General features: G+C 44.7%; 4 protein-coding genes and 1 long non-coding RNA gene across 5 annotated transcripts in view; 4 read left to right on the top strand and 1 right to left on the bottom strand.

Moving 5' to 3' along the window:
* pdlim3b (PDZ and LIM domain 3b) overlaps window positions 1-21,771 on the top strand; it is a 92,067-nt gene extending 70,296 nt beyond the window's left edge. The window contains exons 4-7 of the mRNA XM_068028788.1: window positions 3,766-3,953; window positions 18,525-18,658; window positions 19,069-19,180; window positions 21,223-21,771. Of these exons, the coding sequence (XP_067884889.1) occupies window positions 3,766-3,953; window positions 18,525-18,658; window positions 19,069-19,180; window positions 21,223-21,418 (630 nt within the window). The 3' untranslated portion in view covers window positions 21,419-21,771. The remainder of the gene's footprint in view (window positions 1-3,765; window positions 3,954-18,524; window positions 18,659-19,068; window positions 19,181-21,222) is intronic.
* Window positions 21,772-37,441: 15,670 nt separating this feature from the next.
* Window positions 37,442-84,899, top strand: LOC137368790 (coiled-coil domain-containing protein 110-like). The gene is made up of 5 exons (XM_068028994.1): window positions 37,442-37,529; window positions 37,640-37,692; window positions 56,426-56,542; window positions 64,557-66,756; window positions 84,772-84,899. The coding sequence occupies exons 1-5, from the start codon at window positions 37,442-37,444 to the stop codon at window positions 84,897-84,899; spliced, it is 2,586 nt and encodes an 861-aa protein (XP_067885095.1).
* Window positions 84,900-98,397: 13,498 nt separating this feature from the next.
* cfap96 (cilia and flagella associated protein 96) lies at window positions 98,398-125,312 on the bottom strand. Its single transcript, XM_068028787.1, has 7 exons — window positions 124,980-125,312; window positions 119,812-120,031; window positions 115,359-115,496; window positions 114,019-114,088; window positions 107,579-107,740; window positions 103,480-103,646; window positions 98,398-98,603 (listed from the first exon to the last, which is right to left on the bottom strand). The coding sequence occupies exons 1-7, from the start codon at window positions 125,077-125,079 to the stop codon at window positions 98,552-98,554; spliced, it is 909 nt and encodes a 302-aa protein (XP_067884888.1). The 5' UTR covers window positions 125,080-125,312; the 3' UTR covers window positions 98,398-98,551.
* A 14,707-nt stretch (window positions 125,313-140,019) lies between these two features.
* LOC137368789 (ufm1-specific protease 2-like) lies at window positions 140,020-233,516 on the top strand. The gene is made up of 15 exons (XM_068028993.1): window positions 140,020-140,069; window positions 144,110-144,215; window positions 144,533-144,611; window positions 147,651-147,834; window positions 156,290-156,353; window positions 174,740-174,894; window positions 182,602-182,794; window positions 210,539-210,682; window positions 210,870-211,034; window positions 212,770-212,891; window positions 213,346-213,379; window positions 228,224-228,331; window positions 229,059-229,071; window positions 232,455-232,777; window positions 233,427-233,516. The coding sequence occupies exons 1-15, from the start codon at window positions 140,020-140,022 to the stop codon at window positions 233,514-233,516; spliced, it is 1,830 nt and encodes a 609-aa protein (XP_067885094.1).
* A 31,046-nt stretch (window positions 233,517-264,562) lies between these two features.
* LOC137368651 (uncharacterized) lies at window positions 264,563-278,685 on the top strand. Its single transcript, XR_010974800.1, has 3 exons — window positions 264,563-264,751; window positions 265,193-265,317; window positions 278,434-278,685. It is a non-coding gene; the product is annotated as an uncharacterized lncRNA (long non-coding RNA).
* Window positions 278,686-288,358: the final 9,673 nt, after the last annotated feature.

Genomic DNA, 288,358 nt, shown 5'->3' with positions numbered 1-288,358 from the left:
TCTGGATTAGTCTCAGACTGTTGCCAGGGAGAGGGATGGTGACGGTAGCTCGGGAACGGAGTTTGGAGCGGGGACCGAAAACTATGATTTTGATTTTTCCAATATTTAATTGGAGGAAATTTCTGCTCATCTGGAGATGGATGTGGGATAAACTGTCTGCTAATTCAGCAGAAGTGGATGAGTTGAGCGAGGTGGTAGTGCAATAGAGCTGGGTGTCATTAGCATACATGTGAGAGCTAACACTGTGCTTTCGAATGATGTCGCCAAGGGGCACATGTAGATCAGAAATAGGAAGGGGCCACGGATTGATCCTTGAGGGGCAGAGGTAATTGCGTGGGTATCTCCCACTGCTATTCCCCCTTGTACAATCCCCATGCTCAATTCCTTAAGTCCAAAGGCCGTAAACTGCAATATCCTGCAGCCTTATATCCGATCACATACCCTGTGGTCCTCCAACTCTGGTTTTGGTAAACACCCACTCCACTCTTCCCCCCCCCCCGCAATTCTTTTCTACACTACTGTTGGAAGAGCCTTGAGCCTCCTCAGACTCACATTCTAGAATTCCCTCCCTAAATCCTTTCTCATCCCTTCTCTCTCTGCTCTTTAAAAACCTACTCAAAGCCCATCTTTTCGATTAGGATTTCATCCAGTTCTCCCCATTATCCATCTCATTTCCTTGATTCCTTTTTTCCTCCTTCCCTAGAATGGCATTGTGGGCCATTTGTTATGACAAAGACACTAAATACAAATACATTCTTGTTGATTGTGTATAGGGTTACAGTTTCTAAGCATTGTAGCTGCACAGAGATTTATACAACAAGTTAAACTTAAATACACAAGCAGCAGGCAAATTTCAGATGGTAGATTTAGACAGAATTGACCAGTGGGGATAACTTGAAAAAGTAGTGTCTAAGATGTTGGCCATGGTATTCTGTACTATTTGAAGGGTTGCAACTTTGAATCAATCATTCAGCTCCTTGTCTTGGTAATCACACAATCTAACTTGAACTAACAAGTTGGAAAATGTGGCTGAGTGGGAACCCTCAATGAAAGCTGGTCCCATTTGGCCCTGATAGCAACATCTACAAATCTTTCTTTTCCCTCTCTTTATTTTCCTTTCTGTATCTAATTTGACTTTGATTCACTCTCTCAACCTCTCTTGCATTCTTCTGTATCTTCCTCGATCCATAAACCTCATTGGTTAAGTAGATAGACTGTTAGTCCCTGTCATTCACCCAGATCCCAGATACCCTGTTGTCCTCGCCTTATCAGTTCACACTTCCAGCAATTTGCAGCACAAAAATTTCTTGGGTGGCGCAGTGGTTAGCACTGCAGCCTCACAACTCCAGCGACCTGGGTTTGATTCTGGGTACTGCCTGCGCGGAGTTTGCAAGTTCTCCCTGTAACCATGTGGGTTTCCGCTGGGTGCTCTGGTTTCCTCCCACAGCCAAAGACTTGCAGGTTGATTGTAAATTGCCCCTAGTGTAGGTAGGTGGTAGGAGAATGGTGGGGATGTGGTAGGGAATATGGGATTAATGTAGAATTAGTATAAATAGGTGGTTGTTGGTCGGCACAGACTTGGTGGGCCGAAGGGCCTGTTTCAGTGCTGTATGACTCTATGAAGGCTGAGGAATAATGTCAAACAAACAGGGCACGTTTCAGCAAAATCTATGATTCCAAAAATCATTCTTCTCCGTGGTGTATTTTTTAGTAACACACTGGAGTAGAATTTCTGTACATTGGCCCAAAATAACACAATTTTGTTTCGTTTGTGAACTTATATCATGTTTTTGTTAAGGAAGCCCAACAGGGCTAGTTGTGAGAATCTTAAACCATTCTACTGGAGCTCTGATTAGTTGTGGAAAACTTAAAGGATAATTCTGACCCAGCCAGGATTATTTATCAGACAATATTGTCGTGTCAGAGACCTAAAGCATCAGATTGGAACAGTTTGCAGCACCAATTGATAAAATCCTGGAAAGCTGATCCTCAGACATTGACACAAAGGCAAAGTACTGTGGATACTGGAAATCCAAAACAAAAACAGAAAACGCTGGAATACGCAGCAGGTCAGGCAGCATCTGTGGATCTGTGACCTTTCATCAGAACTGTCAAAAGTTAGAAATGTAATAGATTTTGAGCAAGTGAAAGGGGGGAGGGGGGGAAGAAGAACAAAAGGGAAGATCTGTGATAGGTGGAGGACAGGACAAGTTAAACGGCAAAAGGTTTCATGGTACAAAGCCAAAGGGAGTGGTAATGGGGCAGGTAAAATAACAAAAGATGTGTCTGGATGAGGTGTGAATGATAGGATAGCAGCTGTCCAAACACAAAATAAAGGGATAAAGAAAGAAACAAGAGAACAAAAAAAAAACCAGCAAAAAAAAATGAGAAAAGAGAACGGCACAGTGGTACAGTGACAGGTGGCACAGTGGCGTAGTGGTTAGCACCGCAGCCTCACAACTCCAGGAACCCGGGTTCGATTCTGGGTACTGCCTGTGTGGAGCAGTAGGGATTGACTCTTTTGAACCTATAGTTAAACTGCATAGGTGGAACAGAGTAGAGGTGGTGTACATTGCAACAGGCCTGACCTTTTCTAGTTTTGACCTGTATCTCCTAGTTCACCTCTCACAGCTTCCACACTGGACCTGGGAGCACTTAATGCTCATATTAGGCAACAAAAGTCAAGAAAAATGTTCCATTCTACAATAACGGCATAATTCAACTTGTTGAGTGCAAAAAGAAAAATCACCAAAAATGACAGCAATGCCATCAATCAGCTGCAACTGATTGCTTTCATGTCCCTTTGATTTTAATGGGAAACCAGTACTTTTATTAGCTAATTCACTTGGACTTTACATTGTAGACTTCCTGACAATGTCTGTTAACCTTCAAATGCCCCAATGTATAATTTTAAGGAGGTTCTCTTTCTCATAACATTCATTGTGAAAGGAGCTGCAATGGGATAGTGTCTTGAAATCAAATGCTGAACTATGTAGCTAAAACAGTAAAAGTACAATTGGTGGGAAATCACATTCAAATTGTACAGTGCCCTGGGTCAGACCACACCTTGAATACTGTATCTAGTTCTGGTCACCAAGGCATTCAAGCACTGGAGCTAGTTCAGAGGAGACCCACAAGACTGGTCCCCAATGACAGAGAAACTTTGGGCTTTTCAACTTTAATAGGAGGACATTGACATATGGCAGTAGAGACACATGATGTGAAGGGCAGACTGGCAACTCTTTGTAAATGAAAAGATAACTTGAATGGTCTTCCTCATCTGTACCTATCCACTAATCTGCTGAAATAACGAAAATAATCCAAGCACATACAGACAGTGAACATTGCTCAGTTGGGACATAGAATCAATTGTTAATGAGTAAGTTTCCTTCGTAGTGATTTCTTTACCTCAATACCTTCCTTCTATCTAATCCTACCCCGATCCCTTATACAAACCATATTATTGGCAGGATTTATCCTGTGTTGAAATTTTTTTAGCTTTCCCATAACAATGAATGACCAGATTTAGCATATGCAAGTTACTCTTAACATAAGCTAATTGTCTTTGTATCTTTAGTTAGCTAATAATATTTTGGATACAGAGAGCATCATTTGAAAGCAAAGCAATGTTGAGGGTGATAGAAGGACAGTTATTTGCAATAATGAAGCGACCTTTGGCAACCAGATGCATGGTGTGGCTCCTGGTGCTTATTAGCTTCAGCATGAATTGTAGCCTTGTGTATTTTTGTGCCCTTTTATATGCAGGAATTCAAATCTATTGGAGATTCCCATAACAGAAAGGCCCAGCCATTTCTTGCTGCAGGAAACATTGACGACAACAGACAGGTAGTGAGCTCCAGCTATAACTCTCCAATTGGCCTATACTCTGCTGACAACATACAAGATGCCCTCCAGGGACAGCTGCGTGGCCTGGCCATTGATCCAGAGGAGCAGTAAGTATAGGGTTTGGATTCTGCTGAGTCTCTCTGTCTTAGACTGGTCTTTGTTCTGTCCAGCTCTTGCTACTTGTACCCACTATATAAAACAAATTATACTCTCCAATGAGCATGTGTTTCGTGGAAGAAATTATTTTGGAAAAATGAAGCATTTTGGAAAAATGAAGCAGAGGTGAAACAAATTAAAGGATTAAATGTTACTACCTTCAATTTTATGGTTGATAAAATCAAGAAACCAGTTCTGCTTTAGAAGGTTTTTGCAGTTGGGGCTCAAGTACCATCTCACTGACATCCACATTTTGACTTGGGAACCCTTTACATTATTGTAGATAGAGGTAGGTTTGAGTTTGAAATGAATTAATTGAGTAAAGGTCCTAGTGTTGTGGTGATAACATTTATCTAATAACATGATCACAGAACAATATGGAAACCCCACAATAATCTCTTTTATTGAGATGCTTAGAGGCTAAACACGATTTTTTCCACTCACTACTAAGCAAGGTTTTATTTCAGGTATCTGTATTATTTTTAACCATTTTTCCTTACAGGAACTAGGCTACTTTGAACACAAGTTCAATACCAGGCCAAAACCCTTCTCAGTAGTTTCCACCTTGAGCAGGTTTTATGCTTTATCTTTGATAGACTGCATGCGTTTATGTCTTGATTTTTGTTTCTGACAAAAGAGGACCAAGGGAATCGCACATGATACAAATATAACATCATCCCTTTCAAAATAGACCTGTTTAATTAATATAGTTCAGCAACCTTGCACAAAAATTGAGTTTCAAATTCTGAAACTTACTATACTGAGCTAACATCTATACCAAAATGCTTTTTGCAATTAAACACAGGTAGTTTTAGTGTAATTTTAGTAGTATTTATTTATTTGTCCATTACTTTTGGGTGCTGCATGTTTCTATAAAGTTTGATAGCAAAGTTCAAATATTGATTTTTGATTTTCAAAGGAGAAAGTGCTTTAATCCCTTGATCCTCTCACATTAAAAATAAAGCGTGGGTTTGATTTGTCTATTATGTATTCCCATGTTTGATTAGATTGTGTTGATTTACTGTTGTTTATAAGCTCCATGACAGCATGTTGTACCAAAGCTTCGCTAATGCGTGATCCCTCGATATCGCATGTCAAGCAGTTTGCATTTTTATCCAAAATCCCGCCTAAAGATGAAGAAACTAAAAGCAAGACCCAGAGCTTTGGAAATCTGAACTATAAAAAGAAAATGCAGGAAATGCACAGTGGGTTGATTGACATCTAAAACAAAAAGATGGGTTAACGTTTAGTGCTGAATTTCATCCAAACTATTAAACTGCCTTGTTCTTTCTGATGCTGATCTATCTGCTACCCATTTACAGCCGGTTCTGTTATGCAATGCAAATAATACTTGACGTTAATGCAATGTGACAACAGCCCATTTGTGGTCTATTTGTGTGTAAACATCCTTGCACAGGAAATAAACCCTTATTCTCGGGACAAATCCACAAAGAAACACTGCTAGATCCAGTTAGGTTTCCTCAAGACCTTTATTTACCAGAAAAATTTGCGGCCCGCACGCAAGGGGCCTACGTCACGGAGCCGCCGCGATTCCAAAAGCAGCGGCTCATTAGCATGTCTGGGGTGGCTGCCCCCCACAGTGACATGGAGGGGGCGGGCGAGCCATCCCCGGCAATAATGTTCAGCACTAATGCATAGGTGCCGGCGCCATTTTTGAAGGGCTTACAGCCCTCAATGAAAATTTAAATTTTAACGGTACAGTGACTTTTAAGTTTTAAAAATGAATAAAATAAGCTTTCCATGCCCTCTCCCACCTCCCCAATGGCATTAGACATCATTCCTGCCCTCCCCGCCACCACCCCCCCGAATATTCACTGTGAAAAATTGACCTTCGCCCCCTAATGTTCAGAACGTTTGTCCTTTACCCCTTCCCATCAGCCCCCTCCGCCGCTGCCACCAAGATCGGTACAGGGCCTGCCAGCGTTGGGGTCAGTGACGGGCCTTCTCCATTGCTATCTTCATTCCACCACCGTTCTCGGTGTCGGAGAGCCTTTAAAATCTAGCCAATAGTCACCAGTGGTGGAGTGAATTATACACAAGCCTGACAATTTTATATTAGAGGTGCTGGGAAACCAGGAGCCAATGTAGGTCAGCAAGGATGCGCTGGTGGGTGAGCAAGAAAGTACTTATTATACATCAATTACCAAAAACCGCTACTGTATTATTACAGGAAAATTCTAAATATACTAAATATACCGAGAGTATTGTAGCCACGTTTTCTGACAATACAAAGATAGGAGGGAAAGCAAGTTTTGAGAAGGACATAAAGGGCTGGATCGTGGCGGGTGGGCCCGGAAAATTCTCCAGGAGAGACCTGCCGTGACCCCTGACACCAGGAAGGCCCCGCAATGTTTTACCCAGTGGCGGCGAGGCCTCGATGCAGCCCCCGTCACCAATTTTCATATGCAAATTATATTAAAATTTAATAATAATTACTTACCTGTAGCGACGGCCGTTCGGAGTTCCGAGGCATGAAACTGGAGGGGAGCGGGGAGGAGTGAAATTTTCAGGGTGAGGCAGGAGGATGGACAGAGGTTGGAGTATAAAAGTAGCGATGTCTTGCTACAGCTGTACAGGGCATTGGTGAGACCTCACCTAGAGTACTGTGTACGGTTTTGGTCCCCTTATTTAAGGAGGGATACACTTACATTGGAGGCAGCTCAGAGAAGTTTCACTACGTTGATTCCTGGGATGAAGGGAACCTTATGAGGAAAGGTTGAGCAGGTTGGGTCCATACTCATTGGCATTTGGAAGAATGAGAGGTGATCTTATTGAAACGTATCAGATTCTGAAGGGGCCTGACAGAGTAGATGCTGAGAGGATGTTTCCCCTCATGGGAGAATCTAGAAAAAGGTGGCGCAGTTTCAGAATTAGAGGTCTCCCATTTGAGATGGAGATGAGGAGGAAATTCTTCTCTCATAGGGTCATTAATCTTTGGAATTCCACACCCCAGAGAGCATTGGAGGCTGGGTCATTGAATATATTCAAGGCTGAGCTGGACAGATTTTTGATCTACAAGGGATAAAGGGTTCTGAGGGACAGGCAGGAAAGTGGAGTTAAGGCCACAATCAGATCAGCAATGATTTTATTGAATGGTGGAGCAGGCTCGAGAGGCCAAATGGCCTACTCTTGCTCCTATTTCTTATGTTATTTTCTTATTAATTATGCAGGACATTCAAAAACATGTTATTACATTAATACTATATTCAAATGTGGCAGTCCTCTCAAAGGCAGAGCACCCAAATGTGTTGCCAGTAATCAAACAGAGGTAGCTTTGGTGAATCTGACAAGTCCGCAAGAATGGAAGACAGTTGCATAACCAAGGATCTTCTGTATGGTGAGGTAGCCGGGGCCAGGTGACCAGTGGGGCACCAAAGCTCCGCTTTAAGGATGCTTGCAAGCATGACATGAAGGCCCTAAATGCCGACTGTCGCACCTGGGAGTCACTAGCTTGTGAAAGAGGGAAATGGCGACACATCCTGTGTATTGGTGTGCACTACCATGACGACCAGCGGCAACAGACGACAATGTCAAAAACAACAATTCACAGTGTCACTTGGCAGCTTCACATGCAGCACTTGTGGCAGAGCCTGCCTCGCAAGGATTGACCTTCACAGCCATCAGCAAAGAGCAGACACCCCCAAAAAATGGATTATTTGCTATGTGTCCATCATTTTTCATAGATGGAAGGATGCCAACCACATTCATAAACCTACTGTACAAATTAAACAGTGCATGCATAAGCCTACTATTGTAGCAACACATTAAGAAATCTATTTCAATAATATAGCACATAAACCTTATGGACCAATTATATAGTACATTTAAAAACCTACCTACATTCAGAAACTTGCTACAGAATATTCATTAACCTTTTACTGTATTATACAATACATTCATTAACCTGCTATTGCACTAATTACAAAATACACTCATTAATTTGCTACTGAATTAATCGTACAGTTCATTCATTAACGTACTAGTACAGTATATTCAGAAAACTTATTGTACAAATGCTAGTTAAAAATTGACTTCAAATGGCTTAGCAACAAACACTTTGAAAGCATTTCTCTTTGCAAACTAGCAAAAATGTATAGTGATTCAACAAAACTGTAAACTGTCATATAAATTGAATCAATATATTTTACCCACTAATAGGATAAATAGTGATTTCCTAATCCATTACAACAGAAACCCTGGAAATAAATGTACATTTTCATATAACATGGCTATCTTATGAAATTAGGAAGTAAAACCCCTGCATGTAGGGCTGCAATAAGCTTCGCACTGAATCCTTATGCTATTGCGCTGTAATGCAGTTGGTAAGAAAATGGAGAATTACATTGCGTATAACCCCGTCTTAAGAAATATGACTCTAACAATATTTGAACATTTTATAATACTGTTTGGGACATTTTAACTATTCTAAAATGTAACAGTTTTTGTTATAAAGAACGACAACAACACAATCTAACAAAAGCCTGAACTTTAAAGCTGCAGAATCTCATTTCCACTATCCAAATTTATCGACTTCATAAACTAAAAGTCTTCATCTACCAGGACAAGTTTAGAACTGACCATGCTGGCTGGGATATTATTGCCTTTACCGGGTGAATGTTTTTTTGTTAGAGGTTTTCGTACAAGTCTATCAATTATTAAAGACAAGGAATACACAAACATAAGGTTTCTGTGATATTACAAAATGCAACTTTACCAGATCAATATAATTCTGCAGTTTAATATTGCACATGGAAAGAATTCATACAGACTTTTAGGGGGAATTGTAACCCCCAAAAAAGGGCAGGTTTGGGTCACGTGGGGAGTTAAAGGGTTAAAAATCTGAATCCTGACCCCATCCTGGCTCCAACCCACCCACTTCCGATTTTAATAGAGGAGGGCAGTACTGGGCAGGAAACCGATCAGTTCCCAGAAGATGAGAAGGCATTTTAAATATTAGAAAGAGGCTGTGTGCCTTATTTTTATTCACCATCCACCGAATCAGTCCTTTTTTTTTTGTCTATTCTGTGTCTCACCCCGTTTTTTTCATTATTTTTGCATCGATCTCTTTTTTTTCATATAAGGTGGCCTTTATACCCCAGGCCCCTTTTATTTTGCTTCAGGGGGCCTTTATTCCCCAGGCCCCCTTTATATACATTTTAAAGAAATAACTTTATTAAAACAGATAAATAAAACAAAACTCAAATTAAAATGCCATTCTTGGCATCGATGATGTACTCCAGCCCCTGCGGTGCCCACCGGTCACGGAAAGCCTCAAGCGAACCGGCCGACACGGCATGCTCCTTCTCCAGGGACACCCGGGTGTGAACGTAACCTCGGAAGAGGGGCAGACAATCAGGGCGGATGGACCCCCCGATGGCCCGCAGCCTGAACCTGTGAATTGCCACCTTGGCCAGGCCCAGGAGCTGACCGACGAGGAGATCCTCCTCCCAGCCCAGCCCCCTCTGCACCGGGTGCCCAAAGATCAGGAGTGTGGGACTGAAGTGCAGCCAAAACTTGAGGAGCAGCCCCTTTAAATACTCAAAGAGGGGCTGCAACCTCACACACTCCATATAAACATGGACTCGACCAGGCTGCGGAAATTACAGGCGGCCTGGGAGTTCGTGAACCTACTTAAAAATCGATTGCAAGGAACTGCCCTGTGCAGTAGCCTCCACCCAGGTCCCCGATATAAAGGGAGAGGACTCCTGCATAGAGAGTCCTCCACCGGGGATTCCTCTCACTGCCAGATGGCAACACGGACCGCCACGGCGTGTCTGGGCGGCAGACGAGGGCGAGGAAGTGGAGAGTGTGCAGGAGCAGCCCATACAGGAAATCCCTCCGTGCCTTGTGGAATGGCACGGAGGGCACTTCCAAGAGGCGGCTCAGGTTGTGTGGGACCGGCTCCCGAGGAGGGTTCGGGGCCTGGGTCCGATGAGCAGTTCCGGTCGAGCAGGGATCAGCTCGGCTAGGAGCGCTCCGTACTCCTGAGCCCCCTCGTCACCTGCAGTGAGGGACATCCCGGGAGTTTTGGCTACTCCTCCGCCTGTCAGTCTGTCCCCTGAGCCAGTCGCCCGGACAGCCGGGGTGCTCTCCTCTGCTGGTGTGAGAGCGCCCTAACTGGAAGCGATCATGTTCCAGACTCTGAATAGATCCCGGTAAAAGACAGGCAACTCCCTCAGAGAGGCACAGCTAATGTTCTCTGCCGGGAGCTACGTGATGTCTTGAATGCAGTGCCCTGGTGGAAAATATATATCGCCAGCTCACACCATCTAGTTGGGCACTTGACGTATAGGTATCTCTGCATGGTCTGAAGGCGGAGAGTCACAGCCTGGGTGCAGACACACACCAGTGACTGGCCACAGACACACACCAGTGACTGGCCACCTTCCTCAATTGGGAGACTCAGGACCGCGGCAGAGACCCACGATGAGCTTCTTGATCTTGGTGACAAATGCAGGGGTTGGGGCCAAAGTGACCAACCAGTACCACAGCACTGAAGCCACCAGTTGGTTCATGAGCAGCGCTTGGCTCCTGTAGGAAGTCACGGAGCAGTCCTGCCCAGCGCCCCAGCTGAGTGGTGACTTTCACCTCCAACTCCTGCCAGTTTGCTGGCCAGGCTTCCTCCAGAGGTGGACTCTCAGATAGAGGAGGTGTGTGGTGCTCCACGCAAAAGGTGTCAACTCCTCCGTCAGGGAGTTTACCTGCCACTGACCCACCAGGAGTCCGGAACATTTCTCCCAACTGATCCTCGCGGAGGACGCGGCAGAAAAGGTCTGCTGGCACTCGTGCATCCTCCGCAAGTCAACGGGATCTGTGACCGTGAGGAGCACGTCATCGGTGTAAGCCAAGAAGACGACCCGCATGCCCGACCCGCACAGAGCCAAACCCATCAACCTCCTGCGAAGCAGGCACAGGAATGGCTCCGTGCAGATGGTATATAATTGGCCGGATATGGGGCATCCCTGACGCACTTCTCTCCAAAAGCGAAGGGGCACCATCAAGGATCTGTTAACTTTAACCAGACACTCTGCAGCGGCATATAAAAATCGGACCCGGGCCACAAAATGCGGCTCGAGTCCGAACGCACGCATAGTCCCAAAAAGATATTCGTGATCCACCTTGTCGAACGCCTTCTCCTGATCGAGGGAGAGAAAGGCGACCGACAGACCAGTCCTCTGGGAAAGATGGATCTGGTCCCGGACCAGGTGGATGTTGTCCTGGATGGACCGTCCCCGGACCATGTAGGACTGGTTGGGATGGATCTATGTGGGCCAGCACAGAGCCCAGGCAGATAGACATAGCCCGGGCAAAGATCTTATAATCCGTGTTGAGGAGGGAGACTGGACACCAGATCTTAAGCAGGTGGAGATTGTCCCTCTTTGGCAATAGGACGATGACTACCCTGCTTCACAAGAGGGCATCTGCCCGGTTGCCAGGCTTTCCCCCAGGACCCACGCATAATCGCCCTCCCGGAAGTACCAGAACACCCTGAGGAACTCCATGGTCAGCCCGCCTAGCCCCAGGGATTTGCCCCTTGAGAGTTGGTGGAGGGCGCCGGTCAGCTCCGCCAATGTCAGCGGAGCTTCTAATCCTTCGGCACCCCTGAATCAGTCCTTGGACATCCCCTCCGCAGATCGCCTCCCTTGCCCCTGGGATTGGACCAGCACACCAGCCCCGGCTGAGGCACAGACCTAAGTAATCTTGCAGCCTCTGCTAGAGAGCCCCCTACTCAACTGGAAGCCAGGCCTGTCAATCAGGTTGGCTTCCAGGCAAGGAACCGGTCAGTGAAGTCACACACATGCTGTGAACATAGAACTGTGGAATTAAAGTGTGTAAGGGAATCTCAGATTTCCTGCACTCTACAGGCACCTCCCTCTCCCCACCCTGCCCACTCATGGCAGATTCAGAAAGTTAAAATCCTCCCCCCACCCCGACTTAGTCTCAGCTGTACAAAGCAATCACACATGTATGTGTGTATGTTAAAGCAGGAACTGTGTAACAGGTATCTTTGGCATCCTTTTAGCCCCTTGTTTCAAGGTCGAGGTGCAGTTTTGAATTTACATCTAGGGATAGCGGTTTTGGACAATTCTGGTATGCAAATATTCAAAGCAGCATTGCTGTAAAACAATTTTATTTCCTCCTCCTTTCTACTACAACCCAAATGGTGAGACAGACCTTTGGAGTTTGACTTCTGTGGAAGGAAGAAAATTTCATATTTATGCAGTAACAAAGAGATTTGTTCTCATGACTGTAGCAGCACAAAGTTGAGGCACATATAATCAGAGATGGTTGAGTAGAGAAGGCACTCATCACACCATAAACTATACTCTAGGGAAGTATCATTTCCCATGACGGGACTGTTATTCTAGTAGTCCTGAATCTTATCAGGGATTGCTTTTCTAAATAAAATATTTGCAATTGGAGAAATAGCAAGAAGGACTGATTTTTTGTTCAGTGATATCCTTGCCTAACAAAATGGAATTTCAGTTGCCATGTGAAAGTGTAACGAAAATATCTAAATTTTTCTTTATTATAGTCATCTAATGCTACATGCCAACAAATAATGGCCTGGATCTTAGGGTGGCAATATCAGTGTTTGCCGTCATTACTTCACTGAAACTGACAGTGACTTTGGGAAACCGGACATGTGCAGAATAACATGGAAATCGAGAAGTTGCTGTCAGTTATTCTACACTCCTCCACAGAATGCACTGTTGAGATCTCCCAGAGTGCAATCTTTAAGCAATAAGTGAATTGACAAAAACTTCCACTTTTACTCTGTTAAGTCTCACTATAAAACTCTTGAAAAGTTACACCTTGTTGAATGAGATGTAACTGGGTTGTTAACAGCATTCAGCTTCATAATTACTGCTAAACACCCTCTCTGGCCCTGAAAAACTAAATTTATATTTGTGGAATGTCAAATCTTTCCATTATGATAAAGAAAATTCACATTTTTAAAATAATTTTTAAGGTCTGTTTATAATATTCTAACTTCTATTTTAATCCAATCATTATAAATTATTTTGTTATCTGAAAATTGAAATTAAAAGTGAAGGATAAAGTGCTTGTAACTTCCTGGCTTGCTGTCTGTGAGAATACTTCAATGCGATTGGCTGTTTACCCTGCTTGCTGACATCAGTGCTGCTGGATCCTTGGAGATCACCTTGGCTTGACATCAGATTTAAACTGTCATCGGGAAAGGGGAAATCCATGCCATAGAGATTGCTAGATCTTTGTGGGCAGCTTTCTTCAAGGCCAGTGGTTAGTGTTGTTATTTTGCTGCTGACTACAAAATGCAGCCCAATCACTAACGGCATCCCGGATTGTGATGAGCGATAATGTCGAAAGTGATGGAATTCCTCCCCTATAAATTTTCATTGATCTGTTAAGGTTTGCAGCTTGCTGAAGTTCACAAGTTTGATGAGAAATCTTATTATATCTGTTCTGGAGGGTTGGAGTTTCACTGAAGAGAATTGCAGTGTTACCTAATACAGGGAAATGCAAGGTGCCATGGCACAGATTATTGTTCTGAGGTTGGGAATTGGGTTGTGTCATTAGAACATCATAGGTAGAGGAAACTCAACTTTAGTATTAACCTGTTTCACATCTGGTTTAAGAGCATTTAGTGATATGCATGGATTTCTCGAACTTAAATCAGTCTCACCTGAAGGATTTGTTAATCTCAAAGCATTGTCACAGAAGATGAATTTCAGAAATAACTACACAGCATTTCTGATACATCACCTGATGAAGAAAAAGTTTTCACTTTGTATTTTTTGTTGTCTTTAGTTTACAAATTATAATATATGATAGTAATTTGGTTCATATGTATGGTCATAAGTAGATAGTTCACCTTCCATTACAGCTGGGAGGAGCAAGTGCAGCAGTCCTTCTGCAGCTGGTACCACTGACTCATGTGAATTGACAACCTCAACAAAATTTTGCCCTGAATAGAACTGTCAAGGTGAAGCTTCCAAGCCAAGATTAGGCATGCTCAGTTTAACTCCCCCATGCAGTTGTATTCTGAAGGCAACACTGCCGAAATATTGGTGTGCCAGGTTACTGCGCTATTTGGTATGCCAGGTTACTTCACCCTTCTATTTAAGGCAATTGAAGTTAAAGCATGAAATGTGTAATTTGGAAGTTCCCTTTCTCTTCCATAACTGCCCTTGAAAGACATGGGCTGAATATTTAGCCCCCACCGGCGGGGAAGGGGGCGGGAGTCGGCAAGCGAAGAATTTCATGCCACCAGCTGGCATGCAGGTTCCCCAGCTCCATCCCGCCCTGTGCCATTTTCCCAGAGATGAGATTGGGGGTCAATGACGGGTAGCCAAGTGAGTTGCTTATGGGCCTATTAAGGCCAGTTGTCAGAGGCCGACTGGTATATTCCAGTCGCCGCCAGGTCCCAGTAGCTGGTGGGGGAAGAGTGCAGTTGCCTGGAGGCAGCCTCCTGGCAGAAGACTGGGAGTTCAGTGCTCCAGGCAGGCTTAGAGACCCTCCCTGCCTGCCTGGGTTCAGCAATAGCCGCAGGTTGCCCTGTGGTGGCTCAGCTGCTAAAGCCATTTTTATTTTAAATTTGAAAAGGTTGGAGAGAAAGGGTGCCTCTATTTTTTTGTATCCTCTCACTCACTTACCTGCCATGGCATCCTGTTGCTGCTTTCAAGCAGGAGGCCGTCCTATTGGATCCTTAATTGGACGGCGAGCCCACCCTCTGGCTATTAATTAACCAATTTGGGGAAAATCACAGGTAAGTGACTATTTCCCATACAATGCAGGCTCTGACCCCCATTTGAGCTTGATGGCAGGGTCCTGAAGCCCAGAAGAAAATCCTGTCCATGCTCTCAGCTACTCTATGTCAAAGGTATATTGCCTACAATGTCAGATCTTTTCTGGTTAAGTGTAAAATCACAGGTAACAACCATTTAGCAACATTTAGCTGGAGGTCCCAGTGCAAGAAATCTCCCAGAACTGGAAAACAAGATGGTTGATTCAAGTTGTTAGTATACCCGGCACTAAAATATCTTGCAAGCAATCTATTTGGTTAGTGTTACGACCTCAGTGAGGTCATTAACATGAAAAATACGAGCTATGAACCCCCAGACCAACTTCAAATATTACACAATAGAGTTCATGTTTTAAGACTTTTATTATAATAACTAAACGAAAATAAATCCCCAATTAACTGAATTGCACTTTGTAAGTAGTTGATACCCCAAGTTACAAAGAAAGGTATTTTCTTTACTTATTTAAATACTTGAAATATTTCGTTTGTGTAAATGATTTTGCCAGAGAGGGGAAAAGTGCATTCTGCTCTGACTGTGCAGTATTGCAGTTTACAGCGTGACTGCCATTACAGTCATTTTACAGCAACCTATTAGGGTCTCATAGCTCATACATTGAAATACATTGAAGCTACACAATTAAGCTACACAGTCCTTTTTGACAGTGAAATCCTTTGTGGTTAAAAGTCCAAACTCCTCCCAGTTGCAAAGGGTTGTATCGCCCAGACTATTTCAACAATCAATGTTCTCTTCGCTCTCTTCTCTGAACACTTCCAACCTGGAGGTGCATGAATAAGGCATTTCCTGGTGATTCTGCTGGTCTTCTACTTCTCTGCAAGCTTAGGCTTTCAAAACAAGTCTTCGCAATCTTTTACTGTAACAAGCTTCCAAGAGCAGGTGTCTCCTCTCTCTCTGTCTTGAAGCAGCACTGCTGGTTTCTTCTCTTACAGCCTGCTGTGAGGCTAGAACTGCTGAGTTCCCTTCTTCCAGCCTGCTTTGAGGCCACAACCGTTGGTGTCTTCTCTTACAGCCTGTTTGCCCTCAGAAGGTCTATGAAATTTATCTGGACTCCGAAGTCAATAGCTTATTTTTCTGCTCCAAAGTGCAGAATCCAGAAGTCTGATTTCACAAAGCCACTTGGGCCATTCCATTGTTTCCAGGCCCTAACAACTGCCTGATACATTTACATCTTCCAAATTACTGACTCCTTGTTTTACGACCCACAAATCTGGGAGGGTGAAGCCCATTGTTCCTCAGGTGTTAGCCCTGCAGTCTCTGTTTTTCAGAAGGCAGTCTTTGAACTGTGTTCTTTGTTGTCCTAGTAACCTTTCACAGAGCGAAGGTGAGGTCACCTGACCTTCTGGACTCCATCTTGAACTTTTAAAAATCACAGTTTTTAAACCATAATCATGTTACAAGATTCATAACAGCATATAAAAGCCACACACTTCACACAATTCTTTTGCATACTAGTCCTTTGAATATCCTTGCTACCATACAGATCACTCATCCAGGCTCTGCTTCCTGGTCATTTGCACAAGTAAATTCTCAAGATTAAGATCCTTTTTCCCCTGCAGTGCTTTACACTTCCACATCTCCAGTTCTATATTTCCATCTTGGTCTTACATGCTGCTAGCAACGGCTTCTTTTTATTCCATGGCAAATTCCAAAATTGGACTGAAATCCAAACACTTGAGTCAAGCACTAGATACATAAAATTTTAAACTTAAAATGCTAAGCATTATTGTTAAATGTTCGCACTCTTGTGCTGCTTAGCAATTAGGTAATGATCACCCTACGTAAACCTAAATAAGAGCTCAGTTGGAGCACTGTGACCTGTATTGGGCTGCACACTATTGGAAGGGCATTGAGGCTGTACTGCAGGTTTACTAGGTTGCTGTCTGGCATGAAGAAATACAAATACAAATAGAACAATGCATATTACAGGCAATATAATAAAAGTATTTAAAATTATGAAATGGTGGCACAGCATAGATAGAAGCAAACTGTCTCAATAGTTGAGGGATCAAGAACAGGGGAAATGGATGCAAGATTAAACATAAGAGATTTACAAACGAGGGCAGGAGAAACTTCTTCAGGGAGATGTGAGAATGTGGAATTCACTTCCAGACTTGGTGGTTGAGGCAGAAATTATGTCAACATACAAGATTAGTTTGGATAGCTGGATGAAGGTATAGGTATTGAAGGGATAAGGGAGTAGGGGGAATATTTGGGATTAGAACTACTTATTCGTGTGGAGGTTAAACAATGACATGGACTGGTTGACCTAAATAATGCATTTCCCTCTTGTAGCTTCAATATATTTCAATGCATGAGCTGAGACCCTTATAGGTTGCTGTAAAATGACTGTAACGACAGACACGCTGTAAACTGCAATACTGCACAGTCAGAGCAGAATGCACTTTTCCATCCGAAAGTAAAGGAAATAAGAGAGAAACAAGAGAGAGAGAAAAAACAAACCAGCAAAGAAAAACAAAACAAAACGGGGGCAGAGATTACAATCTAAAATTGTTGAACTCAATGTTCAGTCCAGACAGCTATAAAGTGCCCAGGTGACAGATGAGGTTCTGTTCCTTGAAAGAAAGAAAGAATGCAGTGCTAGATCTGGTTCTGAATAATTAAACATGACGAGTAAGTGAGCTGAAGTTAAAAAAAAATCTGTAAAACAGTTATCATAACCTAATAAGGTCACATTAAAAATACATGAACAAAAGGTGGAGTCAAAGATGACGTTTTTGGACTGCAAACTAGCATGATTCAGAGTGATGAAGAAGACCTAGCCCAGATTAACTGACTGGACAAAAATTGCCAATCAAGCAATGGGTAATCATTGGGAGATTTTTAAATCTGAGATGGATAAAGTAAAGATTAAACACAGATTAAGTAGAGGAGAAAAGGGGAAATGTTAAATACTGGAATCGCATGGATAGAGAGGCTGGAACAAAAAGTATTTAATTAACAAGTTATGCGATAAATATAGGGAAGATAATACAGAATAAAACTATGAGAAATAAGTAAAAGTGTAGAATATGAAGATTCAAAGAATAGAAGTATGAAAGGGAAGCAAAAAGATTAGGAATGCTGAGGGAGGATGATGTTCAGTACTTGACATTTTTTCCATTAACTTTCATCTGCTCTTGCTCTGCTCACTTAAATACTCCACCTTGTTCATTCTGTAATTTCTGCACTGCCTCTGGGGATTCCTTTGCGCCTTCTAGGAGATAGAATTGATCTTGGGTATTAGCACAAGATGGGTGATAGCCCATCAGCAGCCTGTTTAACACATTGCTTGATTTGCTTTTCCAACTGACTTTAATGGAAATGATTTTAATGGTGAGGTGCGAAACAGACTGCAATTCACCATCACCTGTTTAGTAGTATTGTGGAAGGCCAATTTCACCTCCCCTAGTTTGATAACATCTATACATGTTACCAATTTGCATTGACTTTCTAAAAACAACTCTTCATTCAACTAACAAAATTCATACAGTGTAAAATGTCCTTTCATCTACTGGTTTACTGTAGTCATGTAAAGTAAAAATTATGTATAAAATGAGCTGTAAGAAAGTGGAACCATCTAGAAAATAGAGATTAAGAAACTGCCAAATATTATTAGAGTCTATAAATATTATCTCTAACGCTGAATGCAGCTTAAAAAAATTATTTCTGCTTACTGCAACTTACATGTTCGTACAGACCTGAACCAGCACCAGGAGTTCAAAACTCAGAGGTCTACAAGATGCTACACAACAACCAAGATGAAAGAAGTGAACCAAGGCAATCTGGGTCCTTCCGAGCAATCCAGGATTATCTGGAGACAGACGAAAGTGGTGAGCATCATTGAATCATATCGTACGTGTTTGATCATAAGGCCTGGGCATCTGTCCCATTGTTGGTATTCATGTGTTTGTAACATCAGTGGGTGAAGGGATACTTGGGCTCAAGCGGTAAGTCACTGTGCAATGCATATAGAGTGGAAAGATGTCAGTTCTAATTGGGAGTGGTGACACGAAGAAGGGATTGTGGAAATAACTCATTGTCTCAGTCACAAATATATTTCCACCTGTCACTTTGTTTATATACCAAGCAAAGCCTCCACATAATGGCTGATCGGACTGTGATATTAGCTCGATTTACAGCAGTTATATTTGTGGAGCTGGCCCGCAGATTGTTCAACAGTGATTATTACAAATTCAGAATCATTTTTAATCATCATTTAATTTCCTGTTAAATGACAAAGGTAATCGTCCAATGGTTACTAGAAGTGTGAGGGCTCCAGTGACAAAAGTCGGTGCTTCAACAGGAAGTGTTCAAAAGCTGCCACTGTGTGACAAGTGTGGAAATGGAATAGTGTAAGTATGTTTACAAAGGAAGAAGATTTACTGTAATAGCAGCAAGATGAATCCTGCTTGAAAGCAGGCTTTAAGCTTTCCTACCTTTTTGTTATTATTTCTGACTGACACGAAAATCAGCTGCATTGCTTTGAGCCGTGACCTAGAAATTGTGGCACAGGAGGCAGGGGTGAGGGGGGCTGGGAGTGAGGGGGGGCGGTGCAGGAATCCATCTTGCCTCTTCTTAATTTAAGCCCCTCCTGAGTAATAATTTTATGAAGTTCCTTTTTCTAACTAATTCCATTTTCCTGCTTTTCAAACAAAACCGCAATAGGAAGCTGGGTTGTGCTGTGGATTAGCCCACTGCCCTTTCCACTCTGAGGCCCGCAGGTTAAACCAGCCCAAATTGATGGGACAACTGCAAGAGTTCTACATGAACTGAGTTTGCCAGCCTCATGATTCAGATGTTGGTTTACATTTCTGGACAGATGCTCAATTAGCGGTCAACAGGTGCCAGTCATGTCACAATTGTGTTACCCATGGGTGTCATACAGCCTACAGGCAGACAAATCTTTCAGTTCCCCGAATTGGATTATTATAAAGTAGCCATGTGATAGAGTAGGCTTTTATGTTATAAAATGTTGTGCATTGAATAAAACATTTAATTGTAATACAACTGCTCTATGGAGACTAACTCTCACCGAACAAGTAAAGCTTGACTTCTCATTGTTTGGCACACAGTCGTGGGGGGATGTCTTCCTCCGCACGCTGTGTGTAACAAGATCATAAATCTACTTATAAAAGGTTTACAATGTTGCTACACATTGTAAAAAGACAAAATCCTCGCCTGAGATTAAAGCTTATAAAAGAGACTGTGGTTCTTGGATGTTGTTCCAAGAAAGTCGATCACTCAGTAATTCAGCAATGTCCCTTCTTTTTAAAAGGGACAGCAGTCATCACCAAAAGTTGTTTAGTCAACTAATTTTGGGGGCAAAAATGAAACTTGGATGGTCTGGTTCCTCCTCCTCTTCCCCAGCAAAGGCAGTAGCCTGGAAATTCTATTCCCCGGTTGGGGGTGAAAGGTGATATTATGGCATGACAGTGTCGGGGGGGGGGTTGGGGGGGATGGTGGGAGTGAGGGGTTGGTGAGGCAGCAGCTGTTACTTAAACTTTTATGTCCTGGACTGATTTCAGGAGTGTATTTTGGGCATTTCTCAGCTATTCCTGAAATTCTGCCTATCTTTGCTCCTGATAGCAAGCAAAGGATTCAGTGGGCCTACGATCAGACATGAGTTTCATTTTAACACCTGAAGGCCCCAAAGGTAATCAATCCTACGGACTACTGTAAGAATTCCCCTGTGGACAATGAAGATATCCTTCCTTCTATTAAGCCTCAGCCTTTTAAGGCTTCAGCTGCCCACTATTGGAATGGCCCCAAGTCCTCATCAGGACAAGTGTCTCTGTTGCAGTGATACAGGTGCTGATCAGCAGCTCCAAACATTTAAATGCCCCTCTCCTTGGGAACTAGGACAAGGTCAGCAGCTGGACAAAGAAGCACTTCCACCCACATCAAACGCTCCTCCAAAAGAGGGTCCACAAAAGATCTAGCCTCATACCTCTTTAAAGGTAGAAATGTTAGATTTCAAAGAAAATTTGAATTTCTATTTGAATGTGCCTGGTGCTCAAAATCCTGCCCTGCCTTTTACATGTTGTAATATTCATTAAGTAAAAGGATAACAGGCTACTGTATGACTGCTCATGTTCAGCTTTAATGATTGACTATTTTGTGTAGTCAAATTCGTAGGCTGCCTGTTTCAGGCACGCGTCCTGGGTGACTAAAGGTCGCCTGATTCAATTTCACGTACTGCTTCCCGGGTCAATTGGGGCATGATCAGATTTTAGACTCCGATTTATTTACTTCCCACACAAAAATTGGCTGCATCAATGCCCAATTTCTCCCCTCTCCCCAAACCAGTGTTACTTTCAGTTCCTAAATCGTAAAATTATGTCTATGCTGGATACTTGCACTCTAACACAATTATCGTAAAATAATTCTTACACAGCGGCACAGTGGTCAAGGCCCGTGACAAGTATCGACACCCAGAATGTTTTGTCTGCTCCGACTGTGGTGTGAACCTCAAGCAGAAGGGTTACTTTTTCATAGAAGGACAACTGTACTGTGACGTCCACGCAAGAGCACGAACAAAACCACCAGAGGGATATGATGCTGTACCTGTTTATTCGAAAATGAAGGCTTAATTTTCCTGCAGAGGTGTAAAAGGAAACTACAGATCAGATCCATTAATTTGAGAAGCCTACCTTGTCGCTGTTTTGCTGAACCCCACAATATGTGGTTAATCTTTAAATGCAAATGGTCTTCCAATGCAAGATATATTTAGAAAATGCAACTTGATTCAATTATCCATGTTAGCAGATTGCTACCTTGTAGACCATGCAGAAAGAAACACTGCTGTATGCATTGGCACAGTGATATAACTCATTATAGTATTAACTACTTAGTTTGTATAATCACATCTGTCAAAGCAATAAAATTGATACATTGTTAAAACACATTGTACAATGAGTGCAAATAAAAGATACTGAGCACCAGGCTAATAGGCTTCTAAAATGTACATTAAACAAATGTTCTGGCAGACATGCATCATACTTTAATGGTGTGTAGGGTGGGGGTTTACAAAATGCAAACATTATTGAATCATTGGGCAGAATTTTTACTGACTTGGCCCACAGGGAGTGGGTCAGTCAGAAAGCTGTGGTGTACCCACAGTTCAGGATTTCCCCCACAAGCTGTGAGCTCGGGGCCGGGGAAATCGACCCCGGGGAAGGTGGGGTCAATCAGGGATCATCATTGGGTGGTGGGGGTTGACTGGAGGAGGGTCAGTGAATGGTGGGGGCGATTGGCGAGGATTCAAATCAGCTGGGCTGGATTTCGGATGCTGACGCTCAGAGGGCTGTTCTTGCAATTAGATACCACCTGAATAGTAATTGAGTGAAGCGCATCGAGTTCATATGAAGAGCCCTGAAGTCTAGATGGCACCATGTGTTGCTTTCCATTCGAGGGAAGCCAGCCGCCCATTGAAAATCCTTTGTTCTGTCCAGCCTGTGCATCCTTTCCACAGGGAAAATCTCTATAAAGATGCTGTCCATTACAAACGCAGCATTTGTTATTTACCTCATGCACATACACACTGCAGACTGCCTAATTTGTCAGATGTCACCTGGTGTTTTTAAAGGGATCCAGTAGTGTGGAAGCCTCAGGCTGTGGTAACCTTCACTTGCACTGGAGGCGCCACCCTGACATAGATGTTAACTACATATCTGCCGGAGATGGCACATTTCTGTACCCAGCCTGTCTTTAGAAGTGGAGGCAGTGAAGACAGGACCCCTTCTGACATCCCCACATACATGTGAAAGGGTCTATTATCACTGGCTCCATGGCTGTGCAAAAGACACCTCAGGGGTTAGACATTGCAGCTGCATTTCTTCGGCCCTCACAGACTCTTCTTCCTCAACTCAATTTTGCAGTTCATTTAAACTCCATACAGGAATAATCAAGCTCACTTTTTTGTATGGTGCGATTTGAATGCAAGAGAGGAAATGAGAAGAATTTCTTTTACACAGCGAGTTGTTATGATTTGGAATGCACTGCCTGAAAGGGTGGTGGAAGCAGATTCAGCAGTAACTTTCAAAAGGGAATTGGATATATACATGAAAAGGAAAGAATTTGTAGGAATATAAGGAAAGAACAGAGGAGTGGAATTAATTGGATAGCTCTTTCAAAAAGCCAACATTGGTGCGATGGGCCAAATAGACTACTTTTGTGCTGTAAGATTCAATATGAAGGAAAGCTTTGGCAGAGAGAAAAAAAAATTTTTAAATGAGTATTATCCAGCAGAACCAGTCATAGGACAAAGTGCAGCAAGGATGAAATAAAAATGCAAGGAAAATTACCTGGTTCAAAAGCTTAACATCCAATGTATTTGATACAAAAAGATATAGCACCTTATCATTTTTCTCCAGGACATCCCAAAGCATTTCACATGCAATGAGCTACTTTGTCCAGTACAATTAGTGTTAGATGGATGAACAAACAGCAAAAGAGATGAGGAACTAATTACTCAATTTTTGGGCTAATATTACTTGACAGAATGATCTTAGCCAGACAGCTAGGAGAATTCCTCACTCTTCTCTTGAATAGAGGCATGAAATCCACATGAACTGGCCAATGGGACCAAAGTTTAATGTCTCATCTGGAAGACATTACCTTCAACAATGCAGCACTCCTGCAGTACTGCACTCACAACCCGCAGGCTCAGTGCTCAGTGCTAACAGCTGAGCCAAGCTAATATTGTGCGACACACTTCTTTAAAACTGTGGATTGTTCGACTCCACTTTACCCCTCAGTAATTCTGGTAATTAATGAAGTTATTATCGTGTTATATTCCCTGTTGACATCATTGAGTTTGGTCCATGTAATCTCCTGGAGGAATTTTCCAGAGTATTTTTCCCTTTATTGGCTCCAGGTTTTCTTGCTGTTTTTTTTTCTCTTTACCTCGCCCAGGAGCTAACATGACTGCAGGGCTGGGTGAGAAAGCAGTGTTTAGCCATGATAGTCCAGTCACCATGGTGCAGAACAGGCTTGAAGGACCAGCTGGTTTTATCTTGCCCTTCAATTTTGTAAATTCATATGTAATCTGCTGAAGTTAAACCTCCACCTCAAGAATATTAATCACACAATATTTAAATGTCTTACTTAATTTTCAGGGTATAGATAAATCAACACCTTTAATATATTTATTGCAAGAGTTACATTTGTCATCCATCTATCCATCAGTTTCTCATTTCTAATGTGATTTTCTGAAACTGTTGCTGAAACTTGCACTGAAGGCCATCCTACCAACAGGGAGAACTGCGGAGTTTTCCACACTCCATTTACCACTCAGTGTTCCAAGCAGGGAGTTAAAGACTTATTGAGATAGCTTTAACCCCCATGTCTTATTTGATTGGCTCCCAATTATCTCACTCAGAGAAGCCCCTCCTCCACCTTCCTCAAAATTCTAGTTGGCTTTCCCCATAATTCGTGTTTTCTAACTGGCTCTGCTTGAGTTGCAGAATCTTATTTAAAAATGCATTCTAAACTGGCATAGAATGCGATGTTCAGCTTGAGAGCAATGGGTAGGTTTTCAGCTAATTTCTTCTAAGAAAACTTACTGTCGGTATTCTAAATGACTTCTGAACTAGATATCAAAAGAAGCCAAGAAAGTGTAACATGACCCACTATACTTATGGTATTACATGTGGAACATTATGTCCAAGTGTGATCACCATACTTAAGAAATGTCGGCAGTCAGGATAGAGAGGAGGGCAACAAAATTATTACTAACTTATAAAGATGGATGAGTGAAAATAAACTGATTCTTAGTAGAAATCGGGAGCTATAATATGGGAAAGGATACGATTCAAGTCTTTTTTGTGCCTTGGATCAGCATGCACAGACAAAACAAGCACGGATTAACAATTGGGTGTTATGGTCAAAAGCCAATCATCGTATCCCTGGGGTATTGCTGCAGGAGTTATTCAGGGAAGTGTTCTCAGTTCAAGCATCTTCAGCTTCTTCATCACTGACCTTTCCTCCAACAGTCAGAGGAGCAGGGCTGCTTTCTGACAATTCAGCTCCATTCACAACTCCTCCAATAATGCAGCAGCCCATGCAGTCCACACCAGTAAGTGCCAGATAATGACTATCTGCAACAAGAGAAAGTCTTGCCATCTCTCTTTGACCTTACATGGCAACAACATTGCAGAGTTCCCCACCTCCAACATCTTGAGTCTTGAGGGGGGACACCACTAACTAGAAGCTTACTGTGTCAAAACGTTGAGTGATGATCACTCCAAAGTTTTGCACAGAGTCTTGGAGACTTGGGGTACATAGTAAGAGTCAGTTACAATTACAAGTTTTCTAGAGTTTTCTGCTACCTCTGGGGCCATCGTTAGGGCCATCGCTTCTGCCTTTAGGACAGTCTGGCTTTTTAGAGAGTGATTCATGGAGGCTGCTTCTTGGTAAGTTCCCCACTGGTCAGCTATGCAGTACCTGATCCTCATCAGTATCTGTCTGCACTCCATCAGTGGTGTAGTAGTCTGTTTTCTCATTATATTTTTAATCCTAACTACATCTAAAATCATTAAATCATAGAATGGCTGCAGCACAGAAGGCATAAAAAAGTTTTTCCTCATGTCACCATTGGTTCTTTTGTCAACCATCTTAACTCGGTGTCCTCTGGTTCTCAACCCCTCCACCAATGGGAAAGGTTTCTCTCTACTCTTTCCAGACCCCTCATGATTTTGAACACCTCTATCAAATCGCCTCTCAGTCTTTTCTAAGGAGAACAGCCCCAGCTTCGCCAATTTATCCTTGTAACTGAAGTCTCTCATCCCTGGAACCCTTCTTGTAAATCTTTTCTGCACCCTGTCCAAAGCCTTTACATCCTTCCTAAAGTGTGGTGCCCAGAATAGGACACAATACTCAAATTGAGACCAAACCAATATTTTATAAAGGTTCATCATAACTTGGACTCTCTTGGTAGACTTTTTAACTCCCAACACTTTATCCAACTGTTATTCTTAATTTACTTTTACCTTTTCTAGGAGCTTTTTTCTCTATGAAGAGCTACATCATCCATCTTTCTTCAGTTACCTTCTTAATAAGGTCAATTTTGACGCCTTTCATCTCTTTTAGCTGTTTTCATAGGAGTACCTATATTTATTATTTCAGCTGATAATACTTCCTGTGCTATTTCCTCAACTACTGTTGGGAGATAGTTCTATTGAACTATTAGTGGTCAGATAGAGCTATGTCATTTTCAGTCACCTCAAGCCCCATGTTGAGCACAAAATGTCACAGTACACAAGAGGTCTCTGTCTCAAAGGCGTTTTCTAGGTCCTCCCATCATGGGCCTTTTGCTCAGGTGCAATGTTCTGATTGCTAAACAAACATGAGACCCAGAAGATAATCATGTTTGAGAAATTTATTTGAGTTTTTTGAGGATGTATCTAGCATGGTAGATAAAGGGGAACCAGTAGATGCAATATACTTGGATTTCCAAAGGGCATTCGATAAGGTGCCACACAAGAGGTTAATACACAAGATAAGGGCTCATGGAGTCAGGGGTAATATATTAGCATGAACAGATGATTGGTTAATGGACAGAAAGCAGAGAGTAGGGATAAATGGGGCATTTTCAAATTGGCAGACTGTGACTAGTGGAGTGTCGAAAGGATCAGTGCTGGGGCCTCAGATACTAACATTCTATACTAATGACATAGATGAAGAGGTAGAGAGTAATGTATCTAAGTTTCCTGATGATACAAAGCTGGGGGGGAATGTAAGCTGCGAGGAGGACACAGAGACAGAAAAGAGATAGAGGCAGGTTAAGTGGGTGGGCAACAAGGTGGCAGATGGAGTATAATGTGGGAAGTGGGAAGTTATTCACTTTGGTAGTAAGAATAGAAAAGCAGAATATTTTTTAAAAGGTGTGAAACTTTGAGACAGGGTAGACACTGAGAGATTGTTTCGGTTGGAGAATCTAGAACACAGGGGCACAGTCTCAGGATAAGGGGTCAATCATTTAGGACTGAGATGAGGAAAAATGTCTTCACTCAAGGGGTTGTGAATCTTTGGAATTCTCTACCTTTAGAGTTGTGGGTGCTCCATCGTTGAGTATATTGAAGGCTGAGTTAAACAGATTTTTGGTCTCTCAAGAAATCAAGGGATATGGAGAGTAGGTGGGAAAATGGAGTTGAGGCTGAGGGTCAACCACGATCATATTAATGGTGGAGCAGGCTCGAGGGGCCATATGGTCTACTCCTGCTCCTATTTCTTATGTTCTTATTACAGGTTTAATGCTAAAGGTTTATTAAGGTCTATCTTCTCCTTCTTCTTTTTCTTCTTTGGCCTCCTTGTCTCGAGAGACAATGGGTATATCACAAGCCAGTAATTGGACTGTGTCACTGTGAGTGGGGCAACATATCACAAGACCAACTGTCGTCCCTTAGTTATGAAATATTGCACCAGGGACCATGTGGAATGCCCACTCTATTCTCCTATATACTCCAAAAGGCAGTAAAAAAGCACATTTGTCCAGGCTAAAATTAATAGATAATTGCACAGAAACACTTACACATTATCAGGTTCACATAAGTGAAAAGACTGGAAAGAAGATGGTATTAGCAACTGAAGTCTCTGACAGGAGCTGAATAGAATGGCCTTCAGTCTTGCCAATGTTGAGCCGAAGAAAAGTCTGCCACATCTGTGGCTGGGTTGATCTCCAATTATGGAGCAGGCTGTCGCCTAGTGGATTAAATGCTGTGGAGCAAAGCATGCGAAAGGGGATTGCTTGCATTTTTGTAAAGAACACAAGGAAAATGGGTTTGGATGTAAAAAAAAGTTTGTCAGTTCAGGTCCTGAAAAAGGAGCTTGATAACTGAGCAACACGAATGCATTGGTTGGCCATTTTTTGCTCCTATATTACTATATCCTCTGTCTTGCTTTGTTTTTGTGAATTTGAGCGAGGGTTAAATGGCCAGCTTGAAAGAAAAGGGCAGGGAGATGATTGGGCATGGAGTGATGGTGGGTGGTCTAAGATTAAGGGTGAGTCAGGTAAAAAAAAAGGCAGACCAGGAAATAGAAAATATGTTAAATAGATTCTCCATTTCAGTCTTCACAAATAAAAACTGGACAAATACTGAATCCAATGATTTTAGCACAGCAACGTACAGCATGAACAAACATTACTAAAGCCTGTGTATGAAGAAATTAAAGCCTGGATATTACACTCTATGATATTACTGCATAAATATTTAATGGGGTCATAGCAAATTATTCTGTCCATCATTTAAATGGAGGCATGAACGCAATTATATTCAAAAAAATCATTCAATGCTTTAAAATAGTGGCCAGATGAATTTGCTATAAACATACAAAGAAACACGTATTAATTTATGTAAAATAGTTGTCAGAATTATTGACAAAGAATCCAGCCCGTAATTGCTATACCCTAGATCTGTTGAGGGAGTACAAGGGAACATGTAAGGGGCTCAAGTTTATGGCCCCAAAATTCCAATGGGATTACTCCACTGGCAGAAAAGCAGCAGGGTGATCTGAAAGTGTGCTGATATCTGTGGCCCCGCTACACATTCCAAATTATGGGAACGGGGTGCTTTGCATGGTCAGGATGAGTTGCCCTATGCCTATAAGAGCCCATCAGTAGCGTGACCCAAAGCCACTCCACAAGGGGGATACTGAGATGGCAAGAGTTTCAGTTTGTTCTTATCAGACTGCATTGATGTCCCTTGACATACAGGAGGGAGAAGAAGACTTATTCAATACACTGCTGTTACTTATCCCACTCAATTTTCCTTTATATTGACTTCAATTAAAGGGAACCAAGGCTAGTTGTATAACCGACAGATAATCTATGGCTGCAGTTTTATTGCCCTAACAAAAGTGAACATTATAAATCAATGTATGTACCATAATATGAATTGCACGTCAGTGGTCTTATTTAAAGTGCCATTCCCTGTGAATGAGTTTGGAACTTCAGACAGGACAAGGGCATGGAAATGGAGGAGGAGTAGCAATATTGACACAGACACAATCATAGCAGTGGGAACGAAGGACATCAGTGTTGTATGTTGCTGTCAGCATGTTGGACACTGGGTTGGTCTGACTTGCATAGGTTTCTGAGGCTTTGGTTAGATTAAACCAGGGTTGTCCAACAATTTAATGTGGGGAAGGGGGGCACATCACAATTTTTGTCTTACATCGGGGGCTGGTGAGAAAATTTCAGAAAGATAAAGGCATTTAAAGTTTATTTTACTTATTAATCAAAACAACAACTAATGTGCATTTTTGTGAAGAAGGTTTAAATGAGAAGATTCATTTATTGACTTACTTTCTCATCACTATGTTGAACACTGATTTAGTGAGATACCTGGCATTTTTCTGCTTGCACAAGTAGTCAATGTTTGCCCGCATACTTGTAGCAATGCAGAGTATTCTTGATAGCTGTCCATTTGTCAGAAGTGATCTTGATCATTTTCTTTCCTTTGCTTTCTCTCTCTCTCTGTCTCTCTCTCTCCCTGTCTCCCCCTCTCTGTGTTCCTCCTTTTCTGTGTGCCCCCCTCTGTGCCTCTGTGTTTTTCGCCCCCTCTCTGTGTTGTTCCCGCAAAACCTCCTCCCCCCCAACCCCGTGTCATCCTTTGGGGAATGTATTTATACGAAAATCACGGAAGCGTGCAACAAAGACCATGCGGTTATAAGCAGAACTGCTCAAGTAGTAAAGGTAATGAATTTCTGGAATGTATTTGGAACGGTTTTATGGAAAATGTTTTAGAACTGAGGAGTTATAAGACCAGAGTAGACTTAGAGATGAGTAATGAATCAGAATTGGTTAACAAAATCACTGTAAGGGAACATTTTGCAAATAATGACCATAATATGATTGAATTTGAGGGAGAAGCAAGTATCATAAACCAAGATTTTAATTTTACATAAAGCAAACTTTGAAGTGATGAGAAATAAATTGACTACAGTAAGCTGACCAGACCTATTAATGAGATAACCTACAAATAAGCAGTGGAAAGTTTTCAAGGAAGTTTTTGCGACTGTACTTAACCATGCAGACCCCTAGCTGGCTGCAAGACAGAAAGCAGCATGTCGGGGTAAAGGTCAGCTATTCATAGTGGCAGAAGGTGGGAAGTGGAGTCCCACATGGATCAGTGCTGGGACTCGACTGTTTTCACAATTTATATGAGCAATTTAGATGTTGAAAGAAAAAAAGTTCTGAATTTCCAGATGACACCCAACTGACGATGGGTGGAAGTGGGGGTGGGGAGGTGGGGTAGTCAAAACTGAGGAGGATTGCAAAAGGTTATAAGAAGATATTAATAAACTTATAGAATGGGCATAAAATTGGTAAATGAGTTTCAACACAGTTATGTGTGAGATAGCGGGCTGAATTTTATGAGCTCTCCGGTGCAGGGGTCGTGGTGGGGGTGCCTGGAAAATTCTTCCGGGAGAGGCCTGCCACAACCTCCGTGCCGAGAAGGCCCCACCGCATTTTACCGGCGGTGGTGAGGCCTTGGTGCGGCTCCCCCGCCGCCAAGCAGCGTGGCCTTCATTTAAATATTAAAATGAAGTAAAATAAATGCACATCAACCTAACTTGTCCTGGCGGCCGTCCCACGCCAATATTCCAGCTGCCGGCCGGAACTCACGCACCTTCGGAACTCTGTTCGGAGTTCTGAGGCGTGACACTGGTTGGGAGGGGTGAGAAGCAAAATTATCAGGGTGGTGGTGGGGGCGGGGGGGCACGGGAAAACACTTTGTATTGGCTGAGGGGATGTTGGGAAGGGGTTGAAGGGCAAAGGTAGCAAAGTTCGGGGTGCTAAGTTGGTGATGGGAAGAAAAGTTTTTTCTGAGTCTTAAATAAATTTGATGGTCATGGTGGGTAGGGAGAGGGGCTTCAATTGGTCAATAAAGTTAAAAATTTTAATTTGCCCTCCATGTCCCTTTAAAAATTAAAATTGACGGTAAGGGCCTGCAGCCCTTTAAAAATGGTGCAGCGCCTGCACAGTGGTGCCGGATGCCATGGCCAGAACGGCCGCTCCCTCTGCATCATCGTGGGTGGCTGCTCTGCCGTCTCTATTGAAATGAGCCCCCGCCCGAAATATCGTGGGAGCACAGCGACGGTGCATCCGCACGAGTGGACCACCAAGATGAGAGCATGCCACCGCAATTTGCGGCGCGCTCCTAAAATTCAGCCCACTACATTTGGCAAGGAAAGTAAGCAGGAAAATAAAAATTTATACAGAGTAGAGGAGCAAAGTGAATTTTTTTATTCGTTCGGGGGATGTGGGCATTGCTGGATGTGCCAGCATTTATTGCCCATCCCTTGAGATGGTGAGCTGCCTTCTTGAACCGCTGCAGTCCATGTGGGGTAGGTACACCAACAGTGCTGTTAGGAAGGGAGTTCCAGGATTTTGAGCCAGTGAAGGAACGGCGATATAGTTGCAAGTCAGGATGGTGTGTGGCTTGGAGGGGAACTTACAGGCGGTGGTGTTCCCATGCATCTGCTACCCTCGTCCTTCGAGGTGGTGGAGGTCACGGGTTTGGAAGGTGCTGTCGAAAGAGCCTTGGTGAGTTGCTGCAGTGCATCTTGTATATGGTACACACTGCTGCCACTGTGCATCGGTGGTGGAGGGAGTGAATGTCGAAGGTGGTGGATGGGATGCCAATCAAGCGGGCTGTTTTATCCAGGATGGTGTCGAGCTTCTGGAGTGTCGTTGGACTTGCACCCATCCAGGCAAGTGGCGAGTATTCTATTACACTCCTAACTTGTGCCTTGTAGATGGTGAGCAGGCATTGGAGAGTCAGGAGGTGAGTTACCTGCCACAGGATTCCCAGCCTCTGACCTGTTCTTGTAGCCACAGTATTTATGTGGCTGGTCCAGTTCAGTTTCTGGTCATTGGTGACCCCCAGGATGTTGATAGTGGGGGATTCAGTGATGGTAATGCCATTGAACATCAAGGGGAGATGGTTAGATTCCCTCTTGTTTGAGATGATGGTCATTGCCTGGCACTTGTGTGGCACAAATGTCACTTGCCACTTAGCAGCCCAAGCCTGGATATTGTCCAGGTCTTGCTGCTTATAGACAAGGGCTGCTTCAATATCTGAGGAGTCGCGAAAGGTGCTGAACATTGTGCAATCATCAGCAAACATCCCCACTTCTGACCTTATGATGGAGAGAAGGTCATTAATGAAGCAACTGAAGATGGTTGGGCCTAGGACACTATCCTGAGGAACTCCTGCGATAATGAGCTGGGACTGAGACGATTAACCTCCAACAACCACAACCATCTTCCTTTGTGTTAGGTACGACTCCAAACAGTGGAGAGTTTTTCCCCTGATTCCCATTGATTCCAGTTTTGCTCGGGCTTCTTGATGCCATACTCGGTCAAATGCTGCCTTGATGTCAGGGGCAGTCACTCTCACCTCACCTCTGGAGTTTAGCTGTTTTGTCCCATCTTTGAACCAAGGCTGTAATGAAGTCAGGAGCTGAGTGGACCTGGCAAAACCCAAACTGAGCGTCACTGAGCAGGTTATTGTTGAGCAGGTGCCACTTGATAGCACTGTTGATGACACCTTCCATCACTTTACTGATGATCGGGAGTAGACCGACTGGGCGGTAATTGGCCGGGTCGGGTTTGTCCTGCTTTTTGTGGACAGGACATACCTGGACAATTTTCCACATTGCTGGGTAGATGCCAGTGTTGTAGCTGTACTAGGACAGCTTAGCTAGGGGCACGGCTAGATCTTGAGCACAAGTCTTCAGTACTATTGCCGGAATGTTGTCAGGGCCCATAGCCGTTGCAGTATCCAGTGCCTTCAGTCATTTCTTGATATCACGTGGAGTGAATCGGATTGGCTGAAGATTGCTATCTGTGATGCTGTGGACCTCAGGAGGAGGCCGAGATGGATCATCAATTCGGCACTTCTGGTTGAAGAGGGATACAAATGCTTCAGCCTTTCTTTCACACTGATGTGCTGGGCACCCCCGTCATTGAGGATGGGGATGTTTGTGGGGCCTCCTTCTTCTGTCAGTTGTTTAATTGTCCACCACCATTCATGACTGGATGTGGCGGGACTGCAGAGCTTAGACCTGATCCGATGGTTGTGGGATCACTCAGCCCTGTCCGCTCTTTGGCATGCACGTAGTCCTGTGTTGTAGCTTCATTTCTAAGTATGCCTGGTGCTGCTCCGGGCATGCCCTCCTGCACTCGTCATTGAACCATTGGTCCCCTGGCTTGATGGTAATGGTAGAGTGGGGGATATGTCGGGCCATGAGGTTACAGATTGTGGTTGAATACAATTCTGCTGCTGCTGATGGCCCACAGTGCCTCATGGATGCCCAGTTTTGATTTGCTCAATCTATTCGAAATCTATCCCATTGAGCACAGTGGTAATGTCACGCAACATGATGATGGGTACCCTCTGTGTGATGACGGGACTTCGTCTCCACAAGGACTGTGCGGTGGTCACTCCTACTAATACTGTCATGGACAGTTGCATCGTCAAAAGGTTAATTGGTGAGGACGAGGTCAAGTCGGTTTTTCCCTCTTGTTGGTTCCCTCACCATCTGCCACTCACCCAGTCTAGAAGCTATGTCCTTTAGGACTCGGCCAGCTCGGTCAGTAGAGGTGCTACCGAGCCACTCTTGGTGATGGACATTATAGTCCCCCACCCAGAGTACATTTTGTGCCCTTGCTATCCTCAGTGCTTCTTAAAATTGGTGTTCAACATGGAGAAGCACTGATTCATCAGCTGCGGAGTGAGGGGGTGTGGCGGTAGATGATAATCAGCAGGAGGTTTCCTTGCCCATGTTTGACCTGATGCCATGAAACTTCATGGGGTCCAGAGTGAGTTGAGGACTCCCAGGGCAACTCCCTCCTGACTGTATACCACTGTGCTGCTACTTCTGGTGGGTCTGGTGGGTCTGTCCTGCCGGCAGGGGAAGGCATACCCATGGATGGTGATGGTGGTGTCTGGGACATTGTCTGCAAGGTATGATTTCGTAAGTATGACTATGTCGGGCTGTTGCTTGACAGGTCTGTGTGACAGCTCTCCCAATTTTGGCACAGATGTTAGTTCGGAGGACTTTGCAGGGTCGGCAGGGATACACAAGAATACAAGTAATAGGAGCAGGAGTCGACTATATGGCTCACTGAGCCCATTGACTCCATTCAATACGATCATGGCTGATCTTCTGCCTCGATTCTACCTTCCCGCCTGCTCCCCATTTCCCTTGATTCCCTGCAAGCAGAAAAATCTGTCTATCTCGGCCTGAAAAATACTCAACGATTGAGTATCCACAACCCTCTGAGAATTCCAAAGATTCACAGCCCTTTGAGTGAAGTAATTTCTCCTCATCTTAGTCCTAATTGATTGACTCCTTAGCCTGAGACTATGCCCCCGTGTTTAGATTCCCCAATGGAAACCATCTCTCAGTGCCTACCCTATCCAGCCCCTTCAGAATTGTATATGTTTCAATGAGATCACCTTTCATTCTTCTAAATTTCAGAGAAGATAGGCCCAATTTACTCAGCCTCTCATCATAGGACAATCTCCTCATCCCAGGAACCAGTCTAGTGAACCTCCACTGTATTGCCTCCAATGGAAGGATATCCTTCCTTAATTATGGAGCCCAAAACTGCACACGGTATTCCAGATGTGGTCTCACAAAAACTCTGTACAATTGTAGCAATACTTCTTTATTCCTGTACTCCAATCCCCTTGCAATAAAGGCCAACATCCCATTTACCTGCCGAATTGCTTGTTGTACCTGTATGCTAACTTCCTACGTTTGTTGTACAAGTACACTCTAGCCTCTCTGAAGATCAGCATTTAAACGTTGCACACCTTTTTTAAAAATGCTGCTTTTCTACTCTTACGACCAAAGTGAATGACTTCATACTTCCCCACATTATACTTCATCATGAATGTTGCCCACTCATTTAATATATTACTATCTCTTATCTGGGAGTATGACTAAATAAATCATTAAAAGTAGTGATACAGGCTAATACGCCCATAAAAAAGCAAACCAAGCACTAGGTTTATTTCAAGAGGGATGGAATTGAAAAGTAGGGAAATTATGCTAAACCAGTATAGAACCTGGTTAGACTGCACTTGGAGTAATGTGTATGGTTCTGGTCGCCATATAAAAAGGATATAGAGGCACTGTAGAGGGTGCAAAATAGATTTACAAAGATGATACCAGAACTGTGAGGTTATATTTAATAGCCAAGCATGAACAGGTGGACTTCTTTTCTCTTGAAAAGAGAAAGTTGTGGGGCGACTTAATCGAGGTCTTGCCAGCATGACTGGTTGGGCCCTTTGGCCTGTTTCAGTGCAGTATATTCTATGTAATTCTATGCAAATGACAAAGGCTCCACTTGTACATTTAAGCAACTATGGTCAACAAACAAGGTAAGGGACAGTATTAAGCTAAAAAATAAAGGCTTACAGAAATGCTAGGAAAAGTAAAAAGCCAGCAGACCAGGAGAGCTATAAAAAGGTACAAAGAATGTCATAAATATATTGAAAAAGAATAGTTGGGGGAATGTGATCCCATTAGAGAAATGTGAAGGTGTTACTATAATGGTTAAATGGTAGTAGACTTGTTAAATTAATACTTTTGTATCCATCTCCACATTAGAGGAAGAAGACAGCGATACAAGGAAGTCAAGGAGGAACTTATTGGATTTAATTTAAGTATTTTAATGGTAATGGCGGAAATAATGGGACTTAAGATAGCCAAATCGCCAGGACCAAATGATTTCCATTCTAAAAGAAAAGGTGTGAAAATTTCAGATGCATTAGTAATAATTTTCCAAAGCTCTCCAGACTTGTGCCTTTGGATTATAAAATTACAAATGTCACTCCATTGTTTAAGTAAGGAGGAATGGAGAAACCAGGTAACTACACAGTTTAATGTCAGTTGTGGAGAAGTTGCTGAAATCTACCATCAAGGAGAGAGTGGCTGAGTATATTTGAACAAGAATGACTGATAAAAAAGCATCAGCATGGATTTGTGAAGGGTAGATCTTGTCTGATTAATTTAGTTGAATTTTTCAGGAGGTCACCAACATGGGGGATAGGGAAGTGTTATTATCTATATGAACTTCCAGAAGGCTCTTGATAAGATTCTACATAAGAGGTTAAAGCAAAAATGAGAAAGTACAAAATTGGAGGTAATGTTGTGATATGGGTTAGTAATTTATTGGGAGATAGGAGACAGGTTAAAGGGAATGTACTCCGATTGGGGGGATGTGATAAATGGTATCCCCCAAGGTTCTGAACTAGGGGTTCATCTTTTCACCAAATATGTAAATGACTTGGGTGAAATAATAGACTTGTATATCCAAGTTTTCAGATGACATTAAGTCAGGAGGCACAGTAAGTGGCGTAGATGGAAGCAGGAAATTGCAAAGGGACATAGACAGATTAAGTGAGTGGACAGCAAGTAGTGTTCACCACCTGGAATTGATGTCTGACAGGCAACAGCCACAGGAATCAATACACCAGTTCGTAAGCAGATGCCATAGTAAGGACAACAAATGCAACTTCTCAGAAGCTGAGCTGTCAGACCGAATAATTAAGTTGGTGATTATATCAACACCCATTGAAGCATTTCAGAAGGACCTGTTGGGGATAAAGAAAGGTCACAGCATTGATGCACTTCTGGAAGATGGCAGGAAATATGAAGCCATTGTAGCTGGACAACAGCACCTGCAAGCACTAGATGCAGCCAACAGTATCCGCACCATAACCAGGTCAAAAAGAGCAAGCAAGCTGTGTGCTAAGTGTGGTCTGTCCCACTCACAGCTAAATTGCCCTGCATTTCGAGACCTGTGCAGTGTAAAAGGACACTGGACCCGCCTATGCAGGAATTCTGTTCCAAAGACATGGCCAAAAGTAACGATTGGACACAGGCAAACAGATTACAGGTGCAGCAACAGGGCAACAGCAGCAAGGAAAGCGCCAGAGACCTATATAAACGCAAGCTGATACATGAGGTCCACAGCAAAACAGACCTGAGACAAGACTCAGAGAGAAGTAAGTCTCAGTTAGAAGATGAACAAGCATTCTACATTGTGAACCTGACACACCATGTTGATGATATCCAACAACAGGAAGCTTTCACCACCATCAACATCATGTACCCAAAGAAAGCTAGTAAGCATACACTCAAGATCAAGATTGACACCGGCGCTAGTTCAAATATCCTACCAGTCCGAATCCTCAAAGATATGTATTGGAATCATTGGCGATCGATGATACAACTGACAACTGCCAAACTATCTGCATACAACAGGTCATCCATTCCTTGCAATGGCACATTAACAATGCAATGCAGATATGGCAAGTTGGCTTTGAAACCACAAGTAGACATGAGCAGATCAGCAGTGGCAGGTCTACCAGCGTGTAAGGATCTCAGCATTATACCTATCCACGAGAGCATTGCCAAGGGGACATCTCCATGAACCTGAGCCCGCTCGCAGACTCCGACCAGCATCAAATGGTGCAGTCTGGAAACCCAGCAACAGCACAATTATGCTCCGCCTTCACTTCTGCTCTCTAGAGCACCACAATGAGCCAGAATGGCCAGGTGTCTCCATGAGACCAACTTCTCTTCTCCCAACAATGGGATCTGCCTATGCTGTACCATGTAACAGAGGACACCAGACAAATTGGTTTGGTCTGACTGATCTGTTTGTCACCATTTTCTCTGGTACAGTACAGTTGTTCAGTAGTAATCTGGCAGATTGTTTTCTGACAATGTTAGAATTTAAGCGTATTGTGCTTACTGGTGATTTATTTCCGACATCTTTATATTTACAGAAAACTTATCTGAAATAAGAGGAATGCAATTTAATCCAGAGAACGCTTTAAAAGTAAGTCACAAGTCACATAAACCACTTTCTCCCTTCAGGTTAAGTTCATAGTCACTGTGTTTTACCTGCTTGATGCAAATAAGAAAAAGATTGTTTTCCATAGAGAAGAACTATTTGAATATACCATACATCAGAAGAACTTTATTCCCCCCACCCACCCCTGCCCTTATTCTCATCCATTTTTTGTTGCTAAAAACAGAATCTGGAAAACAGCTAAAGAAACTAAGCCTTTTAAAGAAGCAATCAAACTGACTGTAATCATCCCTACACGTAGGAAAACAATAGGTACTTTCCATCATGGAATTAAAGTTCCTCCAGGTATCAATAAACAGAAGGACAGAAATGAGGCTGGGACTTGTCAGAAGAAATATCAATCAAGCCAGGCGAAGAAGGACCTGGAAAAAAGAGAGTAACTAGCCAGGATAAAAGTAACTGCACATGAGCCAACAGAATTCATTGGAACATAGACAGGATTGAGATAGAGTTCCAACACTGTCATAGAAACATCGAAAATAGGAGCAGGAATAGGCCATTCGGTCCTTCGAGGCTGCTCCGCCATTCATTATGATCATGGCTGATCATCCAACTCAGTAGCCTGTTCCCGCTTTCTCCCCCATATCCTTTGATCTCTTTCGCCCCAAGAGCTATATCTAACTCCTTCTTGAAAACATACAATGTTTTGGCCTCAACTGCTTTCTGTGGTAGCGAATTCCACAGGCTCACCACTCTCTGGGTGAAGTAATTTCTCCTCATCTCAGTCCTGAAAGGTTTGCTCCCGTATCCTTTGACTACGACCCCTGGTTCTGGACTCCCCCACCATTGGGAATATCCTTCCTGCATCTACCCTGTCAAGTCCTATTAGTATCTTATAGGTTTCTATGAGATCCCCCCTCACTCTTCTGAATTCCAGCGAATATATTCGTAACCGACTCAATCTCTCCTCATACGTCAGTCCCGCCATTCCAGGAATCAGTCTGGTAAACCTTTGGTGCCCTCCCTCTATGGCAAGAACATCCTTCCTCAGATAAGGAGACCAAAACTGCACACAATATTCAGGTGTGGCCTCACCAAGGCCCTGTATAATTGCAGCAAGACATCCCTGCTCCTGTACTCGAATCCTCTCGCTATGAAGGCTAACATACCACTTGTCTTTTTTACCGCCTGTTGCACCTGCATGCTTACCTTCAGCAACTGGTGTACGAGAACACCCAGGTCTTGTGGCCTATTCCCCTCTCTCAGTTTATAGCCGTTCAGATAATAATCTGCCTTCCTGTTCTTGCTACCAAAGTGGATAACCTCACATTTATCCACATTATACTGCATCTGCCATGCATTTGCCCACTCACTTAACTTGTCCAAATCACCCTGAAGTCTCTCTGCATCCTCCTCATAACTCACCTTCCCACCCAGTTTTGTGTCATCTGCAAATTTGGAGATATTACATTTAGTTCCCTCATCTAAATTATTTATATATATTGTGAATAGCTGGGGTCCGAACACCGATCCCTACAGTACCCCACTGGGCACTGCCTGCCATTCGGAAAAAGACCCGTTTATTCCTACTCTTTGTTTCTTGTCTGCCAACCAATTTTCTATCCATCGCAATACACTACCCCCAATCCCATGCGCTTTAATTTTACACGTTAATCTCTTATGTGGGACTTTGTCGAAAGCCTTCTGAAAGTCCAAATAAACCACATCCACTAGCTCCCCCTCATCAACTCTACTTGTTACATCCTTGAAGAATTCTAGTAGATTTGTCAAGCATGATTTCACTTTCGTAAATTCATACTGACTCTGTCCGATTCTACCACTGTTCTCTAAGCGCTCTGCTATAAAATCTTTGATAATGGACTCTAGAATTTTCCTCACTACCGACGTCAGGCTGACTGGTCTATAATTCCCTGTTTTCTCTCTACCTCCCTTTTTAAATAGTGGCTTACATTAGCTACCCTAAAATTTGTAGGAACTGTTCCAGAGTCTACAGAATCTTGAAAGATGACCACCAATGCATCCATTATTTCTAGGGCCACTTCCTTAAGTACTCTGGGATGCATACCATCAGGTCCTGGGGATTTATCGGCCTTCAATCCCATCAATTTCCCAACACCATTTCTCTACTAATGCTGATTTCCTTCAGTTCCTCCCTCTCACTAAGCCCTGTGTTCCCCAACATTTCTGGTATATTTGTGTCCTCCTTTGTGAAGACAGAACCAAAGTATGCATTTAGTTGGTCAGCCATTTCTTTAGTCCCCATAATAAATAAATTCCCCTGTTTCTGACTGTAAGGGACCCACATTTGTTTTCACCAATCTTTTTCTCTTCATATACCTATAGAAACTTTTACAGTCAGTTTTTATGTTCCCTGCAAGCTTGCTCTCATACTCGATTTTCCCCTTCTTAATCAATCCCTTGGTCCTCCTTTGCTGAATTCTAAACTGCTCCCAATCCTCAGGTCTGTTGATTTTTCTGGTGAATTTGTTGCCTCTTCCTTGGATCTAAAGCTGTCTCTAAATTCCCTTGTAAGCCATGGTTTGGCTACCTTTCCAGTTTTACTTTTCCGCCAGACAGAAATAAACAATTGTTGCAGTTCATCCATGCGCTCTTTGATTGTTTGCCATTGCCTATCCACCATCATCCCTTTAAGTAGCATTTCACAATCCATCATAGCCAACTCGCACCTCATACCTTCGTAGTTTCCTTTATTAAGATTCAGGACCCTAGTCTCAGAATCAACTACGTCACTCTCCATCTTGATGAAGAATTCTATCATATTATGGTCGCTCATCCCCAAGGGGTCTTGCACCACTAGATTCTCAATTATTCCTCTCTCATTACCCAATACCCAGTCTAGGATGGCCTGTTCTCTAGTTGGTTCCTCAACGTATTAGTCCAGAAAACCATCCCGTATACACTCCATGAATTCCTCCTCTACTGTATCGTGACTAATTTGATTTGCCCAATCTATATGCAGATGAAAATCACCCATAATTACAGATGTTCCTTTATCGCATGTGCTTCTTCTTCTTCTTCTTCTTTGGCCTCCTTGTCTCGAGAGACAATAGGTAAGCACCTGGAGGTGGTCAGTGGTTTGTGGAGCAGCGCCTGGAGTGGCTATAAAGGCCAATATTAGAGTGACAGACTCTTCCACAGGTGCTGCAGAAGAAATTGTTTCTCGGGGCTGTTACACAGTTGGCTGTCCCCTTGCGCTTCTGTCTTTTTTCCTGCCAACTGCTAAGTCTCTTCGACTCGTCACACTTCAGCCCCGCTTTTATGGCTGACCGCCAGCTCTGGCGCTCGCTGGCAACTGACTCCCACAACTTGTGATCAATGTCACAGGACTTCATGTCGCATTTGCAGACGTCTTTAAAGCGGAGACATGGATGGCCGGTGGGTCTGATACCAGTGGCGAGCTCGCTGTCTTTGGGGATCCTGCCATCTTCCATGCGGCTCACATGGCCCAGCCACCTCAAGCGCTGCTAACTCAGTAGTGTGTATAAGCTGGAGATGTTTGCCGCCTCGAGGACTTCTGTGTTGGAGATACGGTCCTGCCACCTGATGCCAAGTATTCTCCGGAGGCAGCGAAGATGGAATGAATTGAGATGTCGCTCTTGGCTGACATACGTTGTCCAGGCCTCGCTGCCATAGAGCAAGGTATTGAGGACATACGCCTGATACACTCGGACTTTTGTGTTCCATGTCAGTGCGCCATTTTCCCACACTCTCTTGGCCAATCTGGACATAGCAATGGAAGCCTTTCCCATGCGCTTGTTGATTTCTGCATCGAGAGACAGGTTACTGGTGATAGTTGAGCCGAGGTACATGAACTCTTGAACCACTTCCAGCGCGTGGTCGCCGATATTGATGGATGGAGCATTTCTGACGTCCTGTCCCATGATGTTCGTTTTCTTGAGGCCAAATTCATTGCAGGCAGCCGCAAACCTGTCGATGAGACTCTGCAGACACTCTTCAGTGTGAGATGCTGAAGCAGCATTGTCAGCAAAGAGGAGTTCCCTGATGAGGACTTTCCATACTTTGGTCTTCGCTCTTAGATGGGCAAGGTTGAACAACCTGCCCCCTGATCTTGTGCGGAGGAAAATTCCTTCTTCTGAAGACTTAAACGCATGTGAAAGCAGCAGGGAGAAGAAAATCCCAAACAGTGTGAGTGCGAGAACACAGCCCTGTTTCACGCCACTCAGGATAGGAAAGGGGTCTGATGATGCTTCTAATTTCCTGTTTAATGCGATTCCCAACATCACCACTACAGTTTGGGGTCTATATACAACCCCCACTAACGTTTTTTGCCCCTTAGTGTTTCTCAGCTCTACCCATACAGAATCCACATCGTCAGAGATAATATCTTTCCTCACTATTGCATTAATTTCCTCTTTAACAAGCAATGCAACTCCACCGTCTTTTGCTTTTTGTCTGTCCTCCCTAAATACTGAATATCCCTGGATGTTCGTTTCCCATCCCTGGTCACCCTGGAGCCATGTCTCCGTAATCCCGACTATATCATACCCGTTTACATCTATTTGAGCGATTAATTCATCCACTTTATTGCAAATGCTCCGTGCATTAAGGCACAAAGCCTAAAAGCTTGTCTTTTTAACATTACTTGTCCCCTTCCCACTATCTTTCACGGTGGCCCTGTTTGATTCTGACCCTTGATTTCTCTGCCCATCACTTTTCTTATTCCCCCTTACTGTCTTTTGTTCCTGTTTTTGATCCCCCCTCATCTGACTCCTTGCAAAGGTCCCCATCCCCCTGCCAATTACTCTCCGCCTCGCGGACGCTCCACAGTGTCCCCAGCCGCCACTCTCTTACAGCTGTCTGTTGTAAACCACTGCCAACACTCTCTAGTATTTCACAAAATTACATAGAATTTACAGCACAGAAAAAGGCCATTGGGTCGAACTAGTCTATGCTGGCATTTATGCTCCACATGAGCCTCCTCCCACCCCTTTTCATCTCACCCTATTCTAAAATATAATCAGCTTGTAAATAGTCTGGACAAAAGCATCATTGATGGTCTGTGTGTGTCTGTGGTCTAATATAATTCTATGTGGTTCCAGTATGACTCTATGAATATTACGAACATGCTGTTTTATTAAAATTGTGGAATATTCCTTTAAAAAAAACTTTAGGCATTGCAGCAGCAGCTTGAATCATTTGAAGCCCTCCGCCAGCAGACCTTGCAGCATGCCAGCTCGGTAAGCAATTCCCATTCCTAAAACTCCTTAAGAAAGCAGTCAGCTTCATTTTCATAAGATTGCTAGAATCTATTATTTAGGAAGTAGTAGTAGGATATTTAGAATATTATAATGCAATCAGGCAGAATCAACATGGCTTTATGGAAGGGAAATCATGTTTGACAAATTTATTAGAGTTCTTTAAGGATTTAACAAGCAGGGTGGATACAGGGGAACCAGTAGATGTAGTGAATTTGGATTTCCAAAAAGCATTTGATAAGGTGACACATAAATGGTTACTACACAAGATAAGATTTCATGGTGGTGGGGTTAATATGATGGAAGGAATCATCGACAATGCAATCAAGCGGCACCTGCTCAGCAATAACCTGCTCACTGACGCTCAGTTTGGGTTCCGCCAGGGCCGCTCAGCTCCTGACCTCATTACAGCCTTTGTACATCATGGACAAAAGAGATGAACTCAAGAGGTGAGGTGAATGTGACTGTCCTTGACATCAAGGCAGCATTTGACCGAGTAGGGCATCAAGGAGCCCTAGCAAAACTCAAGTCAATGGGAATCGGGGGAAAACTCTCTGCAGGTTGGAGTCATACCGAGCACAAAGGAAGATGGCTGTGATTGTTGGAGGTCAATCATCTCAGAAGTGGGAACTTCGCTTATGATTGCACAATGTTCAGCACCATTTGCGACTCCTCAGATACTGAAGCAGCCCATGTCCAGATGCAGCAAGACCTGGACAACATCCAGGCTTGCACTGATAAGTGGCAAGTAACATTAGCACCACACAAGTGCCAGGCAATGACCATCTCAAGCAAGACAGAATCTAACTATCTCCCCTTGACTTTCAATGGCATTACCATCGCTGAATCCCCTGCTATCAACATCCTGGGGGTTACCATTGACCAGAAAGTAAACTGGACCAACCACATAAATGCTGTGGCTACAAGAGCAGGTCAGAGAATTCTGCAGTGAGTAACTCACTTTCTGACTCCCCAATGCCTGTCCATCATCTACAAGACACAAGTCAGGAGTGTGATGGAATACTCTCCACTTGCCTGGATGAATGCAGCTCCAACAACACTCCAGAAGCTCGACACCATCCAGGACAAATCAGCCCACTTGACGGGCATCCCATTCACCATCTTCAACATTCTTCCGCGGTTACGTTCGCGCCCGGGTGTCCCTGGATAGGTAGCATGCGGTGTCTGCCGGTACACTTGAGGCCTTCCATGACCAGTGGGCACCACAGGGACTGGAGTGCATTGTCGACGCCGAGAATGGCATTTTAATTTGGGTTTTTGGTTTATTTATCTGTTTTTAATAAAGTTATTTTAAAAATGTAAATATGTACATAAAGGGAGCTTGAGGAATAAAGGCCCCCTCGACATGAAAAATATAAAAGGGGCCTGGGGTATAAAGGCTCCCTCTAAAAAAACAAGAAAAAAAAAACACCTTCAACATTCACTCCCGCCACCACTGACGCACAGTGGCAGCAGTGTGTACCATATACAAGATACACTTCAGCATCTCACCAAGGCTCCTTAGATAGCACCTTTCAAACCCACGACTGCTACCACCTAGAAAGACAAGGGTAGCAAATGCATGGGAACTCCACCACCTGCAAGTTCCCCTCCAAGTCACACACCATCCTAGCTTGGAACTATATCACCGTTCCTTCATTGTCACTGGGTCAAAATCCTGGAACTCCTTTCTGAACAGCACTGTTGGTGTACCTATCTCACATGGACTGCAGTGGTTCAAGAAGGCAGCTCACCACCACCTTCTCAAGGGTAATTAGGGATGGGCAATAAATGCTGTTCCCGAACGAATAAAAAAAAATTATCATGGATAGAGGATTGGCTAACTATTCGGAAATAGAGAGTTGGAATAAATGGGGCATTTTCAGGTCGGCAAATTGTAACAGGTGGTGTGCCACCGGAATCAGTGCTGGGGCCTCAACTATTTATGATCAATATTAATGACTTAGATGAAAGGACTGAGGGTATTGTAGCCAAATTTGTGGACAATACAAAGATAGGTAGGAAAGCAAGTTGTGAGGAGGACACAAAGGGGGAGGTTTTATGCTGGCATTGGTGTTCTTGAGGTCAGGGGAAACCAAAGCTGAGTTCCTCGTGTCCCCTCTTCTATGGAAGGCCCACCAAATTTAGTGCCAATCAGGCACATAACTGGACAGTGATGGGCCTCCCATAGGATTTTAGGACCCCATCACCGGAGGTCCTGGCCTTGCAGAGCTGCGGCCAATCAGATGCTGGCAGCAGCAGCGCCACCACAGAGGCAGTGGCTGCTGCTGTAGCTGCAGTGACCAGACACAGAGGAGCAGTGCTGGAACCAAGCTTCAGGTTGGTCAGGGCGGGAGGGGTTTCGCGAGGTGAGGGTCCCGGAGGAGGGGAGCAGGGCAGTCGGAAGTAAGGGCAGGAAGATGGCTCTCAGCGGGCCCTTCCCTTCATTATACTGTCCCTCATTCAGGCACCCCATGCCACCCCCCACCTCCGCCAGAGCCGGGAAGCAGCCTGCAAGGTTTTTCGAGCCAGGCTTCGTGTGCGGCGACAAGGTGGGAAGAGGCCCTTAATTTGGGGTTAATTACTCAGTTAAGGGCCCCAATTGGCGGTGCGGCAGAATGGCCATTCACAGGCCTCCCTGCCCCAGAATAAATTTTGGCGGAGGCAGGATAGTGGCGGGGACGCCCCCCCACCACCACCCCTGGGGTTCCCCCCCGCCACCAACCCATCTGATTTTATGCTCTCCCCGCCTCCTAAACCACTGCAAGGAGGAGCATAAAATTCCACCCAAAGTGTCTGCAAAGACAAATAGATAGGTTAAGTGAGTGGGCAAAAATTTGGCAGATGGAGTATAATGTTGGAAAATGTGAGATTGTCCACTTTGGGAGGAAAAATAGAAAAGCAGAATATTATTTAAATGAGGAAAGACTGCAGAATGCTGCAGTACAGAGAGATCTGGGTGTCCTCATACATGAATCACAAAAAGTTAGCATGCAGGTACAGCAGGTAATTAGGAAGGCAAATGGAATGTTGGCACTTATTGCAAGGGGGTCGAAGAATAAATGTAGGGACTCCTGCTACAACTGTACTGGGAATTGGTGAGACCACACCTAGAGTACTTTGTACAGTTTTGGTCCCCTTACTTGAGAAGCATGCATTGGAAGCAGTTCAGAGAAGGTTCCCCAGGCTGATTCTTGGGATGAAGAGGTTGTCTTATGAGGAAAGGTTGAGCAGGTTGGGCCTATACTCATTGGAGTTTAGAAGAATGAGAGGTGATCTTATGGGAGCATAGGAGCAGGAGTAGGGTCTTCAGCCCATCAAGTCTGCCCCGCCATTCAATATGATCATGGTTGATCATCCACTTCAATGCTTTTTTCCCACACGATCCTTATATCCCCTTATGTCATTTGTATTTAGAAATCTGTCAATCTCTGCTTTAAACATACCCAATGACTGAGCTTCCACAGCCCTCTGGTGTAGAGAATTCCAAAGATTCACAACCCTCTGAGTAAAGAAATTTCTCCTCATCTCTGTCCTAAGTGGCTTCCCCCTTATTTTGAAATTGTGTCCCTGGTTCTAGACTCCCCATCCAGGAGAAACATCTTAGCTGCATCTACCCTGCCTATCCCTTTAAGTATTTTGTAGGTTTCAATGAGATCACCTCTCATTCTTCGAAATGCTAGAGAATAGAGGCCCAGTTTCCCCAATCTCTCTTCACAGGACAGTCCCACCATCCCGGGAACAAGTCTGGTGAACCTTTGTTGCACTCCCTCTGTGTCAATAATATCCTTCCTAAGGTAAGGGGACCAAAACTGCACACAGTACTTCAGGTGCGGACAAACCAAGGATTTATAGAATTGAAGCAAGACTTCACTACTCCTGTACTCAAATCCTCTTGCGATAAAGGCAAACATACTATTAGCCTTCTTAATTGCTTGCTGCATCTGCATGTTAGCTTTTAGTGACTTATTGACAAGTACACCCAGGCCCCTTTGTACATCTACATTTTCTAATCTCTTAGCATTTAAGAAATACTCTGCACATCTATTCCTCCTACCAAAGTGGATAACCTCACATTTTTCCACATTATATTCCATCTGCCAAGCTCTTGCCCACTCACTAAGTCCGTCCAAATCCCCATGAAGTGACTTTGCATCTTCCTCACAACATACATTCCCACCTAGTTTTGTATCATCCGCGAACTTGGAAATCTTACATTTGATGCCCACATCCAAATCATTGATATATATTGTGAACAGCTGGGGCCCAAGCACTGATCCCTGCAGTACCCCACTAGTCACAGCCTGCCATGCGAGAATCACTCATCTATCCCTAGTCTCTGCTTTCTGCCTGTTAACCAATCCTTAATCCGTTATCCTCCTATCCAATGTGCTTTAATTTTGCTAAGAAACCTCCTGTGGGGGGATTTATCAAAAGCCTTCTGAAAATCTAAGTGTACCACATCCATGGACTCCCCTTTATCAATTCTGTTAGTAACACCCTCAAAAAACTCCAACAGTTTCGTCCAGCATGATTTCCCATTCATAAATCCATGTTGACTATGCCCAATCAGATCATTATTATCCAAGTGTCCATTTGTCACATCCTTTAGAATAGATTCCCAATGACTGATGTAAGGCTAACAGGTCTGTAATTCCCTGTTTTCTTTCTCCCTCCCTCTTAAATAATGAGGTGATATTTGCGATCTTCCACTCCAGAATCTATAGAATTTAGGAAGATGATCACCAATGCATCCACTATCTCCATAGTTACCTCTTTCAGCACTCTGGAATGTAGAATATCAGGTCCTGGAGAATTATCAACCTTCAGCCCCATTAATTTCTCCAATGCAAACGTCTTACTAATACTAATTTCTTTTAATTCCTTAATATGACAACATTAATATGCCTCATTCTTGGCAGGTAGGGGTCTGCATGACACCTTCTCTTTCAGCCCTGAAAAATGCCCAGTCTACCTCAAATTACCCTGGAAGGGTAATGTATCCCAAAAATTTGAGCAACAGGTAAAGCTAGCTGTTTCACACTGCTACCATGCAGTAGCAACACATGTGGTATTTGCCACCAACAGGATGCTGCAGTCAAGCTAAAAAGATGTCCTGCCTATCACACAAATGAGTAATGTGATGTATGAATTTCAATGCCAGTGTGATGCTCAGTATATAGGCCATACGTCCCAAAGTCTGGCAGATCGTATCAAACAACATGTCCCTTCTGCTGTTCTCAACGGGTAACGTACAGGCCTTACCCAACCAGCCCGTGCTTGCAGAACTCAAAACGCAGTGTCCAACATTAGATGTGATTCCGCGATTGGACAACATTTGCTAAATAATTGACAGTGTGCTAAGAATTACGCTCACAACCAATTTAAGATTGTCAGCAGGGCTCGCAGTGTGGCGCATTTGCGTATACTGGAAACTACATATATTAATACACAGGGCCCTGTTCTTTGCAGACGGAAAGAATATGTACAAACATTGCGCCTGTTCCTGTTCCAGCTGAACAAAATAAGTGACAGCCATTCATTGGTTATTCCTCAGGGCAATGCCTCGACCAATCAGAGTCAAGCTGATTTAAATTTCAAACAAAGCTTGGCAGTTAACTGTCTTTCATCATAAACAGGTGCATTCTCCATGGCAATGCCTCTACCAATCAGAGTTCATTTGCCAACCAGTCAGTCCTCTCTTCTCATGCAGTATAAGTTGTTTTCCCTTACATTGTTTATTCTTGCGGATTGTCCTGATGAGTGCAAGACGAAAAGCTTCGACAACATGTCTCTATTTTTAGCAATTCCTAAGCCTAGCTGATGCTCGCCTTTGCTTTGCCTGCCTTCTAATGTCACTAGCTATTTTTCTATCTCCTGTTACCAACTTTATTTCCTTCCAATTTGAGCTACCCCTCAGGTTCTCATCCCCCTGACAAGCTAGTTTAAACCCTCCCCAAGAGCACTAGCAGATCTCCCTGCGAGGATATTAGTTCCAGTCCTGTTAAGGTGTAGCCTGTCCATCTTGTACAGATTCCACGTGCCCCAGAACTGGTCTCAATGCCTCAGAAATCTGATGCCCTCCCTCCTGCACCAATTCTCCAGCCATGCATTCAATCGATCAATCCTCTTATTCCTATGCTCACTAGCATGTGGCACTGGGAGTAATATTAAGATTACTGCTTTGGAGGTCCTGCTTTGTAATTTCCTTCCTAACTCCCTAAAATCTACTGTCAGGACCTCATCCCTCTTCCTGGTACCAATGTGGACCACGACCTCTGGCTGTTCTCCCTTCCCCAGAAGGATGTCCTGCAGCCGCTCCGTGTCAAGCTTGACCCTGGCACCATCCTGGAGTCACGTTTACTGCTGCGGAAACACCTGTCTGATCCCCTGACTATCGAATCTCCTATCACTATTACTCTTCCACTCTTCTTCCTCCCCTCCTGTGCAGCTGAGCCACCCGTGGTGTCCCGGACTTTGCTCTGGCCGCACTCCCCCGAGGAACCATTCTTCTCACCAGTATCCAAAATGGTAAACCAATTAGCAAGCAAGATAGACTCAGGGGACTCCTGCACTGTCTGCCTGGTTCTCTTAGACTGCCTGGCAGTCACCCATTCCCTCTCTGCCTGCATGCTTCTAACCTGCAGTGTGAGCACCTCCCTAAACATGCCATCCACGTAGTCCTCTGCCTTGCAGATGCACAACAGTAACTCCAGCTGCTGCTCGAGTTCTGAAACCCAGAACTCAAGCTTCTGCAGCCGGTGACACTTCCTGAAGATGTGTTCGTCTAGGACACGTGGTGCGTCCATGACTTCCCACATACCGCAAGACGTACATTCCACTTGGCTGAGCTGACCTGCCTTACCTTAACTTTACAAACTTTTTATTACAATGAGCAGTAAAATAACTTACCAGTTACTCACCAATCAACTTATGGGCGGCACAGTGGCGCAGTGGTTAGCACCGCAGCCTCACAGCTCCAGTGACCCGGGTTCAATTCTGGGTACTGCCTGTGTGGAGTTTGCAAGTTCTCCCTGTGTTTGCGTGGGTTTCCTCCGGGTGCTCCAGTTTCTTCCCACATGCCAAAGACTTGCAGGTTGATAGGTAAATTGGCCATTAGCAAATGCCCCTAGTGTAGGTACATGGTAGGGAAATATAGGGACAGGTGGGGATGTGGTAGGAATATGGGATTAGTGTAGCATTAGTATAAATGGGTGGTTGATGGTCGGCACAGACTCGGTGGGCCGAAGGGCCTGTTTCAGTGCTGTATCTCTAAAACTAAAACTAAAAACTAAAACTAAAACTAAAACTTCCCCTGTACCGAAGGGAGAGGCAGCTACTGGAGGCTGAAAAACGTAGAAGAAAGAAAGGAGCCCCACCCTCATGCACCTAATTCCCACTTTACACTCTGTGCACTCAAATTTATTTTCTTCTTAATTGATAGTTCTCTCCTTACCGAACTCCCTCAATTACCAGACTCCCTTCTTAACACTCTGTGCCATCCAGCTTTTGCCTGCCTTCTGATGTCACTTGCTATTTTCTATCTCCTGTTACCCGCTTTATTTCCTTCCAATTTGAGCTACCCCTCAGGTTCTCATCCCCCTGACAAGCTAGTTTAAATCCTCTCCAAGAGCACTCAATGCAGACCAGGCATATAAAGCATATAAGCAAAGATTCTGAGGGGTCTTGATAGGGTAAATGCTGGGAGGATTTTTTTTTAATCGTTCGTGGGATGTGGGCATCACTGGCTAGGCCAGCATTTCTTGCCCTTGAACTGAGCAGCTTGCTAGACCATTTCAGAGGGCATTTTAAGAGTCAACCACATTGCTGTGAGTCTGGAGTCACATGTAGGCCAGACCAGGTAAGGACAGCAGATTTCCTCCTCTAAAGGACATTTCAGATTTATTAATTGAATTCAAATATCACCATCTGACATGGTGGGCTTCAAACGCATGTCCCCAGAGCATTAGCCTGGACTCTGGATTATTAGTCTAGTGACATTACCACTACACCACCACCTCCCTTCGAGAGGGAATCTAGAACTAGGAGGCACTGTTTCAAAATAAGGGGTCTCCCTTTTAAGACAGAGTTGAGGAGGAATTTCTTCTCTCAGAGGGTCGTTAGTCTGTGGAATTCTCTTCCCTAGAGAGCAGTGGAGGCTGGGTCATTGAATATATTCAAGGCTGAGTTAGACAGATTTTTGATCTACAAGGGAGTCAAGGGTTATGTGGGGCAGGAGTTAAGTCCACAATCAGATCGGCCATGATCTTATTGAATGACAGAGCAGGCTCGAGGGGTCGAGTGGCCTAATCCTACTCCTGCTCCTATTTCTTGTGTTCTTATGATCTTATGAAAGTTTTTAAAAACTTAATGCAGATTGCTCTGGATCTGACAAACGATGATGCTGCATATCCTACAGCAGCATGGTTCAAAGCAATAAGGATTTAACCATTCAAAGATGTCTAAACTTCACTGATACTATATCTGTAATGGATTTCCAACTGGACTTTCAAACATATTTAACTAATTTCTCTTTTCCTCTGTCTCTGTCTTTTTAGGTCTGTTAGCCCACACAAATTTAACACCCCCCCAAACTTTCCAACCAAAAAAACCCTTAAAAATCTACATATAAAATATCCCAACAGTCACCACAGCTCTCCCGACCACAGGGTAATTCAAGTTAATACACTTTGACTGTTCCATTGCTGCACATACGCAGGAAACAGATTACTGGAAGGCTGAGAGAAAGAGAGATAATCATGAGTCAGAGAGATGACAGTGGGATACTGGAAGCCTGAGAGCAAGTGGTCGGGAGCCAGGGAGAGGGGAGCTGGAGGCTGGAAGTTGAAGAGGCATTAACGGAAGATTGGGAGCCAGTGAATCAAGGATAGACAGGGGAGCAGGACTAGGACAGAAGCAAGTGAGTGTGATTCTGAGAGTGAGCTATAGTACCATCCACCACAATGACTTGTGTATTAGACAACCCTCCCCTTTCAACTCCAAAGCAGTAGCATAAACGTCTATTCTTATATGAAAGTATGCACAGCAATACCTATGGAAGCAATCCAGAGTTGATTCTGGAATAAATTTGAGTTTGGACTATATATATGTGTGAATGGTAATGCAATTTTTATATATTACTGATGATTATCTAAACATCTCATCTGAGGCCTGAAAATGAAAGATATTTTTCATTCCTTTGTATATTGGTAGTTCAATGTGATAAATGTCTGTGCTCATTAAGCTGTCCATAAATCAGTGTTATCTGGCCCACCTGTCTAGAATCTTTGCTTCAAAATGCTTGCTGGCATTGCATTACTCACACTGGCAAATTCATAGAGGATAGATGACTACAGGATACACGTAATGCAAGGAAGAATTCCTAAATAACTAGCAATTATCTGAATGTTCACTATTAGTTACTGTGCTTGGAGATCATTATCAAATTATTTTATTTTCCTTTATTTTTCCTGTACTACTTTGTTATTTTGTGTACATGCACTAGGCAGATCATGATGTGGAAAGCATCATGAAGTGTATAAAAACAATTGCTGTGCATAGAAATCACAAGGGAAGTACAAGAATTTTTTTTGTTTTACTTTCAGGGTGGTACACTAGACAGCAATAATGTTCCTCAGGTTATCGAAAGCAAGTCAGAATTTTGATTCCTTATCGCTCTCCTGCGACCATTATTTGAAAGGAAGTGTGAGTTCACAATGGTTAAGGGCAAGATTAAGTTTGGCTGTGACATCCCCCTGCTGCCCCCACCTCAAAACACCCAAAACCTCCAGTCCAACAGTCTCAATCATCTCAGTTGCACAATTTGGTCATGAACAGGTCAGAAGGGATGCTATGAATGAAGATGCATTTTCATCAGCAATGAATTTTGAGAGTAAATATTTAACAGTGAGTGCACAAGTAGAATGGCCTTACTCACTTAGCCTGTTACATATGGATTTCTATAATATTAAAAAGGAATTAGTAATCAGTGTAAATGTACATGAAACTTGCTACAGGATCGGACACTCCAGAATATAATAAAGGTACTGAGGCAATACATTCCTGTGATTTAGCCTCAATCAAAAATGTTAACCTAGAGGGACAGAAGGTGGGACTTCTGGGACCAGAGGTCAACATCCCAGGATCCTACAAAATTTGGTTTTGAAGAAATGGTTCATGCCCGGGAGCCCATTTCCAGACTGTCTGAGGAACAAAAGTTGTTGAGCAGAAGTCAATGGAGAAGTTAACGCTGTAGAACGAAAGCAGAGTAATAGAAGCTACAGATGAATAGAGGGACGACAGAAGAGAGGAGCTAAACTTTAGAACTTCAAACCTTCTTTGCATCTATCTGTAATTTAATAGGAATAATCTGGGACGCTTTAGCCTCAAATGGAGGTGGCTGAGTAGTGATTATAATGGAAATATACAAAATATTAAATTATATTGACACAGTTAATCTAGAACACAACTTCAAAGGCATTAGACCAAGGTGAAAATGAGTGAAAGGGAAATTTAGGATAGGTGTCAGGAAGAACATGTTTTGGTGAAGTTGCCACCATTTGGAGTGGTCTTCCAGGTAGGGTAGAGGAGATGAAAGCCTTTTGCTCATTCAAGAGTCAGTTGTGACATGATGGGGTCAAATTAAATTTTTTCTGGCCGTATAAACTAAAATGGTCTCCTCATAGAATGGTTACAGCACACAAGGAGGCCATTCGGCCCATCGTGTCTGTGCTGGCTCTCCGCAAGAGCAACTCACCTAGTCCCACTCCCCTGCTTTTCCTTTAGCCCTGAAAATTTTTCTCTTCAGATAATTATCCAATTCTCTTTTGAAAGCTATGATTGAATCTGCCTCTACCATACTTGCAGGCAGTGCATTACAGATCCTAACCACTCGCTGCATAAAAAAGTTTTTCCTCATGTTGCCTTTAGTTCTTTTGCCATTCATCTTACATCGGTGTCCTCTGGTCCTCAACCCTTCTGCCAATGGGAACTGTTTCTCCCTATTTATTCTGTCCAGACCTCCCATGATTTTGAACACCTCTATCAAATCTCCTCTCAGCTTTCTCTTCCCAATGGAGAACAGACCCAGCTTCATCGATCTATCCATGTAACTCAAATCCCTCATCCCTGCAACCATTCTCGCAAATCTTTTCTGCACCCTCTCTAATGCCTTCACATCCTTCCTAAAGTGTGGTGCCCAAAATAGAACACAATACTCCAGTTGACAAAAAAAGTGTTTTATAAAGATTTACCATAACTTCCTTGCTTTTGTACTCTTTGCCTCAATTTATAAAGCCCAGCATCCTGATTGCCTTATTAACAGCTTTCTCAACCTGCCCTGCCACCTTCAATGATTTGTGCACATGTACCCCCAGGTCCCTCTGCTTCTGCACCCCCTTCAGAATTGCACCATTTGTTTTATATTGCCTCTCCTTGTTCTTCCTACCAAAATGAATCATATCACACTTCTTTGCATTAAATTTCATCTACCACATGTTTGCCCATTCCACCAGCCAATCTATGTCCTCTTGAAGTGTGTCTCTATCCTCCTATACGAAATAAAGGCTCAGCCTCCACAAGAAGCCAAGTTGCAGTTTGAAACACTTCCAAGTTGTCATCTGCAAATTTTGAAATTGTGCCCTGCGCACCCAAGTCTAGATATTTACTATAGATCAAGAAAAGCAGTGGTCCTAATATCGACCCAGGGGAACCCCACTATATCCCGTCCTCCAGTCCAAAAAGCAACCGTTCACTACTGCCCTCTGTTTCCTGTCACTCAGCCAACTTTGTATCCCTGCCTCCACTGTCCCATTTATTCCATGTGCTTCATATTTGCTGACAAGCCTGTTATGTGTCACTTTATCAAACGCCTTTTGGAAGTCCAAGTACACCATATCAACTGCATTATCCTCACCAGCACTCTCTATTACATAATCAAAAAACTCAACCAAGTTAGTTAAATATGATTTTCCCTCAACAAACCCTTTCTGTCTTTCCATAATGAATCCATACTTGTCTAAGTAACTTTTAATTTTGTCCCGAATTGTTGGGCTGGATTTTAAGAGCCCACCGCCGATTTCAGCAGCGAGCTCAAAAGGGCTGCATGCCAAAGAGCCACCACAATCTCCCACGGGTTGGCTCATTTAAATAGCCGGGGTGACCTGCCCCACCTCTTCACAATCACGTGGAGGGGGCAGGCTGTCTGTCCCCGACAATGGCGTCAGCTGCCTGTGCGCAGGCACTGGTGCCATTCTTAAAGGGCAGCCAGCCCTGCCGGCCAATTTGAATTTTTAAAGCAGTATCCCCCCAAAATTTATCCAATAAACATCTAACACCCATTTCTCAACCCCTAACAACAATTACATTAACTATTTTCCTGTCCCCCACAAGACACTTAGCTTTTAAATCTGACCTTCCCCCGCAAAATTGCACAAAGTTTAAAGTTTACATCTTCCCACCATCCCCGACACCCACTACGTTTATCTGACTCCATCAACCTCGCACACTGAAAATCTTAATTCCTCCCCCCTCCACACCACTGTCACGCAGGCTTTCCCCAGACAGGGAATTGAAGGCACAGGAGTGCCGGCCGCGCGCCGATGATTGCGGCGGGCCCGGAAGATTTCAGGCAAGTTTATTTAAATTTATTTATGTTATTCATTTAAATATTGAAAAGCTGTTCCTGTCGCCCAGCGGCAGGGGGGCTGCCTCGGAGCCTCGCTGCCACCGAGAGGATCGGACTGGACCCTTCCGGCGTCGGCCCCCATGGCAGGGTGCTACCGGATCCATATTCCGGTCTCCCTCCCCCCGCCACGCAGCCCGACGTCGTGGGCTTGGTAAAATCTAGCCAATTGTTTCTAAAAGCTTTCCCGCCACCGAGGTTAAACTGACTGGCCTGTAGTTGCTGGGCTTAACCTTATACCCTATTTTGAACAAAGGTGTAACATTTGCAATTCTCCAGTGCTCTGGCACCACTCCTGTAGGGAGATTGAAAAACTGTGGCTAGTACCACCACAATTTCCACCCTACTTCCCTCAGTATCCTCAGGTGCCATCTGATAGACTCCTGGTGACTTATCAATTTTAAGTGCAGCCAGCCTTTCTAATACATCCTCTTTATACAGTTTCTCAACTACCTCTTCTTTCACTATGACTTTGGTAGCATCTTCTTCCTTGGTAAAGATGAATACAAAGTACTTATTTAGTACCACAGCTATGCCATCTGCCTCCAAGCGTAAATCTCCTTTTTGCTCCCTAATGCCCCACTCCTCCTTTTTCCACACTTTTACTATTTATATGCCTATAGAAGACTTTTGGATTCCCTTTTATGTTAGCTATCAGTCTCTTCTCATACTCTCTCTTTACTTTTCTCATTTCCCCTCTAGATTTTCTATATTCAGCCTGGTTTTCACTTGTATTAACGACATGACATCTGTATTATTTCAATAATAATGTTATTATGGTGTGTTGAAAAATCCTGACATTAAATGTTCTGTGCTTCAGGTTCAATCTGAAATTAATGAGATATTCAACAGGAGTAAATTAGATGCAAGCAGACATCAGTTCATGCCATTGCAGCAGTCTCTCACCAGTAATCATGAAAATCCTCAGCTGTTAAAGGTATGGTATTTAGAAAAAAAGCCTTTCACTATCTCATTGTTAATTGGGCAGAGTTCTATTAAATTTGTATTCCTTCATAACTGTGTTCTGTAAATGTTACCCACTTCAACCTGAGGACCAGTCCTATTCTTTTCCATAACTATCTTGAAGCTAATAGAGTTATGGTCACTGGTCCCAAAGTGCTCCCCCACTGACACATCAACCACCTGCCCAGCCTCATTTCCTAAGAGGAGGTCGAGTGTAGCCCTTTTTCTAATAAGGCCATCCACATACTGCTTCAGAAAACTATCCTGGATACACTTAACAAATTCTTCCCCATCTGATCCCTTAGCACTAAGGCAGTCCCAGTCAATATTAGGGAAGTTAAAATCACCTACAATTACAACCCTATAATTCCTACACCTATCTGTGATTTCCCTACATATATGCTCCTCCAATTCCCTCTGACTATTGGGGGGGCCTATAGTATAATCCCATCAAAGTGATCACCCCTTTCTTATTTCTAGATTCTACCCATATGGCCTTGCTGGACATTCCCCCCGGGATATCCTCTCTAAGTACTGCCGTGATGTCCTCCCTAATCAATAGTGCAACTCCCCCTCCTCTTTTACTTCCACCTCTGTCATGCCGGAAGGATCGGTACCCCGGAACATTGAGCTGCCAGTCCTGCCCATCCCTCAGCCACGTTTCCGTAATAACTATAATATCACAATCCCATGTGCCGATCCATGCTCTGAGTTCATCTGCCTTACCTGTAAGGCTTCTTGCATTAAAGTAAATGCAGTTTAGCCAACCAGGCCTTCCACGCTCCCTGTCCGGCCCCTTCCTGGCCTGCCTACTGGACTTGCTTGCTTTCACCTCCACATTTGCCTCAATTATCTCATCGGAGAGACTACTACTTTGGGTCCCACCCCCCTGCAAGACTAGCTTAAACTCTCCCGAGTAGTGCTAGCAAACCTCCCCACAAGGATATTGGTGCCCCTCCAGTTTAGATGCAACCCGTCCCTCTTGTACAGGTCACCACTGCACCAGAAGAGATCCCAATGATCCAGGTAGCTGAAGCCCTCCCGCCTACACCAGCTCTTCAGCCATGCATTCATTTGCCTTATCCTCCTATTCCTACCCTCACTAGCACGTGGCACAAGGAGTAATCCTGAGATTACAACCCTAGAGGTCCTGCTTTTTAACCTTCAGCCTAACTCCCTATATTCAGTTTACAGGACCTCATCTCTCTTCCTGCCGATGTTGTTAGTACCAATATGGACCACGACCTCTGGCTGCTCACCCTTCCTTTTCAGAATGTCCTGCAGCCGTTCCGAGACGTCCTTGACCCTAGCACCAGGGAGGCAACATACCATCCGGAGTCTCGTTTGCGGCCACAGAAATGCCTATCTGCACCCCTTATGATAGAATCCCCTATCACTACAGCTCTTCCACCCCCTTTCCTCCCCTGCTGTGCAGCAGATCCCTCCGTGGTTCCATGAACTTGGCTGTTGCTGCTTTCCCCTGCAAGGTCATCCCCCCCAACAGTATCCAAAGTGGTATATCTGTTTGAGAGGGGGATGGCCATAGGGGACTCCTGCACTACCTGCCTACACCGCCTGGTGGTCACCCATCCCTTTTCTGCCTGTGCAGCCATTACCTGTGGTGTGACCACCTCACTAAACGTGCTATCCACAACATCCTCAGCATCGCAGATGCTCCACAGTGAGTTCACCCGCCGCTCCAGCTCCATAATGCGGGTAGCCAGTAGCTGCAGATGGATACACTTCCTGCATTTTTTTTTATTTCCAAAATATACTTTATTCATAAAAATCTGTAAAAAATACATTGCCAAACAGTACCAAAAAATGCAAACATTGCAAGGGAGATCAGTTTCCTTCAATACAATCATGAGTTGCTTCACAACCCTTCCCTTTCACATTTGTCATGCCAATTACATTTTTACATTTAGATTACATTAGAGATACAGCACTGAAACAGGCCCTTCGGCCCACCGAGTCTGTGCCGACCATCAACCACCCATGTATACTAATCCTACACTAATCCCATATTCCTACCAAACATCCCCATCTGTCCCTATATTTCCCTACCACCTAGCTATACTAGTGACAATTTATAATGGCCAATTTACCTACCAACCTGCAAGTCTTTTGGCTTGTGGGAGGAAACCAGAGCACCCGGAGAAAACCCACGCAGACACAGGGAGAACTTGCAAACTCCACACAGGCAGTGCCCAGAATCGAACCCGGGTCCCTGGAGCTGTGAGGCTGCGGTGCTAACCACTGCGCCACTGTGCCGCCCTTTACAGCAAATGAAAATTTTCCTGATACAGTTCGAGGGGGTTCCCATGGATCTAGCCCCTCAGTTCAGCTTGGTGGGGGGACCTTACACTGTGGTCTTTCCCCATTGAGCCTTTGCTGTGGCTTTAGTGCGTCCCTCAGCACGTAGTCCTGGACCTTGGAATGTGCCAGTCTGCAACATTCGGTCGTGGGCAACTCTTTACACTGGAAGACCAGCAAGTTTCGGGCAGACCAAAGGGCGTCTTTTACCGAATTGATAGTCCTCCAGCAGCAGTTGATGTTTGTCTCGGTGTGTGTCCCTGGGAACAGCCCGTAGAGCACAGACTCCTGGGTTACAGAGCTGCTTGGGATGAACCTCGACAAAAACCACTGCATCTCTTTCCACGCCTGCTGCATGGATACACTGGAAGCAACCCTGATTTCCCACATAGCGCAGGAGGAGCATGTCACAGGGCTGAGCTCTCCTGTCATGACTTACCTTTAGATTAATTAGTTACTCCCTTAATTAAAAAATACTAATTACACTAGGGGCCTTGTTCTACCCACTCCAATCTAAAGTCCTTAAAAAAAAACACTTTAGTAGTACTCACCTTATCACCAGAGGTTTTCTTTCAACAAAAAAAACCTTTCCCTTTATTTTTTTAAAGATATTTAAATGCACTAACAGCTGCTACTCAACCAACCTTGCAACTCTCCTCTGACGTCATTTTTGGCTTTTTTTTTCAAAACTCCGGCATACTAGAAGAGCTCCCCTCCGCCCCGCTCCAGAAGGTAAGAGCTTTTGTTTGCCCCCTTGCCTCCATTCCCGTCATAAAGCGCAGGATAAAATCTTGCCTAACATTTCAAGTTGATGAAAAAAAAAGAAAAAAAAAAGCCAACAGTGACGTCACAGGAAAGCTAGAAGGTGTTTGGTTAGTGAGTCACTGCTGTTAGGGAATAGCTCTAAATAGCTGGGTAAGTATCTAAGGTGAGAAAGGTTTACAGTTTTTTTTCATATATATTAAGTAGTTTTTTTTAGGGAGTTCTGTCGTAACGAGGACCAGGGAAGAAGGGCCCTAGAGTAACTGATATTATTTGACGTTAAGATCTTCCAAAAGGTTAACTTAAATGGTTAAGTCATGGCAGGAGAGCTCAAAGCCGTGGTGTGCTCCTCGTGCTCCATGTTGGAAACTGGGAACATTTCCATGCCCGGGACCGGCATGTGTGCAGGAAGTGTCTCCAGCTGCAGTTCCTGGAAGACCAGGTTTCGGAGCTGGAGCGGCAGCTGGGGACACTGTGGAGCATCCACGAGGCGTAGAGTATCATGGATAGCACGTATAGAGAGGTGATCACACCGCAAGCTCAGACTCCACAGGCAGTGGGGGAATGGGTGACCACCAGGCAGAGCAAGAGGACTAGGCAGGCAGTTCAGGAATGGCTATTCCCCTGCAAAACAGATATACTGCTTTGGATACTGTTGGGGGGAATGGCCTCTCAGGGGAAAGCATCAACAGCCCAATTCATTGCACCACAGTTGGCTCTGCTGCACAGGGGAGGAGTAAAACGTGTGGGAATGCAATAGTTATAGGGGATTCAATTATAAGGGGAATAGATAGGCGTTTCTGTGGCCACAAAAGAGACTCCAGGATGGTATGTTGCCTCCCTGGTACTAGGGTCAAGGATGTCTCAGAGCAGTCACCGGACATTCTGAATGGGGAGGGTGAACAGCCAATGGTGGTGGTACACATTGGTACAAACGACATACGTGGAAAAAAGGATGAGGTTCTAAAAGCAGAATATAGGGAGCTAGGAAGTAAGTTGATAAGTAGGACCTCAAAGGTAGCGGTCTCAGGATTACTACCAGTGCCATATGCTAGTCAGAGTAGAAATAACAGGATATATTGGATGAATATGTGGCTGAAGAGGTGGTGCAAGGGGGAGGGTTTTAGATTCCTGAGACATTGGGACCGGTTCTGGGGGAAGTGGGACCAGTACAAACAGGACGGGTTACACCTGGGCAGGACCGGGACTGCTGTCCTAGGGGGAGTATTTGCTAGCGTGGTTGGGGAGGGTTTAAACTAAAATGGCAGGGGGATGGGAACCTTTGCAAGGAGTCAGAGGAAGGGGGAATCAAAGACAAAAACAAAAGACAGTAAGGGGAATAAGAAAAGATGATAGGCAGAGAAATCAAGGGTCAGAATCAAACAGGGCCACAGTAAAAAATAGTGGGAAGGGGACAAGTAATGTTAAAAAGACAAGCCATAAGTCTTTGTGCCTTAACGCGCGGAGCATTCGCAATAAAGTGGATGAATTAATTGCGAAATAGATGTAAACGGGTATGATATAGTTGGGATTACAGAGACATGGCTGCAAGGTGACCAGGGATGGGAAATGAACATCCAGGGGTATTCAGTATTTAGGAAGGACAGACAAAAAGCAAAAGGCGGAGGAGTTGCATTGCTGGTTAAACAGGAAATTAACGCAAAAGTGAGGAAAGATATTAGCTCTGACGATGTGGAATCTGTATGGGTAGAGCTGAAAAACACTAAGGGGCAAAAAATGTTAGTGGGGGTTGTATATAGACCCCCAAACTGTAGTGGTGATGTTGGGAATGGCATTAAGTAGGAAATTAGAGACGCATGTGATAAAGGAACATCTGTAATTATGGGTGATTTTCATCTGCATATAGATTAGGCAAATCAAATTAGTCACAATACCGTAGAGGAGGAATTCTTGGAGTGTATATGGGATGGTTTTCTGGACAAATACGTTGAGGAACCAACTAGAGAATAGGCCATCTTAGACTGGGTATTGTGTAATGAGAGAGGAATAATTGACAATCTAGTGGTGCGAGATGCCTTGGAGATGAGCAACCATAATATGATAGAATTCTTCATCAAGATGGAGAGTGATGTAGCTGATTCTCAGACTAGGGTCCTGAATCTTGGTAGGGGAAACTACGAAGGTATGAGGCGCGAGTTGGCTATGATGGATTGGGGAACGTTACTTAAAGGGATGATTTTGGATAGGCAATGGCAAACATTTAAAGAGCGCATGGATGAAATGCAACAATTGTTTATCCCTGTCTGGTGCAAAAGTAAAACGGGGAAGATAGCCAAACCATGGCTTAAAAGGGAAATTAGAGGTAGCATTAGATCCAAGGAAGAGGCAAATAAATCTGCCAGAAAAAACAACAGACCTGCGGATTGGGAGCAGTTTAGAATTCGGCAAAGGAGGACCAAGGGATTGATTAAGAAGGGGAAAATAGAGTATGAGAGCAAGCTTGTGGGGAACATAAAAACTGACTGTAAAAGTTTCTGTAGGTATGTGAAGAGAAAAAGATTGGTGAAGACAAATGTGGGTCTCTTACAGTCAGAAACAGGGGAATTTATTATGGGGAACAAAGAAATGGCTCACCAACTAAATGCATACTTTGGTTCTGTCTTCACAAAGGAGGGCACAAATATCATATCAGAAATGTTGGGGAACACAGGGTTTAGTGAGAGGGAGGAACTGAAGGAAATCAGTATTAGTAGAGAAATGGTGTTGGGGAAATTGATGGGATTGAAGGCTGATAAATCCCCAAGGCCTGATGGTATGCATCCCAGAGTACTTAAGGAAGTGGCCCTAGAAATAGTGGATGCATTGCTGGTCATCTTCCAAGAATCTATAGACTCTGGAACAGTTCCTGCAAATTAGAGGGTAGCTAATGTAACCCCACTAGTTAAAAAGCGAGGGGGAGAGAAAACAGGGAATTATAGACCAGTCAGCCTGGCATCAGTAGTGGGGAAAATTCTAGAGTCCATTATCAAAGATTTTATAGCAGAGCACTTTGAGCACAGTGGTAGATTCGGACAGAGTCAGCATGGATTTACGAAATGGAAATCATGCTTGACAAATCTACTAGAATTCTTCGAGAATGTAATTAGTAGAGTTGATGAGGGGGACCAGTGGATGTGGTTTATTTGGACTTTCAGAAGGCTTTTGACAAAGTCCCATATAAAAGATTAGCGTGTAAAATTAAAGCGCATGGAATTGGGGGTAGTGTATTGCGATGGATAGATAATTGGTTGGCAGACAAGAAACAAAGAGTCGGGATAAATGGGTCTTTTTCCGAATGGCAGGCTGTGACTAGTGGGATACTGCAGGGATCGGTGTTCGGACCCCAGCTATTCACAATATATATTAATGATTTAGATGAGGGAACTAAATGTAATATCTCCAAATTTGCACATGACACAAAACTGGGTGGGAGGGTGAGTTGTGAGGAGGATGCAGAGAGGCTTCAAGGTGATTTGGACAAGTTGAGTGAGTGGACAAATGCATGGCAGATGCAGTATAATGTGGATAAATGTGAGGTTATCCACTTTGGTAGCAAGAACAGGAAGGCAGATTATTATCTGAACGGCTATAAACTGAGAGAGGGGTATATGCAGCGAAACCTGGGTGTTCTCATACACCAGTTGCTGAAGGTAGGTATGCAGGCCCAACAGGTGGTAAAAAAGGCAAATGGTATGTTGGCCTTCATAGCGAGAGGATTTGAGTACAGTAGCAGGGATGTCTTGCCGCAATTATACAGGACCTTGGTGAGGCCACACCTGGAATATTATGTGCAGTTTTGGTCTCCTTATCTGAGGAAGGATGTTCTTGCCATAGAGGGAGTGCAGCGAAGGTTTACCAGACTGATTCCTGGGATGGCAGGACTGACATATGAGGAGAGATTGAGTCGGTTAGGATTATATTCGCTGGAGTTCAGAAGAGTGAGGGGGGATCTCATAGAAACCGATAAAATTCTAACAGGACTTGACAGGGTAGATGCAGGAAGGTTGTTCCCGATGGTGGGGGAGTCCAGAACCAGGGGTCATAGTCTAAGGAAACGGAGTTTGCCATTTAGAACCAAGATGAGCAGAAATTTCTTCACTCAGAGGGTGGTGAACCTGTGGAATTCTCTACCACAGAAAGCAGTTGAGGCCAAAACATTGTATGTTTTCAAGAAGGAGTCAGATATAGCTCTTGGGTCTAAAGGGATCAAAGGGTATAGGGCGAAAGTGGGAACAGGTTACTGAATTGGATGATCAGCCATGATCATAATGAATGGCGGAGCAGGCCCGAAGAAAATGTGTCCAATATTATTCTTCCCAATTGGGATCCTCTTTTGCTTGGCACTGCGATAGCGGAGATGCCCAAATTGTGGAGCCAGCTTTGGCTAACTGGATCATTTTCTATGTTTCTAACCAAAAAAGAACATTGTATTGGATTTTTTTTCTTTATAGTAGAATTTTGATGAATTTATTAGCATCTATTGTCTGTCTTTGCTTCCTGTGAAAAAATCTTTTGAGATACTGTACTAACTCACATATTGGTCAAATTTTATGTTGGGGGTTTGACCCATATATGAGTTGTTTAACTTTCCATGGGGGAAAGGCTCAATTTTGGGTTGCAATGTATATTCAGGGGTCACCTAAATGGAGGTAATTACCATAATACAAGAGGTTTAACTGGGATGATTATAGACAGATAAATATGGTTAGAATAATCAAAGCAATCAAAACATGATTGGCCCTTTGCAGCAGCTATGTTTCACCAAATCATATTTTCTAGAACAAGCATTGCAATCCAACTTTTGAAAGGTTATTTATCCATAATCTTCTGAATTTAGTTAAAAATAACTTCTACCAAGGATTGCATGTTTGGAAGGGAATGTACATCAAGTGAATTTTGTTATATTTTAGGCCAGAAACATACTAGATGGAATTTCTTCCCAAGGTCCCCATACAGAGCATCAGACATCCACTGAGAAGTCTAGTCCCTTGCATGAAGTTCATGCCATTGTCGATGAGATGAATGAAGGTTTAATTCAAAACAACAATTCACTTCTACAATCTTCAGAGGATATTTGGGCAACTCTGTTGCCAGTAAGCTTACTTGAAGAACTCCCAATAGGAAACACATCTCTTCAGCACACAGGCAATCAAACTGATCACAAAACATTGTTTCAAGTTTGTGATTCAAGTTCCGCATACCATTCTGCAGCATTGTCATCCATCTCAAATTTAAACTCCTCTCCTACTAAACAAGCTGCAGTTGGTCATGCTAGAAGTGATGTGCTTTTGCTACAATATAATGATGAAAGTTGGGCAATATTAGAGAAAATTTGCATTGCCAGTGAGCGGATGCGGCTGCAGCCAGAGAGGTCACAGAAGTGGGAATTGATCCTTGGTTGTGAACTTCAGCGCCTCCGAAATGTTGCTAAGATTACAAGGGAAGCAACTGGGACAACACCTACACGAACCCCTCAAAAATTATCTCTTTTCATTGAAAGTTTAAATTTGGAAATTGAAGTAGATAATAAATCAGATAAGATTTTAGAACTGGAAACTATGGTGATTAGGTTGCAGAATGCTATGGTTTCATTGGAGGAACGCAACTTAGATCTTCACAGGGAACTGAAAGAAGGAAGTGGTTCCAATAGCCCATATCATATGAACCACTGGTCCAAAACACACAATAAAACTGTGATTCAGAACAACTTTAAGAACCAGAAGGAAGAGAAAATAAATGATTTCACTTATCTTCAGGAAAAACCTGTGAGCAGTTCAAATAATGAATTAGCGTTACTGTCCAAGACTTCAGAAAGACCCAGCCTTGTTTGCCACATGGAGAAACAAAAGGAATACAGCGATAAGTTGCAGAAGACAATGCAATTGGTCGAGGAGAAAAAGGATGAGGTTAATGCTTTTGCAGATGAATGTACCTCATGGTTTCCTTTATCAGAATATAGCAATAATATGTTAAATGGACTGAGGTATAAGGATGAGAAATTGAATGTTCAATCAGCAGCTGAAGAACTCACAACAAATTTTGATTCTGTTCTGCAGGAAAACGCTGAATATAAAAGCATAGTTTCTCAGTTAGAAGAAGAAAGAAGAACACTTCAGGTTCAGTTCATTGAAATGGAGGAGGAAAGGAAGTCATGCATTGAAGAGATCAAAGCATTACTTAGCAGGCACGAGGATCTCCAGAATCAAAACCAAGCACTTGAGGCAGATAAACAGCAGCTAATCAATGAAAATGAAAGCATCAAGAGATTAGCAGATAAGATGATGGAGGAAAAAGAAGATCTACTTGCTGTCATTGGTGCAAAAGAAACAGTTCTGCAGTTAGAGAAGACAAAGGAAGCAGTAGAGGCCATTAATGCAAATGTATTGCAGTTTGAGAATCAGAAAATGAATCAAAGTTTAAATGAATTAAAGAAAGAGATAACATTTTTGAAAAATGAGCTAGAAAAAGCTAGTTGTGAAATTCAATGTACAAAAGCAAAGTATGCTGTCATGAGGACAAAGAATTTGATGCTCTTTCAGCTTGTTCAGGAAGTCCAAGACAAAAACTACAAACTGGAAAAGTCCCTTCAAAATTCTGTCACTAATAGCAAATCTCTGCAGAAAGAGGTTGATGATTTTTCCACTTTAACTTCAACTATGAAGAAAAAATTCCTGAATGAGACTGAACAAGCGAAACAGGGGAAGAGTTCGCCTGGAAACTGCCCGAGTGATCTGGTCAGGAAATGTGAAATGTTTTCAAAGATTGTGGCGATTCTCACTGAGGAAAATAAGATTCTCAACAAGGATCTTGAGAAATATATAAAAGCAAACTTACAGCTGGAGTGCACCATTAGAAAGCTGGATGAAGAATGGCTCCTATTGGGAAAGCACACAGGAAGCATAGAGCAAGAAATAAATATTTTAGATCCAGAAAGAGGGAAAGTGCCTGCATCTTATTTAACTGATGGTAACAATGCTGTTCAGCTTTCTCGCCAAGGAAGGGAAGATGAGATGTCAGATAATCAGCTCAATCTTTCAAAGAAATCTTTTAATAGCACAGGCCTTTCCTTTGGTGATGATTCCAGGATGGCATTATGCAGCAGTCCGAAAGGTACAGCATATATGCACAAAATTTAGATTTTATCAAACCATTGAGTTATTTTCTTAATTTTATCTCTATACAATAAAAAGAAATTGCAAGCAGATTAATAAACTGATTTTATAATGGGTGCACAGTGTGTTAAAAAGCCTACAGTGCAGACTAGTAAGTCATAGGTTTATATTTGTAATTCCTGAGTTATTGGGGTGGCATTTATCAGAGGGTATACTAGACAATTGGTGATTAACTACAGTCAGCTGCTGCACATCTCTGAGTGGTTTGCGTTCAGTGTATGTCTGCTTGGAATTGGGTTTCAATCAAATTGAAGGAAATCACTTTATTCCAGCAGCCGTGTTCTTGCTTGTTGATCTTGAACCACTCCTAAAAGAATGAGGAGGTTCCCTCTGCTGGATTGCTATGGTGGTGTAGTGGCAATGTCACTGAGACAGTAATTCAGAGGCCCAGGCTAATACCCTGGAGAAATAAAAGCAAAATACTGCAGGTGCTGCAAATCTGAAATAAAAACAGGAAGTGCAGGAAATACTCAGCAGCTCAGGCAGCATCTGTGGCGAAAAGAAGAGCAGAGTTAATGTTTCAAGTCTATAACCTTTCATCAGAACTCCGTTTCTATTACACTGGAGACCTGGGTTCTTATCCCACCATTGCAGCTGGTGGAATATAAGTTCAAGCATTTAATTTTTAAAAAATCTGGAATTGAAAGCTAGTCTCAAGTTATTTTTGATTGTTGTAAAAACCCATTTGGTTCACTAGTGTCCTTCAGGGAAGGAAATCTGTTGCCCTACATGTGACTCTAGACTCTTAACTGCTCTCTGAAGTGGCCTAGCAAGGCACTCAGTTCAAGGCCAGTTAGGGCTGGGCAACAAATGCAGGCCTGCCAGTGATGCCCACATCCCATAAAATAATTTTTAAAATGACATTTTATTAAACACTGCAGGGGTGATTCCACTATCACGCTATTCCAGCTGGAAAGCCACCCTCACTCACAGGGGGAGTGTGGATCAGAGATAGGGCAATAGCTTGAAAATCCTGATTCCCTAACTTGTGATACTCACTGGCAGTACGGGATTGTGAAATCACTCCTTATGTTCTCCATTCCTTCCAAAAGTTCAGGAATCAGTTGAGGCCAAAACATTGTATGTTTTCAAGAAGGAGTTAGATATAGCTATTGGGTCTAAAGGGATCAAAGGGTATGGGGCGAAAGCCGGAACAGGTTACTGAGTTGGATGATCAGCCATGATCACAATGAATGGCGGAACAGGCTCGAAGGGCCGAATGGCCTACTCCTGCTCCTATTTTCTATGTTTCTATGTTTCTATATTAACCTTATGAACATTGAGGGAGTGGAAGCCCTCAGTGGATGAATCTCACTGGGTGCCTTGATGGCCACATGTGTGCAATTGATGGTGCCGTGCACCTGGGGGAATCCAGCATTGTCGGTGAAACCCGATACCCTCTGTGCATTCGAGGCTGCATCTGCCTGAAATTGAATGTACCATCCAGCTCTGGCAAATAGAGCATCAATGACCTACGCGATACAGTGATAAAGCAGCCGTTTGCAAGATGCCTCCAAGGTCCGCAGCTGATTCTTAGAAGCAGCCAGAAGTAAAGAAGTTCAAGGCCACAGTGACTTTGACCGGCAGGACATGATGAACAGTGCTGTGAGGTGTGGGATTTTCTGCAACAATCTCTGTGACCATCTGCCTGGAGAGTCAGAGTCTTCTACGACATTGGTTCTTGGTCATCTCAAGGTAGCTCCGTCTTTGTCGGTACATCCTATGCTGAGGGTGTGGCCTCCATGTTCTTCCAGCCCTCATCCCTCTCTTCTGCCCTCCTGATGCCCAGGGCCCTGAACTTCCTATGGAAGGTGTCGCTCCTCATCGCCACTCGGTCCAATTGCCATCTGCTGCCTTCCTTGTGCTCAGATGGTTCCCCCCATTGTGTTTGGCAGCCTTGCGCCCTCCTCTTATGCCCCTGCGATGTCAGGAGGGTGATGACCTCCACACTGCCTGAGTGCTTGCTGCCCGCTTTCCCCACCACCTGTACTGAGCCGATGGCACCTGTTTCCCAATGGCCGGGTCCTCCTCTCTGCTGTTCACCTTTTCAAGGGGCCCAGCTAATTCCTGGGTGGCCATGATTGGCTCCCCACTGTATGTCTGCCTCCATTCAGCTGGTCTGACCCAGACACCGCGTGCATCCCATGCTCCCCTGTGAAAATCACAACATGTCTCTTAATGAGCTTTAATAATGTTAATTGGCTTTCTTAATACATTGGGCCTCCCTGCCCCCGTCCTGGTGAAACTTGACGGTGCCTGGCGGGAAACCAGCATGGTGGTCAGCGCCTTTATTTTCATCCCCCACCCACCTCCCTTCCCGCAGCCGATGGGTCCAGAAAATTCAGCATTCAATTCCCCATGCAATAAATGATAACATTCTATTAGCTTTCCGAATTATGTGCTGTACCTGCATACTAACCTTCTGCGATTCATGCACTAGGACATCCAGATCCCTCTGCATCTCAAAGCTCTGCAAATCTCTCACCATTTAGATAATATGCTGTTTTATTCTTCTTGCCAAAATGGACAATTTCACATTTTCCCACATTATATTCCATTTGCCAGATCTTTGCCCACTCACTTAATCTATCTGTATCCCTTTGTAGCCTCCTTATGTCCTCTTTACAACCTACTTTCCTACCTATCTTTGTGTAATCAGTTAATTTAGCAACCATACCTTCAGTCCCTTCATCCAAGTAATTTATATAAATTGTAAAAAGATAGATTTTAAGCTAACTAGCCTGTAGTTTCCTGCTTATTGTCTCCCTACTTTTTTGAATAAAGGAATTGCATTTGCTATTTTCCAATCTAATGCAAACTTCCCCGAATCTAGGGAATTTTGGAAAATTAAAACCAACGCATTAACTATCTCACTAGCCATTTCTTTTGGGACCCTAAAATGAAGTCCATCAGGACCTGGGGAATTGTCAGCCCACCGCTCCAACAATTTGCTCTGTACCACTTCCCTGGTGATTGTTATTTTCTTGAGTTCCTCCCTCCCTTCCATTTCCTGAATTACAGCTATTTCTGGGATGTTACTTGTATCCTCTATAGTGAAGACTGATGCAAAATACCTGTTCAATTCATCTGCCATCTCCTTATTAATTCCACAGACTCACTTTCTATAGTACTAACGTTCACTTTGTTAACTCTTTTCTTTTTTAACTATAGAAACTTACTATCCGTTATGATATTTCAACAGGGGAGGTGGACTAGTAATCCAGAGACCCAGGGTATTTCTCTGGGGACATGGGTTCGAATCCCACCACACCAGAAGGTGGAATTTGAATTTAATTAATAAAAATCTGGAATTAAAAGCTAGTCTAATGATGGCCATGAAACCATTGTCGATTGTTGTAAAAACCCATCTGGTTCACTAATGTCCTTTAGGGAAGGAAACCTGGTCTGGCCTACATGTGACACCAGACCCACAGCAATGTGGTTAACTCTTACATGCCCTCTGAAATGGCCTAGCAAGCCACTCAGTTGTACCTAACCGCTACGAAGTCAATAAAAAGGAATTAAACTGGATGGACCACCCGGCATCGACCTAGGCACCAGAAACGACAACGGCAAACCCAGCCCTGTCGACCCTGCAAAGTCCTCCTTACTAACAACTGGGGGCTTGTGCCAAAGTTGAGAGAGCTGTCCCACAGACTAGTCATACTGACGGAATCATACCTTACAGACAATGTCCCAGACACTGCTATCACTCTCCCTGGGTATGTCCTGTCCCACCAGCAGGACAGACCCAGCAGAGGTGGCGGCACAGTGGTCTACAGTAGGGAGGGAGTTGCCCTGGGAGTCCTCAACATCGACTCCGGACCCCAGGAAGTCTCATGGCATCAGGTCAAACATGGGCAAGGTAGCCTCCTATTGATGACCACCTACCACCCTCCCTCAGCTGATGAGTCAGTACTCCTCCATGTTGAACACAACTTGGAGGAAGCACTGAGGGTAGCAAGGGCACAAAATGTACTCTGGGTGGGGGACTTCATCACCAAGAGTGGCTTGGTAGCACCACTACTGACCGAGCTGGCCGAGTACTAAAGGACATAGCTGCTAGACTGGGTCTGCGGCAGGTGGTGGGGGCACCAACACGAGGGAAAAACATACTTGACCTTGTCCTCACCAATCTGCCTGCCGCCGATGCTTCTGTCCATGATAGTATTGGTAGAAGTGACCACCATACAGTCCTTGTGGAGACGAAGTCCCGCCTTCACATTGAGGATACCGTCCATCGTGTTGTGTGGCACTATCACTGTGCTAAATGGGATAGATTTCGAACAGATCTAGTGATGCAAAACTGGGCATCCATGAGGCACTGTGGGCCATCAGCAGCAGCAGACTTGAACTCAACCACAATCTGTAACCTCATGGCCCGGCATATCCCCCACTCTACCATTACCATCAAGCCAGGAGACCAACCCTGGTTCAATGAAGAATGCAGGAGGGCATGCCAGGAGCAGCACCAGGCGTACCTCAAAAATGAGGTGTCAACCTGATGAAACTACAACACAGGACTACTTGCATGCCAAACTGCATAAGCAGCATGCAATAGACAGAGATAAGCGATCCCATAACCAACGGATCAGATCTAAGCTCTGCAGTCCTGCCACATCCAGTCGTGAATGGTAGAGGACAATTAAACAACTAACTGGAGGAGGTGGCTCCACAAATATCCCCATCCTCGATGATGGGGGAGCCCAGCACATCAATGCGAAAGATAAGGCAGAAGTATTTGCAACAATCTTCAGGCAGAAGTGCCGAGTTGATGAATCATCACGGCCCCCTCCTGAAGTCCCCAGCATTACAGATGCCAGACTTCAGCCAATTCGATTCACTCCACGTGATATCAAGAAACGACTGAAGGCACTGGATACTGCAAAGGCTATGGGCCCTGACAATATTCTGGCAATAGTACTGAGAACCTGTGCTCCAGAACTTGCCAAAATAGTCTTCTCAATTTACATTCCAAATTGTCTTCCTTATAACAGACTGGTTGCTCATCCATTATTCAAGGACAGGAACTATCCTTACCACAGAGAATTTGATCATCTATATCTATCTGTAAAGAGGCATTTATCGAGTTCCTTTAAAGTGGTTAGTTGATAGGCAATTAACAGCTTCACATGCATATCACTAGGGGTCTACCACAACAAGGGTCTCTGTGTAGCTGTCTGAGGGAATTGACAATTTAATGCCAAATTATGGGCAGGTTAATTCTGTGGACCTGCAGTCACTGGAGATTGGGGTATGGTGGCTCAAACCCATTATAGGTGGGGCAAACACAGCTGGCAAGGAAGGAGGGTATTGAATTCCATCAAATTGGGCTGAATTAGAATCCAGGGTTGGATTTTCAATTTCTGGCGGGGTTGGGAAGGGGTGCAGGCGTGATTTGGAAATTTTGTTCCCGGAGGATGGCATTGGATCCTGCCGCCTCTGGAAAATGAGGCAATTTTCAAAGGGAGGGTGGGGGAGGGGAACGATGAACCTGCTCACCTCTATTTAACAGCCCATTTTTAAGCTCCATGAGGAAGGGCAAGAAGGCAATTTTCAAAGCTGAGATTGCCGAACCCAAATAATCTGACACACATTAGTGCATAGCTGTCAGGTTCAAAGCGGGCAGAGGTTCAAGTTTTTTTATTGATGATGAAATTTTTCCATTAGCTGGGGCATCTTGTGCCGGTTCATGCACTTTACTTTTTTTTATTCATTCATGTGATGTTGGCGTCGCTGGCCAGGCCAGCATTTATTGCCCATCCCTAATTGCCCTTGAGAAGGTGGTGATGAGCTGCCGTCTTGAACCGCTGCAGTCCATGTTGGGTAGGTAGACCCACAGTGCTGTTAGGAAGGGAGTTCCAGGATTTTGACCCAGCAACAGTGAAGGAACGGCGATATAGTTCCAAGTCAGGATGGTGTGTGACTTGGAGGTGAACCTGCAGGTGGTGGTGTTCCCATGTATTTGCTGCCGTTGTCCTTCTAGTTGGTAGAGCTCGCAAGTTTGGAAGGTGCCGTCTAAGGAGCCTTTTTGCGTTGCTGCAGTGCATCTTGTAGATAGTACACACTGCTGCCAGTGTGCGTCAGTGGTGGAGGGAGTGAATGTTAGTGGATGGTGTGCCAATCAAGCGGGCTGCTTTGTCCTGGATGGTGTCGAGCTTCTTGAGTGTCTTTGGAGCTGCACCCATCCAGGCAAGTGGAGAGTATTCTATCACACTCCTGACTTGTGACTTATAGATGGTGGACAGGCTTTGGGGAGTCATGAGGTGAGTTACTCGCCTCAGGATTCCTAGCCTCTGACCTGCACTTATAGCCACGGTATTTATATGCCTACTCCAGTTCAGTTTCTGGTCAATGGTAGCCCCTAGGATGTTGATAGTGGGGGATTCAGCGATGGTAATGCCATTGAATGTCAAGGGGAGATGATTAGATTCTCTCTTGTTGGAGATGGTCATTGCCTGGCACTTGTGTGGCGCGAATGTTACTTGCCACTTATCAGCCCAAGCCTGGATATTGTCCAGGTCTTGCTGCATTTCTACACGGACTGCTTCAGTATCTGAAGAGTCACGAATGGTGCTGAACATTGTGCAATCATCAGCGAACATCCCCACTTCTGAACTTATGATTGAAGGAAGGTCATTGATGAAGCAGCTGAAGATGGTTGGGCCTAGGACACTACCCTGAGGAACTCCTGCAGTGATGTCCCGGAGCTCAGATGATTGACCTCCAACAACCACAACCATCTTCCTTTGCGGTAGGTATGACTCCAACCAGCGGAGGGTTTTCCCCCTGATTCCCATTGACCTCAGATTTGCTAGGTCTCCTTGATGCCATACTTGGTCAAATGCTGCATTGATGTCAAGGGCAGTCACTCTCATCTCACCTCTTGAGTTCAGCTCCTTTGTCCATGTTTAAACCAAGGCTGTAATGAGGTCAGGAGCTGAGTGGCCCTGGCAGAACCCAAACTGAGCATCACTGAGCAGGTTTGTTTTGTTTTGTTTTTGTTTTGTTTTAGAGATACAGCACTGAAACAGGCCCTTCGGCCCACCGAGTCTGTGCCGACCATCAACCACCCATTTATACTAATCCTACACTAATTCCATATTCCTACCACATCCCCACCTGTCCCTATATTTCTCTACCACCTACCTATACTAGGGGCAATTTATAATGGCCAATTTACCTATCAACCTGCAAGTCTTTTGGCATGTGGGAGGAAACCGGAGCACCCGGAGGAAACCCACGCAGACACAGGGAGAACTTGCAAACTCCACACAGGCAGGTTATTGCTAAGCAAGTGCTGCTTGATGGCACTGTTGATGACACCTTCCATCACTTTACTGATGATTGAGAGTAGGCTGATGGGGCAATAATTGGCCGGGTTGGACTTGTCCTGCTTTTTGTGTACAGGACATACCTGGGCAATTTTCCAGCTTGCAGGGTAGATGCCAATGCAGCTTGACCAGGGGCGCAGCAAGTTCTGGAGCACAGGTCTTCAGTACTATTGCTGGAATATTGTAAAAGCCCATAGCCTTTGCAGTATCCAGTGCCTTCAGTCATTTCTTGCTATCACGCGGAGTGAATCGAATTGGCTGACGTCTGTCATCTGTGATGCTGGCCACTTTTGTGCTCGATTGGGCTGCTGGCTCTCCGAGGTGCTGCCTCCTCTGTTCTGCGAAGTAGCAGCAGGCCCCATCATGGCTGCTGTCTTCCTTTGCCGCCTGCGCTATGTAGGCAGCTCCCGCCTCCTGGTGACACTCGGCTCCACTGAATGGGCACCGAGCTCACCTCCAACCCAATTAGGGCATTTACATTTAAAGATAGGGTTGCGTGAGTGATGCAGTTGCAGCGCGGGATCAGGTCCTGGAAATTATCCGGGCTTCAGATTCCTGATCCCGATTTGGAATCTAGCTACAGGTTTTAAAGGTGAAAGGACAGAGTACCATTAAACTCTCAGGGAATCCTTAATTTGAATCTCTTCCTATCTAACATTCAAACCCTCATTAGCCAGATTTCTCCATTCGTGAACTTTTTCACATCCAACCTGTCTCTTAATCATAGAGCAATGTGATGGTAATTCTATAAAAATTTGACCTCCTAATGGAAAGACAATAGCTCTGTGGTGGGAGACAACAAACTGGGGAACAACAGGGAGAAAGGTTGTAAAAAAAAAAATGCTTGTTGGTTGCTAATCTTGTGCTAGATGTCATCTGGAATTTTGATAATTATGTGATCAGAATCTCTAAAATAAATTACAGTCTATTGATCACTCCCAATTTGTATCATATTGAATGGATCTGGATATTTAGGGGGCTTTTCAAAACTAAATCTAAATATTTTTTCCTGCCTATTATTCTGCAGATCAAAGCAATATTAATGAGATTAGAAGAAATTTTGAGGAACTGCATGGGGAGCAAAGATATAAAGATACAATCCAGCATTTTGGGGCAGTCTCACTACACAGTGCGGCAATTACAGACAAGTGAGTAGACAGAGTTTCAAAACAGTTAGCTTATACATTACAGCTGATGTCTGAGTGACTCAAGACCTCTGAAGATGCAGGAAGACTGATAAAAACTAACAGCAGGGTGAGAGACATAGTCACAAAAAGTATATATAACACAGAAATTGATTAGGCTTTGCACATGGCTGAGAGCTGTATGTCAGCAAGAACTAGGTTGCTATGTTGCCTCAGGTGTTAGTGGAAATCTTGACGGAAATGAACTGCCAGAAAGGATTAAGTCTGAATTGGCTGGAAGCTGTTTCCAGCCTCGACTGCATTTACGCTTGAAACATATTGATATCAGGTTAGAAATTACTGTTGCTGATATTAGCTGGCAAACACATTTGGCCTGATTTTAACCTGGCTAAATGAGGCATTAACAAGGCACTAATGGCCTGAAAATGGGGTCAGTAGGAGGAGCATTAACACCGCTGTCCTGGCAGTAACCAATTTTAAAGGGGCTAACTACTGGGTGGCCGAATCACCCGCCTGTTTCAGGCAGTGGTCCCTTTAATATGCAGCAGATGTCCCACAAAATACATAGGAGCCGGATTGATGCTTTAGGACAGAGCTGAACAGAATGTGCCCCATCCCCACTCTAACCAGTTATACTGTTAGTAGAGCAGAAGAGGCCCGAAAAAGGTATATTTTTAGTTATTTCTGTGGGGCCAGGGGCAGCAGGGGTGCTTCCCTGGGCCCATAAAAATCATTAGGGCCACTGTCGCTCCGAGCTAACCCCGCTGCAATTGCAAAGCTGCAAACCTTGCCCCTGGCTGGGCAGTCTTTGGGATTATTGCTGTTGCGTTGGCCCAAATTTGGAGAACTGTATCGGGCCACCCGTTTGTTGCCTGCAGCTCGCTGGCTCTATTTAGGTAGGCTCTAGCCTCATTGCTCCCACCAATTGGCCACCCAAAATTTAAAATCTACCTCCACCATGCTTTCTAATGTTCCTCTATCCAATATCTTAACAGAGGTACAGATCTATTTAAATAAGCGAATTGATGCCCCTTTTACAACAGTGATTAGAAGAATGTCACACGAATGCATTAAACACCTCATAATAACAACAACAGTATTTAAGAACATTACATGTAAAAATAAATTAAATATCAATTTTCTAAGTGGCAACAATGGTTGAAAGTTTAGTGACAATTCATCAGATAATTTTCCTGTTACAATCTTTAACATTAGGAAAATACAGAGTAATGCTGGTGGATCAGGGGATGCATCACAAATACTGAATGAACAGAACTTAGCGTTAACTCAATGTCAAGGAACATTCTCATGGAGCGGATGTGAAAAGTGCTTCACCTCTTTTAGAAAAGGTGATCAACTGGAAGATCCAGGATTTCGATAGTTGTATTGATGAGACCTTGAAGGTAATTTGTTAACTTTCCAGCAGTGGTGCAGTAAACTATGTAATTTTCCCCTATTGATTCCACTGGATTTAATCACGATATAGAAATGATTAGCTATGTTTCAGGTAAATTGCCTAAATCCTGGAGCAGGCATTAAGTTGAGTGACACTATCACTGTTACAATACACGCTGTGATGCCCTCTATAGTTAAGTAGCATGTCGCTACTCGTTATGTAGACTTATATATGGGTGAGGTGCTTGACGGCTACCAAAGCCAGGGGTATTGTAACCCCCTGAGGACACCTTCAAGAAAAGGAAGGAGTGGAGAAAATTGGCCAGAATTTTACGGTGGCCGGAGGGAAGCCGTCCACTGACTGAAAAGTCCGTGGTGATCCCGCCTCCGCCAGACCTTGGGATCCAGGATTTCAGCATTTTACAGTCCCCAGGCCCTTAATTGGTCTTAGGCGGGACTTCTATCTCATTGAGGCAGGAAGTCCCACCCTGCATAAAATGGCGGCGGAGGCAGGAGCAGGTCGGGAAGGGCCCCCTGAGCCTCCCATTCCATTTTACGCCTCCCCCCCCACCTCCCCCAATCACCAGCCCACTCTTTGCGGGGGTGTAAAAGTCCGGTCATTGGATGGGTGGTGAGTTGAGCTAATGTACCAGGACCTAAGTTTATATTGTACAGAAATATTCAACTTGATATCTATCGGGTATGGATTACCTTAGTATTATAAAATGAACAAGTAATTTGCTCATGATTTTTGTTCAATAAGTATAATTTATTCATAAAATTTGTAAATGTTCAAACTAAACATTACATAAAGTGCAATACAGTTCAATTTATTTCAGTACAGTAAATGGCACACTGTGGTGCCTCACTGCACTTACAATTATGGGTCATATTTACAATTTAGCTTTACATTTCATTTCAATCATTCTCTAGCGCAGACAGGGTTTTACACGAGTTCCAGCCCCGCGGTGTACTATGGCAGGAGGGCCTTCGCCTGTGGCTTTTCCCCATTGAGCCTTTGGAGCAGTTTCCCCAAGCTTTAATGCATCCCTCAGCAAGCAGTCCTGGATCTTGGAATGTGCCAGTTTGGCACACCCGGTCTTGGACAACTCCTTGCTCTGGAAAGTCAACAAGTTTCGGGAAAACCAAAGAGCGTTTTTCACTGAGTTGATGGTCCTCCAGCAGCAGTTGATGTTTGTCTCGGTGTGCGTCCCTGGGAACAGCTCATAGAGCACAGACTCCTGTGTTATGGTGCTGCTTGGGATGAACTGCAACAAAAGTCACTGCATCTCTTCCCTTTCTTTGTAAAGGCACATTCCAGGAAGAGGTGGGCGATGGTCTCTTCCACACCGCAGCCACGTCGAGGGCAGTGTATGGTGGCGCTGTGATTCTGAATGTCCATGAAGGATCTGCCAGGGAAGGCCCTTCTCATTACCAGCCAAGCTAGTCTCGTTGCTTGTTTGAAAGTTCTGGCAATGAGGCATTCTGCCAAATGACTTTGACAGTCTGCTCAGGGACCTTCTGACAGGATCCACCATCTCCTTGCCCTGCAGGGCCTCAAGAATGTTACGTGTAGACCACTGCCTGATGGACTTGTGGTCAAAGGTGTTTTTCTGCACAAATCTTTCTACAAGGGATTCAGCCATTTAGCTTCCTTTTGTGCTGTGACTCTGTAAATCTATATCAGCATCTATGTGGAATTGCAAAGAACTTGTGAACAATCTCTTGTTACAGATTTGGCTGGCAGCTCCAAGAGGCAGGCCACTGTCCTAATGGAATGGCGGTCTAGGCAGCAACCTCATTATTGGCTGCCGCTAGTAAAATCCCCTCTGTGGTCCCGCCGTTCGCCCGCTTGCTGGCGTTCTTGCCTATTTGTCTGTTTCGATTTCCAAAATCATTTCTAAAAGTTTTGGACTATTTGAGTTCCCTTGTTTAAATTTTAGTTTTATGTTAACACTGTTCACAAAAATGCAGTAATTTTAGTTGGCAACTATTCTTCTCCTGTGAGAGTGACTAAAACAACACTGCTAAAGAACCTAATTTCCGGTTTGATTCTCTCTCCATCATTGCTTTTCAGCATCGTTTCCTAAATAGCACTGGCTTCTAGCGAGGATAGGATTCCAGCTATATTTTGTATCTAGAGTTGTATACATTGCCTCATTAAAGCATTAGATGTGATGCAGAGATATTTAAATAAACACCCAGCACAGGGTTCCATTCTTCATGCCTTTCACTATGACCTGTTAGGTTAAATGCCAAGTTATTATAATGCTACAGTCCAAAAGAGCTGTCAGCAATTTCACAGAATGGTTACAGCGCAGAAGGAGGCCATTCGGCCCATCATGTCTGCAACAGCTCTCTGAAAGAGCAACTCCCTCAGTTCCACTCCCCTGCCTTCTCCCCATAACCCTGCACATTCTTCCTTTTCATATAACTCTCTAATTCCCTTCTGAATGCTTCAATTGAACCTGCCTCCACCACGTTCTCAGGCAGCACATTCTAGACCTTAATCACTCACTGCGTGAAAAAGATTTTCCTCATGTCACAACACTTTTGCTTCTCTAACCAAATACTTTAAATCTGTGCCCTCTCATTCTCGATCCTTTCACGAATGGGAACAGTTTCTCTCTATCTACTCTATCCAGACCCCTCATGATTTTGAATACCTCTATCAAATCACCTCTCAGCTTTCTCTTCTCCAAGGAAAACAGTCCTAACTTCTCCAATCTATCTTCATAACTGAAATTCCTCATCCCTGGAACCATTCTCGTGAATCTTTTCTGTACTCTCTCCAATGCCCTCACGTGTTTCCTAAAGTGCGGCACCCAGAATTGGACGAAATACTCCAGCTGAGTAGAGCTTCCTTGCTCTTGTACTCTATGCCACTATGAATAAAACTCAGGATACTGTATGCTTTATTAACTGCTCTCTCAACCTGTCCTGCCACCTTCAATGACGATGCACAGATACACCCAGCTCCCTCTGCTCCTGCACCTCCTTTAGAATTGCACCCTTTATTTTATATTGTCTCCCCATGTTCTTCCTACCAAAATGAATCACTTCACATTTCTCTGCATTGAACTTCATCTGTCACCTGTCTGCCCATTCCATTAACTTGTGGATGTCCTTTTGAAGTACTACATTATCCTCCTCACAGTTCACAGTGGTTCCAAGTTTCATATCATCTGCAAACTTTGAAATTGTGCTCTGTACACCAAGATCTAGGTCATTAATATATATCAGGAAAAGCAAGGGTCCCAACACTGATCCCTGGGGAACATAGAAACATAGAAAATAGGAGCAGGAGTAGGTCATTTGGCCCTTTAGGCTTGCTCCGCCATTCAAACAAGATCATGGCTGATCATCTCATTCAGTACCCTGTTCCCACTTTCTCCCCATATCCCTTGATCCCTTTGGCATTAAGAAATATATCTATCTCCTTCTTGAATATATTTAATGATCTGGCCACCACTGCCTTCTGCAGTAGAGAATTCCACAGATTCACCACCCTCTGAGTGAAGAAATTTCTCCTCATTTCGGTTCTAAATGGCATACCCCGTATCCTGAGACTGTGACCCCTGGTCCTGGACTCCCCAGCCATCAGGAACATCCTCCCTGCATCTAGCCTGTCTGATCCAGTTAGAATTTTATAGGTTTATATGAGATCCCCTCTCATTCTTCTAAACTCTAGTGAATATAGGCCTAGTCAACCCAATCTTTCCTCATATGTCAATCCTGCCATCCCAGGAATCAACCTAGTAAATCTTCTTTGCACTCTCTCCATGGCAAGAACATCCTTCCTCAGGTAAGGAGACCAAAACTGCGCACAATACTCCAGATGTGGTCTCACCAAGGCCCTGTTTAACTGTAGTAAGACAACATGCTTGCTCCAGTACTAAATCCTCTTGCAATGAAGGCCAACATACCATTCGCCTTCCTAAATGCTTGCTGCACCTGAATGCTTGCTTCCAGCGACTGGTGTACAAGGACACCCAAGTCTCATTGCACCTCCCCCTTTCCCAATCTATCACCATTCAGATAATAATCTGCCTTTCTGTTTTTACAACCAAAGTGGATAACCTCACATTTATCCACATTATCATGCATCTGCCATTTATTTGCCCACTCACCCAACTTGTCCAAATCACATTGGAGCCTCTTTTCATCCTCCTCACAGCTCACATTTCACATTCCCCCCCAGCTTTGTGTCGTCTGCAAACTTGGAAATGTTACATTTAGTTCCCTCACCCAAGTCATTAATATATATTGTGAATAGCTGGGGCCCAGGCACTGATCCCTCCGGTACCCCACTAGTCACTGCCTGCCACCCGGAAAAAGACCCGTTTATTCCTACTCTCTGTTTCCTGTCAATTCTCAATCCATGCCAGTATATTACCCCCAATTCCATGTGCTTTAATTTTGCACACTAACCTCTTATGTGGGACTTTATCAAAAGCCTTCTGAAAATCCAAATACACCACATCCACTGGTTCTCCCTTATCTATTCTACTAGTTACATCCTCAAAAACTCCAGTAGATTTGTTAAGCATGACTTGCCTTTCGTAAACTCATGCTGACTTTGTCCAATCCCGTTTATGCTTTCCAGGTGTTCTGCTATCACATCCTTTATAATAGACTCTAGTATTTTCCCCACTACTGATGTAAGACTAACTGGCCTGCAGTTCACTGTTTTTTCTCTCCGTCCACTACAAACCTTCCTCCAGCCCGAAAAACATCCATTAACGACTACTCTTTGTTTCCTGTCACTCAGCCAATTTTGTATCCATGTTGCTACCGTCCCTTTTATTCCATGAGCTACAAGTTTGCTCACAAGTCTGTTGTGTGGCACTGTATCAAATGCCTTTTGAAAGTCCATGTACACCACATCAACAGCATTGCCCTCAGCAACCCTGTTACCCCTTTAAAAAAGTCCAGCAAGTTAGTTAAACATGATTTTCCCTTAAGAAATCCATGCTGGCTTTCCTTAATTGACTCGCGTTTGACCATGTGCCTATTGATTTTGTCCCGAATTATTTTTTCTGGAAGTTTTCCCACTACCAGTGTTAAACTGATTGGCCTGTAGTTGCTGGGCTTATCTTTTCGCAACTGTTACTATCTTTATTGTGGAGCCCTGCATCTGTTTTTTTTTATTCATTCATGGGATGTGGGCGTCGCTGGCTGGGCCAGCATTTATTGCCCATCCCTAATTGCCCTTGAGAAGGTGGCGGTGAGCTATCTTCTTGAACCGCTGCACTCCATGTCAGGTAGGGACACCAACTGTGCTGTTAGGAAGGGAGTTCCAGGATCTTGACCCAGCCACCATGAAGGAACGGCAATATAGTTCCAAGTCAGGATGATGTGTGACTTGGACGGGAACCTGCAGGTGGTGGTATTCCCATGCACTTGCTGCCCTTGTCCTTCTAGTTGGTAGAGGTCGCGGGTTTGGAAGGTGTTGTCTAAGGAGCCTTGGTGCGTTGCTGCAGTGTTATCTTGTAGATGGTACACACTGCTGCCAGTGTGCGTCAGTGGTGGAGGGAATGAATGTTTGTAAATGGGGTGTCAATCAAGCAGGCTGCTTTGTCCTGGATAGTGTCGAGCTTCTTGAGTGTTGTTGGAGCTGCACCCATCCAGGCAAGTGGAGAGTATTCCATCACACCTCTTGACTTATGCCTTGTTGATGGTGGACAGGCTGTGGTGGACAGGGAGTCAGGAGGTGAGTTACTCGCTGCAGCATTCCTAGCCTCTTACCTGCTCTTGTAGCCACGGTATTTATATGGCTACTCCAGTTCAGTTTCTGGTCAATGGTAACCCCCAGCATGTTGATAGTGGGGGATTCAGCGATCATAATGCCATTGAATGTCAAGGGGAGATCGTTATATTCTCTCTTGTTGGAGATGGTCTTTGCCTGGCACTTGTGTGGTGCAAATGTTACTTGCCACTTATCAGCCCAAGCCTGGATATTGTCCAGGTCTTGCTGCATTTCTACACGGTCTGCTTCAGTATCTGAGGAGTCGCGAATGGTGCTGAACATTGTGCAATCATCAGTGAACATACCCATTTTGACTTATGATTGAAGGAAGGTCATTGATGAAGCAGCTGAAAATGGTTGGGCCTAGGACACTACCCTGAGGAACTCCTGCAGTGATGTCCTGGAGCTTAGATGACTGACCTGCAACAACCACAATCATCTTCCTTTGTGCTAGGTATGACTCCTACCAGCGGAGAGTTTTCTCCCTTGATTCCCATTGACTTCAGTTTTGCTAGGGCTCCTTGATGCCATACCTGGTCAAATGCTGCCTTGACATCAAGGGCAGTCACTCTCATCTCACCTCTTTTGTCCATGTTTGAACCAAGGCTGTATTGAGGTCAGGAGCTGAGAAGCCCTGGCGGAACCCAAAATGAGCGTCACTGAGCAGGTTATTTTTTATTTATTTAGAGATACAGCACTGAAACAGGCCCTTCAGCCCACCGAGTCTGTGCCAACCAACAACCACCCATTTATACTAATCCTACATTAATCCCATACCACATCCCCACCATTCTCCTACCACCTACCCGAGGGGCAATTTACCTATCAACGTGCAAGTCTTTGGCTCTGGGAGGAAACGAGAGCACCCAGCGAAAACCCACATGGTCACAGGGAGAACTTGCAAACTCCGCACAGGCAGTACCCAGAACTGAACCCGGGTCCCTGGAGCTGTGAGGCTGCGGTGCTAACCACTGTGCCGCTTAATAGCACTGCCAATGACACCTTCCATCACTTTACTGATGATTGAGAGTAGACTGATGGGGTGGTAATTCACCGGGTTGGACTTTTTGAGGACAGGGCATAACTGGGCAATTTTCCACATTGCTGGGTAGATGCCAATGTTGTAGCTGTACTGGAACAGCTTGGCTAGGGGCGCAGCAAGTTCTGGAGCGCAGGTCTTCAGTACTATTGCCAGAATATTGTCAGGGCCCATAGCTTTTGCAGTATCCAGTGCCTTCAGTCGTTTCTTGATATCACGCGGAGTGAATTGAATTGGCTGAAGTCTGGCATCTGTGATGCTGGGGACTACAGGAGGAGGCCAAGATGGATAATCAACGGCACTTCTGCCTGAAGATTGTTGCAAATGCTTCAGCCTGATCTTTCGCACTGATGTGCTGGGCTCCCCCATCATTGAGGATGGGGATATTTGTGGAGCCACCTCCTCCGGTTAGTTGTTTAATTATCCACCACCATTCATGGTTGGATGTGGCAGGACTGCAGAGCTTAGATCTGATCCATTGGTTATGGGATCGCTTATCTCTGTCTATCACCTGCTGCTTACACAGTTTGGCATGCAAGTAGTCCTGGGTTGTAGCTTCACCAGGTTGTCACCTCATTTTGAGGTATGCCTGGTGCTGTTCCTGGCATGCCCTCCTGCACTCTTCATTGAACCAGTGTTGGTCCCCCGGCTTGATGGTAATGGTAGAGGGTATATGCCGGGCTATGAGGTTACAGGTTGTGATTGAGTGCAATTCTGCTGCTGCTGATGGCCCACAGCGCCTCATGGATGCCCAGTTTTGCATTGCTAGACCTGTTCGAAATCTATCCCATTTAGCACAGTGGTAGTGCCACACAACACGATATAGGGTATCCTCAATGTGAAGGCAGGACTTCGTCTCCACAAGGACTGTATGGTGGTCACTCCTACCAATACTGGCATTTGCCAGTCATTAGCACTAGTCCAGAGGAATCCAAAGTTTTCAGATCATTTATTTTGGAAATACACAGCTTTTGTGGACGAATGAAACCCACAGATTCCATTTCATCTCCCCAGTGATCCTCCTGGCCTTGCCTCACTATTTACCACTGCAGCAGCTCTGATTTGTTTCAAGGTACATGCTTATTTGTATAATTATTTTAAATGCACAACAATGTATTAAGTTACATTAGAAATCCCACAGAGTTTCCACTGTTACTTCAAGGCAGTTATCAATAAAGGAAGGGCAGAAGAATTTGCCAAAGTTGTTTTTATAATGATCCCATTAAATGAACTTTAAATAATCCTGGAAACAAATGAATTACTTTGTAATTGTTGTTCTATTGTGTTACAGGGAGCAGGTCCTCAAAGCTAAAGCAAGATGAAACTGAATATTCTGATCAGTCTGTGCATAGATATCTGAAGAACAGAAGAATGCAACAGCTCTGTGGGCCACAGAACTCGAATATGAAAGTGACATAATGTGCAATATGTCCTTTGTATTTGAATATATACGTTTAACTGTACACCGTATTAGTTGCAGAAATAAGTGTTAAATCCCAGAGGTCTTATTGTATATGAATGCTGAGGGTGCAAGCAGAAGCAAGATGTACTTGTTGCAAAATGTACTTCCAAAATTTAACATACAGCTCTATTACAATAAACACTTATCTTTCAAACATGAGCAAATAAAAACCATTGCAGCAACTATGCTAAACTTTAGAAAGTGGGCGCTTGCCAGTTTTTTTTCCGGTACTTTTTTAAAAACCAAAGGGAATCTTCAACACACCAAAGGAGTGGGATAATTTAGAGTTACTCAGAGTGAATTCCAAGTATAATGGTGTAATTAAGTATTTTATAGTCATGTGCAATAGTGCACATGGAGAAAAATGGTCAATGTGTGCAGCAAAATTGTAATTTTTTTTAACTGGATTAACCATGTCACTAAACTTACTGCCAAGAGTAATTCTTCCTCCCATTGTAAAATTTGTTTGCAATCTTGTTTTTGAGCTTGTACTTGCACTGAGACAAATGGTTTTGGTTGTTTTTAACTTTTCACAATGATACACACAGCAATCATTGATTGATATTCCAGCCAGGTTCTGAATAATTGCTGTAACTCAAAAATTCATCTCATTCTCCCATTGGGACCTCAGTAGAACTGCTGATCCAAACTCAAAATTATGACAAGACCAGGATTTTATCTTAGTGTATTGTAAATATTGTGAATTTTCTACGTTCCCCCGTTTTCCAATTAAGAAAATAAAACTAGAATTAATTTTCAACTTGCCACCGGAGTATAACACTGGTATTGTGGATCAGACACCCTCAATCAATGGAAAGTAAAATTGGACAGTCTCAATAACAGGTACCTAACCCACAATGCAAGTTTTATGCCCAAACTGTAAGTTGAAAATGACAACCAACTCCCACCCCCACCATTTCAATGGATTGTCTGCATATATATTATGGGCCAGTACACTGAAAAAAGTATTGTGTAAACTCCCAACCTTCCATTATCAATTCTTCCTCCTGCCCACAGATTATCCTCTCACCTTCTACTGCTATCTCCTTTGAATAAAATAACACCAGCATACAAATATATTTTTCTTATTTTAATATGATGATACAATAATGGCATTAATAAGCACTTAGCTAATTACCCTTAGCATAACCCTGGTCTTTCATTTTTTTTTAGAGATACAGCACTGAAACAGGCCCTTCGGCCCACCGAGTCTGTGCCGACCAACAACCACCCATTTATACTAACCCTACAGTAATCCCATATTCCCTATCACCTCCCTACACTAGGGGCAATTTACAACGGCCAATTTACCTATCAGCTGCAAGTCTTTGGATGTGGGAGGAAACCGGAGCACCCGGCGAAAACCCACGCAGACACAGGGAGAACTTGCAAACTCCGCACAGGCAGTACCCAGAATCGAACCTGAGTCCCTGGAGCTGTGAGGCTGCGGTGCTAACCACTGCGCCACTGTGCCGCCCTGTGTCTTGTTTGGTCAGCTGACAAAAATCAGTCTGTGTGCTCCTGCAAATTTCAGTGTGTAACTATTTATTTTCACATGTCGGCCTATATTCGGGATTGTTGTACAAGGGTCAGATTTTCTGGGAGTCTCCCACAATCAGCTATTCATCCTCTAGGCAGTGCTGCTGGCAGCCTGGGAGGAGAGCTGGTTTTATGGGCAGTTTGCCAATCAGTTGTTTGCCCCCTGCTGCACTTCCAGTTACAAATGCTAAGTTCAGTTTCTCCTGAGTGAGTTTAGTCTACACTGTATGATTTCTTCAGCCTTACCAGTAGAAATCTGGCCAGTCAGGACTCACTTTGCACTTTGAATGGTTTGATGGTGGCTTCACTTTTAAGCACATCATTGAAATTGCACACCCTGTTTAACTGACAACACTGCCAAATTTTGAAAGACAATTTTATTACAGCTGCTAGACCCAAAGTATTTACTCTCCTGTGCAATTATCATCTGAGTTTTGAAATCAGAAACAAGGATGAAATTTAAAAACTGTCTGCATCATTTACTTGTCAAAGTTGTATAAAAAGCTGGGGCAATAATATAATGATATCTGCAGACTGTGGGCACATGTGATCAGATGTCATGTGACTGAATATCATATGATCAGACCTCCAGGAGTACATCAAAGCTGAGTTGGCAACTCTAGCTGGGACTGTTCAAAGAAGTTGTTGGCAAGCTTTTGCTGGATTTCGACAAGTCACAGACTGTTCAGTGGGAAAGGGATTGCTTACACAAGGAAGGGAGCAGCCAGGATTCAGTTGGAGAATCAAACGCTTATATCAACCGACGTCTGTGGTTTATGGGAGCATTGTTGAGCCTGGTCTCAGGTCAGATTTAAAATGACACAAAAGCGAATGTTGGAAATCGGAAATAAAAACAGAAAATGCTGGAAATACTCAGGTCAGGCAATATGTGATTAACCCTGATGAAAGGTCTTAAAATAGTAACTCTTTCTCTCTGCCTAGCCTACCGAGTATTTCCAGCATTTTCTGTTTTTATTTCCGATTTGAAGTGAGTTTGGATTTCAGCCTGAATCTGCATTACTCTGCGTAATATGGGTTCTACAGGTGAGATGTACTGCATTATAGCTCCCTGACTTTCCATCGAGTTCTGATAGATCAGATTATGAACCAAATACAATGAGCATTACATGCACATTACAAGACAACCATTAGCCTTTCAGCCACTGCCACTTTAAATTCTTTGGACAAAACTTATTGCACAACAGTATCCAAATACAGCTTGTATTAATGCTAATATTTTTATTCCCAAACTGCAAATTTTTCCAACGCAAGACAAGACAGTATGTGGGCATCCTTGTCAGGTGCAAATGCAAGTCAGTTAACATTGGTACCATTCACAGTTTAAGCTACAGCAATTTAAAATTGACCAGCTGTTTTATAAATAGTTGAGAGCAAAATAATATCCACAAATATATTTGTGGATGAAGTGCTGCACACGTACTTCAGCAGTTCAACATTTTAATTTTTAATAAAGACCACTGTTTTAAGTGCTCAACATCTATCCTTCACTTGAATAATACTTTCCACAAATATTGGCTCACATAGGGCTGTCGAACAAGAACAGAATCTGGGAGCTCCACCCCACTAGCGAAACAGCAGCAGAGCAAGACACCTTCCACCTGTAACTTGAGCCATAGACCCTCCCAAATCTCAGGGATGGGTTAATTTTCGCAATTAGGGCAGAGAAGTACGAACATACGAATTAGGAGCAGCAGTAGGCCACTCGGCCCCTCAAGCCTACTCTGCCATTCCATAAGTTCATGGCTGAACGGATTACTCCACATTACCACCTACCCCCGATAACCTTTCACCCCCTTGTTTATCAAGAATCTGTCTACCTCAGCCTTAAACATATTCGAAGACTCTGCATCCACCGCCTTTCGAGGGAGTTCCAAAGACTCACGACCCTCTGACAGAAAAAATTCTCCTCATCTCTGAATTAAATAGGTGACCCCTTATTTTTAAACAGTGACCCCTGGTTCTAGATTCTTCCACAAGGGGAAACATCCTTTCCATAGCCACCCTGTCAAGACCCCTCAGGATCTTATATGTTTCAATCAAGTCGCCTCTTACTCTTCTAAATTCCAGTGGATATAAGCCTAGCCTGTCCAATCTTTCCTCATAAGATAACCTGCCCATTCCAGGTATCAGTCTAGTAAACCTTCTCTGAACTGCTTCCAACACATTTACATCCTTCCGTAAATAAGGAAACCAATACTGTACATGGTACTCCAGATGTGGTCTCACCAATGCCCTGTATAGCTGAAGCATAACCTCCCTACTTTTGTATTCAATTCCCCTTGTGATAAATGATAGCATTCTATTAGCTTTCCTAATTATATGCTGTACCTGCATACTAAGCTTTTGCGATTCATGCAGCAGGACACCCAGATCCCTCTGCATCTCAGAGGTATGCAATCTCTCATCATTTAGATAATATCCTACTTTGTTATTCTTCCTGCCAAAATGGGCAACTTCGCATTTTCCCACATTATACTCCATCTGCCAGATTTTTGCTGACTCACTTAACCTATCTATATCGCTTTGTAGCCTCCTTATGTCCTCTTCACAACCTATCTTTGTGTCCTCTGCAAAATTAGCAAACATACCTTCGATCACTTCATCTAAGTCATTTATATAAATTGTAAAAAGTTGAGGCCCCAGCACAGATCCCTGTCGCACACCACTCATTTCATCTTGCCAACCAGAAAATGACCCTTTTATGCTTACTCTGTTTCCTGTTAGCTGGCCAATCTTCTATCCATGCCAATATGTTACCCCCTACACCATGAGCTTTTACTTTTTGCAATAACCTTTGATGTGGCACCATATCAAATGCCTTCAGTAAATCTAAATACAATACATCCACCGGTTTCCCTTCATGCACAGCACATGTAACTCCCTCAAAGAACTCCAATAAATTGGTTAAACATTTTTTTTTATTCATTCATGGGATGTGGGCGACGCAGGCCAGGCCAGCATTTATTGCCCATCCCTAATTGCCCTTGAGAAGGTGGTGGTGAGCTGCCTTCTTGAACCGCTGCAGTCCATTTGGGGTAGGTATACCCACAGTGCTGTTAGGAAGGGAGTTCCAGGATTTTGACCCAGCGACAGTGAAGGAACGGCGATATAGTTCCAAGTCAGGATGGTGTGTGACTTGGAGGGAAACATGCAGGCAGTGGTGTTCCCATGTATTTGCTGCCTTTGTCCTCTAGTTGGTAGAGGTCGCGGGTTTGGAAGGTGCTGTCTAAGGAGCCTCGGTGCATTGTTGCAGTGCATCTTGTAGATGGTACACATTGCTGCGACTGTGCGTCGGTGGTGGAGGGAGTGAATGTTTGTAGATGGGGTGCCAATCAAGCGGGCTGCTTTGTCCTGGATGGTGTCGAGCTTCTTGAGTGTTGTTGGAGCTGCACCCATCCAGGCAAGTGGAGAGTATTCCATCACACTCCTGACTTGTGCCTTGTTGATGGTGGACAGGCTTTGGGGAGTCAGGAGGTGAGTTACCCGCCACTAGGATTCCTAGCCTCTGACCTGCTTTTGTAGCCAAGGTATTTATATGGCTACTCCTGTTCAGTTTCTGGTCAATGGTAGCCCCTTGGATGTTGATAGCGGGGGAATGCTGTTGAATGTCAAGGGGAGATGGTTAGATTCTCTCTTGTTGGAGATGGTCATTGCCTGGAACTTGTGTGGCGCAAATTTTAAATGCCACTTATCAGCCCAAGCCTGGATATTGTCCAGGTCTTGCTGCATTTCTACACGGACTGCTTCAGTTCCCTTTCACAAAACCATGTTGTCTCTGCCTGATTACCTTCAATTTTTCTAAGTGCCCTGCTGTAACATCTTTAATAGCTTCTAACATTTTCCCTAAGACAGATGTTAAGCTAAGTGGCCTGTAGTTTCCTGCTTTCTGTCTCCCTCCCTTTTAGAATAAAGGAGTCACATTCGCTTTTTTCCAGTCTAGATTCCCCGAATCTAGGGAATTTTGGAAAATTAAAACTAACTCATCAACTATCTCACTCGCCACTTCTTTTACGATCCTAGGATGAAGTCCATCAGGACCCGGGGACTTGTCAGCCCGCAGCTCCAACAATTTGGTCAGCACCACTTCCCTGGTGATTGTAATTTTCTTGAGTTCCTCCCTCCCTTCCATTTTCTGACTTACAGCTAATTCTGGGATGTTACTTGTACCCTCTATATTGAAGACCGATGCAAAATACCTGTTCAGTTCATCTGCCATCTCCTTATTAATCATTATTAATTCCCCAGGCTCACTTTCTATAGTACCAACGTTCCACTTTGTTAACTCTTCCTCTTTAAATATTTATAGAAACTCTTACTATCTGTCTTTATATTTCTATCTAGCTTTCTCTTATACTCTAATTTTACCTTCCTTATCAATCTTTTACTCAATCTTTGCTGTTTTTTATATTCTGTCCAATCTTCTGACCTGCCACCCACCTTTTCACAATTATATGCTTTTTCTTTAAGTTTGATCCTATCTTTAACTGTTTTAGTTAAGCACGGATGGCAAGTTGTCCCCTTGGAATTTTTCATTCTCGTTGAAATATATCTATTCTGTGCATTCTGAAATATCCCCTTAAATGTCTGCCACTGCATCTCTATTAACCAATCCCTTAACCTAATTTGCCAGTTTACTTTAGCTAGCTCTGCTTTCATGCCCTCATAACTGCCCTTATTTAAGTTTAAAATACTGGTCTTGGACCCACTCTTCTCTCCCTCAAACTGAATGTAAAATTTAATCAAATTATGATCGCTGATACCTAGGGGTGCCTTAACTATGAGGTCATTAATTAATCCTCTCTTGTTGCACAATACCAGGTCTAGTATAGCCTGCTCTCTGGTTGGCTCCAGAACGTACTGTTTCAAGAAATTTTCCTGAAAACATTCTGTGTACTCCTCATCTAGGCTACCTCTGCCAATCTGATTTTTCCAGTCTATGTGTAGGTTAAAATCCCCCATGATTATTGTCATACCTTTCTGACAAGCTGCCATTACTTCTTCCTTTTCAACCCGTCCTACAGTGTGGTTAACGTTAGTACTCCACTCCCACAAGTGACTTCTTGCCTTTATGATTTCTCATCTCTACCCAAACTGCTTCTACATCCTGGTTTCCTGAACTTAGGTCATCCCTCTCTATTGCGCTAATACCATGATTAATTAACAGAGCCACCCCTCCACCTTTTCCTAGCTTCCTGTCCTTCCTAAATGCCATGTACCCATCAATATTCAGGTCCCAATCCATGTCATCCTGCAGCCATGTCTCTGTAATGGCTATCAGATTCTACTTATTTATTTCTATTTGCGTTCTCAGTTCATCTGTTTTGTTTCAAATGCTACGTGCATTCAAATGCAGAGGCTTTAGTTTTGTTCTTAGGGAAATTATTAGAGAGGATTCTTCGGAACAGGATTTACTCCCATTTGGAAACAAATGGACTTATTAGTGAGAGGCAGCATGGTTTTGTGAAGGGGAGGTCATGTCTCACTAATTTGATTGAGTTTTTTGAGGAAGTGACAAAGATGATTGATGAAGGAAGGGCAGTGGATGTTATCTATATGGACTTCAGTAAAGCCTTTGACAAGGTCCCTCATGGCAGACTGATACAAAAGGTGAAGTCACATGGGATCAGAGGGGAACTGGCAAGATGGATACAGAACTGGCTCGGTCATAGAAGACAGAGGGTAGAAGTGGAAGGGTGCTTTTCTGAATGGAGGGATGTGACTAGTGGTGTTCCGCAGGGATCAGTGCCGGGACCTTTGCCCTTTGTAGTATATATAAATGATTTGGAGGAAAATGTAGCTGGTCTGATTAGTCAGTTTGCGGACGACACAAAGGTTGGTGGAGTTGCGGACAGTGATGAGGATTGTCAGAGGATACAGCAGGATATAGATCGGTTGGAGACTTGGGCGGAGAAATGGCAGATGGAGTTTAATTCGGACAAATGTGAGGTGATGCATTTTGGAAGGTCTCATGCAGGTGGGAAGTATACAGTAAACATAGAACATAGAACATAGAAAAATACAGCACAGAACAGGCCCTTCGGCCCACGATGTTGTGCCGATCCTTTGTCCTCTGTCAAGGACAATTTAATCTATACCCCATCATTCTCCTTTATCCATATACCTATCTAAAAGTAAATGGCAGAACCCTTAGGAGTATTGACAGGCAGAGAGATCTGGGCGTACAGGTCCACAGATCACTGAAAGTGGCAACGCAGGTGGATAAGGTAGTCAAGAAGGCATACGGCATGCTTGCCTTCATCGGTCGGGTCATAGAGTATAAAAATTGGCAAGTCATGCTGCAGCTGTACAGAACTTTAGTCAGGCCACACTTAGAATATTGCGTGCAATTCTGGTTGCCACACTACCAGAAGGACGTGGAGGCTTTGGAGAGAGTACAGAAGAGGTTTACCAGGATGTAGCCTGGTCTGGAGGGCATTAGCTATGAGGAGAGTTTGGATAAACTCAGATTGTTTTCACTGGAACGACAGAGGTGGAGGGGCGACATGATAGAGGTTTACAAAGTTATAAGCGGCATGGACAGAGTGGACAGTCAGAAGCTTTTTCCCAGGGTGGAAGAGTCAGTTACTAGGGGACATAGGTTTAAGGTGAGGGGGGCAAAGTTTAGAGGGGATGTGCGAGGCAAGTTCTTTACACAGAGGGTGGTGAGTGCCTCGAACTTGTTGCCGGGGGAGGTGGTGGAAGCAGATACCATGGAGACGTTTAAGAGTCATCTTAACAAATACATGAATAGGATGGGAATAGAGGGATACGGACCCCGTAAGTGCAGAAGGTTTTAGTTTAGGCAGGCATCAAGATCAGCGCAGGCTTGGAGGGCCGAATGGCCTGGTCCTGTGCTGTACTGTTCTTTGTTCTTTGTTCTCTGCTGATTTACTCTTAGATTTGTACATTCTGTCCCTCTCACCGTCTGTTTATCATTTCCCATATTAATACTTTCGTCTTTTGCCTTGTCTCTACTCCTTGATTTTACCATATCTTCCCAAATTTGATCCCTTGCCCCCACTATTCAGTTTAAAACCCTCTCTACTTCCCTAGTTATGTGGCTCACTGGAACACCGGCCCCAGCATGGTTCAGGTGTCGACTGTCCCAACGGTCAGCCACCATTTTCCCTAGTACTGGTGCCAGTGCCCCACGAACCGGAACCCACTTCTACCACACCAGTCTTTGAGCCACGCATTCATTTCTCTAATCTTATTTGCCCTATGCCAATTTGCACGTAACTCAGGTAATAATCCAGCGATTATTATCTTTGAGATTCTGCTTTTTAATTTAGTGCCTAATTTCCCATATTGACCGTGCAGAACCTCTTTCCTGGTCCTGCCTATGTCGTTGGTACCTACATGGACCACGACGACTGGATCCTCCCCATCCCACTGTAAGTTCCTCTCCAGCCCTGAGCAGATGTGCCGAACCCTGGCACCGGTCAGGCAACACAGCCTTCTGGACTCTTGCTCTTTGCTGCAGTGTCAATCCCCCAAACTACACTGTCCCCTACAACCACATTCCTTTTTTCTCCTCCACTTGAATGGCTTCCTGCACCATGATGCCATGGTCAGGTTGCTCATCCACCCTGCAGCCCCCGCTCTCATCCAAACAAGCTGAAAGAACATCAAACCTGTTGGACAATCGCAAAGGCTGAGGCTGCTGCACTCCTGCCCTCTGGGTCCCCTTACCTGCCTCAGCTGCAGCCACACTCTCCCGTCCCTGACCACTGACCAAATCAGAAGACCCTATCCTAAGGGGTGTGACCGCCTCCTGGTATAAAGTGTCCAGGTAACTTTCCCCCTCCATGATGTGTCGCAGTGTCTGCGGCTTGGCCTCCAGTTCAATGACTCTGAGTCGAAGCTTTTCGAGCTGCAAACACTTACTGCAGATGTGTTTGCCCTGGATCACACTGGCATCCAGGAGCTCCCATATGCTGCAACCATGACATATCACCTGTCCTGCCATTCTTAATGTGTTTCAATTAACTACTTAATTATTTTATTCAATTATTTATTTTATTTTCCTTTTTTATATATTTTATTAAGCTTATTACTAGTTTCTTTACTATTTTAAACGTTAGGATTAATATAAACCTTAACCACTTACCAGATACTCTTTTTGAAGTGAAGCCTCTCCCCCTCTCTTTTTGAAATGAAGCCTCTCCCCCTCTCTTTTTGAAGTGAAGCCTCTCCCCCTCTCTTTTTGAAGTGAAGCCTCTCCCCCTCTCTTTTTGAAGTGAAGCCTCTCCCTGCTCTCTGCACTCTTTTTGAAGTGAAGCCTCTCCCCCTCTCTTTTTGAAGTGAAGCCTCTCCCCCTCTCTTTTTGAAGTGAAGCCTCTCCCCCTCTCTTTTTGAAGTGTAGCCTCTCCCACTCTCTTTTTGAAATGAAGCCTCTCCCCCTCTCTTTTTGAAGTAAAGCCTCTCCCCCTCTCTTTTTGAAATGAAGCCTCTCCCCCTCTCTTTTTGAAGTGAAGCCTCTCCCCCTCTCTTTTTGAAGTGAAGCCTCTCCCCCTCTCTTTTTGAAGTGAAGCCTCTCCCCCTCTCTTTTTCAAATGAAGCCTCTCCCCCTCTCTTTTTGAAGTGAAGCCTCTCCCCCTCTCTTTTTGAAGTGTAGCCTCTCCCCCTCTCTTTTTGAAATGAAGCCTCTCCCCCTCTCTTTTTGAAGTGAAGCCTCTCCCCCTCTCTTTTTGAAGTGAAGCCTCTCCCTGCTCTCTGCACTCTTTTTGAAGTGAAGCCTCTCCCCCTCTCTTTTTGAAGTGAAGCCTCTCCCCCTCTCTTTTTGAAGTGAAGCCTCTCCCCCTCTCTTTTTGAAGTGTAGCCTCTCCCACTCTCTTTTTGAAATGAAGCCTCTCCCCCTCTCTTTTTGAAGTAAAGCCTCTCCCCCTCTCTTTTTGAAATGAAGCCTCTCCCCCTCTCTTTTTGAAATGAAGCCTCTCCCCCTCTCTTTTTGAAGTGAAGCCTCTCCCCCTCTCTTTTTGAAGTGAAGCCTCTCCCCCTCTCTTTTTCAAATGAAGCCTCTCCCCCTCTCTTTTTGAAGTGAAGCCTCTCCCCCTCTCTTTTTGAAGTGTAGCCTCTCCCCCTCTCTTTTTGAAATGAAGCCTCTCCCCCTCTCTTTTTGAAGTGAAGCCTCTCCCCCTCTCTTTTTGAAGTGTAGCCTCTCCCCCTCTCTTTTTGAAATGAAGCCTCTCCCCCTCTCTTTTTGGTGAAGCCTCTCCCCCTCTCTTTTTGAAGTGTAGCCTCTCCCCCTCTCTTTTTGAAGTGAAGCCTCTCCCCCTCTCTTTTTGAAGTGAAGCCTCTCCCCCTCTCTTTTTGAAGTGTAGCCTCTCCCCCTCTCTTTTTGAAGTGAAGCCTCTCCCCCTCTCTTTTTGAAGTGAAGCCTCTCCCCCTCTCTTTTTGAAGTGTAGCCTCTCCCCTTCTCTTTTTGAAGTGAAGCCTCTCCCCCTCTCTTTTTGAAGTGTAGCCTCTCCCCTTCTCTTTTTTAAGTGTAGCCTCTCCCCTTCTCTTTTTGAAGTGAAGCCTCTCCCCCTCTCTTTTTGAAGTGTAGCCTCTCCCCTTCTCTTTTTGAAGTGAAGTCTCTCCCCTCTCTTTTTGAAGTGAAGTCTCTCCCCTCTCTTTTTGAAGTGAAGTCTCTCCCCTCTCTTTTTGAAGTGAAGCCTCTCCCCCTCTCTTTTTGAAGTGAAGTCTCTCCCCTCTCTTTTTGAAATGAAGTCTCTCCCACTCTCTTTTTGAAATGAAGTCTCTCCCACTCTCTTTTTGAAATGAAGTCTCTCCCCTCTCTTTTTGAAGTGAAGCCTCTCCCCTCTCTTTTTGACGTGAAGTCTCTCCCCCTCTCTTTTTGAAATGAAGTCTCTCCCCTCTCTTTTTGAAGTGAAGTCTCTCCCCTCTCTTTTTGAAGTGAAGCCTCTCCCCTCTCTTTTTGAAGTGAAGTCTTTCCCCCTCTCTTTTTGAAATGAAGTCTCTCCCCTCTCTTTTTGAAATGAAGTCTCTCCCCCTCTCTTTTTGAAATGAAGTCTCTCCCCCTCTCTTTTTGAAATGAAGTCTCTCCCCTCTCTTTTTGAAATGAAGTCTCTCCCCTCTCTTTTTGAAATGAAGTCTCTCCCCTCTCTTTTTGAAGTGAAGTCTCTCCACGCTCTTTTTGAAGTGAAGCCTCTCCCTGCTCTTTTGAAATGAAGTCTTTCCTGCTCTCCGTGCTCTTTTTGAAGTGAAGCCTCTCCCCCTCTCTTTTTGAAGTGAAGCCTCTCCCCCTCTCTTTTTGAAGTGAAGCCTCTCCCCCTCTCTTTTTGAAGTGAAGCCTCTCCCCCTCTCTTTTTGAAGTGTAGCCTCTCCCCTTCTCTTTTTGAAGTGAAGTCTCTCCCCTCTCTTTTTGAAGTGAAGCCTCTCCCCTCTCTTTTTGAAGTGAAGCCTCTCCCCCTCTCTTTTTGAAGTGAAGCCTCTCCCCCTCTCTTTTTGAAGTGAAGTCTCTCCCCTCTCTTTTTGAAATGAAGTCTCTCCCACTCTCTTTTTGAAATGAAGTCTCTCCCACTCTCTTTTTGAAATGAAGTCTCTCCCCTCTCTTTTTGAAATGAAGTCTCTCCCCCTCTCTTTTTGAAATGAAGTCTCTCCCCTCTCTTTTTGAAGTGAAGTCTCTCCACGCTCTTTTTGAAGTGAAGCCTCTCCCTGCTCTTTTGAAATGAAGTCTCTCCCCTCTCTTTTTGAAGTGAAGTCTCTCCACGCTCTTTTTGAAGTGAAGCCTCTCCCTGCTCTTTTGAAATGAAGTCTTTCCTGCTCTCCGTGCTCTTTTTGAAGTGAAGCCTCTCCCCTCTCTTTTTGAAGTGAAGTCTCTCCCCTCTCTTTTTGAAGTGAAGTCTCTCCACGCTCTTTTTGAAGTGAAGCATCTCCCTGCTCTTTTGAAATGAAGTTTTTCCTGCTCTCCGTGCTCTTTTTGAAGTGAAGCCTCTCCCCGCTCTCTGCACTCTTTTTGAAATAGGCACTTAACTGAGTGCCTTGATAGATCATTTCAGAGGACAGGTAAGAGTCAATTGCAACAAAGGTCCATCCACGCTGACCGACCTAAGCAAAATCAGTGCGGCGACCTGCCACTCGGATAGTGAAGCCAGATGTCCTGAAGTGGTCAAAGAAAAATTGGCAAATTATTTCCTGAACTTCCCTGGGGGAGAAAAGGGTAACTATTTAAGTTAACTGATCTCTTGTAGGATAATTTACTTCTGTTGGTGGTCATTTGTTGGCCTTTGTAAGGCCCAGTATTAATTTTTTATTTATTCGTTCATGGAATGTGGGTGTCACTGGCTAGGCCAGCATTTATTGCCCATCCATAATTGCCCTTGAACTGAGTGGCTTGCTAGGCTGTGGATCTGGATTCACATGTAGGCCAGACCAGATAAGAATGGCAGCTTTCCTTCCCTAAAGGACATGAGTGAACCAGATGGGTTTTTACTACAATCCGGTAGTTACTTGGTCACCATTACTGATATTAGCTTTTTACTCCAGATTTATTTAATTAACTGAATTTAAATTCTCTATCTACTGTGATAAGAGTGAACTCATAACTCTGGATCATTAGTCTAGACATCTGGATTTCTAGTCCTATTACACAATCACGCTTCTGTTCCCGCTGGAGTTCTTTGGCTAGATCTTGCCTGGGGCAGAAACTGCTGCTTTCACTCCAAATTCCTGCTCCCTCATGAGTGATCTATCTGTTCTTTGCTCTTCCACGCCATTAGAAATTCGGCTTCTATGTGAACTACAGAGAGGGTACCATTGATTTAAGTTGTTCTTATTTCATGGAACAGAGGAAGTACAAAGATGATCAAAAACACTTGAGTAATTCTACAAGTTTAGTTATGGAAACAAAATATTTACAAAAAACATAATTTCACCAGTCTGGCTCAGAACGAGAGATTTTCAGACTCCATGAGTTGCATTTGTTTTAAATAGTATGATTGAGATAGGATGGGACATTTTGGAGAGTGCATTCAGTATGTGGCTGACTTGCAAGAGGTTTTATTGTAGGCGAAGCTTTTTACTCTGCAAGCCATTTATCCTGTCATTAGTATGCCATTATATGATTGATACTCTTGTAGTTCAAATTGTTTACCACCCTGCAAAGAAATGAATTAGAAATCTCAGTAAAGGCTTCAAACAAAGCATACAAATAATGAATAATATTTCAAGGCATTATTTCTTAACCCTGGGGTTTCTGAGAAGTTAACCATCCTGTTTTGATGAAACTACCCTGATTAAATTCCCCCTTACGTTTGTTGATCACCAGTTTAAACTAACCCCCAAACACAATGCATTATCCTGCAAACTGCTCCCCAAGCCACTGTTAAGAGATGTGAAAGAATAGCACCTCCCTCCTCCACATTTTCTGTCTGGGCTGAATTTAATGGAGTCGGCAGGGGTCCCGACTTAGGGCCGGAAAGACAAGGGCACCCCAACTCAGCCCTTCGGAGTCCCCCACCCCGGTGCAATACAACAGTGCTTAGGCAATTAACTGCCTGCTGCTGCGGTGCCTGTCCCTTTAAGGATGGGGATCCCGCCTCCAAGTCTGCCAGTCGATAAGAGGGCCAGCATGTCAGTAGTATCGGCAGCGCTACTGAGAGTGGTGGCCACTGCGAATACTACACCAGGCCTGGGACCAGGACCAGTGCTGGAGCCCAGACCCAAGGTAAGTGAGGCGGGGTCACCAGGGCGAGTCCGGCAGATTGTGGCGAGGGGTGTGGTCTTTGAGAATAGAGCGGTGGTTAGTGGAGGGAGGGCCTTTGCCACCAGGGGCCCACCATGTGCCACAGATTGCCCACAGAGGAGGCGCTCGCCACCAATCCCGCCAGGAGGCCACCTTGTTTAACTGGGCAACCTCCCCGCATGACGGAGGCCACCCAACCTCTACTGGTGTAATTCCAGCGGCGGCATGAGGAGGTCCTTAAGTGGCTATTGACTGGCCACTTAAGGGCCTCAGTTGGGCCACTGGGCAGGAAGGCCATCGCGGCCGTTCCCGCCCCTGACTTAATTGCAGTGCGATGGGTACTCTGCACCCCCTCCTGCCTTCCATTACAATTCTATGGGCCCTCCCCCCACTCCTAGCCCATCTCCAGGCGGCCCATTTAATTACACCCTATATGTGAGCTTCTCTGTCTGTAGTTCATTATTTTGCACAGAAATATAAAACATTTTTAAGGAGGATGAGAAGATTGTGGTCAGTACCTCTGCAATTTCCACCTTTACTTCCTTCAGCATACTCAGATGTATCCCATCCGGCTTTAGTGACTTATCAACTTTAAGTAATGCCAGCCTTCCCAGTACCTCCATTTATCAATTTTTAGCCAATCCAGTATCTCAACTACCTCCTCTTTCACTATGACTTTGGTAGCATCCTTTTCCTTGGTAAAGACAGGTGCAAAGTACTCATTTAGTACCTCAGCCATGCCCTCTGCCTCCATGCATAGATCCCCTTTTTGGTCCCTAATTGGCTCCAACCCTCTTCTTAACTACCCTTTTACTATTTATATGCTTATAGAAGACTTTTGTATTTCCTTTTGTTAGCTGCCAGTCTTTTCTCATACTCTCTCTTTGCTGCTCTTATTTATTTTTTCATTTCCTTTCTGACCTTTCCATATTCAGCCTGGTTTTCATTTGTATTTACAACCTGACATCTGACATACGCCTTTTTCTGCTTGATCATAGTCTCCCTCTCCTTTGTCATCCAGGGAGCTCTGGCTTTGGTTGTCTTATCTTTCCACCTCGTGGGCATGTACCGTGACTGTACCCAAATAATCTCCTCCTTAAGCTTGTTATGGAGAAAGAAATAGACAAGTTGCAAAAAAAGGTTTTGGATTGGGGGAGAGCGAATTTTAGTAAAATAAGGCAGGATCTGGCTAAGGTAGACTGGAAAGAGTTACTTGTCGGGAAATCTACAGAAGAGCAGTGGGGAGCATTCAAAAAGGAAATGGGGAGGGTACAGGCCCAACATGTTCCCTCTAGGGTAATAGGTAGGAGCAACAAGTCCAGAGAACCATGGATGACCAGAAACATTCAGGGTACAATGAGAAGGAAAAGAGAGGCTTTTAGCAAATACAAGGAGAGCAAATCAATGGAAGCATTAGTGGAGTACAGAAAGTGTAGGATGGAGCTTAAGAAAGCAATTAGGAGAGCAAAGAGGGGATATGAGAAAGCTCTGGCTGGTAAAAGTAGGGAAAATCCCAAGATATTCTATAAGTATATCAATGGGAAGAGGATAACCAGGGAAAGAGTAGGACCCAATAGGGACCAAGGGGGAAATTTGTGGGTGGAGCCAGAGGACATTGGTAGGGTGTTGAACGAATACTTCACATCTGGCTTCACCCAAGAGATTGAGGATGTAGATATGGAACTTAGAGAGAGAGACTGTGAGGTTCTTGAGCAAATTGTCATAGGGAGTGACAAGGTATTGGAGGTTTTGGAAGGCTTAAAAGTGGACAAATCTCCAGGTCCGGACGATTTGTGTCACAGGATGCTGTGGGAGGCGACGGTGGAGATTGCAGGGGCTCTGACCCTAATTTTTAATTCCTCTCTGGACACGGGGGAGGTGCCAGAGGACTGGAGAACAGCTAATGTGGTCCCACTATTTAAGAAAGGTTGTAGAGATAAGCCAGGGAACTACAGACCAGTGAGTCTCACGTCAGTGGTAGGGAAACTATTGGAGAAAATTCTGAAGGAGAGAATCTATCTCCACTTGGAGAGGCAAAATTTGATTAGGAATAGTCAGCACGGCTTTGTCAGAGGGAGGTCATGCCGAACAAATTTGATTGAATTTTTTGAGCATGTGACCAGGTGTGTAGATGAGGGTAGTGCAGTTTGATGTAGTTTACATGGATTTCAGCAAAGCCTTTGACAAGGTACAACATGGGAGACTTATCAAGAAAGCAAATGCACATGGGATACAGGTAACTTGATAAGGTGGATTCAAAATTGGCTTAGCTGTAGGAGACAGAGAGTGATGACAGACAGCTGTTTTAGTGACTGAAAGCCAGTGTCCAGTGGCGTACCACAGGAATCTGTGCTGGGTCCCCTATTGTTTGTCATTTATATAAACGACATAGATGACTAGGTGGGGGGTAGGATCAGTAAGTTCGTGGATGACACAAAGATTGGCCGAGTGGTGAACAGTGAGGTGGAGTGTCATAGGTTACAGGAAGATAAAGACGGGATGGTCAAATGGGCAGAAGAGTGGCAGATGGTATTTAACGCTGAAAAGTGTGAGGTGATACACTTTGGAAGGAGTAATGTGACACGGAAGTATTCAATGAATGGCCTGACACTGGGAAGTTCCGAGGAACAAAGGGACCTTGGCGTGTTTGTCCATAGATCTCTGAAGGCAGAAGGGCAGGTTAATAGGGTGGTGAAAAAGGCATATGGGACACTTGCCTTTATCAATCGAGGCATAGATTACAAAAGCAGGGAGGTCATGTTGGAGTTGTACAGAAATTTGGTAAGGCCACAGCTGGAGTACTATGTGCAATTCTGGTCGCCACATTATAGGAAGGATGTGATTGCATTGGAGGGGGTGCAGAGACGATTTACCAGGATGTTGCCTGGGATGGAACATTTAAGCTATGAAGAGAGGCTGGATAGGCTTGGGTTGTTTTCACTGGAGCAGAGAAGACTGAGGGGTGACCTGATCAAGGTGTACAAGATTATGAGGGGCATGGTGGATAGGGTGGATAGGGAGCAGCTGTTCCCCTTAGTTGAAGGGTCAGTTACGAGGGGTCACAAGTTTAAGGTGAGGAGCGGGAGGTTTGAGGGGGATTTGAGGAAGAACTTTTTTTACCCAGAGGGTGGTGACAGTCTGGAATGCCCTGCCTGGGAGGGTGGTAGAGGCGGGTTGCCTCACATCCTTTAAAAAGTACCTGGATGAGCACTTGGCACGTCATAACATTCAAGGCTATGGGCCAAGTGCTGGCAAATGGGATTAGGTAGACAGGTCAGGTGTCTTTAATGCATCAGTGCAGACTCGATGGGCCGAAGGGCCTCTTCTGCACTGTATTATTCTGTGATTCTGTGATTCTGTAAAGGCAGCCAATTGTTCGATTATACTTTTGCCTACCAAGCTTAGATTCCAATTTATTCGGGACAGACCTGTTCTCACACCACTCTCTTTGCTTCTTATTTGCTTTTCCACTTCCCCTCTGGACTTTCTATTATTCAACCCCGTTCTCATCCTGTTCTCATCGTACATCTACTTTTAGGGGAGAAGGTGGTGTCGTGGTAATGTCACTAGACTAGTAATCTAGATGCCCAGAATAATGCCCTCGGGATACAGGTTCAAATCCCACCTTGGCAGCTGTGAAATGTAAAAATTTATGGGCGGCATAGCGGCGCAGTGGTTAGCACCGCAGCCTCACAGCTCCAGGGACCCGGGTTCGATTCCGGGTACTGCCTGTGTGGAGTTTGCAAGTTCTCCCTGTGTCTGCATGGGTTTTCTCCGGGTGCTCCGGTTTCCTCCCACAAGCCAAAAGACTTGCAGGTTGATAGGTAAATTGGCCATTATATAAATTGTCACTAGTATAGGTAGGTGGTAGGGAAATGTAGGGACAGGTGGGGATGTTTGGTAGGAATATGGGATTAGTGTAGGATTAGTATAAATGGGTGGTTGATGTTTGGCACAGACTCGGTGGGCCGAAGGGCCTGTTTCAGTGCTGTATCTCTAATCTAATCTAATCTAATCACTGAATTTGGCCCTCCTCCAATTAAATATTTTTGCTCTAGATTGCTTATTGCCTTTTTCCATAGCTAATCTAAACCTTATGGTACAATGATCACTGTTCCCTAAATGTTCCCCTTCTGACACTTAATCCAATTGACCCACCTCATTCCCCAGAACCAGGTCCAGCAATGAGAATGCTCAAAAGGGAGATCGCAAATTTGTTTATGTCTCATTATTTATCTGGCATACACAAAATTGACTGACAATATAGTTAATTAGACGCCATTGTTTACCTGCTGACATTTGCTGCAAGGACACTTCTAACTGGCCTGCTCTTAATTCCGGGATTGGGTCGGAAAACTAAACGATCACCAGTTGTTGGGACTTCTTTCATAGCTTTGGTTAAGGTACTGAAATGGGCTGGATAAACGTCAAATGCACCTGCCTTCATCCCACCAGGCTGAAACAAAAGGGAAAAGAACATAAAGTGAAACTCGATATGAACTTTATTGAGACAGGAAAAGAAAGTGAAGACATTATTAAAGGCGAACTGTAAATTGAAGCTGTAAATATGCTTCTGAAATTGTCTTCAACAGAGATTCAACATTGCATAAAAAACATAAAACAGCCATAAATAATTGGGCATTAAAATAGTAATCATGGTATCGCTCTGAGCCCCACAGCAAGGAAATATAACAGATGGATGAAACCATCTGCTTAAATTAGTCATAGAGTCATACAGAGATACAGCACTGAAACAGGCCCTTCGGCCCACCGAGTCTGTGCCGACCATCAACCACCCATTTATACTAATCCTACATTAATCCCATATTCCCTACCACATCCCCACAATTCTCCTACCTACACAATTTACAATGGCCAATTTACCTATCAATTGTTTCTTTTGGATTAACTCTTGGGAAATTTGAATCAATCCATTTTTGTGTGATGGGTACTTGGTATGTATGACAGACACACATTAAACACAAGAACTTTATATGGAGTTACCAGTTCACACATTAAATGTAAATTAAATTTGAACTGATAAATAATATTTTTTGCATCCACAAGTACATAGATCTACAATATTAAATATTTGTTTAGGGCATGTGTTTCCTGTCATAATTTTTGGTTACTGTTTTGTATCAATTTTTGTAATTGTGTTAATTGGAGGGAAGTTTCAACTTTGACCTGGCGTAACACAGCGCCTGCCTGTGTTACGCCTGCAAGATTGAAACCCTTTCACTGGACAACCAGCAACTGCAGCTGTGACCCAACAGCTATGGCGGGAGTGGGCGAGGGGAGGGGCCTCCCTAGTGGGATGCAGCACTGGCCACCCCCCACCCACCCGGTCTGCCACCGGGAGGCCGCCTCCAGCACCGTTGTGTTTCAGCCTCAGCAGCGGTCCCATATGCTGAAAAAGTCGGCTTCTGCTGGGTGGCATTAATAGGCTATTTAATTGGCCTAATAGACTACATGCCCACTGTAGGTTGGTAGCTGCCACCCCCACCCCGTTCCTCCCGTAGAGAAAATGATCCAGAGGCAGGAACATGCCGGCAACCAGGCATGCTGCCCCCAAATGTCAAGTTTCCGGCATCGAAAATTCCACTTTTTATTTCCAACTGGTCTTACCAGTCCTGTATGTTCTCAGGTAAATTTAGATTATATTTACGTTTTTATTTCAACACTCTTGTATAACCACCAAAGATATTTCCTGTTGCTTTACTGATTTTATGTTAGAGCCACTTTGAATACTGGAAACCTACTGCTTTAATAGGTGAACTTTGCATTTTTCTAAGGCCAGTTTGAATTCTTAAAATCATTCGTCTATTTAATTTTGGCAATAAATGGCCACTTAACCATTTATTTTATTAACATGTAAGGTCTCTTTTAATTTAACAGTTATTAATTTCAACAATTTCCTCAATTTATTTTTCCCTGCTACTGGCAAATTTATTTGTTTGGTGACATTTCTCCTGATTCTGTGTAGGCCACTTTAAATTCATCAATCCTGAATCTTTAATCATTTTTCGCTGAGTTCCATCATTATTCAATGAATTCTTTAACTGTGTCTCACTTTACTTAATTCATTTCTCCCTGATCCCAGTTATGGATGCTTTTCCTGTTATATTTCCAGTTTTCTTTAATTATTTATTGGCGTTTTTGCCAATTTTCTGCAAGTCTGATTTAATTCTGCAAGCTCACATGTTTAATTAATTTATTCATTGTTGAGTTGCAGGCCCCACTTTATTCATTTCACCTGTTCTTTGGTCAGGCCACTTACAGTTTCTCTGGCCCATCTATTTATTTAATGAAGACGTTAGTTTTCAACTTATGCGCTTTTTTTTTTACTTCATGTCACTGATTCTCTGGTAAAGCATTTCAACTTGTCAATCCAAACTATTTATTTAATTCAAAAGCAAAATACTGTGCATGATTGATGTCTGAAATAAAAACAGAAAATGCTGGAAACACTTAGCAGGTCAGGGAGCATCTGCGGAGAGAGAAACAGGGTTATTGGGTTGGATTTTGTCACGGGCTTTGGGATCCTGACGTCAGGAGCAAATGGGGGCAACCCCGTTAATGGGGCATAGAGCCTTTGGCTTCAATGGTCTCTGGCTCCAATGGCTACTGGTCTGCCGCAGGGAGGTTGCCTCCATTGAGCTGGTGGCCTCCACATGCGGTGGGGGAGCTGCTCCGCCGGAGGCAAAATGTCAGCAAGGCCACAAAAATGCACACAATTGGGGCCTTAACAGGTGTAACTAGCTGCATGGCTCCATGGGGGCAGCTAATACCATCCCCAGCCTGCCCCGGGAAAGTTCCCTGGCGGTGGGTATACGACAGCGAGCCATCCTGACGTAGCTGTCCCTATTTACCCAGCTTCCCCACCTCCAAGCCCGCCATCATGGGGCCAGGAAAATTCAGCCCAGTGTTTCAGGTCGATGACCTTTCATCAGAACTGATGAGTTTAGTTGTAATCAGTTGATCAACTGATCAGTTCTGATGGAAAGTCATTGACTTGAAACATTATTTAATTAATTGATTAATACCTGACTTAGTTCAGTTTATTTATTGATTTTCTGATGAAGCCACTTTTCATTTGCGATTCTTTTTATTTTATTAATTTATTAATACTTGAGGGCTGTTCGCATTTCAATTTTTTTCACATGATTCTCTAAGACCAGTTCCAATTCAAAAAGCTTGATTATTTTAATTACTTTTTCACATGTATAATAAGGATTTACTGTTTTTGCCGTTTCGAAGAAGGGTCACTGACCCGAAACGTTAACTCTGCTTCTCTCTCCACAGATGCTGCCAGACCTGCTGAGTATTTCCAGCATTTCATGTTTTTATTTCAAGCACTATGGGGCCTTGCTCTCCTCGATCAAAATTGTTAACTACTCAAGGATCATCCTGGAATACAAAGATAACCCCTGGCTTCTTTTCTCCACTAACCCCGAGCTTTTTTTCCGCACTACTGTCTCCTTTACCTCCTCTCCTCTGCCCCTTTGGAGCCTCATCTCCAACAACAAACATGAAGAACTCATGGACGTTTTGTCATTAAGACTGAGACCTGCCGTTCAGCTGTCTCTGCTGCATTTCCCCCTTCCCCTTGCCCACCCAGCCAAACTTGCCCCACAATTTCCTCAGCCCTCAACCTGAACCCATGTCTTTCTCTAATTTCCCTCCTATCTCCACTCATGCCCTCTCCAAGATTATCTTATCCATGACACCCACCTCATGCCCTCTCAACCCCATTCACACTAAACTACTAACCACCCAAATTCCCTTCCTGGTCCCCATGCTGGCTGATTTTGTGTACGGTTCCTTCTTTTCAGATTCTGATCACCTCCCTTTCAAAACTGCTGTCATTACCTCTTCACAAAACCCAGCTTCGACCCTCTGTTCCTCCAAACTACCCAACATCTCCAATCTCCAACCTCCCATTCCTCTCCAAAGATCTTGAACATCTTGACACCTCTCAAATCTGTACCTATTTTTCCCACAACTCCCTGCTTGAATCTTTCCAGGCAGGTTTCCGTCCCTGTCATAGTAACAAAATGAGCCTAAGCGGCGCAATGGTTAGCACCGCAGCCTCACAGCTCCAGCTCCACTGCCTGTGTGGAGTTTGCAAGTTCTCCCTGTGTCTGCGTGGGTTTCCACTGGGTGCTCCGGTTTCCTCCTACAGCCAAAGACTTGCAGGTTGATAGGTAAATTGGCCATTGTAAATTGCCCCTAGTGTAGGTAGGTGGTAGGAGAATGGTGGGGATGGAGTTAACGTAGGATTAGTATAAATGGGTGGTTGTTGGTTGGCACAGTCTCAGTGGGCTGAAGGCCCTGTTTCAGTGCTGTATCACTAAATAAATAAAAGTAGTGAAATCACATACATACCATTTTTCCAGGAGAGGGAGGTTTAAAAGGTGTTTCTATTTTTTTTACTGGTGCAACCTGCTTTATTGGAGGTAAAACCTTTTCACTCCTGTAGGGGTTACTATCAAAGTAATCCCGAGGGTAAAGGTTCAATCGAAATGGTCCTCCAAGAAGTTGGTCTTTCTGCAAAAGTATCACATTGTAGTTAGTTTATAAAAATGGAACTAAAGAGTTAACGTTCAAATAGTCATTTGGTCGTACAGAATTTCAGCATTGCTGAAAACAGACACATTTTGTCGAAGCTTTCCATGTTGCACTCATCAGGCCAATTCACAAGAATACCAATGTAAGGGAAGCAACAAATTTATACTGTATGAGAAGAGAGTGCTGATTGGTTGGCAAGTGGACTCTGATTGTTAGCGGTATTGCCATGGAGAATGCACCAATTTCTGGTGACTGACAGTTAACTGCCAAGCTTTGTTTGAAATTTAAATCAGGCAGCTTGACTCTGATTGGTCAAGGCATTGTCCTGAAGAATGAACCAGCGAATGGCTGTCACTTATTTTGTTTTGCCAGAACAGGCGCAATGTGTGTACATGTTCTTTCTGTCTACAAAGAACAGGGCCCTGTGTATGAATATATGTAACTTCCAGTACTCGCAAATGCGCCCCACTGCGAGCCCAACTGACAATCTTAAATTGGTTGTCAGCATAATTATTAGCACACTGAGGATTATTTAGCAAATGTGTCTAATCACGGAATCACATCTCACATTGGACACTGTTTTGAGTCTTGCAAGCACGGGTTGGTTGTGTATGGTCTGTACCTTGCCCATTGCAACTAGAGGAAGGGACATGTTTGATACGATCCGCCAGTCTTTGGGACGTACAGCCTATATACTAAGAATCACACTGGCATTTAAATTCATATATCACATATTTGTGTGATGGCAGAACGTCTTTTTGGCTGGATGGCAGCATCCTGTTAGTGGCGAACACACACATGTTGCTACTGCATAGTAGCTGCGTGAAACAGCTAGCTTCACTTGTTGCTCAAATTTTTGGGATGCATTACCCTTCCAGGGTAATTTGAGGTAGACTGACTCCAGTTTTGCTAGGGCTCATTGTTGCCATACACGGTCAAATGCTGCCTTGATGTCAAGGGCAGTCACTCTCACCTCATCTCTGGAGTTCAGCTCTTTTGTCCATGTTTGAACCAAGGCTGTAATGAGGTCAGGAGCTGAGTGGCCCTGGCAGAACCCAAACTGAGCGTCACTGAGCAGATTATTGCTAAGCCAGTGCCACTTGATAACATTGTTAATGACATCTTCCATCACTTTACTGATGATCGCGAGTAGACTGATGGGGTGGTAATTGGCTGGGTCAGATTTGTCCTGCATTTTGTGTAAAGGACATAGCTGGGCAATTTTCCACTTTGCCGGATAGATGCCAGCTGCAATCAAAAAAAAGTGTGAGGATATTACTCCAAGTCAGACCTGCCAATAATTCAAAGTCACCACGATAGTCAATGTCAAAAATGAAAAGAGTCAATTTACCTTGTGTCAGCTGCCCGAAATCTTTGCAACTTTACGACTCTGGCTTTGGGATACCCCTAATGACAGGGAGATTTGGACAAACCATAGATGTGACAATCATATTTGCCAGCCTGCATTGACAGGTTGAGAGCTCAATAAAAACCTGCAAATAAAGCAGCTCCTACAGCAAATATCCCTGGTAAAGGCTATTTCTGCTCATTGCAAGCACACTGCTACTTGAGGCTGGAAATAAAACCACAATGTGGAGGTCCCTGGAACCATGTTTATGTCATAGTACAGCCTCTGAAGGGAAAGCTGTCCCCAAAGGCATTACTCTAGATATCACATATTACATCTGCAGTGGGTGCTAGCATTCAGCCTGATTTGCCTGAACTACAGCCCAATAATGTACTCGCACTGCAACATTAATCAAAGATAGGGAAGGCAGGCAACCAGCTCTGGAAATAATTAAATATCAACATTGAAGGGCATACTAATGCTTTACAATGCACTAGTTGGAATATACCTGGAGTGTTGTGTTCCACTCTGGTCATCACACCACAAAAAGAACCAAAATGTGTTGGGGAAGTGTGAGGGGGGTGGATATAAATGTTTGTGGTGTTACCACCCATTCCAGGCACAGCTGCATTGTATTGCCTCCTTTTCAGATATTGGCACTAAAGATGGCACTGGATTTCTTTGTGATCCCACCACCTGTCTCAAGCCTGCTGAAATGTTCCTCAGTGCTTCTATGGTGACTGTGATGCTTATCTAGTATTCTTGTTCCTATTGCAGGGTCAATACCACAATCTACAGGTCAGTAGAAGCCCAAGACTGCCTCAGTCTTGATGGAAAAATGGCACTGTCAGAATTTCAGTACCAAAGACTTGGCAGTTGGGTGCCTGGGTGGGAAAGCTAGGGTATTAAAGTGATGAGCTTTAATAGACTGAATGGCTTTCTATCGTCCTTGCTTGTTTGAATTTTAAGCCAGTTAGGTGAAGTAGATTTGATGGTGGAAGCATCATACCATCGTGAGTCTTTGGAACTCTCTTCCTCTAAAGCAGAGTCTTTAAGGCAGAGGTAGATAGATTCTTGATAAGCAAGGAGTCAAAGGTTACTGTGTTTTTTTTAATCAATCATGGGATGTGGGCGTTGCTGGCCAGGCCAGAATTTATTGTCCATCCCTAATTGCCCTTGAGAAGGTGGTGGTGAGCTGCCTTCTTGAACCGCCATAGACCATGTGGGGTAGGTACACCCACAGTGCTGTTAGGAAGGGAGTTCCAGGATTTTGACCAGGGACAGTGAAGGAACAGCGATATAGTTCCAAGTCAGGATGGTGTGTGACTTGGAGGGGAACTTGCAGGTGGTGGTGTTCCCATGCACTTGCTGCCCTTGTCCTTCTAGTTGGTAGAGGGCGTGGGTTTGGAAGGTGCTGTCTAAGCAGCCTTGGTGCGTTGCTGCAGTGCATCTTGCAGATGGTACACACTGCTGCCACTGTGTGTCGGTGGTGGAGGGAGTGAATAGGTGTAGATGGGGTGCCAGTCAAGCGGGCTGCTTTGTACTGGATGGTGTCGAGCTTCTTCAGTGTTGTTGGAGCTGCACCCATCCAGGCAAGTAGACAGTATTCCATCACACTCCTGACTTGTGCCTTGTTGATGGTGGACAGGCTTTGGGGAGTCAGGAGGCGAGTTATTTACTGCAGGATTCCTAGCCTCTGACCTGCTCTTGTAGCCATGGTATTTATATGGCTACTCCAGTTCTGTTTCTGGTCAATGGTAGCCCCTAAGATGTTGATAGTGGGGGATTCAGCGATGGTAATGCCATTGAATGTCAAGGGGAGATGGTTAGATTCTCTCTTGTTGGAGATGGTCATTGCCAGGCACTTGTGTGACATGAATGTTACTTGCCACTAATCAGCCCAAGCCTGGATGTTGTTCAAGTCTTGCTGCATTTCTGCACGGTCTGCTTCAGTATCTGAGGAGTTGCGAATGGTGCTGAACATAGTGCAATCATCAGTGAACATCCCCACTTCTGACCTTATGATTGAAGGAAGGTCAATAATGAAGCAGCTGAAGATGGTAGGGCTTAGGACATTACCCTGAGGAACTCCTGCAGTGATGTCCTGGAGCTGAGATGATTGACCTCCGACAACCACAACCATCTTCCTTTGCACTAGGTATGACTACAACTAGCGGAGAGTTTTCCCCTGATTCCCATTGACTTCAGTTTTGCTAGGGCTCCTTGATACCATACTTGGTCAAATGCTGCCTTGATGTCAAGGGCAGTCACTCTCATCTCACCTCTAGAGTTCAGCTCTTTTGTCCATGTTTGAACCAAGGCTGTAATGAGGTCAGGAGCTGAGCAGCCCTGGCAAAACCCAAACTGAGCGTCACTGAGCAGGTTATTGCTAAGCAAGTGCCGCCTGATGGTGCTGTTGATGACATCTTCCATCACGTCATTGATGATTGAGAGTAGGCTGATGGGGTGGTAATTGGCCAGCTTGGACTTGTCCTGCTTTTTGTGTACAGGACATACCTGGGCAATGTTCCACATTGCAGGGTAGATGCCAATGTTGTAGCTGTACTGGAACAGCTTGACTAGGGGCACGTCAGGTTCTGGAGCACAGGTCTTCAGTACTATTGCCAGAATATTGCCAGGGCCCAGAACCTTTGCAGTATCCAGTGCCTTCAGTCGTTTCTTGATATCACACGGAGTGACTTGAACTGGCTGAAGTCTGGCATCTGGGATACTGGGGATTTCAGGAGTAGGCCAAGATGGATCAAGAACTCGGCACTTCTGGCTGAAGATTGTTGCAAATGCTTCAGCTTTATCTTTTGCATTGATGTGCTGGGCTCCCCCATCATTGACGATGGGGATATTTGTGGAGCCACCTCCTCCAGTTAGTTGTTTAATTGTCCACCACCATTCACGGCTGGATGTGGCAGGATTGCAGAGCTTAGATCTGATCCGTTGGTTATGGGATTGCTTAGCTCTGTCTATCGCATGCTGCTTACGCAGTTTGGCACACAGATCGTCCTGTGTTGTAGCTTCACCAGGTTGACACCTCATTTTGAGGTATGGCTGGTGCTGCTCCTGGCATGCCCTCCTGCACTCTTCTTTGAACCAGGGTTGGTCTCCTGGCTTGATGGTAATGGTAGAGTGGGGGATATGCTGGGCCATGAGGTCACAGATTGTGGTTGAGTACAATTCTGCTGCTGATGGCCCACAGCGCCGCATGGATGCCAAGTTTTGCATTGCTAGATCTGTTCGACATCTATCCCATTTAGCACGGTGATCGTGCCACACAACAAGATGGAGGGTATCCTCAATGTGAAGGCAGGACGTCGTCTCCACAAGGACTGTGCGGTGGTCACTCCTACCAATAGTGTCATGGATAGATGCATCTGTGGCAGGCAGATTGGTGAGGACGAGGTCAAGTATGTTTTTCCCTCTTGTTGGTCCCTTCACCACCTGCCGCATACCCAGTCTAGCAGCTATGTCCTTTCGGACTTGGCCAGCTCGGTCAGTAATGGTGCTACCGAGCCACTCTTGGTTATGGACATTGAAGTCCCCCACCCAGAGTACATTCTGTGCCCTTGCCACCCTCAGTGCTTCCTCTAAGTGCTGTTCTACTTGGAGGTGCACTGACTCATCAGCTGAGGGAGGGCGGTTAGTGGTAATCAGCAGGAGGTTTCCTTGTCCGTGTTTGACCTGATGCCATGAGACTTCATGGGGTCCGGAGTCGATGTTGAGGCTTCCCAGGGCAACTCCCTCCCGACTATATACCACTGTGCCGCCACCTCTGCTGGGTCTGTCCTGCCGATGGGACAGGACATACCCGGGGATGGTGATGGCACTGTCTGGGACATTGTCTGTCAGGTATGATTCCATGAGTATGACTATGTCAGGCTGTTGCTTGGCTAGTCTGTGGGACAGCTATCCCAACTTTGGCACCAGCCCCCAGTCATTAGTAAGGTGGACTTTGCAGGGTTGACAGGGCTGGGTTTGCCGTAGTCGTTTCCGGTGCCTAGGTCGATGCCAGGTGGTCCGTCCAGTTTCATTCTTTTTTATTGACTTCGTAGCGGCTAGATCCAACTGAGTGGCTTGCTAGGCCTTTTCAGAGGGCATATAAGAGTCAACCACATTGCTGTGGGTCTGGAGTCACATGTAGGCCAGACCAGGTAAGGACGGACAGCAGATTTCCTTCCCTAAAGGACATTAGTGAACCAGATGGGTTTTTACAACAATCGACAATGGTTTCATGGCCATCATTGCAGCAGGTGGTACAGTGGCACAGTGGTTAGCACCGCAGCCTCACAGCTCCAGCGACCCGGGTTCAATTTTGGGTATTGCCTGTGTGGAGTTTGCAAGTTCTCCCTGTGACCGCATGGGTTTTCGCCGGGTGCTCTGGTTTCCTCCCACAGCCAAAGACTTGTAGGTTGATAGGTAAATTGGCCATTGTAAGTTGCTCCTAGTGGTGGTGGGGATGTGGTAGGAATGTAGGATTAGTATAAATGGGTGGTTGATGGTCAGCACAGACTTGGTGAGCCAAAGGGCCTGTTTCAGTGCTGTATCTCTAAATAAAAAAATTAGGCTAGCTTTTTAATTCCAAATTTATTAATTGAATTCAGTTCGCAGGAATGTGAAATTGAGGTTACAATCAGATCAGCCATGATCTTATTGAATGGCAGAGTAGACTTGAGGGGCCAATTAGCCTACTCCTGCTCCTAATTCGTGTGTTTGTATGTATGTATGTAAGCCACTAGAGAAATTATATAGTTTAGTGAGTACATTCTGGTAACACAGGCAAGTTTTAACCTAGTTCCCTTTGCTTCATTGTGAAAGTACAAACCACAGATACTTTTCTGAAGGTTTTATCAATAGCTCTATGAAAAAATACTTCAGTTACTGTTGCACTCGGCCATACCTTTGTAACTTTTATTGTATAAGCATCTGGAGAGTGACTATATGGTGCACCTATGGTAAGGTTAGTGTACCTGCAAAAATATTTCAAAACATTACAGCCTGCTCCAGTTAATCATACCTTAAGTTCTGTATCTAAAGACTGACTCTAGAAGCTGAACCTTTAGGCCCTGATGGGGATGGGCACGAAGGCGGTGGGTGCGGAATTTCACAGAATCAGGCAGTGTGCTGATTCTTCAGCTCCATCCAGACTCCAGGCCATTTTCCTGGAGGCGTGATGGAGGACAGCAGCACTACCCACCCCTAAGAGGCAGGTATCTGATTCAACTAACTAAAGGTCTACTAAGGCCTACTTTTGGAGGCCGACTGGGATTTTCCAATCAGCCTCCAGGTCTCAGGAGGCAGCGGGAAACAAGGCAGCTGCTCAAGGGGGTCTCCCAGTGGCAGACTGGGGTGGGGGGTGGGCCAGTGATCCAGGCAGGCTTAGAGGCCTTTCCTGCCTGCCTGCCTGGCTTCAGCTGCAGCTGCAGGCTGCCAGCTGCCCTGTGGAGGGGTCCTCCCACACCATTTCACAATGGCAGCCAGGCTGCTGATCCTATTTTTTATTTTAAATTTTAAGAAGTTGCAGAGAGGGTGCCTCCATCTTAGGGCACCCTCTCTCACTTACCTGCAAAGGCATCCTGCTGCTGCTTCTGAGCTAGAGGGCCTCCTATTGGCCCACCAACTTCAAAAGCCCACCCACCATCTTTAATTGGATGGCAAGCCCGCCCTCTGACTATTAAAATTGGCCAATTCGGGGAAAATTACAGATAATTGACTGCTCCCCACACGGTGCGGACTTCTGACCCCCATTTGACACTGATGGAGGGGTTCTGAAGCCGACGGTGAAAATCCTGCCCTATGGTTTTCCTATGGTAAGATGCGCATTCCTAAGTGCATATCGATATATTTCTCAAAATTATAGTGGCAATAAGAGTGCTACACTTAGCTTTCGCCTCCTTGAGAAAGTGAAGGAAAAAATGGTTACCATAAGGGTTACCATTTCTCATTACCATTTAATAATGTCTGCTGAACAGTGCAGGCAGGTGGACATCACAAAGGCAAGGTACAACTTGGCTGCTCCCCTTCACCCTCCACAGCCAAATAGCTTCCTTGTGGAACTATATCACAGCACAAGTCACTGCTGGTGGAGAGAAGGCAAGCACGATGGGAAAGGAGGAAGACAGCTCTGTAAATTAAGAAATTTCTAAGTGCTTTTGATCAGTTGGCATAATAATTGGCATTGGAATTTTTAAATAGGGATATGATGTGTCATGTCTCAATCACCATGAGATATTATCTTACCCATAGCCAGTTCCTCGTTTTCCAGGGTTGGTATAAAAGTTTCTATTTTCTGGAACAAATGGGGGCTTTGGCTTCATCAACCGGCTGAAGGCTTTGACTGAACCACCAATTGTTCCATAGTAACTGCCCAATCCAGACCTAAAGAACCACAAGACAGTATGTAAAACATTTTATTAGATTAAAAGAAGTTTATAATGTTGCAAAGAATATTAGTAAGCCTGAGGATTTGGAGAGCCTTAGAAACCAGCAAAGGGCAACCAAAACATTGATAAGAGAAAAAATAGAATGAGAGTAAACTAGCCAGGAAAATAAAAAACAGATTGTAAGAGCTTTTACAAGTATATAAAAAGGAGGCGAGTAGCTAAATGTTGGCCCCTTACATGCAGAGACAGGAGAAATCATCATGGGGAATGAGAGAGTGGCAGGATTTTGGCACCTCAGTAGGGGCAAGCATGAAGGCGGGATGGTGCTAAAATTCGCTCTGCCTGCCGGTGTGCCTGTCTGCCAGCACCATCTTACCCTGGACCATTTTCCCAGAAGTAGGATGGGGTAGATTTAGATTTTAGATTTAGATTTAGATATACAGCACTGAAACAGGCCCTTCGGCCCACCGAGTCTGTGCCGACCATTAACCACCCATTTATACTAAGCCTACACTAATCCCATATTCCTACCACATCCTCACCTGTCCCTATATTCCCCTACCACCTACCTATACTAGGGGAAATTTATAATGGCCAATTTACCTATCAACCTGCAAGTCTTTTTGGCTGTGGGAGGAAACTGGAGCACCCGGAGGACACCCACGCAGACACAGGGAGAACTTGCAAACTCCACACAGGCAGTACCCAGAATTGAACCTGGGTCGCTGGAGCTGTGAGGCTGCGGTGCTAACCACTGCGCCACTGTGCCGCCCATAGGTAGGGATACTCACTCGCAAGCGGCGGGTAGCCAATTAAGGGGGTTAATTGGCCACTTAATGGACATTTCAGGCATCAGGGACGAGGTCAGCTGCTTGAAGGCAGCCTGCCGGCAGCGGACAAGAGAACCAGCAATCCAGGCAGGCTTTGAGGCCCACCCATCTGTCTAGCCACAGCTTCAGCTGCAGGCTGCCCTGTGGAGGGATTGTCTCTCCACAACAGTGGCCCGGATGTTGAGGGAATTTTTTAATTTTAAGGTTTAAAAAGTTGGGGATTGGGTGCCTCAGATTGGGGGTGCCTTCTCTCTCCCTTACCTGAACTGCAGGTTTCATTTGCTTCCAAGCTGGAGGGCCTCCTGTTGGCCCTCCAGCTTCGAGAGCTCGCCCACTGTTCTTAACTGGACGGCAAGCCTGCCTTCTGGCCACAAATTGGCCAATTCAGGGAAAATCACTGCCGGGTGACTGCACCCCAACCAGTGCGGAGTTGTGATCCCCATTAGACCCCAACTTCAGAGTCCTGACCCAAAATCCTGCACTTTGTATCTGTCTTCACAGCAAAAGATACAAATTATGTACCAGGAATAGAGGGTAACCAAGGGGCTAATAAGAGTGCAGAACTTAAGGTAATTAATATTAGCAGAGAAAACATATTGGAGAAACTTAATGGACTAAAAGCTATAAATTCCCCTGGTGGCCTACATACTAGGGATCTAAAAGAGGGAGCTGCAGAAATAGTGGATGCACTAGTTTATGATTTTCCAAAATTCCCCAGATTCTAAAATGGTCCCAGCAGCTTGGAAGTTAGCATATATAAGGCATACGGCATGCTTGCCTTCATCGGTCGGGGCATAGAGTATAAAAATTGGCAAGTCATGTTGCAGCTGTACAGAACCTTAGTTAGGCCACACTTAGAATATTGCGTGCAATTCTGGTCGCCACACTACCAGAAGGACGTGGAGGCTTTGGAGAGGTTACAGTGGAGGTTTACCAGGATGTTGCCTGGTCTGGAGGGCATTAGCTATGAGGAGAGGTTGGAAAAACTTGGATTGTTTTCACTGGAATGACGGAGGTGGAGGGGCGACATGATGGAGGTTTACAAAGTTATGAGCAGCATGGACAGAGTGGATAGTCAGAAGCTTTTTCCCAGGGTGGAAGAGTCAGTTACTAGGGGACATAGGTTTAAGGTGCGAGGGGCAAAGTTTAAAGGGGATGTGCGAGGCAAGTTTTTTACACAGAGGGTGGTGAGTGCCTGGAACATGCTGCCAGGGGAGGTGGTGGAAGCAGATACGATAGCGACGTTTAAGAGACATCTTGACAAATATATGAATAGGAAGGGAATAGAGGGAAATGGGCCCCGGAAGTGCAGAAGGTGTTAGTTTAGGCAGGCATCCAGATCGGTGCAGGCTTGGAAGGCCGAATGGCCTGTTCCTGTGCTGTACTGTTCTTTGTTCTATAAACCGGAATTCAAGAAAGGAGGGAGAGAGGAACAGGGATCTACAGGCCAGTTAGCCTGACATCAGTCATCAAGAAAATGCTGCAAAATATTATTAAGGAAGTCTTAATAATGCACTTAGAATATCATGGTATGATAAGACATAGTCAACATGGTTTTACAAAAGGTTAATTGTGTTTGAGAAATTCATTAGAGTTTTTTGAGGATATGCTAGTCAGGTAGATACAGGTGAACCAATAGATACAGTATACTTGGATTTCCAAAATCATTCGATAAGGTGCCTCAAAAATACTTAATGATGAAAGTACAAATCCCGAGATTAGTTTTAAAAAAAGCACATTTAACTTAAAAATTAAGTACTCCCTACACAGCTTTTGCAATCCCATACTATATTTCTGGACCGTTAAAAAAAACATAGAAATACACTTGTTAACATTTGCTATTGACTCTCCAATGACACTACTCACTACAAATTAATGTATCTTCTGTTTTATGGACAAGAGGCGTCTCAGCTCTGACAGCTATCATCTCTCCCACTCAAAACTGAGCCAGAAATGTCCCTATTGCACTGCTTATTTTAAAGTCATTCCAATCACCAAACAACGTTTTGGCTTAACTGGTTTCTAAACAAAGCCATTTAGGACAAACATTTTTCATTGAGTCTAATGATTACATGCAGCATCTTAAGTTTAGCAGTCACCACTGACACAGAGCAATTGAGATCCTCCTAGGGACCCAACTGGTTAGAGCCATTTGTAAATCAAATATACCCTACATCACATAATATAAAGAAATCACCCTTTTCGTCGTAGCTTACACCAAATATTTCACAATCCTACCAGCAGTTATCAATCCATCCCATTCATCAGGAAATTACTACATGCGTTACCTCTTTCTCTATGGTGACCTGTGTGCAGCACCTGGCGATGATGGACAAGCACATCAGTACGACTGGTGTGGGTTATTGACTACCCAAGGACATCAAAGTGATTGATGCTATTTTACCTGCTGGTAATAGTCTTTTTCTATGCTGCCAGATGAGTAGCTCTCTTCTTCAGCTGCCATGTGTTCATGCAAGGGAAGTTGAGTGTAGCAAACAGTAATTTCCCTCTAAATATCTTTTTTCACATCAAAGCTGACATTAGTGTATAAACAAGTAATCCAATAGAAGGTAAAATAAACTGGTTGAAAATGGTGCAGTGAAGATCAATCTGTTTCAACAGTTACATGGATACGAACATACAAATTAGGAGCAGAAGTAGGCCACTCGGCCCCTCAAGCCTGCTCTGCCATTCAATAAGTTCATGGATGAACTGATTACGCCACATTTTCACCTACTCCCAATAAACTTTCACTCCTTGCTTATCAAGAATCTAGATGGATTGGAGAAGCTAGTACTGTTCTCATTAGAGAAGGTTGAAAGGAAATTTGATAGAGGTGTTCAAAATTATGAATGATGTGGACAAAGTAGATAGGGCGAAACTATTCCCATTGGTGGAAATGTCGAGAACAACAGGATGCTGATTTAAGGTGATTAGCAAAAGAGTCAGAGGTGACATGAGGAAAAACGTTTTACACAGCTAGTGTCTAGCTTCTAGAATGTACCTGAACCTGATGAAAGGTCACTCTGCTCTCTCTCCACTGATGCTACCTTACATGCTGAGTATTTTCAGCATTTTCTAGTTTTATTTCTGGTGAACCTTCATTGCACTCCCTCTAGGCAGGAGATTTTGTTTAAACAAAAAAGCTTTTCACCTGATAACTGCCCAGACTTTCAGCATGAATGGTAGGTTGAGAGATGAAAATTGTCCCCACCGGTGTCAGCAGCATACACTCCCAGCTCACGCATTGTATAGTTATATAAGGACAAAAGGTCCCTCATATGCCCAACAAGAAGTTAGGCCAAATGTCAGACACCATTCCAACCTCAGAAGACTGAAAATAAATGAACTTTTCCATTGGCCACACCAGTGTACAGCCTTTCTGAGTGAGGGAGACAACAACTTAGAACAAGTTTCCAAAAACAGTAGCAGGCAATTCAATGATACAACAAAGTAACCTTTTGATACTTGGAAACTTACGGCTTTTTGTCACCCTGACTGGGAAGGAAAACACCATCTAGGTTCTTTTCAGCCGCTTTCAATTTCCCTTGTCTTCTTAATTTAATCCGATCAGAATAGGCTTCCTTTTCAAAGATCCTCATAAACTCATGGTCAAAGTATCCTGCCTGAGTACCTGACTTCAGTTTGGTGCCATCCAATAACATTTGCTTGCCTTTATAAGCCTCCGCATTGAAAGGTTCTTAAAGTAGGAAAAAAACCCAGAAATTTCATTCTATTAATCGTCGATGCATGAAAGAAAACACTGATAGACAGTAACCACAAAACAGCACAAAATGTCAAACTAAATAAGAATTTTCATTGAAAACCTCAAAGCACTTGACACAACAAATTACTTTGAGAGGGTAAAAGGTGTTATACAGGCAACTAGAACAGCATCCAATAAACGGTAATGAGCATTGTGGATGAAGAGAAACAAACTGGTGCCGATTTCCGACAACTGGTGTAAACAGTTCTAATTTGGTTTGCAAGGACGCCTGAATCACAAGTGCCAAGAGCCTAGTTTTCATGATTATTCACAACTCCAGCTACAAACACCGGTGGGCCTATGGATGACACCACTAATAGGAGAGGCGAATTGTGTGTAAGCTAAATTTAAAGCAGTGTTACAAAGTGAGGGACTAAAATTTAGAAAGCTTCTGGAGAGCATTGAAAGGTATCTCAACCCAACAGCAACCTTTGCCAAGGCTAAAGAACACTGAAGCTAAGAAGTGGCAGGCTAGGAGGAAGGAAATGGAGCCAGGGGTGCAAGCATGAATCTACCTGTGGTATGTGGGAAGTTGCGGATGCACCATGTGTCCTTGACAAACACATCTGCAGGAATTGTCACCAGTTGTAGAATCTTAAGCTTCGGGTTCTGGAACTCGAGCGGTGACTGGAGTCACTGTGGTACATCCGTGAGGTGGAGAACTATGTACACATCATGTTTAGGGAGGTGGTCACACCACAGGTTAAGAATGTGCAGGCAGAGAGGGAATGGGTGACCACCAGGCAGTCTATGAGAACTAGGCAGGTAGTGCAGGAGTCCTCTGAGTCGATCTCGCTTGCTAACCGGTTTTCCATTTTGGATACGGGTGAGGGTTCCTCAGAGGAGTGCAGCAAGATCCAAGTCTGTGGCACCACAAGTGGCTCAGCTACACAGGAGGGGAGGAAGAAGAGTGGAAGGGCAATAGTGATAGGGGATTCGTTAGTTAGAGGAACAGACAGGTGTTTCTGCGGCCGCAGACGTGACACCAGGATGGTACGTTGCCTCCCTGGTGTCAAGGTCAAGGATGTCACAGAGCAACTGCAGGACATTCTTCTGGGGGAGGTTGAACAGCCAGAGGTCGTGGTCCACATTGGTACCAATGACATAGGTAAGAAGAGGGATGAGGTCCTGAAAGTGGAGTTTTAAAAAATTAAAACGCAGGTCCTCAAAAGCAGTAATCTCAGGATACTGCCAGTGGCACGTGCCAGTGAGCAGAGGAATAGGAGTATCAAGTGATTTAACACATGGCTGAAGAATTGGTGCAGGAAGGAGGTCATCATATTTCTGAGGCATTGGAATCTGTTATAGGGTAGGTGGGACCTAAGTTGCATCTTAGCAGGACCGAAACTAACATCCTCGCAGGCAGATTTGCTAATGCTGTTGGGGAGGGTTTAAACTAAATTGGCAGGGAGTTGGAAACCTAAGAGGGAGCTCAGATTGAAAGGAAGCAAAACTGGTACCAGGAAGTAGAAAAGTAGTAAGCAAAATTGGAAGGTAGAAGAGACGAATGCAAACATCAAATAGGATCGGAATGAGAAATAATGTTAAGACAAAGTTAAGGGCACTCTATCTGAATGCATGCAACATTCGCTACAAGGTAGATGATTTGAAGGCACAAATAGAGGTAAATGGGTGTGACTTAATTGCCATTACGGAAACGTGGTTACAAGGTGAACCAGGACTGGGAACTGAATATTCAGGGACATTCATCATTTAAAGGAGAAAAGGAGGTGGGGTAGCGCTGTTAATAAGGGACGAGATCAGTACATTAGTGAGACAGGATCTTAGATCGAAGGAGCAAGATGTAGAATCAGTTTGGGTGGAGCTGAGGAACAGCAAGGGGCAGCAAACATTGGTGGGAGTTGTTTATAAGCCACCAAACTGTAGTGGTAATGTTGGGCATGGTATAAATTAGGAGAGTAGAGTTGCATGTAGCATGGGCAATACAGTAGTAATGGGAGAATGCAATTTACATATAGATTGGGCAAACCTAATTAGCACTAATGCTGTGGACGATGAATTCCTGGAGGGTTCCTGTAGCAGTATGTTGAAGAACCAACTAGCCATCAGGCTATTTTAGATTTAGTATTATGCAATGAGAAAGGGCTAATTAACAAAATTGCTGTAAAGGAGCCATTAGGAAATAGTGACCACTATATGATAGAATTCTACATTAAGTTTGAAAGAGATATAGTTTATTCTGAAACTAGGGTCTTAAATCTGAACAAAGGAAACTATGAGGGTATGAGGGGCAAGTTGGCTATGGTGGATTGGGAAAATACATAGAAAGATTTGACAGTAGGCAGGAAGTTGCTAGTAATTATAGAAGTATTACACGGTTTACAGCAAATATACATTCCTCTAAGACACAAAAACCCAACAGGAAAGGTGAATCAATTGCAGCTAACAAAAGAAGTTAAGGATTGCATTAAGTCAAAGGAAGTGGCTTATAAGGTCCCCAGAAAAAGGGATAAGCCCGAGGATTGGGAGCAATTAAGAGTCCAACAAAGGAGGACCGAGAAACTGATAAAGAAAAGTAAAAGAGATTATGAATCTAAGATAGCTAGAAACATAAAGGCAGACTGAAAAGCTTCTTTAGGTATGTGAAAAGGAAACAATTAGCAAGGTATGACTCTAAGGACGAATGTGGATCCATTGCAGGCGGAGACAGGAGAGTTTGTGGTGGAGAATGAGGAAATGTCAGAGAGATTAAACAATTATTTTGTGTCTGTCTTCATGGAGGAAGACACAGAAAATCTCCCAGAAATACTCAGGAACCAAGGGACTTGTAAAAATGAGGAACTGAAAGTAATTCGTATCAATAAAGAGGTAGTACTCGGAAAATTAATTGGATTGAAAGTTGATAAATTCCCTGGACCAGATGAGCTACATCCCAGAGTATTGAAAGAGGTGGCTATAGAGAGAGTAGATGCATTGGTGGTTATCTTTCAAAATTCTATAGATTCTGGAAGGGTTCCTGCAGACTGGAATGTAGCAAATGTAACCCCACTAATTAAGAAGGGAGCAAGAGAGAAAACAGAGAACTACAGACCTATTAGTTTGACATCAGTAGCAGGGAAAATGTTAGAATCTATTATAAAGGATGAGACAACTGCTCACTTGGAAAATAATGATATGATTGGACATGAATTTGTGAAAGGAAAATCACGTTTGACAAAACTGTTTTTTGAGGATGTTACTTGTAGCATAAATAAAGGAAAACCAGTGGATGTGGCGTATTTGGATTTTCAGAAGGCTTTTGATAAGGTCCCACACAGGAGGTTAGTAAACAAAATTAGAGCAAATGGGATTGGGGGTAATATTACTGTAATGAATTGAGAAATGGTTAACAGACAGAAAGCAGAGAATAAGGATAAATGGGTCATTCTCAGGATGGCAAGCTGTTTCTAGTGCGGTATCGTAAAGATCAGTGCTTGGGCCACAGCTGCTTAGAATCTATAAAAATTACTTGGATATGGGGACCAATTGTAATATTTCCAAATTTGCGGATGACACAAAACTAGGAGGGAGTGTAAGTTGTGAGGAAGATGCAAGGAGGCTTCAAGGAGCTTTGGACAGGCTAAGTGAATGGGCAAGAACATGGCAGATGGAATATAATGTGAATAAGTGTGAAGTGATCCACTTTGGTAGAAAAAACAGAAAGGCAGAGTATTTCTTAAATGGTAAGAGGTTGGGAAGTGTTTATGTCCAAAGAGACCTGGGTGTCCTTGTTCATGAGTCACTAAAAGCTAGCATGCAGGTGCAGCAAGCAACTAGGAAGGCAAATGGTATGTTAGCCTTCATCACAAGGGGTTTTGAGTACAGGAGTAAAGATGGCTTGCTGCAATTGTATTGAGCCTTGGTGAGACCACACCTGGAGTATTATGTACAGTTTTGGTCTCCTCAACTGAGGTAGGATATACTTGCCATAAAGGGAGTGCAACCAGACTAATCCCTAGGATGACAGGATTGTCTTATGAGGAGAGATTGAGGGAACTGAGCCTGTATTCTCTAGAGTTTCGAAGAATGAAAGGTGATCTCATCAAAACTTACAAAATTCTTTCAGGGCGTGATAGGGTGGATGTGGATAGGATGTTTCCCCTGGCTGGTGAGTCCAGAACTAGGGGACATCGTCTCATAATAAGGGGTAAGGATTTAAGACTGAGATGAGGAGGAATTTCCTCACTCAGAGGATGGTGAATCTTTGGAATTCTCTACCCCAGAGAGCTGTGGAAGCTCATTTGTGAAGCATGTTCAGGACAGAAATCAATAGATATTTTGATACGAATGACGTTAAGGGATGCAGGGATCGCATGGGAAAGTGGCATTGAGGTAGACGATCAGCCATGATCTAACTGCAGGGCGGAGCAGCCTCGATGGGCTGAATGGCCTTCTCCTGCTCCTCCGTTCCTATGCCGGGCTGCAGCACATTCCTGAAAACCTGGATAGGAACATAGGAGGCTGATTACTCCAAGGGGCCTTTGGACAGTTGTTATGCCCCTCATTAAAATATTAACAAACATCCAAGTCAACTGTATAATGGGCCCCATGAATTTAGCAATGGCACCAACGCCCGTGCCAACTGGGCGCAGTGCGTCTCACTGCTCATTTGGTTTGCGCCCGTTTTTTGCCTACCAAACAACGAGCGGAACGCAGGCAAAGTTCTACCTCCTTATGTGAAAAGTTGCTGTGATAAATTATCACAACTGTGCCAGATTCATCCAATGTAAAAGTTCATCTGGGAACAATATGCATGTTATTAAAACTGTTTTCCGATTGTTGCATAAAAAACGCAAATTCGTCATAAAAAGTGACTTCTCAGCGCCGAGCCGTTCAACCATTAGTTATAAATAGGTATTGTTAGACAGAAATGCAAACTTACTTGGCATCGCATCAACATACGGATCATTAACACTGACATAGCTCATCTCCTGGAAGAGGCCGATCCTTTCCATATCTGTTTTTCCCGAGTCCCCAGGCATGGTTCCGCTTGGGTAAAAATCAGTCGCGAATTACTGCAGTTGGCTGAGAGAAGGTTTGGGAGTTGCACAGGCTGCAAATCCTAAGGGAGGAAAAATAAAGGACTGATTAGGATGCACAGCAAGTGTTCATTGTCTGTAACAATGTGTGTGTTACATGTTTCAAATGCACTGATTATATTTTTTGTCCCTTCAAAATTTTTATAACTTTCTATATGCCTGGACAGCTGATAGCCAATTTCACACCGCGCACCTCCGCTACACTTCACCACTGTTTATGGAATCTCATCACCTTGGAGATGTGTAACCAACTTTAGAATAGGCGCAGTTACAGGGGGGTTTCTATCAAGACTAGACACGATATTCTCCCGTGATGTTACTGTCGTTACTTAAAATGAACAATAAAATTCCCCTATTTATGGATTCATCTTAATATTGTCATTAATACAAATGTATCTATCCCAGATTAAAAGATGGAAAAAAATACATTTTCGTTCTCCCCCTTTGCTGTTTTGGTTGCACCCAAAGGGCTCCCGTTACAATGATAACACTATATGAGGAAATGTGGCATCGCCTTGGTCTTGTTTGTGTTGTGTCGACATCTTTGCCAAGATCATTGAGAAGGAGACCGTCATAAGAGAAGTGTCGATACCAGGCAACAGAGGGGTATGGCCATGTTGGACAGGAAAAGACCAGCTAATCCACCTAGCTGGCCACATAGAGCTGTGATGCTATACGGTCAGGAGACTCCCTACCCTCTGGGTGCTATGTAGTCTCCTGGGTGAAGAAAACAAAAATCAAAAACCCCAGGCCAATTAGGGAAAATAGGGTTGTCGATCCTGCTGAATGGCACGAGAGTCTCCCAGAATGGGGAATGGATTTCCTGTGCTCACAGCCCAGGAGATATTAGCATTTTAAACTACCTAGCGCAGCAGCACCACCCCTCCCTGCTCTATGCCATCACTGGCCACCAGCATAGTCTCCAGCTCGATGGCATCACCACCCGGTATTGCACAGAGCCAATCTCAAGTGACCGGAAACAGGACTTGCTGCTGGGGGAAGAGAGATGGGAGTTGGCTTGAGATAGTCATAGAGCTTTACAGCACAGAAACAGGCCCTTCGGCCCAATGCACCTGCGCTGACATTCAAGCACCCATCCAATCTAATCCCATTTTCCCGCAATTGGCCCATAGCCTTGTATGCTATGGCGTTTCAAGTGCTCATCTAAATACTTCTTAAATGTTGTGAGGGTTCCTGCCTCTACCACCCCTTCAGCCAGTGTGTTCCAGATTCCAACCACCCTCTGGGTGAAAAAAAATGTCCTCACCTCCCCTCTAAACCTCCTGCCCCTTACCTTAAATTTATGCCCCCAGTTATTGACCCCCCTGCTAAGGGAAAAAAATTCTTCCTATCTATCCTATCAATGCCCCTCATAATTTTGTATATCTCAATCAGGTCCCCCCTCAGTCTTCACCACTCCAAGGAAAACAACCCCAGCCTATCTAGTCCCTCTTCATAGCTGAAATGCTCCAGCCCAGGCAACCATCCTGGTGAATCTCCTCTGCACCCTCTCCAGTGCAATCACATCCTTCCTATAATGTGGTGACCAGAACTGTACAGTGTACTCCAGCTGTGGCCTAACTAGCGTTTTATACAGCTCTAACATAACCTCCCTGCTCTTGTATTCTATGCCTCGGCTAATAAAGGCAAATATCCCGTATGCCTTCCTAACCACCTTATCTACCTGTGCTGCTGTCTTCAGTGATCTATGGAGAAGCACCCCAAGGTCCCTCTGACCCTCTGTACTCCCTAGCGTCCTACCATCCATTGTATATTCCCTTGCCTTGTTAGTCCTCCCAAAGTGCATCATCTCACACTTCTCAGGATTAAATTCCATTTGCCACTGCACTGGCCATCTTACCAGCCCATCTATATTTCCCTATAATCTAAGGATTTCGTCCTCACTATTTACAACACCACCAATTTTTATGTCATCTGCGAAGTTACTGATCATACCTCCTATATTCACGTCTAAATCATTAATGTACACTACAAACAATAAGGGTCCCAGCACCGATCCCTGCGGTACCCTGCTGGCCACAGGCCTTCATTCGCAAAAACAACCCTCGACCATCACCCTCTGCCTCCTTCCACGCAGCCAATTTTGGATCCAATTTGCCAAATTACCCTGGATCCCATGGGCTCTTACCTTCTTAACAAATCTCCCATGCGGAAGCTTATCAAAAGCTTTATTGAAGTCTATGTAGACCACATCAATTGCTTTACCCTCATCTACACATGTAGTCACCTCCTCGAAAAATTCAATCAAATTTGTTAGACACTATCTCCCCGGGACAAATCCATGCTGACTATTGCTGATTAACCCCTGCCTCTCCAGAATTTTTTCCAATTATTTCCCTACCATTGATGTTAGACTTAGACTTACAGGCCTATAATTACCTGGTTTATCCCTGCTACCCTTCTTGAATAATGGTACCACATTCACTGTCCTCCAGTCCTCTGGCACCTCTGCTGTGGCCAGAGAGGACTTGAAATTTTGTGTCAGAGCCGCTGCTATCTCCTCCTTTGCCTCACGTATCATACATCTCATCTGGGTCTGGGGATTTATCCACCTTTGAGCCTGCTAATACAGCTAATACTTCCTCCTTTTCATAGCTAATTTGTTCAGATATATCACAATCCCCTTCCCTGATCTCTACACCTACATCGTCCTTCTCCATAGTGAACACAGATGAAAAGTAATCATTCAAAACCTCAGCTGTGTCCTCCGGCTCCACACACAGATTGCCTCTTTGATCCCTAATGGGCCCTACTCTTTCCCTGGTTATCCTCTTGCTCTTAATGTACTTATACAACGCCTTGGGATTTTCCTTTATCTTGTCTGCCAGTGTTTTTTCATGCCCCCTCTTCCCTCTCCTAATTATCTTTTTAAGCATCCCCCTACACTTTCTATACTCCTCTAGTGCCTCCGCTGTTTTCAGCACTCTGAATCTGCCATAAGCCTCCTTTTTTTCCTTATCCAATCCTCTATATCCCATGACATCCAGGGTTCCCTTGACTTGTTGGTCCTATTCCCTGATGAATAAGGGAGGAGGGGGGATGGATGTGAGAGAGAGAGAGAGATGGAGTGGGGGAGAAGTATGGAGATTAGATGAACATGAATAGGAGGTAGGGGATTGAGGGTTGCTGCAGGCAAAAGAGTGACGTAAGAACGAGGAGCAGGAGCAGGCAATTCAGCCCCTCGATCCTGCTCCACCATTCAATACGATCATGGCTGATCGCATCTTGGCCTCAACTCCACTTTCCTGCCCGTTCTCCATAACCCTTCAACCCATTACTAATCAAAAATCTATCTCCTCCTTAAATTTACTCAATGTCCCGGCATCCGCCGCACTCTGGGGTAGTGAATTCCACAGACTCATGACCCTTTGAGAGAAGTAGGTTTTCCTCATTTCTGTTTTAAATCTGCTACCCCTTATCCTAAAACTATGACCTCTCATTCTAGATTGTCCCACCAGAGGAAACATCCTCTCTCCATCTACTTTGTCAATCCCCTTAATCATCTTATATACCTCAATTAGATCTCCTCTCATTCTTCTAAACTCTAGAGAGTAAATGCCTAAACTGCTCAATCTCTCTTCATAAAATAAACCCCTCACCTCTGGAATCAATCTAGTGAACCTCCTCTGAACTGCCTCCAATGCAACTACATCCCTCCTCAAGTAAGGAGTCCAAAACTGTAGGCAATACTCCAGGTGCAGTCTCACTAATGCCTTGTACTGTTGCAGCAACACTTCCCTACTTTTATACTCTATTCCTTTGGCAATAAATGCCAAAATTCCATTTGCCTTCCTTATTACTTGCTGAACCTGCATACTAGTTTTCTGCGATTCATGCATGAGGACACCCAAATCCCTCTGCACCAAAGCACTCTGAAGTTTCTCTCCATTTAGATAATAATTTGCCTTTCTATTCTTCCGACCAAAATGTATAACCTCACACTTATCCACGTTAAACTCCATCTGCCAAATTTTGGCCATTTCACCTAACTTATCCATATCCATTTGTAAATTTCTTATTTATTCATTGCAACCTACTATCCCACCTATTTTAGTGTCATCTGCAAATTTGGCTGGACTACCTTCTATCCCTGCATCCAAGTCATTAATATAGATTGTAAATAGTTGGGGCCCGAGGACCAAACCCTCTGGCACCCCACTAGTTACTTCTTGCCAACCTGAAAAGGGCCTATTTATCCCGAATCACTGTTTTCTGTTGGTTAGCCAATCCTCTATCCAAGCTAATAAATTGCCCCTAGCCCCATGTGTATTAACCTTTTGTGCGGCACCTTATCTAATGCCTTCTGGAAGTCCAGCTATACTACATCTACAGGATCCCCATTATTCACTTTACTAGTTACATCTTTGAAGAAGTCTAGCAAATTAGTCAAACACGATTTACCCTTCATAAAACAATGCTGACTCTGATGGATTGTGTTTTGACTTTTAAATGTTCTGTTATTACTTCCTTAATAATGGATTCTAACAATTTCCCAACGACAGATGTTAAACTAACTGGTCTATAGTTTCCTACTTTCTGCCTGCCTACTTTCTGCCTGTGACAGTGGGCTGGGGCTCTTAGAAGAGTGAGTCAAGGAGTTGGGAAGCAGGAGGTTAGGGAATGGAGAGAGAGGGAGACTGGGTAATGGGGATCAGGTGGATGATAGCTCAGGGCGAGACAGTGACTGGCGAATGGAGGTTGTGGATGGGTGCACATTGGGGAGACAGGGAGAGTTGGGAATGGGGATGGGAGCTTGGTGAATCAGGCAGAAGGAAAGATGGAGATTATTACTGGGGATGAGGAGATTGGTGCTCAGGCAGGTGTAGAGGGAGAGTGTAACAGCACCGGTGGTGGGGAGTGGGGGTGGAGGGACTTGGACACAGACAGGGTTGGGAAGAGGGAGACTGGGGGTCAGGGGATTGATCCGGGTTGTGCGGTTGAGAGGGAGACCGGGGAATGCAGGACCGAGTATTTCCTGGAGAGCCAGGAGCAGCAGCAGCACAACATGATGAGTGGGAGTGATGTTGAGAGAGGAGCAGCCAGTAAAGGTGTGTGTGAAACATGGGACGAATTGTGTGTAAACAGTGAAAGATTTTTCCACTGGTGAGCAAGTACGGAACAAGGGATGTGGACCGGGGATTGTCACTGGAAGATCCTTGGGTGAAGGAAAAGGAGAAGTTATTATCAAATACAATATAGCAGGACATTTAGAAAAAATCAAGGTAATCAGGCAGAATCAACATGGTTTGTGAAAGAGAAATGTTTAACCAATGTATTGGAGTTCTTTGAGGGAGTTACATGTGCTGTGGATAAAAGGGAACCAGTGTATTGTACTTAGATTTCCAGAAGGCATTTGATAAGGTGCCACATCAAAGGTTATTGCAGCAAATAAAAGCTCATGGTGTAGGGGATAACATATTGGCAAGCAAACAGGAAACAGAGAGTAGGCGTAAATGGGTCATTTTCTGGTTGGCAAGTTGTAACGAGTGGTGTGCCACAGGGATCTGTGCTGGGCCCTCAACATTTTATCATTTATACAAATGACTTAGATGAAGGGATGGAAGGTATGGTTGCTAAATTTGCTGAGGACACAAAGATAGGTAGGTAGGAAAGAAGACAGAAAGGGGCTACAAAGGGATATAGATAGGTTAAGTGAGTGGGCAAAGACCTGGCAAATGGAGTATAATGTTGGAAAGTGTGAAATTGTCCACTTTGGCAGGAAGAATAAAAAAGAAGCATATTATCTAAATGGTAAGAGATTGCAGAGCTCTAAGATGCAGAGGGATCTGGGTGTCCTACTGCATGAATCACAAAAGATTAGTAGGCAGGTAGAGCACGTAATTAGGAAATCTACTAGAATGTTATTGTTTATCACAATGGGAATTGAATACAAAAGTAGGGAGGTTATGCTTCAGCTATACAAGGCATTGGTGAGACCACTTCTGGAGTACTGTGTACAATATTGGTCTCCTTATTTAAGGAAGGATGTAAATGCATTAGAGGCAGTACAGAGAAGGTTTACTAGACTAATACCTGGAATGGGTGGGCTAGGTTTGTATCCGCTGGAATTTAGAAGAGTAAGAGGCAACTAGATTGAAAAATATAAGATCCTGAGGGGTCTTGACAGGGTGGCTATGGAAAGGATGTTTCCCCTTGTGGGAGAATCTAGAACTAGGGGTCACTGTTTAAAAATAAGGGGTTGCCCATTTAAGACAGAGATGAGGAGAAATGTTTTCTCTCAGAGGGTCGTGAGTCTTTGAAATTCACTTCCTCAAAATGCGGTGGAAGCAGAGTCTTTGAATATTTTTAAGGCAGAGGTAAATAGATTCTTGATAAGCAAGGGGCTGGAAGGTTATCAGGGGTAGGTGGAAATGTGGAGTAATCAGTTCAGCCATGAACTTATTGAATGGCGGAGCAGGCTTGAAGGGCCAAGTGGCCTACTCCTGCTCCTAATTCGTACGTTCATATGTAAAAGAAAGAATTTGGATTTCTATAGCATCTTTTACAACTGAAGGATGTCGCAAAGCATTTTACAGCCAGTTAAGTACTTTTGAAGTATAGTCACTGTTGCAATATAGGAAATGCAGCAGCCAATTGATCACACAAACAGCAATGGGATAAGGACCAGATAATCTGTTAATATTGATTTTGGTTGAGTGATAAATATTGGCCAAGACACTGGGAAGAACTCTGTGCCATGGAATCATTCACCTTCTTTAGTTTCACCCACAGTACTTACACTTGCACAAATCTTCAATCATCCCCAAACTTGCAGATTGATCCCCAACACCTTCAATCTAGGTCATTAAAATAGATAGTAAGCATCAAAGCTCAAAAACTGATCCCTGCGGGATACCACTGATGTCCGCAGCATCGATAATAACTTTCTACCTACGGGAATGCAGTCAATTCTTAATCCGCTTTAGATTTAGATTTATATTTAGATTTAGAGATACAGCACTGAAACAGGCCCTTTGGCCCACCGAGTCTGTGCCGATCAACAACCACCCATTTATACTAATCCTACATTAATCCTATATTCCCTACCACATCCCCGCCATTCTCCTAACACCTACCTACACTAGGGGCAATTTACAATGGCCAATTTACCTATCAACCTGCAAGTCTTTGGCTGTGGGAGGAAACCGGAGCACCCGGTGGAAACCCACGCGGTCGCAGGGAGAACTTGCAAACTCCGCACAGGCAGTACCCAGAACTGAACCCGGGTCGCTGGAAGATGGAACTGTTGGGTTGAAGGAGCAGCACTCGCTGTTTGTCACAGGCATGAATCTGGTGATGTGATGTAAAGTGCTCCTTGTGTTGCTGGGCATGGTGCCAGACCTTGCACTGGCCCAATGGCATCTTCCCTTTTATCTGGTGATTAAAAATGAACCTAGTATACAAGGGCACATAAAATCTCCAGATGGGGGAGCAAAACATTATCTAAGATCGCCCTTCATCCTGATGGTGGCCTTTCTGTTGAGCTGCATCAAGCTGTGCATGACCCAGAAATATGTAAACCAAGTTTCACCATGTGCTGATGTTCTCTGCTCCTGATGTTATGAAGGATGGGTCTGGCCACAGGGCTGTGGAATCTTCAGATGGAGTTTAAATTCAGTCATCCAGAGATTTGACTGTTTCCCACTTGCTGCATCTTGTTTCTTGAATGATTCTAGTTCACCAGGGTTTTTTGCTTCCAACTATATAGAGTCATACAACATAGAAACAGGCCCTTCGGCCCACCGCGTCCATGCCGACCATAATGCCTATCTATACTAATCCCACCTGCCTGCATTAATTCCATATCCCTCTATGTCTTGCTCATTCAAGTACCTGTCCAAATGCCTCTTAAATGTTGCTACTGTTCCTGCCTCCACCACCTCCTCAGGTAGCTCATTCCAGATACCCACTATTCTTTGTGTGAAAAATTTACCCCTTTGATCCCCTTTAAAACTCCTCCCTCTCACCTTAAATCTATGCCCTCTAGTTTTAGTCACCCCTATCATGGGAAACAGACTCTGGCTATCTACCCTATCTATGCCTCTCATAATTTTATATACCTCCAACATTGCCCCTCTCAGCCTCCTTCGCTCCAGGGAAAACAGACCGAGCCTATCCAATCTCTCTTTATAACTCAAGCCCTCCAAACCAGGCAACATCCTTGTGAATCTTTTCTGCACCCTCTCTAGCTTAAGCACATCTTTCCTGTAGTGCGGCGACCAGAACAGTACACAGTACTCCAAATGCAGTCTAACCAACGTTATATACAACTGTAACATGACGTCACAACTCTTGTACTAAATGCTTCGGTCGATGAAGGCAAGCATGCCATACGCCTTCTTCACCACCCTGTCTACCTGTGTTGCCACTTTCAGGGAACTATGTACTTGCACCCCAAGGTCTCTCTGCTCAACAGTATTCCCCAGGGTCCTGCCATTCACTGTATATGTCCTGCCCTGGTTTAACTTCCCAAAATGCATCACTTCACACTTATCTGCATTAAATTCCATTTGCCAATCCCTTGCCCACTTTCCCAGTTGATCTATATCCTTTTGTAACCTTAGACAACCTTCTTCACTGTCCACTATACCACCAATTTTGGTGTCATCTGCAAACTATCTGAAAGTCCATTCCAAGTGTTAACTGATCCTATTATCAGTCCTAAATTAACCTTTTACCAGCTTGAACCTATGTTTCCTTGAGTTACTCCCACTGTTTAATTTATAGAATTCCAGATGTGTATTCCCCTCCACACAGTAGCAGAGTATTTCCAATGAGTCCTGTGGTTGTTATTCTTTCAATTGAACACAAAGAGCAATCAATCTGTCTTTCTCTTAAATGCAGAAAGAAAATGAACAAAGCATAAGAATCTGCAAACGACAAATATGGGTGTTGGAGAAAACGTTAAGTACAAAGTGGGGGGAAATAAGCTTTAAAATTACGATAAAATCTTTTAACATTAATATTTCTTGCTACCCAGCATGTAATTTATTTACAATGTTAAACAAAATGATTTATTACATTATTTTTGTTCAACTCTCTCTTGGATCTCCACGGCCCATATTACACTCCCAAAGCCTTCACTGACTCAATTATTGCTCATCTTTATTTACACCACGAGCGGATTGGGCCAGATTTCTGATTGGTCAGAACTGTCCCCATTATTGTCGCCCCTCACAAAGATGGCCGCCTTGGTAACCGTGAATGGTTGCCGTGGTAACCAGGGAGCATCTTGCCCCTCCTGTACCTGGTGAGTTGGAGCAGCAAGAATCGAAAGGATTTTTGTGCAGACGGCGGCCTGTGGATCGTGAACGCTGAAAAATGGTGAGTCTCAGCAGTCATCAAACCATCCTAGCTGGGCTAATGTGAACGTCCTAATGTGAACGTCCGAAGAAGGTGTTGATTAGGGAATTGGCTATATTTCGCTAACATGTCAAAACTGGAGTCACATTTTGATGTTTAGAAGTGTTAAATAATGTCTGTCAATTTGCCTTGGAGTGGGAAAGTTACAAGCACCCCAAAGAGCAATTACGTTTTTATTGCCCTCTGGAATTATTTAAGATCATCATCACTAGGGAAAAAGTACTGAGCAAACTATTGGGATTGAAGGCAGACAAGTCCCGAGGGACTGATGGCCTACATCCTAGGGTCTTAAAGAATGTGGCAGCAGAGATAGTGGATCCATTGGTTATAATATTCCAAAATTCCCTGGATGCAGGAAAGGTTCCAGTGGATTGGAAAAAAGCTAATATTCAAAAAGGGAGGGAGGCAGTAAGTAGGAAACTATAGACCAGTTAGTTTAACATCTGACATTTGGAAATTGTTAGAATCCATTATTAAGGAAGTAATAACAGGACATTTAGAAAGTCAAAATGCAATCCATCAGAGTCAGCATGGTTTTTTGAAGGGTAAATTGTGTTTGACTAATTTGCTAAAGTTGTTTGAAGCTGTAACAAGCAAAGTGGATAATGGGGATCCTGTAGATGTAGTATATCTGGACTTCCAGAAGGCATTTGATAAGGTGGCGCACAAAATGTTAATACACAAGGTAAGTTCACATGGGGTTAGGGGCAATTTATTAGCTTGGATAGAAGATTGGCTAACCAACAGAAAGCAGAGATAAATGGGTCTTTTTCTGGTTGGGAAGATGTAAATAGTGGGGTGCCAGAGGGTTCGGTCCTCGGGCCCCAACTATTTACAATCTATGTTAATGACTTGGATGCAGGGATAGAAGGTACCATAGCCAAATTTGCAGATGACACTAAAATAGGTGGGATAGTAAGTTGCAATAAAGAAAGAATAAATTTACAAATGGATATGGATAGGTTAGGTGAATGGGCCAAAATTTGGTAGATAGAGTTTTAACATGGATAAGTGTGACATTATCCATTTTGGTCGGAAGAATAGAAAGGCAAATTATTATCTAAATGGAGAGAAACTTCAGAGAGCTTTGGTGCAGAGGGATCTGGGTGTCCTCATGCATGAATCGCAGAAAACTAGTATGCAGGTACAGCAGGTAATAAGGAAGGCAAATGGAATTTCAGAATAAATACAAGAAATGCTGGAAATACTCAGCAGGTCTGGCAGCATCTGTGGAAAGAGAAGCAGGGTTAAAGTTTCGGGTCAGTGACCCTTCTTTGGAATTTTGGCATTTATTGCTAAAGGAATAGAGTATAAAAGTAGGGAAGTGTTGCTGCAAACGTACAATGCATTAGTGAGACCGCACCTTGAGAATTGCATACAGTTTTGGTCTCCTTACTTGAGGAGGGATGTAATTGCATTGGAGGAGGTTCACTAGATTCCAGAGATGAGGGGTTTTCTTATGAAGAGAGATTGAGCAGTTTAGGCCTTTACTCTCTAGAGTTTAGAAGAATGAGAGAAGATCTATTTGAGGTATATAGTATCAACAGCACAGAAACAGGCCATTCGGCCCAACTGGTCTGCATCAGCATTTACACAAGCCTCCTCCCACCCTAATTCCCTCTTCCCAGCCTGTCCCCCTTGTGCCCCTCTTGTCCTTTCTCCCTCATGTATGCATCCAGCCTCCCTGTGAATACATCAGTGCTCTCTACCTCAATCCATGTGCCAGCGAGTTCCACATTCTCACCACTCTCTGTGTAAGGTAATTCTTTATTTGATCTGTTAGTGACTATCTTATAGAGACATTGCCTTGATCTGGACTGACTTATAAGTGGAAACCGTTTCTGCACATTCCCCCTATCAAACCCTTTCCTGACATTTGATAGGCTGGATGTGGAGAGATTGTGGGTGACTGGAATCTCAATGTCCCTTTTTCATCCCGGATCATGTTTTCATTTTGAGGGTCAAAGCTCTCCAGGAGGGTCATGTGATCCTAAAAGAGGTTATCAGAGTGGGCAATTCCTGGGCCTAATGGTACCTCTGTGATTCACAGGAACAGGAGAAGGCCATTCAGCCCCCCGAGCCTGTTACTCTCTGTTCAGTTAGATCATGGTTAGTCTGTATCTTAACTCCTTCACTCACTTTGATTCCGTATCCCTCAATACGTGTACCGAAGAAAAACGTCCATCAATCTCAGTTTTGAAATTTTCAATTGACCTCCAGTCTTGACAGCTTTTTGGGAGGAGAGAGTTCCAATTCCCGTGACCCTCTGTGTGATGACCTGCTTCTGACGGCACCCCTGAATGGTCTGGCTCATATTTTAAGGTTGTGCCCCCTTGTTCTGGACTCCCCCACCAGAGGAAATAGTCTCTCTCTGTATCTACTCTATCAAATCCTTTAAAAACCTCAATCAGATCACCCCTTAGTCTCCGCTAATGCAGAGGAATACAAGCCGGCCCATCCTCATAATTTAACCCTTTTAGCCCCTTTGACTCGGTTCTACAACATGTGGGACCGATAGTGCTAATCTGGGCTCAGTCCAAGTTTGCTGTCTGGTGTTGCTGGAACTCTCTGCTGAAACTGAAAACCAGTAACATCTGGGCTGCATCTGCTAGACTGAGCAGCCCAGTGGCCAAGCTCGGGTTGTGCCTTAATGAAAGAGCTTGGTCCAGTTTGTGTGAGCAACTGTCTCAGGCCTCACGTTCAGTTAATGTGGGAATTGTCCTCCCACCCACGCTATCACAGGAATTGAATCGATTTAAATTGTGTCACTCCCGTCGCTCACTCTATTGCTTCCCGGTGTTGCTCAGCTTTGAAAACGCCTTTTCCTTCGCTTTTGCCTGAGACTGTCACACATTCGCCTCACTTTGGCAAACCGCAGCCACTTCCTGCCCCTCCCCCCACCCACCCACCAACTTTCATCATCAACTTTTAAGAAGTTGGGGAAAAAAGTCAATCTTTTTCTTTCTCCATTAGACTGTTCGTCTTGTTCAGGGGCCTCCCTCTGTCCTTGAAGCAGCCTTTAGGGGCTACTGGAAGCTGAGTTCCAGGTGTTGCTGCTTCACACAAATTGTTGCTGTCCTGCTCCTTGCAATGTCTAAACCCTGTCCCCCCTCCCCCACCACTGTTAGACCACCTGAGCTGGCTATGGCTGGACACACAACCTTTCTGCACGGGCGCCCACTTTCAATATGGAGATCACTGTATCTCACTCATTGTGTACATCAGCTGTGTTTGTGTAGCAGGAATCCTATTGTGAGCTTTGAATGATTTCTGGGGATTGTTTTGAGCATTTTGCATGGATAGGCTGAGTTATTGACTCTCGCTGAGTTAAACCAGAGGCTGTGTCGCTGTGTCGCTGTCTCTCAATCTGTCTCGATTGTGTATGCCGTATGTACACAGCTGAGATATAAATATCTGTCTCCTTTACAGCACAGTTACTATCACTGTACATCTCTCTGAGATGATGCACATTGATCTGTTCAGTGCTCTGATGTGGAAAGGGTGTGGAGGGGGAAGGGTTAATGAGTTATTGTGGCCCAGTCACTTTTATGATAATGATAGTCCTGAGTTACTGTTTTATTTCAGTCACCGCCGACAATATATCACTTCCTTCATACCATATAATGGCACCTTCCGCCTATGGAGCAACATTACAGGCAAGTAGGTCACCGGGTTCCTGGAGTTCACAGCTCATTCTACCCAGTCAGTTCCTCTCTACAATTCAGCTTCTATTTGTTTCTTCATTCTCCCTCCTTCTTTCCCCAGCCCTACACTAGGTCCTTGCTGATCTGTCAATTCCCAGTTCCGATACAGGATTTAGACTCGGAATGTTAACCTGTCTTCTCTCTCGGCAGGTGAGATGACCTTGTCCACTCTCTATTCTATACACTGGAATGTTCTGTTCATTTCCATCCCCTGGGATTGTTCCATGTTTCTGATACGCTCACCTGTTCCATTCCGATTTCACTTCTATCTGGTTCCCCTTTTACTTTTCACTTCCCTCGGGTATTATTTAATTTACCAGGTCTCGGATGGTTTCCTTTGTCATGTCCTTCCCACTGGTGTTCTCTCTCACTCTAGTTCCTCTCCCCTGCCCCTCTTTACCTTTAACTTCCCAGCTGGAGTCTGTGTTTCTCTTGCTGTATTTCTGCCCGGGTTTTAATTCTCCTCTGTCTCTGCACCCCGATGACTCTCGATGTTCTTGAGGTTTTTATTTCATTTTACAGGAGTCTCTGGAACAGTTGCCGCGAGTTTGTTCACTGCACCGATTAAACAAACCCCCAAATATCATCAACGAGACATTGTCACTCGGTTGGAGCAGCCCTGACCTCCGGTGACATTTGCACCATCCGCAGCACCTTTGACTGAGACCGAAGTCCTTCAGTCCAATATCCGCTCTCTGGTTTCGGGTCGATTCCAGGGTGTCAGCAAGCGGCTGCCGTTTGTCTCCGAGTCTCACACTGGTCCGGTCCTCAGACAGGATGATTAAGGGGAGTGACAAAGTAGACATAGAGAGGATTTTTCTTCTGGTGGGGCAATCTAGAACGAGAGGTCATAGTTTTAGGATAAGGTATAGCAGATTTAAAACAGAGATAAGGAGAACTTACTTCTCTCAAAGGGTCGTGAGTCTGTGGAATTCACTACCCCAGAATGCAGTGGATGCCGGGACATTGAGTAAATTTAAGGAGGAGATAGACAGATTTTTAATTAGTAATGGGTTGAAGGGTTATGGAGAATGGGTAGGAAAGTGGAGTTGAGGCCGAGATGAGATCAGCCAATATCGTATTGAATGGCGGAGCAGGCTCGAGGGGCTGAATTGCCTGCTCCTGCTCCTAGTTCTTATATCTTTTCGTACAGGGATGACTCAATTGTGACTTTAAAAGGACAGTTTGTTACCAAAATCACACATGTGATGTAGCTCAGACTATCTGTGAGCAATGCCACAGTAGATGAGATAGTCAGTGTTAGGTTGAGGGAGAGACCATAAAGGCATTGTTTAGTGCTGTCTGATGTACTGTGTGCAGTTCTAGTCATGTCATCATAGGAAGCATATTAGGAACATAGGGACAGCAGTAAGTTATTCAGCCCCTCAAGCCTGCTGTACTACTTATAAAATCATGGACGATTTGTGTGTTAACTCCATCTACCCGCCTTGTGTCGTTAATCCTTAATACTTAATACAAAAACAAATCAATCTCAGTTTTGACATTTCCAATTGACTCCAGCCTCAACAGCTTTTTGGGGGAGTGGGAACCAGATTTCCACTATCTGTTGTGTATCCTTGAATTAACTAACCTAATTTTAAGGTTATGCCCCCTTGTTGTGGACTTTCTCACCAGAGGACATAGTTTCTCACTATATACCCTATTAAATATTTTAATCATCTTAAACACCTCAATTAGATCACTCATTAATCTTCTATACTTAAGGGGATATAAGCCGAGTCTATGCAGTGCGTCCTTATAATGTAACTGTTTTAGCCCCGGAGATGATATGAAGATGGACAATCAGGACTATGATAAATATAAACAAGGAAGGCCGGCACAGTGGTTAGCACTGCAGCCTCACAGCTCCAGGGACCCGGGTTTGATTCTGGGTACTGCCTGTGCGGAGTTTGCAAGTTCTCCCTGTGACCGCGTGGGTTTTCGCTGGGTGCTCCGGTTTCCTCCCACAGCCAAAGACTTACATGTTGGTAGGTAAATTGGCCATTGTAAATTGCCCTAGTGTAGGTAGGTGATAGGGAATATGGGATTACTGCAGGGTTAGTATAAATGGGTGGTTGTTGGTCGGCACAGACTCGGTGGGCCGAAGGGCCTGTTTCAGTGCTGTATCTCTGAATAAATAAACTAATCTCTTATTTATTTAGGAAAAATTATATTCCACCCATCACAACATCTTGAAGGGAAATCCTCCTGAATATCAAGCTTTTTGTCTCTCATACCCCACCTGATGGGTGATGTGGAACAGCAGAGTTTTTTTGGCATGGGAGGGGGTGGGGTGGTCAAGGTTTACAAGCCTCAAGCCCATTCCAAATTCTAATCACTCTTTGTAGGCAGAAATTCTGACACCAATCCTAAATTTGATTTCATATTTTTGGGTTTTTAGACTATATATAGTCTAAAAACTTTCTTATCCACAGCTGTCACAAAAGTTTCTCAATTCGCTTGAAAAAGCTCTTCAAAACACTCCAGGGGATACAGAGACCAAGTGGGCTCATATCAGAGATGCCATCTATGACTCAGCAATGACCACCTTTGGCAAACTTGAGAAGCAGAATGCAGACTGGTTTCAATCTCACTTTGAAGAGCTGGAACCTGTCATAGCCACTAAGTGCACTGCACTTCTGAACTACAAGAAAGCTCCCAGCGAGTTAACATCCTTAGCACATCATGCCAGAAGCACCACGCAAAGAACAGCCAGGCGCTGTGCAAACGACTACTGGCAACACCTATGCAGTCGTATTCAGCTGGCCTCTGACACCAGAAAGATCAGAGGAATGTATGACGGCATTGAGAAAGCTTTTGGGCCAACCATCAAGAAGATCGCCCCCTCAAGTCTAAATCAGGAGAAACGATCACTGACCAATGCAAGCAAATGGACTGCTGGGTGGAGCACTACCTAGAACTGTACTCCAGGGAAATGTTGTCACTGATACTGCCCTCAATGCAGCCCAATCTCCTGCCAGTCATGGATGAGATGGACGAACAGCCAACAAAATCGGAGCTCAGTAATGCCATCGATTCTCTAGGCAGCGGAAAAGCACCTGGAAAGGACGGTATTACCCCTGAAATAATCAAGTGTGCCAAGCCTGCTATACTCTCAGCACTCCATGAACTGCTTTGCCTGTGCTGGGATGAGGGAGCAGTACCACAGGACACCACCCTCTATAAGAACAAGAGTGACCGCGGTGACTGCAACAACTACCGTGGAATTTTCCAGCTCAGCACAGTGGGGAAAGTCTTCGCTCGAGTCATTTTAAACAGACTCCAGAAGCTGGCTGAGCGTATCTACCCTGAGGCACAGTGCGGCTTCCAAGCAGAGAGATCCACCATTGACATGTTGTTCTCCCTTCGCCAACTACAGGAGAAATGCCACGAGCAAGGACGCCCCTCTACGTTGCCTTCATAGATCTCATCAAAGCCTTTGACCTCGTCAGCAGAGGTGGTCTCTTCAGACTACTAGCAAAGATCGGATGTCCACCAAAGCTATTAAGTATCATCACCTCGTTCCATGACAATATGAAAGGCACAATTCAGCATAATGGTGCATCATCAGACCCCTTTCCTATCCTGAGTGGTGTGAAACATGGCTGTGTTCTGGCACCTACACTGTTTGGGATCTTCTTCTCACTGCTGCTCTCTCACGCGTTTAAGCCTTCAGAAGAAGGAATTTTCCTCCACATAAGATCAAATGGCAGATTGTTCAACCTTGCCTGTCTTAGAGCGAAGACCAAAGTACGGAAAGTCCTCATCAGGGAACTCCTTTTTGCTGACGATGCTGCATTAGCATCCCACACGGAAGTGTGTCTACAGAGACTCATCGAAAGGCTTGCGGCTGCCTGCAACGAATTTGACCTAACCATCAGTTTCATGAAAACGAACATCATGGGACAGGGCGTCAGAAATGCTCCATCCATCAATATCAGCGACCACGCTCTGGAAGTGGTTCAAGAGTTCACCTATCTAGGCTCAACCATCACCAGTAACCTGTCTCTCAATGCAGAAATCAACAAGCGCATGGGAAAGGCGTCCGCTGCTATGTCCAGACTGGCCAAGAGGCTGTGGGAAAATGGCGCACTGACACGGAACACAAAAGTCCGAGTGTTTCAAGCCTGTGTCCTCAGTACCTTGCCGTACAGCAGCGAGGCCTGGACAACGTATGTCAGCCAAGAGCGACGTCTCAACGCATTCCATCTTCGCTGTCTCCAGAGAATCCTTGGCATCAGGTGGCAGGACCGTATCTCCAACGCAGAAGTCCTCGAGGCAGCCAACATCCCCAGCATGTACACCTTACTGAACTGGTTGAGATGGCTTGGCCATATGAGCCGCATGGAAGATTACAGGATCCCCGAGGACTTATTGTACAGTGAGCCCATCACTGGTATCAGACCCCCTGATTGTCCATGTCTCCGCTTTAAAGATGTTTGTAAACGCGACATGAAGTCCTGCGACATTGACCACAAGTTGTGGGAGCCAGTTGCCAGCGATCACTGGAGCTGGCAGACAGCTATCAAGGCGGGGCTGAAGAGAGGCGAGTCAAAGAGACTTAGCAGTTGGCAGGAAAAGAGACAGAAGTGTAGGAGAGAGCCAACTGTGTAACAGCCCCGACAACCAACTTCACCTGCAGCGCCTGTGGAAGAGTCTGTCACTCTAGAATTGGCTTTTATAGCCACTCCAGGCACTGCTGCACAAACCACTGACCACCTCTAGGTGCTTACCCATTGTCTCTCGAGACAAGGAGGCCAAAAAGGGAAAAAAATGAAAGGAAAGACTATATATGTTCTCAGGCTCAATGTTGCAGGTCACTCCCATACTGAATCTCACACTCCCTACAGGCCAGGGTGCATTTTTTTTTGTCCAATAAATGGTACTGTGCAGGAATCATAACAGAGAACATTTACTGTGGCCACTGGAGTGTATCCTGTGCCACCATGTGAATTTTCTCTTTTCTCTCTTGCCAAATCAAGACACAGGTTTTGAAAAAATGGTCTTATTTACATAAAATTCTATGACAGGAAGTCTCTGACCACCATCAGTCATACTGCACTTGAACCAATCAAGGGCCTTGTCGCAGCATAAAACTTTGGGATTGCAATAACAGTCCCCGGGTTCATTAACATTTCAAACCAACATTGTGTGCGCCAAAACAAATTCCACCTGGTGGAATCCTTGCCCAGACAACGCGACTAAACTGAGCTCATTGTTTCTGTTTGGCATTGCATTATAATCCCCTAGGTGCTTAATATACATAGAATTTACAGTATAAAAACAGACCAATCAACCCAACTGGTTAATGCCAGTGTTTAAGCTCCAAGAGAGCCTCCTTCCACTCCTCTTCATTTAATTCTATCAGCATAGAATAGCAGGGCGGCGCAGTGGTTAGCACCGCAGCCTCACAGCTCCAGCGACCCGGGTTCAATTCTGGGTACTGCCTGTGTGGAGTTTGCAAGTTCTCCCTGTGTCTGCGTGGGTTTCCTCCGGGTGCTCCGGTTTCCTCCCACATGCCAAAGACTTGCTGGTTGATAGGTAAATTGGCCATTATAAATTGCCCCTAGTATAGGTAGGTGGTAGGGAAATATAGGGACAGGTAGGGATATGGGATTAGTGTAGGATTAGTATAAATGGGTGGTTGATGGTCGGCACAGACTCGGTGGGCCGAAGGGCCTGTTTCAGTGCTGTATCTCTAAAAAAAAATAACCTTTTCTCTGATATATGTTTATCTAGCTTCCCTTCAAATGCATCTGTGCCATTCACGCCAACTATTACTTGTGGTAGCAAATTCCACATTCTAACTACTCTCTGAATAAGGAAGTTGCTCCTGAATTCCCTAATGGATTTATTGGTGACTATCTTATATTTCTGGCCCCTAGTTTTGGATTCCCCACAAGTGGAAACATTTTCTCTATGTCAGCTATACCCTTTGACAGTACCTTCCAATCCCGCAGCCTCTACTCCTCAGAAGAACAAGGGCAGCAGGTGCCTGGGAACACCACCACTTGCAAGTTCTCTTTCAAGTCATACACCATTCTGAATTATAAATATATTAGCATTCCTTCATCATCACTGAATCAAAATCCTGGAACCCCCCATCTAACAGCACTATGGGTGTATCTACACCACACAGACTGCAGCAGTTCATGAAGACAGCTTACCATTACCTCCTCAATTAGGAATGGGCAATAGACAATCACATCCCATGAACGAGTAAAAAAAATTCAGCAACGCGGACAGCAGATTTAATACATTAATTATGTAGAGAGATGAATTACTTAGTTTCAATAAATTTATTTCAGCTGCCACTCGATTCCGAAGATTTGTTGTTTCGAATAAAGGGAGGAATTCAGTTGGAAGGAGTCCTCAACGAATCAGATGGTGAGTAAATTGCATATTAGATCTAGCTTTAATTTTTGAAGTGATCAGTTTACTTTTTCAAAAAGGGTCTTTCTATCATTGAATGATTACAATTTTTAACACCTCTTAAGCAATAAGATTTTGTGTGCTAAAATTCTGTAGGAGAAGTTTGTTATCTTTAATTCGGACTACAAGATGTTCTAGGGAATTCCATTCTCTTCGGGCTAGCTATTTTTCAACGTTGCCCTTTGTGAAATGTCATCTGCCAACACATGTTCTTTCTGATTGAGTGACATTTCAGCAATCTCATTGCCCAATAGTAATCGTGTGAAGATTCTATTCCTGTCACTTCCAAAGTTTTCTACGTTACACCTAATTGTGTTATTGTCTTAATTGTTTGATTGAAAAGGCTCTCGATCAATGCTAGTATAGGCAAGTCAGGTGAGGTTGGGAACTCGGCAGGCACCTAGTTCATAAGAACATAACAAAAAGTCGAGGAGAAGAAATATTCATTTGATCCACTAAGCACGTCTCTTTAGTATTTCATCTCACCCAGACTTGCCATCAACAGAATCTTAAACTGCTTTAACAGTAAATGTTGGAAACACACAACACATCAATCATCATCTCTGGCGAGAGCAGCCATGTTCACAGTGCAGTTGAGGACCCTTATTCAGAACTCTTAACACCTTTGAGCTTGACAATGGACAATGCTACTGAAAATGGACCAATAATGGAAAATCTGTAAGATATCATCTTGACATCTGAAATAATTATCAGATCCGGACTCTGGTATCAATGGTTGACTCTCTTTATTTCAGATATTAATTACAATTAGCAGGCAGACAATATATATACGTTTCTACCAAGCAAACAGCTCATTGGGGTTACTAAGCCCCCCAGTTCTTAGCTCCAGTCCAGGTACTTCAAGCTGCTCCGCTTCTCTACCAAACCTTATCCTTATATATCTTCACATAAACTAGTTGCTTCTCATTTCATCATTCTTGCCTAATTTAGGCAAAAGTGCAGGTCAGTGCATTATTCTAAAGATCCCTCAGCACTCGAGACTTACTTAGCAAAGCCAACAGATCAGGAAAACACTTCTAGCAAAACCAGACAGTTTAGAGGCAGAACAGAAGCAAAGATCATCAAGACAATTTACAAAGTAAGATAATGTTAGAAACAGATGATCTAGTTAGTTGGTAATTGCATCACAAGCTGATAGCAAACAAAGACAATGGCCCTGATATTTATGGGGAGGATGCAGAGGAGCATGATAGCACCGGTGAAACCCGGCAAGGCTGGGGATACAGAGGTGCTGCCAAATTTAAAATCGATGATCCTGGCAGAAGCTGAAGAGAGGCTGCAATCGTCAGGGGAGGCTGAGCGTTTCCTTGAGTGGCTGGCGGAGTATGCCTGTTCCTCCTAATCCATAAGGAGTGCAATAAAAAACACTTACAGCTCCTGCCTCCATTTCACTGCTGGGTTTCCTGAGCCCTGGGAAACTCAGCCGGTAGCAGTTAGGAGCTTAATTTAAATGTGATATTGAGGTGTCCTGCCCCTCCAAGACAGGACACTCGCAGGAACCTGCTGCAGTAAAAATGGGAATGGTTGTGCGTCTGTTGGTCTGAGAACATGTTCCCAAATACTTTTTTATATATATAGTATATAGATTGTGTCAAAAACACTTTGTCCAATTATTTGTTTTAAATGACAAGTTATATTCAGGTGAGGAAGGCCCCGTAACATTTGCTGGCTTTTTCCAAATACTTTTGCCTCCACCCGCTACCATCTCGAACGTAAAGGCAGCAGGTGCAGGCCACCTGCCAGTTCCCCTCCAAGTCATAAGCCATCCTTCACTGGGTCAAAAACCTGGAACTCCCTTCCTCACAGCTGTGAGTGTACCTACACCACATGGACTACAGTGGTTCAAGAAGGCAGCTCACCATCTCTCAAAAGTAATTAGGAATGGGCAACAAATGCCTTGCCAGTGACACTCACTTTGCATGAATGTAAAAAAAAGAGTGTGGGTGGTCTTCAGCTCCCTGACCCCACATGGTGGTGGTGGTGGTGGCGGTGAATCTCAAGGTAACAAAGGTATGAATGAGGGTTTTAGCAGCAGATGGGCTGAGACAGGGGCAAAGTCGGGCGATGTTATGGAGGTGGAAATAGGCGGTCCTAGTGATGGTGCGATAATGAGGTTTGAAGCTCATCTCTGGGTTAAATATGACACCAAGATTGTAAACAGACTAGTTTAATCTCAGACTGTTACCAGGGAGAGGAATGGAGTCAGTAACTAGGGAACTGAGTTTGGAGCGGAGAGCAAAAAAAATGGCTTCAGTCTTCCCCGTATTTAATTGGAGGAAATTGCTGCTCATCCTCAAATGTTGGATAAGCAGTCTGATAAGTTAGCAACGGTGGAAGAGTCGAGGAGGTGCTGGTGAGGTAGAGCTGAGTGTCATCAACATTCATGTGAAAACTAATGCTGTGCTTTTGGATGATATTGCCGAGGTGCAGCATGTAGATGAGAAATAGGAGTGGGGTCAAGGATACATCCTGGGGGACACCAGAGGTGATGGTGCGGGAGAAGGAAGAGGAGCTATTGCAAGTGATGCTTTGGCTACAATTAGATATATAAGAATGGAACCTAGTGAGAACAGTCCCACCCAGCTGGATGACATGGGAGAGGCGTTGATGTGGACAACCTTGTCAAAGACTACAGACAGGTCAAGAAGGATGAGGAGGGAAAGTTTACCTTTGTCACAATCACTGCCTTTCAACTCTGCAAACTTCTAAATCAGGTTGATAACTACAGAATAAGAATTTGAATGTAATTAGAGAACTTTTAAGTGATGCTTGCTTGTTAAATTCTGCTGCTGCAGTACAGCATTTAGTTTGAAGCACATGTAATTTTTCAAAGGAATTGAATTTGCCACTTACGTAGCTATGTAAGGATGATTTATTACTTACAGAAGTATAATGAAAGACTTATGCTGTAAGCACTAATATTGGGGGCTGCAGCATTTAAAACATATTTTTCTTTTTTCTTCATGAAATCAGGAGAAGGAATTAAACAAGGCTTTAGGGGAGCCATTAACGAACTGATTGCTAAGGTAAATTCACAGGCTTTCATCCTAAGTGGTCTCGGTGGCTCACTATATATGTGGCCTAAAACCCATTCCAGCACACATGCTTCAGAACTGCAAGAGGAGACTCAATGCAAAGCCATCTTAAAATTTGTTACGTAAGTAGCTGAATGGAATCTATTAAGTACCTCAGTACTGCATTGGTACATGTTTTTGGTGCCTGAACAGTTGGCACGAGGATTTCAATAAAGTTTATGATGTGCGTGCTAAATTTTCATATGTGCACTTCATTGAATATTTAGTTTCTCATGTATTGATTTTGTCCTTCCAAATTTGTGTTGTGTCTGGGGAGACTTTGAGCCAGATAATATTCTAAGCTATATAATAGTAAACGAAGTATGGATGGATACAGATATGTTACACTTGGTCCTAGACATATGAGTAATTTGAGGTGATGAATTGCAATATCACACAAGAAGGGTATTGTACAACATCACCTTTATTGGCTTATTATTTTTCTTTTGTAATATTGGTGCCGATGAACTAAATAAGCTTTGTGACTTGCTAAATCTCCAGCTAAAGAAGAAAGCAAAGCAGTTTACTGGACAATTTTGTTTTGCTGTTTCTTCAAATTGTCCTTTAAGGTCCTTTTGTAAAAAAAATATTCATTTAGGCATTAACTTGTTCGTCAGCAGTCAAAATAATCTGTGCCTTGTGGGTATAGTTTCATGACATTTCTTTCCCCCCCCAAGATGAAAATAAATGATAATTAGAAATCTGTTTGTATTGACATTCTTCTGAAAAGCGCTCCTTTTACAAAATTCAGGCCAGTTGTTTTTTCCATGCTTGTTTGAGGACACCTTTTTGTTAATCTTCTGTTCATTCATTTCAAACATTGGGCCACTATGAAGCAAGGATAGAAACGAAAGACAGGAAACAAAAAGACAAAAGTGGAAGGCATAGAAACCAAGGGCAAGAAACAAATAGGACCATACTGTGAAATAATGCTAAGATGACTAAGAATGTTAAAAAGACAAGCCTAAAGGCATTGTGTCTCAATGCGCGAAGTATTCGCAATAAGGTAGGCGAATTAACCGCGCAAATAGATGTAAATGGATATGATATAGTTGCGATTATGGAGACATGGCTGCAGGGTAACTAAGGATGGAAACTGAACATCCAAGGGTATTCGATCTTTAGGAAGGACAGACAAAAAGGGAATAGACATGTAGTAGCGTTGTTGGTAAAAGAGGAAATCAATACAATAGTGAGGAAGGATATTAGCTCAGAAAATCCTGATGTGGAATCTGTATGGGTGGAGCTAAGAAACACCAAGGGGCAGAAAACATTGGTGGGGATTGTAGATAGACCCCCAAACAGCAGTGGTGATGTAGAGGATGGCATTAAACAGGAAATTAGAGACTCGTGCAATAAGGCTGCAACTGTAATTAAGGGTGAATTTAATCTACATATAGATTGGGCAAATCAATTTAGCAATAATACTGTAGAGGAGGAATTCCTGGGGTGCGTACGTGATGGTTTTTTTGGACCAATACATTGAGGAACCAACTAGAGAACAGGCCATCCTAGACTGGGTATTGTGTAATGAGATAGGATTAGTTAACAATCTTGTTGTGCGGGATCCCTCGGGGAAGAGCGACCATAACATGATGGAATTCTTCATTAAGATGGAGAGTGAGAGAGTTGATTCCAAGACTAGGGTCCTGAATCTAAATAAAGGAAACTATGAAGGTATGAGGTGTGAGTTGGCTATGATAGATTGGGGAAGGTTACATAAAGGGTTGACAATGGATAGGCAATGGCTAGCATTTAAAGAGCGCGTGGATGAATTACAACAATTGTTCATTCCTGTCTGGCGCAAAAATAAAAAAGAAAGGGTGGCTCAACCGTGGCTTATAAAATAAATTAGGGATAGTATTAAATCCAAGGAGGAGAAATATAAAATGGCCAGAACAACCAGCAAACCTGAGGATTGGGAGCAGTTTAGAATTCAGCAAAGGAAGACAAAGGGATTGATTAAGAAGGGGAAAATAGAGTATGAGAGTAAGCTTACAGAGAACATAAAAACTGACTGTAAAAGCTTCTATAGATATGTGAGGAGAAAAAGATTAGTGAAGACAAATGTAGGTTGCTTACAGTCAGAAACGGGGGAATTTATAATGGGGAACAAAGAAATGGCAGACCAATTAAATACATACTTTGGTTCTGTCTTCACAAAGGAGGACACAAATTACCTCCCAGAAATGTTGGGGAACATAGGGACTAGTGAGAAGGAGGAACCGGATGAAATCAGTATTAGTAGGGAAATTTTTAATTTTTTTTTTAAGAGATACAGCACTGAAACAGGCCCTTCGGCCCACCGAGTCTGTGCCGACCATCAACCACCCATTCCATATTCCTACCACATCCCCACCAGTCCCTATATTTCCCTACCACCTACCTACCCTAGGGGTAATTTATAATGGCCAATTTACCTATCAACCTGCAAGTCTTTGGCATGTGGGAGGAAATGGTGTTAGGGAAATTGTTGGAATTGAAGGCCGATAAATCCCCAGGGACTCTGGAACAATTCCAACGGATTGGAGGGTAGCTAATATAACCCCACTATTTAAAAAAGGAGGTACAGAGAAAACAGGGAATTATAGACCAGTTAGCCTGACATCAGTAGTGGGGAAAATGCTGGAGTCCATTATGAAAGATGTAATAGCGGAGCACTTGGAAAGCAATGACAGGATCGGACAAAGTCAACATGGATTTATGAAAGGGAAATCATACTTGACTAATCTATTGGAATTCTTTGAGGTTGTAATTAGTAGAACAGGTAAGGGAGAAGCAGTGGACTTTCAGAAGGCTTTCGATAAGGTCCCACATAAGAGATTAGCGTGCAAAATTAAAGCACATGGGATTGGGGGTAATTTACTGACATGGATAGAGATCTGGTTGGCAGACAGGAAACAAGGAGTAGGAATAAACGGGTCTTTTTTGGAGTGGTAGGCAGTGACTAGTGGGGTACTGCAGGGATCAGTGCTAGGACCCCAGCTGTTCACAATATATATAAAAGATGTAGAGGGAATTAAATGTAATATAACCAAGTTTGCATACGACACAAAGCAGGGTGGGAGTATGAGCTGTGAGGAGGATGCAGAGATGCTCCAGTGTGATTTGGACAGGTTGAGTGAGTGGGCAAATACATGGCAGATGCAGTATAATGTGGATAAATGTGAGGTTATCCACTTTGGTGGCAAAAACAGAAAGGCAGATTATTATCTGAACGGCAATAGATTGGAAAAGGGGGAGGTGCAGTGAGACCTGGGTGTTCTTGTGCACCAGTTGCTGAAAGTAAGCATGCAGGTGCAGCAGGCAGTTAAGAAGGTAAATGGTATTTTAGCCTTCATAGCGAGAGGATTCGAGTAGAGGAGCAAGGATGTCTTGCTGCAATTATACAAGGCCTTGGTGAGACCACATCTGGAGTATTGTGTGCAGTTTTGGTCTCCTTATCTGAGGAAGGATGTTATTGCTATGGAGGGAGTGCAGCAAAGGTTCACCAGACTGAATCCTGGGATGGCAGAACTGACGTATGAAGAGAGGTTGGCTCGATTAGCCTTGCATTCGCTAGAGTTTAGAAGAATGAGAGGGAATCTCATAGAAACCTACAAAATTCTAACAGGACTGGACAGACTAGATGCAGGAAGGATGTTCCCGATGGCGAGGGAGTCCAGGACCAGGGGTCACAATCTAAGGATAAGGGGTAAGCCATTTAGGACTGTGATGAGGATGGATTTCTTCACCCAGAGAGTTCTGGGTTTCTCTACCAGAGAATTCTCTACCACAGAGAGCAGTTGAGGCCAAATCATTAAATATATTCAAGAAAGAGTTAGATATAGTTCTTAGGGCTAATGGGACCAAGGGATACGGGGAGAAAACGGGAACAGGTTACTGAGTTTGGATGATCAGCCATGATCGTATTGAATAGCGGAGCAGGCTCGAAGGGTCGTATGGCCTACTTCTGCTTCTATTTTTCTATGTTTCTATGTTTCTTTAACTAAGGTGGCTGTCTCCGCACACTGGTGTCACCAAGCTTCAACGACTAGTTAACATGATGTAATTAAATCTGACTGATGGTAACATAAAAAGTCCCCAGCATTACAGATGCCAGACTTCAGCCAATTCGATTCACTCCGCGTGAATTCAAGAAACGACTGAAGGCACTGGTTACTACAAAGGCTATGGGTCCTGACAATATTCCGGCAATAGTACTGAAGACCTGTGCTCCAGAACCTGCCGCACCCCTAGCCAAGCTGTTGCAGTATAGCTACAACACTGGCATCTACCCGGCAATGTGGAAAATTGCCCAGGTATGTCCTGTACACAAAACGCAGGACAAGTCCAACCCGGCCAATTACCGCCCCATCAGTCTACTCTCAATCATCAGCAAAGTGATGGAAGGTGTCATCAACAGTGCCATCAAGCAGCACTTGCTTAGCAATAACCTGCTCAGTGATACCCAGTTTGGATTCCGACAGGGCCACTCAGCACCTGACCTCATTAAAGCCTTAGTTCAAACATGGACAAAAGAGCTAAACTCAAGAGCTGAGGTGAGAGTGACTGCCCTTGACATCAAGGCAGCATTTGACTGAGTATGGCATCAAGGAGCCCTAACAATATTGAAATCAATAGGAATCAGGGAGAAAACGCTCTGCTGGTTAGAGTCATACCTACTGCAAAGGAAGATGGCTGTGGTTGTTGGAGGTCAATCATCTGAGCTCCAGGACATCACTGCAGGAGTTCCTCAGGGTAGTGTCCGAGGCCCAACCATCTTCAGCTGCTTCATCAATGACCTTCCTTCAATCATAAGGTCAGAAGTGGGGATGTTCGCTGATGATTGCACAATGTTCAGCACCATTCACGACTCCTCAAATACTGAAGCAGTCCATGTAGAAATGCAGCAAGACTTGGACAATATCCAGGCTTGGGCTGATAAGTGGCAAGTAACATTCGTGCCACACAAGTGCCAGGCAATGACCATCTCAAACAAGAGAGAATCTAACCATCTACCCTTGACATTCAATGGCATAAAACAAGTCTTAACTAGTAATGAAGTAAACCATAAACATACAGATAGAAATATTGAAGTACAAGGCACAAGTCAGGAGTGTGATGGAATACTCTCCATTTGCCTGGATGGGTGCAGCTCCAACAACACTCAAGAAGCTCAACACCATCCAAGATAAAGCAGCCTGCTTGATTGGTGCCCCATCCACAAACAGTCACTCCTTTCACCACCGCGCACGGTGGCAGCATTGTGAGAATCTAACCATCTCCCCATGACATTCAATGGCATTACCATCGCTGAATCCCCCACTATCAACATCCTAGGGGCTATATTGACCAGAAACTGAACTGGAGTAGCCATATAAATACCGTGTCTACAAAAGCAGGTCAGAGGCTAGGAATCCTGCAACGAGTAACTCACCTCCTGACTCCCCAAAGCCTGCCCACCATCTACAAGGCACAAGTCAGGAGTGTGATGGAATACTCTCCACTTGCCTGGATTAGTGCTTCTCCAACAACACTCAAGAAGCTCGACACCATCCAGGATAAAGCAGACTGCTTGATTGGCACACCATCCACAAACATTCACTCCCTCCACCACTGACGCACAGCTGCAGCAGTGTGTACCATCTACAAGTTGCACTGCAGCAATGCACCAAGTCTCCTTAGACAGCACCTTCCAAACCTGTGACCTCTACCACCTCGAAGGATAAGAGCAGCAGATGCATGGGAACATCACCACCTGCAAGTTCCCGCCCAAGTCACACACCATCCTGACTTGGAACTATATTGCCGTTCCTTCACTGTCACTGGGTCAAAATCCTGGAACTCCCTTTCTAACAGCACTGTGGGTGTACCTACCTCGCATGGACTGTAGCAGTTCAAGAAGGCAGCTCACCACCACCTTCTCAGGGGCAATTAGGGATAGGCAATAAATGCTGTCCTAGCCAGTGACGCCCACTTTCCATGAATGAATAAAAAAAAATAGAATTGCCATGTGGCTGTTTTCTTTTGTTTTCATAAGTCAAAGCGGGATTTGAAAATTGTTGTCCATGGGTTGTAATATGCAATAGAGAGAGCTGGTATGTAATATTGAAGAAAACAGTTCACAGCAATTTCAAAAATTTCTCTGGACTGATTAATAACTGGCCAGGTAGATATGGCTGATCTGACTAAACAACAACAACTTAAGTTTATAGAATGCCTTTATGTAGTAAAACAGCTCAAGTCACTTCATAGGAACATTGACAAACAAAATTTGATAACAATCCACATAAGGAGATATAAGAACAAAAGCTTGGTCAAAGAAGTAAGTTTTAAGGAGTGTCTTAAAGGAGAAGAGAAAGGTAGACAGGAGTCGGCAACATGTCTGTCCTGGTAAAAATTTTGAGGTCTGTGGTAATTTACATGTCTTGCTCCGAGCCTTTATACTTGTACTTTAAAATAACCTAATGGCCAGAATCTGGCCTGCCAAACACTTTCATCCGGTCTTCCAATGCTTTATGACTGACAGTGGGCTGCCTGCAGCTCGACTTTGATTGATGGCTTTCCCATTAAAGTGTACGTCGGGCAGAGCGGCTAGGCAGGACCTGTGTCTGATGGATGGCAGCCCCTTGTCTGTGATTGCTCAGTGTCTGTGACTGACAGTGGGTTGCCCGAGTGGGGTGAGGGCAGATTGGCGGTTTGCTGCGCAGGCTGTTTTGCATGGTTCAGTGAGTGAGTGGGAATGGCTGCAGTGGAGGAGAGCGAGAGAGAGGCTGAGGGGAGAGCAGGAAGTGGGCCAGCACACAGCTGGAGGTACAGTGCTGAGGCAGCCTGCTGAGTGTCAAGCAGCTCTTTAAACAAGCACCAGCCCAGGGTGCAGTTGTGGGGTGGCGGGGATGGTGGCGGGTGGCTGGCAGAGGGGAAGAGAGCGAGAGAGACACACAGAGTGGGACATGGGGGAAGAGAGTGGGAGAGAGAGAGAGAGAGAGAGGAGAGAGAGGGACACAGAGGGAGGAAGAGAGACAGAAGGGAGAGGGATGGACACAGAGAGGGAGAGAGAGAGAGGTGAAAGAAAGAGATCAAGATCATTCCTGACAGATGGACATCTATCCAAATTTTCTGCATCACTACATTACTAAATAGGGAGAATGTGTTTTAAATCGGACTGTGTTTTGATGGCATTAGATTGGCTATAGACTTTATACGCAGGTTAATTGTCCCCATGTCCATGGCTGAATCAGTAATTTTGTCAGATCTCCATGGGGTAACATGTTAGTGCCTATCCCTGGAAGTAGAGAGGTGGAGATCTTTAGGGAGGAAAATTTTAAATATTTTTTCAATCTGTTCATGACCATTGTCCGCTGAATGAAGAAATGCCATGTTGCTCCATGTCTTCTATGATTGTCTCTTCTTTGTGAAGGGGATCTGACTTGCTTTGTCAGCAATTTTTTATACAGCTAATATAGATAGGTAAAATATTCAATACGAAACATGTAAATTACAGGCAAACTAATTCAAATCATTTTCCAGAAGCGAAGAAACTGCATTATAGCAACCTCTGTGCTACCTAAATTTTTTCGGAATTATTTGGTTGGCATCATCATTTTACTCCCCTCCCTATCCCCACCTAGCATTAGATGTTAGATGAAAGACTGTTAGATGAGTAAGATTCCTAGCAAAGAGTAAAATTAAACTGGAGCTAGTTTTTTTTATTTGGTTGGTGGAGTGGGAAGGGGGTAGGGTGCAGCAGAGCATAGCAGAATTTGAATCCTTCCTTCCCCTGCTCGACTGCTATCCAGGGCGTACATATATATTGTTTTAAAGTCCCCATTTGTCACTGTAGCTCAAGGCATAGATTGTAGCCATGAGCCTTGCAGAATTTTGAAAACAATTTGCTGCTATTAACTTCATTTCCTTTCTCTTCAATGTTGTTAGCATATTTCATTTAATCTGTTTGAAAGACTTCCATTTATATTAGCACCTTTCACAACCTCAGGACGTCCCAAAGTATTATACAGCCAATGAAGTACTTTTGAAGCACTGTTGTAGTGTAAGAACAGAGACAAATTCAAACCCGATTTCAACTTATCCTTGTTTTGTTCAATGCTATGCCTAAGCATTTGAATTCTGGTAAAGCGTCCCACTTGCTTTGAACTTGTCTAATTATGTGCCAAGCATTCTGAAGAGCTTGCCATATTTCTTGCAAATTCATTCTCTTCACAGAGTGTTACACTATAAAGACAACTCAGTGATGTAGATAAAATTGAATATGTGCCCTTGTAAGCCTCCACTCCATCCTGCTGCTGTGGTAGGGTGTGTTGCTCTAGTTCACTGTGCACAATATGTTTGTTCTGAAGGAGCAAAAGAGAAGGAAAGAAATTTGGATCTTAGTTTTTTTTTGCTCGGCTCTTTTACACTAATAGAAATGAAGATGTTCCATTTCTGTCTTGATTTTCTTTAATTTATCCGTGCCAATACTGGTATCAGGTACCAGGACATGAACAGTCAAGTTCTATTTGTGTGCTGTCTTATCACAGTGTACAATTTTTATTTCAGGGTTGAGGTCAATGACCATCTTAAAAAGATTCCCAAAAAGAAATCGGTAAAGATCGTACCTCTGGTAGGCATGTATATTTTATAATTTTTGATCTTGAGGATTGCTTGCTTTTACAAGTATTTCTGATGAGGCAACATAATGATTTTAAGGTAGCCAGCTAAACTATTCTAGTAGTAATATACAGTAGGGGCAGTTTGCCATGGCTTCACTGGCATTATGGAACCTTCAAAACTGAGAGAATGGGTTGCAAAATCAGCTCCATAGATTGGTGCACCCAATTCATTGTCACTTTCATTTTGTGAAGAGAAAGTAGGCCGATTGGAGGCTTCACAAGCTTTGTTACTGGTTTAAAACTAGTCCCACACTGAATCTCTGAATCTCACAGCTTTCTCGTGAATGGACTAGGTAGTGACTCGGTACCCTGGCTTGTAGAAGTGGGTTTCTTAAAGGTGATCAAGAACATTTTACTTTTAGGTTGGTTGATCGTCTTTTTTTTGCTAACTATGTTGCTTTTTATAAGTTTTACTTGTTTCATTAATTGTTGTGTGTTTAGGTTTTGTTCTTTGCACTGCAAGGCTTGTTTCCAAATACAATGCCAACCACCTTGTTTGCAGTAATCAAAATGGTCAGGGTGAGAATTTGTGGGTTCAAGTGGCACTCCTAGGGATGAATTTTATGTGCCCTTGGGAAACAGGCTGGAAGGCAGGGGGGGCCATAAAAAAAGCAAAGGAGGGGAGGAGGGTGGAGTGCCCATTGCCTTCCTGACGCCATGTGATTTTGTCAGGGGCAGGGAAGGCCAAAGACAGGCTTCCCATCATTTCCACAGCCACATCTCCTTTCTCAGAGACTGTCTCCAGCTCTGACTTATTCCAAGTGGATTCCAACTGAAGTTCCATCCTTCATGTTTTGAATCCACCCAGGATTACAGATATCTCCAAGAAATACAATGTTCCTCGGACTGCTGTTCTCACCTCATCCTGCCTTCCGCACTCAGTGCCATGCGCCACTGCATGTACACACTTGACCTCTCTCTCCAGAAGCACCTTGTCTCAAAGCTGTTCTGCTCTGCAGTTTCATTTCATCCTTCATCTTATTTGACACGTTAACAAAAAACTTTTTTCTGTTCCTTTCAGGTGTTAAGGAATGCAAGCTCCAGCAGCACATGGGCACCAACACCCCTCCAGATCCTTCTTTCCTTTCATCTCCCTCTGACCCCATCCCTTCTCCTAATCTGACCCCTTGCCATGTATTCACAATACCCTCCGACCTTCCCATCTCTGACGCTGAACGATCTGTACCTAACAAAGCACTCAGTTTCATCCTCTTACGCCCCCACCTCAATGAATTTTGCGCTTGGCATGACGTTGAGCTCTTCTTCCGTCGTCTTCGTCTCTGGCCTCACTTATTTGACCAGGAGTCCTCCCCCTGACCAGCGGACCCTTCCACCCACCTCCAGTATTTTCCCTCCACCTGGGCCCCTCCTCTCTGGCCTGTTACCCACTCTTGATGTTTTCATTGAGAACTGTCGGCGTGACATCTACCTTCTCAATTTCTCCAATCCCTCGCTCACGCTAACCTGTCTCCCTCTGAACTCTATTCTCTCAGGTCTATCCCCAATATTGTGATTAAACCTGCCGACAAGGGTGGTGCTGTTGTTGTCTGCTGTACTGACCTCTACCTTGCAGAGGCTGAGTGCCTAATCTCAGACACTTCTTCCTACCTCTGCCTAGACCATGACCTCACCACCGAACATCAAGCCACTGTCCACAGGACTGTAACTGACCTCATCTCCTCCAGAGATCTTCCATCTACAGCTTGCATCCTCATAGTCCCAGAAACCCATACAGCCCGCTTCTACCTCCTTTCCAAACTCCACAAACAGGACTGTCCTGTTTCAGCCTGTAGCTGCCCCACTGAACTTATTTCTTCCTATCTTAACTCTATCTTTTCTCCCCTGGTCCAGTCTCTGCCCACCTACATCCGTGACTCTTCGGATGCCCTACGTCAATTTGACAATTTCCAATTTCCTGACCCTAACAGCCTCCTCTTCACTATGGACATCAAACCTCTCTACACCTCCATGCCCCATCAGGACAGTTGAGGGTTCTCCACTTCTTCCTTGAACCAGTCCCCAACAACCACTACCCTCCTCCGCCTGGCTGAACTTATTCATACATTGAACAACGTCTCCTTCAACTCCACTCACTTCCTTCAAATAAAAGATGTTGCTATGGGTACCCGCATGGGTCCTAGTTATGCCTGTCTTTTAGTGGGATATCGAACATTTCTTATGCCAGTTCTACTCAGGCCCCCTCCCTCACCTCTTTTTCCGGTACATTGATGACTGTATCGGTGGCGCTTCCTGCTCTCGCCCCGAACTGGCAAACTTTATCAACTTTTCTTCTAATTTCCACCCTTCTCTCACATTTACATGGTCTATTTCCGACACTTCCCTTCCTAGACTACTCTGTCTCCATCTCTAAGCCCACTGACTCCCACCGCTACCTTGACTACACTTCCTCACATCCTGTTTCCTGTGAGGACTCCATCCCATTCTCCCAGTTTCTCTGGCTCCGACGCATCTGTTCTGATGATGAATCTTCCACAACAGCGCTTCTGACATATCTTCCTTTTTTCTCAAAGAACAAAGAAAATTACAGCACAGGAACAGGCCCTTCGGCCCTCCAAGCCTGCGCCGATCCAGATCCTCTATCTAAACATGTTGCCTATTTTCTAAGGGTCTGTATCTCTTTGCTTCTTGCCCATTCATGTATCTGTCTAGATACATCTTAAAAGACGCTATCGTGCCCGCGTCTACCACCTCCGCTGGCAACGCATTCCAGGCACCCACCACCCTCTGTGTAAAGAACTTTCCACGCATATCCCCCCTAAACTTTTCCCCTCTCACTTTGAACTTATGACCCCTAGTAATTGAATCCCCCACTCTGGGAAAAAGCTTCTTGCTATCCACCCTGTCTATACCTCTCATGATTTTGTACACCTCAATCAGGTCCCCTCTCAACCTCCGTCTTTCTAATGAAAATAATCCTAATCTACTCAACCTCTCTTCATAGCTAGCGCCCTCCATACCAGGCAACATCCTGGTGAACCTCCTCTGCACCTTCTCCAAAGCATCTACATCCTTTTGGTAATATGGCGACCAGAACTGCACGCAGTATTCCAAATGTGGCCGAACCAAAGTCTTATACAACTGTAACATGACCTGCCAACTCTTGTACTCAATACCCCGTCCGATGAAGGAAAGCATGCCGTATGCCTTCTTGACCACTCTATTGACCTGCGTTGCCACCTTCAGGGAACAATGGACCTGAACACCCAAATCTCTCTGTACATCAATTTTCCCCAGGACTTTTCCATTTTACTGTATAGTTCACTCTTGAATTGGATCTTCCAAAATGCATCACCTCGCATTTGCCCTGATTGAACTCCATCTGCCATTTCTCTGCCCAACTCTCCAATCTATCTATATTCTGCTGTATTCTCTGACAGTCCCCTTCACTATCTGCTACTCCACCAATCTTAGTGTCGTCTGCAAACTTGCTAATCAGACCACCTATACTTTCCTCCAAATCATTTATGTTCTCAACCGAGGAGTCCCCCGCACTGTGGTTGACAGGGCCCTCAGCCATGTCCGACTCATTTCCCGCGCTTCTGCCCTCACCCTTTCCCCTCCCTCCCAGAACCACAACAGGGTTCTGCTTGTCCTCACTTACCACTCCACTACCCTCCACATCCAAAAGATCATCCTCTGCCATTTCCGCCACTTCCCGTGGGATGCCACCACCAAACACATCTTCCCTTCCCCTCCCTGTCAGCATTCCAAAGGATCATTCCCGGTGTCGCAGAGGGTCCATTTCTCCATCACCCCCAACACCGCGTCCCCTTCCCACGGCACCTTTCCATGCAATCGCATGAGGTGTAATAGCTGCCCTTTTACCTCCTCTCTCCTCACTATCCAAGGTCCCAAACACTCTTTCCAGGTGAAGCAGCAATTTACTTGTACTTCCTTCAGTTTAGTATACTGTATTCGCTGCTCTAAAGCTGTAATCGCTCCAGAACTGAGCAACTAACTTGTCTTCAAATGCAACTCCAAGGATTCCCCACGCATAAAATTTAGACATTTCTCAGTTCTGGAGCGATTACAGCTTTAGACAGGAGAAAACTGCTATTTAGATATAATAATGGGTCTGAACAATAGATACTTGAAACAAGACTTGGAATAAGATGTAGATTAGAATATAAAATTTTCAATTTTCCTACACCTGTGTAGGGGCCCTAACAACCCCACTGCCTTGTGGGCGTCTCGGGAGAGACCAAGGCTAAGGGAGTAAACCCTAACAGAAAATCCGGAGCGGAACCCCGTAGGCGATCATGTGACACCTTTGGCATGTTTCCGGCAGTTCCTGCAGCCATACCGGTGCCAAACGTCGTGCTCTGCACTCCTTTGGACCCCACCAGAAAGGCCGAGAGGGGGGTTTTGACACTTGGGCAACTCTCAACCTCCATACATTCGCCCAGGCATGCGCCATGGAGAGGTCACTCCATAGTCACCTCACAGCGACTGAAACAACACGGAAGGCAGCAGTTACGGGTTATAAGTCCAGCTAAATTGGCGTAGAGATTGGGCGCCACGGGTTGCCTTTGTCGGTGGGAGAGGTCATTGCACCTCACTGGACAGCTACTGCCTGCCTCAAACCAGGCAGCCCCGGTCAATAAGGTTCTGTCCCGCCACAGTCCACCTGCTTCAATGGGTGCTTGGAGCTCAGGGTCACTGCCCAAAAAGTGGACTGCAACACCGCACCAAACAACATGAAAAAAGGAAAAAAGGTACCAGCCCTCCGCTTTGCAAGCTGGAACGTCAGAACTGTGTGTCCTGGCCTGTCAAAAGACCTTATACAAATCAACGATTCTCGGAAGACCGCCATCATTAACAACGAGCTCAGCAGACTCAATGTAGACATTGCAGCACTTCAGGAGACACACCTCCCCGCGAGTGGATCTCTAGCAGAGCAAGACTACACCTTCTTCTGGCAGGGCAGGGATCCTGAAGAACCAAAACAGCATGGAGTGGGCTTCGCCATCAGAAACTCCTTGCTCAGCATGATAGAGCCTCCCTCAAATGGCTTGGAACGCATACTGTCGATCCGACTGCTCACCATCTCTGGTCCAGTACACCTACTCAGCATCTATGCTCCAACACTCTGCTCCTCACATGAAGCTAAAGACCAGTTCTACGAGGAACTCCATAATATCATTAGTAGCATCCCCAACACCGAACACCTGTTCCTGCTCGGGGACTTTAATGCCAGGGTTGGGGCCGACCATGACTCATGGCCCTCCTGCCTTGGGCGCTATGGCGTTGGAAGGATGAATGAGAATGGGCAGAGACTGCTTGAGTTGTGTACCTATCATAACCTCTGCATCACCAACTCGTTCTTTCACACTAAACCCTGTCACCAGGTTTCATGGAGGCACCCAAGATCGCGTCATTGGCACCAGCTAGACCTCATTGTCACAAGGCGAGCCTCCTTAAACAGTGTTCAAATCACACGCAGCTTCCACAGTGCGGACTGCAACACCGACCACTCCCTGGTGTGCAGCAAGGTTAGACTCAGACCAAAGAAGTTGCATCATTCCAAGCAGAAGGGCCACCCGCGCATCAACATGAGCAGAATTTCTCATCCACAGCTGTTACAAAAATTTCTAAATTCACTTGTAACAGCCCTTCAAAAGACTCCCACAGGGGATGCTGAGACCAAGTGGGCCCACAGCAGAGACGCCATCTATGAGTCGGCTTTGACCACCAACGGCAAACGTGCGAAGAGGAATGCAGACTGGTTTCAATCTCATACTGAAGAGCTGGAACCTGTCATAGCCGCTAAGCGCATTGCACTGTTGAACTACAAGAAAGCCCCCAGCGAGTTAACATCCGTAGCACTTAAAGCAGCCAGAAGCACTGCACAAAGAACAGCCAGGCACTGCGCAAATGACTACTGGCAACACCTATGCAGTCATATTCAGCTGGCCTCAGACACCGGAAACATCAGAGGAATGAATGATGGCATTAAGAGAGCTTTTGGGCCAACCATCAAGAGGATCACCCCCCTCAAATCTAAATCAGGGGACATAATCACTGACCAACGCAAGCAAATGGACCGCTGAGTGGAGAACTACCTAGAACTGTACTCCAGGGAGAATGTTGTCACTGAGACTGCCCTCAATGCAGCCCAGCCTCTACCAGTCATGGATGAGCTGGACATTAGCCAACAAAATCGGAACTCAGTGATGCCATTGATTCTCTAGCCAGCGGAAAAGCCCCTGGGAAGGACAGCATTACCCCTGAAATAATCAAGAGTGCCAAGCCTGCTGTACTCTCAGCACTACATGAACTGCTTTGCCTGTGCTAGGACGAGGGAGCAGTACCTCAGGACATGCGCGATGCCAATATCATCACCCTCTATAAAAACAAAGGTGACCGCAGTGACTGCAACAACTACCGTGGTATCTCCCTACTCAGCATAGTGGGGAAAGTCTTTGCTCGAGTCGCTTTAAACAGGCTCCAGAAGCTGGCCGAGCGCGTCTACCCTGAGGTACAGTGTGGCTTTCGAGCAGAGAGATCGACCATTGACATGCTGTTCTCCCTTTGTCAGATACAGGAGAAATGCCGGGAACAACAGATGCCCCTCTACATTGCTTTCATTGATCTCACCAAAGCCTTTGACCTCGTCAGCAGACGTGGTCTCTTCAGACTACTAGAAAAGATTGGATGTCCACCAAAGCTACTAAGTATCATCACCTCGTTCCATGACAATATGAAAGGCACAATTCAACATAGCGGCACCTCATCAGACCCCTTTCCTATCAGCCTCAAGAAAACGAACTTCATGGGACAGGACGTCAGAAATGCTCCATCCATCAATATTGGTGACCACGCTCTGGAAGTGGTTCAAGAGTTCACCTACCTAGGCTCAACTATCACCAGTAACCTGTCCCTAAATGCAGAAATCAACAAGCGCATGGGAAAGGCTTCCACTGCTATGTCCAGACTGGCCAAGAGAGTGTGGGAAAATGGCGCACTGACACGGAACACAAAAGTCCGAGTGTATCAAGCCTGTGTCCTCAGTACCTTGCTCTATGGCAGCGAGGCCTGGACAACGTATGTCAGCCAAGAGCGACGTCTCAATTCATTCCATCTTCGCTGCCTCCGGAGAATACTTGGCATCAGGTGGCAGGACCGTATCTCCAACACAGAAGTCCTCCTGACGGCCAACATCCCCAGCTTATACACACTACTGAGTCAGCAGCGCTTAAGATGGCTTGGCCATGTGAGCCGCATGGAAGATGGCAGGATCCCCAAAGACACATTGTACAGCGAGCTCGCCACTGGTATCAGACCCACCGGCTGTCCATATCTCCGCTTTAAAGACGTCTGCAAACGCGACATGAAGTCCTGTGACATTGATCACAAGTCGTGGGATTCAGTTGCCAGCGTTCGCCAGAGCTGGCGGGCAGCCATAAAGACGGGGCTAAAGTGTGGCGAGTCGAAGAGATTTAGCAGTTGGCAGGAAAAAAGACAGAAGCGCAAGGGGAGAGCCGACTGTGTAACAGCCCCGACAAACACATTTTTCTGCAGCACCTGTGGAAGAGCCTGTCACTCTGGAATTGGCCTTTATAGCCACTCCAGGCGCTGCTCCACACACCACTGACCACCTCCAGGCACTTACCCATTGTCTCTCAAGATAAGGAGGCCAAAGAAGATTCACTGCTCACAATGCTCTCTATATTGGAGAGACCAAACGCAGATTGAGTAACCGCTTTGCGGAACACCTCCACTCAGTCTGAAAGCATGACCCCGAGCTTCCAGTTGCTTGCCATTTCAACACTCTGCCCCCCTTCACCCCCGCTGGCATGCCCACATTTCTGACTTTGGCCTGCTCCAGTGTTCGAGTGAACATCAACGCAAGCTCGAGGAGCAGCACCTGATCTATCGATTAGGCCTTGCGGACTGAACATTGAGTTCAATAACTTCAGAGCATGACTGGCCTTTTAAAGATATTTTTACATTTTTTAATTTAATTTAATTTTTTAACCAGGTGCCTGTTTTTCATGTAGACAGAACTGCTCATTATTCTGCTATGATCACTCTGTCTGTACTAATGCTTTGTCTTTCATCACAAGCATTAACACACTCTTTGGCTTTGTACCAGGATAGCTTTGTTATTTAATCACTCCTGCCCTCTGCCCTTTCACATACCTTCCCTTTTGTTCTCTTCCCCACCAACCACCACCCCCCACTCGCCCGCCGCCCTTTCACTTGCTTAAAACCTAATTCTTTTCTAACCGTTGCCAGTTCCGATGAAAGGTCATAGACCTGAAACGTTAACGCTGCTTCTCTCTCCATAGATGCTGCCTGGCCTGCTGAGTATTTCCAGCACTTTTTGTTTTTACTTCCCATCCAGAGGACAATTGAGGCCCTCTTACCACTGCCACTGTAAAACAAGGCAACCTCCCTGTGGCTTGGTCTGTGGCGGGGGGGGCCTCGTCCTTGGGAAATCTGTGGCGCACGAAGGGCCCCCTGCAGCAAAGGCCGTGCCTCCGCAAACAACTGCCCCCTGCTCTCAATGACCACCCTCCCCTACCCCTCTTGCTGGTGCCTGCTGCACTGGCCCCAGCAAGCCTGCCACAGTTACCTGAGGTCTGGATCTCCAGCGCTGGTCTTGGTCCTGGGCCTTCAGCAGTGGCCACCACTCCCAGCGCTGCCGGTACTGCGGAGCTGCCAGCCGTCTGATTGGCTGGCATCTCTTGGGGGCAGAATCCCCGATCTTAAAGGGAAAGCAAACCCGACAGTGGTCAGGTAAGTGGCAGCCTGCTGGGCGGGGATCCAAAATAGGGTCTGGGTGGGGTTGCCCCCTGCCATCTAGCCCATCGCCAGGACCGCCACTGTCAAGATAAAATTCAGCCCCTAGAAGAAGAGCAGTTATTGAGGGGACAAAAAGCAGTTGGGACTGTTTCTGATATGTTATGCACAGAGCTAAGCTTATGCCGGTAAAGGCCTGTTCAGTGTGAAATTGAAGCCCGACCCGACCACATCCAACCCGAACCCGATCCGGGCCCGAGTCCTTTGATGTTTTCCCGGGCCCCACCCGACCCCACTTGACCCCCACCCGACCCGACTACCGTAATAAAGTTAATTATATCAAACAGGTTATTGTGCTGTACCTTGTCCAGAAGTTGTGATCCTCCGTTCCGGCAGCTTGTTTCCCGCCTAGATGTCCCACCTGAATGTTCAAATTTTGAAGATTACATCCCTCCCTGAGCAAGGCACTGTGTCCACCTCCAGCCCGACCCAACCCGAGCCCGAATGCCGACCCAGAAGAGATACTCGACCTGACCCAAACCCGACACATGTCATCGGGTCTGGTTGGGTTCAGCTCGGGTAGCTATGCTTTATATCCCGGGACCCATACTTACTGACCCAAACAATCTTTTGTAACCTGGTTTACTGCATTGACTCAGTGATTGCCCTCCATGCAGCTGGCATTGTGTGTTTTCGTTTGCTTGTGACTTTCAATTCAAATAGAGCCACCATTTTTGATGCAAAAACCGAGACAGATAAACCAGGTAACTATAGACTAGATATGCTAACATCAGTTGTGGGCAAACACTTCAGAATCCACAATTTGAGATGAAATTTGTGCACATTTAGGAACATGTGAGATGATCATGAACAGCCAGCAGCGACTTATTAAAGACAAGTTGTATTTGACAAATCTTGAGTTTGTTCAAGAAATTAATGATTTGAATTCCCTTTGTGTATAATTAGTAAATTGGTATATCTGGATTTTCGATGGTGCTAGATAAGTTATCTCACAGGATACTTTGTGACAAGAGTCTAGCCGCTGGTATAAGAGAAAATGTAGCCACTTGAATAGAAAATTGTTTTTTGGATAATAACAAATGATTAGGGTAATTGAATGTTGCACTGATTACAGAAATCAGTCCAATTCCACTTTTGTTCTTGAAGTATATAGATGCTTTGGACTAGATGAAGCGTACAATGTCAAAATTAGGAAATGTGATAAAACATCAAGGAACACCATAAAAGTATATAGGACGACAAGAATAGGCGCTCGGGTGACAGATACAATTTAATGTGGAGAAGTGCGAGGATCAGACAAAGTCAACATGGATTTATGAAAAGGAACTCATGCTTGACAAATCTACTGGAATTTTTTGAGGATGTAACTAGAAGAATAGATAAGGGAGAACCAGTGGATGTGCTGTATTTGGACTTCCAGAAAGCTTTCGATAAGGTCCCACATAAGAGATTAACGTGCAAAATTAAAGCACATGTGATTGGGGGTAAGGTACTGACATGGATAGAGAACTGGCTGGCAGACAGGAAACAAGGAGTAGGAATAAACGGATCTTTTTCCAAGTGGCAGGCAGCGACTAGTGGGGTACCGCAGGGATCAGTGCTAGGACCCTAGCTATTCACAATATATATTCATGATATAGATGAGGGAATTAAATGTAATATATCCAAGTTTGCAGACGACACAAAGCTGGGCGGGAGTGTGAGCTGTGAGGAGGATGCAGAGAAGCTCCAGTGTGATTTGGACAGGTTGAGTGAGTGGGCAAATACATGGCAGATGCAGTATAATATGGATAAATATGAGGTTATCCACTTTGGTGGCAAAAATAGAAAGGCAGATTATCTGAACGGCGATAGATTGGGAAAGGGGGAGGTGCAATGAGACCTGGGTGTCATTGTGCACCAGTTGCTTAAACTAAGCATGCAGGTGCAGCAGGCAGTTAAGAAGGCAAATGGTATGTTGGCCTTCATAGCGAGAGGATTCGAATACAGGAGCAAGGATGTCTTGCTGCAATTATACAAGGCCTTGGTGAGACCACATCTGGAGTATTGTGTGCAGTTTTGGTTTCTTTATCTGAGAAAGGATGTTCTTGCTATGGAGGGAGTGCAGTGAAGGTTCACCAGACTGAATCCTGGGATGGTAGAACTGACGTACGAAGAGAGGTTGGGTCGATTAGCCTTGCATTCGCTAGAGTTCAGAAGAATGAGAGGGGATCTCATAGAAACCTACAAAATCCTAACAGGACTGGACAGACTATATGTAGGAAGGATGTTCCCGATGGCAGGGGAGTCCAGGACCAGGGGTCACAGTCTAAGGATAAGGGGTAAGCCATTTAGGACTGTGATGAGGAGGGATTTCTTCACCCAGAGAGTTTAGTTTAGTTTAGCTTAGAGATACAGCACTGAAACAAGCCCTTCGGCCCACCGAGTCTGTGCCGACCATCAACCACCCATTTATACTAATCCTACACTAATTCCATATTCGTACCACATCCCCACCTGTCCCTATATTTCCCTACCACCTACCTACACTACGGGCAATTTATAATGGCCAATTAACCTATCAACCAGCAAGTCTTTGGGCATGTGGGAGGAAACCAGAGCACCCGGAGGAAACCCACACAGACACAGGGAGAACTTGCAAACTCCACACAGACAGTACCCAGACCTGAACCCGGCTCGCTGGAGCTGTGTGGCTGCGGTGCTAACCACTGCACCACAGAGAGCAGTTGAGGTCAAATCATTAAATATATTCAAGAAAGAGTTAGATATAGTTCTTAAGGCTAAAGGGATCAAGGGATACAGGGAGACAGCAGGAACAGGGTACTGAGTTTGGATGATCAGCCATGATTGTATTGAATGGCAGTGCAGGCTCGAAGGGCTGAATGGCCTAGGCCTGCTCCTTTTTTTCTATGTTTCGATGATGTGGAGAAGTGTGAGGTAATGCAATTTGGAAGAAAATCTTGGAATGAGTTTGTGCATTTGGTGGAAAGACACTGAAGTTTTTGGAGGAGCAGTGACATCTAGGGGTGCAAGTTTTTTTATTAGAACAAAAACAAAATACTACAGATGCCAGAAATCTGAAATAAAAACAGAAAGTGTCATAGAGTCATAGAGTCGTACAGCATAGAAACACGCCCTTCGGCCCACCGCGTCCATGTCGACCATAATGCCTATCTATACTAATCCCACCTGCCTGCATTAATTCCATATCCCTCTATGCCCTGCTCATTCAAGTACCTGTCCAGCTGCCTCTTAAATGTTGCTACTTTTCCTGCCTCCACCACCTCCTCTGGCAGCACATTCCAGATACCCACTATTCTTTGCGGGAAAAATTTACCCCTCTGATCCCCTTTAAACCTCCTCCCTCTCACCTTAAATCTATGCCCTCTAGTTTTAGTCATCCCTACCATGGGAAACAGACTCTGGCTATCTACCCTTTCTATGCCTCTCAATTTTATATACCTCCATCATGTCCCTTTCTCAGCCTCCTTCACTCCAGAGAAAACAGACCCAGCCTATCCAATCTCTCTTTATAACCCAAGCCCTCCAAACCAGGCAACATCCTTGTGAATCTTTTCTGCACCCTCTCTAGCTTAATCACATCTTTCCTGTAGTGCGGTGACCAGAACTGCATACAGTACTCCAAATGCGGCCTAACCAACGTTATGTACAACTGTAACATGAGGTCCCAACTCTTGTACTCATTGCCTCGGCTGATGAAGGCAAGCATGCCATACGCCTTCTTCACCACCCTGTCTACCTGTGTTGCTACTTTCAGGGAACTATGTACTTGCACCCCAAGGTCTCTCTGCTCAACAACACTCCCCAGAGCCCTGTATATGCCCTGGTTTAACTTCCCAAAATGCATCACTTCACACTTGTCTGTGTTAAATTCCATTTGCCAATCCCTTGCCCACTTTCCCAGTTGATCTATATCCTGTTGTAACCTTAGACAACCTTCTTCACTGTCCACTATACCACCAATTTTGGTGTCATCTGCAAACTTATTAATCATGCCCCCTACATTCACATCCAAGTCATTAATATATATGACCAATAACAGAGGGCCCAGCACCAATCCCTGCGGCACACCACTGGTCACCGGCCTCCAATCTGAAAAACAACCCTCCACTACCGCCTCCTATCACCAAGCCAATTTTGTATACAATTTGCTAGCTCACCCTGGATCCCATGTGTTCGAACCTTCCGGACCAGCCTACCATGCTGGACCTTGTCAAAGGCCTTGCTAAAGTCCATGTAGACAACGTCCATCGCCCTGCCTTCCTCAATCCTCTAGGTCACCTCCTCAAAAAATCAATCAAATTCATGAGACATGATTTCCCACGCACAAAACCATGCTGACTATCCCTAATCAGATCTTGCCTTTCCAAATGCATATAAATCCTATCTGTCAGAATCCCTTCCAATAACTTTCCCACCACTGGTGTAAGGCTCACCGGCCTGTAGTTCCCTGGCTTATCCCTGCTGCCCTTCTTAAATAAAGGCACAACATTAGCAATCCTCCAGTCTTCCGGTACCTCACCTGTGGCTAACGATGATACAAAAATCTCTACCAGGGCCCCAACAATCTCCTTCCTTGCTTCCCATAGCATCCTAGGATACACCTGGTCAGGCCCTGGGGATTTATCCACCTTAATGCGCTTCAAAACCTCAAACACCTCCTCCTTTGTAATGTTGATATGCTCCAGGATATTGCTGTACCCTCCCTTGAACTCACTAGCTTCCATGACCTTCTCCACGGTAAATACAGACGAGGCCTCGCCCATTTCCCGTGGCTCCACCCATATATTACCACATTGATCCTTAAGGGACCTACTCTCTCCCTAGCTACCCTTTTACTCTTAATATAGAATCTTTTAGGATTCTCCTTTATCTTATCTGCCAGGGAAATCTCGGCTCCTTTTCGCCCTCCTAATTTCCTTCTTAAGTGAACTCCTACATCCCCTATACTCCTCGAGGGATTCGCTTGATCCCAGCTGCCTATACCTGACATATGCCTCCTTCTTTGTCCTGTCCAGACCCTCAATATCCCTTGTCAACCAAGGTTTCCTAAACTTGCCAGCCTTGCCCTTCAATCTAACAGGAACATGCCGGCCCTGAACTCTTCCTATCTCACTTTTAGACGCCTCCCACTTGCCAGACGTCCCTTTACCTGTAAACAGCCTTTCCCATTCAACTTTTGAGAGTTCCTGTCTGATGAAAGGTCACAGACTTGAAACGTTAACTCTGCTTCTCTCTCCATAGATGCTGCCTGACCTACTGAGTATTTCCAGCACTTTCTGTTTTTATTTCAAGTTTTTTTTATTATTCGTTCATGGGATGTGGGCAAGGCTTTATTGTCCATCCCTAATTGCCCTTTAAGATGGTGAATCGCCTTCTTAAACTGCTGCAGTCCATGTGATATAGGTACACCTAAAGTGCTTTTTTAAAAATTCATTCATGGGATGTGGGCGTCGCTGGCTGGGCCAGCATTTATTGCCCATTCCTAATTGCCCTTGAAAAGGTGGTGGTGAGCTGCCTTCTTGAATCGCTGCAGTCCATGTGAGGTACGTACACCCACTGTGCTGTTAGGAAGGGAGTTCCAGGATTTTGACCCAGCGACAGTGAAGGAACGGCGATATAGTTCCAAGTCAGGATGGTGTGTGACTTGGATGGGAACTTGCAGCTGGTGGTATTCTCATGCATTTGCTGTCCTTGTCCTTCTAGTTGGCAGAGATCGCAGGTTTGGAAGGAGCCTTGGTGCTAAGGAGCCTTGGTGCGTTGCTGCAGTGTATCTTGTAGATGGTACACACTGCTACCACTGTGCGTCGGTGGTGGAGGGAGTGAATGTTTGTGGATGGGGTACCATTCAAACGGTCTGCTTTGTGCTGGATGGTTTCGAGCTTATTGAGTGTTGTTGGAGCAGCACCCATCCAGGCAAGTGGAAAGTATTCCATCACACTCCTGACTTGTGCCTTGTAGATGGTGGACAGGCTTTGGGGAGTCAGGAGATGAGTTACTCGCCACAGGATTCCTAGCTTCTGACCTGCTCTTGTAGCCACGATATTTATATGGCTACTCCAGTTCAGTTTCTGGTGAATGGTAGCCCCTAGGATGTTGATAGTGGGGGATTCGATAGCAATGGTAATGCCATTGAATGTCAAGGAGAGATGGTTAGATTCTCTCTTGTTGGAGATGGTCATTGCCTGGCACTTGTGTGGCGCAAATATTACTTGCCACCTATCAGCCCAAGCCTGGATATTGTCCAGGTCTTTCTGCATTTCTACACAGACTGCTTCAGTATCTGAGGTGTCGCGAATGAAGATTGTGCAATCATCAGCGAACATCCCCACTTCTGACCTTATGATTGAAGGAAGGTCATTGATGAAGCAGCTGAAGATGGTTGGACCTAGGACACTACCCCGAGGAACTCATGCAGTGATGTTCCGGAGCTCAGATGATTGACCTCCAACAACCACAACCATCGTCCTTTGCATTAGGTATGACTCCAACCAGCGGAGAGTTTTCGCCCTGATTCCCATTGACTTCAGTTTTGCTAGGGCTCCTTGATGCCATACTTGGTCAAATGCTGCCTTGATGTCAAAGGCAGTCACTCTCACCTCACCTCTTGAGTTCAGCTCTTTTGTCCATGTTTAAACCAAGGCTGTAATGAGGTCAGGAGCTGAGTGGCCCTGGCGGAAGCCAAACTTAGCGTCACTGAGCAGGTTATTGCTAAGCAAGTGCTGCTTGATGGCACTGTTGATGACACCTTCCATCACATTACTGATGATTGAGAGTAGACTGATGGGGCGGTAATTGGCCGGGTTGGACTTGTCCTGCTTTCAGTGTACAGGATTTTCCACATTGCCGGGTAGATGCCATTGTTGTAGTTGTACTGGAACAGTTTGGTTAGGGGTGCAACAAATTCTGGAGCACAGGTCTTCAGTACTATTGCTGGAATATTGTCAGGGCCCATAGCCTTTGCAGTATCTTTTGCACTGATGTACTGTGCTCCCCCATCGTTGAGGATGGGGATATTTGTGAAGCCACCTCCTCCCAGCTGGTTGTTTAATTGTCCACCACCATTCACGGTTGGTTGTGGCAGGACTGCAGAGCTTAGGTCTGATCTGTTGTTATGGGATTGCTTAGCTCTATCTATCGCACACTGCTTACACAGTTTGGCACGCACATAGTCTGGTGTTGTAGCTTCACCAGGTTGACACCTCATTTTGAGATAAGCCTAGTGCTGCTCCTGGCATGCCCTTCTGCACTCTTCATTGAACCAGGGTTGGTCTCCTGGCTCGATGGTAATGGTAGAGTGGGTGACATGCCAGGACATGAGGTCACAGATTGTGGTTGAGTACAATTCTGCCGCTGTTGATGGCCCACAGTGCCTCATGGTTGCTGAGTTTTGCATTGGTAGATCTTATCGAAATCTATCCCATTCAGCATGGTGATAATGCCACACATGATGGACGGTACCCTCAATGTGAAGGCGGGAACTCGTCTCCACAACGACTGTGCGGTGGTCATTCCTACCAATACTGTCATGGACAGATGCATCTGCGGCAGGCAGATTGGTGAGGACGAGGTCAAGTATGTTTTTCCCTCTTGTTGGTTCTCTCACCACCTGCCACAGACCCAGTCTAGCAGCTGTGTCCTTTAGGACTCAGCCAGCTCGGTCAGTAGTGGTGCTACCGAGCCACTCTTGGTAATGGACATTGAAGTCCCCAACCCAGAGTACATTCTGTGCCCTTGCACCCTCAGTGCTTCCTCCAAGTGGTGTTCAACATGGAGGAGTACTGACTCATCAGCTGAGGGAGAGCGATAGTTGGTAGTCAGTTTCCTTGCCCATGTTTGACCTGATGCCATGAGTCTTTATGGGGTCTGGAGTCAATGTTGAGGACTTCCAAGGCAACTCCCTCCCGACCGTATACCACTGTGCAACCACCTCTGCTGGGTCTGTCCTGCTGGTGGGACAGGACATACCCGGGGATAGTGATGGCTGTGTCTAGGACATTGTAAGGTATGATTCCGTGATTATGACTATGTCAGGCTGTTGCTTGACTAGTCTGTGGGACAGCTCTCCCAACTTTGGCACAAGCCCCCAGATGTTAGTAAGGAGGAATTTGCAGGGTCAACAGAGCTGGGCTTGCCGTTGTCGTTTCCAGTGCCTAGGTTGATGCCGGGTAGTCCGTCCGGTTTCATTCCTTTTTATTGACTTCGTAGCGGTTAGATGCAACTGAGTGGCTTGCTAGGCCATTTCAGAGGGCATGTAAGAGTTAACCACATTTCTGGTTCTGGAGTCATATGTAGGCCAGACCAGGTAAGGACAGCAGATTTCCTTCTCTAAAGGATATGAGTGAACCAGATGGGTTTTTACAACAATCGACAATGGTTTCGTGGCCATTAGACTCGCTCTTAATTCCAGATTTATTAATTGAATTCAAATTCCATCTTCTGCTGTGGGATTCAAACCCATGTCCCCAGAGCAATACCCTGGGTCTCTAGGTTACTGGTCCAGTGACAATCCCATTACGCCACTGCCTATCCTGTTAGGTACAGAGTTCCAGGATTTTGACCAACAATGAAGGTATGGTAATATATTTCCAAGTCAGGATAGCGTGTGACTTTTTTTGTTCTTTCATGGCATGTAGGTGCCGCTGGTAATAGCAGCGTTTGCTGCCCATTCCTAATTGCCCTTGACAACTGAGTGCCTTGCTAGGCCATTTCATAGGTCAATTGAGAGTCAACCACATTGGTGTAGGTCTGGAGTCACATGTAGGTAAGACCTAGTAAGGATGGCAGATTTCCTTACCTAAAAGGTATTAGTGAATCAGATGACAATCTGGTGGTTTCATGATCACATGGCTGAGACTAGCTGGGTTTAATAATTCCAAATCTATTCATGAATTGTATTGAAATTCCACAACTGCTGTGGTTGGATTTTAACACATGTCTCCAGATCATTAGTATAGGCTTCTGGATTACTAGTCCAGTAACATAATCATTAATGTTCCCACTTTTTTGTTTCAATCCATGAAAGTGTGAGTGCAGTGAGATACTAGAGATAGAATGGGCAATTAGTGACGTTGTAGAGCGTCATTAGCAACGAGAGGGGCTGACCTTGTGTGACTTCTAGTGGATAGAATAATTCAGGTTTGGAAGAAAGGAACAGGTTTCAGTAAATATACCTTTTTTCAGTATCTACTCAGATTAACATGAATAGTGCTTTCTCACGACTCAGTGGTGGAACTTTAATAGTATATTTTCTCTTGCCTAATGTGAAAAGCTAGTGGCCTTGAATTCTGGCTAGAAGTGCACTGCCTACCATATTGATAGGAAATCATTCTGGTGGCGGGCACGCACATCGGTAACATTCTAAGCTCCAATTAATCAAGTAAATTAAGGTCCTGGACTTCCATTTTTGATCACCCCAGAGTTTCACTCACAACGTGCTGACATTGTGATCTTCTACTTTGTAATATGTGCCAACCTTCCAACCATTAACAATTTTAATAATTCCAGCATAACTGTTTTTAACTTTCAGAAAGTAATAAACCTGCAGATTATGTTTGAAGTGACAAGGCCTGATTTAGCTGAAGAAGTAATTATCCAGCACAATAACAGGTCACGTAGCCATTTCAAGCTGACTCTTCCTGTCGATGTGGTAGTACTTGCTCATCCAGAGGACCCATGGGGAAAGTATGTATTGTGCTAAATATTAAATGATTTTTGAATTTATTTAGTATGTTAGCAATGCAATAATGTGGTCCATGGTCAATAATATTTTGTTGTAAAACAATTCTTAACAGGTTGCCTCCATATCTTTAGCTAAATGTTTTCATCAAACATTCAAGTCTGCAGTCCACATTTGTTTGGTTTTATTCTGCTGGATACTTTGTCAATTGACTGTATTCTCTGGAGGCACAAGATCTGCATTTATGTAAACTCTTTGGCATTGATCTATGTACTTGTTATGACCAGGTGAGTAATGTGTCTAGGGGTCTCTCGCAGTCTTCACCTGGTCTTATTGGAACAGGGTTTAATTTTAAACACACTGTTTTGAGCTCCCCCTTTGTGAATCTTGTTCAGTTTCCAATTATCAGGCAAATAACTGAGCACAAACAGACTTTCTTTGGTTTAAAGCAGAAAGAGGAAATTAAAACCTTAAAAACTTATATTCTAATATGGTTCATGCCTATGGATATACAACACGCTCACACTGGCATGCACACATGATATAAATATGCAGATAGGAATAGAAAAGAGCAGAAGAAAAGATAAGTAGAACAGTTTGAGGCAGTATCTGGTTACTGTTTCTTGAGCTTGCTGTCGTCCTTGATTGAAGCTATGGTCTTATGATTCGTTGGGGCCCAGTAATCTTAAAACTTTATTCACATGGCAAACCCTTCTCTGTTTGAGTTTCACGTGTTTTCATGAGATTCAGTTCTGTGGGAAGAGATGAAGGCAGGCAGAAGAGGAGATGTTCAGTCCCAGGAGAAGTTCATTACTCCATGAGCACATGGCTTTGTCTCAGTTCAAATCCTTTTGTCTGGAAGTTCAAATTCAAAGAGCTCCCAGGGTGCTCAGCAGGTTAGTCATGTGACTAGCTCCTTATATGGAACAGTCTCTTCAACATCCTGGTTTGGAGGTTCACATTTCTGTGTCACAGCCAGTCATGTCCCAAAACTGTTCCGATCACTTGTGTATTGGAGGAACTGGGATTGGATCACTTTGTTTCCACATTGTCTGGTACGATGCAAATGTCCTTCCAGTCAGTCAGATTGCAATTTTTAAAGTTTTAATGTTCATGTGGCGAAATAATGTGTGCCTCAGTCTTGGCAGGTGGGGTTTTCCTGACAGTACTATTATGGAGAATTTCTCATCTGCTTTTGTTACTGTTGACAAACTCTTTAAAGCAGTGTTTTCCAACTTTTCTATGTTGAGGGCAAGCAGTGAACCCTAGCAAATATTGACATGAGTCTAGGAGACTCCCTCCCTTAACTTTGGAAAGCACAGTCCTTTATCCAAAGAAACAGGGCTGTTATTGCAGAAACTTTAATTTTATGAGTACATGGCATATTATTAGTAATAAAATGCCAATAAGTCAGAAGAACACTGAATACTTATGGCAATTTGGTATACCCAGCCCCAGCTGAACTGAAGCTCAGTGACCATATGGGTCTCCCAGGATTCCCATGCACATTTACCAGGATTTACAGAAATCAGTTTCTCTCTTAAAGAGCAAAAATACAGCGATTTTGTTATATCCCAGTTGTGTATTCAAACTCTTCCACTAAGGCTACATTTTACCAATACCATGAGCATTTGCATTACTGAATATTAAATATGCATGAAGAACAAAGGACAAAGTAGAAATGTCACCTGGTCTGGATGGGATGTATCCTAGATTGCTGAGGGATATAAGTATGGAAATTGTGAAGGTGCTGGGCACAATCTTTCAGTCCTCCTTTTATATATGGGAATGGTACCAGAGGGCTGAAGCATTGCAAATGCTGCAGTTCTGTTCAAAAAGGGAAGAGGGATAGCCACAGGCCACTAATCTTAAAGGCAGTGGTGGGGAACTTAGAGACCATAATCCAGGACAAAATTAACTAGCACTCAGAAAAATATAGGCCAGCATGGATTTGTTAAAGGAAAATTGTGATTTACTAACTTGATTGAATTATTTGATGAGAGGGTTGATCAGCTTAGCTGATGATTGCACACCATGCTTACCACCAGCTTCTCAACAGCAGTTAAGGATGGGCAATAAATGCTGGCATAGCCAGCGACACCCACATCCCATGAATGAATTAAAAAAAGTCAACAAGACCTGGACAATGTTGAAACTTGGGTTTATTCATGGCACAAAAGTACCATGCGATAACCATCTGACAAGAGAATCTAATCACCTCTTGACATTCAATGGCATTGCCATCACTGAATCCCCCACCATCAACATTCTGGGGACCACTGGACCAGAAACTTGACTGGATTAGCCACATAAATACTGTGGCTACAAGAGCAGTCAGAGTTTGGATATTCTGCAGCAACTAACTCAGTTCCTGACTCTCCAAATCCTTTCTACTGTCTACAAGGCACAAGTCAGGAATGTGATGGAATACTCTACTTGCCTGGATGGGTGCCACTCCAACACTCAAGAGGCTTGACACCATCCAGGATAAAGCAGCCTGCTTGATTGGCATCCCATCTACCACCTTCAACATTCACTCCCTCCACCACCTGTGCACTATGGCAGCAGTGTGTACCATCTACAAGATGCACTGCTGCAACTCACCAATGCTCTATTGACAGCACTTTCCAAACCCATGACCTCTACCATCTAGAAGGACAAGGGCAACAGATGCATGAGAGCAGCAGATGCAAGTTCCCCTCCAAGCCACACACCATCATGATTTGGAACCATATTGCTGTTCCTTCACTGTCTGAGTCAAAACCCTAGAATGCCCTTCCTAACAGCACTGTTAGTGTACCTACACCAAGGACTGGGAGGTTCAAGAAGGTAGCTCAGCACCACCTTCTCAAGGGAAATTAGGGATGGGCAATAAATTCTGGCATAGCCAGTGACATCCACATTTCCCGAACGAGTACATTTTTTTTTTTTTAATATTAAGGATGGTGTGTGGACTCTCGAAGCTGGAGGGCCACAGGCCCTCTAGCTTGAAAGCAGCAGCAGATGTCATGGCAGATAAGTGAGGGAGAAGGCACTTCAAAAGAGAGGTGCCCTCTCTCCAACTTTTCAATCTTGGAATTAAAAATGCTCTTTTCAGCCAGTCCACCACTTTGGGGGGTTGTGGGGAGCCTCTCTAAAAAGGTGGCCTTCAGCTACTGCTGCAGCCAGGCAGGGCCTGTAAGTCTGCCTTCTATTTTATTCTTTCACGGGATGTGGGCATCGCTAGCTAGGCCAGCATTTATTGCCCATCCCTAATTGCCCTTCAGAAGGTGATGAGCCTCCTCCTTGAACCGCTGCAGTCCATGTGGTGTAAGTACACCCACACTGCTGTTAGATCTGGAGCACTGGACCCCCAGTCTGCGTTCTGTAGGCCACTCCAGGCAGCTAAACTGGTCCCCACCTTCTATGAGCATCTGTTGGCTGACTGGAAGATCCCACGGCCTCCATATACCTTTAATTGGGACAATTGGCTACCCCCCTTCCCCGCTGGCAGGAGGGTAGCCCTACCACCCTCCCAATCCTGCTTCTGGGAATATGGCCCAGGGACGGTATGGAGCAGGGGAATTGGTATGCAGATCTGTGGCACAAAATTCCCCATCTGTCAATCGCCATTATCGGTCGCAGCAGGGGCTGAAAATCAAGCTAATAGACTCAGAATAGTTACAGCCACAGGAGAAGGCTATTTAGTCCCTCGTGTCCATGCTAACTCTTTGCATGAGCAATTTGGTTAGTCCCACATCCCCACCTTTTCCCTGTAGCCCTACAATTTTTTTCTCTTCAGCTCCTTGTCCAATTTTGTTTTTAAAGTCCAGATTTTACTTGCTTCCACTACACTCAGGCAGTGCTTTTCAGATCCTAACCACTTGCTGCATTTTTCCTCATGTCTCATGGTTCTTTTGTCAATCACCCTATATCGGTATCTTCTGGTTCTCAATCCTTTCACCAATGGGAACAGTTTCTTTCCATCTACTCCGTCTAGATCCCTCATGATTTTGAGCACTTCTATTAAATCTCCTCTCAACTTTCTCCTTTCGAAGGAGAACAGCCCCAGCTTCTCCAATCTATCCACATAACTGAAGTCCCTCATCCCTGGGACCATTTTCGTAAATCTTTTCTGCACCCTCATGTCTTTAATTTTGGGCACCACATAGGAAAGGATGTAGACACTATACTCCAGTTATGGCCAGAGTCTTTTTTTAAATAAAGGTTTTATCATAACTTACTTGCTTTTGTACTCTATGCCTCTATTTATATAGCCCAGAATCCTGTATGTCTTTTTAACCACTTTCTCAATCTGCCCTGACACCTTCAGTGATTTATGCACATAAATCTCAGGTCCCTCTGTTGCTGCACCCCCTTTAGAATTATGCCCTTTGTTTTATATTGTCTCTGCTCCTTCTTTCTACCAAAATGTACGACTCAACACTTCTCTGCATTAAACTTCAGCTGTCCCATGTCTGGCCTTTCCACCAGTCTGTCTATGTCCGCTTGAGATCTATCACTATCCTCCTCACAGTTCACAATAGTTCCAAGCTTTGTCAACTGCAAATTTTGAATCTGTGCCCTACACACCCAAGTCTAGATTATTTATACATATCAAGAAAAGCAGTGGTGCTAGTACTGACCCTTAAGGAGCCCCACTGTGTACCTTCTTAATCTGAAAAACAACCACTCACCATGACTCAGTTTCCTGTCACTTAGCCAATTTCATATCCATGCTGCCACTGTCTTTTATTCCATGGGCTTCAAATTTGCTAGCAAGTTTATTATGTGGCACTTTATCAAACACATTTTGGAAGTTCATATGCACCACATCAACTGCATTCCTCTTATCACCCATCTGTTACCTTATCAAAAAACTCGATCAAGTTAGTTAAACTAAATTTGCATTTACCAGATCTGTGCTGACTTTCCCTAATTAATCTGGACTTGTCCAATTGACTTAATTTTGGCCTGGATTTTTGTCTCAAAGATTTCTTACCACTGAGGTTAAACTGATTGGCCAGTTGTTGCTGAATTTATCCTTACAACCTTTTTGAGCAAAGGTGTAACATTTGTAATTCTCCAGTCCTCTGGCACCACCCCTGTATCTAAAGGAGGCTGGGAAAATTATGGCCAGTGCTTCTGCAATTTGCTCCCTTACTTCCCTCAGCATCCTAGGATGCATCCAATCTGGTCCTGGTGACTTACTAACTTTAAGTACAGCTATCTTTTCTAATACCTGCTCTTTATCAATTTCTAGTACATCCGATGTCTCAACTACTTTCTCTTTCAGTATGACTTTGGTAGCATCTTCCTTGGTAAAGACAGATGCAAAGTACTCATTTAGTACTTCACCCATGTCCTCTGCCTCCATGTGTAGATCTCTTTTGGATCCCTAATGAGTCCAACCCCTCCTTTTACTCTTCATCTTCTTAAAGACTTTTAAATTCCCTTTTATGCCAGCTGCCAGATGCTTCTCATACACCTTCTTTGCCTCCCTGATTTCCTTTTTACTTCCCTTCTGAAGTTTTTATATGCAACCTGGTTGTCACTTGTATTATATTACGAAAATGCTTCTTTAATATTTCTATTTTTGAGGACTTGTGTTAAAACTGAAAAGATTTCATGAATGTGTTTTTTTTTTTTTTACAAAGTTCACTGAAAGGATACTGGAGATGTTTGAAAACCACCTGTGATTTGGGCTCAGTAAACAGAGCCCTGGTGACTTGGGGAAAAACGGTTACAGAGAAACCACATGTTAAGGTTTATGGCGGCCAGGAGGTCGACGCTCTGTTTGGGGTTTGGACATGGTTTTCAGTTTAGTTGGGGTGTGAACTGTTTTAAGACAGTTGGTGTTCTTCCTGCTAAGGAGAAAGAAACCACCCAGCTCACCTTCTCCCTACCTTTGAAGAAATCTTGCAAAAAATCCAGTGTGGGAGAACTAAAATCCCTGGTGCTGCATAGCTCCTGAGGAGCTGACAAAAATCCTACGATTCAAGTGTGTGCTGACAGAAAAACCCTGATGCCACATTTCTTCTGGAAGGCCTACTAGAATAATTCTCGACATCACCAGAACAGACTGCTTCTGAAACAATCCCAGTGACCCATCTCTGTATACCTGGACACCAGACCAAGGGGACAACTGACTTCCTTCCATAACTTCTCTTTTTTTTCGTCAAGAATTAGCAAATATTTGGTTGGAATTGTCTTTGTTTTTTTGTAACAGACCTCTGCAGAGAGAATTTCTGTATTTTTTTTTTTCCCAGAGAGTGTATAATAGGGTAATTTTAAAAAGGGAACATTCATACTTCAATCAGTGTTAATACTTTGCTTTGTTACTGGTTCAGTCTTGTAATAATTTTGTTGTTTATTAAAGAAACCTGGTTGGTGTATTTTGTTCTGGGATAAAGAGTAGAATATATGATTGGCTGTTCTGGTAATTGGGGAAATATTTAAATATATGTTGAGATCTGTGGAGAAGTAGAACTAGAAAAGACAGTACACTCCTCCTGCCTCCTAACAATTATGAACCTGACATTGTCATGCGCACCCTTTTTCTGCATCATCTTACTCTCTTTGTCATTCATTAAGCTCTGGCTTTGCTTGCCCTACCTTTCCGCCTCGTGGGAAAGTACCTTGACTGTACCCAAACCATCTCCTCTTTAACGACAGCCCATTGTTCTTTTGGAATTTTGCCTGCTAACCTACGATTCCAATTTACCTGGGACAGATCCGTTCTCACTTCACTGAAATTGGTCCTCCTCCAATCTATTATTTTTACTTTTTGTCTTTTATTTTGTCTTTTCCATGGCTAACCCAAGCCTTATGATACTATGATCACTGTTCACTAAAAGTTCCCCCACTGCCACTCAATTCCCCAGAACCCAATAAAGCAATGCCTCCTTCTTTATAGGGCTGGAAACAGACAGATCAAGAAAATACTCTTGAATGCACTTCAGAAACTCTCCCTCTTTCTTTTACACTACTATTCCAGTCTATATTAGGATAATCAAAGTTCCCCATCATCACGACTGTAGAGCTTTTGTCCCTCTGATTTTTCTGAAAATTTGTTCCCCTATATCTAATCCACTATTTGGTGGCCGATACAATACACCCAGTGGTGTATTCTTTAACTATAACCAAATAGGTTCTGTCCTTAACCCCTCCAGGACATTCTCACTCCAGTACTGTAATATTCTCCTTAATCATTACAACCACCCCTCCTCCTTTTCTTTCCTTCCCTATCTTTCATGAACACCTTGTATCCAGGAATATTTAGTACCCTGTCCTGCCCTTTTTGAATGTCCATTTTGCAGATGGATTCCAGACCAAGGCTCTTTAAAACAAAAAGAAAACACAAGTGCTGGAAACCCAAAATAAAAACTGGAAATATTATAAATACTAAGTTGCAGCATCAATGTTTTGAATCTTTGATCATAATTCCAGTTCCAATGAAGGTTCTGCACCTGATATTTAGCAGTGGGCCTGAACTGTGAAATTTGAATAGGATAAATTTGATAGATAAATGAGGGAAAACATACCATGACTTCCAAGTTTACTAAGTGTAAAGGTGTTTAACTTAAATTATTCTGCAATTAGAGAAAGAGAGCAGCTGAATTATACCTGTTCACAATTTTGTGTCTGAAAGTAAGTTTCTTGTCCAAATTGTACCATTTATTGTTTAGAATATGCCTTTCATATTAATGAGAAATAAATAATGTTTTTGACAGACTGCAGGATCAGTTTGTGGAAGCAGTTTCTACACAGTTATCCGAGATGGACAAATGCATTCAGAGATATACAGATGGAAAGTCCATTCCAATACCACAGCCATTCCACTTTGAATTGCCAGAGAAAACTACTCTTACTACAGTAATATACCCTGCTGGAATCATTGATGAAAATCTACAACCTCAACGAAAAGTATGGTTGGAGTCCAGGTCACTTTTTCCATTTATACAGTCTGTTCGTGAATTACTAAATGTTTAAATTAGCAATTTATTTTGTCAATTTGGATTGATGCTCAATTTTTTTTTTAAAAAAGCAGCACAATCTGTCTTTTCCCCCTTTCCAATATGTTGGTTATTAACAAATGTGATTTGGCATTATGCAGTCTCCCTGCCGTGGTACCCACACTAAGTGTAATGTGATGTTAGCTGCACGACTGGGTCACAGAATCCTTACAGTGCAGAAGGGGTCTTCGGCCCATTGTTTCTGTGCTGGCTGTCTGAAAGTCATTCACTCAGTTCCATTTCCCCACCTTCTCCCCCCCCCCTAACCCTGCACATTCTTCCTTCTCATAACAGTCCAATTCCCTTTTGAATGCTTCAGTTGAACCTGCCTCCATCACACTCAGTGCATTCCAGACCTTAACCACTCTCCGTGTGAATAGGTTTTTCCTCATGTCACTTTTGCTTCTCTTACTAAATACTTTAAATCTGTGCCCTCTAATTCTCGATTCTTTCATGAGTGGAATCATTCTCATGAATCTTGTCTCCAATGCCCTCACATCTTTCCTAAAGTTTAGTGCCCAGAACTGGACGCAATACTCCAGCTGAGGCCGAACTAATATCTTATACAAGTTTAACATTTAAAAAAAAAAAATCTTACTTGCTCTTGTACTCTATGCCCCTATTAATAAAGCCCAGGATAATGTATGTTTTATTAACTGCTCTCAACCTGTCCTGCCACCTTCAATGACTTATACACATATACACCCAGGTCCCTCTGCTCCTGCACCCCCTTTAGAATTGTACCCTTTATTTTGTATTGTCTCTCCATGTTCTTCCTACCAAAATGAATGACTTCACATTTCTCTGCATTGAACTTCATCTGCCACCTGTCAGCCCATTGCACCAACTTGTCTATTTCCTCTTGGAGTTCTACACTATCCTCCTCTCAGTTCACAATGCTTCAAGTTTCATATCTGCAAACTTTGAAATTGTGCTCTATATACCAAGGTCTAGGTCATAAAGCAAGGATCCCAACACTGACCCCTGGGGAACTCCACTACAAACCTTGATCCAGCCCAAAAAGCATCCATTAACCACTACTCTATTTCCTGTCACTCAACCAGTTTCATATCAATGTTGCTACCATTCCTTTTGTTCCATGAGCTATAACCTTGCTCACAAGTCTATTGTGTGGCACTGTATCAAAAGCCTTTGGAAAGTCCATGTACACCACATCAACAGCATTTCTCTCATCAACCCTCTGTTGCCTCCTCCAAAAACTCCAGCTAGTTAATTAAACATGATTTTCCCTCAAGAAATTCATGCTGGCTTTCCTTAATTAACCCGCATTTGTTCATGTGACTATTAATTTTGTCCCAAATTATTTTCCAGACATTTCCCCACCACTGAAGTTAAACAGAGTGGCCTTTAGTTGCTGGGCTTATTTGTTACACCCTTTTCTGAACAAGGGTGTAACATTTGCAATTCTCCAGTCCTCTGACACCACCCCTGAGTCTAAGGAAGACTGAAAAATTATGGCCAGTGCCTCTGCTTTCCACCCTCATTTCCCTCAGTATCCTTGGATGCATCTCTTCCGGTCCTGATCTTTTATCCACTTTAAGTACAGACAGCCTATCTAATACGTCTTCTTTATCCATTTTAAACCCTTCCAGTGTCTGAATTACCTTCTCTTTCACCATTGCCTAGGTTACATCTTCTTCCTTGGTAAAGACTGATGCAAAGTATTCATTTAATACCTCATCTATGCCCTCTGCCTCCACATGTAAATCCCCTTTATGTTCCCTAATTAGCCCCACTCTTCCTTTTACCATTCATATGTCTACAGAAAACTTTGTGATTCCCTATGTCAGCTGCCAGTCTCTTTTCATGCTCTCTTTGCTTCTCTTATTTGCTTTTTCACTTCCCCTCTGGACTTTCTATTATTCAACCCCATTCTCATCGTACATCTACTTTTAGGGGAGAAGGTGGTGTAGTGGTAATGTCACTAGACTAGTAATCTAGACGCCTAGAATAATGCCCTGGGGATACAGGTTCAAATCCCACCTTGGCAGCTGTGAAATTTAAAAATTTATGGGCGACAGTGGCGCAGTGGTTAGCACCGCAGCCCCTCAGCTCCAGGGACCCGGGTTCAATTCTGGGTACTGCCTGTGCGGAGTTTGCAAGTTCTCCCTGTGAGTGTGGGTTTTCGCCAGGTGCTCTGGTTTCCTCTCAAAGACTTGCAGGCGATAGGTAAATTGGCCATTGTCAATTGCCCCTAGTGTAGATAGGTGGTAGGGAATATGGGATTACTGTTCTTTTGGGCCTCCTTATCTCGAGAGACAATGGATACGCGCCTGGAGGTGGTCAGTGGTTTGTGAAGCAGCGCCTGGAGTGGCTATAAAGGCCAATTCTGGAGTGACAGGCTCTTCCACAGGTGCTGCAGAGAAATTTGTTTGTTGGGGCTGTTGCAGTTGGCTCTCCCCTTGCGCCTCTGTCTTTTTTCCTGCCAACTACTAAGTCTCTTCGACTCGCCACAATTTAGCCCTGTCTTTATGGCTGCCCGCCAGCTCTGGCAAATGCTGGCAACTGACTCCCACGACTTGTGATCAATGTCACACGATTTCATGTCGCGTTTGCAGACGTCTTTATAACGGAGACATGGACGGCCGGTGGGTCTGATACCAGTGGCGAGCTCGCTGTACAATGTGTCTTTGGGGATCCTGCCATCTTCCATGCGGCTCACATGGCCAAGCCATCTCAAGCGCCGCTGACTCAGTAGTGTGTATAAGCTGGGGGTGTTGGCCGCTTCAAGGACTTCTGTGTTGGAGATATAGTCCTGCCACCTGATTACTGATTAGATTACTGTAGGGTTAGTATAAATGGGTGATTCTTGGTCGGCACAGAATCGGTGGGCTGAAGGGCCTGTTTCAGTGCTGTATCTCTAAATAAAATAAAACCTGGTTCTCAATAGTATTTTCTACCTGGCATCTGTCATAAGCACACTTTTTCTATTTTATCTTAATCTCTACCTCTTTAGTCATCTGGGAAGCTCTGGATTTGTTTGCCCCATCTTTCCCCTTCGAGTGAAGGTACCTTGACTGTGCCCAAATTATTTCTTCTTTGAGGGTAGTCCATTGTTCAGCTACTTTTTCCTGACAACCTTTGACTCCAATTTATTCGCCCCAGCTCCATTCAAATTAACTTTCCTCCAGTTAATTATTATTACTACTCGGGATTGTTCTTTGTCCTTTTCCATAGTCAGTCTAAACCTTATGATACAATGATCACTGTCCCCTAAATGCTTTCCTACTGATACTTGATCCACTTGGCCCACCTCATTCCCAAGAACCAGGTCTAGCAGTGCCTCCTTTCTCATTAGACTAGCAACATACTGCTGTAGAAAATTTTCCTGAACACTAGGAACTCTTGCCCCTCACTGCCCTTTACACTATACCAGTCTATAGGAACATAGAAACATAGAAAAATAGGAGCAGGCGTAGGCTATTCAGCCCTTCAAGCCTGCTCTGTCATTCAATACGATCATGGATGATCATCCAAACTCTGTACCCTGTTCCCACTTTCTCCCCATATCCCTTTAGCCCCAAGAACTATACCTAAATCTTTTTTGAATATTTTTAATGATTTGGCCTCAACTGCTTTCTGTGGTAGAGAACTCCACAGGTTCACCATTCTCTGGGTGAAGAAATCCCTCCTCATCTCAGTCCAAAATGGCTTACCCCTTATCCTTAGACTGTGACCCCTAGTTCTGGACTCCCCCGCCATTGGGAACATCCTTCCTGCATCTAGTCTGTCCAGTCCTGAGAATTTTGTAGACTTCTATGAGATCCCCTCTTTCTTCTGAACTCTAGCGAATACACGCCTAATTGACCCAACCTCTCTTCATATGTCAGTCCTGCCATCCCAGGAATCAGTCTGGTGAACCTTCGCTGCACTCCCTCCATCGCAAGAACATCCTTCCTCAGATAAAGGAGACCAAAACTGCACACAATACTCCAGATGTGGTCTCACCAAGGCCTTGTATAATTGCAGCAAGACATCCTTGCTCCTGTACTCTAATCCTTTCGTTATGAAGGCCAGCATACCATTTGCCTTCCTAACTGCCTGCTGCACCTGCATGCTTACTTTCAGCAATTGGTGCACAAGGACACCCAGGTCTCATTGCACCTCCCCCTTTCCCAATCTGTCACGGTTCAGATAATAATCTGCCTTTCTGTTTTTGCCACCAAAGTGGATAACCTGACATTTATTCACATTATACGGCATTTGCCATGTATTTGCCCACTCAACCTGTCCATATCATACTGGAACGACTCTGCATCCTCCTCACAGCTCATACTCATCCAGCTTTGTGTCATCTGCAAACTTGGATACATTACATTTAATTCCCTCATCTATATCATTACCATATATTGTGAATAGTTGGGGTCCTAGCACCGATCCCTGCAGTACCCCACTAGTCATTGCCTGCCACTCAGAAAAAGACCTGTTTATTCCTACTCTTTGTTTCCTGTCTGCCAACCAGTTCTCTATCCATGTCAGTACCATATGCCCAAATCCATGCACTTTAATTTTGCATGCTAATCTCTTATGTGGGACCTTATAATGGACTCTAGCATTTTCCCCACTACTGATGTCAGGCTATAATTCCCTGTTTTCTCTCTACCTCCTTTTTAAATAGTGGGGTTACATTAGTTACCCTCCAATCCAGTGGAACTGTTCGAGTCTATAGGATTTTGAAAAATGACCAGCAATGCATCTACTATTTCTAGGGCAACTTCCTTAAGTACTCTGGGATGTAGCTTATCAGGCCCTGGGGATTTATTGGCCTTCAATCCCAACAATTTCCCCAACACCATTTCCCTATTAATACTGATTTCATCCAGTTCCTCCTTCTCACTAGACCCCATGTTCCCCAACATTTCTGAGAGGTAATTTGTGTCCTCCTTTGTGAAGACAGAACCAAAGAATGCATTTAATTGGTGTGCCATTTCTTTGTTCCCCATTATAAATTCCCCTGTTTCTGTCTGTAAGCAACCTACATTTGTCTTCACTAATCTTTTTCTCTTCACATATCTATAGAAGCTTTTACAGTCAGTCAGTCTAGTTTCCCCTTCTTAATCAATACCTTTGTCCTCCTTTTCTGAATTCTAAACTGCTCCCAATCCTCAAGTTTGCTGCTTGTTCTGGCCATTTTATATTTCTCCTTGGATCGAATACTATCCCCAATTTGTTTTGTAAGCCACCCTTCCTGTTCTATTTTTGAGCCAGACAGGAATGAACAATTGTTGTAATTCATCCATGCGCTCTTTAAATGCTAGCCATTGCCTATCCACTGTCAACCCTTTAAGTAACCTTCCCCAATCTATTATAGCCCACCCGCATCTCATACCTTCATAGTTTCCTTTATTTAGATTCAGGACCCTAATCTCGGAATCAAATCTCTCACTCTCCACCTTAATGAATAATTCTATCATGTTATCATCGCTGTTCCCCAAGGGACCCCACATAACAAGATTGTTAACTAATCCTTTCTAATTACACAATACCCAGTCTAGGATGGCCTGTTCTCTAGTTTGTTCCAACGTTTTGGTCCAAAAAACCATCACATATGTACTCCAAGAATTCCTCCTCTACAGTATTATTGCTAAATTGGTTTGCCCAATCTATATGTAGATTAAATTCACCCATAATTACATAATCACCCAACATTACTATGTTTGGATAATTAAAGTCACCCATTATAACTACCCTATAATTAGTTGTTTGTACAAAAGTTGAGTATTGCTGAAAATAGAGACATTTTGTCGAAGCTTTTCATCTCGCACTCATCAGGAATGTTATGATCCTGTAGTTTTTTTTTCCCCCGGGAAGAATGTGGTGTGCCTTTAAGGCTAGAAAAGGAGCCGCACTGCTTTTAGGCAGCAAACTCTAAAAACTGCATCAAGGAATGCATTCTCGTTGCCCCAGGATCCAGCCATTCAGGACCAGAGATTGAGAGATACATTGTTAGAATTTAATTTTGAATGGCCTTATAGTGGAAACAGGCTGTTCTAATTCAGAGAAACAGTCAGACAGCTGCATGTTAGCACATGATCGGAGCGCTGTCAGACCATTTAAACTGAAGGAAGAGAATTTAGTCTGTTTATTTATTATTCTCAAAATTCTAAAACGTCGAGCCAAAACAGAGATCTGAGAATTTAAACTGAAAGAAGGAAAGTTAGACTGACAATATTTTATCCCTCAGAAATTCCAAAGCCAAATTGATTCATTAAAAAAGTGTTTGCAAGTTGTTAATTGTTGAAATTCATTGCTGGAGAAGGAGCAACTATTTCAACTTCTGAATTAGACTGCGGACCGTTCTACAGTTGAAGAAGCTTTTTTTTTGCCATCGGACGGCTGTGAGAACTTCAAGCAACTTTGGACTGTTCCACATCCAGCAGGAGCATAAATCTGCAAGGACTCTAGTTGTTTCTATTTTTAAATGTTGTTTATATCTTAGTAGTGTCCAGGCTGGCCAAGAGAGTGTGGGAAAATGGCGCACTGACATGGAACACAAAAGTCCGAGTATATCAGGCCTGTGTCCTCAGTACCTTGCTCTATGGCAGCGAGGCCTGGACAATGTATGTCAGCCAAGAGCGACGTCGCAATTCGTTCCATCTTTGCTGCCTCCGGAGAATACTTGGCATCAGGTGGCAGGACCGTATCTCCAACACAGAAGTCCTCGAGGCGGCCAACATCCCCAGCTTATACACACTACTGAGTCAGCAGCGCTTGAGATGGCTTGGCCATGTGAGCCACATGGAAGATGGCAGGATCCCCAAAGACACATTGTACAGCGAACCCGCCACTGGTATCAGACCCACCGGCCGTCCATATCTCCGCTTTAAAGACGTCTGCAAACGCAACATGAAATCCTGTGACATTGATCACAAGTCGTGGGAGTCAGTTGCCAGCGTTCGCCAGAGCTGGCGGGAGCCATAAAGACGGGGCTAAAGTGTGGTGAGTCGAAGAGACTTAGTAGTTGGCAGGAAAAAAAAAAAAAGAGAGGCGCAAGGGGAGAGCCAACTGTGCAACAGCCCCGACAAACAAATTCTCTGCAGCACCTGTGGAAGAGCCTGTCACTCTAGAATTGGCCTTTATAGCCACTCCAGGTGCTGCTTCACAAACCACTGACCACCTCCAGGTGCTTACCCATTGTCTCTCGAGATAAAGGAGGCCAAAGAGAGAGAAGTGTTTAAGAATTTAACTTTCCTAATTAAACAGTTACCTTGTTGATTTAAAGACACCTGGTTTGGTTAGCCTCATTCAGGGGTTAATAGAGGGTACAATTTGGCTGGGTCTTTTAATTTGGAAAGTTTAAAATGATATGTTAGGTGATCTGTGGAGGCATGGGATTGAATTAACAGTGCTTTTCCTCCACCACAATCAGAATCGTACATTTTGATTGGGTGCTTTGACTGGAGCGGTCAGTCGTAACATATTAATTGTGTTTCTTTTCCGGGATTTGAATCATTTCTTAATTGGGGGCTCGCTCAAGATTGAATCATATTTAATTCGGTGGCTCATGTCTGATCAAAATCAGACTAATTTGGAGGGCTCACATTTGGAATCATATTGATTACTCATCTCTGGGATAACATTTAAATTGGGCTCTTGCATTTGGCATCATATTAATTGCTCTTGAGTCTGGGATCATAACAATTGGAAACTAGATTGGCATTAGATTTAGATCTCAACAATGACAAAGAAATAAAGGAACCAGGTCTCTTGTATAATAAAGGTACAGTCTATACCATTGTAATGGCATTAGTGGTTGTAATTGAGCTTTTGGGAAAGCAGAATGTTTCTTTGAGTGACTTGATCACTTGAACGAAGAACAAATTAAAAGAATTGGCAGCGAAATTGGGTTTGGAATTGAAATTAGGTGCCAAAAAAGCAAAGATAATTAACATAATACCCGAACATCTGGAATTGGTAGATGAGGAGGAGGATGAAGCTGAAAGGGAATATGAGGAACAAGAAAAGGGAATGAGAGACAAGAAGGTAGTAGGTCTGAGAGTGATGCCGTGCTGTTGGCTGGGATTCAGTTAGAAATGAAAAAACCTGAATTGGAACAAAGAACAGTACAGCACAGGAACAGGCCATTCAGCCCTCCAAGCCTGCGCCGAACTTGATGCCTGCCTAAACTAAAACCTTCTGCACCTCCGGGGACCATATCCCTCTATTCCCATCCTATTCATGTATTTGTCAAGATGCCTCTTAAACGTCGCTATCATACCTGCTTCCACCACCTCCCCCGCAGCAAGTTCCAGACACTCACCACCCTCGGTGTAAAGAATTTGCCTCACACATCCCCTCTAAACTTTGCCCCTCGCACCTTAAACCTATGTCCCCTAGTAACTGACTCTTCCACCCTGGGAAAAAGCTTCTGACTATCCACTCTGCCCATGCCGCTTATAACTTTGTAAACCTCTATCATGTCACCCCTCCACCTCCATCGTTCCCGTGAAGACAATCCGAGTTTATCCAACCTCTCCTCATAGTTAATGCCCTCCAGACCAGCCAACATCCTGGTAAGCCTCCTCTGTACCCTCTCCAAAGCCTCCACTTCCTTCTGGTAGTGTGGAGACCAGAATTGCACGCAATATTCTAAGTGTGGCCTAACTAAGGTTCTGTACAGCTGCAGCATGACTTGCCAATTTTTATACTCTATGCCCCAACCGATGAAGGCAAGCATGCCGAATGCCTTCTTGACTACCTTATCCACCTGCATTGCCAGTTTCAGTGACCTGTAGACCTGTACGCCCAGATCTCTCTGCATGTCAATACTCCTAAGGGTTCTGCCATTTACTGTATACTTACCACCTGCATTAGACCTTACAAAATGCATTAGCTCACATTTGTCCGGATTAAACTCCATCTGCCATTTCTCCGCCCAAGTCTCCAACCGATCTATATCCAGCTGTATCCTCTGACAATCCTCATCATTATCCGCAACTCCACCAACCTTTGTGTCGTCTGCAAACTTACTAATCAGACCAGCTACATTCTCCTCCAAATCATTTATATATACTACAAAAGTGCAAAGGTCCCAGCACAGATCCCTGTGGAATACCACTAGTCACATCCCTCCATTCAGAAAAGCACCCTTCCACTGCTACCCTCTGTCTTCTGTGACAGAGCCAGTTCTGTATCCATCTTGCCAGCTCACCTCTGATCCCATCTTCTGTACCAGTCTGCCATGAGGGACCTTGTCAAAGGCTTTACTGAAGTCCATATAGATCACATCCACTGCCCTTCCTTCATCAATCATCTTTGTCACTTCCTCATAAAACTCAATAAAATTAGAGAGACACGACCTCCCCTTCACAAAACCATGCTGCCTCTCACTAATAAGTTGGTTTGTTTCCAAATGGGAGTAAATCCTGTCCCGAAGAATCCTCTCTAATAACTTCCCTACCACTGACGCAAGATTCACCAGCCTATAATTTCCTGGATTATCCTTGCTACCCTTCTTAAACAAAGGAACAACATTGGCTATTCTCCGGTCCTCTGGGACCTCACCTGTAGCCAATGAGGATGCAAAGATTTCTGTCAAGGCCCCAGCAATTACTTCCCTTGCCTCCCTCAGTATTCTGGGGTAGATCCCATCAGGCCCTGGGGACTTATCTACCTTAATGCTTTGCAAGACACCCAACACCTCCTCCTTTTTGATAATGAGATGACGGAGACTATCTACACTCCCTTCCCGAGCCTCATCATCCACCAAGTCCTTCTCTTTGGTGCCTGTCAATACTCATCATACTGATGCAAAGTACTCATTTAGTACCTCGCCCATTTCCTCTGGCTCCACACATCGACTCCCTTCTCTGTCCTTGAGTGGGCCAACCCTTTCCCTGGTTACCCTCTTGCTCTTTATATATGTATAAAAAGCCTTGGGATTATCCTTAATCCTGTTTGTCAATGACTTTTCATGACCCCTTTTAGCCCTCCTGACTCCTTGCTCAAGTTCCTTCCTACTGTCTTTCTATTCCTCAAGGGATTCATCTGTTCCTAGCCTTACAGCCCTTACGAATGCTTCCTTTTTCTTTTTGACTAGGCTCACAATATCCCACGTTATCCAAGGTTCCCAAAACTTGCCAAACTTATCCTTCTTCCTCACAGGAACATGCTGGTCCTGGATTCTAATCAGCTGACATTTGAAAGACTCCCACATGTCAAATGTTGATTTACCCTCAAACAGCCACCCCCCAATCTAAATTCTTCAGTTCCTGCCTAATATTGTTATAATTAGCCTTCTCCCAATTTAGCACCTTCACCCGAGGACTACTCTTATCCACAGGTACTTTAAAACTTATGGAATTATGGTCACTGTTCCCGAAATGTTCCCCTACTGAAACTTAGACTACCTGGCAGGGCTCATTTCCCAATACCAGGTCCAGTACGGCCCCATCCCTAGTTGGACTATCTACATATTGTTTCAAGAAGCTCTCCTGGATACTCCTCACAAATTCTGCCCCATCCAAGCCCCTAGCACTAAGTGAGTCCCAGTCAATATAGGGGGAAGTTAAAATCACCCATCACTCCAACCCTGCTACATATCTACTGCTCTACCTCCCACTGGCTGTTGGGAGGCCTGTAGAAAACCCCCAACATCGTGACTGCACCCTTCCTATTCCTGAGCTCCACCCATATTGCCTCGCTGCACAACCCCTCCAAGGTGTCCTCCTGCAGTACAGCTGTGATATTCTCCTTAACCAGTAATGCAACTCCTCCACCCCTTTTACATCCCCCTCTATCCCACCTGAAGCTTCTAAATCCTGGAACATTTATCTGCCAATCCTGTCCTTCCCTCGACCAAGTCTCTGTAATAGCAACAACTTCATAGTTCCAAGTACTAATCCAAGCTCTAAGTTCATCTGCCTTACCTGTTATACTTCACATTGAAACAAATGCACCAGTCCTGCTGTGCTCAGCAACATCTCCCTGTCTGCTCTTCCTCTTAGTCTTACTGGCTTTATTTACGAGTTCCTCCTCATTTATTTCACTTGCTGTCCTACTGCTCTGGTTCCCACCCCCCTGCCACACTAGTTTAAACCCTCCCAAGTGACATAGCAAACCTCGCAGCCAGGATATTTGTGCTCCTCCAGTTTAGATGCAACCCATCCTTCTTGTACAGGTCCCATCTGTCCCTGAAGAGATCCCAATGGTCCAGATATCTGAAACCCTTCCCTCTACACCAGCTGTTCAGCAACATGTTTAGCTGCACTATCTTCCTATTTCTAGCCTCACTGGCACATGGCAGAGGGAGTAATCCCGAGATTACAACCCTCAAGGTCCTGTCTTTTAACTTTCTACCTAACTCCCTAAACTCCCCCTGCAGGACCTCACCACTCTTTCTGCCTATGTCATTGGTACCAATGTGTACCACAACTTCTGGCTGTTCACCCTCCCCCTTTAGAATGTCCCCTGTCCATTCAGAGACATCCTTGACCCTGGCACCTAGGAGGCAACATACCATCCTGGAGTCTCTTTCACATCCACAGAAGCACCTATCTGTGCCCTTGACTATAGAGTCCCCTATAACTATTGCTCTTCTGCACTTTGTCCCTCCCTTCTGAACAGTGGCAGCCGTAGTGCCACTGCTCTGGCTGCTGTTGTTTTTCCCTGATAGGCCATCCCCCTCCCCCCCCCCCCCCCCCAACAGTATATAAAACAGTATACTTGTTAGAGAGGGAGATAGCCACAGGGGATTCCTGCACTGACTGCCTGCCCCTTCTATCAGTCACCCATCTATCTGCCTGCACCTTGGGTGTAACCACTTCTCTAAAACTCCTGTTTATGATGCTTTCTGCCATCTGCATGCTCCTAAGTGCAGCCAGTTGCCACTCCAACCAATCCATGCAGTCTGTGAGGAGCTGCAACTGGGTACACTTCATGCAGATGTAGTTGTTCAGAATGCTGGAAGCATCACAGACCTCCCACATCTCACAGGTGAAGCACTTCACCCCTCTGACATTTCTAGCACTAATTAATAAATTAATTTAAGATAAATACTTATTAAATCCTTACTAAAAATTGTTATAATTAACTTTATGGTCCCTAGTGCTAGATTTCTACAATAAATATTAAATGCTAACTAAATACAATAATCTCCTCCCTCTGGTTTAGTTACTCTACTTATTAATTAGTTAATTAGGGTTTTAATCAATTTTTAATCAACATTTTATTTTCAAATTCAGTAAAAAAAATTCCCTACCAGCCAATCAGGTCACAGCTTTCCTGTGACATCACTCAGTTTTTTTTAACCAGAGGTATGTTTTTTATACTTACCGGTCCAGAATTCCACCCTCCAAGTCTTCTCCCAGTCAGCTGTGCTCTTTGGAAGCTCTCAGCTCCCCTCACTCTAAGGACAGGTAGGAAATGAAAGGCACTCCCTCCTTACCAAACTTCCACTCTAATGCAACCCAAGTCAGCACTGTAAGATGGCTCACTTTTATACTGACTGACTCTAGCCCCCTGAAAACTGGTTTAAGCCAATTCTCTAATTAACAAGGTGCAGCTGCAAGCGGAGCCTGAGTGAACCCTGTTTAAAGCTGGTCTAAAACTCACCTTCTCCAACCCTAACAGCAACTGTTAAGTTAATCTGCTAACTAAAAGACTAATTAGATTTAAGATAAAATTAACCCTTAATTATCCTCAGTTACCAAACTTCCACTGTAGCACTCTAATGCAACCCAAGTCAGCACTCCAGTGGAGGAAAGGGAAAAAGAAAAAGCAATAGAATTAAGAAAACTTGAACTTCAAAGAAAATGTGAAAGAGAACCGGGGGCATAGATTTAAGGTAAGGGGCAGGAGGTTTAGAGGGGATTTGAGGAAAAACATTTTCACCCAGAGGGTTGTTGGAATCTGGAACACACTGTCTGAAGGGGTGGTAGAGGCAGGTACCCTCACAACATTTAAGAAGTATTTAGATGAGCACTTGAAATGCCATAGCATACAAGGCTATGGGCCAAGTGCTGGAAAATGGGATTAGAATAGATAGGTGCTTGATGGCCAGCACGGACATGATGGGCCAAAGTGCCTGTTTCTGTGCTGTAAAACTCTATGACTCTATGAGAAGAAAGGGAATTTAAGTTAAAGCGACGGAACGAAGACAAAAGGATAATCTTGAATCCAGGGAAAATTTGGGTCAGGAAGAATCTGAATTTAGATCAGGACGCAGCGAGAAGTTATTTAAATTTATACAGGCTCTTTCTAAGTTCGAGGAAAGGAACGTGGTGGCATTTTTCATATCTTTTGAAAAAATAGCCAAACAGATGAAATGGCCGGAAGAAAGCTGGACATTGCTCATGCAGGGCAGATTGGTAGGCAGAGGCCATGAAGCTTATGCCATGCTTTCTGAAGAGGCTTCTGCAGCTTCTGATGGCAAAAAAGGCTATTCTCGCTGCATATGAGGTAGTCCCTGAAGCTTACCATCAGAAGTTTAGGAACTTACGGAGATTGGCTGGGCAGACATATTTAGAATTTGAGAGGGTGAAGCAAATGAATTTTGACCATTGGATATGGGCATTAAAGATAGAAACCACATATGAGAACCTTCGAGAATTGATTCTCTTAGAAAAGTTTTAAAACTCCATTCCTTCAGTAGTGAGAATTCATATAGACAACCTGAAAGTTTTGAAAGCTAGGCAAGCAGCAGAGATTGCTGATGATTTTGAGCTTGTGAATAAGCTCACCTATTTTGTCCGTCACCCCCATAAACCCGAGAAGATAGAAAGTGGGAGAGTGAACGGAAGGCAAGTAGCTGGGGACAAAAAGGAACAGCTGGGATCACCTCCTCAGATCAGAAAGGAAAGTACTGAAGGTAGAAGTGAGGTTCGCAAGCCAAAGTGTTATCATTGCAACAAAACAGGTCATCTTCGTTCAGAGTGCTGGAAATTGCAAGGTAAGCCCTTAGGACTTGTTGGGGTATGCAAAGTTAGTGCAGAGGAAAAGACTCTGAGAGTATGGCAGACCAGACTATAGGTAAAACCTATCATCAGGGACACAGGAATGTGAAACCAGATACTAAGACTAAAAGGAGTGTAGAAGTTATAATGAATTTTTGTCAAAGGAGAGAATAACTCCGTATCCTGTAAATGAGGCAGGAAAACCTATCATCAGGGACACAGGAGCAACCCAAACACTCTTGCTGGGGAAAGATATGAGGTTTCCACCAGAGAGCGCCTTGAACGCGAAATTTTTAGTTAATGGAATTGGCGGGGAATGTATACCCGTACCTTTGTATAAAGTACACCTAGAGAGTGACTTAATATCTGGGATAGTTACTGTAGGTGTTGTCCACAGCATACCAGTAAAGGGAAATGATTTGGCAGGATCAAAAGTATCAGTTTTTCCTATAGTTACAGAGGAACCAAGTGAAACTAAGGAAACGGAGCAATTCCAGGAACAAGTTCCAGGAATGTTCCCTGTGTGTGTAGTCACCCGAGCAATGGCTAAACAGGATCCATTGTTGGAGGTAAAAGGGGCACCACAAATGGATAGCCAAGTATCTGAAACCTTATTTGGGGATTTAGGTAATCCAAATGAATTGTTTAACAGATCGTCTATAATTGCAGCACAGCAAGATGATCCAGAGATATACTGGCTAGCACAGATTGCTCCGTCAGAAACGGAGGTGAAAGGGGTTCCGGAAGGCTATTATATGGCAAATGGGGTTTTGAGGAGCAAATGGAGACTGCCTCATAGGCCTGTAGACAAAGACTGGACAGTTGTTGAACAGATAGTGGTGCCACCTAAATATCAACAAGGGTTATTAAGGTTAGCACACGACATTCCTTTTGCATGACATAGGGGAATTTGGAAGACCAAATCACACATAAGCAAACATTATTACTGGCCAGGTCTTAAAAAGGATGTGAGACAATTTTGTAGGACATGCCATATGTGTCAACTGGTGGGAAAACCACAACCTACCATAAAACCAGGGGACGAAGTATTAGTGCTGTTACCATTACAAGGAGAACCATTAAAAGCACAGTTTACTGGCCCATTTAGAGTGATGAAGAGAGTGGGTAAGGTAGATTCCTTGATTGACACCCCTGATCGCTGGAAGAAGAACAGGTTGTGTCACTTTAATATGCTCAAACAATATTGCCGCAGGGAGGAGGATAAGCCAATAAAGTTATGTCAGGTAATTGGGACTGTTGAGAAGGAAAAGGATCGTGAGGATGAGGCAGAGGTAGGCCTAGGAAATTCTCAGATTCAACCTCCAACTTTCCAATTAGCGAATACAGAATGGCTAGGAAAATCAAACAATAGGCTTTTACACTTACAGGCAAAACAGCATGAAGTTCTAACCAGGGTTTTCACAATGTTTCAAAAAGTTTGTAGGGATAAGCCAGGATGTACAACCTTAGCCACACATGATGTGGGTATAGGGGGAACCATTCCTTTAAAATAACATCCTTGTCACTTAGGTCCAGACAGACAGGCCCAAGTGGAAGCAGAGGTACAGTGCATGCTGAAGGGCAGCTTAGTTGAACCTAGTCAGGACAGCTGGAATTCACAGATGGTCTTGGTGTCTAAACCTTGCGGGACAGCTCAAACTGGCATATATAGAAAAGTCAGTACAATAAAGAAGGCAGATTCCTACCTAAATTTTCATTTAAAGAACTATGTGGAGAGAGTGGGCAGCACCATGTGTCCTAATGAGACAAATGTGTTGGAGGAAACCTGCCAAATTCGTTTGACGCCCAGGGTGAGAAAAAAATCTACTTCTGTTACACCGGACAGGGTTTTCCAGTGTTTGGTGATGCCACATAGGTTAAGGGGAACTCGAGAAAATTCTCAGAGAATAGTAAACCCAATAGTGGTCAGTGCTCCTAGCTGTGCAGTTCACCTAGCTGAGGTGATGGACAATAGGGACACGTGGAAGGAAAACAGGAAACAATTGGAAGACTATACTTGGAAATTTGAAATGGGTTAATTGGGACAACCTTTTGAAAATTTAAAGCGAAATGTTCTGGTGGAACTTGTTACTGTCGTCTTAACATTTTAGAAAAGTGTATGCCTGTAAATGAAAAATAAAATGTGTTAGCATTATATAGATTTGTATTTTTTACCCATTGTAATGAAATGCATTTCAGCAATAGTGTTTCATTCCACCAAGGGCAGAGGTGTTATGATCCTGTAGTTTTTTTTCAGGAAGAATGCAATGTGCCTTTAAGGCTGGAAAAGGAGCTGTGCTGCTTTAAGGCAGCAAGCTCTAAAAACTGAGTCAAAGCATGCACTCTCGTTGCCCCAGGATACAGCCATTCGGAGACTGTGATTAAAAGAGTGCATTCTCGTTGCCTGAGATACAGCCATTCAGGACCAGAGATCGAGAGATACGTTGTTACAATTTAATTTTGAACTAGCTTATAGTGGAAACAGACTGTTCTAACTCAGAGAAACAGTCAGACAGCTGTGTGTTAGCACCCGAAAGGAGCGCTCTCAGACCATTTAAACTTAAGGAAGAGCATTTAGTCTGTTTATTTATTATTCTCTCTCAAAATTCTAGAAAGTCAAGCCAAAACAGAGATCTCTGCGAATTTAAACTGAAAGAAGGAAAGTTAGACTGTGACAATATTTTAATCCTCAGAAATTCCAAAGCCAAATTGATTCATTAAAAAGTGTTTGCAAATTGTTAATTGTTGAAATTCATTGCTGGAGAAGGAGCAACTATTTCAACTTCTGAATTAGACTATGTACTATTCTACTGTTGAAGAACGGATGGCTGTGAGGACTTCAAGCAACCTTGGACTGTTCCACATCAAGAAGGAGCATAAATCTGCAAGGACTCTAATTTTTTCTATTTTTAAATGTTGTTTATATTTTAGTAGTGTTTAAGAATTTAGTTTTCCTAATTAAACAGTTAATTTATTGATTTAAAGACACCTGGTTTGGTTAGCTTCATTCGGGGATTAATAGAAGGTACAATTTGGCTGGGTCTTTCTTTAATTTGGAAAGTTTAAACTGATATGTTAGGCGATGTGAGGGATGGGATTGAATTAACTGTGCGTTTCTCCCATCACAATCAAAATCATATATTTTGATTGGGTGGTTTGACTGGAGCGGTCGGTCGTAACAAGGACAAATCGCAAGATTACCAATGTAAGGGAAACAACAAATTTTTGCTGCATCAGAAGAGAGTGCTGATTGGTTGGCAAGAGGACTGTTAGGTAGAAGCGTTGCAAAGGAAAATGCACCAGTTTATAGTGACTGACAGTTAACTGCCAAGCTTTGTTTGAAATTTAAACCAGGCAGCTTGACTCTGATTGGTCAAGGCATTGCCCTGAGCTATGAACCAGTGAATGGCTGTTGCTCATTTTGTTTAGCTGAAACAGGCACAATGTGTGTACTTGTTCTTTCTGTCTGCAAAGAACAGGGCCCTGTGTATTCATATATGTAGCTTCCAGTACATGTAAATGCATCACACTGTGAGCCCGACTGTACACACATGTGCAAACATTGCGCCTGTTTCAGCTAAACAAAATGAGCAACAGCCATTCACTGGTTCATAGCTCAGTGCCATGCCTTGACCAATCAGAGTCAAGCTGCCTGGTTTAAATTTCAAAGAAAGCTTGGCAGTTAAATGTCAGTCACTATAAACTGGTGCATTCTCCTTTGCAAAGCCTCTACCACTTGCCAACCAATCAGCATTCTCTTCTCATACAGTATAAATTTGTTGCTTCGCTTACATTGATATTCTTGCGAATTGTCCTGATGAGTGCAAGACGAAAAGCTTCAACAAAATGTCTCTATTTTCAGCAATACCCTATAATTTTTGCACCTTTCTGTAATTTCCTTGCAAATTTGTTCCTTCATGACCTTCCCACTAGCTGGTGGCCTATAGCTAACACCGAGCAATGTAACTGCACCTTTTATTTAGATGAGCACTTGAAATGCCATAGCATACAAGGCTATGGGCCAAATGCTGGAAAATGGGATTAGAATAGTTAGGTGCTTGATGGCCGACACAGACACGATGGGCAGATAGGCCTGTTTCTGTGCTGTATAACTCTATGTTCCTTAGCTCTAGCCAAATTGATTCTGTCCTCGACCCCTCTGGGACATCCTTTTTCTCCAGCACTGCAATGCTCTCCTTAATCAATACTGCCACCCCTCCCCGTTTTTTCCCCTTTCCCATCTTTCCTGAACAGCTTGTATATGGGAATAGTTAACACCCAGTCCTGCCCTACTTTGAGCCAGGTCTCTGTTATAGCCACAACATCATATTTCCACATGGCAATCTGCGCCTGTACCTCACCAATCTTATTAACCACACTCCATGCATTCACACGCATGCACATTAACCCTCATTAGACTTTATTACTTTATCCATTACTCTGACCCCAACTAATAACTTACTATTCCCCACTCTAGTTCTATCTATATCCCTCAGTATTCTGTGCACCTTGATACTCCTCTCTGATATTTCCTCCTGGATTCCACACTCCTGACAAGTTACCAGTTTTGCTTCCCTCCAATCTGAGCTCCCTTTCAGGTTCCCATCCCCCTGCCAATCTAGTTTAAACCCTCCCCAACAGCAGTAGCAAACCTCCCTGGGAGGATGTTAGTCCCAGTCCTGCTAAGATGCAAACCGTACATTTTGTACAGGTCCCTCCTGCCCCAGAACCTGCTGTTCACCCTCCCCCAGAAGAATGTCCTGTAGCCACTTGGTGTCATCCTTGACCCTGGAACTACCCTGGAGTCACGTACACGGCCGCAAAAATGCTTGTCTGTTCCCCTAACTAATGAATCCCCTATCACTACTGCTCTTCCACTCTTCTTCCTCCCCTCCTGTGCAGCTGAGCCACCTGTGGTACCACAAACTTGGTTCTGACTGCACTCCTCTGAGGAACCAACACCCTCACCAGTATCCAAAAGGGAAAACTGATTAGCGAGCGAGATTGTCTCAGGGCACTCCTGCACTATGAGCGTGGTTCTCTTAGACTGCCCGGCAGTCACCCATTCCCTGCATGCTTCTAACCTATGCTGTGACCACCTCCCCAAACGTGCTATCCACGTAGTTCTGTGCCTCGTGGATGCACCACAGTGACTCGAGCCAACGCTCAAGTTCCGAAACATGGGGGTGCTCAAGCTTGTGCAGCCAATGACACTTCCTGTAGATATGTTTGTCCAGGACATATAGTGCGTCCATGACTTCCCACATGCCACAAGCTGTACATTCCACTCGGCTGAGCTGCCCTGCCATACTTGAATTTTACAGACTATTTATTATAAGTAGAAAAGCTTACCGGTTACTCACCAAACAGCTCCTTCCACTTCACTGAAGTAAGAACCAAATACTGGAGGGTGAAAAAAGTAGAGAAAAGGAGCACCTCCTCCCCCCTTAACCGAACTCCCCACTCACCAAACTCATATCTCCACACTCAGCTTGCAATCTGCACTCTGTTTGCAGGCTGCACCCAGACCTCTGTATTCATACTTTTTGAAGTTGAAACTGTAGCAACCAGATTGGACCAGTTAGCTACTTAACTAGTCAGCTACTCTGCAGTGGAGCTTGTTAATCCCTGCCCAAGGCTGGAAGAAGCTGACTTTACTTTCTTAACTTACTTTACTTAACTTATTACTTTATTTAGAGGGTAAATTCCAGTTAAATGCTAACTGTAGACCAGATTTTTAGCAAGATATTGACACTTAGAAATCTCCAGTCACCAAACTTCTATCTCAACACTCTGCTTGCAATCTGCACTCTGTTTTGTAGCAGGTGGTGAGGGAACCAACAAGAGGAAAAACCTACTTGATCTCGTCCTCACCAATCCACCTGTCACAGATGCACCTGTCCATGACAGTATTGGTAGGAGTGACCACTGCACAATCCTTTTGGAGGCAAAGACCCATCTTCACATTGAGGATACCCACCATCATGTTGTGGTACTACCACTGTGCTAAATGGGATAGATTTCGACCAGATCTAACAACTCAAGACTGGGCATCCATGAGGTTCTGTGGGCCATCAGCAGCAGCTGAATTGTATTCAACCACAATCTGTAACCTCATGGCCCAGCATATCCCCCACTCCATCAAGCCAGGGGACCAACCCAGGTTCCGTGAAGACTGCAGGAGGGCATGCCAGCAGCAGCACCAGGCATACCTAAAAATTACATTTCAGCCTGGTAAAGCTACAAACCAGGACTACTTGCATGCCCAACAGTGAAAGCAGCATGCAGTAGACGGGGCTAAGCGATCCCACAACCAAAGGATCAGATCTAAGCTCTGCAGTCCTGCCACATCCAATCATGAATGGTGGTGTGTCTGGCATCTACCTGGCAATGTGGAAAATTGCCCAGATATGTCCTGTACACAAAAAAGCCTGGCCAATTACCGTCCTATCGGTTTATTCTGGATCATCAGTAAAGTGATGGAAGGGGTCATTGGCAGTACTATCAACTGGCACTTGCTCAGCAATAACCTGCACACTCATGCTTAATTTGGGTTTTGACAGGGCCACTCGGCTCCTGACCTCATTAGAGCCTTTGTCCAAACATGGACAAAAGAGCTGAACTCCAGAGGTGAGGTGAGAGTGACTACCCTTGACATCAAGGCAGCATTTGACTGAACCCTAGCAAAACTGGAGTCAATGGGAATCGGGGAAAACTCTCAGCTGCTTGGAGTCATACCTAGCTCAAAGGAAGATGGTTGTGATTGTTGGAGGTCAATCATCTCAGTTCCAGGACATCACTGCAGGAGTTCCTCAGGGTAGTAACCTGGTTCCAACCATCTTCAGCTGCTTCATCATTTACCTTCCCTCCATCATAAGCTCAGAAGTGGGTATGTTTGTGAATGATTGCACTATGTTCAGCACCATTCGCGACTCCTCAGATACTGAAGCAGCCCGTGTACAGATGCAACAAGACCTGGACAACATCCAGGCTTGGGCTGCTAAGTGGCAAGTAACATTCGCGCCACACAAGTACCAGGTGTCAGGCAAGCGCCCACCTGCCAAGAATGAGGAAAATTAATTTCGCCACATAAACATTGATTTTAAACTGTTGTTGGTGAAGAAAAAACTTGCTTTAAAAAACAGTTGGAGGCTTTGGCTGGAGAGAAACATTAGCATATCAACAGACAGGACTTCCAAAGGACAAAGGGGCTATTCCCTGCTCCAATTTAATCCACAATGGACTTTTGATTACCAGACATTGAAGCATTCCAGGTTAACTGCTAAGATGGCCGAATACACAAACAGACATGGTCAGACCAGTTTAGTCACATGTCTAATTGACTGTTGGAGTTTTTTGAATTTGAACTGGCCACAGGTTTAAAACTCAGAAAGCACTTTGCTTCTGGACTGAGAACATTTCTCTCCTGTCTACTCCCATCTCTTTCTCACGGAACAGAAGACCCATAGAAGACGTGTGAACTCAAAGAGATAAAAGTCTCCTACGTGAACAAGGTTTAAGAAAAATACTGGGCCCCAACATAAACTAAGAACTGTCTACAATCAAAGACTCTATGGCGAGCTGGAAACACAGAAACAGTAACAAGAAACCCCCATCAGAGACTGCCTCAAACCTCTCTACTTTTCTTCCGCTCTTTTCTTTCCCCATTTGCATTTGTGTATCGCGTGTGCATTCTAGCGTGGGTGCGCCGTATATCCGTAGGCATTAACTGAATTAGAGTTTAAGTTTTTAGTTTAAGTTTTAATAAATTTCACTTTTCTTCTTCAAACCTAAGAAAGCCTGCTTGTGCTCATTTCTTTGCCTTATAGTTGGAAAGCAGTGAACAAGGATTCACCAAGGGGAAGCTCAAAACACACTGTGTTTAAAATTAAACCCTGTTACAATAAGACCAGATGAAGGCAGTAAAAAACCCCGAGACACCTTTCTCACCTGGTCGTAACACAGGCAATGACCATCTCCAACAAGAGAGAATCTAACCATCTCCCCTTCAATGGCATTATCGTCACTGAATCCCCAACTATCAACGTCCTGGGGGTTACCATTGACTGGAAACTGACGTGGACCAGCCACATAAATACGGTAGCTACAAGAGCAGGTCAGAGGCTGGGAATTCTGCGGCGAGGACACGAGTTCAAAGTGAAAGGGGAAATGTTTAGGGGGGATATGCGTGGAAAGTTCTTTACGCAGAGGGTGGTGGGCACCTGGAACGCGTTGCCAGCGGAGGTGGTAGACGCGGGCACGATGGAGTCTTTTAAGATGTATCTAGACAGATACATGAATGGGCAGGAAGAAAAGAGATACAGAACCTTAGAAAATAGGCGACATGTGTAGAGAGAGGATCTGGATCGGCGCAGGCTTGGAGGGCCGAAGGGCCTGTTCCTGTGCTGTAATTATCTTTGTTCTTTTGTTCTTTGAGTAACTCACCTCCTGACTCCCCAGTTCCAGTCCACCATCTACAACGTCAGGAGTGTGATGGAATACTCTCCACTTGCCTGAATGGGTGCAACTGCTACAACACTCCAGAAGCTCAACACCATCAAGGACAAAGCAGCCCGCTTGAATGGCACCCCATCCACCACCTTTAACATTCAATCCCTTCATCACTGATGCACAGTGGCAGCAATATGTACCATCTACAAGATGCAGTGCAGCAACTCACCAAGGCTCCTTCAACAGCACCTTCCAAACCCAGGACCTCTACCACCTAGAAGGACAAAAGCAGCAGATGCATGGGAACACCACCACCTGCAAGTTCCCCTGCAAGCTATACACCATCCTGACCTGGAACTATATCGCTGTTCCTTCACTGTCGCTGGGTCAAAATCCTGGAACTTCCTTCCTAACAGCACTGTGGGTTTACCTACACCACAAGGATGCAGCAGTTCAAGCTCACCACCACCTTCTCAAGGGTAATTAGGGATCGGCAGTAAATGCTGGTATACCCAGCGATGTCCATATCCATGAATGAATAAAAAGAATGGTGCCCAATTTTCAGTAAAGTGCCTGGAAGCAGTGAAAATCCTGGTTTCTGAATGGTCGTAAATCACTTCCCAAGTTACTTCCTTGTACTTCCTTAAGAATCACTGCACTTACTGTACTTGGATTAGATTTCAATCCCCCAACAGCCATCTTCAATTTTTTTGCCCTGTCTTCAATTGTGAGTAATTAACCTGCTTGGAGCGAAGAGGAAAGTATGTTGGCTGCAAGGTGATATGCCTGGTGATTGCGGTTTGGATTGGAGCCTACCCTCAGTGGCAGACTTGTACAGTTACGCCAAAGCCATGCAAGTTCACAGTACTGTTGATGATTGACCAATTTTACTTACTGAATCATACCAGGGTTAGATTATAAGGGCAGGTTGCAAAAACTTGGTGTATTTCTTCAAGGGATTTGGAAACCAAATGATGTGTTAGCCTTTATTACAAAGGGATTAGATAATAAATGTGAAGAAGTGTTACTGCAATTGTATAGGATCTATTGAAACCACACCTGGAGAACTCTGTGCACTTATGGTCTCTTTACCTAAGGAAGGATATACTTGCCTTGGAAAGAGTGCAACAAAGGTTCACTAGATTGATTCCTGGGATGAGGCCATTGTCCTATGAAGAGAGATTATATTCCCTTCAATTTAGTAGAATGAAAGGTGATCTCATTGAAACATATCAATTCTTAAAGTACTTGACAATGTAGTTCCTGGAAGGATGTTTGTATGACAAGGTAGATGCTGGAAGGATGTATCCCCTGGCTGAGGAGTTGAGAACTAGGGCTCACAGTCTCAGAATAAGGAGTCGGCCATTTAGGGCTGAAATAAGATGAAATGTCTTCACTCAGAGGGTTGTGGACCATTATAGTTCTCTACCCCAGAGGGCTGTGGATACTGAGTTGTTGACTATATTCACGACAAAGTTTGATATATTTTTGGATGCTAAGGGACTTAGGAGATATGGGGATAGTGTGGGAAGGTGGAATTGAGGTAGAAGGTCAGTATGATTTTACTAAATGGCGGAGCAGGCTCGAAAGGCCAAATGGCCTACTCCAGCTCCTATTTCTGATGTTTTTAGATTCTTGTTTTCGAATATAATCTTAAAATTAGAATTAAGCCATTCAGAAGCAAAATCATACAAAGAGCTGTAGAAATCTGGAACTCTGTCCCCAGTAAGGCAGTGGAAGCTTCCGTGATGGATGGTTAAATTCTTGTTAGGTAAGTATATCAAGGTATATGAGCAAAGGTACGTAAATGGATTTTGGGTACAGATTAGCCATGGTGTAATTGAATGGTAAAGGAAGGCGTGAGGGGCTGAATGGCCTACTCCTGTTCCTAAAAGCCTATCTTGGCTTCAGATAGCCCTAATGTAAGGCAATACCTAATGGACAAAGCCATCTGGCTGAACAGATGGCAGGAAGTCGCCTGTGCTGACAGGCTGCATGAATTAAACTCGAGTAGTAATCATGAAAGTACTTGATAGGCTCCTAAGTATTGGCACTGGCTAGTCTGTCTTTGGACTTTGGTAAATAGGATATTTCCTTTTAAGAGATTGCATTAAGAAAAACTCTACTTTTATGGAAACATCTCGAAAATTTTGTGAACATTTCTTTATTCCAATCCAGAGCAATGCAATATCAAAGCCTTGAAATGTGTGGTCAAACACTACAGTGGAAGTCATCCTCCCCCTCCAAGCTTCAATTTGTAGTAATTTAGACCAAGTTTAGACTTAAGACAATTGCAAATGTTGACCCATTTGAAATGCATCCTGTGCTTTATGTGTTTTCTCATTGCTGTCCAAAGGACATTTTAACCAAGGAACAGGATAGAGTGGAACTGCAGTCTAGATATTTTCTACAGTATCTCATCATGCTGTTCCACTTCTGGAATTGGAAGTTCTTGTGACCTGTAGAGCAGCAGCCCTAGTAGCTGCCAGATATGTGAGGCTGTATTTTGTAGGAGCCTCGACATTGGGATCCATGGCTGCGGGGGGTGGGGCATGAAGATGGCCCCAGATGAGGCCCGCCACAGACCTCGATGCTGGCAGGGCCCATCCTGATCTTGCCGGAGCCAGCGAGTCGTGTGGTGGCCTCCCCGGCCACTCGGCAATGGGACCCAGATTTGAATATTCAAATAAATTAACTCACCTGCATTAATGACATTCCCATCACCTCCATCTTGATAGAGGTGGCCGGCATTGCTGCGCCTTTGAATCCCTGTCCAGGGAAACGAGGCGTAACACCAGTGGGGAAGGGGGAGGAGATAAGTTTCTCAAAGCGGGGGTGGGGGGGGGTGCGGTGGAGAGCTGGGTCAAACTCTTTGGATTGGTGGGAGGGATTGTGGGAAGGGGTTGAAGGTTAATTAGAATTAGAATTAGAATTAGAACATTACAGCGCAGTACAGGCCCTTCGGCCCTCGATGTTGCGCCGACCTGTGAAACCATCTGACCTACACTATTCCATTTTCATCCATATGTCTATCCAATGTCCACTTAAATGCCCTTAAAGTTGGCGAATCTACTACTGCTGCAGGCAGGGCGTTCCACGCCCTTACTACTCTCTGAGTAAAGAAACTACCTCTCACATCTGTCCTATATCTATCACCCCTCAACTTGAAGCTATGTCCCCTCGTGTTTGCCATCACCATCCGAGGAAAAAGACTCTCACTATCCACCCTATCTAACCCTCTGATTATCTTATATGTCTCTATTAAGTCACCTCTCCTCCTCCTTCTCTCCAACGAAAACAACCTCAAGTCCCTCAGCCTTTCCTCGTAAGACCTTCCCTCCATACCAGGCAACATCCTAGTAAATCTCCTCTGCACCCTTTCCATAGCTTCCACATCCTTCCTATAATGCGGTGACCAGAACTGCACGCAATACTCCAGGTGCGGTCTCACCAGAGTTTTGTACAGCTGCAGCATGACCTCGTGGCTCCGAAACTCGACCCCCCTACTAATAAAAGCTAACACACCATATGCCTTCTTAACAGCCCTATTAACCTGGTTAGCAACCTTCAGGGATTTATGCACCTGGACACCAAGATCTCTCTGTTCATCTACACTACCAAGAATCTTCCCATTAGCCCAGTACTCTGCATTCCTGTTACTCCTTCCAAAGTGAATCACCTCACACTTTTCCGCATTAAACTCCATTTGCCATCTCTCAGCCCAGCTCTGCAGCCTATCTATGTCTCTCTGTACCCTACAACATCCTTCGGCACTATCCACAACTCCACCGACCTTAGTGTCATCTGCAAATTTACTAACCCACCCTTCTACACCCTCTTCCAGGTCATTTATAAAAATGACAAACAGCAGTGGCCCCAAAACAGATCCTTGCGGTACACCACTAGTAACTAAACCCCAGGATGAACATTTGCCATCAACCACCACCCTCTGTCTTCTTTCAGCTAGCCAATTTCTGATCCAAAGCTCTAAATCACCTTCAACCCCATACTTCCGTATTTTCTACAATAGCCTACCGTGGGGAACCTTATCAAACGCCTTACTGAAATCCATATACACCACATCCACTGCTTTACCCTCATCCACCTGTTTGGTCACCTTCTCGAAAAACTCAATAAGGTTTGTGAGGCACGACCTACCCGTCACAAAACCGTGCTGACTATCTCTAATGAACTTATTCTTTTCAAGATGATTATAAATCCTGTCTCTTATAACCTTTTCCAACATTTTACCCACAACCGAAGTAAGGCTCACAGGTCTATAATTACCAGGGCTGTCTCTACTCCCCTTCTTGAACAAGGGGACAACATTTGCAATCCTCCAGTCTTCCGGCACTATTCCTGTCGACAATGACGACATAAAGATCAAGGACAAAGGCTCTGCAATCTCCTCCCTAGCTTCCCAGAGAATCCTAGGATAAATCCCATCTGGCCCAGGGGACTTATCTATTTTCACACTTTCCAAAATTGCTAACACCTCCTCCTTGTGAACCTCAATCCCATCTAGCCTCGTAGGCTGAATCTCAGTATTCTCAACAACATTTTCTTTCTCTACTGTAAATACTGACGCAAAATATTCATTTAACACTTCCCCTATCTCCTCTGATTCCACACACAACTTCCCACTACTATCCTTGATTGGCCCTAATCTAACTCTAGTCATTCTTTAAGTTAAGTTATTAAAGGACAGGGGGGATAGGTCGCAATCTGAATCAAAGTTATTCTGGGAGGGGAATGGCCTACTAATGACTCGATTATTCCTTTGGGGTGTGGGTGAGAGGAGTGCAGATGTAATGTAATGTATAAATTAAGCTTTAAGTTTCTTCTTAGGCCTTGAAGCACTTTAAAAATGATGCCGGAGCCTGCGCAGTGGCGCCGGATGCCGTTGCCGGGGATGGCTCACCCGCCCCCTCCACGTCATCGGGTGGGGGGGGGGGTCAGTCCACCCCGGCCCTGTTAATGAGCTGCCATGTATAAGATCGTGGCGGCTCTGCGGAGTAAAACCCGCACGTGCGGGCCGCCATCTTTTACGGCCCCCACCGTACTCGGCGGCAGCAACATAAAATCCAGCCGGTGGTTGTGTTCTGTTATTAGCTGGGGTAGGGTAAGGCCACTAAGACATTGCAGAAATTAGAGCCTTATGGACTTTTCATTGTGTTTTTAGGCTAGAAATATTTGTTTCGGTTGTAAAGTAATATTCTTTAAATGATGACCCAAGGATCTTATGAAGATCTTATCAGATTAAATGTTTTGCATTTTTTTGATATGTACAGGAGTTGCATACTGAACTTGGTCTGGGCGATAAACCCTTATTCCGCCGTCCCATGGCTTTTCGGTTTCCAAGTGATGAGTTAATGGATGAGTACGTGAGAAATGTACACAAGTATCTTCTTCCTCCCAATCCTGATGAGTTCAAGGTATAAACCCATATTTACAATACTGTATACCTTGTAGAGCAAAATCACCATAGTAACAGCATTATTTGTTATTACAAACATTTTTATAATGCATAAATAGGCCAAAGGGTGGGAAGAAAATCATATTTTGACTCAATTATTTGCACTTTTGAGCTTAAAATTTTATGTTTTATTTACTATAAAACAGGTTTTTATAGTGCACGGATTGTATACCTATAATCACCACTTGCAGGATGGTGTAGATGACAGAGGATGGGGTGCTCCATACCGTTGTTTGCAAATCATCATCTCCTGGTTCAACTATCAGGGGTACATTGCCAAACCTATACCTACACTTCCAGAAATCCAGCAGGTATAATAATTCTTTTACATTAATATTAATACTTTTTACACTTGTCTATGCTTACTTATGGGAATACTCAAAAAACACCTTAATTTTAAAAAGTTTGTTTATTGCCGTATAACATAGCACCCTGATAAATCCATTTTGAGAACAATTTTGATTGCTGTTTGATCAGATAATTGAAGCTCTAAAGTATCAGTTGAATTCAATTAAATAGCTTGTTTTTCTGGATATCTTCATAAAATTTGATAAGTTTCAAGTAAAGGGAATTCCTGGTTTAATGCTGGGTAGTGGCAGAGCCAATGAGACTTTGGTGGGGAGGGGTCATCATCCCTCCAGTCACTTTAAGTGTCCCAACACAGCATTAGAGGATATCAAACCATTAGCATCTCTGTCTGCCTCCATTTTGTTATAAATGGAGGCAGAGCTATGTTGAGATGAGGAGACAAACTGGGACCGGGTGGGAACAGGGTTTGAAAACAGATTTGGACTGGATGGGGGAGTTGTTGGTCATGTGTTTTGGAATTTGGGACTGCAAGGGCAGGTGGGAGACTGAGGCTTGGCAGGGAGAGAGAGGGAGAGAGTAACAGAACTGGCAGTCGGGGAAAGGGTCTCAGAGGACTGGGGTTGGAGGTAGGGGATGCAGGAGAGAAACTGAAATTGGCGCATTGGGGTTGGGAGATGACTTAGGGGGTGAAGTGGTTTAGAGTCTGGAAAATAGGGCCCAGCGAAGAGAAAGGGGGAGTCTAGGGAAATGCAGATCAGGTAAGTGGGCTGTTTCATTGGGGGCTGAAAAAGAGTAGGAGATTGTGGCTTGGGCAGTCAGGGAGAGGAATGGTGTTGGGTGGGTTGAATGTGGGGCCCACCATCTCCTGCAGAGCTAGCAGTAACAGCATCAATGTGTTGAGTAGGAGTGGAGTTGAGAGGGTACTGGGCAGCAAAGTGTTGAGCAAAACCTGGGACCACTGTGAAAGATTATTTTTACTCATGGACAAATGAGTAACAAGAGGATGGAGACTGAATTCTCACTGTCAGGACGCATCACACGCTCCAATAGATGGAGGTGATACATGAGGGTTAAGTGGGCTGCTGCTAGCCAAATAGTAGTGCTGGGGAGTTGGGAGGAGCATCTCTCCTCCACTGTCCATAGAAGGGAAAGTAATAGAGAGTTTCCCTATCAATTCTTTAGCGGCCTCCAGGGTTTAGGCCGCTGTAGACCTGGAAAAACTTGCATAGTGCATGCCCCACCTTATTTTCATACATTTTGCAGAAGATTCCTACAACAGTTACATGACCCTTCTTTGCATATTTAAATTGATCCAGTGCTAATTTCAGGTGGCTACCAGGGATGCCTAGAAGCAGTCAAGAGTACTATGGTGGCAGCAATACTGTTGGCACAGATTAGGTGTAAGACCTCACATCCAGAAATTGATAAAAATTGAACCAGTTTTATGCATAAAATACAGGAAAAACCAGCATGTCCACTGTTTTGCTGAACATGGTCCAAGCCAAGTGCCAGGATAAAAGATCAGGCCCACCATGTAAATTAATATTAACACCCTTGATCTACAACTTTAAAAATCAGATCAGTGCTTTGATTTGTATCTTTAACAGCCTAGATTATAAATACTTTCCTAAGGGATGAATAAAAAAAGTTCAAACCCTGAATGTGTGATGTTAATTTTATTATGTATGTTCCATGAATTGCTACTTTTTATAAGCTGTTTTCCTTTTGCATTTTCAGATGTTGACAGAAATTGACGATGATGCTCTCAAAAGTATGGCACCAACAGACTGGATTGGAGTTTTTCAGTTCGCAACATTATTAAATTCTTTGGATATTTCATCGAACACCATGAAGATCCAGTAAGAAAAAAAATAGTAATATGATCATTATAAATTATGTTTTGGTCTGTCTTTCACTGTAAGCCAGAGTGCAAATGACTAGAAGCAGTTGAAGCTTGAGGTGCAGAGTTATATGTTACAAATACATATCTATTGTAAATTACAGAGAAAAGATTTGTGTTCCACTTTAAGTACCCCTTCATTTTGTCTTGATTTTTTATAAAATCATAGGAGTTACAGCACAGAAGACGGCTATTTGGAAATGTGTGCCTGTGCCAGCTGTTTACCTAGAGCTCTCTAATCCCATTTCCATGCCTTTTCCACATCGCTGTTTATATTCTCCCTTTGCAAATACTTGTCTAATTACATTTTAAATTATAGTCTCTGGTTGTAGCACCACTTGCAGTGAAGCATTCCATGTTCTAATAATCCTCTGTATGAAAATTTTCTCTTAACTTCCGATTTGTTCTTACAGATATAATCTTCCATTCCTGCCCCTTTTCCGAACCGTTGGAAACTATCTTTTATTATTTACCCTCTCAAATCCTTTCAGAGTTTTTAAAACCTCTCATTAGATTCCGCCCACCCCTCCCTTTTCTTTGTTATTGGGATGTGGCTGTCATTGGCAAGGCCAGCATTTATTGCCCATCCTTGGTTGCCTTTGCGAAGGTGGTGTTGAGCCTTCTTGAACCACCGCAGTCCATGTGGTGAAGCCTTTCCATAATGCAGTCAGATATTAAGTCTCAGCATTTTGAACCGGTGACAATGAAGGAACATAGGAAATATGAACAGAAGTAGGCCATTCGGCCCCTTGAACCTGCTCCACCATTCAGCTAGATCATGGCTAATCTTCTACCTCAACATCATTTTCCCACACTATCCCCATATCCCTTGATATCTTTAATATCTAGAAATCTATCGATTACTGTCTTGAATATACTCAATGACCTGAGCCTCCACAGCCCTCTGGAGTAGAGAATTCCAAAGATTCAGCACCCTCTGACTGAAGAAATTCCCCCTCATCTCAGTCCTAAATGGCCTACCTCTTATTCTGTGACTGAGTCCTCTGGTTCTAGACTCCACCACCCCCACCCCCCCAGCCAGAGGAAACATTCTTCCTGTACCTACCCTGTCAAGCCCTGAAAGGATTTTGTATGTTTCAATGAGATCACCTCTCATTTTTTTGAACTCTAGAGAATTTAGGCCCTGTCTCCTCAATCTCTCCTCATAGGACAATCCCGCTATACCAGGGATTAGTGTGGTGAACCTCTGTTGCACCCCATCTATGGCAAGTATATCTTTCCTTAGGTAAGGAGACCAAAACTGTACATAATACTCCAGGTGCGGTTACCAAGGCTCCATACAATTGCAGAAAGACTTCTTTACTCCTGTACTCAAATCCTCTTGCAATAAAGGCCAGTATACCATTTGCCTTCCTAATTGCTTGCCACACCTGCATGTTAGCTTTTAGTGACTTATGAACAAGTTCACCCAGGTCCCTTTAGACATCAACACTTATCAATCTCTCACCATTTAAGAAATACTCTGCATTTCTGTTTTTCCTATCAAAGTAGATATCTTCACATTTTTCCACATTATATTCCATCTGCCATGTTCTTGCCCAGTCACGTAGCCTGTCTAAATCCCATTGAAGCCTGTTTGCATCCTCCCCACAACTTACATTCCCACCTAGTTTTGTGTCACCAGCAAACTTACATTTGTTCCCCACATTCAGATCATTGATATAGATTGTGAATAGTTGGGGCCCAAGCACGGATCTTTGCAGTACCCCACTAGTCACATCCTGCCAACCTGAGAATGACCTGTTTATTCATACTCTCTGTTTTCTGTCCATTAATCAATTCTCAATCTGCGTCAGTATATTACCCCGAATCTCATGTGCTCTAATTTTGCTTATTAACCTCCCGTGTGGGACAACAATATATGTCCAATTCAGGATGGCATGTGATTTGGAAGCGAACTTGGAGTTGATGGTATTCCCATGCACCGCTGGCCTTGTCCTTCTAGGTAATAGTTTGGGAGGTGTTGCCGAAAAAAACATTGGAAAATTGCTGCAGTGCATCCTGTAGATAGTATATATTGCTACCACAGTTAACCAATAGTGGAGGTAGTGGATGGTCAAGCCAGTGGATGGGATGCCAATCAAATGGACTGCTTTTCCTTGGATAGGGTCGCGCTTTTTAAGTATGACTTACAGTTACTCCCATTCAAGTGTGTGGAGAGTATTCTATGACAGCCCTGACCTGTGCCTTGTTGGTATATTCAAGATCCAGGTTGATAGATTTTTGGGGACTGAGGGAGTTAAGGGATACGGATAGTGCAGGAAGGTGGAGTTGAGGTAGAAGATTAACCATGATCTGTTTGTGAGAAACGTAGCCCACTTAATAATAATTTACACCAAGTCAAACTCTGAAGAAGTAAGTTTATTTAACGTTCTTGCAAGATCGGGTGTCCTACAAGCAGGCACACCGATCAACATATTCAGTTCATGTTTATACAATACAAATCCATTTTTCCACGCCTTTAGTTTACATTATTGGTTATAACATATTATGACACTAACCTATCCTATAGTTGCTACAGTCTCCTCCTCTGTTTACTTCTCCCCCTACTCTAACTTTCTAGCCCCTAACTCTTGTTGTTGTTTTACCTTATTTGGCTCTCCATTGTGTGTTTTAACTTGCAGCTGTCAGCCTTTATCTTAGTGGGGCAGTTTCTTATTCACTACATCCTTTGTTCTAACTCTTGCTGTTTCTCTTTTCTCTGCCTAAGCACAATTTTTAACTGCTGTACTGTCTTTACTTACATACCCTTATCAGTTCTCTTTTTCAGTGATTTCATTATGTTGTGTAAAAATGACTTCTTGGTAATTTTCCACAAGCTGTAGAAACAACATTTCAGTATTTCTTATTCTCACATGTTGAATGGCGGAGCAGGCAGGAAGGGTCAAAATGCCTACTCCAGCTTCTATTTCTTATGTTCTTATTTACTCTCTCAAAATGTCTCTTTGTTTCCATCCCTTAGTTTTCTTTGTGCCAGTGAAAAAGCCCCAAATTGTCAGATTTCTCATTCCTGGAATCATTTCAATTAATCTTTGATGTACCCATTTCATGTTTCTAATCTTATTATAGCATCAGTGTTCCTTCACTCTAAGAATTTTGGCTTTAGGGTATATTTCCATTTGCTATTTCATTTTCCTAAAATGTATTACTTGTTGAGCTGGTAGGTGCTTATTTGCAGAGAAAATTAGTAGCTTCCTTCTGGAGCTAAGGAACAGGAACAAAGGAGAAGACCTTTTTCTCTTCCTGCCTTTTGATTGTTGGGGAGTTCATTCGTCAAGGAAAATACCATTTGGATTTTTGTTGCAGTGGAAAGAAATGTAGTCTGATGATAAACTACCAAGTATTGGTTGCACCATTGGGAAAGGGAGAAGATGGCCCAATGGTGGAGAATGTCTGTCTTATTTAAACAAGCTCTTTTAATGTGCCTGTATTGGTTTAAAATGCAGATCAACTTCAGAGGATCTAGAGTCTGGACTAAATCCAAGCCTGGATCAATCTGAATGCTCCGAGGAAATTTAGTTTTACAGTTACTATTTTGTTCATTCTTGTATACTCTGTGATGAAAGTCTATATTGTTAGTTCTTTCTTTTTTTCTTTTGGGCCTCCTTATCTCGAGAGACAATGGATACGCGCCTGGAGGTGGTCAGTGATTTGTGAAGCAGCGCCTGGAGTGGCTATAAAGGCCAATTCTGGAGTGACAGGCTCTTCCACAGGTGCTGCAGAGAAATTTGTTTGTTGGGGCTGTTGCACAGTTGGCTCTCCCCTTGCGCCTCTGTCTTTTTTCCTGCCAACTACTAAGTCTCTTCGACTCGCCACAATTTAGCCCTGTCTTTATGGCTGCCCGCCAGCTCTGGCGAATGCTGGCAACTGACTCCCACGACTTGTGATCAATGTCACACGATTTCATGTCGCGTTTGCAGACGTCTTTATAACGGAGACATGGACAGCCGGTGGGTCTGATACCAGTGGCGAGCTCGCTGTACAATGTGTCTTTGGGGATCCTGCCATCTTCCATGCGGCTCACATGGCCAAGCCATCTCAAGCGCCGCTGACTCAGTAGTGTGTATAAGCTGGGGATGTTGGCCGCTTCAAGGACTTCTGTGTTGGAGATATAGTCCTGCCACCTGATGCCAAGTATTCTCCGAAGGCAGCGAAGATGGAATGAATTGAGACGTCGCTCTTGGCTGGCATACGTTGTCCAGGCCTCGCTGCCGTAGAGCAAGGTACTGAGGACACAGGCCTGATACACTCGGACTTTTGTGTTCCGTGTCAGTGCGCCATTTTCCCACACTCTCTTGGCCAGTCTGAACATAGCAGTGGAAGCCTTACCCATGCGCTTGTTGATTTCTGCATCTAGAGACAGGTTACTGGTGATAGTTGAGCCTAGGTAGGTGAACTCTTGAACCACTTCCAGAGCGTGGTCGCCAATATTGATGGATGGAGCATTTCTGACATCCTGCCCCATGATGTTCATTTTCTTGAGGCTGATGGTTAGGCCAAATTCATTGCAGGCAGACGCAAACCTGTCGATGAGACTCTGCAGGCATTCTTCAGTGTGAGATGTTAAAGCAGCATCGTCAGCAAAGAGGAGTTCTCTGATGAGGACTTTCCGTACTTTGGACTTCGCTCCTAGACGGGCAAGGTTGAACAACCTGCCCCCTGATCTTGTGTGGAGGAAAATTCCTTCTTCAGAGGATTTGAACGCATGTGAAAGCAGCAGGGAGAAGAAAATCCCAAAAAGTGTGGGTGCGAGAACACAGCCCTGTTTCACACCACTCAGGATAGGAAAGGGCTCTGATGAGGAGCCACCATGTTGAATTGTGCCTTTCATATTGTCATGGAATGAGGTGATGATACTTAGTAGCTTTGGTGGACATCCGATCTTTTCTAGTAGTCTGAAGAGACCACGTCTGCTGACGAGGTCAAAGGCTTTGGTGAGATCAATGAAAGCAATGTAGAGGGGCATCTGTTGTTCACGGCATTTCTCCTGTATCTGACGAAGGGAGAACAGCATGTCAATAGTCGATCTCTCTGCACGAAAGCCACACTGTGCCTCAGGGTAGACGCGCTCGGCCAGCTTCTGGAGCCTGTTCAGAGCGACTCGAGCAAAGACTTTCCCCACTATGCTGAGCAGGGAGATTCCACGGTAGTTGTTGCAGTCACCGCGGTCACCTTTGTTTTTATAGAGGGTGATGATGTTGGCATCGCGCATGTCCTGGGGTACTGCTCCCTCGTCCCAGCACAGGCATAGCAGTTCATGTAGTGCTGAGAGTATAGCAGGCTTGGCACTCTTGATTATTTCAGGGGTAATGCTGTCCTTCCCAGGGGCTTTTCCGCTGGCTAGGGAATCAATGGCATCACTGAGTTCCGATTTGGTTGGCTGTATGTCCAGCTCATCCATGACTGGTAGAGGCTGGGCTGCATTGAGGGCAGTCTCAGTGACAGCATTCTCCCTGGAGTACAGTTCTAGGTAGTGCTCAACCCAGCGGTCCATCTGTTTGCGTTGGTCAGTGATTATGTCCCCCGATTTAGATTTGAGGGGGGTGATCTTCTTGATGGTTGGCCCAAGAGCTCTCTTCATGCCATCATACATTCCTCTGATGTTTCCGGTGTCTGAGGCCAGCTGAATATGACTGCATAGGTGTTGCCAGTAGTCGTTTGCGCAACGCCTAGCTGTTCTTTGTGCAGTACTTCTGGCTGCTTTAAGTGCTGCGGATGTTAAATCGCTGGGGGCTTTCTTGTAGTTCAAAAGTGCAATGCGCTTAGCGGCTATGACAGGTTCCAGCTCTTCATTATGAGATTGAAACCAGTCTGCATTTCTCTTCGCACTTTTGCCGTAGGTGGTCAAAGCTGACTCATAGATGGCGTCTCTGATGTGGGCCCACTTGGTCTCAGCATCCCCTGTGGGAGTGTTTTGAAGGGCTGTTACAAGTGAATTTAGAAATTTTTGTAACAGCTGTGGGTGAGAGATTCTGCTCGTGTTGATGCGCGGGTGGCCCTTCTGCTTGGAATGATGCAACTTCTTTGGTCTGAGTCTAACCTTGCTGCACACCAGGGAGTGGTCGGTGTCGCAGTCCGCACTGTGGAAGCTGCGTGTGATTTGAACACTGTTTAAGGCGGCTCGCCTTGTGACAATGAGGTCTAGCTGGTGCCAACGACGTGATCTTGGGTGCCTCCATGAAACCTGGTGACAGGGTTTAGTGTGAAAGAACGAGTTGGTGATGCAGAGGTTATGATAGGTACACAACTCAAGCAGTCTCTGCCCGTTCTCATTCATCCTTCCAACGCCATAGCGCCCAAGGCAGGAGGGCCATGAGTCATGGTCGGCCCCAACCCTGGCATTAAAGTCCCCCAGCAGGAATAGGTGTTCGGTGTTGGGGATGCTGCTAATGATGTTATGGAGTTGTTCATAGAACTGGTCTTTAGCTTCAGGTGCGGAACAGAGTGTTGGAGCATAGATGCTGAGTAGGTGTACTGGACCAGAGGTGGTGAGCAGTCGGATGGACAGTATGCGTTCCGAGCCATTTGAGGGAGGCTCTATCATGCTGAGCAAGGAGTTTCTGATGGCGAAGCCCACTCCATGCTGTCTTGGTTCTTCAGGATCCCTGCCCTGCCAGAAGAAGGTGTAGTCTTGCTCTGCTAGAGAGCCACTCGCGGGGAGGCGAGTCTCCTGAAGTGCTGCAATGTCCACATTGAGTCTACTGAGCTCGTTGTTAATGATGGCGGTCTTCCGAGAATCGTTGATTTGTGTAAGGTCTTCCGACAGGCCAGGACACATAGTTCTGACGTTCCAGCTTGCAAAGCGAAGGGCTGGTACCTTCTTTCCTTTTTTCATGTTGTTTGGTGCGGTGTATCAGTCCACCTTTCGGGCAATGACCCTGAGCTCCAAGCACCCATTGAAGCAGGCAGACTGTGGCGGGACAGAACCTTATTGACCGGGGGCTGCCCGGTTTGAGGCGGGCGGTAGCTGTCCAGTGAGGTGCAATGACCTCTCCCACCGACAAAGGCAACCCGTGGCGCCCAGTTTCTACGCCAATTTATCTGGACTTATAACCCGTAACTGCTGCCTTCCGTGTTGTTTCAGTCGCTGTGAGGCAACTATGGAGTGACCTCTCCATGGCGCATGCCTGGGCAAATTTATGGAGGTTGAGAGTTGCCCAGTCGTCAAAACCCCCCTCTCGGCCTTTCTGGTGGGGTCCAAAGGAGTGCAGGACACGACGTTTGGCACCAGTATGGCTGCAGGAACTGCCGGAAACATGCCAAAGGTGACACATGACCGCCTACGGGGTTCCGCTCCGGATTTTCTGTTAGGGTTTACTCCCTTAGCCTTGGTCTCTCCCGAGACGCCCACAAGGCAGTGGGGTTGTTGGGGCCCCTACACAGGTGTAGGATGGTGCCGGTGGGAGGAGGGGATGCAAGGGGGAGGGGTAGAGGGAGGGGGTGGGGGGGGGGGTGCAGGGGAAGGGGGTGCGGGGTGAAGATGGTGCGGGGGGGGGGGGGCTGGGACGGGGTTGTGAGGGGGTGAGCTGAGAGGGTGGAGCAGGGAAGGGGACGGGGGTGGGGGGGTGGTGGAAGGGGGGTAAAGGGGGGGGAGGGGGGGTGGAATCTGGTGCAGGTAATAGTATGCATATTGTTAGTATAGTTGACTGCGCACACAGGGAATTCGGATTCAATAGATATAACAGAGATTAGAAGAGACGTGTCCTGGTTGTAACTAGAAGTCCTTCTACCTCACTCTGATGCCTTGTATCGGATAGATGAAAATGGTTACACCTGGAACATCTGGTACTTTAATGTTGCAATTAAGGTTACAACATTTAAAAACAAAAGGAAAGGGCCTCTGTCACAGTTCACTCACTATCCTGAAAGTACTTGGAGGCTATGGTGAAGATTTTCCTCCTCGTCAATTATATTTGAAGGAAATGGGTAGGCAGTGGCGTAGTGGTATTATCACTGGACTAGTAACCTGGAGACCCAGGGGTATTTCTCTGGGGACATGGGTTCAAATCCCACCACAGCAGAAGGTGCAATTTGAATTTAATTAATAAATCTGGAATTAAAAAGCTAGTCTAATGATGGCCATGAAACCATTGTACCTGGTCTGGCCGACATGTGACTCCAGACCCACAGCTGTGGTTAACTCTTACATGCCCTCTGAAATGGCCTAGCAAGCCACTCAGTTGTACCTAACCGCTACAAAGCCAATAAAAAGGAATGAAACCAGATAGACCACCTGGCATCGACCGAGGCAACAGAAACGACAACGGCAAACCCAGCCCCGTCGACCCTGCAAAGTCCTCCTTACTAACATCTGGGGGCTTGTGCCAAAGTTGGGAGAGTTGTCCCACACACTAGTCAAGCAACAGCCTGACATAGTCATACTCACAGAATCATACCTTACAGACAATGTCCCAGACACTGCCACCAACATCCCCGGGTATGTCCTCTCCCACCGGCAGGACGGACCCACCAGAGGTGGTGGCACAGTGGTATACAGTGGGGAGGGAGTTGCCCTGGGAGTCCTGAACATTGACTCCAGACCCCATGAAGTCTCATGACATCAGGTCAAACATGGGCAAGGTAACCTCCTACTGATTACCACCTACTGCCCTCCCTCAGCTGATCTCAGTACTCCTCCATGTTGAACACCACTTGGAGGAAGCACTGAGGGTGGCAAGGGCACAAAATGTACTCTGGGTGGGGGACTGCAATGTCCATCACCAAGAGTGGCTCGGTAGCACCACTACTGACCAAGCTGGCCGAGTCCTAAAAGACATAGCTGCTAGACTGGGTCTGCAGCAGGTGGTGGGGAACCAACACGAGGGAAAAACATGCTTGACCTGATCCTCACCAATCTGCCTGCGCAGATGCTTTTGTCCATGACTGTATTGGTAGGAGTGACCACCGCACAGTCCTTGTGGAGACGAAATACCACCATCACATTGAGGATACCGTCCATCGTGTTGTGAGGCACTATCACCGTGCTAAATGGGATAGATTTCGAACAGATCTAGCAATGCAAAACTGGGCATCCATGAGGCGCTGTGGGCCATCAGCAGCAGCAGAATTGGACTCAACCATAATCTGTAACCTCATGGCCCGGCATATCCCCCACTCTACCATTACCATCAAGCCAGGAGACAAACCCAGGTTCAAGGAAGAGTGCAGGAGGGCATGCCAGGAGCAGCACCAGGCATACCTCAAAATGAGGTGTCAATCTGGTGAAGCTACAACCCAGGACTACTTGCATGCCAAACTGCGTAAGCAGCATGCAATAGACAGAGCTAAGCGATCCCATAACCAACGGATCAGATCTAAGCTCTGCAGTCCTGCCACATCTAGGCGTGAATGCTGGTGGACAATTAAACAACTAACTGGAGGAGGTGGCTCCACCAATATCCCCATCCTCAATGATGGGGGAGCCCAGCACATCAGTGCGAAAGATAAGGCTGAAGCATTTGCAACAATCTTCAGCCAGAAGTGCCTAGTTGATGATCCATCTCGGCCTCCTCCTGAAGTCCCCAGCATCACAGATGCCAGACTTCAGCCAATTCGATTCACTCCATGTGATATCAAGAAACGACTGAATGCACTGGATACTGCAAAAGCTATGGGCCCTGACAATATTCTAGCAATAGTACTTAAGACCTGTGCTCCAGAGCTTGCTACGCCCCTAGCCGAGCTGTTCTAGTACAGCTACAACACTGGCATCTACCTTGCAATGTGGAAAATTGCCCAGGTATGTCCTGTACACAAAAAGCTGGACAAGTCCAACCCGGCCAATTACCGCCCCATAAGCCTATTCTCAATCATCAGTAAAGTGATGGAAGGTGTCATCAACAGTGCCATCAAGCGGCACTTGCTTAACAATAACCTGCTCAGTGACGCTCAGTTTGGGTTCCGTCAAAAGAGCTGAACTCCAGAGGTGAGGTGAGAGTGACTGCCCTTGACATCAAGGCAGCATTTGACCGAGTATGGCATTAAGGAGCCCTAGCAAAACTGAGGTCAATGGGAATCAGGGGGAAAACCCTCCGCTGGCTGGAGTCATACCTGGCGCAAAGGAAGATGGTTGTGGTTGTTGGAGGTCAGTCATCTGAGCTCCAGGACATCACTGCAGGAGTTTCTCAGGGTAGTGTCCTAGGCCCAACCATCCTCAGCTGCTTCATCAATGACCTTCTTTCAATCATTAGGTCAGAAGTGGGGATGTTCGCTGATGATTGCACAATGTTCAGCACCATTCGTGACTCCTCAGATACTGAAGCAGTCCATGTAGAAATGCAGCAAGACCTGGACAATATCCAGGCTTGGGCTGATAAGTGGCAAGTAACATTCGCGCCACACAAGTACCAGGCAATGACCATCTCCAACAAGAGAGAATCTCACCATCTCCCCTTGACATTCAACGGCATTACCATTGCTGAATCCTCCACTATCAACATCCTAGGGGCTACCATTGACCAGAAACTGAACTGGAGTAGCCATATAAATATCGTGGCTACAAGAGCAGGTCAGAGGCTAGGAATCCTGAGGCGAGTAACTCACCTCCTGACTCCCCAAAGCCTGTCCACCATCTACAAGGCACAAGTCAGGAGTGTGATGGAATAGTCTCCACTTGCCTGCATGGGTGCAGCTCCAACAACACTCAAGAAGCTCGACACCATCCAGGCAAAGCAGCCCACTTGATTGGCACCCTATCTACAAACAGTCACTCCCTCCACCACCGACGCACAGTGGCAGCAGTGTGTACCATCTACAAGATGCACTGCAGCAATGCACCAAGGCTCCATACCATACAGCACCTTCCAAACCCGCGACCTCTACCAACTACAAGGACAAGGGCAGCAAATGCATGGGAACACCACCACCTGTACGTTCCCCTCCAAGTCACACACCATCCTGACTTGGAACTATATCGCTGTTCCTTCACAGTCGCTGGGTCAAGATCCTGGAACTTCCTTCCATAACAGCACAGTTGGTGTCCCTACCTCACATGGGCTGCAGCGGTTCAAGAAGGTAGCTCAGCACCACCTTCTCAAGGGCAATTAGGGATGGGCAATAAATGCTGGCCTGGCCAGTGACGCCAACATCCCATGAATGAATATAAAACAAAAGCCTTTGTCATCAGAATTTTTGTCAGTTAGTGAAACTGTTTGTTTTTGTGTGGAGGTCAACATTTGTCTGCAGCTGTTCATAGTACTGGATTGGGAAACCTGTTTATGTGGGAGCCGAGCACCATTTGGGAGATTTGCCTAGAGAGTAGTAGTGGCAGGGTTCAACATTTTGTGCCTTTGGAGTTTTGGTCAGTCGGAGTTTTATCTCCTCGCCTGGTCTTCGGACGTATTGGGTTTAGTCTACATGTGAGCTCACGGTTGACATAATTGCAACGGAACATTCACTATGGACCAGTAGCAGGCGGTCTTGGAGTAAAGCAAGAGTGAACTTTGCTATATCCACAGTATAATGTATAATTCATATTGACTTTGACTTGACCATTAAATTAAAATACGAAATAAGGTGAAATCTTGTTTATTGATTTTTCATTGTGGGCGTTTGGTGAATGCTGTTCTTTTGTTTGATTGATTGCAATGTGGATCATAACAACTCTTATCACTAAGCATCTTTTCTGAATCTGATTTCAATTAAAAATTTAGAAGAGTGCAGTAATACAGCATATGGATATGTTGACCATGTGATTCTGGTGTGATGAGTCTCTGATCTTAGGGATGCAGAAGCGAGATGGTTCAAAATTAGGAGGGAAAATGATTGTTAAACTGTTTTATTTGCCACGTTGTGTTGTGGCCTCAAAAGAGGCACTTGCAGAGGCCTGAGAGCATCCTGCTTATCTGCCTGACTATAATATGGTTCTTGAGCTTAAAAGAGGGAAAAGCTAACTGTAGTAGCAAGTGTAAGCACACTCATGATTTGCAATTTGTTATTATAGTTATATTAATCTGTCATTGGAACATAGGAGCAGGAGTAGGCTCTTCAGCCCATCAAGCATGCTCCGCCATTCAATACGATCATGGTTGATCATCCATTTCAATGCCTTTTTCCCACACTATCCCCATATCCCTTTATGTCATTGGTATTTAGAAATCTGTCAATCTCTGCTTTAAACATATTCAATGATTGAGCTTCCACAGCTCTCTGGTGTAGAGAATTCCAAAGATTCACAACCCTCTGAGTAAAGAAATTTCTCCTCATCTCAGTTCCAAGTGGCTTCCCTCTTATTTTGAAATTGTGTACCCTGGTTCTAGACTGCCCAACCAGGGGAAACATCTTACTTTCATCGACCCTCCCTATCCCTTTAGTATTTTGTAAGTTTCAATGAGATCACCTCTCATTCTTCAAAACCCTGGAGAATACAGGCCCACTTTTCCCAATTTCTCTTCATAGGACAGTCCTGCCATCCCGGGAACAAGTCTGGTGAACCTTCATTGCACTCCCTCTATGGCAATAATATCCTTCCTAAGGTGAGGGGACCAAAACTGCCCACAGTACTACAGGTGCAGTCTAACCAAGGTTCTATACAATTGAAGCAAGATTTCACTACTCCTGTACTCAAATCCTTTTGCAATAAAGGAAAACATACTACTAGCCTTCTTAATTGCTTGCTGCACCTGCATGTTAGCTTTCAGTGACTTATTGACAAGGACACCCGGGTCCCTTTGTACATCTACACTGTCTAATCTCTTACCATTTAAGTAATACTCTGCACATCTGTTCCTCTTACCAAAGTGGATAACCTCACATTTTTCCACATTATATTCCATCTGCCATGTTCTTGCCCACTCACTAAGTCTGTCCAAATCCCCTTGAAGCTGCTTTGCGTCTTCCTCACAGCACACATTCCCACCTAGTTTTGTGTCATCCGCGAACTTGAAAATATTATATTTAGTCCCCACATCCAAATCATTGATATATACTGTGAACAGCTGGGGCCCAAGTACTGATCCCTGCGGTACCCCACTAGTCACAGCCTGCCAATGGGAGACTAACCCGTCTATTCCTACTCTCTGTTTTCTGCCTGTTAACCAATCCTTAATCCATGCCAGTATATTACCTCCGATCCCATGTGCTTTAATTTTGCTAACCAACCTCCTGTGGGGGACTTTATCAAAATGCCTTTTGAAACTCCAAGTATACCATGTCCACCAACTCCCCTTTATCAATTCTGTTAGTAACATCCTCAAAAAACTCAACAGGTTCATCAAATATGATTTCCCATCCATGTTGACTATGCACAATCAGATCATTATTATCCAAGTGTCCATTTATCACATCCTTTAGAATAGATTCTAGCATTTTCCCTGCTACTGATGTAAGGCTAATAGGTCTGTAGTTCCCTGTGCTTTCTTTCCCTCCCTTCTTAAATAGTGGGGTGACATTTGCTACCTTCCAATCTGCAGGAACCACTCCAGAATCTATAGAATTTTGGAAGATGATCACCAATGCATCCATTATCTCCATAGCTACCTCTTTCAACACTCTGAGATGTAGAATATCAGGTCCCGGGGACTTACCATCCTTCAGCCCCTTTAATTTCTCCAATACAACCTTTTTACTAACACTAATTTCCTTCAATTCCTCATTCCCCCTTGTCCCTTGGATCTCTAATTCTGGGAGATTTCTTGTATCTTCCTCAGTGAAGACAGACAGAAAGTAATCATTTAGCTTCTCTGCCATTTCTCTATTCCCTATTATAAATTCTCCTGACTCTGTCTGTAATGAACCCACATTTGTCTTAGCCAAATGTTTGCTTTTTACATACCTATAGAGGCCTTTACAGTCCATTTTCATGTTTTTTGCTAGTTTACATTCATATTCTGTTCTCCCTTTATCAGTTTCTTGGTCCTCCTTTGCTGTATTCTAAAATCCTCCCAATACTATTTCTGGCAACTTTATAGGCCTTTTCTTTAATTTTACACAATACTTAACTTCCTTTGTTAGCCACGGTTGACTGCCTTTTCTTTTTGGGTTTTTGTGCCTTGAAGGAATGTATAGTTGCTGCAAACTATGTAATGGTTCTTTAAAGACGATCCATTGTCTATGCACTGTAATACCTTTTGATGTATTATCCCAATCCACCTCAGCCAATTTGCTCCTCATACCTTCATAATTTCCTTTGTTTATATTTAACACCCTGGCTTCAGATTGAACTACTTCACTTTCAAACATAATGTAAAATTCTGTCATATTATATGAACATACAAACTAGGAGCAGGAGTAGGCCCCTTGAGCCTGCTCCAGCATTCAATAAGATCATGGCTGATCTGATTGTAACCTCAACTCCACATTCCTGCTTACCCCCAATAACCTTTCACCCCCTTGTCTATCAAGAATCTATCTATCTCTGCCTCAAAATATTCAAAGATTTTGCTTCCACTGCCTTTTGAGGAAGAAAGTTCCAAAGACACACTCTGAGAGAAAAAAAATTTCCTCATCTCTGTCTTAAATGGGAGACCCCTTATTTTTAAACAGTGACCCCTAGTTCTAGATTCTCCCATGAGAGGAAGCATCCTTCTCACATCCACCCTGTCAAGACCCCTCAGGATCTTATATGTTTCAATCAAGTTACCTCTTACTCTTCTAAACCCCAGCGGATACACGCCTAGCCTGTCCAATCTTTACTCATAAGACAATTTGCCCATTCCAGGTATTAGTCTAGTAAACCTTCTCTGAACTGTTTCCAACACATTTACATCCTTCCTTAAATAAGGAGACCAATACTGTACACAGTACTCCAGATGTGGTCTCACCAATGCCTTGTATAGCTGAAGCATAACATCACTACATTTGTATTCAATTCCCCTCACAATAAATGATAACATTCTATTAGCTTTCCTAATTATTTGCTGTACCTGCAGACTAACCTTTTGTGACTCATGCAGTAGGACACCCAGATCCCTCTGCATCTCAGAACTCTGCAATCTTTCAACATTTGGTTAATATGCTTCTTTTTTATTCCTCCTGCCAAAATGGACCATTTCACATTTTCACACATTATACTCCATTTGCCAGATCTTTGCCCACTCACCTAACCTATCTATATCCCTTTGTAGCCTCCATATGTCCTCTTCACAACTTACTTTCCTACCTATCTTTGTGCCATCAGCTAAATAAGCAACCATGCCTTTGGTCCCTTCATCCAAGCCATTTATATAAATTGTAAAAAGTTAAGGCCCCAGCATTGATACTATGGCACACCGATCATTACATCTTGCCAACCAGAAAATGGCCCATTTATGCCTGCTCTCTGTTTCCTGTTAGGTAGCCAATCTTCAAACATGCCAAAATCCCCTACACCATGAGCTTATATTTTCTGCAATTACCTTTGATGTGGCACCTTATCAAGTGCCTTCTGGAAATCTAAGTATGGTACATCCACCGGTTTGCCTTTATCCACAGCACCTGTTACTTCTTCAAAGAACTCCAATAAATTGGCTTCTCTTTCACAAAACCATGATTACCTTGAATTTTTCTAAGTGCCCTGCTATAATGTCTTTAATAATAGCTTCTAACATTTTCTCTATGACAGATGTCAAGCTAGCTGGCCTGCAGTCTGCTGCGTTCTGTCTCCCTTTTTGAATAAAAGAGTTACATTGGCTATTTTCCAATCTAATGGAACCTGCCCTGAATCTAGGGAATTTTGGAAAATCAAAACCAAGGCATCAATTATCTCACTAGCAACTTCTTTTAAGACCCTAGGATGAAGACCATCGGGACCCGGGGACTTGTCAGCCCGCAGCTGCAGCAATTTGCTCAGTACCAGTTCCCTGGTGATTGTAATTTTCTTGAGTTCCTCCCGCCCTTCCATTTCCTGATTTACAGCTATTTCTGGGATGTTACCTCTATGGTGAAGACCGATACAAAATATCTGGTCAATTCATCTGCCACCTCCTTATCTTCTGTTATTCATTCCTCAGACTCACAGTCTATTGGACAAGTGCTCACTTTGTTAACTCTTTTCTTTTTCCCTCCTTATCAATCTCTTAGTCGTTCTTTGATGCTTTTTTATATTCTGCCCACTCTTCTGACCTACCACCTATCTTTGTGCAATCATATGCTTTTTCTTTAAGTTTGATATTCTCTTTAACTTTTTTAGTTAACCACAAATGGTGAGTCCTCCCCTTGGAATTTTTCTTTCTGGTTGGAATGTATCTATTCAGTGTATTCAGAAATATCCCCTGATATGTCTGCATCTCTACTGACCTATCCCTTAACCAACTTTGCCAGTTCACTTTTACTAGCTCTGCTTTCATGCCCTCATAATTGCCCTTATTCAAGTTTAAAATACTAGTCTTAGACCCACTGTTTTCTCTCCCTCAAACTGAATGTAAAATTCAACCATATTATGATCACTGCTGCCTAGGGGAGCCTTCACTATGAGATCATGAATTTATCCTATCTTGTTGCACAATACCAGGTCTAGTATAGCTTCCTCTCTGGTTGGCTCCAGACGTGCTGTTCTAAGAAACTATCCCGAAAACATTCTATGAACTCCTCATCTAGGTTACCTTTACCCATCTGTCTTTTCCAATCTATATGTAAATTAAAATCCCCCATGATTATCGCCGTATCTTTCTGACAAGCACGCATTATGTCTTCCTTTATACCCCATCCTACCATGTGGTTACTGTTAGGGGGCCTGTACATCACTTCCACAAGTGACCTTTCGCCTTTATCATTTCTCATCTCAACCCAAACTACTTCTCCATCCTGGTTTCCTGAACATAGGTCATCCCTCTCTATTTTGCTAATACCATCATTAATTAACAGAGCCATCCCTCCACCTTTTCCTAGCTTCCTGTCCTTCTTAAATGTCATGTACCCTTCAATATTTAAGTCCCAATCTATGCCATCCTGCAGCCATGTCTCTGTAATGACTATCAGATCGTACTTATTTATTTCTATTTTTGCTATCAGTTCAACTGTTTTGTTTCAAATGCTATACATTCAGATACAGAGCCTTTAGTTTTGTCCTTTTATAATTTTTGTAACCTCCAGCCTTATCTGCTGATTTACGGTTAGATTTGTAATCACTGTCCCTTCCTGTCACTGTCTGTTTATCTTTTTGCATATTAATACCTTTCTCTCTTGCCTTGTCTCTCCTCGTTGATTTACCACATCTTCCAAAATTTGATCCCTTGCTCCCACTATTCAGTTTAAAATTCCCTTTACTTCCCTAGTTATGCGGCTCACTAGAACACCGGCCCCTGCATGGTTCAGGTGTAGACCGTCCCAATGGTTCAACCACCACTTTCCCCAGTACTGGTGCCAGTGCCCCACGAACTGGAATCCACTTTTACCACACCAGTCTTTGAGCCATGCATTAATTTCTCTAATCTTATTTGCCCTATGCCAATTTTCACATGGCTTTGGTAATAAACCAGCGATTATTACCTTTGAGGTTCTGCTTCTTAATTTAGTGCCTAATTCTTCATACTGACTATGCAGAATCTCTTTCCTAGTCTTGCCTATGTCGTTGATACCTACATGGACCACGGCGACTGGATCCTCCCCATCTCACTGTAAGTTCCTCTCCAACCCTGAGCAGATGTGCCGAATCCTGGCACCAGGCATGCAACACAGCCTTCTGGACTCTCGCTCTTTGCTGCAGAGAACAGTCAATTCCACTCACTATACTGTCCCCTACTACCACTCCTTTCCTTTTTTGTCCCCCCACTTGAACAGCTTCCTGTACCAAGGTCATGGTCAGTCTGCTCATCCACACTACAGCCCTCGCTCTTGTCCATACAAGCTGCAAGAACCTCAAACCTGTTGGTCAATTGCAAGGGCTGAGGCTCACCACTCCCACCTTCTCGATTCCCTTAACCTGCATGACTCGCAGTCACACCCTGACCACTGACCAAAACTGACCCTATCCTAAGGGGTGTGACTGCCTTCTGAAACAATGTGTCCAGGTAATTTTCCCTTTCCCTGATGCATCGCAGTGTCTGCAACTCAGCTTCCAGCTCAATGACTCTGAGCTGAAGCTCCTCAAGCCGCAGACACTATTGACGTTTTGCCATGGATTGCTGTGGCATCCAGGAGCTCCCACATACTGCAGCCATGACACATCTCCTGTTCTGTTATCTTTATTGTGTTAATTTAATTTAATTTAATGTATTTTCTTTTAATTATTTTATAGTTCTGTTCCTTACCAAACTCCCTCACTTACCAAACTCCCTTCTTGACATTCCAGCAGCGCTCAATGCAGACAAGCAGCACTGCGTCCCCTGATTTATGGTCACTCATCCCTAAAGGTTCTTGTACAACAAGATTATTAATTAACCCTTATTAATTAATCCTGTTGTAATAGCATGCGATAAATTTGCTACATTTTTAAAAGCATGAAGTTGGCTGAATCTTGGGATGTAATTTCTATTTTTCTGTTCGTAGCACTCTAACCGCTAAGTCCGAAAGTTGTGGGTTCAAGTCACACTCCAGTGTAATACAGAAGGAGTGCTGCACTGTTGGAGGTGTCATCTTTTGGATCAGATGTTAAACCAAGCCCCTGTCTGCCCTGTCAAGTAGGCATAAAAATTACCATGGCACTATTTTGAAGAAGAGCAGGAGAATTATCCCTGGTGTCCTGGCCAATATTAGTCCCTCAATCAACAACACAGAAACAGGTTATCTGGCCATTATCACATTGCTGTTTGTGGGACCTTGCTATGCACAAATTGGTTGCTGCATTTCCTACATTGCAACAGTAACTATACTTCAAAAGTACGTCATTAGCTGTAAAGTGCTCTGGGATGTCCTGTGGTCATAAAAGGTGCTATATAAATGCACATCTTTTGTTTCTTTCTTTTTCTTCTAATTTGGCCTTTCTGGAAGCCAAGACTTTTTAAGAGTGTGGGGTAAAAGCTCATCCATCATGTAAGTTAGCTCTCCAGGGTGCATTCTATAGCACTTTGAATAATCTTAACAGTTTTGTCTCTGATATTTTGTTTGGAAGATTATTCTAAAGATTTGCCACCCTTTGAGTAAAGATTTTTCAACTTATTTTTCACAAAATTAAATTGCTGTCCTCTTATCCTTTTAGTCTAACTTTAAAGTAATATAATGGTTTATAAAGTAATATAAAGGTTTACCTTATCTATACCATTTAATATTTTATGTACTGCATTCAGAATCCCCCCTTAATTACCTTCTCTTCTGACTTTTTTGATGACTTGGGTATAAACAACAACATTTTAAAGCTTGTAGATGACATAATTCAGCAATGTAGTAGACAGTGAGGAAAATAGTAGCAGACTTCAGGATAGACTGATAAAACAGTCATGGGCATGGTGAAACATAGCAAATGAAATTTAACACAGAGAAGTGTGAAGTGTTGCTTTTTGGAAGGCAGAATGAGGAGAGACAATTTAAAATAAATGGTACAGTTTTAATGGGGATGCAGGAACCGTGAGACCTTGGGATGTACAGAAATATTTGAAGATGCAGGATAAGGCTGTTAAAAAAGCATACGGATTCTTGGCTTTATAAATAGAGTACAAAAGCAATTTCGGCTCCGAGCTGGATGTCGACCACGAGCGCAGCGTTAGCCTACAGGGCCTGGAGGATGCCAACATCGAGGAGGCCGTGCAGTCTGAGGGCTGGCCTGCTCGTCAGGGGGTGCGTGCAGAGAGCTCAAACTCCTGCTGCTTGTTTAATGCCGGAGCTGCTACGGGGTTGCATTGGAGCCGGAGCCGCGGTGCCCGGACTGGGGCGACGATGAGCGCTTGCCAAAGGCCCAGTGAGGCCTTGGTCCCCCCGCTGGTCTCGTACGGAAAATCCTTGATCGGATCCCAGGAGAAGAAGCTCCACATCGTGGCCGGCCATAGCACTGACCCCCCCCCCCGCCCCCTCCCCCCCTCGCACCACCTTCCCCCACCCCTCCCCCTTCCCTTCTCAGCCCCTTCCCCCCGCACCCCCTTCCTCCCTAGCACCCCCTTCCCCCCTCGCACCCCTCAGCACCCCCTTCCCCCCGCACCCTCATACCCCCTCCCCCCTCGCAACCTCTCGCCTCTCGCACCTCCTTACCCCCACCAACTCCCCCGGCACCCCTTTCCCCTCCCCCTTCCCCTCCCCCTCACACCCCTTCCCCCTGCACTCCCTTCCCACTCGCACTCCCTTCCCCCTCCCCCTCCCCCTCGCACCCCTTCCCCCCTCCTCCCTCGCACCCCTCAGCACCCCCTTCCCCTCCCGCACCCCCTGCACCCCTCCCCCCTCGCACCCTCTCGCCTCATCGCGCCCCCTCCCCCCTTCCCTCTTCCTCCACGTAATCGCATAGTTTACTTGTTAGGGCCCCTCCCAGGGATAGGAGCTAACAACCCCACTGCCTTGTGGGCGTCTCGGGAGAGATCAAGACTAAGGGACTAAACCCTAACAGAAAACATGTCACCTTTGGCATGTTTCCGGCAGTTCCTGCAGCCATACCGGTGCCAAACGTTGTGCTCTGCACTTCTTTGGACCCCACCAGGAAGGCCGAGAGGGGGACTTTGACGCTTGGGAAACTCACAACCACCATACGTTCCGCCCAGGCATGCGCCATGGAGAGGTCACTCCATAGTCGCCTCACAGCGACCAAAACAACATGGAAGGCAGCAGTTACGGGTTATAAGTCCAGCTCAATTGGCATAGAGATTGGGCACCACGGGTTGCCTTTGTCGGTGGGAGAGGTCATCGCTTCTCACTGGACAGCTACCGCCCGCCTCAAACTGGGCAGCCCCTGGTCAGAAAGCTTCTGTCCTGCCACAGTCCACCTGCTTCAATGGGTGCTTGGAGCTTGGTGCCTGACAAGTGGACTGTAACACCGCACCAAACAGCATGGCAAAAAAAGGAAGGAAAGTACCAGCCCTTCATTTTTCAAGCTGGAACATCAGAACTATGTGTCCTGGCCTGTCGGAAGACCTGACACAAATCAACGAATCTCAGAAGTCTGCCATCATTAACAACGAGCTCAGTAGACTCAATGTAGACATTGCAGCACTTCAGGAGACACGCCTCCCTGCGAGCTGATCTCTAAGAGAGCAAGACTATACCTTCTACTGGCAGGGTAGGTATCCTGAAGAACCAAGACAGCATGGAGTGGGCTTCACCATCAGAAACTCTTTGTTCAGCATAATAGAGCCACATTCAAATGGCTCGGAACACATACTGTCCATCCAACTGCTCACCGCCTCTGGTCCAGTACACCTACTCAGCATTTATGCTCCAACACTCTGCTCCCCACCTGGTTAAAGACCAGATCTACGAGGGACTCCATAATATCATTAGCAGCATTTCTAATACCGATCATTTGTTCCTGCTGGGGGACTTCAAAGCCAGGGTTGGGGCCGACCTTGACTCATGGCCCTCCTGCCTTGGGCACTATGGCATTGGAAGGATGAATGAGAATGGACAGAGACTGCTGGAGTTGTGTACCTATCACAACCTCTGCATCACCAACTTGTTCTTTCATACTAAACCCTGTCACCAGGTTTCATGGAGACACCCAAGATCACGTCATTGGTACCAGCTGGACCTCATCGTCACAAGGCGAGCCTGTATAAACAGTGTCCAAATCACACGCAGCTTCCACTGTGCGGACTGCGACACCGACCACTCCCTGGTGGGCAGCAAAGTTAGACTCAAACCAAAGAAGCTGCATCACACCAAACAGAAGGACCGCCGTGCCTCAACACTAACAGAGCTTCTTATCCACAGCTGTTCCATAAGTTTCTAAATTCACTTGAAAAAGCCCTTCAAAACACTCCTGCAGGGGATGCAGAGACCGTGGACCCACATCAGAGACGCCATCTATGACTCAGCAATGACCACCTTTGGCAAATGTGAGAAGCAGAATGCAGACTGGTTTCAATCTCACTTTGAGGAGCTGGAACCTGTCATAGCCGCTACGCGCACTGCACTGTTGAACTACAAGAAAGCCCCCAGCGAGTTAACATCCGTCGCACTTAAAGTAGCCAGAAGTGCTGCACAAACAACAGCCAGGCGCTATGCAGCTGACTACTGGCAACACCTATGCAGTCGTATTCAGCTGGCCTCCGATACCAGAAACATCAGAGGAATGTATGATGGCATTAAGAGAGCTTTTGGGCCAACCAGCAAGAAGATCGCCCCCCCTCAAGTCCAAATCAGGGGAAACGATCACTGACCAACGCAAGCAAATGGACCACTGGGTGGAGCACTACCTAGAACTGTACTCCAGGAAAAATGTTGTCACTGATACCGCCCTCAATGCAGCCCAGTCTCTGCCAGTCATGGATGAGCTGGACGAACAGCCAACAAAATCGGAACTCAGTGATGCCATTGATTCTCCAGCCAGCGGAAAAGGCCCTGGAAAGGACGACATTACCCCTGAAATAATCAAGAGTGCCAAGCCTGCTATACTTTCAGCACTCCATGAACTGCTTTGCCTGTGCTGGGATGAGGGAGCAGTACCACCGGACATGCGCGATGCCAATATCATCACCCTGTATAAGAACAAGGGTGACCGCGGTGACTTAAACAACTACCGTGGAATCTCCCTGCTCAGCATAGTGGGGAAAGTCTTTGCTCGAATCATTTTAAACAGAGTCCAGAAGCTGGCTGAGCGTGTCTATCCTGAGGCACAGTGCGGCTTTCGAGCAGAGAGATCCACTATTGACATGCTGTTCTCCCTTCGCCAGCTACAGGAGAAATGCCACGAACAACAAATGCCCCTCTATGTTGCTTTCATAGATCTCACCAAAGCCTTTGACCTCGTCAGCAGACGTCGTCTCTTCAGACTACTAGCAAAGATCAGATGTCCACCAAAGCTACTAAGTATCATCACCTCATTCCATGAAAGGCACAATTCATCACAATTCATCAGACCCCTTTTCTATCCTGAGTGGCATGAAACAGGGCTGTGTTCTCGCACCTACACTGTTTGGGATTTTCTTCTCCCTGCTGCTCTCACATGCGTTCAAGTCTTCAGAAGAAGGAATTTTCCTCCACACCAGATCAGATGGCAGGTTGTTCAACCTTGCCCGTCTTAGAGCGAAAAACAAAGTACGGAAAGTCCTCATCAGGGAACTCCTCTTAGTTGATGATGCTGCATGAACATCCCACAGAAGAGTGTCTGCAGAGACTCATCGACAGGATTGTGACTGCCTGCAACGAATTTGGCCTAACCATCAGCCTCAAGAAAACGAACATCATGGAACAGGATGTCAGAAATGCTCCATCCATCAATATTGGCAACCACGCTCCAGAAGTGGTTCAAGAGTTCACCTACCTAGGCTCAACTATCACCAGTAACCTGTCTCTCGATACAGAAATCAACAAGCGCATGGGAAAGGCGTCCGCTGCTATGTCCAGACTGGCCAATAGGGTGTGGGAAAATGGCGCACTGACATGGAACACAAAAGTCTGAGTGTTTCAAGCCTGTGTCCTCAGTACCTTACTCTACGGCAACGACGTCTCAACTCATTCCATCTTCGTTGCGTCCGGAGAATCCTTGGCATCAGGTGGCAGGACCGTATCTCCAACGCAGAAGTCCTCGAGACGGCCAACATCCCCAGCATATACACGCTACTGAGCCAGCGGCGCTTGAGATGGCTTGGCCATGTGAACCACATGGAAGATGGCAGGATCCCCAAGGACGCATTGTACAGCGAGCTCGTCACTTATATCAGACCTACCGGCAGTCTATGTTTCCCCTTTAAAGACGTCTGCAAATGCGACATGAAGTCCTGTGACATTGACCACAAGTCGTGGGAGTCAGTTGCCAGTGATTGCCAGAGCTGGCGGACAGCCATAAGGGCGGGGCTAAAGAGTGGCGAGTCAACGAGACTTAGCAGTTGGCAGGAAAAGGAGAGAACCAATTGTGTAACAGCCCCGACAACCAATTTTATCTGCAGCGCCGGTGGAAGAGTCTGTCACTCTAGAATTGGCCTTTATAGCCACTCCAGGTGCTGCTCCACAAACCACTGACCACCTCTAGGCACTTACCCGTTGTCTCACGAGACAAGGAGGCCAAAGAAGAAGAGAAGAAAGAAGACAAAAGCAAGGAAGATATGTTAAACTTTTATAAATCACTGATTAGACCTCAGCTGGAGTATTGATTGTGTCCAATTCTGGGCACCACACTTTAGGAAGAAGGTCAAGGCCTATGAGTGGGTGCAGGAGATTTACAGGAATGATGCCAGGGATGAAGGACTTCCGTTATGAGGGGGAGAGACTAGAGAAGCTGGAATAAGAACAGAAAATGCTGTAAAATACTCAGCAGGTCTGGCAGCAGCTGTGGAGAGAGAAACAGAGTTAACCTCAGGTGTGCGACCTTTCATCAGAACTGGAAAAGTTAGAAATGTAATAGGTTTTGAACAAGTGAAAGTGGGGAGGGTGGGATAAAGAATAAAAGAGAAGGTCTGTGATAGGGTAGAGGGCAGGAGAGATTAAATGATAAAAGGGTTCATGGTGCAAGGGCAAAGGGAGTGGTATGGGACAAGTAGAGAAATAACAGATATAACTAAAGGAGGTGTGAATGGCAGGGTCCTGTAAAGCTGCCATCCAAAAACAAAGAAAATGAAAAATGAAAGAAACAAGAAAAAAAACAAGCCAACAAAAAAGGAAACAAAATTGAGGCAGAGGTTACGATCTAAAATTGTTGAACTATATGTTGAATCCAGAAGTCTATGAAATGCCCAGTTCCTCGAGTTTGTGTTGAGCTTCATTGGAGCACTGTAGGAGGCTGAGGACAGAAAGATCAGCGTGGAAGCACAGTGGAAAAATAAACAGAGATATCTATTGAGTATCTCCAGCATTTTCTGCTTTTATTTCAGATTTCCAGCATCTGCAGTATTTTGCTTTTGTACTGGAGATGCTGGCATTGTTCTCCTTACAGCAGAAAGGTTGAGGGAAGACTTAATTGAAACATAGAAAATAGGAGCAGGAGTAGGCCATTCAGTCCTTCGAGCCTGCTTCGCCATTCATTATGATCATGACTGATCAACCAACTCAGTAAACTGTTCCCAATTTTGCCCCATATTCTGTGATTCCTTTAAACCCAAGAGCTAACCTTCTTGAAAACATACAATGTTTTGGCCTCAACTGCTTTCTGTGATAGCGAATTCCACAGGTTCACCACTCTCTGGGTGAAGAGATTTCTCCTCATCTCAGTTCTGAATGGTTTACCCCTTATCCTTAGACTATGACCCCTGGTTCTGGACTCCCCCACCATTGGGAACATCCTTCCTGCATCTACCCTGTCAAGTCCTGTTCGAATTTTATAGGTTTCTATGAGAATCCCCCCTCACTCTTCTGAACTCCAGCGAATATAATCCTAACCAACTCAGTCTCTCCTCATACGTCAGTCCCGCCATCCCAGGAATCAGTCTGGTAAACCTTCGCTGCACTCCCTCTATAGCAAGAACATCCATCCTCAGATAAGGAGACCAAAACTGCACACAGTATTCCAGGTGTGGCCTCACCAAGGCCCTGTATAATTGCAGAAAGACATCCCTGCTCCTGTACTCGAATCCTGTCACTATGAAGGCTAACAAACCATTTGCCTTTTTTACCATCTGTTGGACCTACATAGAAACATAGAAAATAGGAGCAGGAGTGGGCCATTTGGCCCTTCGAGCCTGCTCCACCATTCATTACTATCATGGCTGATCATCCAACTCAGTAACCTGTCCCCGCTTTCACCCCATACCCTTTGATCCCTTTAGACCCAACAGCTATATCTAACTCCTTCTTGAAAACATACAATGTTTTGGCCTCAATTGCTTTCTGTGGTACTGAATTCCACAGGCTCACCACTGTCTGGGTGAAGACATTTCTCCTCATCTCAGTCCTGAAAGGTTTACTCCATATCCTTAGACAATGACCCCTGGTTCTGGACTCCCCTACCATCGGGAACATCCTTCCTGCATCTGCCCTGTCAAGTCCTGTTAGAATTTTATAGGTTTCTATGAGATCCCCCCTCAGTCTTCTGAACTCCAGCGAATATACTCCTAACTGACTCAATCTCTCCTCATACGTCAGTCCTGCCATCCCAGGAATCAGTCTGGTAAACCTTCGCTGCACTCCCTCTATAGCAAGAACATCCTTCCTCAGATAAGGAGACCAAAACTGCACACAATATTCCAGGTTTGACCTCACCAAGGCCCTGTACAATTGCAGAAAGACATCCCTGCTCCTGTACTCGAATCCTCTCGCTATGAAGGCCAACATACCATTTGCCTTTTTTACCGCCGGTTGGACCTGCATGCTTACCTTCAGTGATTGGTGTACGAGAGCACCCAGGTCTCGCTGCATATTCCCCTCTCTCAGTTTATAGCCGTTCAGATAATAATCTGACTTCCTGTTTTTGCTACCAAAGTGGATAACCTCACATTTATCCACATTATACTGCATCTGCCATGCATTTGCCCATTCACTCAACTTGTCCAAATCACCCTGAGGCCTCTCTGCATCCTCTTCACAACTCACCCTCCCATCCAGTTTTGTGTCATCTGCAAATTTGGAGATATTACATTTAGTTCCCTCATCTAAATCATTAATATATATTGTGAAAAGTTGGGGTCCTAGCACCGATCCCTGCAGTACCCGACTAGTCACTGCCTGCCATTCCGAAAAAGACCCATTTATCCCTACTCTTTGTTTCCTGTCTGCCAACCAATTTTCCATCCATCGCAATACACTACCCCCAATCCCTTGCGCTTTAATTTTACACGCTAATCTCTTATGTGGGACTTTGTCGAAAGCCTTCTGAAAGTCCAAATAAATCACATCCACTGGCTGCCCCTCATCAACTCTATTAGTTACATCCTCAAAGAATTCTAGTAGATTTGTCAAGCATGATTTCCCTTTCGTAAATCCATGCTGACTCATCCGATTCTTCCACTGTTCTCTAAGTGCTCTGCTATAAAATCTTTGATAATGGACTGTAGAATTTCCCCCACTATCGACGTCAGGCTGACTGGTCTATTTTATTTTATTTAGAGATACAGCACTGAAACAGGCCCTTCGGCCCACCGAGTCTGTGCCGACCAACAACCACCCATTTATACTAACCCTACGGTAATCCCATATTCCCTACCACCTACCTACACTAGGGGCAATTTACAATGGCCAATTTACCTTTGGCTGTGGGAGGAAACCGGAGCACCCGGCAAAAACCCACGCGGTCACAGGGAGAACTTGCAGACTCCACACAGGCAGTACCCAGAATTGAACCCGGGTCCCTGGAGCTGTGAGGCTGCGGTGCTAACCACTGCGCCGCCCATAATTCCCTGCTTTCTCTCTACCTCCCTTTTTAAATAGTGGGGTTATATTAGCTACCCTCCAATCTGTAGGAACTGTTCCAGAGTCTATAGAATCTTGGAAGATGACCACCATCCACTATTTCTCGGGCCACTTCCTTAAGTACTCTGGGATGCATACCATCAGGCCCTGGGGATTTATCGGCCTTCAATTCCATCAATCTCCCCAAAACCATTTCTCTCCTAATACTGATTTGCTTCAATTCCTCTCTCTCACTCAGCCCTGTGTTCCCCAACATTTCTGATCAATTGTGTGGTTACAATGGGAGTGGGTGTTAATCTGTTATTGTGTGTTATTGGTTTGATTATATGCAGGTGAAACATGTTAATTGGGGTCTTAGTTGAGCACTTGTAACCAGACACTCACAGAGACTGGTGGAGGGTTTGAGTGAGGAGTTACATGTTTCTCTCTCTCTCCACAATAAATGTGAAACTGAGTATATATAGACTCCAGCATTATCTTTCCATGACGAGCTTTCTGGAATTTAACAGTGGGGGCCATGCGTCTCCCAACCGAGGCTAATATGAGAGATTTTTACCTTAAAAGGTAGCTCTCTGGAGAGAGAGGGAAAGAGATCATGAGAACATCACAGAAAAGCAGTCCAATGAAGGGCTGTGAAATGAAGTCCAGCAAAATACAAGGAAGGAGCCCTGCTGCAAATTCTACACTTCAATTTGGCGCAACAGAGAACTGAAAGTGACCACTCTGAAGTCTTAACCATCAGAAAACTACAAATACCCAGGCCTGCAGCTTTTTAAAAATACTGTCCTCCAAGAAGATTCAACAGGATTACCGTGAACCCCAAATACCTACCCTTTTCCTCTCTATCTATCTACCATTTTGTGTGTGTGTGTGTGAGTGAATGTGTGCATCAATGCAGTTGCGACCATTTCGGGAATGAATATTGTTCAATAAATAGTTAAACTTCTGTTTTAAACCTACAAATAAATCTGTCACTTGGTTTATTTGACAAATAAAACACAAGGTGTTAAAACCCTAGTAACAAAAACACTTGCTGTGGTCAGTTGGGAGGTGAACAGTGAGCACAAGCCATGCCATCACCCACTTGGCCATAACACCATCATGACAGGGGCCATTCTGTCAGCTATTTTTCACTCTTCCAGTGATCACAATTGGACATTAGAATCTGATCTAAATCTTAATTTTTTTTTATCTGCTTACATTGACGTTATTCCACTCCCTGTTGTAGTATTGTTTGCAAATTTGACAAATTCATAGCTGGTTTTGACATTCAAGTCATTTATCTAGAATGTCTGGGCACTGTCAAACATCTGATGTGGTTTCTAACTGATAGGCACCAAAACAATTTTGTAGTAAGGCCATGGTTTTCTTAATTCACAAATCAGAATTATAGCTACAATGTTTTGGACTTGCAGAAACTTTTGACATGGTGCATGTGAAAGTCTTCTAATTAAACTAAAAGCCCCCGGAATCCAGGGTACACCATGGGACTGGAATAGTTTTTATTTTGAGAAATTAAAAACCCAAGTACTTCGTAGATCTCTGTCAAAATAGTTGATGGTTGAACGTAATTCTATTGTTTCTATTGTGCATAAATGATATGTAAGCAAACCAATAGTCATGAGCAAATCTGATAAGCTTATAGCAAAATGGAAAGAGCAGCAGTCAGAAAATGCAGGAAAAGGAAGATTCAGATTAACTATGTAATTGAGCAAGCAATTGGTAATTGAGGTGTAATGCTGAGACATTCAAATAGTGGATATTAGCCAAAATAAGGTTGAAAGCTCGGTCATCAGAAATAAAGCATAGTAGAAATCTTTAAGAACAGCTCTGGTGTAAATTGGCAGTATAGATGGACCAGAGAGTTGTCTTAATTGGAAAGGGGATATTGGGAGGCAAAAGATTATAGATATTTCTGAAAAGTGATCTTTGCTGGCAGAGGAAGTAACCCAATGTGAGTGCCAGAAAAAAACAGGGATGGTAGAAAGATAGCCTACCAACCACTTCAGAAGAGGCTGAAAGGCATTTTGTTACCGCATGCCTATATAGTCTTTATACATAGCTATGTTTGTTTCTGAGGAAGATGCTCTCATGTAGTTTAGTTTAGTTTAGAGATACAGCACTGAAACAGGCCCTTCGGCCCACCGAGTCTGTGCCGACCATCAACCACCCATTTATACTAATCCTACACTAATCCCATGTTCCCTACCACATCCCCACCTGTCCCTATATTTCCCTACCACCTACCTATACTAGGGGCAATTTATAATGGCCAATTTACCTACCAACCTGCAAGTCTTTGGCTTGTGGGAGGAAACCGGAGCACCCGGAGAAAACCCACACAGACACAGGGAGAACTTGCAAACTCCACACAGGCAGTACCCAGAATTGAACCCGGGTCGCTGGAGCTGTGAGGCTGCGGTGCTAACCACTGCGCCACTGTGCCGCCCATACTGACGCATGGAACAATTATAAACTAAAGTGATCTGGAGCAATTATGAACTGTAAAAATGAACTGATGAACTAAACTCCAAAAAATGGACACACTTTTACTGCAGACAAGGTAGAGTAAGAGGTCAGGTATCCTGTACTGCAAAGATACATAGTGACTGTTGGAGACTAAACCCATCATCGTGTGTGGACCAGTCCTAGGGAAGGCATAGCCCATTCAATGCTAAATGGCTCTTATCTTCAAGAGTTGGGTTGACAAAGGCCTTTGAAGTCTGGAAGGCTCTGTATTCAAAGCCAAGATAATAGGTGGGACATAATACCACTTTATCAAGATAAGCCACATTCACACCCCATTGTGTAGCAATGGCCACATGTTCAAAGACATTGTATTAACATACCAGGGGAAAGCATCTATGGCCACTTGACCAAAACCAAACCTGATAAGTTTTTTCTGAATAAAGAGCTCTCTGAAAGTCAGAGACATAAAGCCAGCCAAGAGCATCTTTAAACCACAGAGGCAAAGACTGCAAGGTGACCTTGAAAACTCTCCACCTGAGAAATAGTAACAGGATTTCTCACCACTGACTTTGACTGAATCTTAACCAGAGGATCAAGAAATTTCAGTGAACCAAAAAAAGGAACAGCAGGCCTGCACTGCTATTTTAAAACTTTCCTCCCAGAAAAACAAGGTTTCAAAGTGAACTCTTTTACAACAATCAGTCTTAAATGCTTTCTATCCTCTAATCTCTATCTCTTGTGTGTGTGTGTGTGTGCTTGTGTATGCATATGTGAGTGGGTGAGATTGCGAATATTTTTCAGGCATGTTTTAATTAATAATTTATCTTTCTTTCAATCCTATGAGAAAACCTGTTGTTTGTCTGTTTATTTGACCTCTAAAACACTCAGTGACTAAAACAAGCTTTTTTAAACGCTGTCTACAGTCAGTTGAGAGGTGAAAAGTGAAAGTCATCCATACCATCTCCACCATGTCCGTAACAGATAATAGAAGCGCAGTTATAAACTTTAATCAATCATAGAGTTAAAAAAAAATTATTATAACACTTAGATGTCACTGCAATATTGTGACAGGAAGGATAGTGAGGTTAAAAATTTCTAAATATAAAATATATAAATATAATATAACAAGAGCTAAGTTAGCAACAGTACCATATGCGGGGTTATGGTGGCTTTTTATTGTGGGTTTTTCCGTCTGTTTGAAATTTGGACAGCCAAATGCATTTGTGATTCCATTCGTGCTTGTGTTTTCCAAACAAAGTTCATGGTAGTTGATTTCTGATAAACATACAATGAAGGGAGATAGAAAGAAAGCATGGAGGAATTATAGACTTGATATCCTATCGATTATCAATCAACACCTTTTTGCACCTCTGCCACTAAAACCCTCATCCATGCTTGTTACCTCCAGGCTCGACTTCTCTAACAATCTAGTTACTGTTTCCCCAAGCTCCACTCTACATAATCTCCAACTGCCCATATTTATTCTGTCCACATTCTATCCCATGCCTGTCACTCGGACCTCACCAATCTCTACTTGCTCTTATCCCTTATTACAATAATACAATGAATTCTGTATTATGTTCCTTGCTTTGAAATCCCTAGAAAGCCTCAACCACCCTACTTCTGATTTTCTGCAGCACATACTTCCACTCCTGTGCCTGGCTTCCTTTGTACCCTTGTCCTTCTCGAACAGATTCTTCAGTTCTCTTGGTCCTATATTCTGGCACTCCCTCCCAAAATACTGTACCTGACTACCTCTCCCTAATGTTCAGAATCCTTCCCAAAACTTATCTTTGGTCTCTTCTGCTCATTTTACTAATCTGGGTTACTTTTTTCCTCTTTGTGATGGAGATTTCAACATTAAATTTGCGATATGTAAATGTAAGTTGTTGTGAACTTGACCATCTCATTGTTTTCTCTCTGATTTTTCTCCACTTGCCCCTTGTCACATGAAGACACCCATGGTGCTTGTGTCCCTTTGGGTCTCAAGCGAGGGGCCATTACAAGCCTGGATGGTGAATGTTGCTAGGCTATTCACCATGGGGCCTTAATAACAAATCAATTTTCATCTAACATCATGCAAGGGTATGTTTTACTGGGATCACTAGAAAGAAAATGGGAGCATCCACCCTTTCCAGTTATGGTTTATTTCTTCCTCTTCCCAGTTGTAAAACTCAGGGATGCTGAGGCTATTTGAACCACTTGCACTACTACACTGACTCAGATTGACTAACTCTGCACAGACGAGGGATCTGACCTAGAAAGTACCAATCTGCTGTTCCTAGCTTGTGTGCTGCTGTATCACAATGATACTGAGCCATTGGGATTGAACGTTGTTATGACCAGATGAGAAAGCAGTGCTTTGCTGAGTCATGCAAAGACTTTTGACTTCAGGGGATGGGTGGTTCTCTTTTTTCTGATTGTGGGGGAGGATCCTTTGCTAATCTCCCCTTTGTCCTCTGGGACATTCCTGCCTGCAGGTATTTGTGCATACTCTATTGCACTCCCCTGTGGCACTTCACTAGGTGAGGCATCACCCTCACGATTTCTCTGCCCCCTAGGTCATTCTTTGTCTCTGCAGGTTCCTGTAAATGCTGTTAGCAACTCTGGTGGGGTGCTTCTAGTGTTTGAATTTACATAGGAGGATGTGGGGTCTAACCTTTCAAATTTTTCAGGGTTGGCTGACCAGTCAGCAGGGGTTTTCATCCGGGTTTCCTCCCAGACTTCCTTTAACATGCCCTCTTGGTCGCTTTTTCCCCTTCCCTTTCTAACCATTTGCCAGCCTTGTGCCTGCCAGTCCCCTTTTGTTCTCAGTGGGGGTCCCTAACAGTTCACCAGGCCTCTGCTGGAGGGTCCTCCTAACAGGACTTAGGAGTGCAGGTTTCACTATAGGTTGGGGTTTTCCCTGAACCTGGCACATGTGGCAACTCCACCACATCTTTGTGGAGTTTTGGCCAGTCAAAATGCTGTCTTATGCGGGCTTTGGTCTTTTGTATACCAGCATGTACAGCCACTGAATTCTCGTGGGCCATTCTTACTATTTGTCTCCGGTAGCTCTGCGGCACCACTAACTGGTGAACCACTGTCCACTCCTTGCTCTTAGGTCTGTGAGGAGAACTCCATTTCCTCATCAGTACCTCATTCTTTAAATAGTAATCAGAGACTCCCTCTGCTTCACTTTCAGACCGGGCAGCCTGTGCTAACACTCGCAATACTGGGTTGGCTCGCTGAGCCTCAGATAGGAAAAATCCATTTAACTCATTTCCTGGATCTCCTAACTTTCCAAAGAAAGTCTCAGACAGGCCTGGTCTACCTGCAGTGCCAATTTAATATCCTCTGGGGCAGTTGGTTTGATCATGACCTGATTCATTACACATTAAGGGAAACTGCAAGGGACCGTCTCCTGCCACGGCCCCGTCTCTCTGACCCCCTGCGGTCTTTCTTTCACGACTGTGGGGGTGGGGGGGGGGGGTCTACCACCTTCAGCCCCGTCAGATCATTACCTAGGAGCAGCTTAACCCCGTCTACAGGCAAACTATTGACAATCCCTATGGTCACCGGTCCCAAAACTAGGTCGTACTCCAGGTGCACCCGGTGTACAGGTACAGGCATACACTGCCCTCCAATACCATTCACCACCATTTTGGTGTTCACTGCACTCTCTGTGGGAAAGGTCAGGCCTTTTCCCATTAAAAGGACCTAGTGGCCCCTGTGTCCCTGAGAATTACTATGGGCTTGCTTGCCCCACTCGAGGGGTATGAGGTTACTTTCCCTTCAAACACAAAACCCTGATAGCCTTCAGGAATCCTATAAACTTTTCCTGCACCTGTGGTAGTAAGCCTCCTGGGTCTCACTCTTACTGTAGTTAAAGCCACAGCTTGTTCTGCTGTGCTTTCCTTCAGGGTCCCTTCTTCACTGAGCGGGTGTGCCCTGATTAACCCTACAGGTTTTCCCTTTAGTTTCCAGCAGTCAGTTTATTACAATAGAAGCACACAGGGCTCTGAGTGTCACCACTGCTCACAGCACCTTCCTTTTTGGCTGAAGGAGGACCCCCTGTGTCTCCTGCTATTCTTTCTCTCCCAGGACAGCTTGGGCTGCTATCACCTTCCCACCCCTTGTCCTTTTCAGATTTGTGAGGGGTGACTAGGAAAGGTTCTCTCCTGGGAAGCGACTTATAAATTAAAGCAAAGCCATCAGCTAGAACAGCCGCATGCCAGGCTCTCTGAACCTGCTGCTCCTCTACATGGGTCTTTATGGAGAGTGGGAGAAAGTGTTTAAATTCCTCGAACAGAATTACTTCTCTGAGATTCTCATAGCTGAGCCCTCAGCCACTGGTCAAAAGCCAGCTGCTTACTTCTTTCAAACTCCAGATAAGTTTGATTAGCTTGCTTCTTGAGTGTTCTGAACTTTTAGCGATAGGCTTCGGGTACTAATTCATATGCCCCTAGGAAAGCATTTTTTGTCAGTTCGTAATTTGATGAACTCTCATCTGGCAACAGGGAATAAACCCTATGGGCTTTTCCGGTTAGCTTGCTTTGTAATAAAAGAGGCCAAGTCTCAGCTGGCCATTTTAGCTGCCTTGCCAGTTTCTCAAAAGGCACAAAAAAGACTTCCATGTCTCCCTCATTGAATTTTGGGATTAGTTGAGATAGTTTTAACAATTTGGTACCCGACCATGAATTACATCGTCCATATTGGCCATGCTTTCACTGGGGTTACTCTGTCGCCCCCTAGTTAACTCAAACCGCTTGAGCTTTCTTTCTTCGCATTCTTTCTGGAAGGTTCTCTCTCTCTGTCTCTCCCTTTCTTTGTCTTCACATTCCTTCTGGAAGGCTCTTTCTCCCTCTCCTGCCTCTGTTCTCTTTTTCACTTCAAATTCAAGTTTCCTCTGTTCCAATTGTATCTTTGCTAACAATACCCTGTCGGAGTCTGCTTCTAACCCTGTTCCTGCTTCTTCAGATTCAAGGGAAAAATGGTTGGCCATTAGTCTTAGGAGTTCAGACTTCCAAGCCTTGCCATGTACAGTGATCCCACACTGCTCAGCCATTATTCTCAACTCCTCCATAGACATTGCTTTTAACTTATCCCAAGTTTCTGACCCTGGCTTGGGGAGCTACTAGCTTCAGTTGCAGACATGTTAGTATTCTAGCACATACAACCACAAGAAAACATGCATTGAAATCTTGCTCTTTTTTGCAATTTGGCTTCCCACTTACAGTTTCTCTTGTTTGTGGGTAAAATCCAGGATGGGGTAGCCCCCCCAATTTCTGTTACAACCAGGAGAACAAGGGGTCTAGGGTTCCCTGTCATCCTTCACTAGGGCTTAGCATAACAGGGTTTAATTTTAAACACACCATTTTTTTAGCTCCCCCTTCGTGACTCCTTGCTCACTGCTTTCCAATAATAAGGCAAAGAAACCAGCACAAACAGGTTTACTTAGGTTAAAGAAGAAAAGTTGAAATTTATTCAACTTAAACTCTAATTCGGTTAACGCCTACAGATACACAACGTGCCCAGGCTAGCATGCATACGCAATACAAACATGCAGATAGAGACAGAAAAGAGCAGAAGAAAATAAAGTGGAAAAGGTTGAGGCAATCTCTGAGGAGGGTTTAGTTACTGTTCTTCGAGCTCGCTGTAAAGTCCTTGATTGTAGGTAGATCTTGCTTTTTGTTGGGGCCCAGTATTCTTCTTCGACCTTGTTCGCTGTAGGAGACTTTTCTCTCTTGGGGTTCATGTGTCTTCAGTGGATTTGGAGTTCCGTGAGAAAGAAATGGGAGCAGGCAGACAGGAGAGGTCTTCTTCAGTCCAGGAGCATTCTGCAGTCTCTCAGTTCAAACTGTTCGTACAATTCAGAAAAACAAGGTTGCCAAGCAGACTAGTCACGTGACCAGCTGATCTGAACACGGCCATCCCAGCAGTCATCCTGAAATTTGAGCTCCCTCACCTTCAATGTCTAGTGCTCAAAGTCCATTGTGGGTTAAATTGGATAAAGGAAGTAAACCCTTTGTGTCCACAAGCACTGTCTGTTAATATGCAAATGTATTTCCAGCCAAGGACCTGGTGATTTTTTTTTAAACAAGTCCGTTTTTCACTTCAGCAACAGTTTTCAAATCAATGTTCATATGACAAAATTAATATGCCTCATTCTTGGAAGGTGGGGGGTTCTGCACGACAACGTATTTTTGTGCTGTGCTTTTGATTCTTAAATATTTCTTAAGATAGTGCCCACACAGCTGGCTGAATTTAGTGAGCCCGTTGCAGTACCTGGGTGTGCTGTCGCCGTTCGCCACGTGTACAGCCACATCGCAGTGGCCAGCCAATTATAATGGAGGCACGGGGCCCGTCCAATTTTGCAATGGGGGTGGGCAGTGAGGCGCCGATGGCATCGTAGATGGCGCAGGTGCTGGTGCCATTTTTAAAGTGCTGCCAGCCCTACTTAAACTGCTGCTACACTGACTGACTTTCAGTTTGCTGCTGATTTGCCTTTGACGCTGCTTTGCCTTTGCTGCTGTTGTGCTGCTGATGCCCCCTCTGCCTGGAGTCCCCGTTGCTCACCCCCACCCCCCCGCCCCTACTGCAGGAGTCCCTCTGCTGCTGACCCATCCCCCTGTGTGGAGTCCCTCTGCTGCTGACCAAGGCCTCAAAAGGCCAGGCGCTCTCCAAAAGCCAAGAGGGACCATGTCAGGTGGAAGATTACCGGTGGCCCCACGGTTCAGCGATGCCTCCCTGGAGATTCTGCTCCAAGCTGCAAGGGGAAGGCAGGCAGTCCTCATTCCAAGGGATGGCAAGAAGAAGATCTCGCCTGACCAAGTGAATCTGGATGGAGAACGCAGAGGAGGTCAGCAGCCGTGGGGTCACCCAAAGCAACTGGGTTCAGTACAGGAAGAGAGTAAATGACTTACTTTGTTCTATCAAAGTGACTGCTCATATCTCTCCCCTCTTTGGGGTTTGCTTGTGGCTACACTGGAGTCAGCATGACATGGGGGGGTTGTGGGGGGGAGTCATCGCAAAGGCAGTGGCAAGGGGGTTAGGCATCACCATACCCTGGCAGATGCATCTTGGCCACAGGCCACCTTCTTTCACAGCTCAGCCCAATGACGTCCCCTCAGAGTGGACATGGGGAGGATCCATGTCGGAAACCCAATCAGGGGATGAGACACTGCCACTAGTAGAACTCATGCTTATCCTGCGAAGTCTTACTGCGTCCCTCTTTCCACTTACAGGACAAACGGGCCCATAATACAAGGGAGACCTCACAGACTGGCAGTGGAATATCTAATATCTGGCCCCTTTGCACTGCTGAGGAGGAGGCACTGGAGCTAGCGGGGGCCCAGGGCAGTCGCTCAATAGCAGATGCTGCAACTGGAGCTTCCACACAAGAGAGTGAGGATTGTCTTCATTTGACAAGCACCACACTTCTGGAGATCCACATCAAGCTTGATTGGCATGAAAAGATCTGCACAGGTTGAGCAGGTTGGGCCTAGACTCATTGGAGTTTGAAAGAATGAGAGGTGATCTTATTGAAGCATATAAGATTGTGAGGTAGTTTGACAGAGTAGATGCTGAGAGAATGTTTCCCCTCTTGGGGAAATCTAGAACTAGGGGACACAGCTTAAAAATAAGAGGTCACCCATTTAAAATGGAAATGAGGAGGAATTTCTTCTCTCAGTGCCACTGATCTTTGGAATTCTCTTCCCCAAAGAGTAGCGGAGCTGGGTCATTGAACATATTCAAGTCTGAGTTCGACAGATTTTTGATCTACAAGGAAGTCAAGGGTTATGGGGGACAGGCAGGAAAGTGGAGTTAAGGCCACAATCAGATCAGCCACGATATTATTGAATGGTGGAGCAGACCCAAGGAATCACATGGCCCACTCCTGCTCCTATTTCTTATGTACTTAAGCCACTGATGTTTGTGTTCTCTCACGCGGGTCAGCGACTGCAGGAGGCTCCAGCTGAAATGGGGTCAGCCGTCAACCTCTGAGGAGGAGCAGCAGAGGATGCACCATCACATGAATCGTCTGCACCTTTCATCAGGTAGATACCTTCACCTCAGTGGGTTTGTTCTTGGCCTTAGAATCAGGGTCACAAGCTGGTGAGAACACTGCAAACTCGCCCAAGCAGCTGGCTGAGGGTGTGACAGCCAAGGCCACTGACAGTCAGAGGACCCCAGGCTGATGATGAACTTTTGGTGTCAACAGCACAGAGCATACAGGATTTGCAGAGAGAGGTAAGGTAACATCTGGCAGAGATGCCAGAGGCAATGCACAGCCATGAGTGGACGATGGAGGAGTCCATCCATGCCATGAGTGCTGTCATTTCTCAGGCATGTGAACGCATGGCTGCCTACATCAAGTGGTTTGCGACATTTATGGTGAGCTAGAGCCCACAATTGCACACATACCTGAACACCATCGCCTTGGCCATGAACTCAGCACAGCAGTGGCAAGGCGAGAGAATGACGAGATGCCTGGAGTCCTCTCCAGGTCCTTGTCCTTCTCTGGTCAGCAAGGAGGTTCAAGTAAGCCTTGAAGAGAGGAGGAGAAGCTGATCACCACAGCTAGGGGCTCCCCTCAGGCCACTCTAAGTGTGGACAGGGACTCCTCAGTCCCTCTGCCAATGAACCCAACTCCAGCAGCTGCAACACCTGTGGAGAGTCCTGCACCAGTGCAGGAAATGCTCAGGCAGCTGGGGCCCCTTCAGGCCTCTGGCCACCAGAGGACGGCCACTGAAGTCATCCAAGGCCAAGGAACAGCCTGATCAGCAGCATGCCTGCTGCGCAGCTGCTTTCACAGAGGTCACACCTCGAAGAAGCACACGGAAACGTATAAAGAAAAGCACATGAACACACTTGGGGTTTCACAGGTGTTTGACGTTTGCCATTTGCTTTGTGTTATAAAGTTTATCATTATCGCAGTTCACATTCTTTGTGGAAAATGCATACTTTTTCATGCCTTAATTGTGAGATGCTGCCTTCACCCTTCTCCCTTAGTGAGCCGCCAGTGTAGGCACAGCCCTCTTTTGGTAAGCATCTCACATGGGCCAGAGTATGTGGTTAAGCTGGGCGCTAGGCGTGGAACCCAAACAGAAACGAGGCAACAGACAATACTTTTAGGTAGGTCTTTATTGCTTTCACTATGAGAGGCCAGCATGGTGGCTGGAAGCGGGTAACTATGAGACTGTCTCTTGCGTCCTTGGCGCGTCATTCAATGTCCCTGGCCTTCCAGGCAAGGGGTTCAACATCCAGTGCTGCCTGCTCAGTATCCTCCTCTGTGTCCTCAGTTATGGAGTGGTGATCAATCACGTCCTCTTCAGGCAAGGCCTTGCCTATCTGCAGGGCTAGATTGTGCAGAGCAGATGGGCCAGTAATTGGCGGGGTTGGACTTGTACTGCTTTTTATGTACAGGACATACCTGGGCAATTTTCCACATTGCCGGGCAGATGCCAGTGTTGTAGCTGTACTGGAACAGTTTGGTTAGGGGCGCGGCACGTTCTGGAGCACAGGTCTTCAGTACTATTGCCGGAATGGTGTCAGGGCCCATAGCCTTTGCCGTATCCGGTGCCTTCAGTCGTTCTTGATATCACGTGGAGCGAATCGTATTGGCTGAAGACTGGCATCTGTGATGCTGGGGACTTCAGGAGGAGGCCGAGATGGGTCATTCACTCAGCACTTCTGGCTGAAGATTGTTGCAAATGCTTCAGCCTATCTTTTGCCTTGATGAGTGGGCTCCCCCATCATTGAGGAGGGGGATATTTGTGGAGTCACCTCCTCCAGTTAGTTGTTTAAGTGTCAACCACCATTCACAACTGGATGTGGCAGGACTGCAGAACTTAGATCTGATCCGTTGGTTGTGGGGTTGCTTAACTCTGTCTATTGCATGCTGCTTACGCTGTTTGGCACGCAAGTAGTCCTGTGTTGTAGCTTCACTAGGCTGAAATGTCATTTATAGGTATGCCTCGTGCTGCTTCTGGCATGCCCTCCTGCACACTTCATTGAACCAGGGTTGATTGCCCTGCTTGATGGTAATGGTAAAGTGGGGGATATGCCAGGCCATGAGGTTACAGATTGTGGTTGAGTACAGTTCTGCTGCTGCTGATGGCCTCCAGCGCGTCATGGATACACAGTTTTGAGTTGCTGGATCTGTTCAAAGTCTATCCCATTTAGCACAGTGGTCGTGCCACACAATACATTGGAGGGTCTCCTCAATGTGAAGATGGGACCTTTTCTCCACAAGGTTTATGTGGTGGTCCCTCCTACCAACACTGTCATGGATAGATGCATCTGTGACAGGCAGATTGCAGATTGGTGAAGACAAGGTCAAGTATGTTTTTCCTTCTTGTTGGATCCCTCACCACCTGCCGCAGACCCAGTTTAGCAGCCATGTCCTTTAAGACTTGGCCATCTCGGACAGTAGTGATGCTACCGAGCCACTCTTGGTGATGGACATTGAAGTCCCACACCCAGAGTACATTCTGCGCCCTTGCCACCCTCAGTGCTACCTCCCAGTGGTGTTCAACATGGAGGAGTACTGACTCATCAGCTGAGGGAGGGCGGTAGGTGGCAATCAGCAGGATGTTTCCTTGCCCTGACCTGATGCCATGAGACTTCATGGGGTCCAGAGTCGATGTTGAGGACTTCCAGGGCAACTCCCTCCTGACTGTATACCACTGTGCCGCCACCTCTGTGGAGGGTGGTGGCGGTGTCTGGGATATTGTCTGTAAGGTATGATTCTGTGAGTCAGGCTGCTGCTTGATTATTCTGTGGGACAGCTCTCCCAACTTTGGCACAATGTTATTAAGGAGGACTTTGCAGTGTTGACAGGGCTGGCTTTGCCATTGTCGTTTCCAGTGCCTAGGTCAATGCCGGGTGGTCCATCCGGTTTCATACCTTGTTGACTTTGTAGTGGTTTGATACAACTGAGCAGCTTGCTAGGCCATTTCAGAGGGCATTAAGAGTCAACCACATTGCTGTGGGTCTGGAGTCACACGTAGGCCAGACCAGGTAAGATTTCCTTCCCTAAAGGACATTAGTGAACCAGATGGATTTTTACAACAATCGACAATGGTTTCCTGGCCATTATTAGACTAGCTTTTAAATTCCAGATTTATTAATTGAATTCAAATTCCACTTTCTGCCATGGTGGGATTTGAACCCATGTCCCCAGAACAATACCCTGGGTCTCTGGATTATTAGTTCAGTGAGAATACCACTACGCCACTGCCTCTCCTCTGCTGCAGTGCGAGGGTTCCTCACAGGTGTGAGTAGCCATGCCTTCAATGGGTAGTCCTTGTCCCAAAGAATCGATCCCTGAAGGTGACTGGGGACCTGAAAAACTGTGGCACCTGGGACTGTCGAAATATGTAGGTGTTGAGGCTGCTTCCCAGGAAGTGAGCACATAACTGCAGGAAACACTTTTGGTAGTCACAGACCAGTTGAACGTTAAATGAATGAAACCCTTTCCTGTTGATAAAGGCGGCTGGCTGGTCCATAAGAGCCTTGATAGCTACAAGCGTGCAATCTATCACACCTTGCACCTGGTGAAATCCAGAGATGGCCCTGAATCCGAGAGCCCTCTCTGCCTGACTGTCAGATTTGGTCTGGTAGCGCACATAGTCGCCATCCCTCTTTAACAGGGCATTAGTCACCTCCTTGATGCAGTGGTGGGCTGCTGCCTGGGAGACCCACGTATGTCCCCAGTAGATCCCTGCAAATATCCAAACGTGTAAAGGTTTAGTGCACTGTGATCTTCAGGGCCACTGACATAGGGTGAGCAGCAAATCCCATAGGTCATAACTTGTCCTGCAGCATGGCGCATAAGTTGGTGATGCCCTCCCTGGAGAGCCACAGTCTTAGCTGACATTGCCACTCAGATATTTGGAGGTAGCTAAGGCGCGTCCGGTACACTTCTTTGGCGCAGGCGGGCCCTTCTTGGCATGGCCGGCAGCTGTTACTCTCATCATGGAGCTTTACAGGCAGCTGCCTCCTGGCCCTCCCTCCATTGAAGGTGCTGCATCATGTCATGGGGGTCCAAAAAGACAGGGTGTAGACCCATGCCAGCAGATCAGTTGACCTCCTGAGCACTGACCTTGCAGAGATGAAGCTGACTTGGCATCGTTGCCTTTGCTACTCCTCTCAGCTTATGCACTAATGGCCCTCAGTAGCCACTCTTGTTGAAAGCCAACCTTCTCACCCAGCAGTATGGCCACCCGGTGCTGCTACCCAAAACCTATGCCCCGCACCCCACTTTGCAAACCACCCAGCACCCCTTTCAGAACACTCGAGACCCTGCTCACCTGGTACTTCCACCTGAAACCAAGCATGCAACCCCCCCCATGCAGACCACCCGAGACCAAGTCCACCCAGTAATGCCAGGCGAGACCAAGCCCACCCATTCAGAGCATCCAAGACCACGCCCTCCTTGCAGAATGCACAGCACTGCAGGCCGACAATGGCCTGCACTCCCCTCCTTCCCCTATGCAGTGCTTGTCATGGTACCTACCCATCGCGGCACTAAGGCCTCACCTTGGTGCCGCCAGCTTTCAACAGCCAGGGATCTGACGGCACATGAGGGCCGTCCATTGGCCACTTAATTCCAAACCCCCCCCCATTGAATTGCGATCAATTGCATGCTAATGTATTATAAGTAACTGTTCTATAATTTAAATTGCACACCCATCACGTTGGGACAGCAATGCCGTCTTGGTGTTTTCCCACCACTGACTAAATCCGGAATCAACGTCACAACCTCGGATTTCTGGGTGGACACGTCCGACGCTGTTCACCAGCCTCCCACTCCTCCATTCTGATGGCACACGGGCTCACTAAATTCAGTCCAACAGTCAAGTGTGATGGGAGGATTTATTGATACAGAAACATGGAGTGAAAGCAATGGATCTTGGATGTTAAGTCTCATATACCAATTTCTTTTCATGCCTCTGAATTTCTTGGGAGAGGGATTTGCTGTAGGTTTCAATGAGAGCACCTCTCATTCTTTGAAACTCTAGAAAATACAGGCCCAGTTTCCCCAATTTCCCTTCATAGGACAGTCCCACCTTCCCGGGAACAAATCTGTTAAACTTTTGTTGCACTCCCTCTATGGCAGTGATATCCTTCCTAAGGTAAGGGGACCAAAACTGCACACAGTACTCCAGGTGCGGTTTAACCAAGGTTCTATACAATTGAAGCAAGACTTCACTACTCTTGTACTCAAATCCTCTGTTAGCCTTCTTAATTCCTTGCTGCACCTGCATGTTAGCTTTCAGTGACTTATCGACAAGGACACCCAGGTCCCTTTGTACATCTACACTTTCTAATCTCTTACCAGTTAAGAAATACTTTGCACATCTGTTCCTCCTACCAAAGTGGATAACCTCACATTTTTCCACATTATATTCCATCTGCCACATTCTTGCCCACTCACTAAGTCTGTCCAAATCCCCTTGAAGCCTCTTTGCACCTTCCTCACAACACACATTCCCAACTAGTTTTGTGTCATCTGCGAACTTGGAAATACTACATTTGGTTCCCACATGCAAATCATTGATATATATTGTGAACAGCTGGGGCCCAAGCACTGATCCCTGTGGTCCCCACTAGTCACAGCCTGCCAACGCGAGAATGACCCATTTATTCCCACTCTTTGTTTTTTGCCTGTTAACTAACCCTTAATCCATGCCAATATATTACCTCCTATCCCATCCCATTTTCCTAAGCAACCTCCTGTGGGGGTCTTTATCAAAAGCCTTCTGAAAATCCAAGTATACCACGTCCACCAACTCCCCTTTATCAATTCTGTTAGTAACATCCTCAAAAAACTCTTAACAGGTTCATCAAACATGATTTCCCATTCATAAATCCATGTTGACTATGCCCAATCAGATCATTATTTTCTTATTTCTCATTTTTATTTGAGATTAGATTAGAGATACAGCACTGAAACAGGCCCTTCGGCCCACCGAGTCTGTGCCGAAGATCAACCACCCATTTATACTAATCCTACACTAATCCCATATTCCGACCAAACATCCCCACCTGTCCCTATATTTCCCTACCTATACTAGTGACAATTTATAATGGCCAATTTACCTATCAACCTGCAAGTCTTTTGGCTTGTGGGAGAAAACCGGAGCACCCGGAGAAAACCCACACAGACACAGGGAGAACTTGCAAACTCCACACAGGCAGTACCCGGAATCGAACCCGGGTCCCTGGAGCTGTGAGGCTGCGGTGCTAACCACTGCGCCACTGTGCCGCCTAGGGTGATAGTGGGTGATTGTTTTTTTTTGCCCTTGCGAGGCGTTTGGGATTTCTTCCTGCCCCTGTTTTTGCTGAGTTCTGACTCTAAATTGTTGGGTTTGTTTAGTTTTGGATTTAGAACCTGATTGTGTGGTTCTTCATTGGCTAGATCCATGCTGACCTCACTTTTAGTTTTCTTGTGATTTTCACAGGTGCCGTTCACTTTAGGGTACCCTTTCCTTTTATTTCAGAGATAGGTGTTTCCTTAATTTGCCCCATGTCCTCTGGAACACAACTGCTCACAGCTTCCACTGCACTCCCCTGTGGCAGTTCAACTAGGTGAGGCATCTCCCTCACTATTGCCTTTCCTGTTTGGGAACTTTCCTCGTCCCTATTGAAGTCTTTAAAAAAGATTTCAGCTAACCTTACCTCATTTGCTTTTCTTCCAGCTGTTGTGGCTATTATCTTAGCTTCTTTAAATCTTTTTTGGCTCTATCTGGGCCCTTTTAAATTCTTTTGGCTCTATTGCCCTTGTGGGAATTTTGTGACTTGCCCAGCCCTCAGCAGTTGTACAGACTTTTATTTTCTCTGCTCACTTTCTCCAGTGACCGTAGACTGTTCTGGACCCTCTGGGTACAATACTATGCTTCCTGCCAAGTCATTGCCCAACAATACGACTACCCCCTGCATGGGTAAGCTTGGAATGATTCCAACTGTCACCAATCCAGTGACAATCTTACTCTGTAGGTAAATTTTAAGGCTGCGTTTGCTGACAAAGCCGCCACTAGGTGGCACTGCAATGGCACATGCGCAAATGCAGCCTGTGCCACTAAAATGTCACAGTCCGCGACGTCGGGCAGCTGCCAGGATTAAAGATGGTGCTGCTCAAATAGTCACACGATGGCAACCTAAACACATGGCAGCACACAACGGCTGGAGAGGAGGGAGCGAGCGGGCCGAGGAGGAGAGGGAGCAAGTGGGCTGGGGAGGGGAGGGAACGAGCGGGCCGAGGAGGGGAGGGAACGAGCGGGCCGAGGAGGGGAGAGAGTGAGCGGGCCGAGGAGGGGAGGGAGCGAGCGGGCCGGGGAGGGGAGGGAGCGAGCAGGCGGGCGGGCAGTGAACGAACGGGTGGGTGGGTGAGCCAGTGGTCGGGGGTGTGGCAAGCAGGTGGTGAGCAAGCGGGCCGGCAGCTGTGAGCGAGCGAGCCCGGGGCTGTGAGCGGGCGGGCGGCGGGGGTCTGGAGCGGGTGGTGGGGGAAGGAGGAGAGCGCACCCGCCACCAGCATGGTCTTCGACCAGTCTCTCCCCGCACCCGCTCTCTACCCGCTGCCCAGACCCCCTCTCCCCCAACCCCTGCTCTCTCCCCGCTCCCCAGGCCCTCTCCACCCCCCCACACTTCCCCCGCTTCTCAGATGCCCTCTCCCCCCATGCCTGCGTCTTCTGCGCATGCGCCAATCCCACCTGCCTGCTTTACGCGATGACGTCATCTGCATGTGTGCCAGCCAGTCCTGGCACTGTGGAACGCAGCGCATATGCAGAGGGTAGGAACCATGCGCATGTGCGCAGACGGGTGCATTGTTGGATGACGTAAGCTGCCGGCTGCATTCTCAGTAATCACTTCGAAATTTTAACTAAGGGAACCGTAAAGCATTTTCCAGTAAGCCCTTTTACTAATACCATGGTATTTGTTCTGCTTTTTAAAAAAAAATTTTAAATTTTATTTAGAGATACAGCACTGAAACAGGCCCTTCGGCCCACCGAGTCTGTACCGACCAACAACCACCCATTTATACTAATCCTACAGTAATCCCATATTCCCTATCATCTCCCTACACTAGGGGCAATTTACAACGGCCAATTTACCTATCACCTGCAAGTCTTTGGATGTGGGAGGAAACTGGAGCACCCGGCGAAAACCCATGCAGACACAGGGAGAACTTGCAAACTCCGCACAGGCAGTACCCAGAATCGAACCCGGGTCTCTGGAGCTGTGAGGCTTTCTGGTGAAATTTCTGTTAGTTCGGCTGCCAGTAAGGTTTGAAAACAACCGATATCCCTGAGGATAGTTATCTACTTGCTAGTGCCAGGGACACAAAAGGAGTCATTTTTCCTTTGTGCAAGAAGTTCTGATATGTGCTCTGCTCTTGAGCTATAATAGGAAGGCTGTGTTTGCTGACAACACAACCACTAGGTGGCGCAGTACTGGCACATGTGCAAATGCAGCCTCATGCACTGAAATATCACTGCGACGCTTTAGACAGCTGCCAGGATTAAAGATGGCGCTGCTCAATTTATCACAAAAAACAAATTAAATTCAATCGCTGCGATCCGACCCCAAACAATATGCCACTTCTCTTCCCTGGCACTGCCTCGCACACCCGTCTGCTTGTCTCTGGCTCCTGGCCTCACCGCTGCCTTCCCTCAGCTCTCGCTCCCCACATCAACCCCGTCCCCACCCCCCACCTGTCGGCCACATGCCGCTTCATCCCTATCAGCCGCTCGCTTCGCTCACCACTTCAAACCCACACCCCCCCCCCCGTCGGCCACTTGCTCCCTCTCGCCGCTTCACCCTATCTGCCGCTCACTTTGCTCACCGCTTCAAACCGCAGCCCCCCCCCCCCCCCACCTCTCCATTATTGGCCACTCGCTCCAGACCTCACTGCTTCATCCCCATCAGCTGTGTGCTCCCTCCTCTTCCTCCCGCTTCTCCCCCACCGCTCCTTCCCCCCATGTCTTCCTCCCCCACTCTCTGCCTCTTCTCCCCTCCCCCCCAGCTCCCTCCTGCTTCTTTACTCCCCCGCCTCTCCCCCCACCCGCTGCTACTGCTCTTCACAGGGGAAGTGGGGGAAAGAGAGAGAGTGGCAAGATAGGGATAGGCAGGGGAGGGGAGGGAGACTGCGAGTGAGAGACAGGGGAAGTGAGGGGGGAAGTTGGATTCTTGCTGGGTGTTAGGACTGGTTGACGTTCCAGTGTGGCTGCATGATGACGTTTTCAGGCACACATGCAAATTAGTCCTGGCAAGAATGTAGGCTGCGCATGCTTAGCACTTTACGGACAACAAGAGACCGTTCTGCGCATATGCGCAGCTGGGAGCGCTCTGATGACGTTTGCGCGCTCAATGCATTGTCAGGCATCACTTTGCATTAGAAAACAGGCCTACCACTTTCAAAGCCACAGACACAGGCTTGACTGCAACATCTCCTGCTGGCTTTTTGGCATACCAACAATTGGCCTGACATGCCCAGATTTGCCATACTGGAAACATGTTGGGAAGACCCCTACTGGTTTATCTCCTGGCTTCCTCTTTTAAAAGTTGGAGACTGGTCGGGTTTTCCTTCCCTACTCTCCTTTTCCCTTGAGCCCATTTCTGTTTCCTCTGTATCTCTGCTTTCTCTTCCTAGCTTGTATGAGTTACTAAATCCAAACCTATTCAGAGTTAGGGATTTATGTATTAATTCATAGTCGTCAGTCATTTTAGCTGCTTCCCTTACTCTTGTGACTCTTTGTTCTTCGATCTAGGTTCTTATACTATTTGGGATGCTATTTTTAAAGTCTTCCAGCAACATCAGTTCTCTCAAATTTTCATATGAGGGTTTGATTCTTTCGAATTCAATGTAAGTCTCATGGGTTTTTTCCAGATGTGCTGGAATCTCTGTCTGAATGCTTCCGGTACGAGCTCATATGCATTTAGAATTGCAGTTTCAGTTTGTACATAATCTGAGGAACTTTCTTCTGATAGCAGGGAAAAAGCTTCATGAGCCCTACCCACAGACTTGCCTTGTAAGAGAGTCCAGAATTCTTCCGGCCATTTTAGTCTGGTAGCTCTTTTCGCAAATGAGATAAAATATGACTCAACCTCCTCCTCACTAAATTTTGGCTCTCGTCCTGAGTGTCTCAGCACATCAAAGTTTTGCTCTGAATTGGGGATAAGGTTTGAGTGACTAACAGCATTTTCATTTTGGGTTTGCTGTCTCTGTAACTCAAACCTTCTTGCTGCTGCCTCTCTTTGCATCTCCCTTTCCACTTTTTCCCTTTGAAACTCTCTTTCCTCTTTGAAGCTGAAACTCCCTTTCTTACTTTTCCTTTTGAAGCTAAAACTCTCTCTTTTTTCATCTGTAACTGGATTCTAGGTAGGATTATTTTTTCAGACTCTGATTCTACACTCTCCTAGTTCAGAGGTGAGCTTAAAATGGCTGGCTAGGTTTTTCACCAGTTCAGGTTTCTTTGCTTTTTGTCTGAAAGTGATTCCCACCTCTGTAGCTAAGTTTTTAAAATCTTCAACACTTAATTTGTTTAACTTATCATGGGATCTCTCTCCCTGCCCTACCAACTCCTTAGCATGAAATGTGGCTATCTCTTGTTTCTAGCACTGTAGAGAAAAAAAAACAGAAGAATACAAGAAAACCTGTTGTTTATTTTTCCACAATTTTAGAGATCAACTTTCCTCCGGGTTTCCAAATCTCCTGTTTGTCTGGCAGTTCAGATCCTGGCTTCGAGCCTCCAATTTGTTATGGCCACATGGTGTGATGTGGGTGTTTCCCTCTGTTCAACTCCTCACCTGACTGCAGCAAGTGTCTTTGTATTCGAGTTTAGCCCCTTTGTATTTTATTTTTTTCAAATAAACAGCGACATGTTTTCTTGTAGGTTTTTAAAAAACACAGATAATTTATTGATCAATACACCTTATCCTGAAATTGTTGCAACTGCATCCACTCACACATTTTCTTGCACACACACACACACACACACGAAACAGATATTGAAGGAACAGAGGAAGGTGTTTTTAGTGGGGGGAAGGTTATGATAAACCTGTTGAATCACGTTCTAGATGGATGCAGGCCTGAGATGATTGTAGATTACTCTCCTGATTGAAGATTCTGTTGAAGATGGTGGGTTACCTCCAGCTCTCACTGGTGTAAACTGTAGATGTCGGATTTTTTCAGCAGGGCACTGCGTTTCCTGGCTTGGTTGGAACTCAAGCTGTTACAAGTAGTTCTGCCTTCTGGGTCAGTCTCTCCCTCTCTCTCTCTCTGGCTGTCTTTTTTTGAAGGTAAAACTATGTCTGTTCTCACCACCTCATCTCTTCCCCATGGTGATTGCATAATGGCCTAGGACTTGGCTATTTCGCACCTCCTAGGTTTCAGAAGATGACATTCAATTCTGGAATATTTTACGATAGGTGTAAGATGGGCTCCCTTAACACCTTTTAGCTTTGAAGATTTGTCCTTTGTCTTTGTCAGACTGTTTGAATACACAAAAGGCCAATCCCCTATTCTTCGGTGGCTATTTTGGACCATTGTTCACTTTTTAAAATAAAGGTTCATTTTTTTAAAGACAAAGTCTGTTTTTCGTAACTGTTCAGAGTTGGTCCATGATTGTTGTATCATTGCACTTCCAGTGTGCATGACATTGTGTTTTGGGTCAGGGCCCCGATGGGGATTCCGACCCTGCATGTTGTCAGGAGCAGTTACCCGGCAGTGATTTTTCCCTTGATTGGCTAATTAGAGGGCACACTCAATGTTCAATTAAGGCCCACAGGTGGGCTCTCGAAGCTGGAGGACCAATTGGTGGTCCTGCAGTACAGTAGCAGTTGCAGCCTGTTGTTGCAGGTAAGGGAGGAAGAGAGAGAGAGAGAGAGAGAGAAACAGGGGACACCTCCACTTTGAGGTGCCCTTTCAGCAACTTTAAGAAACCTGAAATAAAAAATGGCCACAGCTGTCAGGTGTAGGCCACTTCGAGGCAGCTGCTGCGTTACCCACACAGCGGGTGGTCCACAGGCCAACTAGAAAATTTCATTGGACCCCTGATAATTGGCCTTTAACTTAGCTCAATTGGGTAGCCTTCTGCCCCCATCACACCTCCATAAAAATGGCTTGGGGAGGGGATGGTGCCAGCAAATCAGCACGCCAGCCAGTGGTACAAAATTGCACACCCATCCGCCTCCGTTCTTGCCTACATTTTGGGACAAAAATCGTACCCTTGGTCTCAGACCTAAACAAGGCTAGGATTTGGGACAATTGAAAATTCAATATTTGTATAAATCAATTAGATGTTGGTTTGGTCTGAATTTGGATACAAACCTGATATTTGTTTACTAAATGGCATAATGGTTAATTGAGATATAATGAAACTAGTGGAGGAATATAATCCAACATATTTATCATGAAACTGCATAACCCCAATGGCTAGAGTTTAACTTTGAGGTGGCGGCTCGGCCCACTGGCCTAAAAGTTGGGCCTGGAAGCCATGCTGCTATTTTGTGTGGCACAGACCCTTAATTGGCCTCAGTCGGGGTTTCTGCCGCCGGGGCAGGAGGTCCCACCTCCAAGAGCTGTGGGCCAATCAGAGGGCCGGCAGCTCCTCAGTCCCAGCAGTGCCACCGGGAGCAGTGCCCACTGCTGGGACAGCACCCAGCAAGAAGTTGCCCTTCAAAGGGTTAAGTGGGGGTCAGGCCTCACTGGGGACAATCAGCTCGGCCCCATCAAGGTGGAGGTGGGTCAGAGAGCAGAACAGCGGGTGTAGTTTTAGCAGGGGCAATGTGTGCTGCTGGGTGGCACGCCCTGGGGCACAGGGTGCCTGATCAGGAGGAGCCCCACCCAGTCAGCAAGGAGGCCACTAGGTATGACTAGGTGGCTTCCTCAGGTGCTGAAGGTTGTCTGCCGCTGATAAAATACCAGCAGTGGCAGGAAGAGACCCTTAAGTGGCAATTAAGTGGCCATTTAAGAGCCTCAATTGGCCTGGGGCTGGTGGGCCATTTGCTATCTCTCCCACCGCTGGTAAAATAGCAGAGGGGGTGGGTAGGCAATGGGCATGGCACCACACCCCCCCTGCCTCCCACACAATTTTATGACCCACCCCCACCCCACCTCCCAGCCTGCTCGTGGGCAATGCGTTAAATTCCAGCCAATATCATCCCCTTCCAAAAGGGTGGGAGAGCATCAAAGGGTTAAAAAAAATTAAACGGGATATGAGTCCCCAACCTGCCATTTTCTGCCTGTCATCTTTTTTAGGGGTGGCAAGTAGCATGTCAATTGGGAATCTAATTTAAATTTAACAGTTGATGGCTGGGTTTTCCAGGGCTTTTGAAATCCGGCAGTAAAAGGGAGATTGGAGCTGCTGGCTCAAGAAGGTAGGAGGCTTTTGGGCCAGGAGGAACAGGACTGCCTTCGTGCTCTCCTCTGTCAATTGTGGCCTATCTCTCCCTCTGGCCGCAAGTGACGATCTGAACTCCCCAAACCCTGATCTCTCGTTCTGTCCCTTCCAATAGATGCTCTTTTCCCACTCCCAAGCCCAGATATATCACTTCCTCCTTCATGATTGCTGCTTTCTTTCCCAAAAATAACAAAGTTCATAGAAAGGAAATTGCTGAAAATAGAGACATGTTGTCGAAGCTTTTCGTCTTGCACTCATCAGGACAATACGCAAGAATAACCAATGTAAGGGAAAACAACAACTTATACTGCATGGGAAGAGAGTGCTGATTGGTTGGCAAGTGAACTCTGATTGGTAGAGGCGTTGCCACAGAGAATGCACCAGTTTACGGTGCCTGACAGTTGACTGTCAAGCTTTGTTTTAAATTTAAACCAGGCAGCTTGACTCTGATTGGTCAAAGCATTGCCCTGAGGAATCAACTAGCGAAGGGCTGTCACTTATTTTGTTCAACTGAAACAGGTGCATGTGTGTACATGTCCTTTTTGTCTTCAAAGAACACGGCCCTGTGTATTAAGAAAGGAAATTAAATGCTTTAATTTTTACAGGATAGGTGTTGAGCAACACCCAGATCTTAGTACTCATTTTGAAGAGCAAGGAACTCCAGTTGCGATTTGTAAGTTTGTGATTTTACCCTTCCACAACTTTTGAACATTTTTAAAATTCTGGATGAAAACGTGGCTAGTAAATTGTGTAATGTGAATGAGAGCTCTTTTATTATGTGGTATACAAATTGAATATATTTCAAATAGCTCTTTTGCATAAAAATAAGCAGCAGTTATTCTAGAGAAGCAATGAATGTTCAGCCACACAGGAACAGAAATTTTATTTAGCAGTTCCTGATTTTTAAAAAAAGTTAAAGTCTGGTGTTTTGAAGAAAACACAATACTAGTCTTATGACTAACTTTAGTATTTGTTTTAAAAATTAAATTTAATCAAATTCATTGCCTAACTACAGAAAACATATAGAACCTCATGATGACATTTTTAAATTTATGTATTGATTCATTAACTTCTGATCTTCGGACTTTTTTGCTGTTGGTACTGAATGAAACAGTTGCTGAACCTAGGGCGTACATTATCTTGGGGGTGGCAGTGAATGAAGACAAGACCGACCAAAAATTGCTTTTGTTAGACACACACTACACAGGAAATGATGAATTGTCCAATATAATTGACAAGGTACGTATAGAAAAATGAGCAGCACAAATTATTTTCATAATTGTGTAAAATTTATAAAGGGCTTTCCTGCTGAAATCAAATTAGGTGATGTTATTAAATAATTTGTCATAGTGAATTGGTTTATCAATTTATGTTTTTAAAAAACATTTTGGCTGTATTAGACTCCATTTCAGAATCAAGCTCCATTTTCAATTCATTTTAATGATGGATTTTAGTTTTACACAGTCATGTCAGTACTGATAGAATCCATTTCCTTATTATGTGTTAGTTCAGGTCAAATGTTCTTATCTGGAGTCTGCCCAGAAAGTTTGGTGCTGAGAAGTTTATCCTAACTTTAACATTCTTTTTTGGGGTGTGGGGGGGGGAGGCGGGAGGGGTGATGTACAGTAGTGGTTATGTTACTGGACTAGTAATTAAGAGGCCTGGACTAATGATCTGGACACGAGATCAAATCCCACCATGGCAGCTGGGGAACTTAAATTCAGAGAATCACAGAGAGAATCATTGAAAGTTTACGGCACAGAAAGAGGCCACTTGGCCCATCGTGTCTGCACTGGCCGAAAGACAAGCCACCCAACCTAATTCCACTTTCCAGCATTTGGCAGGGTACAGCAGTTGAGGTGCATATCCAGACACCTTTTAAATGAGTTGAGGGTTTCTGCCACTACTACCCTTACAGGCAGTGAGTTCCAGACCCCTACCACCCTCTGGGTGAAAAGATTTTTTCTCATCTCCCCTCTAATCTTTCTATCAGAGTCATAGAGTTAGACAGCACAGAAACAGGCCCTTCAGCCCATCATATCCATGCTGGCCATCAAGCACCTATCTATTCTAATCTCATTTTCCAGCACTTGGCCCGTAACCTTGAATGCTATGGCATTTCAAGTGCTCATCTAAATACTACTTAAATGTTGTGAGGGTATCTGCCTCTACCATCTCTTCAGGCAGTGTGATCCAGATTCCAACCACCCTCTGGGTAACAAATTTTTTCCACAAATCCCCTCTAAACCTCCTGCCCCTTACCTTAAATCTATGCCCCCTGGTTATTGACACCTCCGCTAAAGGAAAAAGTTTCTTCCTATCTACCCTATCTATGCCCCTCATAATTTTGTATACCTCAATCAGGTCCCCCCTCAGCCTTCTCTGCTTTAAGGAAAACAACCCTAACCTATCCAGTCTGTCTTCATGGCTGAAATGCTGCAGCCCAGGCAATATCCTGGTGAATCTCCTCTGCACCCTCTCCAGTGCAATCACATCCTTCCTACAGTGTGATGCCCAGAACTGTACACAGTACTCCAGCTGTGGCCTAACTAGCGTTTTATACAGCTCCATCATAACCTCCCTCCTCTTATATTCTGTGCCTCAGCTGATAAAGGCAAGTATCCCGTATACTTTCCTAACCACCTTATCTACCTGTGCTGCTGCCTTCAGTGATCTATGGACAAGTACACCAAAGTCCCTCTGACCCTCTGTACTTCCAAGGGTCCTACCATCCATTGTATATTCCCTTGCCTTGTTAGTCCTCCCAAAACGCATCACCTCACACTTCTCAGGATTAAATTCCATTTGCCACTGCCCTCCCCATCTTACCAGCCCATCTATATCGTCCTGTAATCTAAGGCTTTCCTCCTCACTATTTAAGACACCACCAATTTTCATGTCATCTGCGAACTTATTGATCATGCCTCCTATATTCACGTCTAAATCATTAATGTACACTACAAACAGCAAGGGTCCCAGCACTGATCCCTGTGGTACACCACTGGTCACAGACTTCCACTCGCAAAAACAACCCTCGACTATTACCTTCTGCCTCCTGCCACTAAGCCAATTTTGGATCCAATTTGCTAAATTGCCCTGGATCCCATGGGCTGTTACCTTCTTAACCAAGCTCCCATGCGGGACCTTATCAAAAGCCTTAATGAAGTCCATGTAGACTACATCAACTGCTTTACCCTCATATACACATCTAGTCACCTCCTCGAAAAATTCAATCAAGTTTGTTAGACATGATCTCCCCCTGACAAAGCCATGCTGACTATCCTTGATTAATCCCTGCCTCTCCAAGTGGAGGTTAATCCTGTCCCTCAGAATTTCTCCAATAGTTTCCCTACCACTGATGTTAGACTCACTGGCCTGTAATTACCTGGTTTATCCCTGCTACCCTTCTTGAATAATGGTACCACGTTCGCTGTCCTCCAGTCCTCTGGCACCTCTGCTGTGGCCAGAGAGGATTTGAAAATTTGTGTCAGAGCCCCCGCAATCTCCTCCCTTGCCTCACATAACAGCCTGGGATACATCTCATCTGGGCCTGGGGATTTATCCACTTTTAAGCCCACTAAAACCGCTAATACCTCCTCCCTTTCAATGCCAATTTGTTTGAGTATATCACAATCCCCCTTGCTGAACTCTACACCTACATCGTCCTTCTCCATAGTGAACACAGACTAAAAGTAATCGTTTGAAACCTCACCTACGTCCTCCAGCTCCACACAAATTGCCACGTTGGTCCCTAATGGGCCCTACTCTTTTCCTGGTTATCCACGCCCTTAATATACTTATAAAACGCCTTAAATCTATTCCCCCTAGTCACTGACCTCTCTGCTAAGGTAAATAGGCCCTTCCCATCCACTCTATCCATAAGAACATAAGAAATAGGAGCAGCAGTAGGCCAATCAGCCCCTCAAGCCTGCCCCGCCATTCAATAAGATCATGGCTGATCTGTCAACTCAGGCCTCAACTCCCAAGATTTCAAAAATCTGCCTACCTCCTCCTTAAATACATTTAGTGACCTAGCCTCCACAACTGTCTGAGGCAGAGAATTCCAGAGATTCACCACCCTCTGAGAGAAGAAGTTCCTTCGCATCTCAGTTTTAAATGTGTGCCTCCTTATTCTGTAACTATGTCCCCTAGTTCAAAATTCCCCCACTAGACCCCTCAAATTTTGTACATTTCAATCAAATCTCCCCTCCACCTCCTCTGTTCCAAGGAGAATAACCCCAGCCTGTCTAATCTTTCCTCATAGTTGCATTTTTCCAGTCCTGGCAACATCCTCATAAATCTCCTCTGTACCCTGTCTAGATCCTTTCTGTAATGAGTTGACCAGAACTGCGCACAGTACTCAAGTTGTGGCCTGACTAATGATTTATATAGTTCCAAAAAAACCTCCCTGCTCTTATATTCTATACTTCGGCTAATAAAGGAAAGGATTCCATATGCCTTCTTAACCACCTTATCGACCTGTCCTGCTACCTTCGGGGATCTGTACACATTCATTCCAAGTTCCCTCACTTCCTCTACACCTCTCAGTACTCTCCTATTAATTGTGTATTCCTTTGCCTTGTTTGACCTCCCCAAATGCATCACCTCACACTTCTCCGAGTTGAATTCCACTTTTTTGCCCACCTGACCTGTCCATTGATATCTTCCTGCAGCCTACAGCTATCCTCCTCGCCATAAACCACATGGCAGGTTTTTGTCATCTGCAAATTTCTTGATCATGCCCCCTACATTTATGTCCAAATCGTTAATATATACCACAAAAAGCAAGGGACCGAGTACAGAGCTCTGCAGAACACCACTGGAAACAGCCCTCCAATTGCAAAAACACCTGTTAACAATTACCCTTTGTTTTCTGCCACTGAGCCAATTTTGTAACCAGCTTGCTACATTTCTCCGGATCACATGGGCTTTTATTTTTCTTAAACAGTCTACTATGTGGGACCTTGTCAAAAGCCCACTAAAATTGATGTAGACCACATTAACTGCACTGTCCTCATCAATCTTCCTTGTTACTTCTTCAAAAACTTCAATCCAGTTAGTCAGGCACGACCTTCCTTTAACAAAGCCACGCTAACTATCCTTAAATAATCTGTGCCCTTCTAAGTGACAGTTTATCCTGTCTCTCAGAATTGATTCCAATAATTTGCCCACTACTGAGATTAGACTGTCTGGCCTGTAATTATTTGGTCAATCCCTCACTTCCTTTTTAAACAAAGGTACAACATTAGCTTTTTTAGCATTACCTCCAATCCTCCGGCACCACACCAGGGAGGACTGGAAAATGATGGTCAGAGTATTTGCTATTTCCTCCCTGGCTTCTTTGAACAGCCTCGGGTACATTTCATCCAGCCCTTGTGATTTATCCACTTTCATTGATGCTAATCCCATTAATACTTTCTCTCTCCCTATGTCTATCACATCCAATATTCCACACTGCTCCTCAACTACAATATCTGCATCGTCCCCCTCTTTTGTGAAGACAGACGCAAAGTATTCATTAAGAACTATACCAACATCTTCCAACCGTACACATAGTTTACCTTTTTGTTTTTTTATGGGCCCTACTCTTTCCTTAGTTATCCTCTTATTCTTAGTGTATTGATAAAACATCTTTGGGTCCATCTTGATTTTGCTTGCCAATATTCTTTAATGCCCTCTCTTAGCTTTCCTAGTTTCCTTTTTGATTTCACCCCTCCAAATTCTATACTCCTCTCAGTTTTCCATAGTATTGCCTTCTCGGTGTCAGACATAAGCTTTCCTTTTCTGCCTTATCTTACCCTTTAAGCTCCTTGACATCTAGGGGGCCCACCCTTTCTCTTTGTTGGAACATGTTTACTCTGAACCCCTTGAGTCTCCCCTTTGAATGACTCCCACTGCTCTGACACTGATTTACCTTCCAGTAGCTGTTTCCAGTCCACTTTCACTACATCACTCCTTAGCTTGGTAAAATTGGCCTTGTCCCAATTGAGAACTCTAAGTTCTGTTCTATCTTTGTCCTTTTCCATAATTATGTTAACGCTAACTGAATTATGATCACCACACCAGGATGCTCTCCACTCTTTCTACCTGCCTGGCTTCATTTCCTAAAGCTAAGTCCAAAACTGTGCCCTCTCTTGTTGGACTTTCTACATACTGGCCAAAAAAGTTCTCCTAAATGCACCTCAAGAATTCTGCTCCCTCAATTCCTTTCACACTAAAACTATCCCAGTTAATATTGGGGTAGTTAAAATCTGCTACTATTACTGCCCTATTGTTCTTTCACTTCTCTGAGGTTTGCCTACATATTTGCTTTTCTATCTCCCTCTGACTGTTTGGGGGTCTATAGTACAGTCCCAGCAGTGTGATTGCTCCTTTTTTGTTCCTTAGCTCAATCCATATGACCTCATTTGATGATCCTTCTAACATATCAGCCCTTCTCACAGCTGTAATTGTTTCTTTGACCAAAATTGACCCCCCCTCTATTTTTTATCCTGCCCCCCCCCATCGTGTCTGAAAACCCTGTAACCAGGAACATTGAGCTGTCACTCGTGTCCCTCCTTAACCCATGTTTCTGTAATAGCTATGATATCATACTGCCACGTGTCTGTCTATGCCCTCAGCTTGTCTGCTTTATTTGCTATACTACTTGCATTGAAGCAGACTCGGAGGGCGGAGTTCCAGAGCGGTAAGGATAAAAAACTTACCTCGGAGATTCTCAGAGCAGACTCGGAGGGCGGAGTTCCAGAGCGGTAAGTATAAAAAACTTACCTTGGAGATTCTCAGAGCAGACTCGGAGGGCGGAGTTCCAGAGCGGTAAGTATAAAAAACTTACCTCGGGGATTCTCGGAGCAGACTTGGAGGGCGGAGTTCCAGAGCGGTAAGTATAAAAAACTTACCTCGGGGATTCTCGGAGCAGACTCGGAGGGCGGAGTTCCAGAGCGGTAAGTTACCTCGGGTGGGGGAAAAAAACCCTGAAAAAGTGACGTCACAGGAAAGCTGTGACCTGATTGGCTGGTAGGGAATCTGTACCGAATTTGAAAATAAAACTGATAAAAATTGATTAAAACACTAATTAACGAATTAATAAGTAGAGTAACTAAACCAGAGGAAGGAGATTACTGTATTTAGTTAGCATTTAATATTTATAGTAGGAATCTAGCACTCGGGACCATATAGTTAAGTGTATCATAATTTAGTAAGGATTTAATAAGTATTTATTTATTTTATATTAATTAACTAATCAGTGCTAGAAATGTCAGTTAGAGGGGTGAAGTGCTTCACCTGTGAGATGTGGGAAGTCCATGAAGCTTCCAGCGTTCCGGGCAACTACATCTGCAGGAAGTATTAGAATTAGAATTAGAACATTACAGCGCAGTACAGGCCCTTCGGCCCTCGATGTTGCGCCGACCTGTGAAACCATCTGACCTACACTATTCCATTTTCATCCATGTGTCTATCCAATGTCCACTTAAATGCCCTTAAAGTTGGCGAATCTACTACTGCTGCAGGCAGGGCGTTCCACGCCCTTACTACTCTCTGAGTAAAGAAACTACCTCTCTCATCTGTCCTATATCTATCACCCCTCAACTTGAAGCTATGTCCCCTCGTGTTTGCCATCACCATCCGAGGAAAAAGACGGTGATGGCAAACACGAGGGTAAGTAGCTCCTTACCCAGTTGCAGCTCCTCACAGACCGCATAGATCGGTTGGAGTAGCAACTGGATGCACTTAGGAGCATGCAAGTGGCAGAAAGTGTCATAGACAGGAGTTTTAGAGAAGTGGTTACACCCAAGGTGCAGGCAGATAGATGGGTGACCGCTAGAAGGGGCAGGCAGTCAGTACAGGAATCCCCTGTGGCTATCCCCCTCTCTAACAAGTATACCATTTTGGATACTGTTGAGGGGGATGGCCTATCAGGGGAAAACAGCAGCAGCCAGAGCAGTGGCACCACGGCTGGCACTGTTGTTCAGAAAAGGAGGGAGAAAGTGCAGAAGAGCAATAGTTATAGGGGACTCTACAGTCAGGGGCACAGATAGACGCTTCTGTGGACGTGAAAGAGACTCCAGGATGGTATGTTGCCTCCCTGGTGCCAGGGTCAAGGATGTCTCTGAACGGACAGGGGGCATTCTGAAGGGGGAGGGTGAACAGCCAGAGGTTGTGATACACATCGGTACCAACGACATAGGCAGGAAGAGTGATGAGGTCCTGCAGGGGGAGTTTAGGGAGTTAGGCAGAAAGTTAAAAAACAGGACCTCTAGGGTTGTAATCTCGGGATTACTCCCTGTGCCACGTGCCAGTGAGGCTAGAAATAGGAAGATAGTGCAGCTAAACATGTTGCTGAACAGCTGGTGTAGAAGGGAGGGTTTCAGATATCTAGACCATTGGGATCTCCTCAGGGACAGATGGGACTTGTACAAGAAGGACGGGTTGCATCTAAACTGGAGGAGCACAAATATCCTGGCTGAGAGGTTTGCTAGCGTCACTCGGGAAGGTTTAAACTAGTGTGGCAGGGGGGTGGGAACCAGAGCAGTAGGACAGCAAGTGAAATAAATGAAGGGGAACTAGTAAATAAGGCCAGTAAGACTAAGAGGAAGAGCAGGCAAGGAGATGTTGCGGAGAACAGTGGGACTGGTGGTCTGAAGTGCATTTGTTTCAATGCAAGAAGTATAACAGGTAAGGCAGATGAACTTAGAGCTTGGATTAGTACTTGGAACTATGAAGTTGTTGCTATTACAGAGACTTGGTCGAGGGAAGGACAGGATTGGCAGCTAAATGTTCCAGGAATTAGAAGCTTCAGGCGGGATAGAGGGGGATGTAAAAGGGGTGGGGGAGTTGCATTACTGGTTAAGGAGAATATCACAGCTGTACTACGGGAGGACACCTCGGAGGGGTCATGCAGCGAGGCAATATGGGTGGAGCTCAGGAATAGGAAGGGTGCAGTCACGATGTTGGGGGTTTACTACAGGCCTCCCAACAGCCAGCAGGAGGTAGAGGAGCAGATATGTAGACAGATTTTGGAAAGATGTAAAGGTTGTAGTGATGGGTGATTTTAACTTCCCTTATATTGACTGGGACTCACTTAGTGCTAGGGGCTTGGATGGGGCAGAATTTGTAAGCAGCATCCAGGAGGGCTTCTTGAAACAATACGTAGATAGTCCAACTAGGGATGGGGCCGTACTGGACCTGGTATTGGGGAATGAGCCCGGCCAGGTGGTCGAAGTTTCAGTAGGGGAACATTTCGGGAACAGTGACCATAATTCCATAAGTTTTAAGGTACTTGTGGATAAGGATAAGAGTAGTCCTCGGGTGAAGGTGCTAAATTGGGGGAAGGCTAATGATAACAATATTAGGCAGGAACTGAAGAATTTAGATTGGGGTAAATTGAGGGTAAATCAACATCTGACATGTGGGAGTCTTTCAAACGTCAGTTGATTAGCATCCAGGACCAGCATGTTCCTGTGAGGAAGAAGGATAAGTTTGGCAAATTTCGGGAACCTTGGATAACGCGGGATATTGTGAGTCTCGTCAAAAAGAAAAAGGAAGCATTCGTAAGGGCTGGAAGGCTAGGAACAGACGAGTCCCTTGTGGAATATAAAGACAGTAGGAAGGAACTTAAGCAAGGAGTCAGGAGGGCTAAAAGGGGTTATGAGAAGTCATTGGCTAACAGGATTAAGGATAATCCCAAGGCTTTTTATACGTATATAAAGAGCAAGAGGGTAACCAGGGAAAGGGTTGGCCCACTCAAGGACAGAGAAGGGAATCTATGTGTGGAGCCAGAGGAAATGGGCGAGGTACTAAATGAGTACTTTGCATCAGTATTCACCAAGGAGAAGGACTTGGTGGATGATGAGCCTAGGGAAGGGAGTGTAGTCTCAGTCATCTCATTATCAAAAAGGAGGAGGTGTTGGGTATCTTCCAAAGCATTAAGGTAGATAAGTCCCCAGGCCTGATGGGATCTACCCCAGAATACTGAGGGAGGCAAGGAGAGAAATTGCTGGGGCCTTGACAGAAATCTTTGCATCCTCATTGGCTACAGGTGAGGTCCCAGAGGACTGGAGAATAGCCAATGTTGTTCCTTTGTTTAAGAAGGGTAGCAAGGATAATCCAGGAAATTATAGGCCGGTGAGCCTTACGTCAGGGGTAGGGAAATTATTAGAGAGGATTCTTCGGGACAGGATTTACTCCCATTTGGAAACAAATGGACTTATTAGCGAGAGGCAGCATGGTTTTGTGAAGGGGAGGTCGTGCCTCACTAATTTGATTGAGTTTTTTGAGGAAGTGACAAAGATGATTGATGTAGGAAGGGCAGTGGATGTTATCTATGTATTGACTTCAGTAAAGCTTTGACAAGGTCCCTCATGGCAGACTGATACAAAAGGTTTTGATTTTTTTGATTTAGAGATACAGCACTGAAACAGGTCTTTCGGCCCACCGAGTCCATGCCGACCATTAACCACCCATTTAGACTAATCCTACACTAATCCCATATTCCTACCACATCCTCACCTGTCCCCACATACCCCTACCACCTACCCACACTAGGGGCAATTTATAATGGCCAATTTACCTATCAACCTGCAATCTTTTGGCTGTGGGAGGAAACCGGAGCACCCGGAGGAAACCCACGCAGACACAGGGAGAACTTGCAAACTCCACACAGGCAGTACCCAGAATTGAACCCGGGTCGCTGGAGCTGTGAGGCTGCGGTGCTAACCACTGCGCCACTGTGCCGCCCAAGGTGAAGTCACATGGGATCAGAGGGGAGCTGGCAAGATGGATACAGAACTGGCTCGGTCATAGAAGACAGAGGGTAGCAGTGGAAGGGTGCTTTTCTGAATAGAAGGATACGACTAGTGGTGTTCTGCAGGGATCAGTGCTGGGACCTTTGCTGTTTGTAGTATATATAAATGATTTGGAGGAAAATGTAGCTGGTCTGATTAGTAAGTTTGCGGACGACACAAAGGTTGGTGGAGTTGCGGACAGTGATGAGGATTGTCAGAGGATACAGCAGGATATAGATCGGTTGGAGCCTTGGGCGGAGAAATGGCAGATGGAGTTTAATTCGGACAAATGTGAGGTAATGCATTTTGGAAGGTCTAATGCAGGCTATGACAGGTTCCAGCTCTTCATTATGAGATTGAAACCAGTCTGCATTTCTCTTCGCACTTTTGCCGTAGGTGGTCAAAGCTGACTCATAGATGGCGTCTCTGATGTGGGCCCACTTGGTCTCAGCATCCCCTCAGCATATGGTTATCCATGACCTGAGAAATGTCCTGGAGTTCCCAAATAGCACAGGATGTACACTCCAGAGGTTGGAGCAGCCCTGCCATTCCTCTATCTATTAAATTATAAACTTTGCTACTACAAGTAAACCCTGCTACTGCAAATAAGCTCTGCTACTAATGAATATCACAAGCTGAGAATATAAGTAAAAAAAAGTAAGAAAAATAAAAATACTCACCAACCAACCACTTACCTGATTCCCAATGACGTCGCTTGATTTTCCGTGGAATGCTGTCGGTCAGCTCAGAACCCACAGACTGGTTAGCTCCCTCACAGGCCTGCTCTTTATCCTTCTTTATTGTGTTAATTAAATAATATTTATTTTTCTGAATTAATTTGTAGCTCCCTCTTCACCAAACTCCCTCACTCACCAAACTCTGACTTCACACACTGTGCTTTCAAGCCGCACTCAGTGCAGTTACGTAATAGCTGGAATAAAAAGACAGTGTCATAATGGTGACCACGAAACTGCCGGATTGTTGTAAAAACCCGTCTGGTTAATTAATGTCCTTTTGGAAAAGAGATCTGCCATCCTTGCCTTATCTGGATGATATGTGACTCCAGACCCACAGCAATGTGGATGATTCTAGACTGCTCTCTGAAATGGCCTATAGAAAGCCACTCAGTTTTATTCAAGATGGTGGTGGTGAGCCCCCATCTTCTCAATGACAATTAGGCATGGGTAATAAATGCTGACCTTAGGCATATCCTGTGAAAGAATTTTTAAAAATTTTGTTGAAAAGAAAATGTAGCTTTACACAGTTGCGCAGGCTTTAAATTGTAAAGTCTAGAAATTGTTTCTAGAATGCAGCACAGGGATCCACCCCTGTGCCGAAATGTGCAGGCTCCAGGCTCACTTGATATTGGGCCTAATGCCTCAGTTACATCGGAACAGCAAGCTACAGATGCCTGCTGGCTGTCCCCAGGCAGTTCTCCAGTGAAGACCATTAGAATTTTGGGCCGCAGCCTAATTGGTAGGCTTCTCAGGTAGGCCTTGTAAGATCAGGAAGCATTCGGGAGGAGAGGAACGATCAGCAGCAAGGAAGGGTGACCAGTAGAGGGGGATTTTCACTAGGAGAGAGGAACTGTAGGGAGGGAGGGCTGTGATTGGAAGTGAGTGGGATGATCAGAAGAGGGAGGGAGATTGGCAACTGGAAGAGGAAGGGGGTAATTGGAAGAGAGGGGGTAACTAGGAGAGAAGAGGAAGGTTAAGTATCAACTGGGAGAGAGAAGGATTGGGGCAGCTGGAAGAGATCGAGGGGGAACGACAGGGAGAAAAGGCATGACCAAGAGAAGTGAGTGTCAAGGCAGCGATTGGGGGTGGGGGTGGAAAATAAGCAACACTCCTGCACCTCCCAATTCCACATTCAGCTGAGTATTTTTTTAAAACTTGCTTTGCAATAGTTTAAGAGTACAGGCAGTGCCGTTTTGTTCTGGACACAGCCAGCAGCACTGGTCTATTCAGGGCAAACCAAGTCAATAATGAAGACATCAAACAGGAATTAGGCCCATCCTTTGCGTATGCAAAGGATCAGATGCTTGTTTCAGACATGAGCCCTGGATGCCTCTTTTGATACCTGTACAAATATGATGGGCGGTGAACTTCAGCCGCACACTTGTAAAACGGGCAGTGTCACCAATTTTTTTATTTTATTTATTTAGAGATACAGCACTGAAACAGGCCCTTTGGCCCACCGAGTCTATGCCGACCAACAACCACCCATTTATACTAACCCTGCAGTAATCCCATATTCCCTATCACCTACCTACACTAGGGGCAATTTACAATGGCCAATTTACCTATCAACCTGCAAGTCTTTGGCTGTGGGAGGAAACCGGAGCACCTGGCGAAAACCCACGCGGTCACAGGGAGAACTTGCAAACTCCGCACAGGCAGTACCCAGAATCGAACCTGGGTCCCTTGAGCTGTGAGGCTGCAGTGTAACCACTGCGCCACTGTGGACTTTCTAGACCCAATGCTTGGTCAGGAGCCTTTTTCCTTTGTGGCAAGATGGCTTTGCTTTTTGCACCTCCACTTCTAAGGAGTTATTCAGAATTTATTCTTGGGAGCCCCTACTACTGCATGATACTAGACCCAGTTGCCTCAAGGTCCCCTGCAGCAACCGCATTATTGTCATCTCGGATATAGAACATAGAACAGTACAGCACAGTACAGGCCCTTCGGCCCACGATGTTGTGCCGAACCTTTAACCTACTCTAAGATCAAACTAACTACCTACCCTTCATTCTGCTATCATCCATGTACCTATCCAAGAGTCGCTTAAATGTCCCTAATGTATCTGCTTCTACTACCACCGCTGGCAGCGCATTCCACGCACCCACCACTCTCTGTGTAAAGAACCTACCTGTGACATCTCCCCGAAACATTCCTCCAATCACCTTAAAATTATGCCCCCTGGTGATAGCCCTTTCCACCCTGGGAAAAAGTCTATCCACTCTATCTATGCCTCTCATCATCTTGTACCCCTCTATCAAGTCACCTCTCATCCTTCTTCGCTCCAATGAGAAAAGCCCTAGCTCCCTCAGTCTTTCTTCGTAAGACATGCCCTCCAGTCCAGGCAGCATCCTGGTAAATCTCCTCTGCACCCTCTCTAAAGCTTCCACATCCTTCCTATAATGAGGCGACCAGAACGTCTTTCCCATTGTTCTCAGGATCTGGTTGCCAATGATTTTTGTATTTTCTAGCAGAACTGCGAAGTAAGAGATGTTCAAGAAAGAGCCTGTAGGCCAGATTCAGCCCTTGCAGCTCTGTGCCATATCTTTATTTACACTTTCATGTGCATGTTTCTTTAGTTGTGACATCTTGAGTGTTGTGTGCCTGGGGAATTTGAAAAGAAACTGGTGGTTGTAAGTCAATTAAGCAGCAGTCTTTTCAATCAATCAAGGAGCAGCCTCCTTTTTTCCTACAATATCCCCCTCACCCACCCCCCCCCACCCCCCCCACACACTTTGTACTTGGTTAAAAGTTGTTTATCTTTAACTTAAATCAGATGATTATACTACTGGAATTCACGTTTGTTGTAAGTAACCATTTAATCTTGTGTATTTCAGGCTGTCGAGTGGAAATCAGAAGAATTCTTGAATCAGGTGGAGCTTTATGGCTTATGCCTGCCTCAGAGACCAGAGGGTGTTTAAAGCCACCATCACTTGAGTGCATACACTTATGGAGCTGTGGCTGGAAAGGAAGAGAATTTTCAGATGCACAGGACTCTTACGATTTTTGTGTACTTCAAATCAAATGAGAACATGAGTGTTGAGTACATGTGCTTCACCTAGTACTGCAATAAAAACAGCAGCTAAATATATCTTCAGTACTTTATTACTTCATATGCAGGATTGTCGAACTGTAAAGGTCGCAGATACTTTAATAATTAGTGGGAGTGTTTAGCGATCTATTTGATTTTTTCAATAACTAAATCTATGGAATCAAAGAAACTACTGAAATTTAAGAAGCCTCACCCCTTTAAAGATGGAGGCAGGAATTAATGTTGATACTTTTGTACTTAGACACTGTAAAAGCACCTACAGCAGACTTGGTCCAATAATACAAACTTACATAATTTGTCAATTATCTAGATACCTAGCAAAAATTATGGGCTGAATTTTTACTTACCTGACCCACTGGGGGTTGGGGTAGGAGGGTATTGGAAAGGCACAGGGAACCCAAAAAGTTGGGATTCCCACACGCTGACATCATCGATTGGTTCCCCATCTGGAATTAACAGGCTTGACTTCCAGTCGGGTGGGGAGCAGGTTGGTGAAGGCAACAGGACGACTGGGCAGGGCAGGAGCTGGGGCAATTATCTAGTGAGTAGGGAGGGTGGTTCGATTCCGGGTGGTCAATTGGGCGAGCTGCCGGGCCCAGGGAGGTGGTGGTTCGAGGCGATGGTGGAGTGAAAGTCAAAGGGGAATTGGAGGCCGAGGGAGGAGGTCAGGGGCCACAGGGAGGAGGGGGAGATTGGGGACCTGGTGGGGAGGGGTGAATCGAAGGCCGAGGGAGAGGTCGGGGGCCTGAGGATGGTGATTGAAGGCCTGTTGGCGGGGTGCTGGGGGTGCCAGAGACCTGGTTCGTTCAGAGGCCAGGGGGTGGGATAAGAGGCCTCTTGGAGAAGGCCAGTGGTGGGGAGGAGGTGGGTGCCTGATTGCTGGGGTATCCAGGATTTAGATTTTTTAGATTTTTAGATTTCGATATACAGCACTGAAACAGGCCCTTCGGCCCACCGAGTCTGTGCCAACCATTTACCACCCATTTATACTTATCCTACACTAATCCCATGTTCCTACCACATCCTCAACTGTCCCTATATTCCCCTACCACCTACCTATACTAGGGGCAATTTATAATGGCCAATTTACCTATCAACCTGCAAGTCTTTTGGCTGTGGGAGGAAACCGGAGCACCCGGAGGAAACCCACGCAGACACAGGGAGAACTTGCAAACTCCACACAGGCAGTACCCAGAATTGAACCTGGGTCGCTGGAGCTGTGAGGCTGCGGTGCTAACCACAGGATGTATGTATAAAGGCACTCACCTCCTGGATCTGCCAAATCCTCGCCTGGATGTAGCGCTTGTGTTCATTCCCTGATGCTTGGAACCCAAGCCAACCAGAGCTAAAGTTAAAAAGCTGAATGACAATGAGGCTCGTAGCCTCATTATCGTATTTAATTCACCTCCTTGGAAGATTGGAAATGGGTTTGGGTTGGAAATCTGATTTTTCAGACTTTACTCACCATAAGATCTTTATCCAACAACACATAAAATTATACAAACAAAACTGAACAATTCACATTTGTGCATACCCTTGGCAATGTCTTGTGGGTGCCTTTGCCTGGCCTAGGGCTCTTCTGCAGTGCTACCCCAGTGGCAAGTGGAAAGCTGCTAACTTTCACTGGGGGAAAGAGCAGATGGTCTTGCAGGATGCTCTCAAGGAGCTCTGGACTTTTAGGACCCAGCATCAGATTGAACCACCAGCGCAATTGTGGAAGGAATGTTCTGGAGCAGCTCATGACAAGAGAATACAAATTTAATAGATCTAGCTATCTGGGCTGGCTGGCTGAGAGGCAATAGCAAGGGCACGAGTGGAGTGGTGGTGGTGGTGGTGGGAGACTTGTCAGCCCGCAGCTCCAACAATTTGCTCAGTACCGCTTCCCTGGTGATTATAGTTTTTGTAAGTTCCTCCGTCCCTTCCATTTCCTGATTTACAACTATTTCTGGGACGTTACTTGTATCCTCTATAGTGAAGACTGATGCAAAATACCTTTCAATTCATCTGCCATGTCCTTATTTTCCACTGTTAATTCCCCAGACTCATCTTCTATAGGACCAATGCTCACTTTGTTAACTCTTTTCTTTTTAAAATATCTATAGAAATTCTTACTATCTGTTTTTATATTTCTAGCCAGCTTTCTCTTGTACTCTAATTTTTCCTTCCTTTTTAATCTTTTTGTCATTCTTTGCTATTTTTTATATTCTGTCCAATCTGCTGACCTGCCATCCATCTTTGCGAAATTATATGTTTTTGCTTTAAGTTTGATGCTATCTTTTTTTAGTGAACCACGGATGGTGGGTACTCCTCTTGGAACTTTTCATTCTTGTTGGAATGTATCTAATCTGTGTATTCTGAAATATCCCATTAATTGCCTGCCACTGCATCTCTATTGACCTATCCCTTAACCCGATTTGCTAGTTCACTTTAGCTAGCTCTGCTTTCATGCCCTCATAATTGCCCTTATTTAAGTTTAAAATCCTACTCTTAGGCCCACTCTTCTATCCCTCAAACTGAATGTAAAATTCAATCATATTATGATTGTTGCTGCCTAGGGGCGCCTTCACTATGAGGTCATCAATTAATCCTATCTCATTGCACAATACCAGGTCTAGTATAGCCTGCTGTCTGGTTGGCTCCTGCTTTTCTAAGAAAGTATCCCGAAAACATTCTGAGTTCCTCATCTAGACTACCTTTGCCCATTTGATTTTTCCAAACTATATGTAGATTAAAATCCTCCATGATTATCGCTGTACCTTTCTGACAAGCTCCGATTATTACTTCCTTTCTACCCTATCCTACAGTGTGGTTATTGTTAGGGGGCCTGTACACCACTTCCACAAGTGACTTCTCACCTTTATCATTACTCATCTCGACCCAAAACGCTTCTATATCCTGGTTTCCTGAACTTAGGTCATCCCTCTCTATTGTGCTAATACCATCATTAATTAACAGACCCATCCCTCCACCTTTTCCTAGTTTCCTGTCCTTCCTAAATGTCATGTACTCTTCAATATTCAAATCTCAATCTATGTCATCCTGCAGCCATGTCTCTAATGGCTATCAGATCGTACTTATTTATTTCTATTTGCGCTATCAGTTCATCTGTTTTGTTTCAAATGCTACGTACATTCAGATACAAAGCCTTTAGTTTTGACCTTTTATTATTTTTGTAAGCTCTAGCCTTATCTGCTGATTTGCTCTTAGATTTGTACACACTGTCCCTTCCTGTCATTGTCTGTTTATCTTTTCCCATATTAATACCTTTCTTTCTTGCCTTGTCTCTACTCTTTGATCTACCATATCTTCCCAAATTTGATTTCTTGCCCCCAATAAATGTTTAAAACCCGCTCTACTCCCTAGTTATGTGGCTCGCTAGAACATTGGTCCCAGCACGGTTCAGGTGTAGACCGTCCCAACGGTACAGCCCCCACTTTCCCCAGTACAGGTGCCAGTGCTCCATGAACTGGAACCCACTTCTACCACACCAGTCTTTGAGCCATGCATTCATTTTGCTAATCTTATTTACCCAATGCCAATTTGCACGTGGTTCTGGTAATAATACAGAGATTATTACCTTTGAGGTTATGCTTTTTAATTTAGACTGTAGCTCCTCAAACTGACTATGCAGAACCTCTTTCCTAGTTCTACCTATGTCATTGGTACCTACATGGACCACAACCACTGGATCCTCTCCCTCCAACTGCAAGTTCCTCTCCAGCCCAGAGCAGATGTCCCGAACCCTGGCACCAGGCAGGCAACACAGCCGTCTGGACTCTTGCTCTTGGCCGCAGAGAACTGTGTCTATCCCCTTGACTATGCTATCCCCTACTACCACAACATTCCTATTTACTCCCTCCACTTGAATGTACAATGGTGCCACCTTGCAGCCCCCGCTTTCATCCATACAGGTTGAGAGAACCTCAATATAATAAAAACAAAATACTGCAGATGCTGGAAATCTGAAATAAAAACAAAAAGTGCTGGAAAATACTCAGCAGGTCTGGCAGGTCACTGATCTGAAACGTTAACTTTGCTTCTCTCTCCACAGATGCTGCCAGACCTCTTGAGTATTGTCCAGCACTTTTTGTTTTATATTATATATTGTATGAGAGAATCTCAAACCTGTTTGATGATTGCAAAGGCTAAGGCTCCTCCGCTTCTATGTTCTAGGTCCCCATACCACCCTCCTGTCCCTGACCTTGGACCACATCAGAAGACCCTATCCTAAGGGGTGTGACCGCCTCCTGGTACAAAGTGTCCAGGTAACGTTCCCCCTTCCTGATATGACGCAGTGTTTGCAACTCGGCCTTCAGCTCATTAACTCTGAGCCGAAGTTCCATGAGCTGCAGACACTTACTGCATACATGGTCGCTGTGAATCACACTGGTGTATGCAAGCTCCCACATACAACAGCTGCAACACATCACCTGCCCTGTCATCCTTATTGTGTTTAAAATTAAGTAAATAATTATTTACTTAATTAATGGCTCTCCTCACCAGCACTTACTACACTAATTTAAACCTCAGTAATACAATAAACCTTTCTGCTTAAAAATAAAACAAAACAGTAGACTCACCAGCTTCTTACTTCCCTTCTGCTTGTGTGCCTTAATTAATTATAAGGTAGTTACATAAGTTTTAATTTTGTTTTTTTTCTAATTTCCAGCTATTAACACATGCACCCTACAGCAGTGTACTAACCTAGCTATTTACAGATACTCCCTAATAGCAGTTACTCACTAACCAATCACCTTACAGCTTTCCTGTGATGTCAGTATTTGAATTTTTTTCAAACTCAGTCCGCATGCACCGAATCCTGAAGAGCTGCTCCTTCAGAGGTCTGACTCCATTCCTTCCCAAAGGTTAGTGAATTCCCAAAGCCATGCTGCTATTAATTGGCCCCTAATTGGCCTCCTTTGAGGCAAGAATCATAGAACCATTAAAAAATTACGGCACAGAAGGCGGCCATTCAGCCCTTAGTGACCGTGCAGCTGAAAAATCTAGCCGCCCAATCTAATCTCACTTTCCAGCACCTGAGTCCATAGCCTTGCCAGTTACAGCACTTCAGGTGCATGTTCAAGTACCTTTTAAAAGAATTGAGGGTTTCTGCCGCCACCACTGTTACTGGCTGTGAATTCCAGACACCCACCACCCACTGGGTGAATAAGTTTTTCCTCATGTCCCCTTTAATTTTTTTTAATCCTTCTACCAATCAGCTTAAATCTGTTTCCCCTGGTAATTGACCTTTCCGCTAGGGGAAACAGGTCCTTCCTGTCTACTCTATCTCGGCCACTCATAATTTTGTACATCTCTATTAAGTCACCCCTCAACCTCCTCTGTTCTAAGGAAAACAACCCTAGCTTATCCAATCTTTCCTCATAGCTGCAACTTTCGAGCCCTGGCAACATTCCTGTAAATCTCCTCTGTACTCTCTCCACAGCAATTATGTCCTTCCTGTAATGTGGTGACCAGAACTGTATGCAATACTCCAACTATGGCCTAACCAGCGTTTTATACAGTTCCAGCATTACATCCCTACTTTTGAATTCTATACCTCGGCCAATAAAGGAATGCATTCCATATGCCTTCTTCACCACTTTATCTACCTGTCCTGCCACCTTCAGGGGCCTGTAGACATGCACCAAGGTCTCTCACTTCTTCTACCCCTCTCAATATCCTCCCGTTTATTGTGTATTCCCTCGCTTAATTTGCCCTCACCAAATGCATTACCTCACACTTATCTGAATTGAATTCCATTTGCCACTTTCCCACCCACTCAACCAAATCTTTCATATCTTTCTGGGGTCTATGGCTATCCTCTTCACTATCAACTACAGGGCCAATTTTTGTGTCATCAGCAAATTTCCCAATCATGCCTCCCACATTTAAGTCCAAATCATTAATATATACCACAAACAGCAAGAGACCCAACACCGAGCCCTGTGGAACGCCACTGGAAATGGCTTTCCATTCACAAAAACGTCCGTTGACTACTACCTTTTGCTTCCTGGCCCTGATCAAATTTTGGATCCAACCTGCCACATTCCCCTGTATCCCATGGGCTTTCATTTTACTGATCAGTCTGCCATGTGGGACATTGTCAAATGCCTTACTAAAATCCATGTAGACCACATCTACTGCACTTCCCTCATCAATCCTTCTTGTTACTTCCTCAAAAAGCTCAATTAAGTTAGTAAGACATGACCTTCCCTTAACAAATCCATGATGACTATCCCAGATTAATCCGTGCCTTTCTAAGTGACAGTTTATCCTGTCCCTCAGAATAGATTCTAACAATTTACCCACCACCGAGGTCAGACTGACCGGCTTATAATTATTTGGTCTATCCCTTGCACCCTTTTTAAACAATGGTACAACGTTCGCAGACCTCCAATCACCTGGTACCTCGCCTGTATCTAGTGAGGATTTGAAGATGATCCTCAGCGCATCTGCTATTTCCTCCCTGGCTTCCTTTAACAACCTGGGATGCAATCCATCTGGGCCTGGTGATTTATCCACTTTCAAGGATGTCAGACCCTCTAGTACTTACTCTCTCATTATACTTATCGTATCTAATATTTCACACTCCTCCTCTTCAATTACAATGTCTACAACAACCTCTCCTTTGTGAAGACAGAGACAAAAAACTCATTAAGAACCCTGCCCATATCTTCTGCATCCACGCCTAAGTTCCCTTGTACATCTCGGACAGGCCCTACCCTTTCCTTAGTTATCCTCTTGCTCTTAATGTACTAATGAAACATCTTTGGGTTTTCCTTGATTTTACCTGCCAATAATTTTTCATGTCCTCTCTTTGCTTTTCTAATTTCCTTTTTTACTTCACCCCTGCACTTTCCTAAAGTGTTAAGATTATTGTGATCGTCATAAGCTTTCTTTTTCTGCTTTAACTTACCCTGTAAACTTTGAGATAACCAGGGGGCTCTAGATTTGGCAGTACCAATCTTTATTTTTGGGGGGACATACCTACACTGTGCCTGTGGAATCTGGCTTTTGAATGCCTTCCACTGGTTTGTCACTGATTTTTCTTCAAGTAGCTGTATCCAGTCCACTTGTGCCAGGTCACCTCTCAGCTTCTTAAAATTTGCCTTCTCCCAATTTAGAAATTTTACTCCTGTTTTATCATTGTCCTTTTCCATGATTATGCTAAAACTTACTGTATTATGGTCACTATCTCCAAAATGGTCACCCACTGCCCAGTTCCTCCACTAGCCCAGTTTCATTACTGAAGACTAGATTTAGAATTACGCCCCTTCTCGTTCGGCTTGTTATGTGCTGGCTAAAAAAGTTCTCTTGAACACAGTTCAAGAATTTTGTCCCCTCTGTGCCCTTCACACTGTTTGTATCCCAGTTGATATTGGGGTAGTTGAAATCCCCAACTATTATTGCCCTATAGTTTTTGTGCTCATAGATTTGCCTACATATTTGTTCTTCTACCTCCCTCTCACTATTTGGGGGTCCATAGTACACTCCTAGTAGTGTGGCTGCCTCTTTTTTATTTCTGAGCTCCACCCATATGGCTTCATTTGATGATTCATTTAGCATACCATCCCTCCTCAAAGCTGTTATTGATTCCTTAACTAATAATGCTACACCCCCTCCTTTTTTTATCTCCCTCTCTATCCCGCCTGAAAACTCTATATGCAGGGATGTTGAGTTGACCCTCCTTAAGCCAAGTTTCCATTATAGCAACGATATCATGTTGCCATCTGTGCCCTCAGCTCATTAGCTTTATTTCCTATACTCATTGCATGTAAATAAATACCCTTTAATGCTTCCAAATTCCTACGCTGCACACTGCACACTGGCGCAGTGGTTAGCACCGCAGCCTTATAGGGTTCGGTTCTGGGTACTGTCTGTGCGGAGTTTGCAAGTTCTCCCTGTGACTGCGTGGGTTTCCGCCAGGTGCTCCGGTTTCCTCCCACAGCCAAAGACTTGCAGGTTGATAGGTAAATTGGCCATTGTAAATTGCCCCTAGTGTAGGTAGGTGGTAGGAGAATTGTGAGGACGTGGTAGGGAATATGGCATTAATGTAGGATTAGTATAAATGGGTGGTTGATGGTTGGCACAGACTCGGTGGGCCCAAGGGCCTATTTCAGTGCTGTATGACTCTATGACTTTTTAATCTTTGCTTCTTCTGTCTTTCAGAGTCACTCGCTAATTTTCTACCTCCTGTTCCCTGCCCTGAAATTGTCCTATCTAAGACTGTGCTCTGGTCCCGTCTCCAAGAGCTGCCAACCAATCAGAGGGCCGGCAGCTCTTCAGTTCCAGCAGTGCCACCCAGCAAGAAGAGGACAATGGCTGCCTGCCTGGGAACAGGTAAGTGAGGATCGGGCCTCGCCAGGGACAATCGGCAAGCCCCGGCGAAGGGGGGAGTTGGGTTGGAGCGCAAGATAGGGGGTTGGTTTTAGCAGGGGTAGCTTGTGCTGCTGGAGGGGGGGGGGGGGGGGGTGCCCTCCGTGGGGCACAGGGTGCCTGATCAGGAGAACTGTGCCCCCCACCTTCCAGCCTGCAAGGAGGCCGCCAGGTATTACTGGGTAGCCTTTTCAGGTGCTGACATTCCAGTGTCACCATCTGCGATTGCATGACTGCCCTGTGCCCCCACTAGCTCCAGAGCAGCCTCCTCTGCCAATGTCAGAGGATGCACCACTGTCCCACCCGCCAGTTCTCGCTGTCTCCCCCATGTTATGGGTGCGTTTCTTCTGCAAACGGGAAGAAGGATACAATTAGATCTAGCACGAAGAACAACAGAACCTTTATGCCAGTGGCAGGCTCTCATCCCTTGATGGTTCCTCCCCACGTCTGCTCTCAGGGGGCATAATGGGGGTGAGCTCTGAAAGAAGGCGGCCTGTTGCTGAGATGCAGTCATGGAGCTGACAGGATGTGGTGATGCCTCGCCCCTTTGCTACCACCTTTGTGGTCACTCTCTCCTCCTGTAGCACTCCCTCACATGTAGCCACATGCAAGCCCCAAAGGGTATGGGTATGGAGGACTCACCTTGGCAGAGCAAAAGAGGTCATTAACCATTTTGTGCCACTGCACCAAGTTCCAGGGGATGACCTCCTCTGCTATCTCCATCCAGGCTTGCTTAGTCAGGTGGGAGGAACTCTTCTTGCCATGCCTTTCCCTTGCAGCCTGGAGGAGAATCGCCAGGGAGGCATCACTAAACCATGGGGCCACCTGGTGTCTTGCCTCGGACGTGGTCCCAGTTGTCTCCTGTTCCATGCAGATAGTCCACAGTCCTGGTGCAGGGGCGCAGGGAGGTGCAGAAGTTGTAGAGGAGGGTCCAGCAGCAGTAGTATGTTGGGGGGTGTGGGGGGTGGTGTGGAGGTGTTAAAGCTGCAGCAGTAGTAGTGGTCGAGGGAAGGTCCAGGCATTACAGCAGTAGCAGCTGTGGTAGAATGGGGTCCATGAGTTACAGCAGCAGCAACAGCATTGGTCGCTGGGGGGGGGGGGGGGGTTCCAGTTGTTAAATCAGCAGCAGCAGTGGTCAGGGGATGGTGAGAGGTGGGGGTTCACGTTAAAGCAGCAGCAGCGGTAGAGGGGAGCATCCAGGAGATACAGCAGCAGCAGTAGCAGCCATGTTGGGGGGGTGGAGGAGTTACAGCAGTGGTCGAGCTGGGGAGAAGGGGGTCCAGGAGCTAAAGCAGCAGCAGTGGTAGGGGGGGAATGGTCCAGGAGACAGCAGC

This window comes from Heterodontus francisci, chromosome 4 (assembly GCF_036365525.1).
Source record: "Heterodontus francisci isolate sHetFra1 chromosome 4, sHetFra1.hap1, whole genome shotgun sequence".
Lineage (NCBI taxonomy): Eukaryota > Metazoa > Chordata > Chondrichthyes > Heterodontiformes > Heterodontidae > Heterodontus > Heterodontus francisci.
Note: the sequence above shows the minus strand (reverse complement) of the source record. Positions and strands in the feature narration are given on the sequence as shown.

Coding starts and splice junctions, on each gene's coding strand:
- LOC137368789 (XM_068028993.1), top strand. CDS start 140,020: ATGGACAATCAGGACTATGATAAATATAAACAAGGAAGGCCGGCACAG. Junction 144,612..147,650: donor AGTCCTCAACGAATCAGATG/GTGAGTAAATTG, acceptor TCATGAAATCAG/GAGAAGGAATTAAACAAGGC. Junction 156,354..174,739: donor CGGTAAAGATCGTACCTCTG/GTAGGCATGTAT, acceptor TTTAACTTTCAG/AAAGTAATAAACCTGCAGAT.
- cfap96 (XM_068028787.1), bottom strand. CDS start 125,079: ATGCCTGGGGACTCGGGAAAAACAGATATGGAAAGGATCGGCCTCTTC. Junction 114,089..115,358: donor AAACGAGGAACTGGCTATGG/GTAAGATAATAT, acceptor ATATTTTTGCAG/GTACACTAACCTTACCATAG. Junction 103,647..107,578: donor CTCCCTCTCCTGGAAAAATG/GTATGTATGTGA, acceptor CTTTTGTTTCAG/CCTGGTGGGATGAAGGCAGG.
- LOC137368790 (XM_068028994.1), top strand. CDS start 37,442: ATGGGATCTGCCTATGCTGTACCATGTAACAGAGGACACCAGACAAAT. Junction 56,543..64,556: donor AAAATCCTCAGCTGTTAAAG/GTATGGTATTTA, acceptor GTTATATTTTAG/GCCAGAAACATACTAGATGG. Junction 66,757..84,771: donor ATTATGCAGCAGTCCGAAAG/GTACAGCATATA, acceptor ATTGTGTTACAG/GGAGCAGGTCCTCAAAGCTA.